Source organism: Podarcis vaucheri (assembly GCF_965113315.1).
Source record: "Podarcis vaucheri genome assembly, chromosome: 16".
NCBI classification, from domain to species: domain Eukaryota; kingdom Metazoa; phylum Chordata; class Lepidosauria; order Squamata; family Lacertidae; genus Podarcis; species Podarcis vaucheri.
Window position 1 is genome coordinate 29,499,958 of NC_138754.1, and position 286,053 is coordinate 29,786,010.

Below are 286,053 nucleotides of genomic sequence, written 5' to 3' on the forward strand. Positions count from 1 at the left end.
GCCTATGCGTGCTAAATGTGTGGGTGTTGGCGGGGCTCATGGTCCTTGTGGAACGTGTGAGAAGGGGGGGGTAGAGAATAGTCCCTGTTCTCGTTTTGTTTGCTTTTATTATTATTTACATTTTTAAAATTTGGTTTTTCAGATTAAAACTTTACATTCACATATCGAACGTACAACATAAAAACAAGATTCCAAAGAATCTATAGGACTTCCTTCCACGCCTTCGTGGATCCTATTGTTAATCATTTCCTCCTTCATCTTTTATGATGATCCAAATATTTTACCTCTCCATAGTGTCCAAAACTGTGTCCAATATCAACTACAAGTGTTATTCCAATCCTACTAACGATTTTAACTGTTATAAATTCCCCCCACTCCTTATTAAAATGTTGGTCTTCCTGGTTTCTGATTCTTCCGGTCATTATAGCCATTTCAGCATAATCCATCAACTTGATCTGCCATTCCTCTCTGGTAGGGAATTTATCTTCTTTCCATCTCTGGGCCAAAAACATTCGTTTTGTTTTTAAATTAGTTTTTACTGAAGATTTTCTAGTGTAACAAACAAACAAATAAAGTACATCTCCACCTTCTTAGAGTGTTTTCCAGAGTTTGTTGACATTCAGTATGAGGAACCATTGCCATGTATATTGACCTTATTTTAAAAGGGCTTGCCCTTGAAAATTCCTGATTGACGGTCCTAATAAATGAGAGGACAGACGCAAGAAATGTTTTGTTTTTCTTGAACTCCTGCTGCCCTTCTTACTATTATTTGCATTTATCAACCTCTTTATGCAACAAAAAGTCTGAAGGCCACTGGACAAGGTTTAAGTTATTAAAACAACAAGATCCGTCCGTCCCACTAAAAGGCGAGCAACACCCTTGGCAGCAACACTTAATTAACCAAGGGCCACTAATTAACCAAAAAAGGCCTTGGCATGGGACCGAAAAACTGACAAGGACAGCACCTGGTGTGTCTCCCTGGGGAGAGCATTCCATCAATGGGAGGCCATCACAGAAAAGGTGGCTGTTCTCCACCCCTTCTTTGGGGTGGGGCACATGGAGAAGGGCCTCTGAGGAACACCACAGGGTCCAGACTGATTCGTGTGGAGAGAGACAGCTTCTTTCTGGCGGTTTTTGTTTCAGTGATCACATGGACTAGAAACTTAGTTAATGGATACCAGGAGTTCAGTAATAATAATACAGTCATACCTCGGGTTACAGACGCTTCAGGTTGCGTTTTTCGGGTTACAGACCCTCCAAAACCCGGAAGTACCGGAACGGGTTACTTCCGTGTTTCGGGGGTTGTGCATGTGCAGAAGTGCTAAATCGTGCTTTGCGCATGCGCAGAAGCACCACATCGCAACTTGCACGTGCGCAGATGCGCCGCTGCGGGTTGCAAATGTGCATCCCGCACGAATCACATTCACAACCCGAGCGTCCACTGTAATAATAATAATAATTTATTATTTATACCCTTCCCATCTGGCTGGGTTTTCCCAGCCACACTGGGCAGCTCCCAAAAGAATATTAATAATAATAAAAGCGATAAAACATCAGACATTAAAAGCTTCCCTAAAGAGGGCTGCCTTCAGATGTCTTCTAAAAGTCAGACAGTTGTTTATTTCCTTGACATCTGCTGGGAGGGCGTTCCACAGGGTGGGCGCCACTACCGAGAAGGCCCTCTACCTGGTTCTCTGTAACTTCACTTCTCGCAGGGAGGGAACCACCAGAAGGCCCTCGGCGCTGGACCTCAGTGTCCGGGATGAACGATGCGGGTGGAGACGCTCCTTCAAGTATACTGGGCCGAGGCCATTTAAGGTTTTAATATAGAACGCACAGAGAAGACTACATAAAATGCATTCCAGGATCCAGTTTGTTAAGGGCAATGAGAGTTGTTCGGAGACTCCCTATTCCACTCACAGAAGTATCACAGAACTACAATTCCCCTATTCTCAGAGAAGAGAATAGGGGAATTGTACTTCCTCTGGGAAGAGGGATTGAGTGTTAAACCAGCCCTGTGAGGGGGACGCGGGTGGCGCTGTGGGTTAAACCACAGAGCATAGGACTTGCTGATCAGAAGGTTAGCGGTTCGAATCCCCGTGACTGGGTGAGCTCCCGTTGTTCGGTCCCTGCTCCTGCCAACCTAGCAGTTCGAAAGCACGTCAAAGTGCAAGTAGATAAATAGGTGGGAAGGTAAACGGCGTTTCTGTGCGTTGCTCTGGTTTGCCAGAAGTGGCTTAGTCATGCTGGCCACATGACCCAGAAGCTGTACGCCAGCTCCCTCGGCCAGTAAAGCAAGATGAGCGCCGCAACCCCAGAGTCAGCCACGACTGGACCTAATGGTCAGGGGTCCCTTTACCTTTACCTTATGACTGGTAAGTGGCATGATGCTTCTTTCAAAGCATAGTGAAGATGGGGCCTAAACTGCAAATAAAGTTTCAAAGTTTAATATGCATGTGAGCCCAGCAGAGGGCGATAATATGCAAGCTGACAAAGTCTCTTCCTTTCCGGTATGATTGGTCTGTCTAGCTCCACATTTCCTGCACTGACTGGCAGTAGCTCTCTAGTTCCTGCACAGCCCTACCAGAAAACAGCAGGGATTGAAATTGGGATCTTGTGAGCAGCAGCTCTTTCCCTGAACATACCAAGAGGCCTTATATTATTCATTTATTTATAGGGTTTCTCAGGGTAAGTTACAGCAGCAGAATATCTGGATAAGGCTAAAACCTCTGGAGACTTTTTAGATTATCGGTATTCCTTTATTACATATACAGCAGAAGCATCATTTCCAAGACAACTCACAAACCCGGCAAATTTGGAACTACTTGACAATCAGGGAACACCACTAATATTCCCCCTTCGTGTGAAGACAATTCTTATTCTTTTTTTTCATGACTTGGACTTTTGTTATTTAACCCATACGTAACTGTGCTTATTCCACCTGCATGCTTTGTTGTTGCTGTTTAGTCGTTTAGTCGTGTCCGACTCTTCGTGACCCCCTGGACCAGAGCACGCCAGGCACTCCTGTCTTCCACTGCCTCCCGCAGTTTGGTCAAACTCGTGCTGGTAGCTTCAAGAACACTGTCCCACCATCTCGTCCTCTGTTGTCCCCTTCTCCTTGTGCCCTCCATCTTTCCCAACATTTCCAGGGAGTCTTCTCTTCTCATGAGGTGGCCAAAGTATTGGAGCCTCAGCTTCAGGATCTGTCCTTCCAGTGAGCACTCAGGGCTGATTTCCTTCAGAATGGAGAGGTTTGATCTTCTTGCAGTCCCTGGGACTCTCAAGAGTCTCCTCCAGCACCAGAATTCAAAAGCATCAATTCTTCGGCGATCAGCCTTCTTTATGGTCCAGCTGTCACCTGCCTGCTTTACGCTTTTGTTTTTCACCTTTTAGTTTTCACCTGTCCTTAACAGTGTGAATGTGACCCTACTCTGAGTAAACCTACTGAGATGAAAGGGTATGGCTGACTTTTGTTTCATTCATTTCCATTGATCTGCTTTGAGCAAGACTATTAGGATAGGACTAACCCTCATCAGAACATCTATAACCACCTTTCATTTGAAGATATATGATGTCATATATACATGAATGTGTGCGCATGTGTTCTAAATTTCTTGGTTAAAAGGTAAAGGTAAAGGACCCCTGAATGGTTAAGTCCAGTGAAAAGCAACTATGCACAGGGGTAAGCAAACTTTTTCAGCAGGGGGCCGGTCCACTGTCCCTCAGACCTTGTGGGGAGCTGGACTATATATTTTTTTTGGGGGGGGAGGAATGAATTCCCATGAACCACAAATAACCCAGAGATGCATTTTAAATCAAAGGACACATTCTACTCATATAAAAAGATGCTGTTTCCCTGTCTGCAGGCCGGATTTAGAAGGCAATTGGGCCGGATCTGGCCCCCGGGCCTTAATTTGCCTACCCATGGACTATGGGGTTGTGGCGCTCATCTCCCTTTCAGAGCAAGGGAGCCAGCGTTTGTCCACAGACAGCTTTCCGAGTCATGTGGCCAGCAGGACTAAACCACTTCTGGCGCAACAGAACACTGTGACGGAAACCAGAGTACACAGAAACGCCATTTACCTTCCCGTCGCAGGGGTACCTATTTATCTACTTGCACTGGCGTGCTTTTGAACTGCTAGGTTGGCAGGAGCTGGGACAGAGCAACAGGAGTTCACTCGGTCGCGGGGATTCGAACCACCAACCTTCTGATCGGCTAGCCCAAGAGGCACAGTGGTTTTGACCACAGCGCCACCCGCGTCCCTGTAAAAGTTCTTGGTATACTACCCTGAAGTCCATTTAGGGATTTGTGGTTGGCTTGTATTAGCGGGAAATAAATAATTTGCAATTCAAACGGGTGGTTTTGACCTATAAAGTCTTACATGGCTTAGGACCCTAATACCTCAAAGACCACTTATGAACTGACCCCGACCCTGAAATCATCACCTGAGGTCCTTCTTTGTGTACCCTCTCCACAGGTGGTCTGGAGAGTTACAACCTAAGAATGGGCCTTTTCTGTGCTGGCTCTACACTTGTGGAATACCCTCCCCAGAGTTCCATAATTACCTATCTTTAGGTGCCAGGCAAAAACATTCCTTTTTAATCAGGCACAACCATTTTTTGAATGGGTGGGATGTTTTGATGCAGAACGGTCTTTCAGATTTGTCCCCCACACCCCTGATGCTGGTTTCAATGTGTGTTTCCTTCTCACTTAAAATATTTTAAGTCTCTTTGAGTCACCATGGCTGCTATGTACTGAAGTTCTCACCCTGGGCCAGCAGGGGGATAGTGTAGATAGTTTTCACTCAGGTCCACATATGCAAATAAGGAATTGAAAGTGACGTTCAGTGATTGGATAGTTACAGAAAATTGTTACAGTTGCCTTGTAGTGGAGCTCTATATAAGCAGGCTGGCTGAACCCCTCAGCTCAGTTCTGTTCTGGCCTGTAAATAAACAAGAGCTGTCTGAAGAATCGCTGTGTCGTCTGATATGTTCACCCACAACTTAACAATGGCAAAAAAGAAGCAGCAACTAATAAATTTAGTAAATCATAATAGCGATAATCAATAGCTGGGATTTATTTTCATTTCATTTCTCTCTGCCCTTCTAGCTGTTCAATCTCTCCTCCCCCCAGCCCCCCTCCCCGTCCTTTCATTCTCTCATCCAGTAACACCTCTGAGTAAGGGGCACATGTCACACCAAGCTTTCATTTTGCAAATCATGCCTCACCGTGACACTGCGGGGAGGGAATGTGCAGACAGCATGCCAGACTTTTGCACACAGCCATCAGGGATTTGCCTGCAAAGCACGACTCCATTGTTCCCCGTTGCCGATATGGCTGCAGCTATTCAGATGTGCCGAGCTGACTTTGGAGGTGTCAAATTAATTTGCAAGATCGCCCTCGTCTTTTTAGTTGACACCAAAGGAAAAGCCCTGGACTCCTTGGGAAGGGAAATTAGGCTTTGCTCATGAGATAGAGACTTGTGCTTTTCTTTGCTAGTGGCTCCTATATTTGATAAAATTCTGCCTCCCTTGTTTTGCCCCTGTCTCTGTAGTAGTTTCTGCTTTGCAGGGCAGCGGGGGACTCGGTTACAAGTTTGAATTTAGTTTAACTTTAAAATATATATTTTAAAGGGACACCAGACATATATGTGTAGAAGAAAATAGCCTTTTAAGCATCCCAGGTACAAGGAATTCAGGGCTTTAATGATAATATCCAGCAGGGTATGCTGGAATTTATAAAGACTCTTTTCACACTTGGGGGTATTATGGTGAATCTACCATTTCCTCAAGGATTGCATATATTCATTATTTTGTCCCAAGATAGTCACTGGTCAAATGGGATTTGCAAGTTTCTGAAGCAATGCAAGAATGGAATGTGCCCCAAACAGCCATCTTTGGCAATGTTTCATTCTTTCAATGTGTTTGCAAATTCAAGTACCGCCACAGGCTAGGTGAAAAACTTCACCATTGATTCGAGCCCTTATTCCATAAATAATTTTAGCTGCAACCCCATGCCCAATGACTGGGGAGCAGGGGGTGTGAGAAGGCACCATTTTCACCACACCCAGCACCCATTTTGCTGCAGTTCACTTTCTGCCAGAAAACGACGTTATTTGTCTCACTGCCCGCTGTCACAAAATTGCACGCCTCACCTAATTTGCAAAGTTAATTATGTAAATTTACATTGCTACTACGTGATACCGCTCCATTCGTTTCAGTGCCGAGGATACACAATGCAAATATGAGCCAAACACTGGCAATCTCCGTTTTCATTGCTGTCTGAATTCTCGGACATCCCTTAAAGGTTAAGAGACCCCTGACCATTAGGTCCAGTCGTGACTGACTCTGGGGTTGTGGCACTCATCTCGCTTTACTGGCCAGGGGAGCCGGCGTACAGCTTCTGGGTCATGTGGCCAGCATGACTAAGCCACTTCTGGCAAACCAGAGCAGCGCACGGAAACACTGTTTACCTTCCCGCCAGAGTGGTACCTATTTATCTACTTGCACTTTGACGTGCTTTCAAACTGCTAAGTTGGCAGGAGCAGGGACTGAGCAACGGGAGCTCACCCCATCGCAGGGATTCGAACTGCCAACCTTCTGATCGGCAAGTCCTAGGCTCTGTGGTTTAACCCACAGCGCCACCTGTGTCCCTTGCCTGAAAGTAAGCCTTACTGAACTTGTATTTTTCAATAGTATGTATGGGGTGTGGTGCTAGTGATTTGCAGCCAACAGGGACGCGGGTGGCGCTGTGGGCTAAAGCCTCAGCGCCTAGGGCTTGCCGATCGAAAGGTCGGCGGTTCGAATCCCCGCGGCGGGGTGCGCTCCCGTTGTTAGGTCCCAGCGCCTGCCAACCTAGCAGTTCGAAAGCACCCCCGGGGGCAAGTAGATAAATAGGTACCGCTTACCAGCGGGAAGGTAAACGGCGTTCCGTGTGCGGCTCTGGCTCGCCAGAGCAGCGATGTCACGCTGGCCACGTGACCCGGAAGTGTCCCCGGACAGCGCTGGCCCCCGGCCTCTAGATGTGAGATGGGCGCACAAACCCCAGAGTCTGTCAAGACTGGCCCGTTCGGGCAGGGGTACCTTTACCTTTACCTTTACCCTTTAAGTCTGGTTAATTCTGATGGGTCTTGTTAAGTACAAACTACATTCGCTGGACTGTAAAACTTAAGAGATAGAAATGATGAACTTTTAATGGAAAACTAGAGGCCTTTTTTTGGACTTTCCGATGAAGTATAATTGCGATATAAAATAGTGAGCAAGATTCGAAATACGAACGGCAGGAGGCGGGGAATAAAAATACCGATAAGGATGGTGTATGGGGGTTTGGTAACAAGTCGGGTTTTCCACAAACGCATCCTCTTTGTCAGGCTTAAAATTTCTGTCCAGGTGGATTTTTAAAATTTGGCAAAACGTCCTGGTTTTTAAAGCAGCATTTTTAAACCTAGTAACAAGTATAATGCAGCAACCAACAATAAAAGAACAAAAACATCAAGGAGGGGAGGCTGGGAAGTCAAAAATAAAAATATAAGAGACAGGGTATATTGTCTGTTAAAATCTTTGAAAACTTAATTTTAAAAATCAATTGAAAGGGGGTGGAGATAAGTCCCACTACATTCCCACACATAAACTCTTCCCCTTTGTGTTTAAGGTTCAAGAAATGAAGAAGCAGGCAGCTGCTGGTAGCTTCTTGTCTTAAATCGAGAAAGGGCCGAGTGCGGCCCTTCAACACCTCTATACCTGGCCCCTGGGAACCTCCCCAGGCCACTTCCCTCAGCAACCTTGCTTTACACACACTTAACCCAAGGTACCACTGTATTGGGGAATATACTCTGCTGCTGACTCACAAGCATGAGTTAGGAAAGATACTACAGTGGTACCTCGGGTTAAGTTACTTAATTCATTCCGGAGGTCTGTACTTAACCTGAAACTGTTCTTAACCTGAAGCACCACTTTAGCTAATGGGGCCTCCTGCTGCTGCCGCGCCGCCGGAGCACGATTTCTGTTCTCATCCTGAAGCAAAGTTCTTAACCTGAAGCACTATTTCTGGGTTAGCGGAGTCTGTAACCTGAAGCGTATGTAACCTGAAGCGTATGTAACCCAAGGTACCACCATATTACATCAATATATCCTTTTCTAGTATTCACAACATTCCCACAATGAGCGAATATAAAATTGACATTTCTTGCTCTGCCCGCTTTTGACTCTGGCTCCACCCATAATGGAGATTTGACCCATGGAACATTGCCCAGAAGAGAATGTGTTTCTTGGGCTGGGGCGTGTGTGGAAAGGTTCCCTGTCTTAAATAAAGTTGGGAGTCGTTGTGGAAAGCAGACAAAATATGCCATCTTCCATTTTAGCGGCAATGGTGGAGGTAGTATACCTTTTCCAGAGGTATATAATGTATATATATATGCAGTTCTTTTTGTCTTTTTTTTAACAAAGAGAGATTGAATCAGACGTTCTTGTGTTTGGAAAGGATACACGGTCAGGTGTCCATTATAAAACAAGTGGAAACAATGAGTTTGCATAATGATTGGCAAAATGTAGCTTGACTCCTTCAGCTCTCTTCTTTACCAAAAGAAAACAACCCAAAACAGCTGCGGCTGACATCCAGTCTTTCCTCTCTTTCTTAAGATTGCCACTCAGCTTGACAGGACGTCATATGAAGATAAAGGAGAGTTGAGGGCACACACATTTCTCCTGTAGAGACTCCTGTACCCAAGATCCCTGGCAGCCAGCGATGGACGCCGCAGTCCAGAATGTTCTAGAGAAAGACAAAAGATAGGATGGAGTCGATGAGGTACAGTTTCCAGTTCCTTCTTTTAAATTTTTTTTATTGATTTGTTACAAAAAGCAATCTAAATGAATAAAGCGCAAAGATAACAAAAAGTAAGAAAACAGCGAGTAAATAAATAAAAACAGTGGAACCCCTACTTACCACCATAATCCGTTCCGGCGGCCCGTCCTTTAAGTGTCGTTGTGCACAGGTGCATGCATTCGGCAGCGGCGCACTTCTGCGCATGTGCAGACGGCGGTAGGCACTTCTGCGCATGTGCAAACCTCAGAAACGGCTTCTGCATGTGTGTGAATCACGGCAAACCCAGTACAGTGGTACCTCAGGTTACATACACTTCAGGTTACATACACTTCAGGTTACAGACTCCGCTAACCCAGAAATAGTAAGAACGGACCTCCAGAACGAATTAAGTACGTAACCAGAGGTACCACTGTATTTACTTCCAGGTTTGCCACGGTCGCGACTTGGATCGGGCCCAAGTAGAGGCGGTCGTAAGTAAGAGGTTCTACTGTAAATCAAATCATAAGGTTTCATGGCCTGGAAGGACAGAAGTTCAAAGATACAGCACAGCTTCAAAGGGTAATAAAGCAGTAACTCACACAAAGGACTTAGCTACATTAGTAAAACAACAACAACAACCAGCGATTTGAATGTGTTATAAACATGCAACAGCAGATGGCGCAGGAGAGCAAAAATATATTTCTAAGCGATTTTCCATAGGTTTTTATTATTATCTTTTGTTATAATGATAGCGTTTATAGCGTTCCCCCCCTTTTAACCCAAAATTTACAAATAATAAATATTTATTAAAATCAAAGTATTTCTCCACCTGTGAATTCCATCGTTGAGAATAAAGATAGACTTAAATATAGTCTTAAATGAGCCAGACATTAGAATATACTGATAGCACTGCGTGACCGTGTGCCTCAATACTTATATAAGAAATAAAATCGTGCCATATGTGTGTGTGTGTGTGTGTGTGTGTGTATACACACACACACACACACACACACACACACACATATGTCACCACAGAGTTGTTAAATCGGGCTAAATTCCCCTCAGAGAGCTACAGCAGAAATTACATATTTGTGCAGGATAATAGTTATCTAAATGTGCAATCTGTTGTTAGATTAGGAAACAAAAGACGAACTTGTTAAAGCTTCTATGACACACTGGGCAATATAGGACATAATATAGATTTGAATCTCTGGGGGGAACTTTGGAAGAGCGATTTGAAGTTCACAGCATGTTATTCATTGAAGGAGAACTACCAGAAAAATGATTTACAGATGGTATTTAACTCCAAGTAGACTTGCTAAAATGTATAAGTCCAAATCAGAAAAGTGCTTTATATGTATCGAGGTTGATGGTATATTTTATCATATGTGGTGGACTTGTAAAAGGGTAAAAGAATATTGGGAAATAATATATAATGAATTGGAAAAAATGTTTAAAGATACTTTCCTAAAAAACACAAAAAAACCAGAGTCCTTTCTGTTGAGGATAATTCAGACTGAAATTCCCAGGTGTCAAAAAAGGTTATTTATGTATACTACTACTGCAGCCTGTGTTTTGCTATCCCCAAAATGGAAAACGAGCAAGGTCCCGACCAAAGAAGAATGGCAACTTAAACTGATGGAATACGCGCAACTTTCAGATTTAACATACAGAATAAGAGAACAAGAAGAAAATACGTTTAAAGAAGACTGGAAAATGTTTACTGAATATATGGGTGAAAATTGTGTTCATTTGAAAACGTTGGTAGCCTGAAGATAAATTCATCAGTGTAAATAAGTTTTGAGGGATGTAACAATGGTTTACTGAATGTTTTAGTTTATGTAAAATATGCAGGGATGTTTGGTATGCAAAATGAACCATGGAAAGAGAAGAAGGGAAGTTACTGGTTTAAGGTTGTTTAAATGAATATTTTGAAATGTAAATTATAAAATTTAATTTAAAAAATGTGTGTGTGTGTGTGTCCGTATAGTTAAAGCCATGGTTTTCCCAGTAGTGATGTATTGAAGTGAAGTGACAGCTGGACCATTAAGAAGACTGAACACCGAAGAATTGATGCTTTTGAATTATGGTGCTGGAGGAGACTCTCGAGAGTCCCATGGACTGCAAGAAGATCAAACCTCTCCATTCTGAAGGAAATCAGCCCTGAGTGCTCACTGGAAGGACAGATCCTGAAGCTGAGGCTCCAAGACTTTGGCCACCTCATGAGAAGAGAAGACTCCCTGGAAAAGACCCTGATCTTGGGAAAGATGGAGGGCACAAGGAGAAGGGGGTGACAGAGGACGAGATGGTTGGACAGTGTTCTCAAAGCTACAAACATAAGTCTGACCAAACTGCGGGAGGCAGTGGAAGACAGGGGTGCCTGGCGTGCTCTGGTCCATGGGGTCACAAAGAGTCAGACACGACTAAACGACTAAACAACATATATATATGTAAAGGTAAAGGTACCCCTGCCCGTACGGGCCAGTCGTGACCGACTCTGGGGTTGCGTGCTCATCTCGCTTAAGAGGCCATGAGCCAGCGCTGTCCGAAGACACTTCTGGGTCACGTGGCCAGTGTGACGAAGCTGCTCTGGAGACATGCTTTCCCTCTGAGAACATGACTTAATTTCTATGCATGTGTAAAACTAAGGCAAGGGAAAGCCTCTGTAGAAGCCTGTGTGATTTATGGGCCTGCAGAGTCCACTTTTGTGAGTTCCACCAATGGCTGCTGTTGCTCTGGACCAAGTAAAGCTGTCTCAAAGATCACAGGGGTCTGTTTATTGAAGGAGTCTGCAACCACACACCTGGCTCCCTGCAGACCATCCCCTTGGCAGCGTTTCTTGCTGCCCACGGCATTCCCTTGGCATTCCACGCAGACACGACGCTCTCTCGCCAACGGCCTGCTCCAGAAATGCAGGCGGCAGGCAGGGCTCACCTGCGTCAGGCGGAAGTAGATGCAGTAACTGGGAAGTAGAAAGAGGGAGGAAGGAAAGGGTTAGGTCTCCATGCTTGGTTAAATTGCCTTCAAACCATTCCTGCCCTCTGCACCCCAGACATACACAAATGGAGGCCATCGTCTCTTGAGACAGACGGATGCCAACAACAACAGGATTGGGGGGAGAGATGCAACACAGTTCCCGTTCAGAAAACAATCCACTTAAGAGCTCATGCACACTTGCATTCATCCTGTGATTTCTTCTAGGTACAGGTCCAAGAAGTTTTCCCCTGGGAAAACCCTCTGTTTACCACTGAATCGGAAAAAATGTGAATCTGTGCAATACTCAGTGGATGTTTGTTCTAATTCTGCGGCCAACTGTGGGTTTTCCCTGGGGAAAAGAAAAACCTTTGAGCCCCATACTGAGAAATCATGGGACAAGTATCGAAGAGCCCTAAGTTGCCATTATACCCAAGTTGGTCATTATACCAGAATACCTGAAGGAGCGTCTCCACCCCCATCGTTCTGCCCGGACGCTGAGGTCCAGCGCCAAGGGCCTTCTGGCGGTTCCCTCATTGCGAGAAACAAAGCTACAGGGAACCAGGCAGAGGGCCTTCTCAGTAGTGGCGCCCGCCCTGTGGAACACCCTCCCATCAGATGTCAAAGAGATAAACAACTACCTGACATTTAGAAGACATCTGAAGGCAGCCCTGTTTAGGGAAGTTTTTAATGTGTGACATTTTAATGTATTTTTAATCTTTGTTGGAAGCTGCCCAGAGTGGCTGGGGAAACTCAGCCAGATGGGCGGTGTACAAATAAATTATTATTATTATTATTATTATTATTATTATTATTATTATTATTATTATTTTCAACAGAATATACAAACTGAAACACAGCCGCCCACTAGGTAGGAAGGTTGTCACAGCTATTGGGTCTTCTTTTCTAGGCAAAAGACTCCAGAGCAAGGGCAGGGCACGTTGCCCTCACTCTGATCTGGCTTCACAACGACACTGTCGTGATGATGTGGAGTTGATCACGAAGCCACACCCAAGCGAGGACAACGCTCTCTGCCCTGGCTCTGTCAAGCCTTGTCGGAGGGGGGAAGATGGCTAGCAGCCTAGGTACCCGGGAGTCGGAAGGATGCTACTGATGGGACCACGTAACGGAGCAACTCCGCTAGGAGGCAAGGTGGTATCATTTGGGACTTTTTAGCTTTAAGAAAATGTGAGCAAGAGGTGGCATGATAGAAACATATTGTCAGCCTTCAGGAAATCGGCTTCTTGCCCCCATGGCAGTAGATAAGCAGAACAAAGGAAAAGGAGTCTTCTTACCAGTTAGTAACTTTCATAATCAGAGAGAGAGAACAAAGAACACATCACCTAGAAATGGTGGTGCTCCCAATTAAGGATTACACCTCCCTTCTGTCCCTATTAATCTATGTCACTTCTACGTCTTGTAATCTGAGTTTGTACACTCTGTGCTTTCTGTTCTGCCAGTTTTTGAGCTCTCTGGGACTTTGGAGAAGGGGGGTGAATGCTGTCCAGAGACTGTGAATCTGTTAACACTCTCTCTTCCAGTGTTCCTTTTGCTAGCTGTTCCCCATCCAGTATTTCCCAGCTTCTGCCTTCTGAACTATGCCCCTCTGCAAACCACTGTTCCAAATCTATACTGCCCTCCTGCTCCTGGGAAGATTCAGGAGCAGGAACAGGGGGAGGGGGAGGCTCCCACCATTCCTCCTCAGCACAGTCCCTGACACATATAAAAAGAAAGAAAGAAAGAAAGAAAGAAAGAAAGAAAGAAAGAAAGGTCTTTTACTAAGTGATTCCATCAATAGATGGAGAAGAATCCAAACTTCATCCTCAGCTTGCTGGTTAGGAGAAAGATGAATATACTGTTTACACACCAAAGCTCAGTGCTAGCATAAAGGAGACAGGATTGGTCAGATATGTTTGTTCTTTTTTTCTGTTTATAATATGGTGGCTGATCAAGCAGGGATACCCTGCAGGGATGACCAAGGAATGCTACTTAGGTATTTCTCTTGGGATTCATAATCCAAAGCTTCTTATTTGCTTCTGCGACTTCCTGTTTATTCCTGGCTCCCAAACAGCATTCCCGGAGGCAAAACAGACCATCCTGTTCTGTGGTGGTCCAGTCCAGCAAAAAGCTCTGTGAAGGGAACAGGGTCCTCCTAAAAAAAATCTCTTAACAAACTACAGCTCCCATAATTCTTTTGGGGAGGCCATGGCTGTTAAAAGTAGTATCAGAGGGCTTTAAAAGTACAGTCATACCTCATGTTACGTTTGCTTCAGGTTGCGCGTTTTCAGGTTGCATCCCATGGCGACCCAGAAGTACTGGAAAGGGTTACTTCCAGGTTTCGCCACTCACACATACGCAGACGCGCAAAACGATGTCACACGCATGTGTAAAAGCAGTGACTCGCGACCCGCGCATGCACAGACGCAGGTTGCGTTCTTTTCAGGTTGCAAACGGGCCTCCGGTACGGATCCCATTCGCAACCAGAGGTACCACTGTATAGTGGAACCAGACCTGGAGAACCCTTCAAACACAGAATGCTTTCAGATAGAGAACTGTTCTCTGTGAGGTAGGGCACACAGCCAACTTCACCTCTGCCTTCCCTGCACGGGAATAGATACACACATATCTCCATCGGATTGGGCTGCGAATTTATTAAGTAAATTTCTGTGCCCACCAACACCAAATGAGGTGTGTTAGGTGGCTAATGGAGACAGGACCTTTTTGGTGGTGGCCCCTGTTGTGAAATGCCCTCTCAAAAGAGTCTGGCCTGGCTCCATGCTATGATTACCTTATATCAGCGCTAAGGATTGTATTCGCTATAATGACAAGTACCCTGTTCCAACAGCACAAGGATTTCTCCTTACACAATGGAGTATTTTCACACTCTCCTCCCCCTGAATTTGTGCTGAGTTTCCCACCCAGCCTTCTGGCACAGCTTTGGGGATGGCACAGGACACCTGGGTGGGAGTCCTATTACACTAACACTAATCCTTGCTCTGGCACAATTATTTAGTTGAATAACACCCCAAAAGAAGTCCTTAAAAAAAAAACAATTGCTGGCATTTAAAATCGTCCAGGTCTTTTGTAAAGTTTGCCCTGGTGGGTTTATCTGTTTACTGTGATGGTTCAGTTTTTTATTTCTTTTTTTAAAATATACTTTTCAAGTTTATACATTTCACTAATTTTACAATCATTTTGACGTTTCAAAGGTGTGTCAATCTGCAAAGGAGCAGATTGTGTACATGCGTGTTTTTGTTGGGAGAGCACATTTTGTAAGAACCTAACTCAAAGGAGCAACAGGGAGAAATGATGGATCTGACCTAAACATTTATGTAAGAGACAACAAAAGTAAAGGTGTGACTAATTCTGCAGACACAAATGGAAAAATAAAAACTTGGCTTCCTTCCTCTTCTTTCTACAGTTCCTTAAATTTATTTTTCATATCTTCAGCATATCCAAATGAACTTAATTTGCTCCTTCATTCATCTTCTTTAGAAGACTCTTATGAAACTGCAGGTGGTTACAATAACCCTGCCAATGTTTTTATCTGTTTGCAATTTATCTGTAAATATTCAATAAACCATTTCTATTCTTTTATTTTTTAAAAAAATTCTTATCTTGATTTCTTATTCTTCCGGTAAGCTTCACCATTTCTGCATATTCCACAAATTTTTGCATCCACGGTTTTGAGAGCGCCGTGGTGTACGAAGGAGGCCTGTTTTGCCAGATGTCACGCGACAGCTCCGGGAGCAATGCACGGACATCGCAAAGCCCGTCTGCTGTATCTCAGCAACACCAAAGCTTCTCCCTCTCGGAGCCGCGGGCTTTGATTGCGTCTCCCTAATTAGGCCAGAATCTCTGGCTGTCACGACACTCTGGTGCGAGAATCCGGCGGCCGGAGACAATCGATGGAACATCAGAGGGGAAGGCGACATCGTCCAGAAATTGCTTGGCCTTGGCTGCCTTTCTCTCTCTCTCTCTCTCTGCTCTGGTTCTGTTCCAAGGAACAGAGAGCCGGGAAGAAGTGTAGCTCTCCCAAGTAACTATGCAAAAGGATTAGATCAGGCCAGGATTAGATGCTGCTTGTGTGATTGAGCCAGCAAAGACTATACTCTCCAACATTTCTCCGATGACAAATAGGGAAATCCTATTCAATAATAAGGAACACGGGTGGCGCTGTGGGTTAAACCACAGAACCTAGGACTTGCCGATCAGAAGGTCGGCGGTTCTAATCCCCGCGACGGGGTGAGCTCCCGTTGCTCGGTCCCTGCTCCTGCCAACCTAGCAGTTCAAAAGCATGTCAAAGTGCAAGTAGATAAATAGGTACCACTCCAGCGGGAAGGTAAACGGCATTTCCGTGTACTGCTTTGGTTTGCCAGAAGCGGCTTAGTCATGCTGGCCACATGACCCGGAAGCTGTACGCCGGCTCCCTCAGCCAGTAAAGCGAGATGAGCGCCGCAACCCCAGAGTCGTCTGTAACTGGACCTAATGGTCAGGGGTCCCTTTAACTTTACCTTTATTCAATAATAATGATGATGATAATAATTTATTATTTATACTCTGCCCATCTGGATGGGTTTCCCCAGCCACTCTGGGCGGCTACCAACAGAATATTAAAAACACGATAAAATATCAAACATTGAAAACTTCCCTAAACAGGGTGTTCAGATGTCTTCTAAAAGTCAGATAGAGTGGTACCTCGGGTTACATACGCTTCAGATTACAGACTCTGCTAATCCAGAAATAGTACCTCAGGTTAAGAACTTTGCTTCAGGATGAGAACAGAAATTGTGCTCCGGCGGCGCGGTGGCAGCAGGAGGCCCCATTAGCTAAAGTGGTGCTTCAGATTAAGAACAGTTTCAGGTTAGGAACGGAGCTCCGGAACGAATTAAGTACTTAACCCGAGGTACCACTGTAGTTGTTTACAGTAGACGTTTGGGTTGCAAACATGATCCGTGCGGGATGCACGTTCGCAACCCGCAGCGGCACATCTGCACACGTGCGGGTTGCAATTTGGCGCTTCTGCGCATGCACCACTGCCGAAACCCGGAAGTAATCTGTTCTGGTACTTCTGGGTTTCGGCGGGTCAGTAACCCGAAAAAACAGAACCTGAAGCGTCTGTAACCCGAGGTATGACTGTATTTCCTTGACGTCTGATAGTAGGGCATTCCACAGGGCCAGCGCCACTACCAAGAAGGCCCTCTGCCTGATTATAGTTATTATTTTATAATTTATACCCTACCATCTGACTGGATTGCCCCAGCCACTCTGGGTGGCTTCCAACATATATATATATATACAGTGGTGCCCCGCAAGACAAATGCCTCGCAAGACGGAAAACTCGCTAGACGAAAGATTTTTCCGTTTTGGAGGTGCTTCGCAAAACGAATTTCCTATGGGCTTGCTTCGCAAGACGACAATGTCTTGCGAGTTCCTGCTGGGTTTTTTTCCTCCCCCCCCTTTCTAAGCCGCTAAGCCGCTTATCAGCTGATCCGATCAGCAGATAAGCCGCTAAAAGCCGCTAAAAGCCGCTAATAGCGCTAATCCGCTAATCCTTCAATGGGCTTGCTTCGCAAGACAAAAAAACCGCTAGACGAAGAGAATCACAGAACGGATTCTTTTCGTCTTGCGAGGCACCACTGTGTGTGTGTGTGTGTGTGTGTGTGTGTGTGTGTGTATAATTAAACATTGAAAGAAAACCTCCCATATACAGAGCTGCCTTCAGATGTCTTCTAAAGGTTGTATAGTTACTTATCTCCTTGGCTCAGGGGTCGCCTACCTCCATAACCCTCCAGCATTTCTCCAGTGAAAATAGAGACATCCTGAGGAAAAGCTTGACATTTTGGGATCAAATCAGAAACCGGGACGGCTTCTGGGACTGTCCCCCTGGAAAAATAGGGACATTTGGAGGGTCTGAAATATTGGTTCACTAGGACAAATGGGGCCCTGCCCCACCAATCTGTCTGGCTCAGAGGTACAGTGTTCCCGGGTGGGTGTCAAAGACTAGAATCCCAGAACCAACCAATCAGCATGGAAGAGGTGCTTTTTAGATACCAAGAAGAGGTCTTCTCCCGCTTTGTGCTGATTGGAGCCAATCAGAGTCAGCCGCTGAGGCTTGGCTCCCAGGGCCATTCTAGAGAAGGTGAATGTGGGGAACAGCAAGGATAAGTTCCCCTGTATCCTCCAAACATAAGCATCAAGGAAAACTGAAAACACAAGGTGCTTTACTTTCAAAAGAATGATGTGCAAGCCTTGTGGAGTACAATGGAACTTCAAGGAAAACACAACTTCCTTCTTCTTTCTTCTTCTTAATTTCATTTTGTTATGAACTGAGTTGAATAGGATTCAGAATGCAGCAGTCTGATTGGTCCTAGAACAATAGGATCCAGAATGCAGCAGTCTGATTGGTCCATAGGAGCCACCCAATCCAGCTCCAGGTGGAAGGGAATCCGCAACCTGATTGGCCTACAGGTGAATTAGCCAATCACGTAGGGCCCATTGTGTAAATAATGTATATAAAGCAGACATTCTGGGGGAACTTCCATTCCTCCTCACCACTATGAGCTGAATAAAGAGCATGAAATCCACTCTCGATTCCGAGTATATTTCACATTTCTATACCGCTTTATATTTTTAAGGGGGGAGGGGGAAATCTCAAAGCGGTTTACAACACAAATGCGTAAATGCACACATTTTTGCAAAACCATTTTCCTCGACGCAATGCACTTTTGTATGTTGTTTTCACATATACCCAGGTATGTGCATTTTGGTCCACCTTACTCAGCTGGAGTACCACCTTGCAAAATTCAGAGAAAAGATAATATTGATGGGCCGCTTACCTATCATTTTTCGAAAGTGTGGATTAGGTAGATGAACTGATTTGAATCCCTTCTCCATTCCTAACTGGGGGTGGGCACAATTTGATTTGATCCTGAAGAGTCAAATGCTTTCTTTCTCACAGCCTTCCCGCCCCCCCTGCCCCCGCCCGCTTTCCTGGCTTCCTTCTTTCTTTGCAGCAAGCTGACCCTGAACTAAAAGGACCTCTATTTGAGTTTCAAGCCATGCAGGGAATTATTTCTCCCTCCCCAACCCCCCCAACCTCACTAGCAAAGCCGGCCAGCTATGCTGAATATGTGTCCTAGCACATGATGCCAACTGGAGCCAAACAATGAACTTTGGGGCTGGCTGCTTAGTTAACTAGGCTACCCTAAGCCCTCCGGCAACCCCTCCCCACAGAAACGCGATCTGGCTATGTTCCATGTTATGCACGGGAGACGGTGAAGAAGAATATGCAACCCAGCCACCCACACTTTTTCTTCTTTTTCTTGCTTTTACTTGGAAAGGCCTCTCCCAGATAACATCCTGCTAATGTTCCTGCTTAAAATTCCATCCTCGCATTTACTAAAGCCGGTCACTGAACAAGGGGAGGGGGAGGGAGGGAAGGGGAGGAGAGCAACACGCAGGAGGTCTCAAGATGAAAGGAGGAGAGGCATTAACAGGAACGTAAGAGCTTAAACGCCTCAGGACCGCAATACCTCAAGGGCCACCTCTTCCCATATGAATCTAGCCAGCCCCTGAGATCATCTTCGGAGGCCCTCCTTCGTGTGCCTCCTCCTCGATTCGTGCGGAGGGTGGCAACAGGAGAACGGGGTCTTCTCTGCAGTGGCTCCCTGTCTGTGGAATGCTCTACCCAAGGAAGTATGCCTGGTGCCTTCATTATACACCTTTAGGCACCAGGCAAAAATGTTCCTTTTTAACCAGACCTTTGGTTGATTTGAATGACATCCCATGCCCTTTTAAAATGTGGCTCTTTTTTGGGGGGGGGGGTGTTATTGTGCTATTGTTCTTATTTTGATTTTCTATATTGTGATCTTTTCTGTGAACCACCCTGAGGTATAGGGTGGTATCAAAGCCAGATTTAGGTTTGATGAGGCCCTAAGCTACTGAAGGTAATGGGGCCCTTTATATCTCTAGCTGTCCTTTGTCAACAACAAATTGTCACTGTTTGTTGTGTTGAATATATGCTACAGTGGTGCCTCGCAAGACGAAAAGAATCCGTTCTGTGATTCTCTTCGTCTAGCGGTTTTTTCGTCTTGCGAAGCAAGCCCATTGAAGGATTAGCGGATTAGCGCTATTAGCGGCTTTTAGCGGCTTATCTGCTGATCAGATCAGCTGATAAGCGGCTTAGCGGCTTAGAAAAAGGGGGTGGAAAGGGAAAAAAAACCGCAGGAACTCGCAAGGCATTGTCATCTTGCGAAGCAAGCCCATAGGAGATTCGTTTTGCAAAGCACCTCCAAAATGGAAAACTCTTTCGTCTAGCGAGTTTTCCGTCTTGCGAGGCATTCATCTTGCGGGGCACCACTGTATATGGTAATTTATGGACCTAATAGGTATCTAAAGCCATTTGCACTTGCAGAATGTAGGCACTCTATATATAGAAATGAGCAAATCAGTGATACTTTAGGGAGCAGGCTAGCAGGCGGGGCCCATTACTTAATAATCATAAGAGCCTACGCAACACAAAACACTGTTGCTGTATGTAGGTTTTATTTTATTTTATTTTTTATCTTATATTTTGGAAATGTACTTCCAGGTAAATCCTACCTTGGCAGCTTCTCCCTCGTTAACATGTGAGGTCTTCTCCAGGGGTCCTTAAAATCCCTTTTAAAAGAATCAGGCAGGATCTTAGCCACCTCTGTCAAAAGAGACATGGAAATAAAAGGAGCCATGATCTGATTAAAGACACTCATCATGTCAGGCTAGCACAGAGAATTTAAGAGGAAAGAACAAACGGAAAATTAATCGAAGGGGTACAATGTTGACAGCACAGCTAGAGCAAAGTTATTTCTTATTCTCGTTAGGAGCACCATAAATTTACATACAGGCACTTAACTGCCTTTTGTTACTTCAAAACCTGCAAATTAATGGGCATTTACTTTATTTAAAATCAATCCATTTACATTGGAGCAGGTCAAATTATAACCATTTGTTGGAAATTGTTAATTACAACCATCTTTGAATCTCAAAGCACGCACCATTCATGATTTAATGGCACCATTTGGATGCTATAAAACATAGCGCTATGTAAATCTTCCAAAGAATTGTTCACAGCAAATGAATTTGGGGGATGAGAGCAGGGCAGTGTAGACACAAATGTCATTAGTGCATTTCTCACCCAAAGTAACTTAACAGTCCAGGTGATGAAACAACTGCACTGTTAAGTTGTGGGTGAACATATCAGATGACACAGCGATTCTTCAGACAGCTCTTGTTTATTCACAGGCCAGAACAGAACTGAACTGAAGGGTTCAGCCAGCCTGCTTATATAGAGCTCCACTACAACGCAACAGTAACGACTTTCTGTAACTATCCAATCACTGAACGTCACTTTCAATCCCTTATTTGCATATGTGGACCTGAGTGAAAACTATCTACAGTATCCCCCTGCTGGCCCAGGGTGAGAACCTCAGTACATAACATGCACATTCTTGATTAGTTTTAACCAATGTTGCATTCTTGATTAGTTTTAACAAATATTGCTTAGAACAAACCACAGTTCCCTGGGTTTGGACCTACTGTGAAACCATGGCTTGTTCCAAAGTCAACTTGGGAGATTTTGCTCTCGCTCACAGAAGAGGAGGAGAAGGAATGAGGAGCGGGCTAGCCCAAGGCTCACTGAAGCCAGGGAAATTTTGCTGCCTGAAATGAATAACAGGGTGACGGTGATTCTCCTTGCATGCACAGATAATGAAGCTGGCAACAGAAACTGAAGGCTGTTGCACAGCAACCTTCCGTTTTCCCTTGCCCCACCTTGAGCTCCATGGAGAAAAAGGAGGGATATAAATTCCATAAATGAATAACAGGTAAATAATCGCTATATATAAAATTTGTTTTATACAGTGGTACCCCGGTTTTTTAACGTAATCCTTTCCGGAAGACCGTTCTACTTCCAAAATGTTCAAAAACAAAGGCTCAAAGGGCGGTCTGCAAATTTAATTGAGAAACACCCAGTGGAAGCCATTCAACTTCCGAGGTGCATTCGAAAACGGAAGCATTTACTTCCAGGTATTCAGCATTCGCAAAACGAAACGTTCAACTTCGGAGACATTCGAAAACCGAGGTACCACTGTATATGCAATTGTTTTAATTGCATTTAGATATGCACCTGTTAGATATACATGTGTTTTCATTATATTGTAATCTCGCCACTGCTATCAGCACCGTACCTTTTGCTGTATCGCAGGCGGAGTTCTCCCCAAGGCACCCCCGTCTCTGCTTTAGGTCTGGGCAGGGGGTTCCTCCGTTTCGAGGCGGCACGGTGACCTGGCGAGTCCGGTCTTTGCTGCCCGTACCGCAAAGAGCGTTGCATTCACTCCAGGGACCCCATGGGCCGACCACACAGTCAACAGCTGCTAGAGATGAGGGAAGAAGGGGGTGGGATAGGATAAACCAGGAGCGGGAGAGAGAGACGGAAAGGACAGTTGCAGCCAAGGGAGATCCCCAAGTAAGAAGGGGAAAAATAGAAATGTTGATAAAGAGCAGAATGAATCAGGGTAGGTATGTGAAGGGGGGGAGAGAGAGAAGGATGGGAAACAGATCAGTAGAGTCACCAAAGTTGGCACAGAACCTTTCTCACCTGTAACAAGAGGCAGGCAAATCTATTTCCATTTCTCAGTTCCTCATTTTTCTAGACTTCTATTCAGTTCTCTATCTGTCCTCAGCAATAATAATAATAATAATAATAATAATAATAATAATAATAATAAACTTACTTAAGCTTCCTTACTTAAGCATTTTAGTGCAACTTTATCCTAACACATTTTTGCAAACGGTTTTCTCTAATACCCAGTGGTTTTTATTTACAGTCGTACCTTGGATCCCAAACACCTTGCTAGTCAAACGTTTTGGCTCCTGAATGCCCCAAACCCAGAAGTGACTGTTCCGGTTTGCGAACATTCTTTGGAACCCAAATGTCTGATGTGGGTTCCGTGGCTTCCGATTGGCTGCAGGAGCTTCCTGCAGCCAATCGGAAGCTGCGCCTTGATTTCTGAACGTTTTGGAGGTCAAACAGATTTCTGGAACGGATTCCATTCGACTTCCGAGGTACCACTGTGTTTATTTGGTATGGTACAGTCAAGGACATAAGCACAGACATTTCCGCTTTACATATGCATTGTTGTACACTGCGTTCGGTTAAGAAACGGCAACGTGAAATTCAGACATGTGTGACTTTCTGAGGGTCATTCAAAGGATAGTGGCATACCGGTTCAAGAAGCGTGAATCGGGAAGCTTTGCATTATAATACAACCAAAGTTGAATTTCTCCTAGATCTCTAACTGCGACGAAGCCACGGAAAGCCCCACCTTTTCTCCCTCCCACCCCCTGTTCAGCTCATGGCTCATGTCTGACTCGAATGGGCATCACTCAAAGAGACAGCACTTGGAATCCTGAGGATTTTGGCGAGGCCAAACAGACCCGGGTATCCCCGTCGAGCAATAAGCCCCCTGTCTCCACTGGCAAAACATGTTAGCTTGCCCTTCCTTCTGACTCACTGCATCCTGTTGTCTTCTTGAGGCCTCATCCCATGGCTGTCTAGCCTGCTTGCTCCGAAATCCCACGCCCCACAGGGGAGGGTACCGTTGGCAGCCCAGCCCCCATACCAAGCCCCCAACATGCTCACCATCTCTTCCACCCCTTTCCCTATCAAAAAAACACTCCATCGGGCAAAACGGAGATCTCATCCCGAAGCAAGAGACTTTCAGGGCAGTTCACAATCCAGGACAGGCTGCGATTGATCCCTGTCATCCGAGAGGCAGACAATAATGGAGAGAGATTCAGAGATGCAAGACACATTTTTGCAAAAGATCCCATCCTTGCTTGTATTTTTGACTGGTTTACCAGGGACAGATTGGGACGCGGGTGGCGCTGTGGGCTTGCCGATCGAAAGGTCGGCGGTTCGAATCCCCGTGGCGGGGTGCGCTCCCGTCGCTCAGTCCCAGCGCCTGCCAACCTAGCAGTTCGAAAGCACCCCTGGGTGCAAGTAGATAAATAGGGACTGCTTACTGGCGGGAAGGTAAACAGCGTTTCCGTGTGCTGCGCTGGCTCGCCAGATGCAGCTTGTCACACTGGCCACGTGACCCGGAAGTGTCTCCGGACAGCGCTGGCTCTAGAGTGAGATGGGCGCACAACCCTAGAGTCTGTCAAGACTGGCCCGTACGGGAAGGGGGACCTTTATCTTACCTTACCACTGTAGTGCGAGTTTGCTAAAATTGTCCTCTTTTAGGGTTGAAAGTGGGATGATTGCTTTAAATGTAGAGTGCAGATTGGGGGGGGGGACTTCTGAAACTGGCACTCAGCCTGGAACCTACAACTTTCTTACATATATATTAAGTTCCTTGTTTATTTAGGGGGCGGAAATGGCGATCCATGTATGTGTGGTATCAATCACCACCTTCCCCTCTTCTCCTCCTCTGAACATCGCCGTCTGAGTTGATATTTTATCCGTTTTTCAGGCCAAGTGGCCCAATCTAAACATAAAACGCTATCCCCAAATTATGCTACTTCCGTCATCGGTCTTTAATCCCTCGCTCGTGAGAAATTCCAGATGTGCTGACATCTGCTTCTCCTTTGCCAGGCTGAGAATAGGTTGTCTGTCCATCGCACGGAGGCCCCCGTTGTCCTGAATTAAGCAGAGAGGGGCCAGTTAATTGTCAAAAACCGCCATGTTGGGTCAGTTCAAAGGATACAAGGCCATGGTTCTTAGGGGCTGAGGAGGATTAAGTCTGCCCTCAGCCCCCTCATCAACCTTTGAGGCCACTGACACTAGAACGCTCCCTTCCTGAAGGCCATGTAATGAGATCTACTTTTATTTCTTCTTTTTTAATCACTTGAAAACTCCACACCAAGGGAAGTGGTGGGTACAGAATCAGATAAGGATTTGTTTGAGACAGAAGAGCTCGTTGATGGAAAAGATGCCTTTGAAGGCGAACCACTGGAAAGGATTAGATCGTGATGACGGGGTGAAGCGGTGAGAATGTCCTATTATATGTCCTGGGAGACACGGGTTCAAATCCTCACTGAGCCATGAAGTTCACGGGGTGACTTTGAGCCAGTCACTGTCTCTCAGTCTAGCTAACCTCACAGGGTTGCTATGTGAGGATTAGATGGGGACGAGGAGAGTCATTTATGCCACCTTGAGTTCCTCGGGGGAACTGTGGGGTTTAAAGGATACATAAATTAAGTAAACTATAGAGAGTTGGGCAGGGCGAAAGCAGAGATGTGTGCATTTGTCAGTTTTGGCTTCTCAGTTCTTCCGTCTTAAATTGCCCTACTCCACATTTCTGCATCAGTTTGCAAATTTCTTGTTTAAGAAGCTGTCACGAAAAGTTGTCAACATCTTACAGGACACTTATCCAGTCTTTTGAATGCAGCTTTAGAATGCAACCCCCCCCCCAAAAAAAACCCCAGTAACTCACTAGTACATCACCTCCTTTGCACGCAGAAGGTCCCAGGTTCACGTCCTGTCATTTCCAGGTAGGGCTTGGGAAAGAACCCAACCTGAAATCCCAGACACTCACTGCCAGTCGGTGTAGTCAGTATGGAGCTAGATGGACCTACAATGTGACTAAGCCAGCTTCTTGTGTTCTCACTGACTCCTGAGTCCTGTGTCCTAATTTCTCCTACCTCAATGAAATGAATTTTTGGCATGCTATTTTCTCACACACACACATATATGTATTTATTTTATTTATTGAATTTATATACCGCCCTATACCGGTGGGGGGGGGTTTCAGAGTGGGTCACACACAAGACCACAACATATAAAATCAAAACAAAATCAATAACCCACCCCCCAAAAAAACACATTCTAAAAGGGTGATGGATGTCAATAAGATCAACCAAAGGCCTGGTTTAAAAGGAACGTTTTTGCCTGGCACCTAAAGGTGTGTAATGAAGGCGCCAGGCGAACTTCCCTGGGGAGAGCATTCAACAGACGGGGAGCCACTGCAGAAAAGGCCCTGTTCTCGTGTTGCCACCCTCTGGACCTCTTGAGGAGGAGGCACACGAAGGAGGGCCTCAGAAGATGATTTCAGGGACCGGGTAGGTTCATATGGAAAGATGGGGTCCTCAAAACCACCAAATGCATAATAAAAATAAAAACAACAACCCAATAGCTGCTCCACCCCCCAAAAAAACACATTTTAAAAGGGCATAGGATGTAAATCGGATCAACCAAAGGCCTGGTTAAAAGGGAACATTTTTGCCTGGCACCGAAAGGTGTATAACAAAGCTCAAATGCCATACTTGAACATTTTTAAACACACTGGAGAACCGGCACCCCCAAATTTGGAGAAGTGCAAGTTCCAAAGGATGGCTGCATTATTTTGGTTTGTATCTTTTTTCAGAAAGAGCAAACCGAACTAAATTCTCCCCTATCTCTGCACCTGGAAGCCTTCTTGATGCCCTCAATTTAATGGCATTAGTAACAAACCACAGAGAAACTAATAAAATAAAATAAAATAATAGATAAATTCCTTCCAGTAGCACCTTAGAGACCAACTAAGTTAGTTATTGGTATGAGCTTTCATATGCATACACACGGTGTATCTGAAGAAGTGTGCATGCACACGAAAGCTCATACCGATAACTAACTTAGTTGGTCTCTAAGGTGCTACTGGAAGGAATTTTTTATTATTTTATTTTGTTTTGTTTTGTTTTGTTTTGTTTCAACTACGGCAGACCAACAAGGCTACATACCTGGAACACAGAGAAACTGAAATGGACAGATTTTCCCATCCCTAGTTAACAATGGAAACTTTCCCATGGCAAAGCCTCGAAACAAGAAGGGTACCCATTCTTTTCCCCTCCCAGCTTCCAGACGATTCCGCCCCTCTCTTTTTCTCCCACAGCTCTGTTCAGCCATTCATTCATGTGTGGTTCATCTGCCATCAGCACTTATTTGCTCTGGTCAGAGAGAGACCCACACCTTCTCCCAAGAGCTTCACACGTAGTTTTCCTTTGCCGAGAAACAATCTGCAACAGTCTGTTCCCTGCATCCGATTCCATTTGGCTGAATGATTTGGGGTGGAAGAAAGACCCTATGTTCCAAACACAACACCACCCCGCTTTGCAAAAAAGAAGTAAGCGTTGTGAAGAAGAAACGTCTTTGCAGGCTTCCTAGTTTCCAGGAGGTTAAACAATACTCACCTTACCATATCAACAGCAGAGCTCAGCTTGGAAGCCGGCCAAAAATATTTTGTTTAGAGGGGTAACTGAGGACACCATTTCATAGTCTGATGCCAATGGTTCACAGATGTAAACAGGGATGCGCGTGGAACACTGATCAATTTTGTTCATAATTTAATGAGAAAGTACCCAATTCACACTTCTTGAATTATAATTATTATTATTATTATTATTATTATTATTATTATTATTATTATTATTATTACCACCCTTCATCCGAAGATCACAGGGCAGTTTACAATGTAAAAAAGCAAACATACATACCATAATAGCAAAAAAAAAAATGCCCCCCGCTACAGTATTACATGATTTCAGACTCCAGCTCTTCCCTTTCATTTCAAATATGCAGATGGAAACACAGCTACCCTTTGAAATTCACCCTTCTCTGAATTTTGCAGTGTGGTTCTCCAACGAAAGAAAATGCCAATGTTCAGGAGGAAATGTGCCTAAAAATGCATATATTGGTGAAAATTACATACAAATGCATGATATTATGGGAAATTGCTCATAAACCCTTTAGGAAAAACTCCATACAGATACGTAAATATTAGAGCAAGTCGCACTATAATGTTTATGAGGACTTTAAAAAAAAATCATTCACAGACCGATGCTGAATTTAAGATTGGAAGAATGAGAAACTGAAATTGAAAGATCTGTTCATTCCTAATTATTGCCCACTCCTGAGACTGCCCAAATCTTCTATCCATTCAGAGTTCTTTCTTTCCTGTTCCATTTCCTCCTTATTTTCCCTGAGGGGGTTGTTGTTGTTGTTGTTGTTGTTATTAAAGTGTGTCGTTTCTAGAGACGGGTGGATCTTTTATTTCTGGGCCACATTAAAAGCATTATGCGGCTTCCCCCAAAGCATTCTGGGAGCTATAGTTCCCAGGAGTTATTAGGAGGTCCCTATTCCCCTCACAGAGCTACAATACCCAGAGTGGCTTAACAATCAATCCCTCTTCCCAGAGAATTATGGGAATTGTAGTCCTAGAAGGGGAAGAGGGGTTCTCCTAACAACTCCACTATCTGTAGCAAACTACAGCTCCCAGAATTCTTTGGGGGAAGCAATGACTGCTTAAAGGGGTATTAGGCCACTTGTTTTTATTTTGCATTTTTATGTTGCGAACGGCTCCAAGATCTTCGGATGAAGAGCGGCATACAATTTTAATGAATAAATCTTAAAAGTAGATTGTGAATGTGGCTACTCTCATTTTCTCGATATTCATCTTGGGGATGGCGTCTGTGAGTCAACCACCCTTTTGGTACCCACAATGCCCCCCCAACATGTGGCTATGACCTAGGGCATTGTGGGAAATGAAAACAATGGTGACTGCAGTTCCTTTCGGTCACCAGCAGCCCTGTTTAGGGAAATTGTTAATGTTTGATGTTTTATCGTGTTTTGGATATTCTGTTGGGAGCTGCTCAGTGTGGCTGGGGAAAGCCAGCCAGATGGGTGGGGTATAAATATTATTATTATTATTATTATTATTATTATTATTATTATCTCGCTAGGGGGAGCATACCAGGGGTCCCATCAAACTGTCCTTTGTCAGGGGTCCTTGGGTCATCGGTATGAGGAAAGGGAAGCAGCGGTCTGTTCAGCTGCTCTCACACTGAGCTTGTCCATGCTCTCGGGAATGAATCTGTTTCTAAACCAACAAGGTGCTGCTAGCGCGGTTTCTAGCTTCCTGACTCTTTTATTCCCTGGCAGAGACCATTGCTCGGTAATCGAGCTGAGTTGTGACTGGACTAATCTCCCTGGAGATCAGGGGTGGCTTACTGAGGCCGTTCCCTCTCCTCCCCCAAATCCCTCATTCCAGCCGCGCTGTGTGAACATCAACAACAGACGAATTTCTTTGCAACAGACACTCTCTGAAAGGCAAGGGCGGTGCAGAGATTTCCATAGGAGCTAACTCCCAGGAGCCCAGGTCCCTTCGGGCCCCCAATAAATATCTGAGGGGGGTCGTGCTTGAGGCTTTAAGTTATTGCTGTCCTGGTTGCTATTACAGTCATACCTCAGGTTGAATGTGCTTCAGGTTGAGCGCTTTCGGGTTGCGCTCTGTGGAAGTAACGGAGCGCATTACTTCTGGGTTTTGCCGCTCGCACATGCGCAGATGCTCAAAATGATGTCACGCGCATGCGCGGAAGTGACAAAACGCAACCTACGCACACGCAGATGCGCCGTCGCATCTTACATTCCATTCAGGATGCGAAGAGGGCTTTGGAACGGATCCCGTTCGCATCCCGAGGTACCACTGTATTATCATTATCATTATCACTACTACTACCCTAATTAGAGGGAAGCGGGTGGTGCTGTGGTCTAAACCTTGGGCTTGCCAAGGTTGGCAGTTCGAATCCCTGTGACTGAGTGAGCTCCCGTTGCTCTGTCCCAGCTCCTGCCAACCTAGCAATTCGAAAGCACACCAGTGCAAGTAGATAAATAGGTACCGCTGCAGCAGGAAGGTAAATGGCATTTCTGTGCGCTCTGGTTTCCATCACGGTGTCCTGTTGTGCCAGAAGCGGTTTAGTTCTGGTGGCCACATACCCTGGAAAGCTGTCTGTGGACAAACGCTGGCTCCCTTGGCCTGAAAGCGAGATGAGCGCCGCAACCCCATAGTCGCCTTTGACTGGACGCAACCGGCCAGGGGTCCTTTACCTTTTTACTTTTTACTGCCCTTCTTACCCAGGGTGGGTTACAACCATTTACAAATTCCAACAAAGATAGTTACAAGGCTATATAAATTATTATTATTATTATTATTATTATTATTATTATTATTATTATTATTATTATTACAGTGGTGCCCCGCAAGATGAATGCCTCGCAAGACGGAAAATCCGCTAGACGAAAGGGTTTTCCATTTTTGAGCTGCTTCGCAAGACGAATTTCCCTATGGGCTTGCTTCGCAAGACGAAAACGTCTTGCGAGTGTTCCGATTTTTTTCCGCTCCCCCCTTTTTCTAAGCTGCTAAGCCGCTAATAGCCTTTTAGCCGCTAAGCCGCTAAGCCTTTAATAGCCGCTAAGCCGCTAATAGCGCTAATCCGCTAAGCCGCTAATAGGGTTGCTTCGCAAGACAAAAAAACCGCTAGACGAAGAGACTCGCGGAACGGATTATTTTTGTCTTGCGAGGCACCACTGTATTACCCCATGAATTTATCTTAGCTTCTTTTAAAGCCATCCAAGTTGGTGATCATTGTTACCTCTCCATAGTTTAACACTGTGATATGTTTCTAAATGATTTATTTTTTAGCAGGCCATTGTGTTGTTAGCAATGTGCCCCCATGTTGTCTGCTTTCATTGCTTTTGGCAAATTGTTGTTGTTGTTGTGAGCTTCTGGCAGAGCTTCTGGCAGAGCTTCTGGCAGAGCTTCTGGCAGTTCACAATATAAAATCACAACATGCCTAATAAAAACAAAAACAAGAATGGGAGCAAAAAAGACTTTTTATGTATGCGACGACATCAGCCCAGATGTGATTAGCTCAGAGATGGAAAGAAGTCCTTACCATAGAATGGTAAATAAAATTGTTGGACTATGCCAAAATGGCAAAGTTGACCCGACAGCTCAGGAACCAAGAAGACCAGAACTTTAACAAAGAATGGGGAAAATTTATAATTTATCTTGAAGTCTACTTTAAGCAGAGGAAAACATTAGCAGGATTACAATAACACTTGTAATGTAACAAGTTCTATGGAGACATTGGAGTGACATAAAATATAGATTATAGGAAAAGAAAAGGTTCAATAATAGGACCAGTGCTTTTTTTCTAAAAAAATGTTTAGGGGTATTCTCATTTTGCTAGTCATATTGAAATACTGCCCCCAATGAGGCCAAACTTAGATTCACAAAATGTTTAGGGGTATTTGGAGGAATCTGTAAATGTGGAAGTGTACGGTGGTATTGTTACGATTTTATACTTGTAAAACCAAATAAAAAATATTTCAAAAACAAAAGCAAAAAACAAGAACCCAGTAATCCGCCCCTCCTCAACCCATTTTAAAAGGATGTCGGTGCAAATTTTGTAGGGCATCTCTACGCGCACACACACACAATCAGATCCTCTTCCTGCCGCACGTCGTAAGGCTGTGTGTGCTCAAAACTGTCCTCGCTGCCTTTCTGTTGACAGTAAACCTGGACTCTCCGCATCAATGTGGGAAGCCATGTGTGAGAACAGAGATGCCAGACCTATTCAGGACCATTCACAAGCTTGGCCGGAGGCTTCCGATTGGCCAGGGGAGGGGGCTGGTAAATGGGAGGGAGAGGATTTGGGTTTTAGGGTGAGTCGATTGCTGGGCTGAGAACGGTGCGCTACAAACAGATTGCATCTGTTCCGCAGTTCTGTGCTGAAAGCTTTGGACCACTGGATCCAACCGAGATATACTTAGAGAGAAGACTTTATTGAAATTTATAGACTTCGTTTAAGCCCTGTTCATTAATTTCAGTGGGTCTACTGTGCACATTTGAAGCTAGCTCATGCCACTTTAAACAATCGTGGCTTCCCCACCCCCCAAGGATCTTGGGAACTGTAGTTTCTTAAAAATGCTGACTTGCTAGCAAATTTATTGACATCTGCACGAATTATTGTAGCTAGGAAGTGGAAGGGGAAAGCAGAATATAAAATGGAAGAATGGTATAAAGAGGTGTGGGATATAGCTGTTAATGATAAATTAGCATGTGCCATTAAGGTAAGACAGCGAATATGCAGGAGAAATGATTCTGAGGAGATATGAAGTGTGTTTGTGGAATTTGTACTGTTAAAACAGAAAGGGGGTCAAACTACTGCAAGGGGTGTTGGAATTTTGGGAGGTTGGATAGTTATAATGGAATGGTCTTGGTGGTGGGGTGCACATTATTATTATTATTATTATTATTAATGATTATTACTTTGTCAAAATGAAATAAAAAATTTCAGACAGACAGACAGACAAACAAACAAACAAACAAACAAACAAACAAACAAAAAATGCTGGTTGTAGTTAGGAGACCCCCTATTCCCCTCAGAGCTGCAATTCCCAGAGTAGTTTAACCATCAGGCCCCCTCCCCAGGGAACTTGGATTTGTAGTTTTGTGAGGAGAATAGCAGTCGCTGAACAGCCCTTAACAAACTATAGCTCCCCGGATCCTTTGAGGGAAGCCACAACTGTTTGAAATAGTATGATATTTCTCTGAATGTGTTAAGTGTAGGTAGGGCCCTTAACCAACATGTTTTGTCCCTGCAGGGGTGATTTTATCTTCTCTCAGGTCTTTGGCGAATCAAACAGTCCATGGCCTTTTAATTTTGGGGAGGAGGTATTGTTTGTGTTTGTTACTATGATACGTGTTTTTGTGTTTTTATACCTTTTTCATTTCATTATATATCATTTCCCAGAAGGCCTTAATCTTCGGGCACGTCCACCAAAGGTGAAAAAAAGTACCTTCAGTTTCTTTACATTTCCAACACTTATTGTCAGGCAAATGATAGATTTTTGCAAGCTTGACTGGGGTCATGTACCACCTATAAATCATTTTCATAATATTTTCTCTTAAGGCATTACATGCCATAAATTTTATCCCGGTGGTCCACAACTGTTCCCAGTCAGCAATGTTTTTGTGTTTTTATAATGTAAACCACTCTGTGATCCTCAGATGGTAAGAAATAATAACAATAACAATAATAATAAGATGATGATGATGATGTCAGCAGAGAATCCCAAATGTTGGCTGACTTTGTTTTGAAGTAAATGAAGGCATCCATGTTACTGTCTGTACAGGGGCATCTCCACAGGCCATTAAGTTCAGATTCCAAAATTATCTAAGTGCTCCCAGCTGTGAGTGATCCAGTAGATACCTTGATCCCAAGCTGTGAAGAGCTTTAAAAAGATTATTTGTTTGCTTGTTTGCTTATTAAATGAGGCCCCTCCATTAATACTACAACCCAGCATTTAGGCTGAGAGGAAGTGAGTGGCCTCCAAGGTGAACTTCATGGCCAAATGGGAATTCGAACCCTGGTCTCCCAAGGTCCTAGTCCTGATGATGTGACCACTACACCACATGATTACATAGGAACCAGGCAGGGGTGGATGAATAGGTCAATTTTGTTTTCTGTTTCCCATTTTTCCAGTCAGTCCCCACACAACTTTGTGAGAATTCATCCCAATGAACCCATTTTTCACAAACTAGCCCCCACAACGAAATGCATTTTTATACATCTATTTTCGCTAAGAGACGCAGTTTAACACACACTTTCCCCTAACATACATGTTTCTGGGTATGTTATTTGGTAGGGGAACCACACTACAAAATTCAAGGAAATGCAAATTTGGACAGATTGCTATCATTTGTTTCAGGCTGCGTTTCAGGAGTGCAAATTTGGACGTTTTGTATTAAAATGTGCCCTGGACTGAATGCCTCCCCCATTTCTAGCACTGGGACATGTTGGAGATTCCCGCTTCTGGAACCTGTTCTGCCTGAGAAGCATCCACAGCTTCCTGAAGGTCAAAGGGCACATTGCACAGCCACCAAGAGACATCCCTCTGCAGTCATCCCTTCTCACCCAGAAGTGCCAACTCACCCGAGATCTGGCAGGCGGAGTGATAATCTTCGCAGCAATCCCCAGTTTTCTCACAGTAGGTGTCACAGTAACACGGTGTTTTCCTCAGAGAAAAATCGGAGCAATCGTTATTCCGGCCCGGGCAGCATTTGTGGGCCTCTCGGTCGCCACATCCACCCTCGGTGAGGCCGTGCACCAGAAGCCACACGCAGAAGACTAGCTGGTACCCCACACCGGTTCCTGGTTCCCTCATGGCTTGCCTCCCCTACGAAACCGGCTGCTAGGAATCGCCGAGTGTGGATGACCTTTCGTCACCACAAGTCAGACCGGACGGCCTTCAACAGCTCTCCAGGCGTTTCACCCGGTTTCTCTCTCTTTCGCACTTGCTCCTGCTCCAAAGCCAGGCCCTCCGCGGAGGGAATAGGCTCCCCAGGCAAAGGATTAAAACAGCATGATGTCCCACGACAGAAGCGACTGGGTGGAAGCCTCGAACTTCTCATCTACCCGGTCGACGGCGTTCGAGAGGAAGGAAAGACGCCTCTTATTTAAGAGACCGGCGGCGCTGGCAAGCGGTCCTCAGTGACTGAGCATTGGCATCTGGGTCGCTGGAGAGATTTTTGCTGCTTGAAGAGAAGGCTCTTTGCCTTTCGTTCCTTTCATGGACGGCTGGCAGCAAAAGCTGTCACCGCTCAACTGGGCTTCAAACTGGTGATGGCCTTTTATATAAGAAACAACATCGAACGGGTGTTGTTCTCAACGCACACAAGGGGATTGGCTGGACATTTAGCACCACCACCAGCCCCTTCCAAAAAAAGTTATTCCCCTCCTTTCAGTTCATGTGTAAAAGTTTCTCCTGGGTCTTAAAGCCAGATTCTCTAAGAATCTGGAAATACTTTTTTAAAAAAGGCAAAAGACCCTCATGGTGATTTATATATATGCATATTCCAGACAACCTGCTTATTGACTCTTCTTCTTTGCAGGGAGATGAGGTGACGTTGGGTAATTAATTAGCATTCTTTCCAATTTGGTTGCGGGGAAGTTACGGTGCTGTTGCGTTATTATCGTCTCAATTTTAATGTATGTATGTGGGGGTTTTGCTTTGTTTTTTTGGAAGTCACTGTGAGTGGCCGTGGAAAGAAAAAAGCGACTGGTAAATTGAAATATAATGATGCTGCAACAAAGCTAGAATTATCCCACCCTTTTCAGTTCCCTGTCACTTTCCATATCACAAAAGTCTGATCTTAACGCGACTTTCATTCCCTGGGAAGAGGGATTGATTGAATGGTTTCTCCTCCTCCTCTCTCTCTCTCTCTGTGTGTTTAAAAAGTGTGTCCTCTCTAGAGATGAGTGGATCTATCTATCACTTTTGGTCTCAATCACATACTTATGCAACCCCCGAGCAAGACATCTGAAGGCAGGCCTGTTTCGGGAAGTTTTTATTGTTTGATCGCAATTTTCATACTCTGTTGGGAGCCACCTAGAATGGGTTGGGCAAGCCAGAGAGATGGGTGGCATACAAACAACAACAACATTTAAAGCATTACTATACCACTCTAAAGGGACACGGGTGGCGCTGTGGGTTGAACCACAGAGCCTAGGACTTGCCGATCAGAAGGTTGGCGGTTCAAATCCCGTGATGGGGTGAGCTCCTGTTGCTCGGTCCCTGCTCCTGCCAACCTAGCAGTTCGAAAGCACATCAAAGTGCAAGTAGATAAATAGGTACCGCTCTGGCGGGAAGGTAAACGGCATTTCCGTGCGCTGCTCTGGTTCACCAGAAGCGGCTTAGTCATGCTGGGCACATGACCCGGAAGCTGTACGCCAGCTCCCTCGGCCAGTAAAGTGAGATGAGCGCTGCAACCCGAGTCGGTCACGACTGGACCTAATGGTCAGGGGGCCCCTTTACCCTTATACCACTCTAAACTGTCATGGCTTCCCCCAAAGAATTCTGAGAGCTGTGGTGTAGCCAAGGTGCTGAGAGTTGTTAGGAGACCCCTGTTCCCCAAGAGAGCTACAATTTGCAGAGTGACTTAATGATTGATCCTTCTTCCCAGGGAACTCTGGGAATTGTAGCCCTGGGACTAGGAGGAGGTCTTTTAACAACTCTCAGCACCCTCAATAAACCACAGCTCCCAGATTTATTTGGAGGAAGCCATGACTTTTTAAGTGGTATGCTGTAAATGTGGCCGAGCGTTTGAGTGTTTCAGTGGCTGGGAACATCAGAGGCTTCTGGTTCCTTGTTCTTTAGCGTGCAAGTCTTGGTGTCCTCTCCTTGCTGGATGAACCCTTTGTGATACTGACTGGGGGTGCCTGCCTGACCTTGCCTCCTAGATCAAATTTAGGCCTAGACTGATTCTATGGGCTTGGCTGGACAGTGCAGCCCTGCCCTCAGTGGCGAGCGTTCTGGTGAGAGGCTCTTTGGACTGAAGATACAATGGTACTGTAATGGGTATGGGGTTGCTCGTGCGTACGTTGCCGCCTCTCCTGGCTATGTTGCCTTGTTAAGCCTTTCTGTCTGGACAGCCCTTCAATTCGTGGCTGCCTCAGTCGCTAGCAGAATCCGTCAGTGGGCATTTCTTGACACCCAGTCTCCTCCTACTCTCCCTGCGCGGAAGTCTTCTGCGCAGGGTGGGCGTGGGTAGCGGAGGACCCGTGCTCTCCCCGCTGGTGTCCGGTGAAGAGTCCTGGAGCCCTCTCGCCGATTCCCCCATCAGCCCCTCTATATCCCTGGTGTTGCGCTGATTTGCTTCCCCACCTGTTGAGCTGCCTCTCTCCCTGCTGGGCCCTTCTCCAGCATCATTTGAGAGCCTTCCCTCCGCCTCTAGCTCCGATGTCAGTTCCCTGACAGGTACCTTGGTTCCCAAATGGCTTGGTTGTCGAACAAATCAGCTCCTGAACGCCGCAAACCCAGAAGCAAGTGTTCCCATTTGTGAACATTTCTCGGAAGCCAAACGTCTGTTTCAGCTGTCGGCATTGTTTCTGGGGTCAATCAGCCAACTGGCTTTCGAACGTTTTGGAATTCGAACGGAGTTCCAGAACAGACTGAGTTCGAGAACCAAGGTGCCACTGTACTTTGTGGAGCACAACACATTCCTACATCTCCCAGAAGCAAACAAAAGTCAAGAGCGCTCTTAAGAGCTGCCAAGAAACAGTGGTTAGGAGAGAGCGCTCTTGCACCCATGTCCCACCTGTTGGCTTCTTCGAGGCAGCTAGTTGGTCAAAGGTAAGAACAGGATGTTGGTGTCAATGGGCCTTTGGCCTGATCGCCGGCAAAGTTCTTCTGACCTTAATGTGTGTTAGGGCTGGGCAATATATCATCCAAAACCGGTTTCAAGTCCATCTCATGATATTGGTTTCATAATTTTTGACCTGGCAATGTATTGCAAATCATGGTGTGTGTGTGTGTGTGTGCTATGCAAAAATCACAATGTGGGGAATGCCTCTACATAGCTCCATCCTTATTTCACACTGTGATCTGCCAGTAAGTATATCACAATGTGGAGCAGGAGATGTTTAGCTGGTGATACATCACAGAGTTGGAAACCAGCTCCATCCTTGTTTCAGACATCGTGATATATCGGTATCTCGCAATGCTTAGCTGGTGATGTTGGTGATATATCGCAATGCTGAAAACTAGATTACTGTCCAGTCTTAGTAGTCACAGTGGCTTTGCTCTGCCTTTCACAGTCGGAGACAGGGATGCTTCTGAATACCAGAAGGAAGAGGTTTCTTATGCTTGGGCCCTGGGTTTCCCAAAGGCATCCGGACCACTGTGATGATGGACTAGAAGGGCCATGGGCCTGATCCTGCAGCCTCTTATGTTTGTGTGCATGTGCAAGCATTGAGGTGCAGGCATTCATTGCCCGGGACGCAGGTGGCACTGTGGGTTAAACCACAGAGCCTAGGACTTGCCGATCAGAAGGTCGGCGGTTCGAATCCCCGCGACGGGGTGAGCTCCCATTGCTCGGTCCCTGCTCCTGCTAACCTAGCAGTTCAAAAGCACGTCAAAGTGCAAGTAGATAAAAAGGTACCGCTCTGGCGGGAAGGTAAATGGCGTTTCTGTGCGCTGCTCTGGTTCGCCAGAAGCGGCTTCGTCATGCCGGCCACATGACCCGGAAGCTGTACGCCGGCTCCCTCGGCCAGTAAAGTGAGATGAGCGTCGCAACCCCAGAGTCGACCACGACTGGACCTAATGGTCAGGGGTCCCTTTACCCTTTACCTACTCATTGCCTGCTAGAGGAGCAGGAATTCCCCCTGCGAGACAGAGAGAGGGGGCAGTTGCAGCGCCCTTCCAAGTGAAACACAAACGGCCAAGCGACTCACTAAAACAGGCAACTTTGGCTTTATTGGTTGGCGTCCTCGCCGCAGGGCTGAGAAGTTCCAAAACCATTCTAGTATCAGGCTGCCGGTGCAGACAGTGAATTAAAATAAAAACAAAAAAAAACATTCAATTCAGAAATCCTCGGTCTGTGTAAATAAAAAAACCACGCACCCTCACAAGCAACAAAATCCCATCCCAATGCATCACCTTCCTTTGCTTGCCACATGGTCAGCACAAAAACATAGCCTGGACACCTGTTATCCAAGCCTGTAGGACAGTTAAGAGTCCAGGTGTTGGTTGGCTACAACTCCTATCATCCCTGGCCATTGGCCATGCTTGCTGGGGCTGAAGTTCACCAATACCTGGAAGGCCAAAGGTTCTCCATCCCTGCCATAGGAAGTGGAGCTGGCTACAACAGCACACCTCCATAAACGGTTGGGGTGAACATGTGTGGAAATACGGGCAGGGACACAGCCAGGATCCCCATTTCTGTGAAACTGAAATTATGCAGCAAGTAAAGTCTACTGTAAGGATGAGGAACCTGTAAATTCTCCAGATGTTGCTGGACTACAGCTGCCATCACCCGCAGTCAGGGATGATGGGAATTCTAGTACAGTGGTACCTTGGTTTGCGAACAGTCTGGTTTGCGTACGTTTTGGATTACGAACACGTCAAAGCAGGAAGCGTGTGTCCTGGTTTGCGAACTTTTTTGGATTGCGAACAATTTTGGGGGGATTACGGAGAAATTTTTTGGGAGGCCCCATTGGCGAAAGCACGCCTTGCGTTACGACCTGTTTTGGTTTACGAACGGACCTCTGGAACGGATTATGGTCGTAAACCAAGGTACCACTGTATAGCAATATCTGAGGTCTACAGGTCTCTCCACCCCGTGTTCTATCACTTGCATCCAATATGCTCATAAAGGTGTGTTTGGACAGATGAAACTTAATTCTCATTCAAAGGGTTTCACGTAGTGGTGCGGCTGCAGCCCACAGCTTCTTCGGAGCAGGCTTATCGTTTTATTAGTTTTGCAACTGGACTGCACCTTAAAATATGTGGTGGTAGGGAAACAGATCTGCCCGGGATTTGTTCTCAAACCCTGAAGGTGCCCTCCGGCTGCCTTCAACTGCAGCTCCCATCAGACCCAGCCAGCAGTGCCAACGGTCAAGGGTGATGGGAAATGTAGTATACCCCATCCAGAGGGCAGCACACTGACGGTCCCTGCACTAACCGCTTCCCCTATCAACAGCTGGCTGCATTTAGTTAGTCCACAGTACAATAGCTAGCAAAGACTGGAGCAAAAGGGGGGGAGGGAAAGGCCCCCACGTGTACTGAAAAAGGACGAGAGACGCACAAAATTTGGCACAGATCTGTAACGGAATCGTTGGCGAGTTTCCTTGGCACCTGGGGAAAGGTCCCTTCCTAGTACAGAAAAAAGCACGAGTGAGCCAGAGTAGTGTCTGCTAAGCCTACAAGTTTCTCCAGCGAGTCATCAGGGTCTTCAAAAGGAGGAAAAAGGAAGGAAACTTCCAAGGAGAGAGGGAGGAGAAAAGAGAATCTGAAAAGGAGCACCAGACAGCAGAGGGGTGGTACTGCTCCCCTTGACTCCTAACATCAGTGTCACTGCAGCTTACGGCAAGCGGCAGGGGGCGAGGCTGCAGCAGCGCAAACACACCAGCAGAACCAGTCCTGTGCTCCTGCAGACGTGTTTGCACCAACCTCACCCACCTTCTGGGTAAGCCCCAGCAGCGCCAGAGAGAGGGCAGGTAAGTCCTTCTGACCAGTTCTCTGTTTAGCTGGCGAGTCCCTTTTCCACCTGGGACACAAGAAACAGGTTCTAGAAAGGGGCTATCGCTTCTGTTTATCATATCCCTCTTTCCCTCCCCCCCCCCCATGTAAACAAGTGAATTCTATGGAATGAGTTAATATTACGGGCTGGGTGTACGTGTGGGAATTAATTCGACTCTCCTGACTCAGCAGAAACATTTGTGGAGGTCAGGGGAGTGGGTCCCCCAACTTTGGTTCAAAAGAAGCTTTTATTCGCAAGGGTAAGAAAAACACCCATCGCAACATATCTTTGGGCTGCGGACTTTAGCGGGGGGGGGAAGCATAGAAAGCATGAGCATAGGATGGGGAAGGGCGAATGTCATCCCCACCCAGGGCTGGTGTTAGGAGTCAGCAGTGGCAGGCCACTGCCAAGGCACCCAGTACAGACTGCCCTCCCATCACCCACTGCCTCACCACCATAGCAGCCCCGCCACCGCTGCCCCATTTCTATGGGGTGCTGGGAGAACCAGGCCCTCCTGGGGCCAGGGGTGGCTGATACCCATTGGGACTGGCAGGGCAGAAGGGCATGGAGTCCAGGCAGCGAATTCTAATCTGCCTGCTTGCGTCCTACAAGGACGACACAGAGACTAAAGTTGACAGGCAGGGTCGCCACCGTTGTCTGGTTGTAAGAAGGCAGGTGGTGATGGGGCGGGGGCAAGCTGAGGTTGATGGGGCAATGCCCCATTCACCAAAATGGACCAACTTCCACGGCTGAGGCTACTGTGCTTTGGAGCCTGCAGAGGTGGCAATTCCTTCTCTACGTCATTCAAAGAGAGCACAGAGGCGGAATCAAAGGACCTTCAGCTGCTGCTGGGTTCCTAACTCCCATCAGCCCCAGCTAGGATGGTCCAAGGGGCAGGGACGATAGGACTTGTTGTCCAGCAACACCTTTTCTAGGGACCCCCGCGTTTGGCAATACTAAAAGCTAGCTGGCGAGAGAATACTATTGGAGCAGGACTCATGGAATGTACTCAAGTATTTTTTGCGGGGTGTCCATTTGTGCCATGACCTCCAAGGCTTTCTTCTCTGCTGGCAGCAACTGGGGGAAGGGGCGTATGAAAGACTGGCGAACACCCAGATGTCTGACATCCTTTCCCTACCTCTGCAAGCTTTCTGAGTTGGCACCGTTGGTCAACAATTCACAAGATCTTCTTTGGCTGGTAAGCCAGAGCTCAATGCGCTGGCAGTCGCCTTCTGGTAAACAACCAGGGACTTCTTCTTAGCTCATGTTTCAACGCCAGCTTCTCAGAAAGCCAGCAGAGGCACCCCAGAAGTCATTGGACTCCAAGTCCCATCAGCCAGAGCCACCATGGCCAACGGGCAGGGATGATGGGACTTGGAGTACATCACTATTTGAAGGGCTGTACTGCCACAAGATCTGGAAGGCCATCCTTGCTCTAGACCAGGGTTTCCCAACCTTGGGTCTCTAGCTGGTTTTGGACTACAATTCCCATCATCCCTGACTATTGGTGCTGCTAGCTCGGGGTGATGGGAGCCGTAGTCCAAAAAACAGCTGGAGACCTAAGTTTGGGAAACACTGATCTAGACCAGCGATTGGGAACCTGTAAATTCATGTGTGTGTTTGTTTCTAAATGGGGAAAAAGCTTCTTGAACTTTTATTCTAGCAGATGTTGGGGTCAGTGCAGGGGACAGGGGTGGGGGGAGAAAGTTCCCTTTCTCTTTCTGACGGGCACCAGTCGAACTCGCCCATTCACCCCGTCCCCCCAACTTTAGCAGCTGGAGATGTAGCACAAAACCATCCTGTCTCTGTTCCCTCATCCAATCTGGTCACATTATCATACCATCAGTAATTAAAAAAACAACAACTAGCAACACGGCCACAGTTCATTCGGATATAAATAAAACGTGTCATTGAGCTTGATATGAAGGCAGCGGGTCGCGGGCGTGATCCGTATCCACATCCCACCTGTGGAGCTGAAGGAGCCCTGGAATGCTGGCACTAACTTGCCGGGTGGGCGGGGGGGGGAGTGAGTTGTGGGTAGGCCTCCCCCGTCTGTGGTGGGTCCTGCCTTCCCCTCCCCTCCCCGCAGTTGCCTGGCGGGTGGGGAGGAGGTGGTGCCGCCCTCGGCGGGCGCTCAGTCCGTTTTCCACACCTTGTTGAGTACCTTGACCACTTCGTCGTAGATGATGAACACAATGGCCACGTCTAAGCAGACCCGGCCCAGGCGGGGGATAGTGCCCTTGTAAAACCTGCAGAGGAATGGACGGAGTAGGGTGAGAAAGGGGCATTTCAGAGAATCCGAGCAAGCTTTGGGAAGAGGCGAGCCAACCAAGAGACAGTCTGGTATAGCGGTTAGAGCCGTTTGTCCGAGAAACAAGCAAGGCAGCTTGGGCCTCCTTTCCTTCAACTGTCACCAGAGAGCAGAGCGTCAGATGGCGTCAATGGGAGAGATGGGGGGGGGAAGGGTTCACTCCAACAGCTCTGCTGTGGAAGACCAGCTCCATCAGGAACTCCCTAACCCTGGACTGCACCAGCTGGCCATTACAAGAACAATTGACTTGATGATAATAATAATTTATACCCAGCCACTCTGGGCGGCTCCCCACAGAATATTAAAAACACGATAAAACATCACACATTAAGAACTTCCCTAAACAGGGCTGCCTTCAGATGTCTTCTAAAAGTCGGGGAGTTGTTTATTTCCTTGACATCTGATGGGAGGACGTTCCACAGGGCGGGCACCACCACCCAGAAGGCCCTCTGCCTGGTTCCCTGTAACCTCACCGTGAGGGAACCGCCAGAAGGCGCTCGGAGCTGGACCTCAGTGTCTGGGCTGAACGATGGGGGTGGAGATGCTCCTTCAGGTATACTGGGCCAAGGCCGTTTAGGGCTTTAAAGCTCAGTACCAATATTTTGAATTGTGCCCAGAAACGTACTGGGTGCCAATGTAGGTCTTTCAGGACCGGTGTTACGTAGTCTCGGCGGCCACTCCCAGTCACCAGTCAAGCTGCTACATTCTGGATTAGTTGTAGTTTCCGGGTCACCTTCAAAGGTAGCCCCATGTGGAGTGCATGGCAGTAGCCCAAGCAGGAGATAACCAGAGCATGTACCACTCTGCCCCTCTTCCCTCCCTGCCTGTTTTTCCTTGTGTATCATGTCTTTTAGATGGTACGTCTGTGGGCAAGGGACGGTCTTGTTTTACTTGAGTATAGGCAACTTCCCATTTACACAGGGGTTACGTTCTGAAGCGCTTTACGGACTCCCTCCAAACCTCCTTGATCAAGCTCCAACTCTCCACAGGCCTCAAAGGCTCCTGGGATTGCACATGCGAAGCTCTCGTGGGATTGCTAGATGCAGTTTTTGTAACCGTTCTTGCCGTTTATGTGCTCTTTTTTGGGGGGGGCTTTCCACCCCTTTAAAAGTGCCACTTCCGGGTTCACAGCGATCCACACAGTCACTTGAACACACATAAATGGGGAGTTGCCTCTACAGTGGTACCTTGGGTTACATACGCTTCAGGTTACATACGCTTCAGGTTACAGACTCCGCTAACCCAGAAATAGTGCTTCAGGTTAAGAACTTTGCTTCAGGATGAGAACAGAAATCGTGCTCTGGCAGCGTGGCAGCAGCGGGAGGCCCCATTAGCTAAAGTGGTGCTTCAGGTTAAGAACAGTTTCAGGTTAAGAACAGACCTCCGGAATGAATTAAGTACTTAACCTGAGGTACCACTGAATAGGCAAGCCATGCTGGGAGGCTTTTGGGCTGAAGAGTGGAGCACAAATGCTCTAAATAATTAGATAAATATAAAGCCAAGAGACACTCACGCAAGAGGTCCTTCATATTTCATGATCTGATAGGCACAGTCCCAAGTGCTCTTGTACTTGTGAGACTCCAGGCCCTGTATAAGAAGATTGGCAGGGGGAGAGAGAGATTGAATTGAAATACTTTATTGTCACTTCTACAATTTGTATACAGTGAGATTACATGAGCACGCCCCACTCAGCTCTCTTAGTCTTAATTCCCCTCGTTTACTGATGCACACCCACCAAACCCGAAAGTCAGTTGCCCTGTTGTTATATTTTCATTCAGCAGCCTAACAGCCCACGGATAGAAGCTATTCTTTACCCTGTTGGTGCGACTAATCATGCTTCTAAATCTTCTGCCTGAGGGCAGGAGATCAAGAAAGTGCCGGCCAGGGTGTGAATCATCCCTGATAATTTCCCTCACTCTCCTGTGACAACGTTCTTCAGCTATTTCATCCAGCGGATTCACGGGACAGCCCATAGTATCTTGTGCTGTATTCATCACCCTCTGTAGGCACTTCCTATCAGTTGATGTCAAACCAGCGTACCATACCGTGATGCAGTATGAAAGGTCAGAATACGCAGAAAGATCAGGCATATATAGGGATTAATTACCTGGTGGGGAACCTCTGGTTCCTGGGCTTAATCTGCCCCTCCAGCCCCTTCATTTCTAGCAAACTCCACCCACATGGGCCACCACCTGACGTCACCTGTCAATCCTTTTGGTCCACCCTGCCACACTCCTACGATTGGGCTTTCCCTTTCACGTGTGCCATTCCCACTCACATTTATATAAAGGAGTGCAGGTATAATGCATTTTTTAACTCCCACTCTCTTTGCCTCTGGCCATGCCCACCATTCAAATATAGAATCATAGAATCATAGAGTTGGAAGAGACCACAAGGGCCATCGAGTCCAACCCCCTGCCAAGCAGGAAACACCATCAGAGCACTCCTGACATATGGTTGTCAAGCCTCTGCTTAAAGACCTCCAAAATAGGAGACTCCACCACACTCCTTGGCAGCAAATTCCACTGTCAAACAGCTCTTACTGTCAGGAAGTTCTTCCTAATGTTTAGGTGGAATCTTCTTTCTTGTATTTTGGATCCATTGCTCCGTGTCCGCTTCTCTGGAGCAGCAGAAAACAACCTTTCTCCCTCCTCTATGTGACATCCTTTTATATATTTGAACATGGCTATCATATCACCCCTTAATCTCCTCTTCTCCAGGCTAAACATGCCCAGCTCCCTTAGCCGTTCCTCATAAGGCATTGTTTCCAGGCCTTTGACCATTTTGGTTGCCCTCCTCTGGACACGTTCCAGTTTGTCAGTGTCCTTCTTGAATTGTGGTGCCAGGACTGGACACAGTACTCCAGGTGAGGTCTGACTAGAGCAGAATACAGTGGCACTATTACTATGGCCCAGTTGGAAGAAGAAGAAGAAGAGTTTGGATTTGATATCCCGCTTTATCAGTACCCTAAGGAGTCTCAAAGCGGCTAACATTCTCCTTTCCCTTCCTCCCCCACAACAAACACTCTGTGAGGTGAGTGGGGCTGAGAGACTTCAGAGAAGTGTGACTGGCCCAAGGTCACCCAGCAGCTGCATGTGGAGGAGCGGAGACGCGAACCCAGTTCATCAGATTACGAGACTACCGCTCTTAGCCACTACACCACACTGGCTCCCAGAGTGAATCTGACCTACAGGTTTCCCTTGAAGAGAAGTTTAGAGATTTGGGCATACCTGCATCCTGGTCTTCACGACATCCAGTGGCGTGTTGCCAAAGACGCTGGCTGCACCGGCGATCGCCCCAAACAACCCAGTGACAAGCGGGTTGATGGCTTTATTTGGATTATCTCCTAGAAGGGGAAGGGGAAGGAAGATGAGGAGGAGGCGTGAGAGGAAACAGAACAGAAAACAAAGGTGCCAGGAGTCAACTCACTCTGAAATGGAAATCTGGCTTGAATGTAAAAAGTGCATGTTGTTGTTGTTGTTTACATTTATCTCCCACCTTTTTCCCCAGGGAGCTCAAGGTGGCTCTCCCAATCCTTATTTAATTCCCACAACAACCTGCGAGGTAGTTTAGGCTAAGAGTGAGTGATGGGCCCGAGGTCAACCAGGGAGCTTCGTAGCCCAGTGGGGATTCGAACCCTGGTCCCCCAGGTCCTAGCCTGACACTCTAACCACTACAACACCCTGCCTCTCATGACGATGATAATGTTGATAATACTAATAATAAATAACAAATACCATATTTTTCGCTCTATTAGACGCACCAGACGATTGGATGCACCTAGTTTTTATTTTTTTTATTATAATATTTATTAAAGTTTCATAAACAATCAAAAACTTCAAAATTTAAACATAGAGTACATAGGTGATCATGGAATTGGCAGAAATGACCGGCAGAATCTGAGACCAGGGAGAAGAGGCGGTGGAAGAAGAATGGAAAAAATTTAAAGACTATCTACAGAAATACTGTAAAATTAATGAGTGTTAAAGGGACGTTGGAATGAAAACAAGTGGTGTTGGTTAAAAGATCAATAAGAAAATGTAAATATGGATTGACAATGGTGGAAAATATATATTTATTATAGGTTAAGATGTTGAGTAAGGATAAATGATAGAGGGTAAGGATTTGCTGAACTAAGTATCTGAACTGGAATACAAAAAGGGAGGTGTGAGGAGGTCAAGAAACTAGTGAAGGAAATTTAAGATTTGAAAATACTAATCTTTTCTGTTGTGTTTTTTGGTTTTTTTCTTTTTTTTCTTTTTTTTCTTTTATTCTGTTAACTGTTTTTTATTGTGTACCGCTATGTGTTTTGTTTTGTAATTTCTCATTTTTGTAGTTTTTTTGGGGTTTGTTTTTTTTTTTTTTTTTTGGATGCACCTAGTTTTTAGGGGAGGAAAACAAGAAATAAGAAAGGAATCCTGAGCATCCTGAGCTAAGAGGGAGCGCTCCTCCATCTTCACTCAGGAGGCTTTGCGGGGCTGCCCCTGAAGCCAGGAGAGAGCAAGCGGGATCGGTGCGCACCGATCCCTCTTGCCCTCCTGGCTTCAGCGAAAGCAAGCCTACTGGCTTTCCTCCTGCAAGAGCCACGTGCTCTTTAAAGGGAGCGCGGCTCTTGGGGGCTTTTCTGGGAGGTGGGGGAAGGAACAGAGCCGCACGCTCTGTCCCTTCCCCCACCTCCCGCAAAAGCCAGGGATAGCCGCACGAAGCCTCCACAGGCCAGCGGGATGCAGGCTCCCCACTCCCCTGCAGAGGCTTCGCGTGGCTAAGCCAGAAACTGGAACAGCCAGCGGGATCCCACTCGCTGTCCTGGCTTCCTCTTTACCGCGTGCAACCTCTCCCAGGCAAGGGGAGCCTTCATGGGGGAAAGCCCCCAAGAGCTGCACACATGCTCAATGCAGCTCTTTAAAGGGAGCGCTGACAGAGCCTCCCGCCTGCATTCGCTCCATCAGACACACACACTGTCATAAACGTGGGGGTTACTCGTGCGCAAGTTGGTGCCACTCCTGGCTGTGTTGCCTTGTTAAACCTTTTCTGTCTGGACAGCCCTACACTTCGTGGCTGTTCAGTCGCTAGCAGAATCCGTCAGTGGGCGTTTCTTAAACCTTTTCCAGCATAAAAGCTGTTTGACGCCAAGTCTCCTCCTACTCTCGCTGTGCGGAAGTCTTCTGCGCAGGGAGGGTGTGGGTAGCGGAGGACCCGTGCTCTCCTCTCTGGTCTCCGGCGAAGAGTCCTGGAGCCCTCTCGCCGATTCCCCCATCTGCCCCCCTTCATCCCTGGTGTTACGCTGATTTCCTTCCCCAGCTGATGAGCTGCCTCTCTCCCTGCTGGGCCCTTCTCCAGCCTCATTTGGGAGCCTTCCCTCCGCCTCTGGCTCCGATGTCAGTTCCCTGACACACACATTTCCCCTTACTTTTTAGGAGGGGAAAGGTGCGTCTTATAGAGCAAAAAATACGGTAAATAGACTTTGTTAGTTGCAATATTGCACTTAAGCACCTCAAAGCGACTTACACAGTAAAAATAAAACAAAGACATTCAAACCAGCAACAAACTAAAAACGAAAACACTGATCTGAGAACCTTTTGCAAAGGAACAAGTCCCAGCCACCTTACTTAACAGATAAGCACAACAAAGGCCACCGATATATCAACCTATCCCCCAATTAAAAACCGTATGCCTGGGTAAACAAGGATGTTTTCACCTGGCACCTAAAATGACACAACACTGGTGCCAGATGTGCTTCCCTGCAGAGCAGGGAGCCAACACTGAAAAGGCCCCTTCTTCTTCTACTGCTGCCACCTTTGGCACTTCCTTCACAGAGAGCGAAAGAAGGGCCTCTGATGATGGACTCAGTTTCTGATCTGATTCACGTGGGGAGAGGCAATTTTGAGGTATTGGGAGTCACCAAAGTCTCGATAGGTCAAAACCAGCACTGAATCCTGAAAACTAATTGGCAGCCTGTTATTGGTACCACACTCTAACCAACCAAGCTACTGTATCTATAGGAAACTGCAGGTTTTTTTGTTTTTTGTTTAAAGGTAGAGAACACTCAAGCGACTCAAGAGCAGGGGAGAAGCACGGAGTTTATCTGGATCTAAAGACATGCTTTTCATTAAATGTGGGGTGTCTTCCCCACCACCACCACTCCTGAGTTAAGGGAATCTATTTTATTTTTAGAATAGCACTTTCTCCAAAGGTGGATTTAAAAATACAGGAAAAAATGAATAGGTGGGCATAATTTGTTTGGGTCTTGTGCTTGCCACTCAGCTCTGCAACACTGAACAGGAAGCTGGGTGAATAGCGCCCCTTAGTGGCTCAGCTGCAAAGAACAGTATGTTATTTACATGCTATTATTTTATATATGAGGGACGCGGGTGGCGCTGTGGGTTAAAGCCTCAGCGCCTAGGGCTTGCCGATCGAAAGGTCGGCAGTTCGAATCCCCGCGGCGGGGTGCGCTCCCGCTGCTCGGTCCCAGCGCCTGCCAACCTAGCAGTTCGAAAGCACCTCCGGGTGCAAGTAGATAAATAGGGACCGCTTACCAGCGGGAAGGTAAATGGCGTTTCCGTGTGCGGCTCTGGCTCGCCAGAGCAGCGATGTCACGCTGGCCACGTGACCCGGAAGTGTCTTCGGACAGCGCTGGCCCACGGCCTCTTGAGTGAGATGGGCGCACAACCCTAGAGTCTGGCAAGACTGGCCCATTCGGGCAGGGGTACCTTTACCTTTATTTTATATATGAAGGGATGCGGTTGGCGCTGTGGGTTAAACCACAGAGCTTAGGCCTTGCCGATTAGTAGGTCGGCTGTTCGAATCCCCGTGACGGGGTGAGCTCCCGTTGCTCGGTCCCTGCTCCTGCCATCCTTGCAATTCGAAAGCACATCAAGTGCAAGTAGATAAATAGGTACCGCTCCGGTGGGAAGGTAAACGGCGTTTCCGTGCGCTGCTCTGGTTCGCCAGAAGCGGCTTAGTCATGCTGGCCACATGACCTGGAAGCTGTACACCGGCTCCCTTGGCCAATAAAGCGAGATGAGTGCCGCAACCCCAGAGTCGGCCATGACTGGACCTAATGGTCAGGGGTCCCTTTACCTTTATCTATTTTATATATAAAGCCACCCACTAACACTGCTCTCTGTTCCAGCATGTTGTCTACCATCTCCAACATGTCTGGTTTATGTTGATACTGTTGACATACTGCTATTTTACTGTTATACGTGTACATATGACCTAAAATGTTTAAACTCCTAAAAAAAAAAAAATAAATAAAAGACAAAACGCTGTTCTCTAAGTGGCAAGCAGCATATAAAAACATCAAATTGAATGTTTCTGCCTTGCTGGGATGTGGTCCTTGAACCCTGCTCATGCCTCTTGCTTGTCTGGATGGAGGCTCAAGAAGTGGGTGCGTAGAAACTAGTCCACTATACAAAGGTGAACATTCACATTGGTTGTTCAGCATGGTTACGCCTCTGGCCCACTGCTGGCATGCGGCCTCTGAAAAGCTGCAGAGCAGGGAATGTGGCCCTCAAGCTGAAAAATATTCTCCAGCCCTACTCCAGATACGTGGGACAGAAGCTGGTGACTGGCACCAGTGCATGCTGGGAAAACCCAGGTGTCCGCTTGGATATTATTCTTTTTGCCATAGCAAAAGCCTAGAAGATCATAGAATCATAGAGTTGGAAGAGACCACAAGGGCCATCGAGTCCAACCCCGCCAAGCAGGAAAAAGATCTGGGACACCATTCAGATTACTGCCCAGAAGAAGAAAGATGATATCCGAAAAGGTGGTTTCCAAATACCTTTGTACCAATTCCTGAGGGCTGTCATGACGAAAAAGCGAATAGCCTGGTTGGATCCCTGTTTCAGGACAGTCGCTGTTAAACCTTGGTAAGTTCCCTTGAGGCCTGCAGCAAAAAGAAAAAGAAGATCAAGAGGGAGAATAAGGCAACTGTTGTTTGTTTATGAAAATATTTATAAGTCACTGACTCGTAAAGAAAATACCAGAGCCGTTCGCAACAACTGTACATAAAAGTCCTATGAAAAATTAAAATCAAGAATCAGCCAACTGTTGTGGAAAGAGATGTTATTCTTCATTACTTGCATAAGCCCGACGGAATAGAAAAGATTTCTGCAGGCGTTTAAATGCTGAAACAGAAGGTGCCTGCTGAGTCTCTATTGGCAAGAGTGTTCCCATAAGGCTGGGCTCACGACACGAAAGCCTCAGTTCTGTGTTCTTGTCAAATAAGCCTCGCCAACTTGCAGAATGATCAAGAAGGCTCCAGCAGGTGATATCACAGTGACTTGACACATATGAGTTCAGGTGGCCGCTGAGGTACCCAGGGACTGTAGTTGTTTAAGGTAAAGAGAGCCCTGACCATTAGGTCCAGTCATGGCTGACTCTGGGGTTGCGGCGCTCATCTCGCTTTATTGGCCGAGGGAGCCGGCGTACAGCTTCCGGGTCATGTGGCCAGCATGACTAAGCCGCTTCTGGCGCCAGAGCAGCGCACGGAAACGCTGTTTATCTTCCCGCCGGAGCGGTTCCTATTTTTCTACTTGCACTTTGACGTGCTTTCGAACTGCTAGGTTGGCAGGAGCAGGGACCGAGCAACGGGAGCTCACCCCGTCGCAGGGATTCGAACCGCCGACCTTCTGATCGGCAAGCCTTAGGCTCAGTGGTTTAACCCACAGCGCCACCCGCATTTAGGGCTTTGTAAAAGAATACAAGAACCTTGACCCTGGGCTTGGCGGTGGGTGGGCAGCCAGTTGCAGATGCAATGGATCAGTGTGCCTGACTGTTAGCCAGAAGGTGGGTGATTCAAGGCCACCTAGCAGTGGTTATGGGCAAGATTCCTGAATTGCATAGGGTAGGAAATTGAACCCAGGTCTCCTAGGTCCTAGTCCAGCACCCTAATCATTAAGTCATATTGGCTCTTAATTGTTCCCCTTCATTTTATGGCCATTGGACCAGAAGTAGCAACAAGATCTGGAGGATCACAGATTCCCCTGATTTAAGCAAAAGAACATTCAAGAGACCCCAAACTGAGAGATCTGAAGCTTCATTTACTTGCGATTTGAAAGCAGACAGCTGCTTTCTCATTCCCAATTTTGCAAACCCCCCAAGTTCTCCTTGCAAGGACGTCTCCCTGCTAACAAACACCAGGTCTCACCTTGTTGCCGAATGATCTCTCGCACCCCATGGAAGAAACCTCGATATTTTGGCTGTGGAGAGCACTGATCGTGGATGAACTTCACCTGTGGAGGAACAGCCACCAGGTCACTTACTGGCAAGTCAAGAGAGATTTTTAAACTCACTCAGCCTCTTCTAGACTGGGTTGTTTTCGAAAGGGGCAGCTGCATTCTATAGCCCATCACTCACACAATAATAGCACATAAGTGGTGGTGGAAAAACTCCCTGAGAACTGTAGTTCGTTAATGGTGATGATGCTGTTTTAACCTCCACAACTTTTCACATGCACTCTAGTCTAAAGGCAGCAAGCTCCCGTTTCTCTTTCTTTGTGGCAATTCGCATCAGGAAGATGAGCTTCTTTCTCCCAAGCCCAGATAACAAAGACAGGCAGACCCAAAAGAGGGGGGGAGATGGATGAGAAATGCCCTTGTAATGTTTGCTGTTCACCACAAGGTGGGTTCCGATGTTAGGAAGTCCCTGATGCTCAACCTGATGTGCAGCTTCACAAAAGATTCATGCATCTTTCCCCCCTTTTGGGAGCCGTACGGGAAACCGCCCCGTGAAAAAGCATTTATTTTGCTGCAACTGCACATCTTCAGAAGGTTGCTGTGCTGCCCTTTCCCACACAGGTCATTCATTCGGCATGTCTGTGTTTGTGTGCAGCAGCTTAAACAGTGTGTGAGGATGTGTGTGCAAGAGAGCGTGTGTTTTAAATAGGGAAGGGACATAGCTCGGTGTTGGAACATCCGTCTTGCACGCAGAAGATCCCAGGATCCAGTCCCTGGCATCTCCAGCTGGGGCTAAGAAAGACCCCTGCCTGAAATCCTGGAGACCTGCTGCTGCCAGTCAGTGTAGACAATACTGCGGTATATTAGACCAATGGTCTGACTCAGCAGAAGGCAGCATGCTAGGTTGTGGGCTTCCCATGGCATCTAGTTAGCCACTGGGAGAACAGGATAATGGACTAAGATGGGCATCTGCGGCCTGACCCAGCAAGGAATTTTTTAGCTCATTAATCTCTCAGATTCTATCTTCAGGTCTTCTTCTTCTTCTTCTTCTTCTTCTTCATCAATTAAATTTGTATACCTTCCTATACCCTCAGGTCTCAGGGCGGTTACAACATAAAATCACAATATAGGAACACAAAATACATAATAAAAACTAAAACACTAAAACAACCCAATAAACCTGCCCCCAGGCAGGAGATGGGAGTGTCAGAATCCCTAGAGAGCAATCTTTTCCTTGGCGATCACTCGTAGCTGAGTAAGATTGTCTTCCATAAACACGGTCTTAACAGTGAGTCCTTAAGTGACTGTGGAGGCCAATTCTGGATCCACACATCCTATCACAGTGGGGACAGAGGTTTCTGGGCGGGAGTTGATCACGGTGAGGGTTTGCCAAGCGTGCCTTCCTCTTAGCACGTTTCTCCCTTTCATCCTGAGTTCGAGCGTCTTCAAAGCCCATAACACCTTTGGTAAAGGCTGTTCTCCAACTGGAGCACTCGCAGGCCAGTGTTTTCCAGTTGTCAGTGTTTAGACTACTTTTTTTTTTTTTAGATTTGCTTTCAGAGAGTCTTTAGACCTCTTTTGTTGACCCCCAGCATTACGCTTTCCATTGTTAAGTTTGTAATAGAGTAGTTGCTTTGGAAGACAATAATCAGGCATCCGCACAACATGACCAGTCCTACAAAGTTGATGTTGAAGAATCATTGCTTTGACACTAGTGATCTTTGCTTCTTCCAGTACTCCAGCATTAGATCGCCAGCTATACCCAGTCAGCAGTTTGTATTCTACTGAAATTAATGGACACAACAAACTTAGGTCCATTCATTTCAATGGGTCTGCTATGAGCAGGACTTAGTTTGGCACCACATGGTATCAACACCACTGAGACAGATCAACCAATGATCTCATTTGGGATAAGGGCAACTTCCTATTTGATGATTATTTCAGACAGACAGACAGACACACACACACACACACACACACACAATGTGTGTGTGTGTGTGTAAACTACTTTGTGGAGAAGTTCTTGAAAAGTTGGATACACATTTAATCAACCCAAAAACAAAGAAAGAAATAAGCAAACAAACACCACATTTTGTGTGCGTGTTTTTGGTTGTGTTTACTTTTATGGTTTCCATAGGGCACACCACAAGCACCGCTTCGGCCACGCCAGCTCCCAAGCCAGCCAGGAGCCCTCGTTTGCTGTCCAACTTCCCTTCTGCATCTCTCATGTGGTTGCTGAGGAATTCAAACATGCCAAACCTGGAAAGAGAAAGAAGGTGGCTCGTGAAAGCTGAGGAGCACGGCGGGTTGGGGAGAAGAGAACACGCTGCTCTTGCCATTATTATATTATTTATTCAATTTATTCATCATTCACTGCTTTAAGGAGTCTCTGAGCAACTTAGCCCAAATTCCAGTATACATTTTGTATTTTAAAAAGTGACTAAGAAGTTCAATACAACTACTACTACTACTACTACTACTACTACTACAGAAATGAATAAAAATCCAAAAGTGATTACCTCACGGCGGCTTTCGGTATGGAACCATAAACCAGAGAGCTGAGGCCACGATAGAGCCCCTTGATCCCATGATCTCGGACGGTCACCTTCACACAGTCCGCTGAAACAGGAGAAAAAGAGTAATGTGACTGGGGAACGATTTATTGTTAATAATACTGCTTTGTACTACAACAAGAACATATGCCCAGCCCACACCAGAAATATATATTACCAAGTGGAGCGAAATAAATCCAGTGAAACAAATCCCTGCTTAACATCTGCAGAAGTTTTATGCAGCCATGCATTCCCCCAGAGAATTCTGGGAACTGTAGTTTGCTGAGAGCTGTTAGAAGACCCCATGTAATAAACAATTAATAATAATAATAATAATAATAATAATAATAATAATAATAATAATTTATATCCTGCCCATCTAGCTGGGTTTCCCCAGCCACTCTGGGCAGCTTCAAACAAAATATTAAAAAGGTAAAGGGACCCCTGACCATTAGGTCCAGTCGTGGCCGACTCTGGGGTTGCGGCGCTCATCTCGCTTTACTGGCTGAGGGAGCCAGCGTACAGCTTCCGGGTCATGTGGCCAGCATGACTAAGCCACTTCTGGCGAACCAGAGCAGCGCACGGAAACGCCGTTTACCTTCCTGCCAGAGCAGTACCTATTTATCTACTTGCACTTTGACATGCTTTTGAACTGCTAGGTTGGCAGGAGCAGGGACTGAGCAACGGGAGCTCACCCCGTCGCGGGGATTCGAACTGCTGACCTTCTGATCGGCAAGTCCTAGGCTCTGTGGTTTAACCCACAGTGCCACCTGTGTCCCTTCTAACAAAATATTAAGAATACATTAAAACATCAGTCATTAAAAACTTCCCATTAAAAACTTTAACTCCCAGAATTCCCTGGGAAGAGGGGTTCCCTGTGTTAGGATATTTCCGTTCCACCTTAAAAAGGGGACAGGCTGTTGTGAGTCACAGCCTACGTACTGTATTTCCTGTTCACAGGATGTTTCTGTTTGTCTATTGCTTTCGTTTCTCTCTCTGTGCCTGAGACATAGTAGCAGGCAGTCATGTTTTCTTTCTGTTCTGACCAACGCTGAATAAACTTGTAAATATGCTTTCCTGGGTGCACCTTTCGCTGTAAGTATCTGCTGACAGAGCGTGCACTGAGCTCTGGAATGTGGCAAGCTATTTCTGGGGCTCCTGTCGCTAATTGACTGATACTGCGTTATCTACGGGAGGTCGATGGATCACAACAGAGACGGCTTGGGGACATGATGGCCTTTGTCTGCCTGGCAGTATCCCAACACCCTGCTACACCACTCTGAGAATTGTAGGTCTGCGAGGGGAACGATCTCCTAATAACGCTCAGCAGCAATAGCAAACTATATTCCCCGGGATTATTTGGGTAAAGCCACAACTGTTTATAAAGTGGTATCGTAGCGCTTTAAATGGGTAGTGTAGATGGGGCCTGAATGCTATACCACGGATGGGGAAATGTGTAGCCCTCTGAGTTTTGCTCCCATCATCCCTCAGTATTAGCCAGCCTAGCTGAGACTGATGGGAGCTGGAGTTCACCAGCATCTGAAGGACCACAGATTCCCTTTCTCTGTCCTATACAAAACAACATGGAGGTCTGAAGAAAAACTGGTGTCTGCCTAAATAAGCAGAACTGGAACTAATAACCCTGAGAAGCTCACCAACTATGATTCCCTCAGCAGATGCCAGGCTAACATTCTTATTTTTTAGGACGAATGTTCTAGAAGGAACTGAGGCAGCTTAGCCACTGCTGAATTTCTCTTATTTTTAAAAAAATGCTTTTCCTAGTCTAAAAAAAGCCAACTTTCCTGGGTCTGAACTCTCCTGCTTCTTGGTCCGTAAACTTCAGCAAACAAGACAAATGACTGTTCCCCATTTTAATTTCTTCTGAGCTTTTAAAACAAAGTATATATTATTTTTACCGGCAACAAATCCCCATCCACACGCAGCCTTGAAATAAATCTTGTCTAAACGTAGCTATTTCTTTCGGTCTCCTTGAAAGGGTTTGTCATCCCTAGACACATCATCAGCTATGTACTCTGTCTTTGCAATTAGATCTGGCTTTTCGCGAGGCCGAGATGAATAACAAGAATCAAACTGGGATTTTTTTTTTTTTGCTGGGCCATAATTAAGAAAGATTCTCATCTCATCTCACTTCTGAAGACTGTTTGCAATGTGCCCTAAACAAGTTAGACATTCTGTACTCAAGGCAATCCAATTTCTGCGCTAAGGAGGAGAGAAAAAAGAATTCTATTTCCTGAACCAATTCTTAAATCCACGTAGGCCATTTTAGTAATTTATTGCATTTATAATCCGCCTTTCCTCCAAGGAGCTCAATGGTGGCGTACATGGTTGGAGTGTGCTGCTGCTAACGGCAAGGTTGCAGGTTTGATCCCCGCATAGGATGACAGCAAATTCCTGGATAGCAGGGGGTTGGACTAGATGACCGCCCAGGGGCCCTTCCAATTCTGATTCTACGATTCCCCTCTTCATTTGATCCCCACAACAGCCTTGTAAGGCAGTTTATTTATTTATTAAACTTCCTCTAAAGGTCTCAGGGCAGTTCACAAGATAAAAATACAGGATAAAAAATGCAAAACGAATAGTTAAAAAACGAAACAAAACACTCACCCCACCCCCGCCTTCCAAAAACACATGTATCCCTCCTTGGATATATGTGTATACAGAAATGTATACAGAATGTATACAGAAAATAAATGTATACAGAAAATAAAACAAAAACGGGAAGGGAGAGTGGGCAGAAAAAAGGGCATACATTTATAATGCACTATTGAAAGCCATTTAAACAGTCGTGGCTTCCCCCAAAGGATTCTGAAAGCTGTGGTTTAAGGCTCCTGAGAGCTATTATTCCCCTCACAAATCCTGAAGCAGTTTAACAATCAATCCCTCTTCCCAGGGAACTCTGGGAAATGTAGTTCTGTAAGGGGAATAGGGGGGCCTCTCAGCACCTTTAGCATGCTGCAGCTCCCAGGATTCTCTGGAGGGAGCTGTGGCTGCTTAAAGTGGGACCGCAATGCTTTAGCTGTATGCTGTGGACATGGTAAAGGTAAAGAAGGTAAAGGACCCCTGGACAGTTAAGTCAAGTCAAAGGCGACTATGGGGTTGCAGCACTCATCTCGCTTTCAGGCCGAGGCAGCCGGCATTTGTCCACAGACAGCTTTCTGGGTCATGTGGCCAGCAGAACTAAACCGCTTCTGGCGCAACAGAACACCATGACGGAAACCAGAGAGCACAGAAACACCATTTACCTTCCCGCCACACTGGTACCTATTTATCTACTTGCGCTGGCATGCTTTCAAACTGCTAGGTTGGCAGGAGCTGGGACAGAGCAATGGTAGTGGTGCCCGCCCTGTGGAACGCCCTCCCATCAGATGTCAAGGAAATAAACAACTATCTGACTTTTAGAAGACATCTGAAGGCAGCCCTGTTTAGGGAAGTTTTTAATGTTTGATGCTTTATCGTATTCTTAATATTCTGTTGGGAGCTGCCCAGAGTGGCTGGGGAAACCAAGCCAGATGGGCGGAGTATAAATAATCAATAATTATTAACAACAACAACAACAACAACAACAACAACAACAACAACAACAACTCTGTTGCAGGGATTTGATCCGCTGACCTTCCAATCAGCAAGCCCAAGAGGCTCAGTGGTTTAGACCACAGCTAGGTGGACAAAGAGAGGACGCAGGTGGCGCTGTGGGTGAAACCACAGAACCTAGGGCTTGCCGATCAGAAGGTCGGCGGTTTGAATCCCCACGACGGGTGAGCTCCCGTTGCTCGGTCCCTGCTCCTGCCAACCTAGTCATTCGAAAGCACGAAGTGCAAGTAGATAAATAGGTACCGCTCCAGCGGGAAGGTAAACGGTGTTTCCGTGCGCTGCTCTGGTTCGCCAGAAGTGGCTTAGTCCTGCTGGCCACATGACCCGGAAGCTGTACGTGAGATGAGCACCGCAACCCCAGAGTCGTCCTCGAATGGACCTAATGGTCAGGGGTCCCTTTACCTTTAGATGGACAAAGAGTCTGACCTGATATAAACCAGGTCCTACTGCTTCAGCTCACTAGCTCTCTGCAGGGTGGTCAAGGTTTGCAAAACAGGTTTGCAAAACAAGGTTTGCAAAACAGGCCACGTCATGCCGAAAACTCTGCAGCCTCTCCTGTGATGACCTACAAGGGGAGCTGAGTGTTTATCCTGCCAAATCAGAACTGCTCCGTATCCTTGGCTACCCTCGAGCCCTTGCTTTTAAATCGTGTGTTTCTGGCTACGTCAGAAGGACAGGGAGGGAAGATGGAACATGAAGAGCAGCGGGACACCAGAACAGCACAAAGCCCACTTCAACGACCCCTTTTCTCCGTGCACAAATTTAACGTGGGCACACAGCTCTTCCCGCACGACTCTCCCTATCCTTGCCATGGCTCCGGATTGCAAACAGCCCCTGTGCCGCTGCTACCTGCAGAGTGATGCCTTTGCCAAGCCGCTAAGGAGGTTCTGCAGCACAGCGTGTCTCATCGGTTGCAAATCCGGCACGCTCCAGCCAGGCTGGAACGCCGCCAACCTCCTTAGCGAGTCAGCCGGGCAAACAGGCTAGGCGATGAGTCATCGAGCCACTGCCTGCGGCACACGAGGTCCCCGGTCGCTCCTTTCCTTCTTGCTTTCGTATGGCAGAACGGTCAGAGCTCAAGGCTATATTAAAGGGGGGGAGGTGAGGGGACATCCGTCAGGCTCAACTGAGCGGCTACATTGCACGCCACCGGTGAACGCCGCAAGGGACAGGGTGATCCTTAAGGGATTTGTTTCCTTGGGCTGGATAAATAAGGGAGGGGGTGGAAACCCCCCCCCCACGCACACACACCATGACCTGCGGAGTCCAATAAGGAAATTTTGTCCATGGTATGATTATTTCCCACTTAGGCATTTTGACACTTTGGCACCCTATTTGCAAAATGTAAACAATTCCAAAATACAGGCACGCCTTCGCAAGATTCGGTTGTACTTGAGGGTCAATTTCCCCAAAAAGTCCACTGGAAAAAAGGTTGTGTCCCTATGGAGATGGCAGTATTGAGTCAGTGGCTCATGGGCTTCTGGCTTGCACTCTTTATAAAGATTTGAGGATTAAGGTTATTAAAAAGGTAAAGGTAAAGGGACCCCTGACCATTAGGTCCAGTCGTGACCGACTCTGGAGTTGCAAGATTCGGTTGTACTTGAGGGTCGTTTTCCCCAAAAAAAATCCAATGGAAAAAAGGTTGTGTCCCTATGGATATGACAATACAATGGTACCTCGGGTTAAGTACTTAATTTGTTCCGGAGGTCCGTTCTTAACGGAAACGCTATTTACCTTCCTGCCGGAGTGGTACCTATTTATCTACTTGCACTTTGGTGTGCTTTCGAACTGCTAGGTTGGCAGGAGCAGGGACCGAGCAACGGGAGCTCACCCCAGCGCAGGGATTCGAACCGCGACCTTCTGATCGGCAAGTCCTAGGCTCTGTGGTTTAACCCACAGCGCCACCCGCGTCCACTTGAAGGGCTGCATGAAGCTAGTACATATCCCGGCTCAAAACCCCAATATTTAATTGTTTAAATAACCAAGTAAATAACCACACATTCATCCACCTGCAAAATGTGGTTCTTCTCCTATGGCACCTCTCTGAACAGCCTGGCCAGAGTCATGTTTCGGTTTGCTTGCGGGAATCGGTTTGGAGCAGACAACGGATATTGAGAGATCTGGTGGGTTTCAGTCCTGCTGCCTGGTGAAGACTTACCAATTCCTTTGTAGCGGGGCGGGTTTGCTTTCTCATCCAGCTGAAGCTGCGTTTTCACATACTCTGTGGGGAATGTAATGCAAATCTCAATGCCGCCAGCGAGGCCACCTAGGGGAAAAATAAAGCAAAGCAAAATAAAAACAACCCCCCATTTCCAAAAGAATCGCATCAACACTCTTTTCGCCTTCTGCCTGGGTCATGGAAATTCTACTCAATATTCATCCAGAGTAGATTCCAACATATAGTTAGCAGAGTAAAAACTTAAAACACTTTGCAGGATTCCCAAAAAATAGACCAGAGGCAATTGTATTTCATCCAGCAGAGTCCAATTGTGTCTCTTTTTTGGAAATAATTTTTTATTTGATTTTCAAACATATAAACATATAACAAAATCAATTCCAAATCCAAATGTCGAGATTACTCTTAATCTCCTGACCCCCCCCCCCCAAATCTCTTCTGCAGGTCCTATTGTTACTATTTTCCACTGCATATCAATACTACTCCAATTTTTAGTCTTTCTAAATTATCCGTACATTACAAGTATGTTTAAAATCCTGCTAATGTTTTAACCTGCTTACAATGATCTTGTATATAAATTATGAACTTCTTCCATTCTTTTTTAAAGTTCTTGTCATCTTGGCTCCTGAGCTCCCCAGTAACCACAATGGTGTCAAAGTGCCACCGTTGTATGATAAAGAATTGGAAATTGCATCCATGCCCAAGTTCACAAATTATTTGAGAATATAAACCAAGACGATATGGTTTTGCAAGGACATAACATAAGAAGAGCCCAGCTGGATCAGGCCAAAGCCCCATCTAGTCTGGTATCCTGTCCTCACGGTGGAAAATCAGATGTAGAAAACGCTGAGAAGTTCAAACACTCCCACATTAAATGAATAAGGCAATATTGGGTTCAGGTAGCAATACCCAATCTGGGATATCCCATTGGAAACTGCAAGTGGGTGATCAACATAATGGACTCCTCCCCCATAACAACAACAAAAATTCTGCACACAGAAATCTAGCATGTCAGGGAGACTGCTAGGCTAGAACTCTTTTCTGTGACAACCCTTTTCTCTAAACTTCCGTGAAGGAACACTCAGTCCTCTCAACCCTCACATTTATTTATTGATACAGTGGAAGCTTAGTTGTTGAACGTAATCCATTCTGGAAGACCGTTTGACTTCCAAAATGTTCAACAACCGAGGTGCAATGGGTGGTTGGAAAATTCAATTGAGAAAATTGAGAAATGCGCCTCAGAAGCCATTCAACTTCCAAGGCGCGTTTGAAAACGGAAACATTTACCGTATTTTTCGCTCTATAACACGCACCCGACCATAACACGCACGTAGTTTTTAGAGGAGGAAAATCCGTAGGCATGCCACCCATAGGCATTTCCTCCATAACACGCACAGATATTTCCCCTTACTTTCTAGGAGGAAAAAAGTGAGTGTTATAGTGCAAAAAATACGGTACTTCCGGGTTTTCGGCGTTCAAAAACTGAAACGTCCGGCTTCTGAGACACTCAAAAACCGAGATCCCACTGTATTTACATTTATATCCCACCTTTCCTCTTCTTCTTCATTTTATACTCACAAGAACCCTTTGAGGTAAGTTAGGCTGAGAGAAAGTGACTGGCCTGAGGAGACCCTGTGAGCTTCAGCGCTTATTGTTTTTAGGAGACCACTAGTTCTCTCACAGAGCTACAATTCCTCAGAGTTTTCCCTGAAGGGGGATTGACTCTTATGTCACTCTGGGAACCGCACTGTGGTTGGAAAGAAAAAAGGATCCCTCATTCATTTTATAGGCTTCCCGTGTGCATTAATCCTCATTAGTTGCAGAACACTTAATGAGACAGATGTTGTAAGCTGCTGCCAGGCATTTTCTATCCTTTGTGATCAGCTATCATTTCAGCCGCCTCTAACCTAACCCAACCTCTCCCCTGCTCAAAACTTCCAGATTTCGCAAGCAAACATCAGACAGGATTGCAAAACGCATTAGCCAAGAATATCATCCTGTAGTGACATGGAGAAAGAGAGTGGTTGTCTAGAGAATGGATGGCGGCTAACAGATTGAGGTTGAATCCTGACAAGACAGAAGTACTGTTTTTGGGGGACAGGGGGTGGGCAGGTGTGGAGTACTCCCTGGTCCTGAATGGGGTAACTGTGCCCCTGAAGGACCAGGTGCGCAGACTGGGAGTCATTTTGGACTCACAGCTGTCCATGGAGGCGCAGGTCAAATCCGTGTCCAGGGCAGCTTTCTACTACCTCCATCTGGTACGCAGGCTGAGACCCTACCTGCCCGTGGACTGTCTTGCCAGAGTGGTGCATGCTCTGGTTATCTCCCGCTTGGACTACTGCAATGCGCTCTACGTGGGGCTACCTTTGAAGGTGACCCGGAAACTGCAATTAATCCAGAATGCGGCAGCTAGACTGGTGACTGGGAGTGGCCGCCAAGGCCATAGAACACCGGTCCTGAAAGACCTACATTGGCTCCCAGTACGTTTCCGAGCACAATTCAAAGTGTTGGTGCTGACCTTTAAAGCCCTAAACAGCCTCGGCCCAGTAGACCTGAAGGAGTGTTTCCACCCCCATCATTCAGCCCGGACACTGAGGTCAAAATCTGAGGGCCTTCTGGCGGTTCCCTCACTGTGAGATGTGAGGTTACAGGGAACCAGGCAGAGGGCCTTCTCGGTAATGGTGCCCGCCCTGTGGAACGCCCTCCCACCAGATGTCAAGGAAATAAACAACTATCTGACTTGTAGAAGACATCTGAAGGCAGCCCTGTTCGGGAAAGTTGTTAATGTTTGAAAGTTTCTTCTGTGTTCTGTTGGAAGCCGCCCAGACTGGCAGGGGAACCCCAGATGGGCGGGGTATAAATAATAAATTATTATTATTTTGTCCAAGACTGGCCCAGTGAACTCCATGGCTGCGTGCAGATTTGAATCCGGCTCTTTTGCCACCCCCAGTGCAAAACTCTGACTGCTAGACCCCATTGGCTCTCAGTAGCAAGAAAACAGCGCTCCTCATAACTTTTAGCACAGTCATGCTCCAAAAACCAGGCGCGTCCGGCAGCCTATGCATCTGAACAGCTTTGATGTGCTATATTTTTAATCTCCAGCTGGTTGGCCCACACAGAGAGACCTTCCTGAAACCTGACCTCCCTCTGTGGCTATGGAAATCCGCCTTCACGTCCTGACCCTCTCAACTGGCCGAGTCATTCTTTCCTCTACTATCATTCACCAAGAGGAACGCACCACCCAAGCATGACTCAGCACCAGGCATTTGCCCGTTGCCATTGGCTGGGACAGGAGCATGCCCAGTCAACGCCCAGGCCAGGGAATTAGGAGGAAACGGGATCTGCATCAGCTGAGCAGGCTTTCAGGTCTCACGATGATGACAAAGCTGTCGGCGGGCCCGCAAGGGGGAAATATTCCATGCATGCTGAAAATTCGATTAAATGAGGAATTGGCCCCCGGGACTGGCTTTCAGCACTGAAAGCGCCACAGATTGTTCCGGCACCAGACTTTGACAACCATTGAAAGATTTTTAACAGGGGAGGGTGGGTGGAAAAATTACAGAACTGCAGAGTTGGAAGGGATCATGCGGTCATCTAGTCCAACCCCCCTGCAATGCAGGGATCTTTTGCCCAATGTGGATCTGGCGTAGGACACCTAACTATTAGCTTCACCTAAACTTAGATCCCCCCCCCATCTAATATCCCTAGTGCTGCAAGATTGTCGCAAGAACGCCTGGATTAAAGCTGTCCATCAAAAACTTCACTCTTGTGGTTTATCACCAAAACAGCTACTCACTTTGGGTTTTAGTAAAGCAAACAGTCTAATTTGTCAGCGCCTAAATGTTATCGAGCGTCAGAACAACTTGGCCACAATAAGGAAATTTTGCCCATGGTATGACTATTTTGCACCTTCCCATTTCGACTCTCTGGCACCCTCTCTGCATCACCTAGCAATTCCAAAATATAGGCACACTTTTACTCTCTCGAGATTGAATGTATTGCCCTCGGCTGTACTTTAGGGACGATTCCAACAGATTTCACACGAAAAACGCTTATGTCCCTGTGGAGATGGCAGTACTGAATCGGTGGCGCATGGCCTGCTGGCTTGCACTCTTTATAAAGATTTGAGGAATAAGGTTATCGCCCCTCTTTTATTGTCCATTCCGGGTCGCCCAGCCACTGCCACAGTGTCCGTTCTCTTGGCAGATCAAGATGAGCAGGTGACAACAAAGGTTGCAAGGTTTTTAGCTGGGGCAATCAGAATAAGATCCACTGCTTGACTATTGATTCAAAACTCCAAATTGTATTCTATATAATTGACTTTTTATTTCTATTCTTTGTATATTGTACTGTTATTTTATTGCTATGGCTGATAGCTGATGAAAATAAAAGATTCATTCATTCCTCATTCCTCTGCCCAATGTGAGTCTCGAATCCAAAACCCTGAGATTCTGTGTCTCATGCTCTTCCAGCTGATCTATCCCAGAGATGGCCAGTTAACAGAAATGAGAATTTCAGGTGGCTACAGATGGCAGAAAGAGGTCCCCATCTGAATATTCAAAGCAGCATCATACCACTTCAAACAGCCACAGCCTCCCTCCAAGAACCCTGGGAACTGTAGAGTTTTGTCCAGGGCGCTAAAAGTTGTTGGGAGATCACCTAGTCCCAATAAAGACCTACAATTTCCACACAAATGGAAACCATGTGAAATTTTAGCTCTGTGAAGGGGACAGCGGGTTGCATGCCAAATTTCTGCACTCTGAACAAACTACATTTCCCAGAATCCTGGCGCAGGCATGGAAACGCAAGCGAGGTCGCTTTTAATTTATTTACAATATTCGCACGGCGCTTAACGTGTGAAATCCCTAAGCTGTTTACACAAAACACAGCTTAAAACACACCCTTAAAAAAAGGAAAAGGGGGGGAGCCCACTGTGCCCCAGGACACTTTTTATTATTTATGAATCACCTAATTAAAAGAACTATTATTACATTAATTTATATATACAGTGGTACCTCAGGTTACATACGCTTCAGGTTACATACGCTTCAGGTTACAGATTTCGCTAACCCAGAAATAGTACCTCGGGTTAAGAACTTTGCTTCAGGATGAGAACAGAAATTGTGCTCCAGCGGTGCGGCGGCAGCGGGAGGCCCCATTAGTTAAAGTGGTGCTTCAGGTTAAGAACAGTTCCAGGGTAAGAACGGACCTCCAGAACGAATTAAGTACTTAACCCGAGGTACCACTGTATATATATATATATTGATTCATAATTGAAAGAAATCTCTGAACGACACCCAAAAAATATCGCAGAACAAAGTCAAATGCAAAAAAAGAAAAAGAAAAAAAACTGCAGGAACACAGAACAGGAATGATAACAATATTTAATTTTTCAAAAGTCTTTAAACCGGGCAGCACTTTAAAAGGACGATGGTCCCCTGTGAATTAGGCCAACTAGCTGCCCTAACCTTAAATCTCTGCTGAATGGAACGTGTTGTGTGTTTTTTAGAGCAACAAGATTTCAAGGCGCCTCTCACTAGAGAGATTTTCTACAGGGCAGGGACTGAATCAAGTCTATTTGAATGCTTGTTTCTGGCTGCTTATCCTGTTACCTGATAAACTAGTTCTGGGTGCAGTCAGAATAAAACAGCATCCATTCCTCCTCCAGATTCTTCTCACGCCCCCCAAGCCTGGGAGCTCTCTCATCTCCTTGACCCGGTCTAGCAAAAGATTGCGCCTGCTTTCAAAAGGGTCTTCCATTCTTAAAAAGGCAACAGGGCTCCAAAGTGAGGCCTCTCTATTATTTTCGGGTTGGGGGAAAACCCCCCTGCATTGATCCCACTTGTTCCCGCTGTCTGACGGAGGGAAATATAAAAGGCTGGACTTTGGGAGTTTGCCAGCTCAGTTACTTCTCACAACATAGAAGCAAGATTCTTCAAACCCTCCAGTACGGTGCTAGAATCCCAGATATATAAAGCTTATCGTCAAATGGCACCTTAAACCTAGGTTACGGTCGCCACAATGGAATGGTCTAGCCACCCTTTTATTTAATTTTTTTTGCAGTGAAATTTATAAAAATAATATTAATAATAATAATAATAATAATAATAATAATAATAATAATAATTGTTATTGTTATTATTATTCCTTTCATTTCTAGACAGCTTTGTATTTTAAAGGGAGGGGGAAATCTCAAAACGGTTTGCAACACATTAAAACAACCAACATAACAACCCAAAATAAAACCAATTGAAGTCTAACAATGTCCCGATAATATCTCAAGGGAACCATGTTAACTACCCCTGTTCTGTGCCATTTTTTCCAATGAAGTCTATTATTATTATAGTCATTATTACTTCATTCCTATACCGCTTTATATTTTAAAGAACAAACCTCAAAGCACATTAAAACATCAAATGAAACAAATCAGAACAGAAACACTTTCAAGCTTCTAGGAAAATATTTCAGATCCTTCTCTAAGTGACGTTTTGCTTTCCACATATTTATCGGCCTACTTTATACAGCTGCCCCATAGCAGAAATATTCTGGGAAGGCAGTGTGGGATAGCGGTTAGAGTGTCAGACTAGGACCTGGGAGCTGAGGGGTCAAATCCCCACTCAGTCATGAAGCTCCCTGGGTGAACCATGGAGTCAGTCACAGCCTCCTGGCCGACCTCACAGAGTCGTTGCAGCGATTAACTGAGGAAGGAGGTGAGGAACCATGGGCTCCTTGTCGAAAAAGGCTGTAGATGCAATAAATCAGCTTTTCTGCTTAAGAAAGCTGGAGGGGCCAGTCAGATGGAGATGTCAATCACCAACTCAGCATCCAGAGATCTCCATTTGGTCGCAATTGGACCCATGTCTCTCTCTTTTAATCTTTCTTCCATCTCTCTTTATTTTCCCTCCCCTTCTTTTTTCTTTCTTTCCCTCTGGATCTATGCATTTATTTTATCTAGGTTAGTGTTTTAGTCTGGACAACAAAAAGATATTTGATAATAATCCTTGTAGTGATGTATGGAAGTGAGAGCTGGACCATAAAGAAGGCTGATCGCTGAAGAATTGATGCTTTGAATTATGGTGCTGGAGGAGACTCTTGAGAGTCCCATGGACTGCAAGAAGATCAAACCTCTCCATTCTGAAGGAAATCAGCCCTGAGTGCTCACTGGAAGGACAGATCCTGAAGCTGAGGCTCCAAGACTTTGGCCACCTCATGAGAAGAGAAGACTCCCTGGAAAAGACCCTGATGTTGGGAAAGATGGAGGGCACAAGGAGAAGGGGACGACAGAGGAGGAGATGGTTGGACAGTGTTCTTGAAGCTACCAGCATGAGTTTGACCAAACTGCGGGAGGCAGTGGAAGACAGGAGTGCCTGGCGTGCTCTGGTCCAGGGGGTCACGAAGAGTCGGACACGACTAAACGACTAAATAGCAACAACAATAAAATCTAATAAAAATTATCCTCTCCCCATAGCTGTCAAGTGTCCCTTATTTGAAGGGACAGTCCCTTATTCCAGCGCCATGTCCCTTATTGATGGATGTCCCTTAAATGTCCCTTAAATGATGTCCCTTAAATTTCAAAGGAAGCAGCTCCTCTCCCTCCCTCCCTGCCGGCCAGGGAGGAGGGAGGCTCCAACTGTATTGATTGGCTGTGTTGCTCACCCAATAAGAAGTCTAAGAACGACTGGGGGGTGGAGCTTGCATGCCTTGTGCGTGGCTAGTTAATGCAAGCCGAGGGGTTTTTTGAATGCTGGATGCCATTTTGTTGCACGTGCTGCTGCAAACTTTGTAGTGCAAGGCCAGGCCAGGGAGCCATCTTAAGTTGAGGCTGCATAGGCCTTGTGGTGCATGTGATTCAGATTCTATTCAGTTGAGCCTCTGGTTCCAAAGTTGGTTGGACAGTGTTCTCGAAGCTACCAGCATGAGTTTGACCAGACTGCAGGAGGACAGGAAGACTGGAGTGCCTGGAACAGGTGAGGCTGCAGGTCCCTTATTTTGGCTGCTGGTCCCTTATTTTCAAATCTGTAAGTTGACAGCTATGCCTCTCCCTCCCAAAAGAACATCCCTACTTCAAGCCTTGAAATATCCCCGTCTGTTACTCTGGAGAGCTGTTGCCAGTACTGAGCTGGACTCCCTCTCATGTTCCCATGTAATTTGGTCCTTTTGTATACAACCATGAGGACTACAATCTTTCTCTAGCTCTTTTTTAAGGGGAAAGGCCACTTAACATTCTGCTCAGGCTGACACATGAGAATGCGTGTGCCCCAGGCCGACCTAAGCACTGCTTGGCTGAAACAATGGGTGGTTTTGACTTTAAGCCGCTAAATCTTTCCCTATTGTGTTGCTGTCCTCCAGGGCTGCTGTTCAGCAACTCTCCGCTCCCCCAAGAAAGAAACGGCTGAACCCTGCCTTGCACAGAGTGGGCTGAACAAAAGGATCTTTCTTCAGGCTGACTCTTCGGGATGCAATACCCCAGGAAGCCCGAAATTCAACTATGGCAACACAGCCCAGCCTTGAGCAAATGCTTCTTGCAACAGAGCTCTATCCCGGTTCAGTAAATCTTAGTTCAAATCCCAGACTGATGAGTGCGAGTGGTCTGAATATGTGAATTCCAGGACCACAGTTCACTCCATCTTCGAACCAAAGGAGAACATAGGCACGGACTAGGCAGAAGTGCTTAAAGGATTAAAAATCCTAGGAATATCACAGTACAGTGGTACCTCAGGTTACATACACTTCAGGTTACAGACTCCGCTAACCCAAAAATAGTACAGTGGTGCCTCGCAAGACGAAAAGAATCCGTTCTGTGATTCTCTTCGTCTAGCGGGTTTTTTTGTCTTGCGAATCAAGCCCATTGACGGATTAGAGGATTAGCGCTATTAGCGGCTTTTAGCGGCTTTTAGCGGCTTTTAGCGGCTTATCAGTTTATCGGATCAGCTGATAAGCGGCTTAGCGGCTTAGAAAAAGGGGGGGAGGGAAAAAAACCCGCAGGAACTCGCAAGACATTTTCGTCTTGCGAAGCAAGCCCATAGGAGATTCGTTTCGCGAAGCACCTCCAAAACGGAAAACTCTTTCGTCTAGCGAGTTTTCCGTCTTGCGAGGCATTCGTCTTGCGGGGCACCACTGTACCTCGGGTTAAGAACTTTGCTTCAGGATAAGAACAGAAATTGTGCTCCGGTGGAGCGGCGGCAGCAGGAGGCCCCATTAGCTAAAGTGGTGCTCCAGGTTAAGAACAGTTTCAGGTTAAGAACGGACCTCCGGAACGAATTAAGCACTTAATCTGAGATGCCACTGTATACTGATATATCACAATGCCTTTTCCTGCACTGTGATTTTTGCCGGCGCCTGCTCTTGTGGTTCACTGCCCCCCCCCCTTCGTGAGGCTGGGGAAACCTGATCCGGTTGAGTTAACAGGGGCTGCAGGAATCGAGAGAAGCATTAGCTGGCTTCGTGGTTTTCCCCATGTTGTAATTTTTGCACAGCGCACGCACACAGGACTCAGCTACATTAGTCAAAAAACAATGTTTAGAATGTGTTATAAACATGCAACACCAGGTGGCGCTGCAGAGCAAAAAACTTTTCTATGCGATTTTACATAGAGTTTTTTTCTTTTTCTTTTGTTATAATGATTTAATTTATGACTTATTTATAGCGGGGGGGAGGGTTCCCCCTGTGTGTGGGGTTTTCACCCATCGTGATTTGTGATCAATAGCCAGGTCAGAAATTATGAAACCGGTATAACTATATGGACTTCAAACTGCTTTTGGATGGTATTATTGATATATCGCCCAGTTATTTAGCACCTGCTTAAAATATTTTGTGTAGGGATGGAGCCAAAGATGACCTTGAGAATAAATCAAGAGCCAAGAACAATTGTTGTCTCAGCCTGTATAACAAAGGTAGGGAATCTATGGCGTTCCAGATGCTATTGGTCTCTTAACTACCATCCGCCCCAACCTGTATGGCCAGCACTCAGGGCTGTGTTAGCAAAGTCAATTAAACAGCATAGATGGAGTCCAGAAAAAGAGGCATGGGGAGGGGCATTTAGTCTTCAGGCCTCAGACTCCCCATCCCTGATCTATCAAGCTAGTGTGTGTGTGTGTGTGTGTGTTCTCCACAAACTGAACAAAAATATTTTACAGTGGTGCCTCGCAAGACGAAATTAATTCATTCCACGAGTCTTTTCGTCTTGCGGTTTTTTTCGTCTTGCGAAGCACGGTGTCGGAAAACTTTTGGAAAAGCTTCAAAAATCACCAAAGTCTTCAAAAACCTCAAAAAAGGCTACCACACCGTGTGCTATGAGTTGCTCCTCGAAGTCAAGTCGCAACTGTATTAACGGTTTTAAGAAAAAGGAAACAAACTTGCAAGACGTTTACGTCTTGCGAAGCAAGCCCATAGGGAAAATCGTCTTGCGAAGCAAGTCAAAAAACCAAAAACCCTTTTGTTTTGTGAGTTTTCCGTCTTGCGAGGCATTCGTCTTGCGAGGTACCACTGTATTATTTGAGGAGAAAGGGAGAAATATTGTCTGCCTTACCTTCAGGCCTTACACATAGCAGGCAGACAGTCAATCAAATATACAGAGGGAAAACTAACCTCAGAACGACACAGCCAATCACGTGCTGCCTCAGTTGCTAAGCAATGCTTCAACCAGTTCCCACCTTTGGGCTAGCTGACTTTAGCACTAACAGAATTAAACTGAATGGTCCCTGCTACACTTCCAACAAGATGATGGGAGCTGGGGCTCCAGCACTAGCTTGGGGGGTGGGGTTTAGCTTCCTCATTCCTTCTGCACAGGAACCTTTTAGATTACTTCCTAGAAAGCGGAGAAAACCACCAGAACTGACATTTTATATTTCTTTTAGAGATGAGCAGGTTTCCAACAATAATATTTAATTTTTGAATCTTATTTTTTCTATCTTTATCCTTCAACCTTTCTTTTCTTTTCTTCTCTCTCTCTCTCTCTCTCTCTCTCTCCTTCCCTCCTTCTATTCCTTTCTCTCTCCCACCCCTTCTTTTATGTTTTATTGTATCTAGATCAGTGGTTCCCAACCTTTTTTGGCCATGCACCATCTAAGCATCTCTAAAATCCTGATGCTCCCCCTGTGACATATAATTCTTATTATTCAAAAAGTGAACTCCTAGTCACATGGAGGAAGCCTAAAAGGCCATTCACTGTTAATAACTCATTCTTGAATTGCCCCGCTTAAAAATAAAATTGCTCCCCTTAATATCAAATTGTGGGGGCTGTGCCCCACATTGAGAACCACAGATCTGGATCAAAATCTTTGTTTGGGTGAAAAAAGAGAAAGATATTAAGTTTTGTATTTTTCTCCATAAACCTTAATCAAATAAACGATTGAAAACCACCAGGAGCGGTGGCGGCGGCTGTAAATATGACAAATAAAATAACTGCAAGGAGTAGAAATCTTGTGGACTTCAAAATAAGCAAGCTTCCCCCAAAATAGAGGGGAGGGGAGAGTTGGGCCCCCAGGTCTTCTCAGCTGAAAACTGGCTTGTTCAAATCTCAGCTGTGTAAGCAGGGAGCTTTGGGTAGGTGAAAAGCCGTTCCTTCCTTCAAGCAGGGGATTATACAGGGCTTGACATGATTCAGCTGGGCACTGTGCCCGCCACTTGGAAGACTCTTTGCACAACTGCGGCACCTTGCCCCTCACACGCGGAGGAGAGGTTCTTCTGAAGCGCCAAGATTTGGCAATCGTTTTCCAGCTGGCAGAGCTGCCGTGTGAACTTGGAAACAACCAGCGCAGGGGAAGCAATTCCCATGCAGAGACTTCAGCCCCAGTTTTCAAAGCCTGCCTCTGCAGTCATGAGAGCTAGCAGCATGGGTATATTTAATTTTATTATTTTATTTTAAAAAGTGGTGGCCAAGAGCAACTCGCAAGGAAAACGCTTCAGAGGACACCAGAATTTTCATGGAGAAGTCTGTGAAATGGTGAAAATGACCGGGAAAATCAGAAATCCGGAAGAGAGGGACTATAATAAGGAATGGGGGAGAAATTTGCAATTTACTTAAGAGAACACTGTAAACAGCTAAAAGCTTTGGGCAGGATTTGAGTAACGCTTGTAATGTACTGAAAACTAAGGTAAAAATGGATTATTTAAGAAAAATAGAGAAAATATGTGATGCAGTTGAAAAAGATTGAATATGGAAACCGTGGAAGGGTGGAGGGGAGCTAAGAAGTAAGGGAATCCTAAACACTGATGGTGATGTCTAATGTTTGAATTTAAATGTGTAGTGTAAAACTGAATAAAGAAAGATTGTATCAGAATTTTCATGGAGAAAACCACTTCCTTGCCTCCAACATTTCCTGCTTGTTGTTGTTGTTGTTTAGTCATTTAGTCGTGTCCGACTCTTCGTGACTCCATGGACCAGAGCACGCCAGGCACTCCTGTCTTCCACTGCCTCCCACAGTTTGGTCAAACTCATGTTGGTAGCTTCAAGAACAACGTCCAACCATCTCGTCCTCTGTCGTCCCCTTCTCCTTGTGCCCTGCATCTTTCCCAACATTTCCAGGGAGTCTTCTCTTCTCATGAGGTGGCCAAAGTCTTGGAGCCTCAGCTTCAGGATCTGTCCTTCCAGTGAGCACTCAGGGCCGATTTCCTTAAGAATGGAGAGGTTGGATCTTCTTGCAGTCCATAGGACTCTCAAGAGTCTCCTCCAGCACCATAATTCAAAAGCATCAATTCTTCGGTGACCAGCCTTCTTTATGGTCCAGCTCTCACTTCCATACATCTCTACTGGGAAAACCATGGCTTTAACTATATGGACCTTTGTTTGCAAGGTGATGTCTTTGCTTTTTAAGATGCTGTCTAGGTTTGCCATCGCTTTTCTCCCAAGAAGCAGGCGTCTTTTAATTTCGTGACTGCTGTCACCATCTGCAGTGATCTAACTATCCACAAAAAACCCAAGTGGGAAGGTTTGGTCCACTAACGCAGCAGTAGAAGAATATTTTTTGCAGCTCAGGGGCCGCATCGCTTCTCAGCAAGCATCTGGCGGCCGAATACAAGTGATGGGCGGGAGACAAAAGTGATCAGAGCCACTCTGGCGAGGCAGTCTGCGGGCAGGTAGGGTCTTAGCCTGCGTACTTCCAGGCTATCGGGGTGAAATCCCCAAAAAGAATGTTACTTTTTTTCTGTATGCCACAACAGCCGCGATAATATTGCTAGCAAAGAATTGGAAGAAACAAGATTTACCAACTATTGAAGAATGGCAGATGAAGATGATGGACTATATGGAACTTGCCAAACTGACCGGGAGACTCCGAGACCAGAGAGAAGAGACGGTGGAAGAAGACTGGAAGAAGTGTAGGGAATATTTGAAAAAATATGTTAATATTTAAATCTTAGAAGAGCTTTGAAAGTGGATATAGGCTGTAGGGTTAGAAGATAGTGTATTTTAAAATAATATTATTTGTAAGCGATAAAATGTGAAGTTATCTTAAGTGTGATAAAAAAAGATGGTTAGAATCTATGATACAGTGGTACCTCGGGTTAAGTACTTAATTTGTTCTGGAGGTCCGTTCTTAAACTTAAACTGTTCTTAACCTGAAGCACCACTTTAGCTAATGGGGCCTCCTGCTGCTGCCGCGCCGCCAGAGCCCAATTTCTGTTCTTATCCTGAAGCAAAGTTCTTAACCTGAAGCACTATTTCTGGATTAGCGGAGTCTGTAACCTGAAACGTTTGTAACCTGAAGCGTATGTAAGCCAAGTACCACTGTATATGTAAACTGCTAAAGATGAAGTAATATGAAAATCACATAGGTGGGACTTGGGGAAGCCCATTTAACAACGTTTAGAAAAAAGAGGATATGACAAGAATTTGTTTGTATTTCTTGTTTTTCTGTTTGTGTGCTTTATTTGTATTATAAAATGAACAAAAAAAATTGGGGGAGGGGGAGAGAAAGAAATCCGGCCATCAGCCTGCATTATAAGGCCAGCCCTTCAAAGTTTACCCCAAGGGTGCTCTTAGCTTTCCCCATTAGTGGCTCCTGCAGAGAACCTTCGCCACTTTGCCAGAGACAAGTAGGTAGGTGGAAAAGAGGAGAGAGAGATATACTGATTGGCAATTGCATAAAAGCTCTGTTGTAACCTCCAGCCATCCTCCCCGCAAGCGCGCGCGCGCACACACACACACACACAAGCCCTGCACTTAGCTTATAAAACTGCAAATAATAAAGTCATGCAAAAAACCAACTCTGGCTAAGACATGCTGAAGCACAAAGGGCGCCACAAATTGTCTTCCAAAAACAGTAGAGAGATTTACCAAGACCCTAGTCTGTAACCTGAAGCATATGTAACCCGAGGTACCTCTGTACAGCATTTGTGAGTCGGGGTGGGTTTAGTGGTACCTCTGGTTGTGAACGGGATCCGTTCCGGAGGCCCATTCGCAACAAGAAAAGAGCACAACCTGCAGCGGCGCGTCTGTGCAAGTGCATGTTGCAATTCGCTGCTTCTGCGCATGTGCGTGATGTCATTTTGCGCTTCTGCGCATGCGCGAGCGGCAAAACCCGGAAGTAACCCTTTCCGGTACTTCCGGATTGCCACGGGATGTAACCTGAAAGAATGCAACATGAAGCAGACGTGACATGAGGTATGACTGTATTTGCTAAATGTCTTTAATGTTTTATTTTTGACCCTCAAAATTCAATGGGCACAGATCCACTGCTGGTGGCTGCTGTTGTCCAGAACATCTGGACAGCACCAGGTTAGGAAGGCTGTGTTCAATCATGGCTGGGATTTTGCTCCCCATTCTCATTTTTTGCCTCCCTTTATGAGTCTGAAATTGCACAGCTGCCAGCTCATCAGCGACAGGCATGAGGTCCTTTTCAAGCCTCCAAGAGGAAAATTAAAAGGACTAACGGTGGGAGGCTGGCAACTGGAGCCATTTTTATGCCTGGAACAACAAACAAAACCCCCCAGGGCTAATACAAAGGTTCCACCCTGCGCTTTCCCCTGGGATTTCGCTGCAATTAAAACTCTACTCTGATTCAAGTTGAACCATTTAGCCCTTAACCATTTCGTGCATTAACAGGGATTTGCATTTGAGAGAAAGTGTTTTGAAAAGGCCACACTTTTTATTTTTATTATTTTGCTTTTTTAAAAAATAAATATCTTTATTAATTTAAAATAAACACATTTATGAAAAAACAGACATACATACAAGTAAACAAACATACAAACAAATAACAGAAGAATCAAATAAACCACCACCCTATAAAATACAAGAAAATTAATATAATTATCATCATATATACAGTGGTGCCCCGCAAGACGAATGCCTCGCAAGACGGAAAACTCGCTAGACGAGAGTTTTCCGTTTTGGAGGTGCTTCGCAAAACGAATTTCCCTATGGGCTTGCTTCGCAAGACGACAATGTCTTGCGAGTTCCTGCTGGTTTTTTTCCCTTTCCCCCCCTTTTTCTAAGCCGCTAAACCGCTTATCAGCTGATCCGATCAGCAGATAAGCCGCTAAAAGCCGCTAATAGCGCTAATCCGTCAATGGGCTTGCTTCGCAAGACGAAAAAAAACGCTAGACGAAGAGAATCACAGAATGGATTCTTTTCGTCTTGCGAGGCACCACTGTACTCCTGATACTGAACACAATTATAAAACTTATATAAAAGAAATTTTAAACTGACTTCCAATTAATCTCACTGTAATCTATCCATTACTTTATACTGCACAGTTACATATTTCTTATATAATTTCTTTTTACCTCCCTACGAACTTAAATTTCTACAATACAGGGATCAGTCTAATTCTGCAAAGATTTTCCTTTTATTCCATAGTTTTCTAAATATTCTTTAAAGATTCCCCGATCCTTATAGACTCTTTGTTTTGGTTGGCTTCTTACTCTTCCTGTCGCCTTCGCTAGCTGCAGATATTCTACCATTAGGATTTGCCAATCTTCCGTGTTGGGTATTGTTGTGTTTTTAAAAGTAAAATGGTATCTTACTTTGATCCTGAGAACAACAGGCCAAAGCCAGGTTCTTTTGGGAGGAGCAGGGGGACTTTGCCACCCCAATCTCTGAACGGTACAAGAAGGAGGCGCAGCACACATATTTGTATATTTATACAACCTGAGTCTACAATGGAGGGGTTCACAGCAAAACACCCCAAGAGGCTCTTGCTTCTCCCACAGCCACGCCCTTGGATTCATGCAAACACCAGACATCTTGCTCTGACTCTCTCTTCAGCTTGCCGCTTTTAACAGCCTGACACCTCTAGGTCACAACATAGCCAACTTTACAACTCTACCACAATACCTGAAGGACCGCCTCTTTCCATATGAACCTGCCCAAATCCTGAGAGGCCCTTCTTCGTGTCCCTCCTCCTCGAGAGGTCCGGAGGGTGGCAACACAAGAACAGGGCCTTCTCTGCAGTGGCTCCCTGTCTGTGGAATGATCTCCCCAGGGAAATTTGCCTGGCGCCTTCATTATACACCTTTAGGCGCCAGGCAAAAACATTCCTTTTTAACCAGGCCTTTGGTTGATTGGATTGACATCCTATGCCCTTTTAAAATGTGGCTCTTTTGGGGGGGGTAGTGTTATTGGGTTGTTGGTTTTATTTTGATTATATATATTGTAGTTTTTATGTTGATCTTTTCTGTGAGCAGCCCTAAGACCTCCAGGTATAGGGCGGTATATAAATTCAATAAATAATAATGTCACGGCTGCCTCAGGTCCCAGCTCACAAAGGACCAACGCCAGTTTCTCTTTATATACAAAGGTCTTTATTGAAGTCCATTAGTTGTTCCAGCCGTACGTCTGTTAGCTCAGACCGTAGAAGTCTCTTCTGAGTCAGTGCCCCCCCTACACCAGCTTAAGATGCTTGCTTTGCTCCACCTCCTCCTGTCTTTCCTTTTCCGCAGGGTCTTTCTGCCCTCTGGAGTTCCGCCCCTCCTAGATTCTTCTGACGCTGAATCTCCCGATGGCTCTCCCTCCCTCCTGCGGGCTTTGGGACCTGGCTCCTCCCCCGGGCTCTCCGTTTCCCCGCGCGCTTGCACATTTGAACTTGGTGCGCGCGCCCAGTTTCCAACCCTTCTCCTGATGGTAACGTCACTCCTCTCACTGCTCCCCTCCCCTTCCAGAAGAGTGGCTTGTTCTGACCTCTCCTCCGTTCCAGCCAACGGAGCTGCTTCTCCTGACACACTGGAACTCCCCTTCCCCTTCGCTACGCTCTGGAGGGGAAGCCGGCTTTGATCTCCAGCTGCTGCTTCGGGATTCCCTGTTGGCTCTTTCCCCCTGATGAGTCACCCCTGGGGCTCCTCTCCCCCTGGCTACAGGCGCCCCCTCCTGGGAATCCCCTGATTCGCTGGAAAAGCTCATGGAGTCCCTTGGGCCACAGCCCTCCTCCTCCTCTCTGTCCTCGGACTCTGCCCAATGGTCCTCCCTCTCCTGCCTCCCATGTGCCTCTGCCCCTGAACCCCTGACAAATAATAATAATATTACTTCAAACTCTGCCTTTGATTTGGCTCCAAGCTGAGGCAAATGGCTCATCATCACAGTGAGAGGCAGCAGTGCTTTTGAATGCCAGATGCCGGAAACCTCAGGAACAGCGTTACAAACTCAGATATACGGTGGTACCTCTGGTTGTGAACGGGATCCGTTCCAGAGGCCCGTTCGCAACATGGAAAGAGTGCAACCCACAGTGGCGCGTCTGCACACACGCGGGTTGCAATTCGCCGCTTCTGCACATGACGTCATTTTGCGCTTCTGCGCAGGCGGCAAAACCCGGAAGTAACCCTTTCCGGTACTTCCGGGTTGCCGCGGGACGTAACCTGAAAGAACGTAACATGAAGGTATGACTGTATAAGCTAGGTGCCCAATGGCTCCTTAAACCAGGGTTAGGTAAAGGGACCCCTGACCATTAGGTCCAGTCGTGACCGACTCTGGGGTTGTGGCGCTCATCTCGCTTTATTGGCCGAGGGAGCCGGCGTACAGCTTCCGGGTCATGTGGCCAGCATGACTAAGCCGCTTCTGGCGAACCAGAGCAGCGCACGGAAACGCCGTTTACCTTCCCGCCAGAGTGGTACCTATTTATCTACTTGCACTTTGACGTGCTTTCAAACTGCTAGGTTGGCAGAAGAATCCAGGGTTATAGTCGCCAAAACAGAATGCCTAGTTTTGCCTAGAAAGTCGTATTTTTCAACACGACTTTTGGGTTCCTCACATTCATTCTCATTGCCCAGATAAAATATCACAGACAGAATTCTGTTAGTGTGTGAAAGCCGGCAAGATCCAAGGATCCCCAAACACGCACCTCCAAGGAGGTGGAAATGTCAAGTGCCATCCTGGCATCCTCACTTGGTTCCAAGTGGCCAAGAGCCAGGTGCGAAATGCGACTGGCGAATTTTGAACACTGCTCAGGAAGGAAGAGGGCTCTTGTATTCGGGTCTTGATTTTGAGCTTTCCCTAGGCATCTGGTTGGCCACTGTGAGAACAGGATCCTGGTCTAGATAGCTCTTATATTCTTAAGACAACATGATTGGATGGGAACAGGTTGTGGTAGCAACCCACAAGGAGCCAAGCGAAATCTTTCTGCCAGCTTTGAAACAAGCAAAAAAAACCAACCACCGCTGATCAGTCAGGGAGGGGAAAGGGCAATTCTGGTGTCAATGATCTCAGGCGACATTTTTCACCGCCAATGAGATATAACCGGCCGTGACCTTCAGCACAGTTTCTCCTTTGGCTCCGAGCTAAAGATTAAGCACGCACAGTCCAAACGCCACTCATCGCCTGCCCCAGAGATTGCAGAAGAGGGGATTCAAGTCCAGGGCTTTTGCCCCATTGCGAGAACCAAATCGATGGGTTCAAAGTCCTCATGGGAGGGAGAAAAACACACAGAACGTGAAAGGTTTCTGCAGTTGCACCAAGCATCACAGATCAGGGGCTATTTGAGCCAGCTAGGGTGCCCATTCTGTGGTGCAGTGGTTAGAGTGCCAGAAGAGGACCTGGGAGAGCACAGTTCAAATCCTAAGTAATTATAAAAGGTAGAGAGACCCCTGACCATTAGGTCCAGTCGTGGCCGACTCTGGGGTTGCGGCGCTCATCTTGCTTTATTGCCCAAGGGAGCTGGCGTACAGCTTCCGGGTCATGTGGCCAGCATGACTAAGCCGCTTCTGGCGAACCAGAGCAGCTCACGGAAATGCCGTTTACCTTCCCGCCGGAGTGGTACCTATTTATCTACTTGCACCTTGACATGCTTTCGAACTGCTAGGTGGGCAGGAGCTGGGACCGAGCAACGGGAGCTCACCCCGTCACGGGGATTTGAACCGCCAACCTTCTGATCGGCAAGCCCTAGGCCCTGTGGTTTAACCCACAGCGCCACCCGCGTCCCTGTAATTATATATAATCTTTATTGCGGTCCAAAGTCCCTCCCACAGAACAATTTCAGAACAAACAAGTAATTTGCTTTCTAAAAACTACACAGAAGCCGCTTCAAAGGGAACCTGTCTCCTAATTCAACCAAGCATGCACCACTCTGAACTGTCGTTCACACAACACACAAACACACCCAAGTAAAGTACGTGGGCTAGAAATGAGATGCTAGCCACATGCCCCAACAAAGTCTGAGCCACTGGCCAAGCCCTCAGCAACTGCACATTTGATGCGTGACCAGGTGACAACTGCAACAAAATGTTACAGCACAGCGTGCTTCTAGTCAGCAGACTCTATTCCTCTTTAAAAGCAACACGCAATATATTAAAAAAGGCACAATGAACACTCAAAATAAAGCCACATTTCTATTGCTAGGACTTGGCAAATGCCATCGTAACTCGTGGACTGTTTCATCCTAGCGCATAATGTTCGATACGTGATGTTTCACAGATTATTTGCAGGCCGTAAATTTTGTCATGCTTGGTCATGATGTCTCTGCCTCCCCAGTGGATGGAAGTTACCAGAGGGGGAGAGAGCTATTGTGCTCAAATCCTGCTTGCAGACTTCCCCAGGGATTCTGGTAGGCCACTGTAAGAACAGAATGCTGGACTCCCAGTACGTTTCCGAGCACAATTCAAAGTGTTGGTGCTGACCTTTAAAGCCCTAAACGGCCTCAGTCCAGTATACCTGAAGGAGCGTCTCCACCCCCATCGTTCAGCCCAGACACTGAGGTCCAGCTCCGAGGGCCTGCTGGCGGTTCCCTCATTGCGAGAAGCAAAACTACAGGGAACCAGGCAGAGGGCCTCCTCGGTAGTGGCGCCCTCCCTGTGGAACGCCCTCCCACCAGATGTCAAAGAGAACAACAACTACCAGACTTTTAGAAGACATCTGAAGGCAGCCCTGTTTAGGGAAGCTTTTAATGTTTGATGCATTACTGTATTTTAATATTTTGTTGGAAGCCGCCCAGAGTGGCTGGAAAAGCCCAGCCAGATGGGCAGGGTATAAATAATCAATTATTATTATTATTGGGCCACTCAGGGTCTTCATGGTCTTAAATGGCTCAGACATATACCAGGAGAGGGGAGGTCTGCTCCTAAGGACTGGGCATTGTGCCAGGCAGTTCAATTTATTTTATTTTTTTAGCTGCTCTGATCACAGGCGGTTCTCTGCTCACCCTGTCGTTTTGTTTGTTCTGCAGATGATGGCTTTCCTTCCCCGAGCAGAAGCTTCTCGAACTGCCAATTCAGCAGACCGAGGCAAAACCAGAAAAACAGAGGCAAAAAACAATGTCTAGGAGGAAAAAGCAGTACAACTGGGGGCAGATTTGAAGAGGACTGTAGAAAGCTGCCTTATTCCGAGTCCGGCCATTGGGTCACAGAACCATAGAGTTGAAGGGACCCTAAGGTTGACCCGGGACGCGGGTGGCGCTATGGGTTAAACCACTGAGCCTAGGGCTTGCCGATCAGAAGGTTGGCGGTTCGAATCCCCGCAACGGGGCGAGCTCCCATTGCTCAGTCCCTGCTCCTGCCAACCTAGCAGTTCGACCAACCACATGACCCGGAAGCTGTACGCCGGCTCCCTCGGCCAATAAAGCGAGATGAGCGCCACAACCCCAGAGTCGGCCACGACTGGACCTGATGGTCAGGGGTCCCTTTACCTTTAAAGTTGACCCAAGTCCAACCCCCCTTGCAACGCAGGAATCTCAACTAAAGCATCCACGACTCCCAACTTCTGCCTGAAAACCTCCCGTGAAGAGGAGACCAGGAGTCGATATCACTATCTATCAGCTCTTACTGCCGGAAAGTTCTTCCTGATATTTCATCGGAATCTCCTTTCTTGTAACTCAAATCCATCGGTCTCGATCCTACCCTCTGGAGCAGGAGAAAACAAGCTTGCTCCATCCTCCACGTGACGGCCCTTGAGATATCTGAAGGTGGCTACCATATCTCCTTTCTGTCTCCTCTTTTCCAGGCTAAACACACCCAACTCCCTCAACTGTTCCTCATATGGCTTGGTTTCCAGACCCTTGATATTCTTGGTTGCCCTCCTCTCCACATGTGCTAGCTTCTCAATATCCTTCTTAAATGATGTCACCTGGAGCAGGACACAGTGGTCCAGGTGTTGTCTCACCAAGGCAGAATAGAGAGGTACTATTACTTCCCTTGACTGGGACCACTATACAGTCATAAAGGTAAAGTAAAGGTAAAGGGACCCCTGACCATTAGGTCCAGTCGTGACCGACTCTGGGGTTGCCGCGCTCATCTCGCTTTATTGGCCGAGGGAGCCGGCGTACAGCTTCCGGGTCATGTGGCCAGCATGACTAAGCTGCTTCTGGCGAACCAGAGCAGTGCACGGAAACGCTGTTTACCTTCCCGCCAGAGTGGTACCTATTTATCTACTTGCACTTTGACGTGCTTTTGAACTGCTAGGTTGGCAATATGCTTCAGGATAAGTATTTTTGGTTTGCGGCGTTCGGGAGAAGATTTGTTCGGCAACTAAGCCGTTCAAAAACCAAGGTAAAAATTGTACCTGTAAAGAGAGGGCATGGGAACCATTCTTACCTTCCTAATCTCACCTGTCAGCAGTGAAGAATCCACCATCCCACCCCCCACCCCTAAAAAACAGGGACTGGCCCTAATCCTATGAAATCAAGGCTCCAGCAGCTGCTGACGGGAAGCAAAGAGATTAAGTATAAGGACAACGGGGCCTCCTCTGTTGTGGCCCCGCCAAGGCAATGTCCAGCATCCTGTTCTCACAGCAGCCAATAGGAAGCCCACAACCAGGACCTGAATGCCATAGAAACTCACCCAACTTGTGCTTACCAGAAACTGGTATTCAGAGGCATGCAGAGGATATAGTGCGTGGCCATCTTGGCTAGAAGCCATTGATCGCCTCCCTCTCCCAAGAATTTGTCAAGTACCGTATTTTTCGCTCTATAAGACGCACCAGACCACAAGACGCACCTAGTTTTTGGAGGAGGAAAACAAGAAAAAAAAATATTTCTGAATCTCAGAAGCCAGAACAGCAAGAGGGATCGCTGCGCAGTGAAAGCAGCAATCCCTCTTGCTGTTCTGGCTTCTGGGATAGCTGTGCAGCCTGCATTCGCTCCATAAGATGCACACACATTTCCCCTTACTTTTTAAGAGGGAAAAAGTGAGTCTATTTATAGAGCAAAAAATATGGTAAGTCCTCTTTTAAGGATATTGGTGGTCATCACTACGACCTCCATTTTGTTCCAGGGAAGCGGGGGGGGGGGGAGAGCATTTTTAACTTTTGCGTTTGTTTTCTACAAGTAGTTTCATGCTGGCTATTTGATTCTCCTCTTCTGCGATTTTATCTCCGTTATTGCAGCTTTATTGCAGTGCCGTTTTACAGCAATTTCTTTTTATAAGTTCCATTTTGCAAGCTGGCTCCAAGCAGTTTGGCTGGAGAACAGCCAGCAGGAAAAACTAACCAGGTAACTTTAAAAGAATGGGGGAGGTGAGAGAGAGTGAGTTGACAAGTCACGTACAGGCAGGCACTTCAAAGCTGGCTGGCCTGTTGTTGTTTGTGGGCTGTAGGCCAAGCTGGGGCTAAAATTAAGCCTGCAATTTGCCCCCGAACCCATTTTCAATTCCAGGACTTGGTCCTCAAGGAAGTCATGTAGCTGCTGGAAGTGGAACAGGAGGGATCATTCAGCGTGTAAGTTAAGGGTTAATCATATTAATGCTAAAGTCAACTAGTAAAGGAAGCGGCAGTGGAGGTGTTGGTTAACAACTGAGCAGAGTGGCTTGATCCTCACTGAGCCAGTGCTGCGCTCTCATTGGCTGCACAGTTCTGAGGTAGTTTTCCCTCTGTATGTTTGGTTGAATGCCTCCCTGCTATGCACAACGCCTGAACTAAGAATGACAAAACCTTGTTGAATTTACATAGAGTACAGTGGTACCTCAGGTTAAGTTCTTAATTCGTTCCAGAGGTCTGTTCTTAACCTGAAACTGTTCTTAACCTGAAGCACCACTTTAGCTAATGGGGCCTCCTGCTGCTGCCGCACCGCCAGAGCACAATTTCTGTTCTCATCCTGAAGCAAAGTTCTTAACCCAAGGTACTATTTCTGGGTTAGCGGAGTCTGTAACCTGAAGCGTCTGTAACCTGAAGCGTATGTAGCCCGAGGTACCACTGTAGTATATTTTGGGGTATGCTTGCATTTGTTGGCTTTCTTGGTGAGCGGGGTTTAGCGTAAGTGAATTGGGAAAACCTGTACTTGAAGTTTGGACGACAGACATGTTTAGATAAATGTTGTTCATATTAAAACTCAGTAAGATTACATTTATAAAAACCGAAACCTCTCACTTCCTTTCCTCTCAAATTATACATTGTTTTTGTTCGATTTGTTCAGTAGAATGCCAACAGGACTTTTCCCCCCAGACTGCATCTGGTAATTTAAACAAATCTGCTAACAATAAGAAGAATGAGCACCTTTCCCACACTGCAGAGAACACACACACACACACACACCAGCTCTATGGATCATGGATGCTTTAGCTGAAATTCCTGCACTGCAGGGGGTTGGACTAGATTACCCTTGGGGTACTTTCCAACTCTACAATTCTAATATTCTACGATTCACTTCCAATGCTTCTCCCGCTTTTTCCTCTGTCTACCTCCAGCATGCGGCCCCCGAAAGCTTGCCTAAAAGCGAACGAGGCCCCCAAGCTGAAAACATTCCCCCAGCCCTGCTATCAATCAAGACTTTGAAATAAAAAAATGTAAGCGTGCAAGGTTGATATCCATCAAACACTTGGGAGAGTGGGGCAGAAGGAGGGGGATAACGCTCCAATCTAATCAGACGCCTTTGCTATAAATCAGACGGGAGAATTCTTCATTTGCAGCGCCGAGTCGGCTCATCAAGGCAACCGATTCCAAGCCCCTGCCAACATCTCTCCTTTCCAGAAAGTCCTGGGGCCTGTCATTTAAGATGTTACAGTCCAATGATAAAAGAGACTCTTAGGCCCAGAACACAATGAAGGGAGGCAAGAGTGGAAAATACTGGAATGTACGAAACAGCAGCCTTCTTCTGAGCACAGTTTGCTCAGAAAACTGGACCAGTAAACACGGCGGGTCAACAATCACAGAAGATAACACTGGGAGGGTGAAGCAACCTGTTCTGTCCCTCATTTTACAGGAACTGGCCTGTGCTTCACGTGTCTCTCGCTTGCACAATCTCTTTGCTATTAAGGGGGGGGGGAATGCATTAGAAAGTATGACAAAGGGGTTTTTCTAGCATTTCAGACAAAGGATGCGAAAAAGCTCCAGGCTGCTTTTACGGATTTCGACTTGATGGCTAAAGCCTTGAATCCTCAGAAGAACAGAATTGGATCGGTCCAAGATCTCACAGCGACCAACCAAATGCAAATAAGGATCCCACAGACAGGAGTATCAGAGCAACCACCGATTCTCTCTAGTGTTCCCCAGCAACTAGCATGATTTATTTGCAACTCGTCCTGTGCTGTAAAGTGCAAGAAAACATTACATCTAAATAAAAGGAAAGTGTATGGAAATGAGAGCTGGACCATAAAAAAGGCTGATTGCTGAAGAAATGATGCTTTTGAATTATGGTGCTGGAGGAGACTCTTGAGCATAGCTGTCAACGTTTCCCTTTTTTAAAGGGAAATTCCCTTATTCCAAATAGAATTCCTCACAAGAAAAGGGAAAAGTTAACAGCTATGCTCTTGAGCAGGGGTCAGCAACCTTTTTCAGCCTCTGTCCCTCAGACCATGTGGTGGGCCGGACTATATTTTTTTTTGGGGGGGTGAACGAATTCCTATGCCCCACAAATAACCCAGAGATGCATTTGAAATAAAAGCACACATTCTACTCATGTAAAAACACCAGGCAGGCCCCACAAATAACCCAGAGATGCATTTCATATAAAAGGACACATTCTACTCATGTAAAAACACGCTGATTCCCGGACGGGGCCTTAGGTTGACTACCCCTGCTCTTGAGGATCCCGTGGACTGCAAGAAGATCAAACCTGTCCATTCTGAAGGAAATCAGCCCTGAGTGCTCACTGGAATGACAGATCCTGAAGCTGAGGCTCCAGTACTTTGGCCACCTCATGAGAAGAGAAGACTCCCTGGAAAAGACCCTGATTTTGGGAAAGATGGAGGGCACAAGGAGAAGGGGACGACAGAGGACGAGATGGTTGGACAGTGTTCTCGAAGCTACCAACTTGAGTTTAACCAAACTGCGGGAGGCAGTGGAAGACAGTAGTGCCTGGCGTGCTCTGGTCCATGGGGTCACGAAGAGTCGGACACGACTGAACGACAACAAAAGGAAACACCAAATTAGGCAATCTCCATAGTACACCAGATGGGGCACTTAAACCTCAGCAGGTAGCCCATCTAGGGGAAGGAAAGGTCTGATCCTAAACTTCCACTGCCTTGCAGGATATCTTCAGAAGAAACAGCTAAGGAGTAAACTCTGCACAAATCCGGAGTGGGGTCCCTAAGACGGTTGGATGTCTCCTTGTACGCCTCCTTCCGGCAACTCCTGCAGCCACGCTGGTGCCAAACGTATCGTTCTGCTTTCCTTTGGTGATGATGAGGAAAGGAAAGGAGGAACCCAGATCATCTGATACCTTAAGATTCACATCAGGACAGCGGCGTAACGTGAGTTGTCAGCACCCGGGGCAAGGCAAGTAATTTGCGCCCCCCTAACCCCTAACCTGCCGCGTCAGGTGATCTGAGGCGAGTTGCCGCTGGCGCTGCCGCCCAAACGACGCCGCTTGCCCGGAGGAGGAGGGGGGCAGAGAGGCGAGGAAAATGCAACATGGCCCAGCAGCGGCGGAGGCGGGGCTGTGAGGAGGGGCTGCCTGGCGCATCCTCCACGGCCCTGACGTGCGGGGACCGCAACGAGCGCTGAGAGCCGCTGCCTGCTGGACGCCTTCAGCCCGGACGCGCGCACAGCTCGTCGGTTCCGCGAGACATGCGGCTCTGCTACAGCCTGCGCCTGAGGCTCTTCGGTGACTCCGGAGGCAGCGAGCGCGCCCCCCCAGATGTTGCGCCCGGTGCGGCCGCCCCCCCTTGCACCCCCCACGCTACGCCACTGCATCAGGATACCTTTAGGAAGCAAAGCATTGGATCTTCCAAAGCTTTGGCTCACTTAACATGATACATTGACTCAAGAGTTTACAAGCAAATCAGGCTTAGGGAATTAGGGAATGGATACATCAGTCAATTTCAGTTCCCTCTCCATTTTTCACTCAGATTCAGTTCTCCTAATTTTTGCAGCAATTAGCAACTTTAAAAAATAAAAATAAAAAATCTCGTGAAAATTCACCAGCCAATCTTAGTGCAAATTTCTCCTAACGAAACACCCTTTTCGTAGGCTGTTCGCCCCAACGTACAGAATTTTTGCGAGCCGTTTCCCCCCAGTATAAAGCACTTGTATATGTTAAGTTTCCCCAATACATGCGTTTTTGTGCAGACTTTCCCCTAATATGTACATACTATTTGGCTGGAGATTTGCACTGCAAAAATTCAGAGAGGAATTCAGTTGACATGCAGGTTTGAGTTTTAGCCTCATTAAATTGCAAATTGCCCCCCGCTGCCCGCAGCACTGCAAGTAATGGTTGATCTACCAGGCTTTTTCATAGGATTACTGTTATCGGCAGATGGATTGTCCCAAAGGACGCTGTTGGTTCACCACAACCCATGGTCCTCTATAAAGAACAGCTATGGCTGCATGCTGGGAGCACTCAATGATGCGCTGTTTGCGCAAGCAAAGGGAATACCCAAGAGACTCCCATGTGTTTGGGGGATACACATTCTGCTCACATCCCAGAATCCTCCGCAATATGCAAACCACCCTTGACAGATGGATCGACATTAAGAGCATTCCTTGGCAGCTGAAAAATCTGAATTCCACCAGACTAGTCGGGGGGGGGGGAACACCCAGCTTTTCAAGACAGCCTTTGTTCTTTTCACTGCCACAATCAAGCTTTTATTACACCCATGTTGCCGGATCGCCTGCCTACCTACACAAAGCCCACACCTTAAATGGGTCTCCCTTTCTTACCTCTACGAAACCCCCACTCTCTCTGCCCCCACGTGCTCTCATACCCTTCATCGCTCAAAACTATTCCAAATTTTTGCAAGGGCACACGAAACAAGATTTGTAAACACGCTCTCTCGTCAGAATCGCTCTTTTAGAGTGTTCTGGGCATGGAGACGAACACCCTTTTTTCGTATTCAGAGCGCGCAACCTTTCAAACTGAAAAATGAAGGGTACATGCTGGCAACTTCAGCCAGCTGTCAGGAAGAGGTGCCCACAAACGCGAGGGAGGGTGATGGATCATTTCCAACCTGTGTGCGCTCACAGAATAAAACCACCAGGGCCAAAAAGGGAACTGGTTTTAACTGCTGCCTCCCCGGGACAGAGAAATTTAAGAGCCAAGCAAATGTGTTGGTGGTGGTAAGGAAAGTCTTGACCCAGTGGCAGGGTGTGCTAAAAAGATTGGGATCAAAAAAAAAGTGGCAAACTAATGTGAATTCATACCCCCCCCCAAAAAATGAATGAGTTTAAAGACAGACGAGAAAAAAGCAACACACGTCTATTTATATCCTAAGCAAAAGAATGCAATCAGTTGTCAAGTAGGCAAGCACGGAGACCCCTGAGGTAGACCAAGGTCAAAACGTCTTTGGGTTTTGTGACAGTTTATCTTCCTATATACATAAAAGATGTAGGATGTCGTCACGCTCTGCAGCCACAGCAACTGCACTGTGGGGAACAGCTGGCTGGTCCAGGCAAGCTGTTTAATGGAGGTGTCTCTCCCCCTTTGGCAAACGTGAGGTTTAACAAAGGGGAGAGAGGCTTTGCGAAGGGCCTCCCGCTGCCTTTAAAAAGGGAGGAACTCGGAGAAGGAGGGGCTTGGGGAAGAGGGGAGGGGCTTGGGGTGAGTTGTGGGAGATTGGCAAGGAGGGTGGGGCAAAGCGAGGGGGGTTGATCAGGAGCGGGGGGAGGGCAAAGGGTAGGCAGGGTTGGTGTGCAATTTTATTTGTCCGGTTTGTTGGCATTTTTGTGTTCCATGACACTTACGAGCTACATTGGTGCAGTTTGAGCATATTTTGCTAATATCATTTTGTTTGCTGAATGGAGTATGACACTGCTTTAAATGTACCGTTCAGACGGGGCCAAAAGGAGTCAATTGGGATGGAGCGGCAATCTAGGAATATAAGGACAGGTGCCAGAATACTACACTTTTCACTCCCAACTGAGCCCAGGGATGGGAAGTCTGGCTGGTGACAAAAAGGTACTTTCAGATCCTAGGACAGGTGAACGGAAGGAAAAACGATACCTTTCTGCAAGACAGTTTTGATGCACTGCCTGTTAGGTCCCAGCCTACAATTCTCCAAGCATCTTCAGCCAGGGCTGGTAAAAACTACAGACTGAAGCTTTGGTGAACTAATGCAGGTCAGCGTAGACCAGAGCTAGTCAACATGGCGCTGCTTCCATAAGTTGTTGGGACTCCAACGTCCATCAGCCCCTGTCAGCATAGCCAATGGTCAGGGAGGATGGGAGTTTATTTATATTGAATTTGTATACAGTGGTACCTCAGGTTAAGTACTTAATTCGTTCCGGAGGTCCGTTCTTAACCTGAAACTGTTCTTAACCTGAAGCACCACTTTAGCTAACGGGGCCTCCTGCTGCTGCTGCGCCGCTGGAGCCCAATTTCTGTTCTCATCCTTAAGCGAAGTTCTTAACCTGAAGCACTATTTCTGGGTTAGCAGAGTCTGTAACCTGAAGCGTATGTAACCTGAAGTGTATGTAACCCGAGGTACCACAGTACTGCCCTCCATCCGTAGATCTCAGGGCAGCTCACAACCTAAAAATACAAGATTTTTTTAAAAAATGCAAAACACGTAATAAAAAGAACAGAAACCAACCAACAACACTCTCCCCCAACTTCCAGAAGGACATATTATTCCCCACTCGTTTATGGGGAGGGTCTCAGCTCAGTTTCAGAGTGTGTCCTTTGAATGCAGAGGTCCCAGATCTATCTCCAGCAGTGTTCAAAATTAGCCAGGTGCCAGGCGCGTTTTGCTACTGGCGCAGGTCCAATTGCAATTTCCCAGTGAGATTTCTGGGGGCCAGGTTAGCAACCATAGTTCTCTGTCCTAGTCCATAGTTAATACCATTTCCATTTCCACTGTGCGCATTCCCTTTCATACTGGGACTAGGGAATTGTTGTCAAGCAATGTAGTTGAGATAATATAAGCGTAGAATTGAAATTTTATTATTATTATTTATTACTTATACCCTGCCCATCTGATCAGGCCTTCCAGCCACTCTGGGCAGCTTCCAACAGGATATTAAAAGGTAAAGGGACCCCTAACCATTAGGTCCAGTCATGGCCGACTCTGGGGTTGTGGCGCTCATCTCGCTTTACTGGCCGAGGGAGCCGGCGTACAACTTCCGGGTCATGTGGTCAGCATGACTAAGCCGCTTCTGGCGAACCAGAGCAGCGCACGGAAACGCCATTTACCTTCTCACCAGAGAAGTACCTATTTATCTACTTGCACTTTGACATGCTTTCGAACTGCTAGGTTGGGAGGAGCAGGGACCGAGCAATGGGAGCTCACCCCGTCGCAGGGATTCGAACCGCCGGCATTCTGATCAGCAAGTCCTAGGCTCTGTGGTTTAACCCACAGCACCACCCGTGTCCCAACAGGATACTGAAAACACAATAAAACATCAGACATAAAAAACTTCCCCAAACAGGGCTGGCTTCAGATGTCTTCTAAAAGTCAGAGAGTTGTTTATTTCCTTGACATCCGGCTCCACAGGTCCGGCTCCACCACCGAGAAGGCCCTCTGCCTGGTTCTCTGTAACCTCACTTCTCTTTTTTTTTTTTATAAAATTTTTATTGGTTTTACAAGAGTTTTTATAACAAACAAACATAAAAGAAAAACAGACAAACAAACAAATATAAGTCTGTAACCTCACTTCTCGAAAGGGAGGGAACCGCCAGAAGGCCCTCAGAGCTGTACCTCAGTGGCCGGGCAGAACGATAGGGGTGGAGACGCTCCTTCAGGTAGCACTGGAAGGGATCTTGAGGGTCATCTAGCCCAGCCTCCCGGGCCAATAGACATTTTGTTGTGGTGGCTGCAACCTAGATTCTAGCTGCCATTTGGTGCCCAGGTTATATACCTGAGTTTCTAATGCTGAAGTCTCCAGGTAAGACAAGGAAAGAGGCTTGCCAGAAACCCCGAAGAGCTGCTGCCAGTCAGTGTAATAATAATAATAATAATAATAATAATAATAATAATAATAATAATAATTTATTATTTATACCCCGCCCATCTGGCTGGGCTTCCCCAGCCACTCTGGGCGGCTTCCAAAAAAATATTTAAATACTCTAAAACATCAAACTTTAAAAGCTTCCCTAAACAGGGCTGCCTTCAGATGTCTTCTAAAAGTCTGGTAGTTGTTGTTCTCTTTGACATCTGGTGGGAGGGCTTTCCACAGGGTGGGCGCCACTACCGAGAAGGCCCTCTGCCTGGTTCCCTGTAACTTGGCTTCTCGCAATGAGGAAACCGCCAGAAGGCCCTCGGTGCTGGACCTCAGTGTCCAGGCAGAATGATGGGGGTGGAGACGCTCCTTCAGGTATACTGGACCGAGGCCGTTTAGGGCTTTAAAGGTCAGCACCAACACTTTCAATTGTGCTCGGAAACGTACTGGGAGCCAATGTAGGTCTTTCAAGACCAGTGTTATGTGGTCTCGGCGGCCGCTCCTAGTCACCAGTCTAGCTGCCGCGTTCAGGATTAGTTGTAGTTTCCGGGTCACCTTCAAAGGTGCACGTAGTGCAGACAATTCTATGCAAGATGACCACTGGTTTCACTTTGTACAAGTCTGTGCTCCTCGGATATCGGGGAAGAGCCACAGCTCAGTGACAGAACATCTGCCCTGTCTCCAGCTTCAATTCTGCCTGGTTCAATTCCCGGCATCTCCAACAAAGTTTGGGAATGTTTCCTGTCTGAATGCCAGGAAAGCTGCTGCCAACCAGTGTAGGCAGTACTGAGCAATATAGACTCATGGTCTAGTTCGATGCAAGACAGCCTCCTATGTTCTTCGCTACTCTGGAGTTGGATAGGAAGCATTTTTAACAAGATAAAGGCATGCCCTGAATTAATTCCCGCCAGTCTAAGAGGACTGGCGGCCGGGAGGCAGCTGATTACCTTTCTCTGGCAGATCAGCCTGTTTAATGCAATTAAGCGCTGGAACAACGCTAGCCATGCGCTCCTGCTCGCTTGCAGATATTTTGCAATTGGCTTTGCAAGAAGGGGAGAGCCCAGCTTGTTCAAACAGCCGTGTCTACAGAGAGAGCTGCTGGTGCAAGATTAATGCCGAAACACAAACCCCACAGCAGCCATCACTGGGGGAAACTGTTCTAAATTTAAGAGAAAAATATGCATTCTAATATTTGGAAGGAAACTGGAGTCAGGGAATCTTGCCCATGCCCCCCCAAAAAAAAACTGACAAAAGGCTCAAGAAAGTGGAGTCATTCTATAGGCTTAGGCTGAGCGCACACCATATATTTAAAGCACCTAGAAAAAGCAGCACCCAGGAAACTGTAGTTTGTTAAGGGTACTGGGAGTTATAGCTCTTTGGGGGTAAGCTACAGCTCCAAGAATTCTTGGAGTGTGTGCGCTTTAAAAGTATGATATGTATACAGCCTTAGGTAGCTTTAATAGGGGATATAACAGTTTTATGGTGGACAGAGATCTACCAACAGTCCAAAACATTCATATTAATATACGAGCTGCTCATTTTCTCTTCCTTTATTATGCTGTTGCTCTAATAAGAAACTGTTTTGGCACGAAAAACTGTATTCCATCGTGCATTTCTTAATATAATAATTTGATGTTTTATAACTGTTTTCATTTCATCAGAAGTTACACACAACTATTTAAAATATTAAAAAAATAGTTACAAATGAACCATATGCTAAAAACAGATTAAAATGCATGTCCACATTTTGCATGTCTGGATGGGCTTGCCTAAACAAACATTTAATTATTATTAATTATTATTATTACTATTATTATTAATATCCTGCCCATCTGGCTGGGCTTTTCCAGCCACTCTGGGGGGCTTCCAGCAAAATATTAAAATACAGTAATGCATCAAACATTAAAAGCTTCCCTAAACAGGGCTGCCTTCAGATGTCTTCTAAAAATCAGATAGTTGTTTATTTTTGCAGGCACCAAAAAGAAAGAATAGTGAAGGCAGCTGCCTGGTGTCAAGAGGCAGGGAGTTCCTGTGCTGCCACACTAAAATATTGATTTCTCACAAGTGCAGGTGTTTTATGTGGAACCAGTAACTGTGCCAGTTTTCTCAAATCAAAGCAGTTGAGTTGGGAATACGTGGGAGAAGGCAATCTCTCAAGTAAACAGATCCCAAATTGTTAAGAGTTTTGTAGTCCATCATAAGATGAGTGGGATCAGACCAAAGGCACACCTAGCCCTCGAAACATGGCTTAAGAAAAAAATTAAGAATAAACCAAAACAGGAATTTGTTTCAAAATGGGAGGTCTTTAAAGTTTATAATTATAGCAGTTTAAATTCTGTTGCAGCATTTGAAGAATTTCACAGTAATAGTTTCAAGTTAGACATGAAGCTTAAGATATATTTAGAATTAGTTAAATTATTATAAAAGTGTGTATGGGCAACAAGTAATACATAAATGAAATAAGGAATAGACTGGAGGTCGGGTCTATAGTTCCAAGACCAATTTCCGCTTTATTATTTTGTTAAGAAAGTTTTGTGTTTATTGTTATTTTTGTTTGTATTTTTGCTTTTCTTTCCTTTTTTTCAGTTGTATCGATAGAAAATCAAATTTAAAAAGAAAGAAACATGGCTTTAGGTTTTGTTTTTTTAAAACAAAAACTTTTTTTTGCTAAGCATCTGTTATTATCCTCAAGCACCAGAACCAACAAATAGTCATTTTAACCACCAGTCAGGAAGAAGACCCTCCAAAAGAAGTGTTGTTGAGCAGAGGCGGAAAAGACAAGTCTTTGGAAACAGCCAGATTTTTAGGTGTCAAAACAAAAGCTCCAGGCATTGCATTAAAAGTCCAGGGAACATTAGGTGCTTTTCATTGGACATGCATCTATATTATTTGCACCTGCAAAAGTTTGGGGCTGTTGCACATACTTCCTTTCCAACCAGGGCATATTCTAGAAGAGGGGTCAGCAAACTTTTTCAGCAGGGGGCCGGTCCACTGTCCCGCAGACCTGGTGGGGGGCCGGACTATTTTTTTTGGGGGGGGGGAGAACGAATTCCTATGCCCCACAAATAACCCAGAGATGCATTTTAAAGAAAAGGACACATTCTGCTCATGTAAAAACACACTGATTCCTGGACCGTCCGGGGGGCGGATTTAGAAGGCAATTGGGCCGGATCCGGCCCCCAGGGCCTTAGTTTGCCTACCCATGTCCTGGAACTTCCTGATGAAATCCTAAAGCTTTTCACACCACAAATGTTCTAGGGGAGAGTGGGGGGTCCACTCTTTTGCTGTGCCACTCCAGAAACCGACAATATGGTAGCCACAGGGTACAGTGGTACCTCGGGTTAAGTACTTAATTTGTTCCGGAGGTCCGTACTTAACCTGAAACTGTTCTTAACCTGAAGCACCGCTTTAGCTAATGGGGCCTCCTGCTGCTACTGCGCCCTGGAGCACGATTTCTGTTCTCATCCTGAAGCAAAGTTCTTAACCCGAGGTACTATTTCCGGGTTAGCGGAGTCTGTAACCTGAAGCGTCTGTAACCTGAAGCGTATGTAACCCGAGGTACCACTGTACAGTAATAAATTAGAATTAAATCCACTGTTATGTCATCTAGAACGCTTTGCAGAACGCACCCACAACAGAACACCATTGCAGAAGGGACCATTAACTGTTTCCCCAGAAAGGCGGCTACTCCCATAGCTCAAGAGGCAAAGCAAACCCCAGGGACTAGGAACTTGAGCATCCAGCCAACTAGTCAACAACAGAGAGGCTCGCGCGGGGCGCAGCCCATTCCCATCCGCCAATCAGCTCTGAACAGCAGCCTTGAAGGGGCGGGGTCGCGAGTTGGCTTGTTGTTTCATGTACTACCGGTTGCAAAAAAGGAGAGGAAAGGCGGCGGCTGGAGGGGGGAGATAATAGACGCACAAAAAAAACACACACACACCTCGCAAAGCGGCACCATCTGATCTTTGCAGGATTCTTTCCACCAGCCCAGACTTGCTCTCGCAAAAGAGAACTTGGCCCCGTCAAGAAGCAGGGAGATCTCCCCAAACGAGGAGATCTTAACAAAATCCGCTTTTGAAAGGAGGAAGTTTTGAGTTGCAAACTTTTCCTAGCGGGTGGGGCGCAGTTGGGGGGGGGGCAAGAGAAGTTCAAGGCGATTTTTTTTTTTGCGGCACGTTTAAAAAACAACATTAAATGCAGCAAGCTTTGTGAGCCGGTCCACTTTTAGAGCAGATCCACTCCCCCCCACCCCACCCCACCCCGTCCAACAAAGTCACAATATAAAAAGGTTTCTGCAGCCACTCGGGTTTGTTTACCTGCTAAGATGGCTTTGCCCGGGTGGGTAAGCTTGGTTTTGCCCGCAGGAGCCGCTGCTGCCAGGCAGCGAGGGCTGGCGAATGGGCTGGCGAAGGGCGTCGAGGATGGAGACATGACGGTTGCAGGATCCGACCCACCGACAGACGGGACAGTTTTGCAAAAGCAGCAGAACTGGCAGGTGAGGTGGGGGGGGGCGAGTTGATCCAAGTGCAAAGGAAGCAGGAGCTGGAGGAAATTGCCAGATCGCTGCTGCTGCTGCCGCCGCCGGATCCCCTAGCCAGGGCTTCTTCTATATACTGCCGGGAGCCGAGCCGATCCAGCCAGCCAAGGCGGGCGCCGCCGCCGCCCCCTTTTCCCGCGAGCGGAGGTGGGGCAGCCCCTCTCCACGCAGCCAGCGTCACGGGCTCGCCATTGGCTTGAATGGTTGAAGGAGGGACGGGCGGAAAAGAAAAGGAGGTGGAGGAGGAGGAGGCAGCTGTCAGGATTGGGGCAGCCTTGCTTTTGCTTTCCCCAAGATCGCACAGTGGGAAGGGACCACGCGGGATCTAGCGCAAACCCCCCCCCCGAATGCAGGAATTTCCCCCGCAGCGTGGGATTCGAACCCAGGACTCTGCGATTAAGATTCTCACGCTGTGCTACTGAGTGAGCTACCCAATGAGTGCAAGCGATCCGCTTCTCGGGAGTAGGTGGGGTGTCCGGTTTGCTAGGGTGTTTGGGGTTTTTTTTTTAGCAAAGAGAAGTATGGTGTTAGCGGAGGCAGCGTTGCACAGCTCCTGCTTCGGAGCAGCTGCTTGGCTTGCAGAAGGGCCCGGCTTCAATGCGTGACATCTCCAGGGGCTCCCTGTTTGGAAAGCCTGGGGAGCTGCTGCCAGTCCGTGTAGACAACACGGAGCTAGGCAGAGCGGTAGGTCTGACTTAGGAACACAGGGAAGGGCCTGATTGCAAAGTCTGCTGCTGCTGGAGCTTTAAGAACCTGCCTACTATTTAAGGTGGCGCTGCGAGTTCTGCAGGGTGAGCAGAAACTACGGAGAAAGTTGCACTTGTTTTGATTTTTTAAAAAAAAAAAATCAGATTCGATTTATGAATTAAATTTAACACTTCCATTCTCCGGGTGGTACTTGTGGTCAGACTCACTCCCTGCCTTCCACGTGCCCCCCACCCCGTGCTGGACCCTGTATTTATTAAATGTTCCGCGGCGAAATTCAACCACTGGTTGAGACAATAAGGCAGAATAAGCTTAGGCACCCTCTTCGGGATGTTTCTCCTAAATGGGGTTTGCCAGTAAAACGTTCTTCAGTAACTTTGCATTGTCAATTTCCCAGAACGCTGTTAGCCTTAGTGAGTACAGAGTGTTCAGGGAAGTTTTTAAGGTGTGACATTTTAATATATTATTAATCTTTGTTGGAAGCCGCCCAGAGTGGCTGGGGAAACTCAGCCAGATGGGCGGGGTACAAATACTAAGTTATTATTATTTTTTCATTATTATTGTTCTGTTGGGCTAATTAAATACCCATCAATTCCACTCCACTCTCTCAGGTTTCCTACTTCTACACTTAAGAAGGGATTCATTTTATAGGGAAGACCCACAGAAGGGATACAGGTGGTGCTGTGGGTTAAACCACAGAGCCTAGGACTTGCAGATCAGAAAGTTGGCGGTTCGAATCACCGCGACGGGGTGAGCTCCCGTTGCTCGATCCCTGCTCCTGCCAACCTAGCAGTTCAAAAGCACGTCAAAGTGCAAGTAGATAAATAGGTACCACTCTGGCGGGAAGGTAAACGGCGTTTCCATGCACTGCTCTGGTTCGCCAGAAGCGGCTTAGTCATGCTGGCCACATGACCTGGAAGCTGTACGCTGGCTCCCTCAGCCAGTAAAGCGAGATGAGCGCAGCAACCCCAGAGTCGGCCACGACTGGATCTAATGGTCAGGGGTCCCTTTACCTTTACCTTACAGCTCAGTGATAGCGATGGGCTTTCCTGGAATCTCTCATTAGGGTCTGAGGGATAAAGGCTTTCCCCAAAACCTACTAAGAAAACCTGCAGAGAGTAAGGGCCGGTCAGGATAGGCAGGTTTGGGCTACATCAGGGAGTTAAGATGCAATCCAACAGGATCTGGAAAGTGCAAGCTTCCATCTCTGGCGCCACCTACTGGTGGCCTCCTTGCCTTCTGCTACCAGTACAGTGGTACCTCGGGTTACATGCGCTTCAGGTTACAGACTCCGCTAACCCAGAAATAGTACCTCGGGTTAAGAACTTTGCAGTGGCAGCAGGAGGCCCCATTAGCTAAAGTGGTGCTTCAGGTTAAGAACAGTTTCAGGTTAAGAACAGACCTTCGGAACGAATTGAGTACTTAACCCGAGGTACCACTGTAATGGACAACTGCCACCACAACCCACTTCCTAAATAGTAGGGTCTGTTCAGCAACCCAGCGTTCGAGGAACACAATGAGGTTAAAGGGGCACTAGATGAATTTTGATTACAAGTGGCTATTAAATTTATGCTGGCTCACAGCATTTCAATTAAGGTATGCTCCTTCATAAGACGGGAAACTCACAATTAACAAAACAAACTCTAGAACTGTGGTGTGGTGTTGCAGCTCTCCTAAAAAAGGGAAGCTTAATTCTTTTATTTCAGTTTATTAAAACTTGTGGGAATGACGGTATTTCTAAAACAAGTGCTTTCTTTGGTACGATGCACAAACATGCCAAGACAGGCACAGAGAGGTTAAATGGCTCACTGGCTATGGTGCTTGCTTTCTGCAGTTTCTAAAAGGACCTGTAATTATGGTCTGGAGGAGACTCTTGAGAGTCCCATGGACTGCAAGAAGATCAAACCTATCCATTCTGAAGGAAATCAGCCCTGAGAGCTCACTGGAAGGACAGATCGTGAAGCTGAGGCTCCAATACTTTGGCCACCTTATGAGAAGATTCCCTGGAAAAGACCCTGATGCTGGGAAAGATGGAGGGCACAAGGAGAAGGGGACGACAGAGGACGAGATGGTTGGATAGTGTTCTTGAAGCTACCAGCTTGAGTTTGACCAAACTGCGGGAGGCAGTGGAAGACAGGAGTGCCTGGCGTGCTCTGGTCAGGGGGGTCACAAAGAGTTGGAGACGACTAAACAACAACAACAATTATTGTACTTGTTTTAGTTCTGCTATACAATCATGGCACTTTGATTCCTAACGCGGACACCAATTAAAATGCAGCCTTACAGTTTAGGGAAATGAACCTCAGATGTGCTGTGCCCTGCAAGGATAAACCCACCACTAATTCCCATCTTGGCAGATGCAAGGAACTTGAAGCATCATTGCGGCCCCTTCTATTAACTTCTCGACAGCGAACCCCTCCTCCTTCCCATCAACCCTAATCTCTGTTATCTGCTGCTTTGGCAACCGCTGGCACAGTAGTGCGTTGCACAACCATCTCAAGTCCTATACAGTCATACCTTGGAAGTCGAACGGAATCCGTTCTGGAAGCCCATTTGATTCCCAAAAGATTCGGAAACCAAAGTACAGCTTCTGTTTGGCTGCAGGAAGCTCCTGCGGCCAATCAATCAAAAGCCACGGAAGCCCCGTCGGACGTTCGGCTTCCAAAATACGTTCAAAAACCGGAACACTCACTCCCGGGTTTGTGGCATTCAGGAGCCAAAACGTCCAAGTTCCAAGGGGTTCAGGATGCAAGGTACTATTGTAATGGGCCGGAGAGACCCTGTTGCTGATGTCACTGCTGGGTGCTGTCTGGTTAGCACTGACCTGTGACACGCCTCTTCAGCTGTAGTTCATCATTTCTGTATGGCCTTTCCTGGTGAGGTGGTCCTGCCCCCCCCCTTAAAGAGACAGGAGGAATTTAAAAACATTCAACATTTCTGGACAACTGATATCTGAAAGAAACTGTTCTCAGCCAGCTTGAAATTATTATTTTGTGAATATATGAACATTTACAAATGTTTTCAGTTATTAATGCTTTTATTTATTTTGATCATATGGTTTTGCTGCTTTTTTTGTTTGCCAGCCTGGGCTCCTTGGTGAGGAAAAGTCAGGACCAAAGTTTAGTGACAACCACTATGAAAATCCTACTGTGAGTGGCTATGTATGTACAAGTATCTTTTAAAAAAATAATCAGTTTTTCACTGGGGGATTTGTGTTTGGGTGTGGGTGTCTATCATTTCCCTATAACACTTCGTTTTTACTTTTTAGTTCAATTGCTTTTTGCTTATTGTAAGCTCCACAAAAATCTCGTGCTAAGGGCCAGCATACACGTCCTAAATAAATCAAGTTTCATTAAAGACAAAGCAAAACCCACAACACCTTTGAACTTAGGAATCCTATACACAGGACTATTGAATGCATGCCTGTGGAAAGTTATTTGCCATTTTATTCAGTTTAGCAAGGTTTTTTTAAAAAAAGAACGAACAGAGGCAGCGTAGGAAAAGGGAAATCACATGTGGCTGGTGAGCCTTTTAACCATCCAGAAACTTCAAGCATTCAGCCGAGCTTATTGTTATGAGCTTTCAAGGAGCTCTTGCTTATTATGGTAAAATAGGACCTTGCAAGAGACCAAGATACTTTCAAGGGCAGCAAATGCCAACTGCTTTTGTGCTGTCCTAGACTCGGCCAGTATCTTTGCCACCACATGCAAGGGAATAATATTTGGTAAAGGTAAGGCTTGTCTTTGGACTCCAAACTACATCAGAATTGACACCCCTGTGCTTCATGGTTCCCAAATACGAATCAATGGGAAGTTTGGTTTTAACCTTAGGTGACATATTCTCTTTCGTGGGAGAAGGGAGAGCATTAAGAAAGCTGTGGTAGGGAAATAAGCACACTGAACAGTAAACACATCACTGCAAATTGAAGGCAGCTGCTAGATTTGACAGTAGGGCCGGGTGATACCTGGTCTTCAACATTGTGACGTATCAGCAGCTAAATATCGTTATATGCTGATATATCAGAGTGTCTGGAATGTATCTTGGCTGCGTCACCCAGCCCTACTGAGGAAGCCCCCATACCGCTCAGGCTCACGTGAGCCAGAGGGGCTCCTTCTGCCCCCCCCCAAGCTGAGAGAGCCCCCATTTTGTTCCTGCTTGCGTGAGCTGAAGGGGCAGAGGGCTTCATCAAAGGCACAGGCAGGCAGGACAACACAGCCTGAAAAGGTGATTGCTGAGAATCTTCTCAGGCCATCTGTCTGCCTGCAGGCAATTTGTACTGCCAGCTCAAATTGTCTGAAACTGGTATCGCGATCCGACCCCATACTGGTTCCACACAATTTAGCAATATGCCGCCCAGCTCTGACACTCATTGGTTTACTAGCACAGTGTTTGGGGCTCACGCTGCTTTCCACGATTGCATAAAAGCCGTTGCACTTCCACAGCTATGGGAGCCAAAGCTCAGCTGACTCCGGTTTTGACTTGGAAACAGCCCCTCTGGTTTAGTCCTAAGAACATGGCCAAGGAAAAGAATTGTGGGCATTTACATGGTTGCTACAAGCACCTCCTTAGGCTGACACAGCACCTCCCCTCCAGCCCCCTTGTTTCAAACCACACAGTGGACACTGGTTTGATTTATGTTTATAATTGGATTTTCATAATATCCATGATTAGCACAAGAGTCATAGCCATAAATTATACATTATCTAGTTTTAAGTACATAAAATGTTAATGATATATGTCTCTGAAGAGTGGCACAAAGTAGTAACATCCCTGTTGGCATTCTCTATTGGGAAGAAGAAGAAAAGCGAGAGTGCGGTTGGTGGGCAGACCATCTGATCTCACAGAATTCCTGCACAGAGCCAGAAGAGGAGTGGGGTGGATGGGAATTGGAGCTGTTGCCGGCTCAGAAAGGTATCTCCAAATGCCCAGAGGGTTTTACAGCAGGAATTGGGAACTTGGGAGACCTCCAGATGTTGTGGACTCTCCAGCTCATCTCAGCCAGCATGGTGTGTGGTCAGGGATGATAGGAGGAGCAGCAGCCCACACCTCCTTTAGAGTTTCAGGTCAAATACAGCCAGCAGAGCAGAAGACTCGCTTTCAAGGTGAGACTTGAAGTCACGCACCCCTGCTTCCCGGGGCTTCGAAACTCATTTCTTACCATAGCTGTCAACTTTTCCCTTTTCTTGCAAGGAATCCTATTGGGAGTAAGGGGATTTCCCTTTTAAAAAGGGGAAAGTTGACAGCTATGTTTCTTACCAACACGGTCCTCTCTTCCGCACACATTTACAATACTTATGGCTGCCCAGGCAACACACTCTTTGACATTTTGCTTGTCAAGAAAAAAAAGTCACATAGCCAAGTTATGTTGCTGAAAATGTGTACCATTTGATGCCAATGAGTATCATGCTATTATGTACTACAGGAACAAAAAATATGGGGAGTGTCTGCTCTGAGATATGATCCAATTTATTCTCCAAGGAAGGTTTTTTTTAAAAAAAAGAAAATAAAAACACAAAAAAATCCAGAAGGCATAGATGCTTTTTTTTTTTTTGCAACATTCTGTAAACTGTGTCACCTCTCCCCCCTGTCGCCTCCAAATACACTTTTTATTTCCTTTTTTTTCCTGCACAGCGCTACAAACAAATGGGGAGAAGGTGTGTGTTACATACAACTTTCATATATCCCACCAGTTGGAAGGTTCGGCTTCATCTGTTACAGTACTTTTTAACACGTTAACAGCTTGGTGCCAGAGGACGTCCCGGCATGCACTTGGCTAGAGAGAGGACTCTGGAAGGAGAGAGGGGGAAAAGCAGCACTAAAACGCCCAAAACCACCACCAGAAATCCTCCTAGCCCCCAGAAGTTATTGCTGGGTTGTTGGTTTTAGTTGGAGTGTTGCCTCCGCTTCGGACAGAGCCTTGAAATGTCGCTAACGGAAAACAAGATAAAAGGAGAGGGGGGGGAGAGCTGCCTTTTGAGGTTGAAATGTAACAGGACATAGCAATAAATAACACAGTGTCCTTTGGGTGTCTCTGAACCAAGGGGGGGTAGGGGGGAGCTGAAAAGGGCATTCAAGCCAACACAGGGAGTCATCTGTGCCTTCTTGGAGAAAAAGTAAAAAAAAAAAAGAGGGACGGGAAAATGATGATCCGAGACGGTTAAAGGTCTCGCAGCGCGAGTTACATATTGAAACCGTAAACTGGTGGCTGGGTGAATCCTGGCGCCGTGTAGCCATAGGGGAAGTTTGCCTGTGGAGGTACTGTGTTTGGGCCTGCCGTGAGCATCAGCTGCTGGCCTGGAAGAAAGACAAGGGGGGTCCGTTTAAGTCATTTGGAAGGTAAGGCCTTTTGCATACCCCAACCCACAGAACCCAACAAATCCCAGTTCAAAATGCAGGGGTGTGTTTGTCTGTTTTTAAAAAGGATTGAAACAGAAAAAGCAAAAGGGACATTTCCAGCTCTAACGTCACACAAAGCTGCCTTATACTATGTTAGACTATTTGCCCATCTTTATTTCTCTGTATATATATATATAAATATTTATTAAATTTACATACTGACCTTCACCAGCAGATCACAGCGTGGTTTACAGGATTAAAAAAAAACACACCTGTAAATACTGTCCTAATCTAACTGGAAGTAGCTCCAAGATCTCAGGTGAGGAGTCTTTCTCCAGAACTGACTCCTAAGCTGGCAAAGTCAAAAGGACTGAACCTGGGGTTTCTCCTGTGTGGTGTTGAGAGGCAGCGCGGTGCAATTGCTCGGATCCCGGACTATGATTGTGGAAGATGCAGGTTCGAATCCTCCCCACCCCCAGCCATGAAACTGAGCGACGTGAGAAAGCCTCTGCCTCCGATTTACTTTACAAGGATCAGAATGGGGAGGACGGGAATCTCCTTGGGAGAGGTAACAAATGTAATTGGTGGGTTTTACTCAGAGGAGACCCAGTTACCATATTTTTCATCCCATAGGACGCACCGGCCCATAGGACGCACCTAGGTTTTTTTTTGGGGGGGGGGAATAAAGGAATCCAAACCAGGTCGGGGAACAGCGTGATGGTGGCGCTCCGCCTCCCCGCTGTCCCCCGAGCTTGTGGGGCTGCCCGATGTCTGCCCGAAGTGCGGGACGCTCTGCTTCAGCGCTCCCCGCACTCTGTGCAGCAGGCTGCAGATGTTTTCCCGAAGCGCCGGGCGCTCTGCTTCCAGTGCGCCCCACGCTCTGGGAAGCAGGCTGCAGATGTCTTCCTGAAGCCTGGAGAGCGAGAGGGGTTGGTGCGCACGGACCCCTCTCGCTCTCCAAGCTTCTGCGAAAGCCTGCATTCGCCCCATAGGACGCACACAGATTTCCCCTTCATTTTTTGAGGGGAAAAAGTGCATCCTATAGGGCGAAAAATACGGTAATGAACATGACTTATGTTAGGGCCGGTAATTTCAACAGGTCTACATTGTTGAATGCCCCCTAATGGTTCTACTGCTGAGCTAAGGCCCTTCCAGATTTAAAAGAAGGGCAGACAGACAAGGGACAGTTCTCGAAATTCCAGTGTAGCCGCATGTTTGAGCTGCCTGCCCCCCTTTTCATGACTGGGAAACAGCCAAGACTTCCTGAGAAATCCTTGAATGAACAGCTCCCATATGATATAAAAATAGCTCAGGGGTTCTGTGTTTTTTTTATAGTAAATGCCTCCCCGCTCCTTCCCTGCGGTGAAGTAGTGACTGAGACAGGATTTTGTTTCAATTGTCTGGCACCTATTAGGTCCTGAAAAAACTACATTAAGAGAATATTTCAAAGTTCAAACCAAAAACCCCATACGATATACATTTGTACAGCCAAGAGTTTTAAACACATTGCAGTTAGATCTGTTAGTTGTATTTCCCCAGCCTATGCTTATTAATTCTGCCACAGACCAGACACACATTTGTTAAAACTCTACTAAAAAACTACGCATGCCTCATGCATGGGAAAACTGAACTCCCATTGAAAACCATTCCCAGTAGAGAACTGACCTCGTCATCATGAACTTCCTTTAATGGAGGGACCTAGAATGCAATTGTCAATAAAGTCTACCTTTTGCCAAAATAAAGACTTTTTACACATTTCTGGAATAGAAGCACCATTTTCTCCCTTAATGGGATTCTGTTTTTCCAGAAGATTTAATTTCAAAGAGTCTTGCCACCCACAGAAGGGAAGGTTTCCCCCTACCATAGTTCAGATATACCAAGAATACCCTTGCCCATCTAGAAACACTACACTTCTTGAAATGGCAAAACATTTTAACTAGAGAGGGTGTTTTCTACTGGAAAAAAAGGCCGAGAGCCAAATGTAGTGTAATATTCCATATCTATGGGACTTCGTTTGTACACCTGCACACTTTTCTACAACCATGAAATTTCTTCCAAGCTTTCAGGAGGAGGAGCTGCCTAGTTCAGCCTCCACTCGTGGATCATATAAATGAGAAATGATTTTAAAAGCATAGCTGTTCTATCCCAACACTGGTTCATAGTGTGTGTGTGTGTGTGTTTGTGTGTGTGTGTCCGTGTGTCCAATAAACCTCTTTGAAAAGCATCCAGAATCTGTAAAGGCTGCAATCCTAGAGAGAATTGCTAGGAAATAAGCCCTCTTCAAGTCAGTTTACTTCGGTAAACAAGCTGTGCTGCATAGCTGCTTCCAGGAGAGCTAGAGAAAACCTAACATAAACTAGATTTCTTCTGAAACACCGATATCTTGAATTATATTGTGATGACGACATGGCAGTCACTGGCAGCAACAGATTTTTAGTTAGATCCTATGAAGAAATCTCAAGTTCTTCTAGTTCAGCATTAACACACGGAGGGTTTGTTAAGTACAAATACTTGGGATTTCTGGAAACGCTTCTCAGTTAAGGGCCTAACAAAAAGAAAGCAAGTCTTCACCTACCAAATACTATTGGAGTGGGTTCAGTTACTTGTTCCTCTTCTTTCCTTAGGCTTTCAGAAGCATCAAGTTTATCCACCTAAGTTGTAAAGTGAAAGGAAACTCTCATGAAGGAACTTCTTAGCGCCCGAGTTCTGCGCCCCCCCCCCAAGTGTTTCCTCCGTTCCAGCTTTCATTTAAAAATATTTATGTCTCAACGTGTCAGCGGATTTAGCACAACTTTCTACTTTCAGAACTAAGTCCAGTTTCAGCATTTGCTCAACTGCCAGAGATCAGCTCTTTAATAGGATGGCCTGTGGCACAAGCAAAAATGCATGGTCAAGTTCACAGAACAATTAAGTCGCAGGAAGCTTCGGACTAGATTCACCTTTCGAAACACCCGTTACCTGCAAGAGCCAGTTCCCACATTCCATCAAGCAACAGAACCCAGAGCTAACCCAAAGAGCCCCTTCAATGGTCCCTTAGGACAAATTGGCAGAGCACTGAAAAAATAAAAAATCTGGAGGTGAAACGTGTTTCTCGTGCTGGGCATAAAGTTCACCAGAGTCAAGCTTAATCCTCACACCAATGGTGTCCCTGAGTGCATGTTGTTACTTCCTCCCACCCATAAGTCAATGGCTATGGCCTAAGACCCTCGTACCTACAGGACCGCCTCTCCTGGTATGTCCCACGGAGGACCTTACGGTCTTCCAACAAAAACATCTTGGAGGTCCCGGGCCACAGAGAGGTTAGGCTGGCTTCAACCAGAGCCAGGGCTTTTTCGGCTGTGGCTCCGATCTGGTGGAACACTCTGTCACAAGAGACCAGGGCCCTGCAGGACTTGACATCTTTCTGCAGGGCCAGCAAGACAGAGCTGTTCCACCAGGCCTTTGGCCAAGGCACAGCCTGACCCTCTCCTTTGGTAATCCTCACAGAACTCTAGCCCAATGGTTGCCATTAATTTGATTTGAACTGATTTTATGAATTGATTTTAGAATGCTGTATTATTTTACTGTTGTTAGCCGCTCCGAGCCCGGCTTCAGCTGGGGAGGGCGGGATATAAATAAAATTTTATTATTATATTTATTATTCATTGCTGCTTTCCCCCAAAATGTGCTTTACTGGGATGGGGGCAACAATGTACCACTAACACTGGGTGACCTAGTCATCAGACATGGAGGGATAAAGATAGAGAGACGTAGGCAGCACACTCAATGCATTGTTAAGCTTCTCCTCTTCCCCAAACCAACTTTTTCTTTTTTGGAAGGGGGGGGGGCAAAGAGCAGCACGGTCCCCTTCTTTGCCTGCATTCTGAACAGACTTCCCAGCTGGTCAAGGGGAAACGTGATACTTCAAAGGCTTTTTTGGCTTATGCAAACAAGAGGCAAAGCCAGATGTGACAAGCAAGTCCTCACCCCATGTTGTGTAGATGAGGACCTGGACATCTCTACTCATTGGAAGAAACTGTTCCTTACCTATAGAATCTGATGGGCATTTTACGGATATTGCAGTCTGGTTTTACTATCAACATACGGTTTCAGTAGCACAACCCCAAAGAAGGTAAAGGTAAAGGGACCTCTGACCATTAGGTCCAGTCGTGGCCGACTCTGGGGTTACTGCTCTCATCTCACTTTATTGGCCAAGGGAGCCGGCGTACAGCTTCCAGGTCATGTGGCCAGCGTGACTAAGCCGCTTCTGGAGAACCAGAGCAGCGCACGGAAACGCAGGAGTGGTACCTATTTATCTACTTGCACTTTGGCGTGCTTTTGAACTGCTAGGTTGGCAGGAGCAGGGACCAAGCAACGGGAGCTCACCCCATCGCGGGGATTTGAACCACCGACCTTCTGATCGGCAAGTCCATTCAGAGCTGCCAGGCCAATTAGTGGAGTTTCTGCAAATACATTGCAAGCAACATTAACAGCTGCCATTACAATGAGGTTTCACTTTGCTTTGGATTGGAAGGCAAGTTCCTGGAAATTTGAAGTCATACCAGAAGAGTCTGTTTAGGTTCAAGCTGTCATGTCAGCATGTCTCCTTAATGTACCACTGTAATGTCACCATCATTGCTTAGAGCAGCTTAAATATTGAAGTTTACTCAAGAGGAAGCATTTCCAAGACTGGAAGAGGGTTTGCTTTTTGCTAAGCCAGACAGCTGAAGAGCAGTTGCATTCTCTTGGATGTGAGCATAAACTCCTCACTCAGTCTAGTTCTGTCTTATCCAGGGACCAGGCTGCAGCTACATTTTTCAATTACAGTTAACTTCTGTAAGCAATTCCTATGTAAAAGGCAGGGTTGTAATACCAGTCGATAGGTTCCTGCCACTGTGTGAAGGCCAGAATGTCTTAGGATTCTTGCCGTTTCATGTCTTGTATACTTGGGCAGCATTCCTTTTAATTTTGTTGTATTGCAGAAGTTTTAATGGTGCACTTGGATTTCCCATTTTGGATGAAGTTACCCACCCACCCCCCAAAAGGATACTTTTCTCTGGAAGGAACCCCAGTACTATTGCTAACATAATCGGTCCCATTAAGAGGAGAAATCTAAGCTCTCTTGGTTGCTGTTACATTCAAACACTATAAAAATATTCAAGCTAAAGGCAGGGGGAATTTATATCCTGGGTTTAACCCCAACAGCAATACTAACTTTTACTAAGCTAAATATTCAAGAATGCCTCATAAAAGCTGCCAGACACTGTTTACCTACTGGCTTGAAACTGAATAGGATATGTCCAGTTTCCTTAGCTGCTACAGTGGTACCTCGGGTTACATACGCTTCAGGTTACAGACGCTTCAGGTTACAGACTCCGCTAACCCAGAAATAGTACCTCAGGTTAAGAACTTTGCTTCAGGGTGAGAACAGAAATCGTGCTCCGGCGGTGCGGCAGCAGCGGGAGGCCCAATTAGCTAAAGTGGTGCTTCAGGTTAAGAACAGTTTCAGGTTAAGAACGGACCTCCAGAATGAATTAAGTTCTTAACCAGAGGCACCACTGTACTTAGTTTTTGCATTTGCAGCAACTTTCCTCTTGGAAGCTACTATTAATGGCTTCATTCTGGCCTTGCAAGTGTGGAATCTGCCCACCCACTCACCAATCAATGATGGGTCTGTAAACAGAATAGTAATACAGTGGTGCCCCGCAAGACGAATGCCTCGCAAGACGGAAAACTCGCTAGACGAAAGAGTTTTCCGTTTTGGAGGTGCTTCGCAAAACGAATTTCCTATGGGCTTGCTTCGCAAGACAATAATGTCTTGCGAGTTCCTGTTGGTTTTTTTTCCTCCCCCCCCCCTTTTCTAAGCCGCTAAGCCGCTTATCAGCTGATCCGATCAGCAGATAAGCCGCTAAAAGCCGCTAATAGCACTAATCTGTCAATGGGCTTGCTTCGCAAGACGAAAAAACCGCTAGACGAAGAGAATCACAGAACGGATTCTTTTCGTCTTGCGAGGCACCACTGTACCTTCACAGCAGAAGCTGCAGCACTCCTACTGGATGTTAAAGGCTGCTGGCCCAGGAATCTGATCATAAGTTCTCCTCCCCCACCCCACACCCAGAGGTAGTCCCCGTCAGATCTGGGATGCATCTTCCACCTACAGCCTCTTGCATATCCACCTTTGTTATCTCCTGGGATATCGGTTTCTATCCCTACTTTTTTTAAGGGTGTTCAAAAGGTTGTTAATAGGAGGCATGTATTTTGGTACAGGGATGCACATCTTGCTGTTAGGTACACATGAGGGGAGTTAAAACAATTATTTACATTAAAAATGGGGAAAATCGTTCTCCAATTAATTACTACCTCCATGTACTAGATTAGTTCTTATTTTAAAAGCAGTCTTTTCATGCATGCTCTTTCTGGAAGACTGAATTATTTAGTAGACACTTGCCACTTGTAAAATCCAACCAGAGTTCAGCTTGACAAGAGGATGGCAGCGCTCATCAGATCTAAGACCCAGTTATATCCCAAGTGTAAAAAAGGGATTATTATTATTATTATTAGAACTTCATTTTACATACTTTGGCCCCCCAAGACTAGCTTGTTAGGGCCTTGCTAGGCCACCATAGGATGCCTCAACTACCTTGATATTGCATTAGAATTGGACATTTCAGATGCAAACTTTCCCAAATAATTGTAGGCACTGTAGGCAGATAAGCATCTTAAAGATGAAAATTTGGCTGCCGTGCCTAAAACAACTGAATTCTGACCTACTTTGCAGCTAGTGGGCACATAGCAAGCTAGGTCTGGTTGGATTTTTCCCAAGCTACTGTGGAAGAGATATTTACTATGGTATTAGTTAGACCAAAGCTAGATTATTCTGCTTTTCAGCAAAAGCTACAGTTAAGACTCCCAAATAGCCTTAGATACGTTTTAGGGACACAAATTTAAAAAGCCAATGTAAAACCAGAGCAACGGTCACCTTATTAAACAGACCATCAACCTGCAAGAAAATTCAGAGGGGAATACTTAAAATCAATAAGCCAGAAAATCAATTTCAAGAAAAAGCAAAGATCACACAAACATGGGCAGGGAAGTTTGCAGGGAGAAATAGGAAAAGAGACCCACACAGAAAAGAAGCATACTCAGCATTTAAACCTATGGGAAGCCAATATCTTACTTAACACAAAAGTGCTAAGTTTATATACACGGAAAGCTTACTTAGCATTACAATACTTAATCCGCAATGCAGTTTCAGAGATGACCTATTAAAACCTACACTGTACTTGCCATACATCAATAGGCTTGAACACTAAATTAATGAAAGTATCAGTAACTACAATGGTTAAATCTGGGCTGATGTGGGGAAGGGCAAAGGGATAACCAGATTTTTGCTGCTGCTATTTTGATCTTGCTTTATTCTAGCAGAAAATTATTATTATTTTAATTAAAAAGGTACCCCTGCCCGTACAGGCCAGTCTTGACAGACTCTAGGGTTGTGCGCCCATCTCACTCAAGAGGCCGGGGGCCAGCGCTGTCCGGAGACACTTCCGGGTCACGTGGCCAGCGTAACGAAGCTGCTCTGGCGAGCCAGAGCCGCACACGGAAACGCCGTTTACCTTCCCGCTAGTAAGCGGTCCCTATTTATCTACTTGCACTTTGACATGCTTTCGAACTGCTAGGTTGGCAGGCGCTGGGACCGAGCAACGGGAGCGCACCCCGCAGCGGGGATTCGAACCGCCGACCTTTCGATCGGCAAGCCCTAGGCGCTGAGGCTTTTACCCACAGTGCCACCCGCGTCTCATTATTTTATTTTATTTTATTATCCAGGTGCTTACAAAAAGGATGAGTATGTAAGTAGTCCCTCTGGCCTGAAATACATGGCTATCAGTTACAGACCTCCAAGATCCAGGCAGTTTTCAGCATCCTACCCTGGGGCCTTTTTTACAGGCAGTCAAAAGAATAAAAGGGAAACAGCAGATCCATGCGGCTCACGGAGAGAAGCGTGTGAGCACATTAGTTTCCAAAACACAGTATTTCAAGTAGGGAAAAGCATCTAAAAGAAAGTGTTTCAGTCAAGTGAGCTAGTAAAAGTGAAGTAGTCCAAATGTTTAAAAGTGAAAAAGAACAGAGATCAACTTCTTCATGAAAAAAAAATTAATCTTAAGGTTTAGCGGCAATGGGAGTAGCCAGGAGAAGTTTTGGCTAGTGTGTCTGGCCATCTGTAGTGGGAGACTAAAAATAAAATAATAAAAAAGAGTACCGTATTTTTTGCTCTACAAGACTCACTTTTTCCCTCCTAAAAAGTAAGGGGAAATGTGTGTGCGTCTTATGGAGCAAATGCAGGCTGTGCAGCTATCCCAGAAGCCAGAACAGCAAGAGGGATTGCTGCTTTCACTGCGCAGTGATCCCTCTTGCTGTTCTGGCTTCTGAGATTCGGAATATTTTTTTTCCTTGTTTTCCTCCTCCAAAAACTAGGTGCATCTTGTGGTCTGCTGCGTCTTATAGAGCGAAAAATACGGTAAATCTACTAACTAGGTGTTGGCAAGTTCCAGAAAATTTATGCAAAGAGCTAGTCCTTTTTGTAGTTCCCTTCATTTTTTCAGGCTGGATCTCAGGATTCCTGTAAGTCTCCACCCCACCATTCGCAATATGGCATTTAAAGCAATTCAGTAACGGAAACGTTTTGCCAGGTCATTTAAAGGCAAAATTTGAAGCATGTCGCCCAGGACTCGAGATCAAAGCAACAAGCTTTTTTAGAGAAGCCACACTTACTTTGGTCAGGTACTCCCTCATCACCTGGATAAAATAAGGCATCGCAAAGTCCATAATGTTGTGCCTCCATGCCAGTTCAAGGACCACGTCCGGATGCAACAAGTCGTAACATGTGAAGAGAGAAGCTGCGAAACACTCTTTCTTGTCTTCTTCCAGAAACCACTGAAGCAGTTTCTCTGCCAGCTCAGCATCTTTGGATTCTGCGGCATACTGCATAGCATCCTACAGAACACCATGAAACTTATTTAGAGCCATGAAGTAACTACGTCAGACTTCTCATGCATGATACTAGAGCAGGATGGATAAGCGCAAAAACAGGTGTAAGACTGCTTCATCTTCTGCAGGCTTTTGCGATAAAAAATTGTTTAAAATTCCATCCTGCGTGCTCCCGGTACGGTGGTACCTCAGGTTACATATGCTTCAGGTTACAGACTCTGCTAACCCAGAAATAGTGCTTCAGGTTAAGAACTTTGCTTCAGGATAAGAACAGAAATCTTGCTCCGGCGGCGCGGCAGCAGCAGGAGGCCCCATTAGCTAAAGTGGTGCTTCATGTTAAGAACAGTTTCAGGTTAAGAACGAACCTCTGGAACGAATTAAGTACTTAACCCGAGGTATCACTGTACATACAAGGAGGAACTAACAACGCAAAACGAAAACAGACCTTATATAAGCGATCTTTCTTGCAGAGCTCAACACTCTGCTTCCATCTGTTATTGCCTTTGTACAGGTAAGCAGCAATGCGTCTGAATTCAATCAACTCATGTTTCTCTAGACGCTGAGCCAGTGTAATGTTATCAAAGTTGTCGTAGGCATCAATGGATGCTCGCAAGCCCTATTGGAAGGGGGAGAAAGTTATAGTCAGGCACATCGAGGAGCGATTTAAATTGCTACAAGCGATGCTAAGCCTACAGTGCTGTATCACAGAGTTTTCGTCGAAGCTTCTGAGCACAGCAAAACACAAAGGACATTCTCCCATGGGCTTTAAGTAGCGGGCTACAGATTTACATCAGAAACTACTCTGTACGCACTTAAAACCACTGACCTCAGATCTGTTTAATGCAGTGATGGGGAACATTTTTCAGCCAAAGGGCCTTCTGAGCAAATTGTGTGTGTGTGTGTGTGTTAATTTATTTATTTGCTTATTTATTTAATTTATATACTGCCCTTCATTCTGAAGACCTCAGGGCAGTTCACGAGATAAAAAATACAGGGTAAAAGCAGAAAATAGTTACAACAAAAAATAATAATAACCCCCCCTCCCACAAACACATTTAAAAGGCCATTGAATATTAATTAATCAACCAAAGGCCTGGCTGAAGAGGAATGTATGGAGCTGATACAAAGATTAAGCATTTTAAAGTAATGAATTATGTAGTCATTCTGCATATATGCCATAATTATGCTTCTATAGAAAAATGCCATAATCGCTGGCAAACTCACCTGGTAGTCTTCCTCCTCTGTCAGAAGATTGTTCAGCGCTTCATTGACTCCTTTATTATTATGATTCTGGACTGAGCGCAGGTAAGGTTTCACTAGAGGCAGTTGATTAACCTAGGGGCAATGCAATTGTTTAGGCAAAGAGTTGTTCTTGCTGAAGGGCCTCCCACAAAGTACATCTCTAAGGTAACAGGGCCCACCTAATTTAAGTCACATTAAACCCTAGAAACTAGTCATCTCCCAAAACAAAACCTTATTGGAACAAATGGTATATCCACAATTTAAGACCTTAAGTCATTTTTAATGTGTTTTTTTTAATTGGTTTTCACATATTACTTTACAATACAGATGTACGAAAGCCAACACCATTTCCTCGCCATCCCCCCATACATTCACATTTCTACCTTAAGTCATTTTATACAAATTTATGTATGCAACAGGAGGATTTGGAAACGGGGGGAAAAGTTAGTCTAAGGAAACTGAGCCAGATGGGTGGGGTATAAATAATAAATTATTATTATTATTATTATGTCTTGGAATGATAAGAGATGAAACCCCTTTTGGCTTGAAGGTACAAATTGAAATGGAAAGGTCTTCAAGAGAAGTATGTAATTTAGCCCATTTTAAATTTGTGCCTCCTCTAACTCACCTTGGAGAAAAAGCTGACCGTCCTGGTGTGATCCAGCCTTGGAGATAATACCAGGAGGAGATCATTGATCAGCAGTGGTTTATAATCCAAGTAAAACTGCAGCGCTTTGTAATATAGCTCCACATTGGCCACCTAGAGAACAAATTCAAGCTGTGAGGTAATTGGCTGCCCCTGAGAGTGATTTAACGAACAGCATTTAGTTAACTATGACCCTCTTATTTGGTGCTCAGGAGTCTTTAACAGCTCTGCACAGCAGTACTGTATAAAAAGTTAGAGCAAATAAATAAATCTGCAAGCTTTATCATGCTGCCATCCTTAGAAAATGGAATCATAGTTGCTAACTTAAGTGTACCTAAGAAGTGATGCATTTCTGATGCCGTTGGGCTGGATAAAGAAGAAGAGTAGAGTTTGGATTTGATATCCCGCTTTATCACTACCAGAAGGAGACTCAAAGCAGAAACATTCTCCTTTCCCTTCCTCCCCCAAAACAAACACTCTGTGAGGTGAGTGGGGCTGTGAGACTTCAAAGAAGTGTGACTAGCCCAAGGTCACCCAGCAGCTGCATGTGGAGGAGCGGAGACGCAAACCCGGTTCACCAGATTACGAGTCTACCACTCTTAACCACTACACCACACTGGCTCTCCTATTAACTAAAGAGTTAATAGTTGTCAAAACCACATGAAACTGCTGGGAGAGCTTGCCCGGTGCTTTGAGGTTCAGTGCCACCAGTATGCAGATGATACCCAACTCTCTCCCTCTTCTTTCCATCTAAATCTGAGGAAGCTGTTTTGGTGCTAAAACAGTGTCTGGCAATAATGGATTGGATGAGGGTGCATAAGCGCCTGTTTCTCAGAGAAGCAACTTTAGAAAATCAGAATGTATTATTAAGAAGCTGAATGATGTATGGTGTTTCTGCCGCAGGAAGATTTGGCCATGTCTTATACTCCCTTGGCCACGCGCTGGGTTTTCAAGACACACCAACAGATCTGAATACCTGAACCGGTGTGAAACTCAACATGTTTTGGGGTCAAGCTGAGGAGTTGTTACCATTACAGCTGCTTACCTTTGCAATTATGTCCTTGAACTGCCCTTCCTTCCATGCATCCGTAGGGTGGTTCATCATTGTAATTATTGCGTTGTCATATTCTTCGTATTTGTCATAGAGGAAAACCAGCTCTCCCCAAAGATGGGCCTGTTCTGCTGCCCGAAGCACCTTGTGGGGAGAGGAAAGGAAAGGTACAAATCAGGCAGTAGCCAAAGCAATAGTTTAAGTAGACAAGAATTCAGGCCACTCGCTCTGTTTAATTCGGGGCCCAATTAAAGTATGCAATCTTTGACAGTGCAAGCCTTAAATAGCCTGAGGCCAAGATAGCTGAAGAACTACTGCTATCCCCATGAACTTGCCCAGTATTCCACCACTGGGTACCACGTTCTGCATTGTCCTGCTTGTGGAAATCAGAAGGTGGGTAACTAAACAGGTCAGGATCTTTTCTCCATTTCCCCCAGGAACTGCCCACTCCTCTCGCCCTCAATATTCACCTGGCCACCTCACTCCCAGCTTTCCACAGTAAAAACTTTCTTCTGGAATATCTTTGGATATTACCCTTGTCCTATGACTTTTTTTTTCTGTGTCCACTATGGTTTTTATTTTATTTGAATTGACATGTATTTTTGTTGCTAGGAAAGCAGGCCTTTTTTAAAAAAAAAACAACTTTTAAATAATTTGTGTTACATGATTGACTCAATTGCAGGTATACTCTCAAATACCTTGGGAATGTTGACTCTGGACCAAAACAATTCCAGGTGCTCTCTCATCTTCTGAGGTTTGTATTTAGAGTACAAGATGGCAAGTTCAGTGAACATCCCCATGTGGGCACGCTCAAGGCCCAGAGCAGCTTCTAAGAGGGCAATCAGCTCTTCAAAGTATCCGCGATCCTAGGATTAAAAACCACAGCATGTTTAAGAAGCATGTATCTCACTTGCAAAGAAAAATGAAAAAGCCTTGCAATTTTAAAACCAGTGATAATGCCTGAAGACGGAATGTATTAAAAAAGATTGCAGAAGAGACTGTTTAACTTAGATATAGGATGTTCTAAACACCTTTAGGCAACATTCAAAGTCAGTAGTACAGTAGTACCTCGGTTTTCAAGTGTCTCAGAAGCAGAACGTTTCGGTTTTCAAACGCCAAAAACCAAGCAGGAAATGCTTCCATTTTCGAACACACCTCGGAAGTAGAACGGCTTCCGCTGCGTCCCCCCCCCCAATTTTCTCTACTGAAATTGCAGGTCGCCTCTGCAAGGCCCTTTGCGCCTTGCTTTTCAAATGTATTGGAAGCCGAACTGTCTTCCAGAACAGATTACGTTCGAAAACCAAGGTACCATTGTAGTAGCTTGTTCATAAATGAAGGATAAGGTATGTGGGCCATTTAGTATGAATCAGCAGCTGGGAACTAGAAGGCCCAACATTTAGACTATGACACACTGACGACACACCTTGGTGCACCTGCACAGCCATTTGAAGTGGTTCTCTAGCCTCCTAATGAATGTGTAGAATATTCTACTGAAGCAAAGAAAACTTGTGGCATAACATTAATTCCTCCAGCTACAGTTTTCTAGAGATGTACACCTGGCTTTAGCCCTGTCCATACTGGATATCAATTAACATTAACTTAAGCCATAAATACTATGGATCTTTTAGCTTGCGTTAGCTGTCTTAAGCTTGTTGGAGGAAAGGTGGGGAATCGGGTTTTAAATACTATAATAGCACTGCTGCAAACAAGCAGCCAGGGGCATTTTACACTTTCAAAACAGTTAAAGGAATCCCACCTGATAATAGCTGATCAGCTCTTCAAGCTCATCAGCATGGATTACTATGTGTAAGCCACAAATCTGCGCAAGCCGGAACTCCTTTCCATCCACACACGCAAAGCACACCTGCAAGTGGGAAACAAAAAAATGCTGTTAGCAAACTGCGTTACAAATCAACTTGCCCAAATACCTTATATCCCTTAAGATCAGGATTTGAGCCAGTCCCCCACATGGACATTGATCTGAAATATTTTCCATAAAGTAGGTATGAAGGTTGTGTTGACCCTCATGTGGACTGTTCCAGAAGCTTTGCTAGTACCATCTTGGTAGTCAAGATAACCCCACAATTAATTGGTAGTGGTTGTAGAAATGAGCTCATATATGTTTATTCACTTGCTTTGATATAAGCTAACTGGCTCACTTGGATGTTATCCTTCTCCTTGGGCTCAGGGCTGAGAGCCCAGAAAGGGGAGCTATCTGTAAGACCTGGGTATTTGCCACCTATGCCCTCATCTGGGCAGGTGAAGTGTTGGGAGGTCCTAGACAAAGTGACATATGCTGCTTTGTGTATAAAGATTGTATGCACACTGGCCTGGGCGCGGACAAGCCATCTTCTTGCTGGGGTGTCCGCCCTGCATCTGCAAAGGCTTGGAGAACTGGCAGGCTGTTTTGCTGTAAATCCATACCTTCTTTAATAAAGCACTAGAACAGAGCATTCTGATGTTCTTAGCATCCTTCTTTGGTATCCCTGCACCCAACCTCTCCCACATGCCCTACCTTTGGTCCTGCAATTCAGAACAGAAGATGCAATGGATTATCTAAAAAAGGTATTGCCTTTTGCACTGGGGTGGTTGGTTTTTTTTTAACAGCAGCCATTAGTTTGTGGCGAGATCTTTAACTGCTAGTCTTAATACCTTCCCTTGCAGCACAAAACGAGTTACCTCCTTCCACGTCCTGGTGCTGTTGGCTTTGCGGCCACTATCAACAGCTGCCTGGTACTCCCCAAGATGAACCAGTGTAGATGCCAGGCGAGCAAAGTTAGACACATTGTTGTAGAGAAGTTTGGCCGCATCGTACATGCCCTCCTCATAACAGCGATCGCCAACCTAAAGAGGAAGAGTTTGCGACAGTGAAGGAATGCTGGGGCACAAAAGCTGGAGCTGCCGTATTTCAAGATCCAGGTCAGAAGTTAGTTTAGCTGGAAGTGCTAGCATTCAAGTAGAAAACGTACCTGCTGTATGTGAGCATTGTTTGGGCCGCTGACAAACTCTTCCAGCTCCGAGAGCCTATTAGTTTTTGCCAAGGCAAATATAAGTTCAGTCTCGACGTAAGATTCCCTTGCCTTTTTCCTAGCCATTTGTAAAAATTTAACCAGATCCTCCCAGTTATCTTAACAAGCAGGCGAGGGGAGAGAAGAGGATAAAGATACATTAGTTCCCTTGAATTTAGTTTAGTTTTTGTTCCCTACACTTGTAAAGAAGCAACAATATGCTCCACCTCTCAGAATTACAAATAGATTTTATGTATATTGTACTGAAATACCAATCCTGAACAGGATGGATATTCTAGTAATTCATTTATCTGAAGTACCTTTGGGCAGTGTTTTTAAACAAACTTAACATATTTCTATTTATTACCATGCAACCCTTTCAGAATTAGAGGTACATGCTGAAGAGATCTGGCATGGGGATGTTTTATACAATCCAGCTTTGTCAAATGATGGTCTTCCCAAAGGATTTCCGCTAATCGAGCAAGGAGTAAAATTACCACGTCCTGCTAAGTGAAAAGAACTATTTGAGCTTACCATTTCTGTTGGCTGCCTGGACAACTTCCATGTAGGCAGAAGGATCGTCAGCCTTTATGTAAGAATCTATAGCTTCCTTCACCAAGTCCTTTTGAAGCTGTGCTCTAGCCAGCTGGCTCCAAACTGCTGGTTCATTACATCTCTCGGCAAATTCATAAGCACGATCCAAGTTGCCAATGTGTTCTATCAACACCTAGGAGAGGTTTCCAAAATGAAAGTCTCAATAAATTTCCAGTGGGCACCATAGAGAATTTGGGGTGGGGGAGAAAGAAAAAGAAAAAGAATGATTCAAGTCTAGAAAAAGGTACAAAGCCCAAACCACCTTAGAATATCACTAGAATATTTTGTTTATTTAGATGGTTTATACATTGTCCTTTACGCTGATGAAAACCACCCTGTGGTTTGTGTAAACAAATAAAATGCACAAAGTAACATAATCCTTTAAAACAAATCACTGAATCTGACAATTTATACATGAAACAGTGTTCATATAGCAAGGGTTCAGATTTTATATACAGTGGCACCTCTAGTTACGAACACCTCTGGATACGAATGCTTCGGGCAACGCACACGGCAAACCCAGAAGTAACGGAAAGGTTTCCGCCGCCCGCGCATGCGCAGAACAGGCGCCTCTGGATGCAAATGTTTCAGGGTAAGAATGGACCCCCGGAACAAATTAAATTCGTATCCAGAGGTACCACTGTATAAAGCAGTGTTCCATAGACTGTTGCATTATATGGGCACAACCTCTCCCCATTCATCCAATGCTGCATATATTGGTATATGTCTAGTGGATTTACCGGGCAAATAGAAAGCTTGCCATCTTGAGGAAGAAAAAAAAAAGGTTCAGCAGCTCATGTAGGTGATGACAGTTTCTGGCAAAGCCTTGGACATCACTGAACAGGTTTATATAAATCTACCCAATACACCCAAGGAAACAGCCACTGTCACTCATCCTTGAAGTTAAGACTCCCTTCTTGCTCTTCAGGTATAGAAACCAGGCATAGGCAAACTCGGCCCTCCAGCTGTTTTGGGACTACAATTCCTATCACCCCCGACCACTAGTCCTGTTAGGGATGATGGGAGTTGTAGTCCCAAAACATCTGGAGGGCCGAGTTTGCCTATGCCTGATATAAACATCCAAGTGTGCTACACTTTGCTGACGTTTCATGCATAAGCATTACAATATTTAATTTTCTAGGTCAAGGGAGGTCTCTGCAAGATGCACTAGCTGTTGATCTGTACTGAGCCTCACCTGAATTGCGGAAGTATTCACATCAAATTTCCGAAAGATGGCAAAAGCTTCTTCGTACAGCTCATTGCTAATAGCAATATTTGCAATATCTGGGGCATCATAGTTGTCTAGACGGTTTATATACTCCATCACGCGTGTTCGGTCTGCTTTAATGGCCGTCAGTATTAGGAGATTCTGAAGATTCCTTTAAGGGCAAAGAACGAAACAGTCAAGAAGTAAATTCAACTAGCAGGCTTCCCTGCTGAATTTGCGTAAGAGTATTTTAGGAGTGGCGCAGGAATAAAAGACAACTATGTGTGGGCAACAGTAACCAGTTTTAAAAGTGAGCATTAATTAACTTGAAACCAAAACTAGTTTCTAGCAGCTGAAGTCAATGCAACTTCACAACGTAATAGAAAAATGAGCAGGGTTCTAGCCTGTCACACTATATAACTGAGGTGGCTAGCCATTTTCAGCACAAGACTGAACAACACTGGTACATTTCTCCTTGTACAGGGAGGCCAAGTGTGAAAGCGAGCGTGGCAGAGGGCCAAAAGCTCAGTAAGAATTCATTAATATTTAATTTAACAAATCCATTAATATTTTATTGGCTCTTTGTCTCTTTAATAAGTAATTGGTTTATTTATTGTATTTATTGTAAGCAGCACTCGATTCATCTGTGCTACCTTCCCAAGCCTACAGAGAATAGAGACTCCCAAATTTAAAATTCATACCAAACTCATGTTTTGATAAGCTGCCATATACTCAATTTCACATGCTGATTCACAAAACAATTGATACTCAGTAAAAATTTGCTGAGCAACTGAAACAAGATGCTTGTTCCAGGATGCCCTGTATACCTGAAGGAGTGTCTCCGCCCCCAGCATCCAGCCCGGACACTGAGATCCAGCTCCGAGGGCCTTTTGGTGGTTCTCTCACTGTGAGAAGTGAGGTGAGAGGGAACCAGGCAGAGGGCCTTCTCAGTAGTGGCACCTGGCCTGTGGAATGCCCTCCCATCAGATGTCAAGGAAATAAACAACTATCAGACTGTTAGACAACACCTGAACGCAGCCCTGTTTAGGGAAGTTTTTAAGGATTGATGTTTTACTCTGTCTGATGGCTTAATCTGCTGAAAGCCACCAAGAGCGGCTGGGGAAAATCAGTCAGATGGACAGCTAATAATAATAATAATAATAATAATAATAATAATAATAATAATAATTCACTCATTATTTATTGCTATTATTATTCACAGTTCAAACGTCTCTGCAGCAAACTATGCACCACGGTTGCCTCTATCTACAAGAAAACTTTTAGCAATTTCACTCCTCCGATGCTGCAGATGAGGTTGTTTTAAATCACATGCCTGTCTGGGACAACTCTGGGAAAGGAAGAAGTCTTATCTCTTCCGCTGCGGGTACTATTACACTGTACTTTCGCTTTTATTTCTTTTTGTTTGTTCTCTCAGAGCCAGAGAGAACGGACGCCATTATGCCTGTGTCTTTACATAGTGTGTACATAAATAGTACATTAGATCTACAATGTCTCACTCTTCTTGCTGTGTTAAGCCAGAAGACTAAGTGTGCATATACCAGCTGATATATTTCGCTGAGCGCACTAGAGAGGACGGGAAATGCCTTTTCCAGAGCTGCATTCTGCTTGACCCCAATGGAAAAAGTCTTTGGGGTCTCCCATTTCAGGGCCCCTGAGAAAACAGCCCCCAACACAGCTGACTTCCCTTGCAGTTCCAAACAATAATGCCAAGCAGACCAACACAGCTAAGTTCCATTCTCAATCATAAGAAAAGCCTCATGAAACATCTTGAAGCAAAGGGTAAGGAGGATGGGGCAACGGCTGAGATAATAAAAAAAAAGGATTGTGCTGCCACAGCTAAATGCAGTGGACGCTCGGGTTGTGAACGTGATCTGTGCGGGAGGCAAGTTCACAACCCGCAGCGCAGCGTCTGCGCACGTGCGGGCTGCAATTCAGCACTTCTGCACATGCGCAAAGTGACTTAGCGCTTCTGCGCATGCGCAACCACCGAACCTGGAAGTAACCCGTTCCAGTACTTCCGGGTTTTGGTGTGTCCATAACCTGAAAAAGCGCAACCTGAAGTGTCTGTAACCTGAGGTATGACTGTACTGGGAAGGGTCCCATCTGAAACTGCTGTGGGGGGCGGACAAGTAGGCTTGCAGTGGCTGGTCTACTACTTCTGCTATATATAGTATACCCATTTTAGAGCAAACCTTACACTACGAAGCCTCGCACTCATAACACTCATTTCCATGCATATTTAGTGTAGTGGGGAGGGAGGGCCTTCCCTTTCCTACCTGTGCTCACTGAAGACAGAGTTATCCAAAACAATCTTTTCCAGTAGCTCAATGAGCTCATTGGGCAAGTCGGCTGTCATGAAAGCTTTGACAGTCACAGAAACCTCCTCTGGATCCTGTGTTTCTGACAATGCGGTTTGGACAACCTGAATGTTTTAAAAAAACAAAAACAAATGTCTGCCATGAAGAGAGCATACTAGTAACGTAGTTTTAGGAAGCCAGTTAGGAAAGGAGAGCAGGAGTACATTTAACTTTCAAGGAACACAAGTTTAGTTTATGAAGGAAATAGATGGGTCTGGAAGAAGTATAAGCATCAAACTATTTGGCTTGCTTGGCATGTATCTAACACAGAATCACAAGCAGCCTTCCCCACCAGAAAATAAGAGTTCAGCACGGAAGGGTTTACGGGTGTTTGGAGAGAGAAAAATCATAGGCAGAGAAACAAGGGAAAAACAAATGATACTCTTATGGAGCAAGCAGGCGGGCAAGCAAGCAGGCATAGAGAATTAGAGGGGCAAGGCTGATCTCATTTAGAGGAGAACTATGGGAAATGAGGGACTACATAAGATCTCTGGCAACTGCTACCCTTTTCAGAGCACAATGCTGAAGAACAGATGACGTTTCTCTTCTTGCTCAGTCACCAACCACTACATTCTACCTATTTTGTACAAATTCACTCTACTTGCTATACCTGATCAATGAGCGGCCTCCTGAATGGATTGTTTTCCTCCAGAACGTTTACCCACAGTTCTGGATCTTTCCTGCGCACCAGATAGCGAGCTTCGCTCTTGAACAAGGAGTTCTCATTGCAGACCTGAAAGAAACAAAGGAAAAGGACAATAAACGCATGGAGTATATATTTGGACTAAAAGCAGCTATTTCTAGGCAGCTATTTCCAGATTCACTGGAAGCCGTAATTAGGCTGTAATTCCATTTAATTTGCAACGCTTCCAATTCTGTGGCACCTTGCTTTTCGAAGCTGGCTTTCCTTTTCGGAAAACTCATGGACACACAGCCTTTACTGAGAAGAGATTCACCAAGCACAGATCGAGAGGCTCCAGAGATCTGATTGCAAGACAGAACAAGGAAGCAGCTGGATGAAGTGCAAATGTTGAGTGTCCTTTCAATAACACACTCCATCTTACAGATGGGTAGCCGTGTTGGTCTGCCATAGTCAAAATAAAAAAATTCCTTCCTGTAGCACCTTAAAGACCAACTAAGTTAGTTCTTGGTATAAAACCACAGCGGACCTTGCCACCAAACTCTGCCAATTTGTCCTTACCCACAACAACTTCAAATTCGGTGATGACCTGTTCCTTCAGATCAGCGGCACAGCAATGGGCACCCGCATGGCCCCACAGTATGCCAACATCTTCATGGCAGATTTAGAACAACGTTTCCTAAACTCCTACCCACTCAAACCTCTCTTGTACCTGCGATACATTGACGATATTTTTATCATCTGGACACATGGTCAACAGACCCTGGACACCTTTCACCAGAAATTCAATGATTTTCACCCCACAATCAACCTTACAATGAATCAATCTATGCAAGAAATACATTTTTTGGACACTACTATAAAAATACAGGATGGACGCATAGACACCACCTTATACCGTAAACCAACTGACCGACAAACATATCTACATGCCTCTAGCTACCATCCCAAACATACCAAACAGTCCATTGTATATAGCCAGGCACTACGTTACAGCCGCATCTGTTCCAATTCTACAGACAGAGACTCTCACCTAAGAGATCTACAGCAAACCTTTTCAGAACTAAAATACCCAGCAGATGAAGTTAGACAACAGATCAACAGAGCCAGACTGATACCCAGAGAGAACTTGCTGCAAGACAGACCCAAAAAAGAAAATAACAGAACACCACTAGTCATCACATACAGCTCCCAAGTTAAAACAGTTCAACGCATCATCAGAGATCTACAACCTCTCCTGGACAATGACAGTTCTCTTTCTCAAGCTCTGGGAGGAAGACCTTTCATTGCCTACAGACAGCCACCCAATCTTAAACAACTCCTAACCCACAATAATACTACAACCAGACTTAACACGGACACTGGCACCAGAGCCTGCAATAAACCCAGATGCCAACTTTGCTGCCACATACACCCGGACAACACCATTACTGGCCCCAACAACATCACACATACCATCTCGGGACTATTTAATTGCTCATCGTCTAACATTGTGTATGCCATCAAATGCCAACAGTGTCCTTCAGCTCTCTATATTGGACAAACAGGCCAAACCTTACGCCAAAGAATAAACGGACATAAATCTGACATCAAGAATCACAAAACAGAGAAACCAGTAGGAGAACACTTCAATCTCCCAGGACATTCTATACAAGATCTCAAAGTAGCTGTTTTACTACAAAGGAATTTCAGAAATAGACTGGAAAGAGAAGCTGCTGAATTGCAACTCATTACCAAACTTAAAACAATGGAGACACCTGGTCTGAACAGAGACATTGGATTCTTATCTCATTATATATGACTAAAAGCCACTTCTCACCTTCTCACCCCTTGCCTTTTCCTGTAAGACCTATTACAGTCGTTAAGAGTTGTCAACAGGCTCATCAGGCTCATCTCAGCTACCTGCCAATCTCCGATTCCCACCACCCTTCTGAGTAATACCCCTCCCCACCTTCTCACTATATAGAAGGATCTGGCAACTTCTGTTTCAGTGTATCTGAAGAAGTGTGCATGCACACGAAAGCTCATACCAAGAACTAACTTAGTTGGTCTTCAAGGTGCTACTGGAAGGAATTTTTTTATTTTGACACTCCATCTTGTTAAACTAAATAAACCATCTTGAAGGAGCTGCATTAAGTTGAATGCCAACAAATATGGCTGCAAAAGCATCCACAGAATGTCAGTTTAGTAGTCAGTACAAAAGTTAGATTTTATTTTGAGACAGTGTCCCATTGGCTAATCAGCTGTGAGCCATAACTTTATCTCAACTTTCTCATCACATTCCATTTTATCACTAAAAGCTTATCTTCAACTACAGTGGTACCTCGGGTTAAGTACTTAATTCGTTCTGGAGGTCCATTCTTAACCTGAAACTGTTCTTAACCCAAAGCACCACTTTAGATAATGGGGCCTCCTGCTGCCACTGCACCCCCAGAGCACGATTTCTGTTCTCATCCCGAAGCAAAGTTCTTAACCCGAGGTACTATTTCTGGGTTAGCGGAGTCTGTAACCTGAAGCGTCTGTAACCTGAAGCATATGTAATAATAATAATAATAATTTATTATTTATATCCCGCCCATCTGGCTGGGTTTCCCCAGCCACTCTGGGCGGCTTCCAACAAAACACTAAAATACAATAACCTATTAAACATTAAAAGTTTCCCGAGCTAAATGTAACCCAAGGTACCACTGTATATTTATTTCAGTAATAGGGAGAGTGCCTTATAATGTGTCCATGGTATGAACTCCAGTAGATGCCAGTCTTTACCCCTCTCACTGTAACACAACTAGTACCGAGACTAGCTCTATGCCTGAAGTACGCATACCTTAGTAAATCTGTGCACACTTGCTAATATATGTTAAACTTGCAGAGCTTTCCAAACTGTATGTCGCGACATTAGTGTGTCGGCTGCAGTGTGAAGGTGTGTCACGCAAACGCTCCTCCCGGGGCTGGAAAGGGGTTAGTTTAACCTCCAGTTTGCTAGTAAAACTGAATTGCTGTGTCGCAAAATGATGCGTGTCTAAAAAGCGTGTCACCAACATGTCTAAAAAGTGTGTCGCCAACATGGAAAGCTCTGTGTTAAAGGGTCAGTTCATCAGAGAAACACAATGTGTATTTGTAACCCAGTCTTGTAGTGAGGAAGTTGCCTGTACCTTTTATGCACCACGTGAAGCAGCTGTTTGCATTCACCAGAGTGTTTTATAAATTTGGAGAGAGGATTCTCTAATGCTTCACTGAACTACCTGCGAAGGAACCTCTGCATAGCTGCAAGGGAGCAACTGTGCACTGCGGAAGATTGTGGGTACCACTCAAGGACAAACATACTGTTCATATAAGGCAGTTTCCCAACCTGGTGCCCTCCAGATGTTTGGAGTCAGTGGCATAGCGTGGGTTCTCAGCACCCGGGGCAAGGCAAGTAATTTGCGCCCCCTAACCCGTGGATTTTAGCACTCGAGTCTCTTCCGTGCCCCCCCAGATGTTGCGCCAGGTGCGGCAGGCCCCCCCTGCACCCCCCACACTACGCCACTGCTCCCACCACAAGTCTTCAGGACAGCCTTCCGAAGGCTGGCGGCGGGAGGAGGTCTCTCGGCCCCACCGCCAGGCTTTGGAGGAGCCTTCCGCTTAATTCCCAGCAAGCAATTAGCAGGCTCGCTCCACCTCCTCCTCCTCCCGGCTTTGCTGCTGCTGCTGCGCGGCTCTTTTCCTCCACCATCGGCGCGCTGCGCCTTGGAGAGGTTCCTGCTTCCTCGAGGGGGGCCGGCCAAACGCGCCCCCACCAAATGTTGCGCCCGGTGTGGCCGGCACCCCTGGCACCCCCCACGCTACGCCACTGTTTGGAGTACAACTCCCATCAGCCCCAAAACAGCTACATTGGTTGGGCCTGCAGAGCACTGGGTTGGAGAAAGCTAACATAGGTCTATATTAGCATCTCACCATTCAAACTGAGTGCATTCCTTAGAATACACCCAATGTTTCCTTGCTGCCATAGGGCAGGTGTCCTTTGGGCCTCCAGATATTTGCTGAACTACAACTCCCATCACCCCATGCCACTTGCTGTGCTTGTAGCTGATGGGTGTTGTATTTTAGCAACATCTGGAGAACAAAAGGTTCTGCACAACTGTCATATGGAAGGGCTAGCTGTGGTGAGCAAACAAGCCTTCCAGGAAATTTGTTTCAAAACTGACTGGGGAAGGGAAGATATCTGAACTAACAGGTGGCTCATCTACTATTGCTGATCTTCTCATTGAGGATTAATAGGTTACCCAAAATATACAATTTGAAAGCCACCAGCTAAGAGAAGCTGCTTTGCATACACAATCCTGGCTTGTGCACCAGAAGATGGCAACCTTTGAATGTTCATAACTATGAGAAAATAAGAATTAGATTTGACAGATTTCTTAACCACTCTTCGCTGCAATTCCATATGCATGATATAATCAAATCCACTTACATGGTCCAATTGGGGGTGGGGACAGAGGAGAAGAGAGAGCACAATATAGGTAAGCTACAGCAAGAAAACACTAAAATACCTTTATGAGTTCAAGGTCACACTGTCCCCTCTCATAAGCAACACATGCCAAGTGGGGGTCCCTCTTTTCACAGTATTTGCCCACAACACGGCTGTCGTAAAAGGGGTTCTCCCGCAGAAAGCGTTCTGGGTTGTTGTTGCTGTCAATATAGATTTTAGCCAGTGCATTGTGTGTTGCCGGTTCTTCGCAGCCTTCATGAATTCGAGACTCGAGCCAGGGCAGCAGCAGCTTAAGCCTTAAATAAGAATGCAATTCATTAATTTTCTATGCTACTAGCAACCAGCAAAGACCCGCCTTTAAACTGCATCACAGAATCAACTTTCTTCTCTCTCTCCCTTCCCGCCCCCTTCTGCACTTATCATAAAGAGGACGGAAGACCCCTGCTAAGGAGCTAACCAAAGAATACGAAATGTAACCATTCTGAAGTGAGAGGAAGAGGATTTTAAACTAATGGTGGAACCTGATTCTATGAGGAAGCATTTCTTCCAACTCCTAAGTAAAGCTGGTCAGTTTGGCTTCTATTGAGTTTTTGCCTTGCGCATCACCTAAAATTTCCACCTTTGCTAATATAAAGGACTGCCTATCTTCTTTAATGCCTGTTCTCCATCTACCAAGGAACCCTTGCCTAAGGATGGAGACAAATCTGCGTAACAGCCACATCTTCCATTTCCGGAGATGGCAAAATCAGTCATTTTTCAATATTATTTTTCCCGACGAGCCTTGGCAAAACCCAATATGTGCATAGCACCTGAATAGCCTCACTTGAATGTCTACTATTTCTTCCCCTATTCCATCTTGGGACTGGGACCAGATGGCTTCACCATCAGCCATTTTTCTTCCACCCTCACTGCTGTTTACCATTGAGACCAGTGCTTCTTAAAGGGTGTGGCACACTGGTTTGTCAGAAGAGAATGGCAAGTGTGGTTCAGGGGTGAGCAAAGAAAAATTTCAATATTTCAGTATAGTGTAGTGTAGTGTAGTGTAGTGTAGTGTAGTGTAGTGTAGTGTAGTGTAGTATCAAGAACAGATCAGGGAAAGGTTTCTTTGTGTAGATGAGGAGATGAGAGTTTGTTTGTCTCAAATTAAACTTAATATCGTAGTAAGGTTAAAGCTTACTCGGAAATGATATGTAATGAATTGAAAAAGATGTTTAAAAGAACATTTGTTAAAAAAACAAAAACAAAAACAGAAGCCTTTCTTTTGGGAATTATAGGGACAAAACTACCCAAACTGTATAGAAATTTATTCATGTATGCAACTACGGTGGCAAGAATGCTATTTGCCCAAAAACGGAAAGAAGTAGTAGTCCCAGCGAAAGAAGAATGGATACAAAAACGTATGGAATATGCAGAAATGGCGGAGCTTACTGGAAAAATAAGAAATCAAGACAACGAACTTTTTATAAAAGAATGGAAATGGTTTATTGCATATTTACAAATAAACTGTAAACAGATAATACATGACTAAGCCATTTTTCACCTTCTCACCCCTTGCCTTTTCCTCTAAGACCTATTGCAGTCGTTAAGAGTCGTCAACAGGCTCATCTCAACTATCTGCCAATCTCCCATTCCCACCACGCTTCTGAGTAATACCCCTCCCCACCTTCTCACTATATAGAAGGATCTGGCAACTTCTGTTTCAGTGTGTCTGAAGAAGTGTGCATGCACACGAAAGCTCATACCAAGAACTAACTTAGTTGGTCTTTAAGGTGCTACTGGAAGGAATTTTTTTATGTAAACAGATAAGAACACTGGCATGACTATTGTAATAACCTGCAGTTTTATAAGAGTATATATATTTGAAGTAGATAAATTTCGAATATGCAGAAAATATAAAAAAATAAATTTAAGGAACCGCAGAAAGAGGGGGAAGGAACTCGAGTTTTGAAATGTTAAAATGATTGTAAAATTATTGAAATGTATAAAACTGGAAATCATAAAAAAATAAAATAAACCTAATATAATGAGATTTCCCAGCTAAAGCACCTCTCATTGAGTTTGTACACATACTTAAGGAAAAAGGAAAGAGGCTTGTTTGTATTTTGGGAATGATTTGTGTTCTTATGTAGCTGCATGGTTTTGTATTTTCTGGATGGCCCATGATCACATCATAAAGTAGTTGTGTTCTGTGCTATAAATCAGGAGCTGTTTCTTTTTGTTTTCCAATGTATTTCTTATCCATTAAAAAATGGTATGGCAGCAGCAAATTTTTATTCTGAAAGTGTGACCCAGAGAAAAAAGTTGGTCTAATAAGGGTACTGACTTAAAGTAGTTTTTTGAAGTATTTTGACACAGTGGTTTTTTACAAGCACATAGCTTTGCAGTTGGAATCTAAGAAGTTTTAGAAATAAAGGAATTTAAAAATTAGTTTGTCTGCAGGTCTTACCTATTTCTTTTTTCCACTTCAGCTACCAGTTCATCTGTTGAGAACTGGCCTCTCACCACCATGATCAAGTTCTTGATAACATCTTCAGAACAATCCACATCTAGAAGCCCTCCAACTACGGCTGGAATACGACTTGGGTTTACCTAGAACAAGTCATTATTTTTAGTTTCAGGTCTCACCAAAAAATGCCCAAGCTATTGTTATACAGACACATTGGTAAACTGCAGATTGCAACCAATTCAAAACCATCATTAAATAAAAAGCCACCTGTAGCTATGCTTAAAATTTCATATTGAGTATCCTCTGATTACTTCCCGATCACATTTTCTGCTGGATGTCTAAGGTAAGGATCTGCTGTCACTGACATCAAAAGCATGATCTTAAAAGTTATGAATCAAATTACCGCATGTGTAGATACATTACCTTTTGAACATAGATCTCAATGTATTTCTGCAAGTTGTTACGGTACAAATAGAGAACCAGGTCATGGACGAAGTCAAATCTGTCACAGACGATTATCAGGGGAAGCTGGTCTGTGAGCTTAGCTTCCTGTACAATCGGAGAGGAGCAAATACAACAACATACCATTATGAGAAAGAGAGCAACAATAAAGTACAAGCAAGAACAAAAGTCCAAGAGAGAAAAACTTGAATGGAAACCTGGTTAATTACAAAAGAACCCAGCTCAATACTGTGGAACATGGACTACTTATGTGACACAGGCACACAACATGGCTGCGCTTCTCTTTCCAGAAATTACACGTTTCCTCCGCAATAGATTACAAAGGGCCACTATGTGCATTTATCGTCAATGGGATGGAAAGGTGTAGTAGCCCTCTTCAGTGCAGAAGGGCATTTTTATCAGTTCAGTAATGTCAGACGTCAGTGGTGGTTGCTCGTGAGTAACCAGGCACGACTCCAACCTGTCTTTTACAGGCTTTATTATGGTGCAAAAACTATTTACAGTGCAGAACCATCAGTTCATGTCTGCCTCAATCGCTAGCAGAATCCGGGAGTGGGTCTTTCTCGGTCCTCCCCCAACATAAGAACTTAGCAACCCCCAGCCGTTTCCTTCCTTCTTTGCGTTTTACTCCTCTGCGCAAGAGGCGTGTTTCCCTCCTGGCCGGCTTGGCCAGGAGCGGTGCTGAGGCTCCCTGCAGCATCCTGAGTCTAGCCCTTTCCCCTCCTTTACCCCAGAGGTGTGGCTCCGCCCACCCTCAGACTGACAAGGTGCGGCGCTGGGGCTTCCCTTCCCCTCTGCCCCACTAGAGGTGTGGCTTTCCCCACCGCAGGAAGAGGAACTGCTTCGCAAGATTTTCGGAGCCTCCCTGTATCTCTGCCTCCCTTCCCTTTTCCGATGGCAGTCCCCTGACAAGTAAGCAACACCCATTGTGTGTAGGCTCTCTTTTTTTATCGATCTCTTCAGTCCCTCTCCGAACTCTGCCTATCTTAACTCTGGGATGCATGTCCCCTTTCCTCTGTTCTATCACAGGCCTAAAGCCTTGTCTCTACTAACATCTCGCACTACGTTCTAAAGCAGTCTTCCTATTATCAGAGGTCTCTCTGCTCATATTACTTGCTCCTCAACTCATGAAAGGAGAGTGGGGAGCTTTCCACAAGAGCGCTTCAGACAATATTTCCCTCTAGTCCAGCATCTGGTTTCCCCACAGCAACAAACAAGCTGCCTGTGAGGAGCTCACAACTAAGAAGAAAGGTCAGCAGCCCTCTCCTGCTAGCGTTCTCTCAGCATACTGTATTCAGGACTGGAGGCAAGATAAACCGTATTTACTCGAGTCTAATGCGCCATCGAATCTCATGCGCACCTCAATTTTCAAAACCTTGAAACCAAATAAAGTATTTGCTGGCGAATGCAAATGAGACCTTGATTTTTGCAACGTAATTTCACCCCAAAAAAGGTAAGCATTAGATTGGAGTAAATACAGGAGTCGTCATGGCTTAGTAGCCATATCCTCCACAAACGTGCCCAATCCCCTTTTAAAGCCATCTTGTGGAAGGGAATTCCAAAGGATAACTATGCACTGTGTGAAGTAGTCCTTTAGTTTTGTTTGTCTGAAATGAATTCTCCCGAATACTCAATTTACTCAATGGAGGGGAAATGTGTGTGCGTCCTATGGGGCGAATGCAGGCTTTCGCTGAAGCCTAGAGAGCGAGAGAGGTCGGTGCGCACCGACCCCTCTCGCTCTCCAGGCTTCAGGAAGCTCTGCACAACCCTCAGGGCTCCGGAGCACTGCGTAGAGCTGCCTGCAGCCCCTGGCTCTGCGACAGGCTCCCGAGGGCTGTGCAGAGCTGCCTGCAGCCCGGGCTTCGAGCAGCTCTGCACAAGCCTGGGGAGACTGGCGCAACTCCGCGCCGGGCTCCCTAGGCTTGCGGATAGCAGGCTGTTCTGGGGGCTGGGGGAAGCTTGGGCTTCCCCCGCGCCAGCCTCGTACCTGGGGAGGAAATAATTTTTTTTCTTTATTCCCCCCCCCAAAAAAAAACCTAGGTGCGCCCTATAGGGCAAAAAATACGGTAATAGGATGACCTGAGGTTATATTATGAGAGATCACCAATGTGGTATTAAAGTAGAAATGCCAAGAGGGCAGTAAAAACAGAATTAAGGACTAAATCATCATCATCATCATCATCATCATCATCATCATCGTTATCCCACCCTTCTTCCCAGGGCAGCAAAGAAACATAAAAAGTTAACACAATTTAAAATAAAACAAACATATTGAAAAACAAAGGTGACACAGAAAAAAGTCTAAACAGGCATTTAAAATACCACCACTCAGTTTGGTACTGTGGGTGTTTTACCTTCAGAAAGTTCTTCACCCGTTCTGGATTGTAACAATTGCTTTCTCGGCAGATTCTTTCTACCTCTTTGATTTGGCCAGTCTTGCAAGCTGCCTGGATATACTTAAAGTGGACATCTGGGTCTTGACTGAAGTTCACAATAGAGCCCAGGAAATAAAACAGCCCTAGAGAGACAGGTTTAAGTGGTTGGGCGGGTGTCCACATTGGGGTGGAGGGGAAGAGAGAAAAGAAAGGCACCTCCACAAGCATCAAATATAAACAGCTTCAACAAGGCATGGTTCAAAAAACCACAGTGTTTGAAGACAAAGGACCGGTAGCCCAACAAATTATGATCCAATAGCCAGTAATGAAAATGGCCTTAATCCATGCTTTAAAATTAGGAAGCATTTTCAGCATTGCATTCCTAACTCAGACGGATAAACAATTCACTTGATTAAATTCTTTTAGCAACTTCTAGAAATAAGTATTGGGTTTCTCATTTCCTCCCCTCATTCTAGCATCTTTAATAGTACTTCTTCCATGATTGGTTAAATTTCCATTTCTTACAAATCCTGCGAAAAAAATCAATCAATTAATACACTAGTCAGGTCAGGATTAACTCTTTGCAGCCAATGACCATTACAATATGGGGAGATAATCAGTCCAATAAGACAGGGCTAAACCCTGTGAATACAGAATTTAAAATATTTATTTAGTTCAAGACTACCCATAACATTCCACACTAATATGATTTTAAAATGCCTCTTTTATCTTTTTTGCAGCAATGCAAATAAAGCTACCCTATATCTTAAAACTATCTGTTTGGCCTTCTAGGAAAGTCTGAAAGGGAAGTATGAACTTAGCCCTTGGTAAATTATATAAAATACAGTATAAGATACAATGTACAACATCTTCAATTTGGCCTGCTCTACATACATAAAAATGTGACTTTACTGATCTATTAGAAAACCTACTAGCTAAATATTCAGTAGGCATGTTTGGGAATCTAAGCTTTTTAAAAGCTTTTTGCTAGCCATTATTTCAGGCAAATATTTTAAGAATTAGAAACTACCTTTTAAGACAGGACTTGTAAGCTCCTTGCTGCTTGCAAACTGCTTACTAGAGCCCCATCCCTTTTAATATTAGAACTACAAATGTAGACATGGCTTTAGGCTGCACTGTAATACAGTGGTGCCCCGCAAGACAAATGCCTCGCAAGACGAAAAGCTCGCTAGATGAAAGGGTTTTGCGTTTTTTGAGTCGTTCCGCAAGACGAATTTCCCTATGGGCTTGCTTCGCAAGACGAAACGTCTTGCGAGTTCTTGCGAGTTTGTTTTCTTTTTCTTAAAGCCGCTAAGCCGTTAATAGCCGCTAAGCCGCTAATAGCCGTGCTTCGCAAGACGAAAAAAACGCAAGACGAAGAGACTCACGGAACGGATTAATTTCGTCTTGCGAGGCACCACTGTAGTTACAGTGAAAAATCTGCTGGGTAAGAAAAATATTACTTTTACTACCTCTAAACTATACAAATTTACTTATACACATGCCTATTTTGCACAATGTATTTTACTTCTTGCTCTTCTCCATTAGTAGAAGATTTCCAGTGCCTTGCCCTCAACCTCAGCCATGGTTTTGGCTTTGACAACATTGCTAGGCACTGCTACCCTCTCACAGGGGCCAGAAACGTGTAAAAAAAATGCATTCTTGCGTTCTGTTGTTTTCAGTGCTTCTATAAAAACAGCCTCCCACCTCCATTATCTGACATTCCGCAGTCCTCGGTAAAACAAGTTCAAGGTGAGCGAGCACTATTCGCTGCTTCCGAGGCTTACCTTCGTAACTTTTAAAGGATTCAAACAGCTCCACAAGAGACTGGGTGCCCAGCTGCTCGTGGTATTTAGACGCCACTTGCACACAGAGCTGTAGGTTTTGTCGGATGTTGGCAGACAGCATAGCACGTAGGCACTCAACAGAATCTTCAACTGATAGAGAGCCAAAGAAGTTCACAAGCCACTATGGAAAGAAGCAGCAAATAATTCAAACAGGTTCACACCATGGCATGAATAGTTACTGTATCGTGAGTTTCAATTACCATATTTTTTGCTCTATAAGACTCACTTTTTTCCCTCCTAAAAAGTAAGGGAAAATGTGTGTGCGTCTTATGGAGTGAATGCAGGCTGCACAGCTATCACAGAAGCCAGAACAGCAAGAGGGATTGCTGCTTTTGCTCTGCAGCAATCTCTCTTGCTATTCTGGCTTCTGAGATTCAGAATATTTTTTTTCTTGATTTCCGCCTCCAAAAACTAGGTGCGTCTTGTGGTCTGGTGCGTCTTATAGAGCGAAAAATACGGTATCTACCAATCCAAGGGAAGCACAAAGGTGTATTAAAGCATTGAGGTCCATTATCATTTTTTGGTTGTTTCAGGAGAGCCAAGGTAGGCACGGAGGGCAGGGGAGAGGCCTTCTTTTGCTTCCTTCGTTTTATCCTCACAACCACCCTGTAGAGTGCATTCAGTTGAGTGTGTAGCCCCAAGTCATCAGCAAGCTTTATAGCCAACTAAGGATTTGAACCTGGGTCTCCCCAGTCCTGATCCAGCAACACTATTATACCACACTGGCTTGTATACAAGCAGAAGATCACTGGAAGCAAAAAGGGGAGGTCTGATGGGTCTGTAGGAAAGGAAGCAACCAACTAACACAAAGGAGAACAGTGCAGAATGGAGCATGAACCCTAACTGGTTAATGTTTGGCTGCACGTTATCTTACCTCCGGGTTCAAAAGATGGGTATGAACAACAGCTCGCTTGATGTCGTAAAGATCAGTGTAGTGTTCCAATGCTCTCTGCAACAAGCCTGCCTTTTCACAAAGTTGGGCAATGTGGGCACGGTCATAATGTGTGAACATCTGGTTTCCCAGGATAGCATCTGCAACCTAGGGATTAGCAACAGTGCAAGTCAATTTATAAAAAGAGGAATAGGGGACTTAGTGCTCTTAAAACCCTTGTAGGTGGATCTTCTACATGAAACATATGAGTAGATTGTTACACAGAGCCGCCCTTGGCAAAATAACAACTGCCTCCCTCAAGAAGGAATGAGAAAGGGAGGCTTCAAAAAAACACCACCACAAAACCCATCTAGCCCAGGAGAGTTTACCTGTGGAGCATGAATGAGGTTCATCTCAAGCAGACGAGTCTGGAGGTGGCCTTCGGCCGGACGGTTATTTTTCAAGGCATCCAACAAAAAGGAGGTACATTGCTGAATCAAACTGTTCTCCATGAATACATCAACAATCTACAGTGTAGGAATCAAACAAATGACCATCAGACACGTAAACCGTTGCCTAAGTGTGCTACAAAACTTATCTTTAATTCACCAAATACAGACTTCAAGCTCCCAACGTTTCCAAACCACAACATAAGAACATGGCTGAATTCAATGTTTCCAAAAAATATTATTTATTCCACTTCATGTCCAGGTGCCCATCACATATCAAGCATGTTTAACCTTGTTTCTCTTAAGAAAAACTATAGCATAGTTTTCAAAATCAGTTTTACCCAGTTCTTTATGTCTGCACAGTGGTACCTCAGGTTACATACGCTTCGGGTTACATAGGCTTCAGGTTACAGACTCCGCTAACCCAGAAATAGTGCTTTAGGTTAAGAACTTTGCTTCAGGATGAGAACAGAAATCGGGCTCCAGCAGCAAGGCGGAGCGGAGTTGGTCGAAACAGAAGGAGTTGGTCGAAACAGAAGGAGTTGGTCTCTTACATGCAAATTTGAGTTGTCACTGCCCAAAGCTACTAAGGTATAATTCCTTACACTTTTGATAATTCCTTACACTGCTTTGAAACCTATAGCTAGCAACTTTTGCAATTAGGTAAATTGATTCGTTTTCCAGAATTGCAAGACCATGAGAAAAACTGTAGACGTTTAAACAAGATGGGTATTCATTTAGCTGTATTAGGACTTGAGGGGCATTTTATTCCAGCTTTATCTTCTAGAATTGCAACAGACCGAGCGAGTGCTTACCTGATTGATGTTGGCTAGTGGCTCTTCATCCTGTACCAACATCTGAGCAAACTGAAGACCCTGATCTGGGCTGACCCTCATCACACTCCTCAATAAGAAAATCCAATCCGGAGTATAACCAACCTAAAAGGTCAAATTTCAAGAATTAAGTAAGTTTTTCTTTAACTCAATATATTCCTGCATTTTGCTAATATATTCCAAAAGCAACTGGGCCTTAGCAAATTACACGTAGCTAAACCTAACCTCACATCCCAAGTCAGGTTTTTACTTGCTTCATGACATTAGGGCAAGAAATTGATCAGCCCATTATTCAACATATTCGACTGTTACAATTGGGTTGCTGTACAACTGGTGTACAACTGATATAAGATACAGCTTCTCATTTGTTGGAAGGGGACCAGTCCAAAGGGACTGTTGTTGTTGGTTCAACTTCACAATGACTTCAGTAGCTGCTAAGCTCTTCCAAACGCCATTCAGTACCTAGCTTTTATCCTTTATACGGTTTGGGATCTGGAATCACCCACTTCTATTTGTCCAAAATATTAATATTGCCTTTCAGGTACCCCAAATTTAGGGGTATCAGGCACATTACAGCCAGGGAAAAACACCTTCATTTGTGAAAACTTATCCATGGAATGCACTCCCCAGGGAGGCTCACCCAAATACAGAATCTTATGCTTTTACAACACTGCGCTTCATGTCTTTTGATCAGTTTTAAGTCCTACAGGTTATATTATTTTAATCTTAACTGAAACCCACCCTGGGAGTTCTGAAATAGAAAGGTGGGGGTTCTTAACATTTTAAATAAATGAAATTGCCAGAGATTAGCAAGACAACCATTTTAATGTGCACAGCCCATCCTAGTTCAGTCCTTTAAACTGAAAGACATCCAAGAGCCTATAGAATTTAGGGTGCAAGTTTCATTCACCCGCAGGAAAAGCCTGAGGTACTGAAGCTGATTTTTGCCATTTTTGTCCGCAGAATAGTCTACTGAATGCTCCACAGACCACATGACTTATGCAATTGAAACTTTACCAGGTGGGGCCGTTGCATATCACACTTCAGATATCCCGGAATGTTCCAAGACTTATTCTTATCTCGGTAAAGATAAAATTTAACTGTGCGTTGAAAAAGCTTCTGGCTTGCAAAGGTGTGCATTACACAATCACATACTTTTCAGAGGGGGGGAAAAAGATAGTTACCTTTTTGGCATAAAGAACTATTTTCTGGAATTGACCAGTTTCTGCAAAACACTGAATTACTTTGTTTGGTACATTCGCACGGAGATAAACACTGAGGGCAAGGGTTGGGTCAGCAGCCTTCACCAAGTCTCCTAGCTCCTCAGAGCATTCCAGCTGAAACAGAAACAACATTTCAGAATCAACACAGATCCAAGTGTTAAGCTGCAATTTGTTTGCTGGCATCGAATGTAAGACTGCAATAGAACCAGCATTTCAAAGCTATTAACACCACACCCAGCTCAGCAAACGCTGCCACCCACCCCTGCTTATGGCAAGCAAATGTAGTTGCTACTGTTTGAAGATATAGGGTATGCCTGTCTGGATCTCAGCAATTTACCTCACTGTTTAGGAAGAAAACTCTGTGGGAATTATAGAAGTGCAGCCCAAAACTCTTTTTCAAATTAATATTTTAGTGGTGTCTTTGTTTACATCAACACAACAGAGCGAACTAAAATAAAACCGGGAAGGGGGTCAGAGGAGTGGCTCAGTGCTCAGAGTTTTGCTCATTTTCAATTTAAATGGATATCATAAAATACTTTGACAAGTATTAAATTTTCGCAATCTACAGTATGTACCTAGCTCATGTATGGTCCATTGGTGGATTTCTTGGGACTATATTTTCCCAGTACTGAAAAATGGTGTATTTGGGCATCCCTAATCCATTTTCACTGCTCTAGGGTAAGCGTCTACACAACAGGGAGATTTCCCATCAATGTCATTTTGCCTGTAGTTAGAGCAAAAAGCCAGCAGACCTCTCAGTTGGATGTAGGTGGGTAATTCAACAAAATACACTGTTGTCACTAGCAAGGCTTTATACTACTTGGGTAAGCGTGCCTAAATAGGAATGCTAGTTAATTTCAGCACAGGCAACAGAACGACGACTGTTTAAAGCAGACCACAGCATAATAAATTTTTGAAGAGGTCCCCTGTTTTACCTTGTCTTCTTTTAGCCATTTTTCTAAAAGCTGCTTGCGGCCTTGCTGAAGAACAGGACGGCAGAGTTCCAGAGACTCAAATTTATTGAGCTGGCCTTGATCGAGGAGGATCCCGAAGTACTGGAGCAAGGGAGAGGCCTGCCCAGGCTGGGCTGGTACACTCTGGAACTTTCGGATGGTATCACTTGTGCGCAAGATTCCCTGAACATTGAAACATGATTCTATTAAAAAGTCTCCCTTAAGGGAAAATCCAAGGCAGAGGGAGCTTGCTCAGCTTGCCAGCTGAGAATTCCCAAGACCAGGGTGGATTGGATTTAAACCAAATCAATTTAAATCACTAGTCAGTAAGACTTGATTTAATCTTTTTTTTTTACAGAAAGACTCATTCTTGCTGGTATAATCTTAATATTTACAAACAAATGAAGGTTTCATTTTTGGAATAATACATTTTCAGAGTAGCTTTTTACCGTTATATCAAAAATTACTGATTTGGTTATAATATTAGAAATACATAGACAGATAATTATGAAATTATGGTAAGGTTTAATAAATTAAATGTTTATATTTTAACTAAAAAAGTAAGATTTATAGCATAGGTGTTTGTTTTTTTTTTTTTTTTTTGCAAGTAAATTTTTATTCAGAATTTGTAAAAGAAAAAAAAAAGGACAAACAAATACAAAAATAGACATTTTAACATAAATTATTCATCCTATTTTCATGCTATACAAAAAGTAAGCATACAATCATACAAAAAAAATAATATAAGCATTAGGCTCTACTTAGCCTTTGACTTCCCTCCACCCTTTTGGTAAGTATCAAATAAATCCCGGATTGCGTAATTAGTTTATTAAAGTTTATACTTATTAGCTGATAAAGTTTTTCTAATACCACCAGTTCCTCCTATATATCCGTTCCAATATATTTCCAAAATTTACTCCAATTTTTTTGAAATTTCTGGTCGTCTTGGTCTCGTATTCTGCCTGTTAATCTATCTAGCTCGGCATAGTTAATCATTTTGACCTGCCAGTCACTTACGTTAGGTATATTTTCTGTTTTCCAGTTTTGTGCCAGCATAATTCTTGCGGCTGTGGTGGCATAGAGAAAAATTTTTTTATCTTCATTTTTTATTTCCTTACCCGTAATTCCCAGCAAAAAGGCCTCAGGTCTTTTGGGAAAAGTATATTTAAAAACTTTTTTAAGTTCATTATAAATTGCTTCCCAAAAAACCTTCACCTTGTTGCATTGCCACCACATATGGTAGAGGTCTCCCTCCACTTCACCACATTTCCAGCATGTCTTATTTTCTGATCTATAGATTTTAGCTAATTTTGCCGGCGTGAGATACCATCTATAGAGCATTTTCCAGACATTTTCTCTCAAACTCGTACAGGCCGTAAATTTAATATCTGTATTCCACAATTTCAACCACTTTTCAAACTCGATGTTATAGCCGAAGTCAATTGCCCATTTAATCATTGCCTCTTTGACTTCCTCGTCTTTTGTATGCCATTCCAGTAATATGTTGTATAATTTAGACAATGTTTTGTTTTTACCTTCTATTATTTCTATATTGAATTTTGATTTCTTGTCCTCAAAGCCCATTTTTCTTTTATCTTGCTTTAACATATCATTCACCTGATGATACTGTAACCAACCGGTGAATTGATCCTTTATTTCCTCATAAGGTTTAAGTTTAAGCCCTTGTTCTGATTTTCTTACCAAATCTTCGTAAGTGGCTGTCTTCTCTTCCATGTTGGTTTTTTTTTTTTGTTAAGACCTCTACCGGTGAGATCCACCATGGTGTTTTTCTTTCAAGAAGGTTCTTATTTCTTTCCCAGACCTGATATATTGGTCCCCTGAAAATATGATTTAAGAAAGCCCTGTGGACTTTCACCTTCTCATACCAGAGATATGCGTGCCACCCGTACCAATTATTGAAACCTTCTAAATCCAACAGGTCTCTGTTCTCCAGTTTTATCCAATCTTTTAGCCAAAGTAGGCACGCTGCTTCATAATATAAACTCAAATCTGGGAGAGCAAAACCTCCTCTTTCCTTTTTATCAGTTAATATTTTCATTTTAATCCTTGGTCTTTTCCCCTGCCAGATGAATTTCATCAGGGTTCTCTGCCATTCTTTACATTGTTTTAAACCTTTAATAACTGGAAGAGTTTGAAATAGGAACAACATTCTCGGCAAAACATTCATTTTAACCACTGCTATCCTTCCTAAAAAGGAAAATTTCATCCTCTCCCATATTTCCAGATCTTTCTTTATTTTTTTCCATGTAACTTCATAATTATCTTTATATAGGTTTATGTTTTTTGCCGTGATCCACACTCCCAAATATTTCACTTTTTTCACCACCATGATTTCCACTTTTTGTTCTAGATCTTTCGTTTCTTCCTTAGTTAGATTTTTAACCAGCATTTTAGTTTTATTCTTATTTACCTTAAAACCTGCCACCTCTCCAAATTCCTCAATTTTTTGTAATGCTTCTTTTACACTATCTTGTGGATCTTCCAAAGTCAGAACAATATCGTCGGCGAAGGCTTTAATTTTAAATTCCTTCTTTCCTACTCTAATTCCTTTCACTTCTGTTGCCTCCCTCAGTCTCTTATTAAGTACTTCCAAAATTATAATAAATAATAAGGGGGACAGGGGGCAACCTTGTCTGGTCCCTTTATAAATGTTAAAATATTCTGTTGTATTATTATTTATCACCAGCTTTGCTTTCTGTTCTTTGTATATTGCTTCTATGCCTCTTCTAAATTTTTCACCAATTCCCATCCTCTCCAAAACCTTCTTTAGGAAGTTCCAGGAAACATTGTCAAATGCCTTTTCGGCGTCTATGAAAACCAGTGCAGCTTTTCTGTCTATTTTCATGTCCAAATATTCAATAATGTCAATCAAATTCCTTACATTATCCCGTAATTGTCTCCCTGGGAGAAATCCTGTTTGGTCACCATGGATTTTATTAATCAAGACCTTCTTTAATCTTTCCGCCATTATATCTGCAAATAGCTTATAATCATTATTTAATAATGAGATTGGCCTATAGTTCTTTACTTCCATAGTGTCCACCTCTTTTTTAGGAATCAAGGTAACATAGGCTTCCTTCCAGGTATCAGGTATCTTTCCTTCTCTCAATATATTGTTCATAACCTCTCCCAGCACTGGTGATATTTGGTTAATTAATATTTTATAATATTTGGCTGGAAGACCGTCCGGTCCCGGCGCCTTCTCAGCTTTCATCTTTTTGATAGCCTTTTTTATCTCTTCCTGTGTTATTATCTCATCTAGTGCATAGGTGTTTGTTAACTGATGTTTGTTAACTGATGTGGTTAAACAATGTTTTTTTTATAAAAAAACCTTAGACTGAGTTTTAGCACACATGAAAAACTTAAAACAAATCCTTATTTCCTGATGAATAGCCTTTGGACTATAATCTAACTTAAATAGAAAACTATCTTTAGAAAGATTTCTTCCTTCAAAAGCATTTTATTCTGAAAATCCGATTTAAATTTTTAAAAAATCTGATTTAAATGAAAAACATCCGTGGTTTTTTTTTTAAAAAAAAAAAAAATCATTGACTTTTATCCACTCTGCCCAACACCAACGTAAAAATGCTGCTAGATCTAGGTCTGTCATCACATTTTCCACAAGTGAAGAATCAGGACAATAGCCTTCTCCTAACCAACCCCTGACAGTGACTCCATGATTACCTGATTTAGGGCTGCAATCCTAAGCAAGAATTCAATGGGACAACCAGTTCATAGCTCTGGTCAACAATACCCACCATGGATTTTACATATACTTATTATGGTAAGGTAAACTGCTGCACCTCACTTACATCATGTGCATTCATTTCAATGGGTCTACTCTGATTACAACTTAGTTTAATGCTGCCCTATCTTTATAATCGTATTTGTCTCCCTTGCGGAAGACAGAACCAATGCTCTCGTACAACTTGGGATTGCCTGTTGCTTCAAACAAAGGTTAAAGGCTACAAAATTTGTTTGGAGTGCACCCCCGAACCCCTCAGCCAAAAAATAATTTTTAAAAAGATGCTTACCTTTGGTGCAGATGCCGCCACTTTAGCCGCTTCTGCATAATTTCCCTGTGCAAAAAGTGTATTAAATTTCCTGGCAAAGAGTTCTTCCGCCCCAGCTAAGTTACTCCTGATCGCCATGCGCAGACCCAAATCAGGATTCTGGAGAACATTGGTGGCGTAATTTACAATGTTATCTTCCTCCACACAAACAGAGAGTACCTGTAAGAGAAAGAGTGTCAGTGAGTGCACAGTAAAGTCTAAAAAAAGGACAAGGCACACTCTACTGTATAAAAGGAGCACGACAGATCTGGAGGAAAAGTGGCAAACATTCAAAAATTTCACTTTATAATATTATAAATAAGACTAGGTACCACCAGGCCAGGGACACAGGTGCCGCTGTGGTCTAAACCACTGAGTCACTTGGGCTTGCCGATCAGAAGGTTGGCGGTTCGAATCCCTGCAACGGGGTGAGCTCCCGTTGCTCGGTCCCAGCTCCTGCCAACCTAGCAGTTCGAAAGCATGTCAAAGTGCAAGTAGATAAATAGGTACCACTCCAGTGGGAAGGTAAACAGTGTTTCCATGCGCTGCTCTGGTTTTGGTGCTCTGTTGCACCAGAAGCAGCTTAGTCATGCTGGCCACATGACCCAGAAAAACTGTCTGTGGACAAACGCTGGCTCCCTCAGCCTGTAAAGCGAGATGAGCACCGCAACCCCCGAGTTGTTTGCGACTGGACTTAACTGTCAGGCATCCTTTACCTTTTTTTACCACCAGGCCAACTGCTCCCAGTTAGGTACAGGATACAATACTGTTCACCACTGAAGTTCTACTTTAAGATTCTCATTTTTTTCTTTCTTTTTTACAAAGCCTTCCTTACTGACTGCTCAGTTGTCATTTCAACAGCTTTACTGCTTACATTAGAACTTCTGCTGGAGAAATCTATTCTATCAGTCCTCTTATCTGTGCTTGATGCAGTGTTTTATCAGTTATCATAGAGGAAATACCACGTTAATCTCAAGAGTGATTTGATTTGTTAACAAGAGAGGTTAGCATACGTGTGCATGCACTGACACCTCCAATGCAGGCTGTAATCTGGATCATTAGAGAATGCATGCTTGGGAACGTGAGGTCTCACTTCAGGACATTAAACGGCATCTCTTTCACCGTTTTGAACCAATGAGCTGAAATCCCTAAGCGTCAGTGCAGAGCCCAGCAAAGTGGTGACTGAAGGAAAGCCGCCACCTGGATCTGATAAAGCAGTCAGGATTCAGAGCCTAAATGACAGCATTACAGTAAGCAGACACTGAAGTGATGGATAATCTACAGCTGAGAAGTTTCATGCATCAATCTTCTTGTTTAGTCGTTTAGTCGTGTCCGACTCTCCGTGACCCCATGGACCAGAGCATGCCAGGCACTCCTGTCTTCCACTGCCACCCGCAGTTTGGTCAAACTCATGTTGGTAGCTTCAAGAACACTGTCCAACCACCTTGTCCTCCATCGTCCCCTTCTCCTTGTGCCCTCAATCTTTCCCAACATCAGGGTCTTTTCCAGGGAGTCTTCTCTTCTCATGAGGTAGCCAAATTATTGGAGCCTCAGCTATAGGATCTGTCCTTCCAGTGAGCACTCAGGGCTGATTTCCTTTGTCATGGCGAAGGGGCTTGAATAACTAAGAGAAGCTATGAGCCATGCCGTGCAGGGCCACCCAAGATGGACAGGTCATAGTGGAGAGTTTTGACTTAACGTGATCCACCTGGAGCAGGAACCGGCAAGCCACTCCAGTATCCCTGCCAAGAAAACTTCATGCACAAAAACAATAGGCATCATTCTTACCTGTCCTTTTTTATTTACACCAATAATTCCTGAGGTAGGTTCATGAGGTGCAGTTACAAATATAGTGTCTGCACTAATACGGTTCATGTAGATGCACACTCCAGATTCCAAGTCATACATATGAATATATCCATATTTTGTGATCAGATAGATAACACCATGCTTTGTTCCAATCTACCAAATATACAAGAAAGAGAAAAGGTTAAACAGGACAGTTCAGAAGTTATTCACTAGTTCATGGGTAGGCAAACTAAGGCCCGGGGGCCGGATTCAAACCAATCACCTTCTAAATCAGCATGTTTTTACATGAGTAGAATGTGTCCTTTTATTTAAAATGCATTTCGGGGTTATTTGTGGGGCATAGGAATTCGTTCATCCCCCCCCCCAAAAAAAAATAGTCCAGCCCCCCACAAGGTCTGAGATCCCCTACTGAAAAAGTTTGCTGACCTCTGCACTAGTTAACTTAAGCTTCTTCCTAGCACAGCAGCAAAAACTCAATTTATTGTGCAAGTGGATTATTTCATACTTGTTAACAGCTATGGCTATTTTTTAGACTGGGGAGCTGAGCATTTATGTCACTACAAGTCAATCACTAGTTCAGCTGCGAAACTGAAGTACTTAAGACCTTGGGCAAGCCACTATGGCTGCAAGAAGCTCAGATCCAGATTTCAGTTTCAAGGAAGTTCCACTCTAGGTGCAACTCTAAGTGCTTGTGTATATTCAGCAATTTTGAACAGCGGGCCTCCACCCCTCCTCCACCATTCTGTCATAAACAGATTAGGCTAAGCCGCCTTTAAGTTTAAGACTGACTTACTTTATAGGACTACAGTATCCAATCCAGCCTAGTTACATGCTTGTTTAGATCCTGGTCTAGCAGTGATATAAACTCAGACAAATTGCATTAAACATTGGCCTCGCTCAATTCTGTATCATTTAAACCAACTGTACACACTGATATGGTAATTTGGAGAGTTGTATTCAATTGTGTCTGGATACAGCTCCAGCTGACAGCTGCCTAAGAGTTACCAACTGGCACTGCCATCAGAGTGGGAGTAAACAGCATCCTTGCACCTGTTCATCATGCCTGGGTACAGCTCCATTCAAGAGCCCCTGCTATGTATAGGAGACTGAATGATCTTGAATACAGTGGTGCCCCGCAAGACAAATGCCTCGCAAGACGGAAAACCCGCTAGACGAAAGGGTTTTCCGTTTTTCAATGCGCTTCGCAGGACGAATTTCCCTATGGGCTTGCTTCACAAGACGAAAATGTCTTGCGGGTCTTGAGATTTTTTTCGCTCCCCCCCCTTTTTCTAAGCCGCTAAGCCTTTAATAGCCTTTTAGCAGCTAAGCCGCTAAGCCTTTAATAGCCGCTAAACCGCTAATAGCGCTAATCCGCTAATAGGGTTGCTTCGCAAGACGAAAAAACCGCTAGACGAAGATACTCGCGGAACGGATTAATTTCGTCTTGCGAGGCACCACTGTACACACACACAACTAATCTTTTGCAAGGCACCTTGGGAGGGCTTCACCCTGAAAGGCAGCATGTAAGCGTTTGGAACAAAGTTCATATTTTTCTGACACAACAGTTGTTTATGGGCTAAAAAGGGCATGCAATACTACCGCTGCACTTGATATGCTTCGGCCATGCCACCGGAAGTCTTAAACACACTCCTCAATTCATTACCTGCATTGCCACTGGGAAATCCGTTTGAGCCTCTGGAGGGAAAAAGACATCAACAGCTTTCTTGACAAAGGGCTGGTTTCCAGCAGCAGGTTGACCCACTTCAATTATATGCAGCTGGGGAAACACCACAGGGTTATAAATCAATTGTTTAGTTGAAAGGAGAAAAGCTCACTCAAATCAGGTGTTCCTCAGAATGGAAAACTGCTAAAAATGGATTTTTCTTAAGCGTTCTCCATTCTTCACAAAGTTTAAATGTTCTATAGCAGGGGTGTCTGATATGTCAGTCACGACCTACCGGTCGATCGCGGGGTGTCCCTGGTCGATCCTGGTCCCGGGACCCCGATTGATCGGCCCCCCCAAAAAAAGCTCATCCCCCCCCAAAAAAAGCTCAACAACTCTGGTCAATCCAATGGGAAGATCACTGCTAGGTTTTTTTATAATGGGAGTAGATCGCAGTCTCTTGGAAGTTGGATGTGCCTGTTCTATAGTATTGGTTCTACAGCCCAAATTAAGGCTATGTTGACTGGCACTTTGAGACTGCAATTCAAAATGGTCTATTTTGGTGAGACACCTTAAAGCAGAAAAACATGTTGCACACCAGAAGTTTTGGACTACAACTCCCATCAGCCTCAGCCAGCATTGCCAATGGCCAAGGATCATAAGAGTCCAGCAGCAACTGGATGGCACCACATTGACTACTCATGCCTTAAAGAGAGGTGCAGTATCAGCATCAAGTGTTCCATCCTAAACCCTGAAGCGCAGCTAAGATCTCTTGATTTTTCACAAGGACTTGCACAAACTACACTGGTGCAAGCTCTTACTACAGAGGGGTTGAGGAACTTCATTTAAATGGTTTATCGTCTTGGATCTTATGCCCCAAAGCAGCTGTAAGCAACAAAGACAATGATCAAGTATAAAAGGCTTTTACCTTGCCTCCTGCAGGGCTTCGCACAGCAAAACAGAAGAGGGTGGAAGGCTTGGCATTGCCTTCTATTTTGAATTCTGCAAAGGCTGCTGCGTGTCCCTCTATTGGCTGGGAAACTTTTCGATCCACTGAGTACAGCTGCATGGCACCAACCACACGATTTTGCTAATGGAGCAAGCATCACAGTCGTTAAATGTACAGCAAGCACTTAAGGGCCTGAAGTGTCAAGATCCTTAATCCATTTAGAGCCTCTTATCCTGCGCCTCCAATCAAGAGATTCCAACCACTAATTCAACAGAACATAATCATCCCCATGTCACAGCTTTCAAGTTCACTGTATGTTCAGTAGTTCTGCTTTCCAGCTCAGCTGTCACAAAAATGTTTTGGCTTCTAGTCTCCCAATTTCTACAGTCCACAAGCTTCAATGCATGCTTTTGTACCCTCTGCACTCCATAGCTTTCCTTACCTGGGCAGAGATTCCTATCAGGAGCAGCCACTTCTGATTTTCATCAGTTCTGTAATTGATGATTTGGCAGCCTGCAAGACTGGCGTGCCTGTCAAACATCTTTTGGGGCAGAGAGTCTCCTTCCATACTCCAGTGATAAACTGCAGTCTCTGTCACTAAGGCAACGGTATTCACAGAAATCCATTTCCAGAAGATCACTTCCTCTGCCATCGTGTGTGCTTTCATTTTGCTTTTCATCTCAATGTTAAAGATCTGGAGTGTTTTCCCCGCTGGCATACAAGACAGAAAGACAAAGAGAATCATAGCCCTCCAAAAATGTTAAGCAATAGCTATCCCTACTCCAACACAATCTTTTTTGTAGAAAGACGTTTGGAAATATCCAAAGTCAAAGGCCTCAGCTACACATGCAGCAGAATGAGGTGCTTAAAAAACTGGGCAGCACAACTTCAGACAACAATTGGGGGGAAGCCATATTTTTGTAAGCTCTCCTACCTTTAGCTGAAGTGGCACAGTTCATTTTACCGCTTTGTAGCACCGCATGTGTGGATCCAGCATAATTTAGAACATTGCAAGTAGAGGATGAAGGATCATTGACACCAAACTCTGACAATAACGAAGTAGAAATTTACCCAATCCCATATATTTCAGTGCCCGTAAGAGGCAGTGATGACTACCAACTTGGATGGCTTTAAAAGAGGATTAGACAAATGATAATAACAATGGCTACTAGCCACAGGGGCTGTTTTACCTCCACTGTTGGAGGCAGCATGCCTCTGAATACTAACTAGTTGCTGGAAACTGAAGGAGGGAAAAGTGCTGTTGTGCTCAGGCCCTGCTTTTGGACATTGCATAGGCATCATCCTGGCCACCTGTGAGAACAGGGTGCTGACCAGATGGGCCACTGGCCTGATCCAGCAAGTTCTTATGTTCAGTCTGGCCATAAGTTTATCAAATGCTTATTTTTTTAGCGCTAAGCCTTGTGCTAACTTGTTTAGAATTCAAGGAAAGTGTAGGATCCCCATGTAGAATGCAAAACGTATCTGGCAATATCTGCACTTCACTTCCAGTCTTTCAAGACAAAGCCTCATTAGGAAAGTTGGGTGAGAGAGAAAGTAGGTAGGAATATTGAAGTTTATGGTATAGTGGCAAATGAGGAAGCCAGGAGATGAACTCTTCAAACATTCTCCTTCAACATTTTGCCTCAAAACCCCAAGTTTCTTTGGGGCAAAATCCACCCTCTCAAAAGTAAAGGTATATTTCGGAATAGGCAGCATATTAAAAAAGAGATTTTTCAATACTGCTCAAAACAAGATCCTTATTCTTAGGATGCCAACTGTCCTACTTTTCAACCCATCGTCATTATTGAGTAACACACCAGTGTGAACCTAACTGCCTTAACACCATAAACAATGCTGTTATGTGCAATTTTCTGTTCCTTGAGAGGGGTAGCATTGTGTCATCTGTAAGACATTAGAAACCTAGCAGGTAAGGCAACCAAAAATGGAAATATAACCTTTCTTCAAAACTCACTGCATTTCCTAAAGATGCAACCCTTGACTCTAGGCTTCCAACGAAGCAGAAGTCAATATTTAATAGCTAGGATTTTGAGAAGCAGACGTTAAGCAACGCTATTCCCATCAGATGAAGGTCTGCTTGGTGGGGGGTTAATTGCTTAATATCTGTTTTCTTAAAAGCATAACCTAAAAGGTATTTGAAAACTGGCTTGTTCTACAGTTCACTGCTGTCGTAAGCTAAAAATCTCCAGAAGCTTTTGAGTCTTGCGTTACTGGCAAACGTACAATGTCACTGAAAGTTACTAACCAGATCCTTGGTCTTTCTTTTTTAAAAAAATCAACTTTCAGGGTGCACAGTGTTATTGGTGGGTGTCAAGCAGTATGACTCTACTGGCACTAGAGCAGATCAGTGTCCAGTAGTCCAAGCAGAGAATTCTCAATTGGACATCTCCTCATATATTACCTGGAAGCATCTGTGTCAAGAGTAAGGAGATTTGCGTATATCACACAAACACACAATTCCTTCCCCAAATTGCCATTTCTTTGCAGATCTAGAATGTTATTGAGATCAGCAAAGAGTAACGATTCCCATACAGAACCAAGACTGACTGGTAGCTACTACTTTCCTCCAGAGGCTAAAGGGACGCAATGCAGGGGAGTAAGAGGAGGAAAAGAAAGAGGAGACAGAAGGGAAAGGCAAATAAATAGGCAAGAGTAGTGAGGCACCATTTCTTTCTGATGGCAAAAGACAAAGAGAGCTATCCATGCGCGCCATGGTACATGTAAAGCAGCGCAGCTGGACGCCTTCACCTGCCCTAGCTGCAACAAAACCGTGTCTCTTCTACATCGGTCTCTACAGCTACAGGTGCTGAAACCTTCCAACAGCCTAATCTCACCCCCAGAGGCGCACTCCTCCATTGTCTCCTGAGACAGACGGATGCCAACATATCCTTGGGCCATTGCCCGAAGTAATTCATGGCTGCCGAGCAGGACCGCTGCACACGGACTAAAAGGGATCCAGGAGGAAGCAGCTTTTTCTAAATGATCCTAAGGAAATGCAGCTGCTTGCAGCCCCTTAAGATTAGTGCCTGAAGTGCAAGGTGCCAAGCTCCCCTTATTCTCCAAGAGTCTCCTCAATTACAATTTACAAGGTGGGCCTGATTGACAAAAATTAGTAGTAGTCAGAGTAGGGGTTTATGCGTTTCATTAGGAACCCCATGATATTTCCTCCTACAACTTACCTCAGGCATGCCAAAGAGTCACCGCACTCAATCAAAATCTTGTTTTTTCACATCTGTGTTTGACTCTCATTGCATTCCTCAGCCTCTACTTTTTATTTCAACTGCATGCAGGGTAACCCTTTGAACCTTGACTGGGGGGGGGGTTGAGTGTGTGTTTTTTCAACGCAACTAAAAGAGGCTGGGGGAGTTCTCTTGGCCTAAGCTAATTTTATGCCTAATTTTAGACATTTTTCCTCACAGGGTTCTTTGACAGATATGTTTGAACTACTGTGCCAACTCCCAACTTTATGAATGCAGCCCACTATAAAGCAATATAGTGAAGACTAATGCTGTCAGATTTAAATACAAAAAAGTACTGTAAAGCACTCGCTCTTCAGCAGTGTGTTCCTGACAAGCAATTGGAACGCGTACGATTTTTGTTTACCAAATTTCAAGGGATAGCAGTTCTGGTCTCTTGCAGCAAAACCGAAGTATTGGCGGAACCTTAAAGGCTAGATTATGGCTTAGCCATTGGTGGGCAAGAGCCCAAGTCAGATGCATAAAAAGTCGCCGCAGTTGTGGAGTTTATTTACACATACATGTACGGGGGGGGGGGGGATGTAGACAGCAAGGCAAAAGGGGCCATGAGATAGATGCAAGCAGATTCTATCCTCCCACTTGGTGATAATGGTGGCTTTTTCAACTACAATTTCTTTGCACAAAACCGTTATGGAGAGAGCATGCCAAGAGCAGGAAGAGCCCTAAGAAGCACACTCATGTTCGAGTAGGCTGCTAGGACTGGAATGCTCCAACAGAATTTAGGGGAAGAGCAACATGCAACAATTTCACCCCCACTCTCAAGTAAAGTTTCTTCCAGCAGAACTGATCATATGTCATCATCCCACTACAGAAGCTTGCCCACGATGGATTCTCACCTCAAAAAAATATTAAGTATAAAGCAGCAAGGTTTTTTTTATATATAATAATAAAAAGAACCATTTAATTACATTGCTTATCTTAACTGAAAGCCAGACATCTACTCAGGTGACAAATTTGGGAGAAGGGGGAGAGGCTTTATGAACACTTTACATCTCTGCAAGAGTAGAGTATGAAATTGCCTTTTTGCATTCCCATGCTTTGTGTATGGAAATGCCCTATGAAAAGTACTACGTCCCCCCATTCTGTTCCAACACAGATCACTGGTGCTCTCACGGTACATTACAAACACAGGATACATCCATACAAGGACAATAATGCTTTGATCACTGTAGGAGTGCCACATGCAATCCAGAAATGCAATTTGTATGCACGCACCATACTCTTATCACAGTTCTGAGAAGCATTACATTTCTGAGGGACTGGTAATGTATGTTCACTGTTCACACAAGGAACCTGAGCTTCAGGAAAGACATAATACGCAGTTGGTTTGCCAGCACCACACTCCCATCTGCAGGGAACATTTAAGTGCTTTTCTAAAGCAACGTTTCCTCCACATTTTAATACAAGTCGGTCTACGTTTCTGTTGGGGTAATAGGTTTCTGAGCAAGCTATAACCCTGTTACTGCTCCGCCTAAATAATTATGTGCTGTCATGGCCACTCATCTGAACACTTTTATTTCTGAACACTCTTTTAAAGAAAAAAGTGGGAAGTGACGTGGTAATGCTGCAAGAGCTCTTGATGGGAGATTGAGGGAGGAGATGAGACACTAAGTTATGTTCAGTTACTTGCATCTCTGGGGTTAGCACACGTGGTATAGCAACAAAATAGTGTATTAGGTAGTTATGCCAAGGGCTATCACAAAATATTAGCTCTTCTGGCCAAGAGCTTGATTCACAGGGGGCCAAGACAATTAGAATTAAAGCACTGTGTGTGTACTGAATCTTATGTCAAAGTTAACAGTGGGGTTATTAGTCCCATGTTGTCCATTCACAGCCCTTTGCTACCAACAAGGTGTTTTGGTGAGCATGGGCATTCTAAGTGGCAGCTGCCTACATACTTCCGAGTTGTTCACAGATTTTCAACGCAAGCCAATTTTTGGAGTAGCATCGTGGACCCCTGCGAGCATTGCCATGGACTTTTAAGACCAAGTACCACATTTAAAATAAAAGAAGTGACTAGCACACAAGACACCATGCCAGCAAAGGTCTCTCATAAAAGTATTGCGACTTGATTTTGTCAGTTAACTGTACTGTGGTTAAGGCTGGGTTTAACCATCTATTGGTACAGTTACTACCATCAAGTCACAAGTGGTTTCAGAGGATAAATAGTTTCATTTGCCCAAACTCAAAATTTTAGCATCTAGATTACAATTATCTCTACAAGTGACATGCCAAATTGCCTCCTGCAGAATTTAGTACTTTTTATGAGATGAGACCATTCCAAAACTATTAAACATGAAGTGTGTCAGTACAAAGTTAACTCACCATCTGTTTTAAGACAAGAATGCAGGAAAGAAAGTACACAGTCAGTGAAAGTGAAACCATTTTATATATTAGACACCAATGAGTTTTTGCATCTGCTTGGGTATGGATATTTTCACATGGTGATTAGGCAGCACCTGGAAGATCACATAGCTTCTAGGACTAGCTGCAACAGAAGCTTTACTCTTTCAGTTTTAGGACTTTAAACCAAACATGCAACACAATCCAAGCTTTATTTAGTAGATGCTTGCCTTCCCTGCCACCCCAAAATACTGCCCTGCAAAAGCAGTACTTGGCTGGAAAAGATACCCAGAGGTATTGGAATTAGTGGTGCCTATTGATTTTCCCAGCCTTGAAAAAAATAATTCAAAGCTTACTGTACAATAGCAATGTCATCTTAATATTAACCTAATACTTTGCTTTGACAAGTCCTACATTAAGCAAACTTTCCAAGCCACTTCATTCCTAGTACAACTCAATCCCATTATTTACAGCATTCCCTGACTGATACAATGGTTACCAAAATGCAACCAAATCTTAACATACTGCACACGGGTTCAAAGTAGAACCAATACATGTGCTGCTGCACAACAATCCTCCCAAGATAATGCAAAGAAAATAAAACTTACCTTTCAGAGCAATTACTTTAGAAGCTGGATTCATGATGGCACTTTCTGCAGAGATTGGGCGCCTGATAGGAGTGGTTGGATCGCTCATGTCTATGATCACAACCTGTGCTTGCTCACCAACTTTTTCTCGAATACATATGAATTTATCAGATTCCATTGTTAAGGTACTGAATCCAATGTTTGCTGGATTAATTCCAAGATTTTGGAGCTGTAAAAAAAAAGCAAAGTATTGGTAAAAACCTTGCATGACCACAGACAAGGACTGCTTGGCGGGGAAATCTGCACATGTGGCAAAATGCCACCATGCCATCACTGTTTATTCCTAGAACAGACACTTCTCTCTGGGGAAAGTGGTAATAGGAGCAGTTGACTACACAGGTTTTACATATATCTTTGTGATCAGAAAGCAACTCACAGTGATCATGGAGTTGGTGTTTCTTCAGTGTGGCTCACTTAAACCTTCAAGAACTACTCTATTACATTAGATGTGGGGGCAGATAAGCTATTTGTGAATACAGATCAGGTATATCCATGCAAAGATTTGCAATGTTCATGGGACTGCTTCACTATGCACCATGTTCATAACCCATCCCACTGACTATTTACATTTTTAACAACCAGTTGTAGGAGGGATGCATAGCTTTCACCCAGTGAAATTAATAGTAGTCAGATTCTCAAACCTATATTGGCATTCCAGTAGGGTTCAATACAGAAAAACCACTCACCAAAAAACACAACAACAACCCCCCAACCAACAAACAGCCTTCATCTAACACTTAAGTCAGTGTTGCATAGCTTTCATGAATCCTCACTGCGTGTTGCATAAACCTGGCTACTATCTCCATCTTATCCCCATCCGGAGTATACGTAATGAAGGCTACATTACATGTGAAATAGTACTCAACAATCTCTTCAAACCAAGAACCAGATCCAATCAATTCCTACAAGAACAAAGGAGTGTCTTGTGGCACCTTCAATACTGAACAAATGCAGTAGGTCATAAATATTTGTAGGTTGGCACCCGTTTCATCAAATGCACAAAGGACCTGGTTGTGGACTTCCCATAAGCAACTGGTAGGTCACTGTGAGAACAGGTTGGAGGGCTAGATGGGCTTTTGGTGTGATCCAGCAGAGCTCTTCTCGTGCTCTTCGCCGGTGAAGTGGATGCGAGACCATGAAAGATGATGACACAATTCATTTGTTAAATCTTTTAACATGTTGTTTATTTAAGGTACCACAATATTCTGTTTTTGCTTCAACACAGCGTCAACACACCCACCTCTCTGGAAATAGATTCCTAGTTACCAGAGCAGTTTGTTAACATATGTTGACTCGGAGCCATTGGCATCTCTGGCATGGAAACCCTCCGTTATACACTATATCACATAGTACCAATTCCCCCAATATTGAAGCAAGGTTCAACATTTCTAGTTTCGCTCAATCTAGCTGCTTTATTCCAGATTTCACAGCAACTTGCACATCTCAAACATTCTTGCTGAAAGAATGTTTTTGCAGGGTTACATTCCCAAGCTATTGTGCTAATCTTCCCCATATTTATTATTCCAGCGTTTATTAGCTGGATTGTATGCCATAAATGGCAACATGTTTAGCGTATAGCAAGTCTATACAGTGAAGCAAGTTTATCCGCACCAACAGGAAGTAGAACGTTGTGGCCTGTGTGGAACTTCAGTACTCCTCATTTTAAATCCATTCAGTGAATGGGACAGAGGGAAGTTCCTTACTATAAGTTTTCTATCAGCAACTCTGTAGGCTTGTCCTAGAAAGACAGGAACCTGCTAGTACAGAATCAAACCACTGGGTCCATCTAGCTCAGTACTGCCAATATTGAGCACCAGCAGCTCTCTGGGGCTTCAGGCAGCGAGTCTTTCCCAGCCCTACCTGGAGATGTTTGAATCTGGGACCTTCTGCATGCAAAGGAGATGCTCAACCACTAAGCTATGATCCTTCCCCCAATAAAGACAACCATTTTCAAGCATTTTGCTGTGGGGAACCAGCCAGCGACATTGTACGTTTGACAGTAGCACAAGACTCAAAAGCTTCTACTGAAGATTGTCTACTTGAGATATTTAGCTTTTTAACAGCAGTAAACCGATTACAGTTAACTGTGAACCAGGAACCATCAACACAGAAGTCCAACAAAAAGCAACAGAAGGACCCACTACGCCTTTGAATATGATTATTTCTTTCTAAAATTATGTAGCAAAACATGCATTAAAAATGAGAGGAAGTAATAGCTGGAAGGTATGCAAGTTGCAGCATATTAGAGGTGCTGTATTAATCAATTTTTAAAAGTTTCTCCAACATCCCGCTGAGAAGGTAGGATAAGGAAGGACTGGGCTTGCAAGTTCTTAAATTTAGCTTGTCATATTCACATTAATTTTTTTATACAATAAATGTTCAATTACATTCCTTGGTACAATTGTCCCAGAAAAAAATTACGAAGATCCATCAGTTTGTTAGGGTTGGAGGCTCATTCATTCAATTTTGTCTGTTTTATCTTTTTCTTTTGCTGCAATCTGGGATATACATCTTACCCTTAGACCTCTTAATACGAATTTCTGAATTTAATTTTTAATGTTTCAATTGTCCATATCATATTGTCGCTTTTCTAATGTTTAATATGGCTATTGTGAGCCTGGGGGTGGGGAAGATGCCTCTCTGTGGGAGGGGCGGTAGAAAAAATGGAATATCTAGGCTCACTTTAATCTGGGTTTGGCACCTTGATCACCCCAATTCATGAAGTGTTCTGGGAGACAGATGGGAGGAGTGCAACCTTTGTTGATTCTCCTGGATCTCTTTGTGACGTTTGAAACCACTGACCACTGTATCCTCCTGAGGCAGCTGTGGGTTCAGAGACTTGACCCCCTCTGTAGGACTGCAACCAGAGAGTAGCATTGTGAAACTGATGTTCAACTCCATGGTTTTTATGCTGTGGAATCCAGAGTGTTACCTCTTGTCCCCCATGCTGTTTAGTATCTGTACAAAGCCACCAGGTGAAGTCATTCAGGGATTTGAAGAATAAGTTCATCAATATGCTGCCAACACCCAACATGATCTTAATATCAGGAGAAGCTGTACAGGTGTTAGATGAGAGCCAGTGAACTGAAGCTGACTCCTGACAAGACTTGGGACCAAATACATGAAGGAATGTCTCTTCCCATATCTGCTAACTTAAGCATTGATATCTGATGAGTTGTCTCTTCTCAGGGTGAGGTCCATTGTGTAGCGACACAGGAGAAGGCCTTCTCTGTGGTGGCACCTGCTTGTGAAACTACCTACTGTTTGAAATGCGGCTGCCTCCCTCTTTGCCAATTCTCCAGCATGAGTTAAAGACGCATTTCTGTTTTTACCCAGGCATCTGAGTTACATCTAAAGCTTCACTTTTATTTTATGACTGCTGCTGAATTTAGTGTCCTGTTTGCAATGTTCATGTTTTAATGTTGCATTGTTTTTGTATCTTGTATACACTGCCCATGGATTCTATGGAATGAAAGGTGGCCTAAAAACAGTATCTAAAATACTGTGCTCGTTGTATTTGTCTGCTTTCTGTCAGCAGCTTTGAGCACAGTGTATATACAGCACATAAGCAAACTGTTTACTGAGAGAGACAAACATATTTCCAAGTTTTATCATGGAACACCAAATAAGCAAGAAGAGGTTACCCCTTGCCATATTTATTTGCCATCCAGTTATGGCAACATTCCATTCTTACATCAACAGGCAGTTTTTACTGCACTTACATGCTGTTCTCATGAGACATGCCTGGAAACGGTTTGTAATAGGCATAAAAATAGCAGCTAATAGAAATGTTGTATTACCCCTTCTATAATTTAAAGTGTGTTTCCTTCTGCATACCACCTACACACACCCCCACCCAAAAGAGAAGTAATTCCATAACTAAAAGTTTGATCACACCTTTGTATGAAATAAGGGCTGCTTTCAAAACAGTCCCTTCTGGTTTATCTGGTACAGCTTTCACGAAATTTTCAAGTCCTGCCCACAAATACATCAGTATACTTGCCGTACCATCTTTAAATCTGCAGAGATTATTCAATCTCATATAGTCCTGCAGAGATCATTCAATCTTGTATAGCCCTAATTGGGCTGACCAGAGGTGACAATTCCCATGCAGAGACAATCGTATCCTGCAGGGTCTGTGTTCCACATTCACAAACAAGAAGAGTCTTGGATTCTTCAGTAGCAATGGCAGAAGCATGGGAAGGTATCTATATAAACTATTTTCAGAAAGGTGGAAATCTGAAGACCCTAAGGGGGCCTTTAATCTGGCTCAATGTTCTGGGCAGGTCACTTTATATCCGCCCCTCGGTGTTCCTATTAAATGAAGTTTTTCTGTAGTCAGACCAGCTCTGAAACTACCAATATTCTACTAGCTGACAAAGATAGATAAAAGGCCAAGTAATCCCCAGGGGAAACTGCAAAGAGAGCAATTACCGCAATAGTTATTCTTTTCACAGACCTGTAAATATTTGGACACTTCTCCATTATACACACTTTTCTTTTTCCAATTCAGCCATGAACCTTTTTGCCCAAGGTATTCCACAGCAATGTACAGTGTTCCACAACTGAAGTAACTGAAAAATGTAAACAGCTTCTAAAACCCGGTCTTAAAGCGGCAACATCCAGCTTCATTTTTTCTACTACAGCTTCTTTATTTTCTCCACCCCTATTTTGTCTAACACCTTGCATGATGAAGAGTTGTGGAGAGGTGAAAAGTGTGCCACTATTCTGTGACATATTGCCTGATCCCAGTGAAGAAATTACCCAACCTTTTAGAGCATCTCTAAAACGCGGGTGGCGCTGTGGGTAAAAGCCTCAGCGCCTAGGGCTTGCCGATCGAAAGGTCGGCGGTTCGAATCCCCGCGGCGGGGTGCGCTCCCGCTGCTCGGTCCCAGCGCCTGCCAACCTAGCAGTTCGAAAGCACCCCTGGGTGCAAGTAGATAAATAGGTACCGCTTACCAGCGGGAAGGTAAACGGCGTTCCGTGTGCTGCGCTGGCTCGCCAGATGCAGCTTTGTCACGCTGGCCACGTGACCCGGAAGTGTCTCCGGACAGCGCTGGCCCCCGGCCTCTTGAGTGAGATGGGCGCACAAACCCCAGAGTCTGTCAAGACTGGCCCATTCGGGCAGGGGTACCTTTACCTTTACCTTAGTTATTACAGCCTGAACAGCCTTTCCCTTGCAATTGCTTGGGGTGGTAGTGATGGAACAACTTAACTCTCAAAAGGGCCTGTCAAGCTGCCCCCAAACAAAGGTCATTCCCTCTGAAGGGCTTCCAAGGCTTCAAGTTTATTCAAAGACAAAGCCAAGTCTGATCAGTCATTGTGCTGGGGGATGGAATGAACAACTATTCTTCAAGCCTCTATGCCTGCTACCACAGCCAGACATATCTAGTCATCTCCCACACCTCCCTCTTCAGTTTCTGACTATTCAACAATTAGCAAGAACTCCAGCACATGTAACACAAAATCAGAAGCAGCCCAAACCATACTTTGCAAGCACATTTTAGCCATGGTTAGAAGATCAGGATAGAATTCTCCCCTACACACCAAGCCTTGAAGGCCAAACTGTCTAAATTAAGACCATCCCTTTTACTATTGTGTAGCAGAGAAGTGGTCTTCACAACCAACTCTGTACTCTTGCAGAGCCTTCGAAGTGAAGGAGTGAGCATCTTCAGGAGAAGCACTGCACTTTTATTTTCTGAGTAAATGTGAAGAAGCCTGAGTGAAGCTTAGGGAAGGAAGAACACAGAATCAAAGTCTCCTTGAGATTATGTTTTAGATACACTGCAGCAAGGTGAGCTCTCCAAATACAGCAGGATATACAACTGGGGGGGGGCTGAGGGGGGGGGAGAAGAGGCCACATTACATTTACAGCAGTACATGTGGAGCTTCTTTAGTCAAGGTGTTGGCTGCTATTTTTTAATTGCATTTAACGTTCATATGTAGGAAAAGGAATACCACCCACCCCAATACAGAAGAAAAGATTCTATACAAGCAGATATTATCCCTGCCTATATTATTCACGTACCCAATTTCCAGTGGGAATCATGTGCAATTATGATAGGCAGGCAGCAAATACTCCAATATAGGAATGCAAGTAAACATGTACTTTGGGGTCACACTGGCTGTCTCCATGTGCAGCTTCAAAGAATTAACTATCGTGTGCATGCAGCCTGAGTACTGTTGCTTCACACTTCTCGTCTTGAGTGGGGATACATACCATAAGCACTAAGTTAAAACCCTGATTTGTTATGCCTAAGCAAACCACAAGCAGGAAGCAATGGTTTCTTGGTCACTTCCCAGATGTGGCTTGCCTGGGCAAAACAAACCACAAGCATGGGTTCAGATGTAATGCTAAGCCTGCCATTTGTAGTTTTCTTCCCCATTCAAGTAAGGTTGGAGCAAAGCAGGGCCACTTAGGCTGTATTCACAGGATAGTTCAGTAAGCCATGGTTAATGGCTTAGCTGTTACCAGTGCTCGAAACTCCTAATGTTCTAGGCGCATCCTAGGCGCAATGTTCCAGGTCTCCACCCTCATCATTCTGCCTGGAAACTGAGGTCTAGAGCTGAGGGCCTTCTGGCGGTTCCCTCACTGTGAGAAGCCAAGATACAGGGAACCAGGCAAAGGGCCTTCTCAGTAGTGGCGCCCGCCCTGTGGAATGCCATCCTACCAGATGTCAAAGGAAGCCACCCAGGGTGGCTGGGGAAACCCAGCCACATGGGCAGGGTATAAATAATAAATAAATAAATATTATTATTAATTGTTGTTGTTGTTTTGCAACAGGGAATTTCATTAGCACAAGCAGTTTCTGAGCTCTTGGTGCAGTACTGTGCCTAAGATTTCACATTAAAACTGCAGAGTAGAAGAAAAGGAGGACCTTTTTCTGCCTCCTCACTTCCAGCTACTCTCTGTAGACTGGAGAAGAGACTCTCTTAAGAATATTAGGGGCTGGGAAGGGGAAGGACTAGACCATGTGAAAAATGAACAGTTTAGCTGCAGTTCATTTTCAGCTTTTTATTTTCGTTATATTAAAAAAAGCACGCCTAGACATTCTATTGTTGCGCCCATAACCTATGTCTAAAGTGCCATTTAGCGCCAAGCTTTCATATCTCAGTTTCTGACACTGGCTGTTACCTACTAACAAAGCCCATGCAAAGTAAGTGGTTTGCTACAACACAACCATTAGTGAGAAAATATTGCCAGAAAACTGGTAAATCAAAACTATTTCCTAGCTATTTGTTCCTGCAGAACTGGATGGAACTGATGAAGAGAATCGATGAAGTCAGTTTCGAAGCCTTGGTGCTGCTCCTTGAACTTTCAGCACGACTGCATTCTCCTTAGGAAATTATTCTGTCAGTGAGGGGTTCTATATTCAGATAATGATTTGCCAGCTACTCATCTAGAAGAATGTGTAGGTGTGCTCATGGCGTTTTTGTCATAAGATGCTGGCAGACTTGAAATGCTTTCAGTGCTTTGCACCAAGGTTCTTGCCTTAAGACCATAACCTTGCATGTTGTCTCAGGAATATCTTAGACAACTCATCTCACAGGTAGGCTACCTGATCTAAACATCAGAAATTCAAGGAATGCTAGTAGATGCTGGAATGCAGTTGTTACTTATGCCAAGCTTTCACAAAAGTAATAATTAAACATCACAAACTATTTTAATCAGACAAACAGGATATTCTTCCGTGTTTCCATTTAATTTCTGAAGAGGTTTAGCTCCTCCATGACTCTCCAAAAATCAACACAACCGAACTAAAGTACCATGGCATTCATAGCTTTCTCCATGCCTATGCTACATCCTTTGAATGAATTGGAACTTGATTTCAGTCATTGAAGAGCAGCATAGTCATTACAGGTGACTCCCCACTTACGCGGAGGTTACAATCAGGGGCTCCTTGCACATAAGCAAAATGTGTGCAAGTGGGGAACACCCTGGAGGGTCCTTGTGGCTCACAAGGTGGCCCTCTTTGGGCTCTGGGGATGGTCTCCTCGCAAGCCGGAGGCACAGCGGGGCTTTGTTGAGGCTGTTCAGCCTTCCCACCTAGCAGCTGACATACAGGGTAGTGCAGCAGCAGCAGCAGCAGCAGGCACTTTCCCACCTATCAGCTGTTAGGCAGGTAGGCCGAGCATCCAAAACAAAGCCCCTCTCTCTTCTCTGTCCTCTTCAGGCTCCGGGGAGGGTCTCCTTACAAGCCTTGTGTTCCCACACACATGGGCAGTCACATTCAAATAGATTGTGCCCAAGTGAGGAGTTGCCTGTACTTTGATTTTCCTCTTACACCATGATCTAGAAACAAAAATGCAAATACTTCCAGGGCAGAATTCCAACTCAATCAACTCCACATACACTTCAAAAATGTTTTTTCAGGCAAAAGTTGTGGGTCAGCTGCTCAACAGAGCACAGCTTTGGGGTAATATGGATCTGAAGAAGATTGGATCCATTCAAAATCAATAACTGAGTACCATATGGTATGTCATCCTTTCTGTTAAGAGACAAAGCTAATCTATTGAAGTTGGCATCTTTAGTAAATAGCAGGACTGGATTATGTTATCCAGAATAAATGGGCAGCCACAAAGCAGCCAGAATATCAAAGGTAGCCAGGAAAACAAACATATATAGTTTGGGGCCTGATAAGGCAGTGTATCATGGATTTAGGTTTATGAGTTATTGGCAGAGATTAATATATAAAGACTATCTCCTTTCAACCTAAAGCTGAGTATCAAGAGTTTTCTTCTACCATACAGAACCAAACTTAACTATCCAAAGTGTGCAAGAGTAATTTTCCTGGCAAGATTGCATAAGACAAACTATTCGGTTACATTAGGGCAGTTCAAAGTGACACCCCTTTAACAGTACAGCCTATATAATTGCCCTGGACAGGCAAAGTCACTGAGTGTGGGAAAGAGGCTCGACTGGGAGAGGACTTACTGGCCTTTTTGCTGACAAACCAGATCATATTTGACTTGGCTATCATTCTATCTGCTGTTTTGTTTATTAAATGGGCAAAATCCCATATGATCGCCAGCAAGATTTCAATAGTGAAGAGAGATGAAGAATGTCAGATAGTAGGGAACTGTCAACTCTGTTATTGAAGTGTTGAGTTAAACAGTAAGTGAGTAGGGATTTTTTTGTAATTCAGGTTACAGTAAAATGTATTGGATATTGCAATGGCTTATGATTACATATGAAAATACTGTATAGCACCTTTTAATATTATGATTGGCAATGGCATCTCTAAGCCAGAGATGGTCAGCCTGTGACCCTCCAGAACTCATAGTTCCCATCAGCCCTTAGCCAGCTTGGCCAGTGGTCAGGAATGATGGGAGTTTTAGTCCAATAAGATCTGGAGGGCCACATGTTCCCCATCCCTGGGCTAAGCAATAAGGATCTGTGGAATTACAACTCAAGAAGGTAGGCAAACGCCCCACAGATTGATATAATTCACTCTACATATTGCACCAAGTTGTCCAACAATACAACAACCACCTTGAGGGATTCTGGTGTCTATTTTAAGAGTGCTTGTAACTATATTATCTTCCAGTTAAAATACAGTTTTAAAATGTAATTTTAAAAGAGTTATCTCATTTTCTGTTGAAACACAAGTAAAAGGTTAAATACCAAGCCTACATGATAATAAATTGGTCTGCTTACCCCCCTCCCAAAACTTTGTAGACGATCTGAAAGTCTCCCAGGAAGTTGTGTGGGACAACAGAACACCCAGAGTACCCATTCAGAAAAGTGTTTATGTTATTTACCCCACAAAGAAAGAAAGATACTGAGAGATGCTCACACCATACACACCAATCTGTCAGTACTGTCCCTTCTAAAACTATACCTGCAGCTTGTGTCTGGTTAATATACAGAAATCCAGCATTTCGAGTCTGAACCTTTTCCCTTTATATATGGAATGCCAGCGTAACACTGTCTTGTTACAGCAGTGACCATATCAGTATTTAGTGCAGTCACTCATGTTCAAAACTGAAGTTCAGTTTATCCTTTATTGTACTTATGGCAGTGATGTTTCCATCACTCACTGACCAAGCTGGTGTTATGGCTTGTGCAAGTTCAGATAAGTTAAAACATTGCACAGGTCCTGGCTAGTACAATTTAGTGGTTGAGTCAGGTTAGGACTGGGGGTACACAAATATAAATCCCTACTCAGCCATGTACTTCACTGGGTGACCTTGTGGCAGCCACCATCTCTCAGTCTAACCACCTCACAGGCTTGCTGTGATAATAAAATGGAGAGGGGGAAGGGGCTATGTACACCATCTGGAACTCTTTGGAGGAACAGAGGGACATAACTGAAATAAATATTGAGAAGCTGAAGGACCAGAAAGCCCAGCGGCTAATGAAACCGAATAAATTATGCAGAATGCGAAATCAACTGAAAAAGGAATCTGGAAGGCAATTAGCTGAAGAACAGTGATTGAAATAAATCAGAAGAATTTTTTAAGAAAGTTTGAAGATAGCCATAGAATCGAAGTGATTTGCAGTGTTAAGGAATCTACTGGAAAGTCAAGCTGAATAGAAATGTGATACTTATGTGCAACTAATACTTCCTGTGAATCCAAATATGAGACTTAACTCATGTGGAGTACAAATGTTGGGAGAATTTTAAGTCTGCAATCCTAGGCATATGTCTCACTGAACACAGTGGAACTTACTTCCAAGTCAACACGCACCCAGCTAATAAGCCCTTAGTCATTAAGCTTTCTCCCCACACCCCAATTTCATTTTTACGGTATTTTGTTGCTGTTACTCAGCTATATGGAGAAACGTCTATAGGACCAAGTGCGTAATACAACTACATCTTGTGTGCCTGGGAACTATGAAGCACTTAGCTCATACCACTCACTAGGGGAAACCTAAGATGTTTAAACAACACTAAATGAGAAATGTGAAATTCAGCACACAGTACTAAACACTAACAAAAGGCATGGTGTCACCAGGCAGTTCACATTTTGAAATGGATGCCTCTGTCCTAAGAGGGGAAGGGAGGGGTAAAGGAGGGAGCATTTGCCAAGTCCACTTCCTGTTCTCTCATTCATTTAGAGAATTCCTTTAATTCCTGCCATAAACTGCCTTTTCTTAAGCAAACACTTAAGAAACACTTGATTCAGAGCAATCTCTCTCTCCTCTCCCCACCCCAAATAGCAGTTCTTTCACGTAACTATCTGCAGTCTTTGCCTCACTATTTGAGACTGGGATCAATTTCCTTAAAGCAGCCTATCCTCCAAGTGAGTAGCGTTGTGTTCTTGTTTTTAAAGTGGCATCAGGAATGCTTCTAGAAGAGACAGAAGTACTGTAGAAGGGAACAGATTTTCAGAGCCCTGCCGTTCTCGGGAACAAGATGCAATCTATTTGCTCAATCCTTCCCCATCTTGCAGATCCATTTGCAGGGCTCAGAGGTTCCCAAACACAAGCCGCGGCCACCACCCCACAACCGATGGATCGGCCGGAAAAAAACCACCAGAAATGCAGGGACGCAGGTGCGGCCCGTTTTCCATGCTCTAATGTGAAGATGTCCTTCTCTGCACTCCCTTCCCCACAAATATCCCTTATGGTGTAGTAATGCAGACAAGCAACTCGGAGCCTCCCTCTCCATACACACCAAAAAAAGAGAGAGGGGGAGGAGGAGGGGAGTCAGTCATTCAGGCAGCCAGTGACTCTGCACAAATACCCGCAAAAGGCTGCCATCAAAAACTAGGAAACATCACCAAGCCTGAATCAGGTGCAATAAGGGCAAAATAATTGAAATGAAGAGCACGACTCTGATTTTACAATATGCATGTGCGTGTATATATGTGTCTGTCTGTCTTCTATCTATCTATATATATAAATATATGTTCCCCACCACCATTCCCCAAGCGACAAATTAAAAGCCAGGGAAGGCTTTGCGCCATCCTGCCTGAAGGAGGAATGAATAAAGGGTTATAAAAAGGAAGCAATAAAAGGTTATCAAACAATAAAGGCTTATAAAAACGAAAGAGAGCCCCCCACCCACCCACCCCAACCGAGAGATGCCTGCCTGCCCCACAATTCCTCCTCTCTGGCCCTCTTCCCCCACCCCATCCCACCCCCTAGAAGGGAACCCCTCGCCCTTTCCCAAGGAGTCTTCCCGCCCCTCAACCCCATTCAAACCCCTCCCCCAGGTGGGGGGGGAAGCCCACCGCCACACTAGGCCGCAAGCCACCCACCCACCCACCCTTTCCCCTCCATTCCCCATCCCCTCAAGGCTGAAATGAGTGGGGAGGGGGGAGGAAGATGGGGGGGAATCCCTTTCCCCTCACCCCCCCCAAATAGTTGCTCACCTGAAAGTGCTCCTGGAATCTTATGGGGAGTATCTGAGCCATTGTGGGGGGTTTGGGGGGGGACAGCCCTCTCAGAGAGGAAGAAAGGGGGGGGGACTCCCAAAAATAAAGAGAGAGAGAGAAGCGCAGGAAAGCTCCTGAGGTTTCAATTATTAAAAAAGGAAAGGAAAGGAAAGGGGAGGGGATGTGGGAGGGGGCACGCTGTGGGTCCGGCGGCAGAGAAGGGAGCCGCTGCCTGCGCCCCACACACACACACATATACACGCGCGCGCAAGGGGAGGTGGGGGTTTGGCTGCTCCGCGAAGGCAGGCAGGCGAGGGCGCGGACTGCGCAGGCGCGCCGCTCACCGCCCCCCCTCCTCCTCTTCCCTCACCCCCGTTCCGAACGCCGCTGCTCCATCACCCCCGGCTCCCTTTTCTTGTCTCAGGCTCCCGGACCCTATCACCCCGTTCGGGAAATCCCTCCGCCCCTCAGGCCAACGAAAATAAGAATCGAAAATAGATAGGAGCGAAGGCGGCGCGACGGCAGGGGGGTCTTCTCCGAGCGCAAATAGTCCCTTCTGTGGACCGCGTTTTCTTTTATTCCGTTCTTCCAAGTTCCCACCCCACCCCCTCAAAAAAATAAAAATAAAGCGCGCACGAGGCTCATTTTCTTCTCAAGGGGGGTGTCGGAAAAAAGGGCGGGGTTTGGGGGGTTGCTGAGTTTGAAGAGGGGGGGCACTTGTTTCTGAGGAGAGCTATAGATATATCCTTCCGCCCAAGGCGAAGAGGGTCTGGTCCCTTCCCTGCAGCCGCTTAGGGTGGTTTCCATGAGCCCACAGTTATGCTTATCCTTTTTCCACATTTTTCCACCTTCGCCGCATCAAGCAGTTGGTCCCTTACCTTTCCCGCCCCGACCTGGCCACAGTGATCCATGTGACGGTCGCCTCCAGGCTTGACTACTGTAATTCGCTCTACGCGGGGCTGCCCTTGAAGCTGACCCAGAAACTCCAGAGGGTGCAGGATGCTGCAGCGAGGCTCCTCACAGGGTCTCTGCCATGGGAGCATATTCACCCAGTGCTTTTCCAGCTGCACTGGCTCCCAGTGGAGTACAGGGTCAGATTTAAGGTGCTGCTTTTGACCTTTAAAGCCCTTCACAGCCTAGGACCCTCGTACCTACGGGACCGATAAATAGCAACACCCTAGTGGTCCCGGGCCCTAAGGAAGTTAGATTGGCTTCAACCAGAGCCAGGGCCTTTTCAGCACTGGCCCCAACTTGGTGGAACGCTCTGCCTCATGAGACCAGGGCCCTGCAGGGTCTGATTTCTTTCCGCAGGCCCTGTAAGACAGAGTTGTTCCGCCTGGCCTTTGGCTTGGAGCCAATTTGATTCCCTCCCCCCCCTTTTTTTCTTTTTTCTTTTCCTTCTCCTGCAATGAGGCTTCATTTTAATATTTTAATGTTCCATTATTTTAATGTTGTATTTTATTTTTGTTTTTAAGTTGTAATCACTCATCTTGTTTTTATTATTGCTTGTAAGCCGCTCTGAGCCCGGCCTTGGCTGGGGAGGGCGGGGTATAAATAAAATATTATTATTATTATTATTATTATTATTATTATCCTGCGCCCCATAGCCAGGCTATTCCCCCCAGTCTGGAAGGAGACTCGTCCTTTGAGGAGCCTGGAATAGCTTTATCGAAGTTGTTGTCAAGTCACACAACCCTTCTGTTTTCGTTGCGTCTCTCCTAATGTTGAAATGAAAGCGCTTCGGGGCAGAGACCTTCCTTCTTTCCCTCCCTCCTTCTTTTCCTCTGTTGTAAAGCGCTATGTTGCATTGGCACAACGACCCTGCCCGGCACAAATGACTACGGGATCGTGTCTCTTGATGATACCCACGAGATTTATTTCCGAATTTTTTTTAAAAAAAACCATGGTTAGGATTGTGCTGTGACATTGGAAGGAAAGGAGATTTCTTGCTGGAGAAGGGGAGAGGCGTATTGTGACGCCGCAGACAGTGGTATGGGGGTAAAGGTTGGGGTTTCTGGACCCCCAATAGCCCCAAGGAGAGTCCAAAAGTTGCAGGCAGCTCTGCTGATCCGCTATTATTCACACCCAAATGCACACACCAAAGAACAGTGCATGGCATTAAACTCAATTTATTAGGATCGGAATAAGTGCCATTCTTGAATGTATAGTTCGGGGTTTTTAAAATAATTTTTATTAAAACTTTCTGTTTTACAATTTAAAATACTCATTTTACATCCTTAAGGTATTCAATGACTTCCCTTCTTCTCTTTCCATGGTTCATTTTACACACCATAAACCCCTACATGTTTTACAAAAACTACTATACCATTCAGCATTCCGTTATTGCACCCATCAAAACTTATTTACACTGTTGAATTTATCTTAATGCTGCCAGCGTTTTCAGCTTTACAGAATTATTTCCCATATAGTCAATAAACATTTTACAATCTTCTTTAAACGTATGTTCTTCTTGTTCTCTTATTTTATCTGTTTGCACATATTCTGTCAACTTAAGTTGTCATTCTTCTTTGCTTGGGACCCCGCTCGTTTTCCATTTGGGGGCTAACAAAACACGGGTCGCAGCCTGTGGCACACATAAATCACCTTTTTTTGACACCTGGGAATTTCAGTCTGAATCATCCCCAACAGAAAGGACTCTGGCTTTGGGGGAAAAGTTTTTTGGGAAATGTTTTTTAAACATTTTTTTCAATTCATTTTGGATCATTTCCCAATACCCTTTTACAAGTCCACGACTTATGAAAGAACGTTCCCTCCCTTGAATGTATTGTTTGTGCTGAACTCAGTGGTGCTGACAGTCCTGACTGCATCCTTTGGGCTTGTGAGACACACCTGAGCTTTGACAAAAGACTTTCAGCCGCTTAAAACTTTAATAAGCTGTTAACTAGACATGCAAACTCCCTTGCAAAGACAGGATAGCATTTGAACTGCTAGCATGAAGTAAGGACCCCATCAAAGAAAAGGAAATACCGCATTTTTCGCTCTATAACACGCACCCGACCATAACACGCACATAGAATCATAGAATCATAGAGTTGGAAGAGACCACAAGGGCCATCGAGTCCAACCCCCTGCCAAGCAGGAAACACCATCAGAGCACTCCTGACATATGGTTGTCAAGCCTCTGCTTAAAGACCTCCAAAGTAGGAGACTCCACCACACTCCTTGGCAGCAAATTCCACTGTCGAACAGCTCTTACTGTCAGGAAGTTCTTCCTAATGTTTAGGTGGAATCTTCTTTCTTGTAGTTTGGATCCATTGCTCCGTGTCCGCTTCTCTGGAGCAGCAGAAAACAACCTTTCTCCCTCCTCTATATACATAGTTTTTAGAGGAGGAAAACAAGAAAAAAAAAATATTCTAAACAAAATAGTGGATATATGATTTTTGTGGTTCATGCTGTGGCCACAGACATGTGATCTGACAGTGAGTTTGGAGTAGCCCAATGCAAAAATCCTGAGGATCCATGTGGATCCATGCTTTGTAACCACGGAGGAGGGAAGGAAGGGGAACCATGGATCCTCTGCTCACGACTGCAGCAGATCTCCCCACCCCCACCCCACCCGCAGGCATTCGCTCCATAACACGCACAGACATTTCCCCTTCCTTTCTAGGAGGAAAAAAGTGAGTGTTATGGTGCAAAAAATACGGTAAGTCTCTAGCCTCTGGTTCACTGTCTCCTTTCTCTTCCTTAGCTCCCTATGCTAGCCTCAGTATCACCTCACTTACTTGCTTGTATTCCACTTCCACACTCATGGGGAATCTGCAGGACTGTAGCTTGTTATGGGTGCATGTGCATTGTAAGGAATTGCACCCTTAACAAACTGCAGTTCCGAGGAAACTCTGGGGGAACCCATGACGGTTAAAGTTGTATAAGAGTTCTTTAAATGACAAATGACATCATCACTCCTGCTCTGAAAAAAATGAAGTTGCGGAATTCTGTGTGTTCCTCTCAGCTATTATTGTCACCATTATTTTATTATTATAATCTCCGTTTTATTAACTGCCTTCTAACCCACCATCTCAAGGTGGCTTCAATGTTAGATAGTTCAAAACAGGTTAAAACAACAAACAAATTTAAAACAAGATTAAAACCCTCACTTATGGTAAATACTCATTTATGCTGCTGGGAAAGCCTGTCAGAGCAAAAATGTCTCCAATTGTTTCCGGAGATTGCAGATAGTGGGCGCTTGTCGTATCTTGACAAGAATGCTGCTCCAAAGAATAAGACTGTGGTGTAAGCAATCCCATAAATGCTTACGTGGGAGCAAGACCCATATAATTCAGTGGGACTGACATCTGAGTAGACATGTCTACAAGCCTACGGCTGCAATCCTGTTGCATACTTAAGTGAGGCAGTAAGTTCCCATTGCCCTCGGCTGTTCAAATTTGAAGGCGAACTTAAACGTTCCCAAGCAACATGCAAATGAAACCACACTTCTCTGAATTTTGCAAGGCATTTTTCAAGCTGAGCAATGTGTACAAAAATGCTTACACCTGGGTAACATATGCCTAAAATTGCATCCATAATGGGAAAAATAACGTACAAAAATTGTGTAAAGTTATGGGAAGTTGCTTTGCAAAAAATTGTGTACAAAATTGTGGACAAGCGTGTATATCAAGAGAAATTTGCACTAAAAGGCTGGTGGATTTTCAGGTGGACTTTAAATATGTATATATCTCTCAAACTGAGGTGGGAATGTGGAGAAGTGAAAAATTATAAACTGATAAAACCTGAAACCGACAGATTCACACATCCTTGTGGCAGAATCTTTGGCCAATTGGCACCCAATTCATCAGATAAACCTGATCTTCAAATGATCTGGGGGGTCATTCATTCAGCCCTGGCTCATGCTTTTAGGGTGCTATTTGGACAGGCCAGCAGTAGGAACGTCCCCCATCCTGCATTGTTCCACCACCTCTTCACTGCTGTCAGTCTTTCACTTGCCGTCTGCTTAATCCAGAGGCTACTGCTCCTTCCTCTTAATCCTGAAAGTTCCCTTAAACTGCATCCACACCATACTCTTAATGCACTCTTACATCACTTTCACTGTCATGGCTCCCCCAAAAGATATGGGGAACTGTAGTTCGTTAAGTTTGCTGACCTCACGAACCTATGGTTCCCTTCCCAACACCCGTAGCAAACTACAGTTTCCAGTAATCTCAGTGACATTTGAAAGAGGGCTTTAAGTCCACCAAAAACTTAAGGTAAAGGCACCCCTGACCATTAGGTCCAGATGTGACCGACTCTGGGGTTGCGGCGCTCATCTCGCTTTATTGGCCAAGGGAGCCGGCGTACAGCTTCCGGGTCATGTGGCCAGCATGACTAAGCCGCTTCTGGCGGACCAGAGCAGCGCACGGAAACGCCATTTACCTTCCCAGCAGAGCGGTACCTATTTATCTTCTTGCACTTTGACGTGCTTTTGAACTGCTAGGTTGTCAGGAGCAGGGACCCAGCAACAGCAGCTCACCCCATCGTGGGATTCGAACCGCCGACCTTCTGATCGGCAAGTCCTAGGCTCTGTGGTTTAACCAACAGCGCCACCTGCATCCCACCAAAAACTTAGGCCACAATATAAAAATAAATTGGACTGGGCAGTGTTTTTTTTTTTCTGGGGGACGCATAACCCTAAACACTTTGTGAATGTTAGTATTTATTTTTCCCGATTTGAACTATAAAATGGTGATTTTATGGAGTCAAAATAAGAGTACCCCTAAATATTTTAAAGACAAAAAAGCACTGAGACTAGCAGAGGGGCCCTCAGGGTGGAAAAGGTTCCCCACACCTGGGCTGTAGGCTCAGATGCCAGGTAAACAGTAAATTTGCTGCTTTCCTCCGCTTTATTATGATTTATTTAACAAAAATTAGCTAACAAAATTGATATACTGTTTGATTGTAAATAGAACAATCCTGACGGAAGCCGCTTTTCGTGTTATGCAGGCATCATTCCCTCGTGAGGTTGCTGGGAAAGGACCGTGCCAAACGTGGAAGACGTTCCCCCAACCACCAGCTTCCTTAGCTTTCCAATGGGCCTTTGATGCAGAAAGTGGTGGTTTGCCTCGGAAGGCGATGGGAGTGTGCCAGCGGCATCTCATCGCTCCGCAGACGGGTTGAAAGTACATCAGCTGCCAAGGCTCAGCAGGCCTTGCTGCGTACAACCACAACTGTGTTTGTGATCCAGCGAGCGGGCAAAACCACGAGGCTTTTTAAAGTAGCAACTGCAAAGAAAGCAGCCCTCTGCCCTTTAAAGACCTTGAGTGGGCAGGAGTGGCAGAGTTGGCACCAGCACTGCTGGGATCCCAGCTTCTTCTTCTTCTTCTTCTTCTTCTTCTTCTTCTTCTTCTTCTTCTTCTTCTCCTTCTCCTCCTCCTCCTCCTCCTCCTCCTCCTCCTTCCTTCCTTCCTTCCTTCCTTCCTTGGCGATCACTCATACAAAGCCAAGTAAGATTGTCTTACATAAACACGGTTTTAACGATGGGTCTGTATGTGACTGACTGTGGAGGCCAATTCTGGATCCACACGTCCTTCCACAGTGGGGACATTGGTTTTCGGGTGGGAGTTGATCACGGTGTGGATTTGCCAAGCGTGCCTTCCTCTCCCTCCCCCCCCCCCCGCAATAATATTTATTAAGTTTAAAAACAAATACAACACATACTGTGAAACCAATAAAACAAAAAGAAAAGAAAAAAGAAATAAAACAAATATAACAATAATAACCAACAATATAACCACAAACAGATAAACAGTAAAAAATAATTAATTAATTAAACTTCCAACTTCATAAACATATTACTTGACTTCCTCTAATCTCTTCCATTTGAACTTCCTTGTAACTGAATGTAGCAGTTTTCCAATATCATTATTCAAAAAACAATATTCCGATCATAATCAAATTTCTTAACTTTTCTTAACATTCTATATCTCATTTATTTAATTTATCCTAATTTAATACTAGGCCTATTTAGTATTTAATATTACAATATTTATTCAAATAATCTTTAAATTTCTTCCAATCTTCTTGATATTCCTCTTCTTTCTGGTCGTGGATTCTCCCAGTAAGATCAGCCAGCTCCATAAAGTCCATCATCTTCATCTGGCATTCTTCCACAGTTGGTGATTCTTGTGTATTCCACTTTTTGCCTATTAATATTCATGCTGCAGTTGTGGCATACAAAAATACCTTTACATCTTTCTTGGGCAAAGCGTGCCTTCTTCTTAGCACATTTCTCCCTTGTGTCCTGAGTCTGAGTGTCTTCAAAGCCCATGACACCTTTGGTCAAGGCTATTCTTCAGTTGGAGTGCTCGCAGGCCAGTGTTTCCCAAATGTTGGTGTTTATACTACATGTTATGTACTGAGTTGAACAGGATCCAAAATGCAGCAGTCTGATTGGTCCTAGAACAATAGGATTCAGAATGCAGCAGCCTGGTTGGTCCTAGAACACTAGGCTCCAGAATGCAGCAGTCTGATTGGTCCACAGGAGCCACCCAATCCAGCTCCAGGTGGAAGTGAATCCGCAACCTGATTGGCCTACAGGAGAATCCCGGAATTAGCCAATCACGTGGGGGCCCTTGTGTAAATAATGTATATAAAGCAGACTTTCTGGGGGAACTTCAATTCTTCCTCACCACTATGAGCTGAATAAAGGGCATGAAATCCACTCTCGACTCCGAGTATAATTCACTACATTTTTAAAGATTTGCCTTGAGAGAGTCTTTAGACTTCTTTTGTTGACCACCAGCATTACGCTTTCCATTTTCAAGTTCGGAATAGGGTAGTTGCTTTGGAAGACGATAATCAGGCACCCACACAACATGACCAGTCCAACGAAGTTGAAGTTGGAGAATCATTGCTTTGACACTGGTGATCTTTGCAGATCCTGGCAGGGACCACTGTTGATACTGGCCCAAGGCTTTAAATTCCTTCACCTGCATTGCCCCAAACAATGCTCTGAGCAGCACTGGGAAGATAAATCTTGTGGCTATTCCTTGCGAGATCGCCTTACTCCATATATGCCCACTGGACCACTTTGATCTGTGGAACTTGGCATTGTTACATTTGTTCCACGTTTGCAAGAAACTGATCTTTCAGTGTGGTGGCACTTTGGAACGTCCCGCCTATTGACATCATGGAGGAGCCTTTGCAATACTCTTTATTTCCCTTTAAATAACTTTTTATTGGGTTTTACATCTTTTTTAACATTGTCACTACAAACAATATAATCACAAAATAAATTTCCCAGTTACCCCCTCCCCCACGACACCCCCCAACTTCCCCTCCTGGTTTCTTACACATTTTGAAATATACTTGGAGTCGAGTGTGGATTTCATGCTCTTTATTCAGCTCAGAGTAGTGAGGAGGAATGGAAGTCCCCCCAAAATGTCTGCTTTATATACATTATTTACACAATGGGCCCCACATGACTGGCTAATTCTGGGATTCTCCTGTAGGCCAATCAGGTTGTGGATTCACTTCCACCCGGAGTTGGATTGGGTGGCTCCTGCAGACCAATCAGACTGCTGCATTCTGGATCCTGTTGTTCTAGGACCAATCAGACTGCTGCATTCTGAATCCTATTGTTCTAGGACCAATCAGACTGCTGCATTTTGGATCCTATTCAACTCAGAACATAACACATTCGCTTCTCCTGCTTGTTGTCTTATCTCTTATTTTGTTAATTGTTAAGTGTTTAGTCAAACCCTACAAGTGAGTTAATTTCCTTACATTGTTACTGTAGATATAACATAAAAGGTTCCCAGTCTATTTTGAAGTCTATTGTCATTGTCTTTAAATCTTTCTGCTAACTTCGCCATTTCAGCATATTCCATCAGTTTTTCTTGCCATTGTTCTTTCGTTGGTATTTCATCACTTTTCCATCTCTGGGCTAGCTAAATCCTATCCGCTGTTGCAGCATACATGAATAATTTCTTATTATCTTCTGGCAAGTCTTCACCTGAAATGCCTAATAAAAAGGCTTCTAGTCTCTTAACAAAGGTTATCTTAAACATTATTTTCATTTCATTATAAATCATTTCCCAATAGTTTTTGATTATTTTACAATTCCACCACATATGAAAAAACATACCTTCCTTTTCTTTCAATTTCCAACACTTATTAGAGCTTGTTCTATACATTTTTGCCATTTTCGCAGGTGTAATATACCATCGATACATCATTTTAATATAATGCACTTTTAACAATATACAATCAGTAAATTTTAAATTAACTTTCCAAAGTTTTTTTCCATTCTTCCGTTTGTATATTATGTCCTATATCTTGTGTCCATTTAATGATTACCAATTACCGCCTTTGCAATACTCTTGTTGGTTACTGCTAAAAAAACATTTTTGTTTTGGGAAGCCTATCCAGATGTGCAGGATGTTGACATGCCTGGTTTTCAGGTTTTCATTGATTCTAATTCTTTTTTATTGTTTTAAGTAGTTGCTTTAAGCGGTTGTTTCGTTCTTTCTGTACATCAATTTGAGGTTTTATTACAAACAAGAGGTACCGGTATGTGACTTTTATGAAATGAACAAGCTTAAATTTCCCCAAAGGCGAAGGTTATTTTTATCATATGTGGTGGCCTTGTAGTAAGGTTAAAGCTTACTGGGAAATGATATACAACGAATTGAAAAGGATGTTCAAAATAACTTTTGTAAAAGAAGAAGCAGCAGCTTTTATTTTGGGAATTATAACGACAGAGCTGCCTAAATTGTATAGAACTTTATTTATGTATGCTACTACAGCAGCAAGAATGCTACTTGCCCAAAAGTGGAAAGCAACAGAAGTCCCAGCAAAGGAAGAATGGCTACAAAATGGCAAAACTTATCAGCAGAATAAGAAATCAGGATAACAAACTTTTTATGAAAGGATGGAAATGGTTTATTGGATATTTACAGATAAATTAAAAGGTAAAGGGACCCCTGACCATTCGGTCCAGTCATGGCTGACTCTGGGGTTGCGGCGCTCATCTCGCTTTATTGGCCGAGGGAGCCGGCGTACAGCTTCCGGGTCATGTGGCCAGCATGACTAAGCCGCTTCTGGCAAACCAGAGCAACACACCGAAGCGCCGTTTACCTTCCCGCCGGAGCGGTTCCTATTTATCTACTTGCTCTGTTGTGCTTTCGAACTGCTAGGTTGGCAGGAGCAGGGACCGAGCAACGGGAGCTCACCCCGTCGCAGGGATTCGAACCGCCGACCTTCTGACCGGCAAGTCCTAGGCTCTGTGGTTTAACCCACAGCGCCAGACAGACAAAGATATTAGCAGGGTTATTATAATAACCTGCAGTTTCATAAGAGTATACAGTACATTTTAAAGTAGACAATTAAAGGAGCAAATTAAATGAATTTGGATATGCAGAAGACATTAAAAAATAAATGTAAGGAACCACAGAAAGAGGGGGAAGGAAGTCAAACTTTGAAATCTTAAATTGATTGTAAAATGAATGAAATGTATAAATTTGAAAAGTATAAATAAAAAATTAAAAAACAATAGTTTTATGTTAAGATGCATTGAGACCTGCATAGTGAAAAACATAGTTTTTATTTAAAAAAAGAAATAAAGTTGTTTCTACAAGAGGCTTCAGAAGGGATTACATGGGTAGGCAAACTAAGGCCCAGGGGCTGGATGCAGCCCAATCGCCTTCTAAATCCAGCCCATGGACGGTCTGGGAATTTTTTTACATGAGTAGAACGTGTCCTTTTATTTAAGATGCATCTCTGGGTTATTTGTGGGGCATAGGAATTCCTTCATTCCCACCCCCATATAGTCCGGGCCCCCACAAGGTCTGAGGGACAGTGGACCGGCCCCCTGCTGAAAAAGCTTGCTGACCCCTAGATGAGGCTAGACCAGGGGTCTGCAACCCGCAGCTCCGGAGCCGCATGTGGCTCTTTTACATCTTTGCTGCGGCTCCGGGGCGGATACTAGCGAGGGGAGGAGGCGCATTGTGCGCCCCGACACTCCTCACTGTGGCGGGCGCTGTACTGGCTGTGACGTCGCATGGGGGCGGTGCATGCGTTAGTCACGCACCGTCCCGACGTCACCTTCCCACCCGCTGTCAGATCGTGGCTCCGGAGATATATTTGTTTTAAATGTCGCAATGGTTTTGCGGCTCCCAGTTGTTGTTTTTTCTTCGGAAACGGGTCCAAGTGGCTCTTTTTGTCTTAAAGGTTGCAGACCCCTGGGCTAGACAAATTCATGGAGGACATGGCTATCAGCAACTACTAGAGCCAAGATGACTATGTTCTATGTCAACTGTTGGGGGCAGCATTTTTCCAAATACCAGTTGATTCTGTCCACAGGAGGACAGAATGCTGTCCCCACGAATATCCTGCTTGCTGGTTTCCCTGCAGGCATCTGGGGGACCACTGTGAGAACAGGATGCTGGTCTAGATGAGGCACGGGCCTGATTCTGCGGGCTCCCCTTTTGTTTATAGAGAACTCCCTGCATCGAATGTGCAAAGGAAACCAGGAACTTCAGTGGAACTGGCAGAAATGACTGGCAGAATCCGAGACCAGGGAGAAGAAATGGTGGAAGAAGACTGGAAGAAATTTAAAGATTATCTACAGAAATACTGTAAAATTAATGAATGTTAAAATGATGTTGGACTGAAAATAAGTGGTTTTGGTATCAAGGCTAATAAGAATATGTAAATATAGATAGTTATTTGGATGAAAATATATAGTTATAATAGGTTAAGATTATAGAGTAAAGATAAATGAAAGAGGGTAAGGATTTGCTGAAAGGACTTTGTAAACGGGAATACAAAAGGGGAGGTGTGAGGAGGTCAAGGAAATAAGCAAATGAACTTAAAGATTTTGAAAAATTGATTATTTCTTTTTAAGATATTTTTCTTTCTTTTTTCTCTTCTCTTATTTTTTCAACTACCAGTTTTTTAGGTCTCTTTTTTGGTAATTTTCTTGTTAGCTGTTGTTCTTTTTTCTTTTTTGTATGTGTAATAGTTGGTTTAATTATTTTTAATTGTTTTAAAAAAACCTTATGTTTTGTATGTTTTGTGTAAAATCTTAATAAATATTTTATAAAAAATATTTTTATAAAAAAAAAGGAAATCAGGAACTTCAGTCGGCGCAAGTTCTCAGAACATTCAGCTCTGCTTGTTTCTCAGTTTGCTCACACATACACATAAACCCATCTGTTTTATCCCCAATACATTTATTTAAGGCATACACACAGGAGACGCAAGGGAAGCAACTCGTTTGTCTGCCTAGCTTGCCGCAAGTTTGTGCCTTGTCACAACTTTGCCTTTAATTGCCTCTAAGCACCAGCTCCCCACATCATGTGGAGTGTCGTTTTGGCAGGGAGGAAAAGTTGATGGGCAGATAGGAGAAAAGGAAAGAGATAAAAAAACAACATGATATAAGCAGTGCCGGATTTACATATAAGCTAAACAAGCTACAGCGTAGGGCCCCACTCTCTTGGGGGGGAGCAAAAAATTAAAGGGAAAAAAACACCTGGATGTACATCTCCAAAACATAAGATAAAAAACAAATAAAAAGAAACCTACATATAGCTACAGTGTTTTGTGTTGTGTATAGACCTATTAGGTCCATAAATTTACCCAGGGGTCAGCAACCTTTTGTAGCACCCTGCTTGTGGTTAACGCTTAGCTGGAATGAAATATTCAACGCAGCAATAGAGAAATTAAAATAATAATTTATTTGTCAGACAAATAAATGAGAGGCACAGTGGTATATGGCTACCAAGCTCTGGCCTGGCCTCCTGCCATTATGGCCAGCACTTATATTCCCTCAGCCCAGGCCCCTTGCTCCTCCTTTGGCTGCCTCTGTCCAATCAGCCTGGTTGAATTTCCAATTGGCTGATTGCTATAACCAATCCTAAAAGATACACCCATATCCTCCTGTCCTTATATGGAACACAAAGAGCTATATATTGTTACATCTATAAATGACAAATAAGTAGTAATATATCTTACATGTGTCTCAACAAGGAAGCTTAATTACCAGCTCACCTCTTGCCCTCCTTGCCCTATTGCCTTCTAAAACAAATGGTTAATCTTAAATTTTTATCTTAAACATATGTCAAGGATCTTGAGTTTCACATCAACATTGAAAGATCTCCTTCATTTGAAGGTTTCCAAACAAATGCCTGACCACTATATATCAGGACTGCTTGGATGGCGTCTTCCTGTCTGGCAGGGGGGCTAGGCTGGTGGCTGACTTAATTTCAGGATAAATACAACTCTTACAACTATATGAAATAAGAATCTAGCATTTCTTAAATCCTTTGCATAATTACATTTAAGCCAATATATTTAATACACAACACAGGTAGCCTCTTAAAAGGAATAAGGCCTTTGTAAAGTAGAAAAAGGAACTCAGTTTAAAACAGTTTCAAAAGAAGCCTCTTCAGTTTACACCCCCCCCTTCAGCCAGCTGCTTTTCCCATTAGCTCTTCCCAACATTTATTGCCCTTTAACTCTCTCAGTTTAAGAAAGAAACAGCTTTAAAAAAAGACTTCCCAAAAATGCTCTCTTTCTGCCAGCTAGATGCTTCTCCATTTGGTCTTGGCCTTTTAACCTTAGAAAGAAGATCTGGCTCATTTTACTGGGAGGCACATTGGTATTATTTTACTATTTACTCATTCCTAATTATGTTTATCTCTGCCTTTTTTATCTTCTGTAACATGTAGGGTCAGTGTCCTCACTCTCAGTCTGTAATTCCCCCTTTTTACGACTTTGAGAATTGTTTTCTGCTATCAATCAAGGGGCCCCCTTGTCTAGGAGGAAAACATTGCCAAGGTTCTCTAAACAGCTAGTCTTCTTGCCTGGCATGAAACATTTGAAAATCTAAGCCCATTTAATTTAGGAACCTGATCAAACATTAATAAAATGCAGGCTTATGATTAGATGCCTCACTTTTTCAGCAGGGGGCCGGTCCACCGTCCCTCAGACCATGTGGTGGGCCAGACTATGTTTTTTTGGGGGGAAATGAACAAATTCCTATGCCCCACAAATAACCCAGAGATGCATTTTAAATAAAAGCACACATTCCACTCATGTAAAATCACATTGATTCCCAGACCAGCCACGGGCCGGATTGAGAAGGCGATTGGGCCGGATCCGGCCCCTGGGCCTTAGTTTGCCTACCCCTGAATTTACCATAGTGTCATACCTTGTGTTGCATTAGGTCCATTAAGACGGCCCTGACGGTGTTCCATTGCACCAGAAGCTGTTTAGTTCTGCTGGCCACATGACCCAGAAAGCTCTCTGTGCACAAACGCTGGCTCCCTCGGCCTGAAAGCGAGATGAGCGCCGCAAGCCCATAGTCACCTTTGACTGGACTTAACCGTCCAGGGGTCCGTTACCTTTATCTTTATTTATTTATTTTTTTACAAGAAAGCGAGGGGCAGGTGGGGCTTGTCAGTCTGGGAAAGTAGCCCATCTAGGAGATGGAAAGCTGCAATTCTAAACCTCTGCTGCCTTGCAGGACAGAAGAAAAAGCTAAGGAGTAAACCTACAAATCCGGCGCTAAGACATGGCATCTTGTACGTCTCCTTCCAGCAACTTCTGCAGCCAAGCTGGTACCATAATGTCTTGCTCTCCTTTCATCTGGACCACATCAGTGAGGTCGAGGGGGGTGGTCCTGTTGTCTGGGCAGGCCAGGACCTCCATATATACCACCCAGGCTTGTGCCCCAGGAAGGTCGCTTCGGTGCTGCTAGCACAGTCGTTTGACTCTAGCCCTGGAGGTGCACTCTCTTGTCTCTAGAGACAGACAAATGCCAACAATACCCAGGGCCACAGTTGTCTTGATTTCATACAGAGCACTAAGCGTTAAGCCAGGGGTAGGGGTAGGAAAGCGGGTGGCGCTGTGGGTTAAACCACAGAGCCTAGGACTTGCCAATCAGAAGGTCGGTGGTTCGAATCCCCGCGACGGGGTGAGCTCCCGTTGCTCGGTCCCTGCTCCTGCCAACCTAGCAGTTCGAAAGCACACCAAAGTGCAAGTAGATAAATAGGTACTGCTCTGGCAGGAAGGTAAACGGCGTTTCCATGTGCTGCTCTGGTTTGCCAGAAGCGGCTTAGTCATGCTGGCCACATGACCCGGAAGCTGTACGCCAGCTCCCTTGGTCAATAAAGTGAGATGAGCTCTGCAACCCCAGAGTCAGCCACAACTGGACCTAATGGTTAGGGTTCCCTTTACCTTTACTTTAGGCAACCTAAGGCCTAGGGGTCGGATGCTGCCCAATTGCCTTCTGAATCCGGCCCGGGAATCAGCATGTTTTTACATGAGTAGAATGTGTGCTTTTATTTAAAATGCATCTCTGGGTTATTTGTGGGGCATAGGAATTCATTCATATTTGTTTTTTCAAAATACAGTCTGCCCCCCCCCAAGGTCTGAGGGACGGTGTACCAGCCCACGGCTGAAAAAGGTTGCTGACCCCTGCGTTAGGCAGTGTATTCCATTAGAGTGAGCTGAAGGGAATCTGTTGGCTAGGAAATGATGACCTGTTGCAATGTTGTTCTGCAGGTCCCTCTTGTACGTTAAATAGAACCTGTTCAGCCTTTACAGCATGAATAGACATGATGTTATTGATGAAGAATGGGCTGCCTCCAAGTTAATACCAACATTTTGTAACTGACAAGATGGCTTTCATCCTTCCAGCCTTGGCAAGAAACAGGAGTCAACCGATTAACAAGTATCTTTTATTGAGCCTCGGACTATCAAAAAAAAAAAAAAAAAAGCACACCAACTGCAGCTTAGTACTGCAACGCTCCATTTCCGTCCAAACTATCCACTAAAAATGGAACCACTTGTTAGTATAAAAGTTGAACAAGGTACAAGTTTAGCTTACAATGAAGTTAAATTGGAGTTGCAGATATAATTTTAGTTTCACAGATTTGTGCTGCTAAATGGCAAAGATAAAAACACTGAGAAGAGTTGACTATACAACCTCCTGCAGTGTTCCTTTTTGCAATAGATTGAAAGAACACACCAACATTTTTTGATGGAGAGTTCAAGGGAAACTGTGTTCTTAAAAGGAAGTCAGTGGGTGATTAAGTGAACTGGTCAGATATTCAGCCCATGAATCACATTTTCCAAGGAACGGATCATATGATTTCGAGAAAACTATGAAGTCTAAAATGCAGCATCTTGGGTTCCTCAGAACTGGGATTGTCTGCAATTACTGAGTTACTCAATTCTGGAGAATTCAAAGCTACAACCAAGAGAGCTCTTATGAACCGGTTAACTGCAGTCTTTGGGCACCAAAGAATAAGGAAGAAATTGGTAACACAACTATACTGCATCACTTCCGACAGTTTTGGTGTGACACTTTCACATTAAAACCACTAATTTTCCTAAAGCCTTTCCCTCCAAGTATCGGAAGAGGGCTTGTCAATTTAGGAAGACTACTGTCTGGAAGTTCAAAAATGCCATTTTTTCTGTCAATGAAAAAACTCTAAGGAATGTCGCAAAAGCACCCAGCAGAGACACCCTGAAATTTAGGAAGACACCTACTATGTGATACATTGCTGGGTCTGTGGGTGGGATCACAAACGATAAACACAAGCCACCAAGCAGTGCAAAATCTAGTCCTTTCAATAACAACTTCTGAGCAAGGTCAGTTGAAATGGGAGAATGCACAACAGCTGAGCTGGGAAGACTCCTCTGTATAATCTGCTCCAGGCAAATGCAATCCATATTGTGAAGAAACCTCTCCACTGGGCAAAGAGTCAGGGAGAAGAGACTCAACCAAAACAATGCTATAAAAAGGAGTTCTCACTGACTGTCTGGGTCATGGCACCTTGGACTGGGGGAAGGAGGAGGCTCACATGGCATGACTTTTCTGTACAAAATAGTACCTTGCTTGAAAAAAGTTAGCAATTTCTGGGAGAAGGCTAGGCTAGACACATTGCCAGATTTAGGGTGGTACGGGCAGTTCCCTTGCACATGGCACTAAGCAGAGGAGTGGAAAATTGAGAAGATCCATCTGGGGGAGCCAAATTTTGGCCTTGAACTGGGTGCCATATTACGAAAAGTCTGTCCCTGCTAGAGAGCTTCTTCACAAATCTAGTTTTCTATGTTGTTGTTGTTTAGTCGTTTAGTCGTGTCTGACTCTTTGTGACCCCATGGACCAGAGCACGCCAGGCACTCCTGTCTTCCACTGCCTCCCGCAGTTTGGTCAGACTCATGTTTGTAGCTTCGAGAACACTGTCCAACCATCTCGTCCTCTGTCGTCCCCTTCTCCTTGTGCCCTCCATCTTTCCCAACATCAGGGTCTTTTCCAGGGAGTCTTCTCTTCTCATGAGGTGGCCAAAGTATTGGAGCCTCAGCTTCACGATCTGTCCTTCCAGTGAGCACTCAGGGCTGATTTCCTTAAGAATGGATGTGTTTGATCTTCTTGCAGTCCATGGGACTCTCAAGAGTCTCCTCCAGCACCATAATTCAAAAGCATCAATTCTTCAGCCTTCTTTATGGTACAGCTCTCACTTCCATACATCACTACCAGGAAAACCATGACTTTAACTGTACAGACCTTTTTTCCTATGTATTATTAATATTATTAGGTGGAGGATCTAGAGACCCATTTACTCCACATATCTACTAGGACAATTTTCTTCCTTCAGGTTGCAAAATTATATGGTTCCTCGAGTTTTCTGAACCAGACAGGGCCATGTTTACTTTTTTCCACAAACATATCACTAATGAGCACCTTTTAAATAAGATCAAATCCATTATCGGAAACGACTAATAGTTTAATGCGATTATTGTGTGCCAGACAGAGATATTAAGCAGCTATTTTAAAAGATGTATTAAAAAACATAGACATAAATAGGCACCAAAAAACCAAACAGAATTCAGATGTTTCCTAGGAGGGGCAAAAACTCAGAGCCTTCATCACTTTCCTTCAGTTAAAACAGCTATTTTTGCTGGTTATGGAATTGCATCATTATTACAAAACAGCCTTATTTCTTCCGCCCTGTTAAGTTTGCCTTCGACAACAGCAGATGGTGCAATTATACAGTCTACCAAAAGGAGGAAAATTTGTGTACACCCAAGCATAGCCTCTCTCTCCCCATAGGACACTCCTAACAGTGAAAGCATCTCTAGGCATAGCCCTTAGAGCAGAAAAGTCCAAGTTAACAGGACCCAAAGAGCAAGCTCATTTCACAAAGTCAGGATAGGAAAAGAGTGGAACCCTATAAAGAAAACCGTTGTCAGAAAAATGTAGGAAGTGGAGCAGAGGACTAGCGATTTCCATTCAGAACAGATGTTCCAAAAAGAAATCTACACCTAGCATTACGACGAAGAAAATATTTGCGTAATTTTCTCAGCCTGCCTAATTAACAAACAAAGTAGATTTAACATGAAGGGAAGAGGTTCCCTTTCCTTCCTTTGAAGCAATTTGCCCCTCCCCAAACCAATACCGTGGAACCTCGGTTTTCAAGCATCTTGGAAGCCGAACATTTCAGTTTTCGAACGCCGAAAACCCGGAATTGCTTCCGTTTTTGAACGCAGCTTGGAAGTCCAATGGCTTCCGAGGCGTGTTTCTCCATTTTCTCAATGGAATTTGCTGACCGTCCCGTTGAGCCTCGGTTGTCCAACATTTCGGAAGTCGAACAGTCTTCCAGAATGGATAATGTTCGACAACCGAGGTCCCACTGTATTGCAACATTCGAGAAATCTAGAGCTGTGACTATTGCCAATCCTTTCCAATAAAAGATCCTGTTCTTTACTTTTTAGGACATTCGCACACTGCCAATGCCGTGAAGATCAGTGAAGTTTAGGCACCGTCCCCAGGTCTGTCTCAGCAAAAATGCTCCTTTGCTTGAATATGACATGAGCAACAAGTATCTTAGTAAAGGTAAAGGGACCCCGACCATTAGGTCCAGTTGTGGCCGACTCTGGGGTTGCGGCGCTCATCTCGCTTTATTGGCCGAGGGAGCCGACATACAGTTTCCGGGACATGTGGCCAGCATGACTAAGACGCTTCTGGCGAACCAGAGCAGCGCACGGAAACGCGGTTTACCTTCCCGCTGGAGTGGTACCTATTTATCTACTTGCACTTTGATGTGCTTTCAAACTGCTAGGTTGGCAGGAGCAGGGACCGAGCAACGGGAGCTCACTCCCTTGCGGGGATTCGATCCACCGACCTTTCGATCGGCAAGTCCTAGGCTCTGTGGTTTAACCCACAGCGCCACCCACGTCCCTTAAACAAGTATCTTAGCTGCTCCTAAAGTCAAACACCATTTGGGTCCTTTATACCTATTTCCTCCCTGCAACGTGCCTAGAACTCTGAACTCATGAATGTCCACTTAACAACGAGCATTTGGCATAATAAAATATAATAATTGAAACTGCGACTATGAAATGGGTGTTTCTCCTGAGTTGTTAAGAGCAGATGTATGCAGTTAACCTGCACAAAATCCTCAGCATTAAGTTGAGGGATAAAGGATAACTGTAATAGATCATCATTAAAAGAAAGCAACCTCGTTTGCCCTTCCCAAGATCATTTCTTTGATATATTTCTGAAAATCGTGGCAACGACGACAGAAGCTGCTCAGATTTAACCTTGACTAGGAGCAAAGTAAATTAAGAGTGAAACTACTGCAACAAGCATGACAACACTGATGTGTTGATACTGTAGTACTGAGACTCCTGCCAAGTTTCCAAGGCATTGGTTAATGCCCAAGTCAGCGTAAAGGTATACTTCCTGTCATTGAAACTCAAAGGTCACCAGCTGGAACCCAATAACCAGTGCTATGCGACAGTAGCAATTATATTAATTATTGCAGTTACTGGCAGTTCCTTGTTTCTGTTACTAGTCACCAAAGGGACTCAAGGGATGGTGTTTACCAGTAAGCACAGCTATAAGCTTATTTTACTATCAGGTAGACAAAGAGGTGATCCTGTGGATGATGATGATGATGATTATTATTATTATATTTTGTAAAGGAAAGCAGTTTACCTTTATCTTGTAGCTAATAGGAGCTATGTTCCAGGATTTTTAGGTAGCAGTTAGGTGGGTAAGGTAAAGGACGCCTGGACAGCTAAGTCCAGTTGAATTCAACTATGGGGTGTGGCACTCATCTCGCTTTCAGGCCGAGGGAGCCGCTGTTTGTCCACAGGCAGCTTTCCGGGTCATGTGGCCAGCAGGACTAAACTGCTTCTGGCGCAACGAGACAGAAACCAGAGCGCATGGAAACACCATTTACCTTCCTGCCAGTGGTACCAATTATCTACTTGCACTGGCGTGCTTTCAAACTGCTAGGTTGGCAGGAGCTGGGAGAGAGCAACGGGAGCTCACTCCATTGCAGGGATTCAAACTGCCAACCTTATGATCGGCAAGCCCAAGAGGCTCAGTGGTTTAGACCACAATGCCACCCATGTCCCTAATTGGGCAATATTGTGCCTGTTTAGCAATGGGACCCTTGTAGGACAGGAGTGGGGAACCCTTTTGGCTCTGTAGGGATGGGTCTTGCGGGCCAAATCTGACAAATGGGTGGAACTGACAACCTGCAGATTAACTGTCAAGTCACAATGATGTCAGCTGCAAGATGCTTTGAAGTCGGAAGGTGCTGCTAAAACAAATTTGTTTATTTTTCAGGAGATTCTAGATTTGCAGATTTTGCAGGAGAATCAGGAAGAGGTTTACATGGAATCATGGCAAACAGAGCAACATTTAAGCCTCACTCATCAGTTGATGACCGGGAGTTAAATCCTGCTGCTTTGGCTGTGCACACCTGTTCCCTGTACCCAACACAGGATTTAACCCTGCCTTCCTGTCTCATCAGCTGTCACCATGAGAAAAGTGGCATAGCAGGGCTAATTGCGCACGCGCACGCGCACACACACACGGCAGGCCAAGATCAGCTTGCGGACTGGAGGCCCCCCCCCCATTGTAAGCCTAGAGAGATCTCCAACTAATACCACAAGCAGGTACAAACGCAGATGACTGCAGTTTTTGGTTAGGACTCACGAGTTCCTTTAGCTGTGACCAGAGCAATAAGGGGAAGTCTGCATGCCAGACGGCACACTGGTTTTGCAACAGCACTCTGTTGCAAAAGCATTTTTGCCTTTGATGTGGGGCTAATGGGTACTACTATTGAGAAAGCAAAGGTCTAAAACCACACGGGGCATGTGGAGTAACTGCAGCGTAGAATTTCGCAAAACTCCACAAAAATATTACAAGCTTTGAAATACTCGATATGCACTCCTGTCAAAGTGCATTCTTATTCACAATGGCATCACTCAAGTATTTCAATGTTATCAGAGGGGGAAAATTGCTGGAACCACTGATTTATTAAATGTGTTGCACTGTTTCTAGGGCACGGCCTCCGATTTTCATAGGCTGCTCCTGAAGCTTATCGGTGTGCCCCAGCTTTGAAATGCAAGATGAAAAATTCACTTAGAGCTGCTCTGCTACTCACGTAAGAGCGATTTCTAAGAATGCAAGGAACGAACAATGCCTGTTGTGAAATAAGGCAATGCACACACTCTCACTATACTGAACACTCACTACAATTAAGGCCAAAGAGCACTTAATAGATGGCATATATTGTGTCTGGAATTGAGGTATTATACAGTGGAACCTCAGTTTTTGAGCGCCTCAGAAACTGAACGATTCAGAACCCGAACGCCAAAAACCTGGAAATAATTGCTTCCATTTCTGAATGCACCTCGGAAGTCAAACAGCTTTCAAGCTGTGTTTCTCCATTTTTCCTCAGTTTTCAAATGTTTTAGAAGTCGAACGGTCTTCCGGAATGGATTGCGTTCAAAAACTGAGGTTCCACTGTACCCCCAAATCAGAAGCTTAAAGAGGCGATGGTGAAAAGCACCCTTAGGCATGCATATGTAAAAGAAGGTGATTTAAAATCTCTCATATTGCACTTCAGGTTATTCGTCTTTAATTACAAGGCAAATCAGTCACATAAACCCATTTTTCTTATGCTGGTTGTTTTCCAGATAGCAAGATGATCTCCAGCTGTATAAAAGGAATCAAGTTCTTGTGTGGAGGTGAGAGATTTGGATCTCCCTTAAAGCTCCTTGATCTTTTTGTCTGTGCTTTTAATATTGATGTCCAGAGTCTCCACCTTTGTGGTGAGGCGGCCCAGAATTTCATCCTGCTCGTCGATTTCAGACTGTAGACCCAGAGCGAGGTTTTTCAGGCGGCCCAGCCCAGAGGACATTTCATCTGCAAATGGATGGAGACAACGGAGCAGGGTTAAGAGCAAGGATACAGGGCAGGAAATGTGTTTGGGAAGTCAATTCATAATAAAGTAGCTACTCCAAGAATATTCTGAGCGAAGGAGCCAATAGTTAAAGAGGATGGTTGTTCCTTATCTGTGGCTTTGGAATAATAATAATAATAATTTATTATTTATACCCCGCCCAACTGGCTGGGTTTAGCATTCAGGGTGCGCTCTTGCAATTGTTAGCCTTTATAGTGTCACAGGACTATTTTTTGTACAAACTAACGCAGCTACCTCGGTAAATAATAAATTATGATTATGATTATTTATACCCCACCCATCTGGATGGGTTTTCCCAGGCACTCTGGGCGGTTCCCAACAGAATTAAAAGCACAATAGAACATAAAACATTAAAAACCTCCCTAAACAGGGCTGCTTTCAGATGTCTTCTAAAAGTCAGATAGTAGTTTATTTACTTGACATCTCATAGGAGCGCACCACTGCCTGATTCCCTGCAACCTCACTTCTTGCAGGGAAGGAACCGCCAGAAGGCCGTCGGTGCTGGACCTCAGTATCCGGGCTGAATGATGGGGGTGGAGACGCTCCTTCAGGTACACTGGGCTGAGGCCATTTAGGGCTTTAAATGTCAGCACCAACACTTTGATTTGTTCTCAGAAACGTTAAGGTAAAGAGAGCACTGCTGCCTTCAAACATATTGCTATTTCTGATCCTCTTCCAACTCACGACCACTGTCTTTTTGGAGCAGCAATTAGTAGAAGAAGAAGAGTTTGGATTTGATATCCCGCCTTCCACTCCCCTTCAGGAGTCTCAAAGCGGCTAACATTCTCCTTTCCCTTCCTCCCCCACAACAAACACTCTGTGAGGTGAGTGGGGCTGAGAGACTTCAGAGAAGTGTGACTGGCCCAAGGTCACCCAGCAGCTGCATGTGGAGGAGCAGAGACGTGAACCCGGTTACCCAGATTACGTGACTACCACTCTTAACCACTACACCACATTGGCTCTCTAGTAGTTAATCACATCCACTTAATTTTTGGCATTCAAAAGTGCAACTTGTAGAATCTGATGAGAGCAGCTGCTATTGTAGTGGCGCCCGCCCTGTGGAACGCCCTCCCATCAGATGTCAAAGAGACAAATAATTACCTGACATTCAGAAGACATCTTAAGGCAGCCCTGTTCAGGGAAGTTTTTAATATGTAACACTGTACTGTTTTTAACACTGATTGGGAGCCGCCCAGAGTGGCTGGGGAGACTCAGCCAGATGGGCGGGGTATAAATAATAAATTATTATTATTATTATTGCGCATCCCTTAATTTCTGCACAGCAAAGGAGAGGAACCTTTGCTCCCCGCCCCCCCCAATGTTGCTGAACAACAACTTCCATTTCCCCTAGCCATCGGCCATGCTTGCTGGGGATGATGGAAGTTGAAGTTCAGAAACAACTGGAAGCCAAAAGTTCTTCTGCTCCCGTTGTGCAGGAAACAGAGCCCTTGTTGGCAATTTTGCAGGAGAAAGCATTGCGCAGCAAAGCAACCTGTCTGTCTGCTGCCACCCTGCCATATCCTTTCACTACTCCAATTCCTTTTATACCCCCTGATTAATCAACAGAAGATAATTAATAACAGTCCTACATTCTTGTTTTTCAAGTTGTTTGAAGACTTCTTATGTAGCAAGCCACTAATTGAATTATTATTAACAAATATTGATGTTAATCATTTTTCCATCACCTCCTATTTCCATGAAAAGAGAATTGAAAACAGGGACACATGCTTCTCTCTGCTTGGGAGAAAGCCCCAAAGAGATTCAATTTCAGGTAAGGAGCTGGTATTAAGCATTAGAAAGTTCAGGCTGTCATTACTCACCTAAGTTGTTATCGACTTTCTGATGGTAAGCTCGGAGGTGTTGATTCCTTGGGTAACTATCAGGTGGGAACGAAGACTCTGAACTGGTTCCAGTGGTACTATGCTCTGGCAAGGGGAAAAGGTGAGTTTTTAGACATTCGCCAAACACCAATTGATGGCTCCAGTTCTTTTAAAAAAAAGAAAACTATTTTAATGTAGCATGTGTGCCTTATGGCAAGTATGGTTTTATACTGAATTACTGGAACACATAATTTACTAATTAAAGGTGGTTTGCAATTGGAAGTAAACAACACAATCCTTTTCTTGCAGACCTGCCAAATCACTATTCTTGCTTCTGTAGCCTAGTTAAGAGGCAAATTTGGCTTCTATCAAGAACTGCCATACCAAAAAACCCTGAATGTCCAACTCCTCCAGGCCTGGCATGGCCCTTTAAACAAGTTTAAACAAACCTGAATTATCCAACTTTCGTAGGTTTGGATGACTTTCCTGGTACTTTGACTCCTGTTCTTTGCTAATGGAGATGGCTTCTTTTAATCTGGAGATAAGAGAAAAGACAGGTACCATTACCAGTGTCCAAATAGGCCTTGCATTAAGTGCAATGGCTTTTAGAAAAATCATTTCCCTTTCTGCAGTCTTTCCACACCCACACGCATTCATTGTGGTTTCCTCGCCTCCCTGGCTCCTGATCAGTTCAGAATGAGGCTACAGGGTGGGGGGGAAACCATTTTCAAAAGAAACCTGGGGATGCACTGATCTTAAAAAATCCAAGGATGGAGCTGCCAGGAAAGCACAATGTTCAAAAGGCCTTGCTTCAAATGCTGCGTTTTGATGCCTTTTGCATCTTTCCTGACTCTGCTGAGAATGGTCCAAAGGTAAATGTAAGTACCACATTCTGATGCAATTAAGGGAAAAGTTGCAATGTGATTTGAATCTTTCCTGGCCCCACTGAAGAAGAACGCTGGGATCAATCTGAAGTCCAAACTTCCACCCCCACTCTCCGACTCCCAGATATCACGATTTACACCTTTCCTAGCTGGGAAGAGAATTTGGGTTGCTTACTTGTTGCTTGCTTGGTATTCGGCAGCCCCGTTCTGCTCAATCTTGATCTCTTGTGGCTTGGCTTTGAAGTAATTCACAAAGCCGCCAAACACACTCTTAATGCTGTTGATGTGTCTCTGGCTTGTTTTCAGATCTTGATCCATCTTATCCACCATTCGTTCGCTGCGTTTCAGTACCTCGCCTTGCCGTGTGAGCTCCTATGGAAAACAAGAGTTTGTGTTTTTTTTAATCATTTTTATTGATTTTCCAATTAAAAAACATCCAATTAATATATCAAATCATAATCCAATTAAAATAAAAAACTAAATAAACCACAAATTATAATCCAAATTATAATTATTGATTTTTGGGGGGCTGCCCATAGCTGGACCTCTGAAGCATATCTCCAAATCTCAGTCCTGCCCTGCCTCTCCTCGTTGTTTCCATATTTTCCACACCCCGATTTTAACGCTTTAAAGATCTCTGTCCCTGGATCTATGATTCTCAATCATGTCAGACATCATATATCCTTTCGTCCGTTGAATACAGCTTTATTTGTGTATACAGTGGTACCTCAGGTTACAGATGCTTCAGGTTACAGACTCCGCTAACCCAGAAATAGTGCTTCAGGTTAAGAACTTTGCTTCAGGATGAGAACAGAAATCGTGCGCGGGCAGTGCGGGAGGCCCCATTAGCTAAAGTGGTGCTTCAGGTTAAGAACGGACCTCCAGAATGAATTAAGTTCTTAACCCAAGGTACAACTGTATATATTTTTCCAACTGTCTTTTTACCAAGAGTTTTTAAGGGGTCTGAAGAAAAGCGCCGCGAAATGTTTTAAGTCCGCAAAGAACCGGGTTTTGAGAATTGCACTCCCTGGTTGTATTGCCACTCAAGAAGAACATGAGACGAATCTGCTGGATCAATGGCCAATGGCCCACCCAGCCCAGCCTCCTCTTCTCACTGTGGCCGACCAGCTGCCTGCAGGAAGCTCTCAAGCAAGAGCCGAGCCCAAGAGCCCTTTCCCTTCTTGAGGCTTCCAGCAACTTGGATTCAGAAGCCTCACTGGCCTCTGACCATGGAAGCACACACAGCATAGCCAAAATGGCTAGTAGCCAATGATAGCCTTTGGCTCTATGAGTTTGTCTAATCCTCTTCTAAAGCCATCCAAGTTGGTGGCGATCACTGCCTCTTGTGGGAGTGAGTTCCACAGTTTAATTATGGAATCTCTCAAAGGACCTGTTGATGGCATTTTACCATTGTACTGTTGAGAGTGTATTAACTTATGGTCTCTGTGTGTGGTTTGGGAGCTGCAGGGTCAGGGAAAAAACAATGCTGTCCAGGGTTGTAAAGACTGCGGAGAGAATAATTGGGCGCACTCTTCCCACCTTGGATCAAATCTACGCTTCCAGGTGTCATAAGAAAGCTGCAGAAATAGTGCAGGTTAGTGCGCACCCCGGAAATGATCTCTTTCAGCTTCTGCCTTCTGGAAGAAGGTACAGGGTTATAAAGACTAGGACTAGCCACCAGAGAAAGTTTCTATCGAAATGCGATTTTGGTTTTAAACGCAGTGTAAGGTAGTCTCTATAGGAGTATATTGTATATAATTATGGGGTATCAGCATTTTTAGGGGGCTAACCAAGTTGGGATAGCAGGCTTGCGGGTTTTTGAATGTCTGATGTAGATTTTTTCAATTTCGTTGTTCCATATGGGACAACGACAATAAAGATTATCGTATCGTGCTGTGCGAATAAGTGCTTTCTTTTGTCTCTAATCCACAATTTAGCACAAGCTGGAACAAACCCAAGCAAAGCCTTGGGCTCCCCCTTTTCCCTGCAGTATAGCTGGAATGAGTTCTTCACCAGTAGTTCCCCTTGCCCAGAAATCTGGACTGTCATGTTCTGAAAACCAGAGATTTAAAACAAACTCCGATTCGTTTCAGAACAAAGCCGCTTCAAGCCATTGGTTTTGCTTGTTTAACTAACCAGAGTTTGTTTTGGACTGTAATCTTTGACTTGTAAGAAGTGACAAGTCAAGATTCTGGGAAAGAGGGATTAAATGCTTGTGATGTACCTCCTTCGGACTATATGGGAGTTGATGGGGATTCAGGAGAGTGATCCCAAGGGTTTGCTTGGGCTTATTTCAGCTCGTGCATGTGCACTAAACAAAGGTTTAGTACAATTGGAAAAGAGGCCCTTTGGTTCACTAGATTTCTTCAGCAAGGTGCTGCGTAATGCTGATGTGATGGTGATGAGAAATAGGAAGTAGTAATCCTTTCTATCTCCACGGTATTTTCTTGAATTCTATTTCTACTATAACATTTATGCAGCAAGATTTGCTGAAGGCATGAGGAACCTAAGATGTGAAGACTCTGCTGATGCCTAATTAAAGCTCACCTGCCTACTGAACGGCACCTGCTCATTTCATGACCTGCTCCTTTTTATTTTTTAAACCACTACCTGAAATATTTGCCGGTCCAAGTTCCTACCTACAAGTGAAGAACAAAAGACTGCAGTCTCTCTGCCCAATTTCCCTCTAGTCTGATCACAAGACTCTTTCAGATAAGGTCTGATAATTTTCCCAGGGAGCAGAAAAGGCTCCATTTGGCTTCAGCCTCTAGAAAACACCGCAGTTCAGTCTATAGACTAAGAAAAACAATAACTTGGATAGATTTCAACCTTGATTATTATTAAAAAATATCTTTATGAGCTTGTTTCAATTTGTCATCTTCTAGTTTATCACACACTCTGGGATACAATTATTTGAAGGAAATGGACTAAGCATGCAATTTCATTTGCACCGCACTTGAAGAAATCAACACCCACGGTTGGAGAGGACAGAACTAGCACTCGTTCCTAGTACTTTCATAAGTTCAAAACACTTCACCTTAAGCATCTTTTTGTAATATTCCTAACAACAATGGAAGCCAGGCCACTACTGTCCCCATATTGCAGATGCTGAAGCCAGCAGTGCCTTGACTAAGTCCACCTGGAAAGATTGGAATCAGGGACGTCCCAATTCAGTACTCAGTAACTCTTAGACTTTGGTTTAAATATGTATATCAGGCACGTCCAACTCCCAAGAGACTGCGATCTACTCCCAGTATAAAAAAACTGGCAGTGATCTACCCAAGGTGGCAACTAACTGGGGAGAGATTTGCCCAGAGTTGTTGAGTTTTTTGGGGGAAGCAAAGGTAGAGGCGCTGCTTTTCCATGATCACTTTCTCTCATCCTGCGATCCACTCAGGGCACCCCAGCAATCTACTGGTAGATCACGATCTACCCATTGGACATCCCTGATGTATATGAATGGAATAATTTGAACGCAAAGTTAAGCACTTGTATGGCTGGAGAGCCAAGGCCCTACAAATAAACTTACTAGGATAAAAGGCACCAGAAGATTGCCCCAGTCATACCAAGAAAAATTGAAGAACAGCTCATAACGGCTAGTCTTTTGGTTTACTGTATTTATTTTTTTTTAAAAAACAGCCTCACTTCTAGAAAGACATTTCAGGAGGCCTTATATTAGTGGTTCTGCCAACCAAAGATGCCTAGCAGTGATTCAAGTCTAGGCTTCATAATTAAAGGAAATGATTAATAGGAAAGACTATGTAGTCAGGTGTATGCAGAAAGTGGCTGAAGTAGGCCTGCTCTCCTTTCTAGCCACTGGCTTAGAAATCAAGCACATTTACAAATGATAGGTCCAATGTCTTCAGCAAGTTTCACATATTGTTTTGTTTTACAAGAAACAAGACACCGTGGTCTGAGACAATGACAAAGTCCATCTCCTTCAGAGAGATGTCCTTTTACAGCTGCTCAGTTCCACCTGCCCACAATAATCATTTCCCAACAAAAGTTCTTACATGGATGTACTGCCATGTCTTCAATGAAACCAAGATACAGTGGTACCTCGGGTTAAGTACTTAATTCGTTCCGGAGGTCCGTACTTAACCTGAAACTGTTCTTAACCTGAAGCACCACTTTAGCTAATGGGGCTTCCCGCTGCTGCCTCGCCGCCGGAGCACGATTTCTGTTCTCATCCTGAAGCAAAGTTCTTAACCTGAAGCACTATTTCTGGGTTAGCGGAGTCTGTAACCTGAAGCATATGTAACCTGAAGCGTATGTAACCCCAGGTACCACTGTATAAAGCAGGCTTCCTCAACCTTGGCCCTCCAGATGTTTTGAGACTACAATTCCCATCATCCCTGACCACTGGTCCTGCTAGCTAGGGATCATGGGAGTTGTAGGCCCAAAAAACATCTGTAGGGCTGAGGTTAAGGAAGCTTGATATAAAGGCATATGGTGCACAGAACCAACAAATTCAGATGCTGTAACTGACATGAGCTGATCCCGTATACTTTGAAATAACGTTGGAAAAGTTGGTTGGAAAGAATGTTGGAAATAAATGTGTGGACCAGGGGGTCGGCAAATTTTTTTAGCCGCGGGTCGGTCCACTGACCCTCAGACCTTGTGGTGGGCCGCAGAAGTGGCACCGGGGTGAGGTGGGGAGCTGGAAGAAGTGGTGAGGGGGTTAAGTAGTCCTCCCCCACTCTCAGCGCTTATCTTCTCTGGGGCTGCCGCCACCACCATCGCCATCGCGGCTGCTTCTGGGTAGAGGGAGCTCGTCCGCTCCGTTCCCTGGCCCGCAGGAGCACCAGGGCGGTACAGGGAAGATGAGTGGCACGATAAGGCTGGCTCCGGAGAGAGGCTGCTTAAAATGACGCTCAGCCAGCTCCCTTCCTCTTCTAGGCAGGGCGGGGAGAAGCCAGGAGGAGAGAGGGAGGAGGCGCTGCTGTGGTGTGTGTGAGGTGGTGGTGGGGAATGGAATGGTGCAAGGGGAAAGATGGCGCAGCCCGAACGAACAGAATCCCCACGCCGATCCAGGGACAGTCCGCAGGCCAGATCCTGAGGGCAACTGGGCCTCATCCGGCCAGCGGACCTTAGTTTGCCAACCCCTGGTGTGGACAGACTCTGAAAGTCTGCCATTTCTGAAAGGGCATTTGAGGATGTACTCAAAATCATCATGCAGCTTTTATCCCTAAAGTAGTATCCCGGTTTTTTCCTCAGTTCTCAGACTCTGATCCTAAACACTTGGATGTAAACTGCACTGAAATCAATCGACTTACAGTGGTACCTCTGGATGCGAACAGGAACCGTTCCAGAGCCCCGTTCGCATCCAGAGCAGAACGCAACCCGCATCTGCGCATGACGTCATTTTGAGCATCTGTGCATGCGGCGAAACCCGGAAGTAACGCGTTCCATTACTTCCGGGTCGCCGCGGAGCGCAACCTGAAAACGCTCAACCTGAAGCAACTTTAACCCGAGGTATGACTGTACTTCCAAATAACACATAAGTTGACATTATTATAGAAAAAAATACTGAAGGAAGTTATTTTATCAAATATACTCCCCATAAACTACAGCAAGGTCAATCTTAAGATTCTTGCTTACCTCTGCGGCAGCTACGCCAATATTCTCAGACTCATAAATGAGGGACAGAGCGTGGTTGCTGCTGTCCACAGTGGCCTGGGACCGCCTCAGGACTTCTTGCTGCAGGTACCTCTGTCTATCCGCCCCTTCTCTAGGGGGCTCATTACTTTCATTCCACTTGACTGGCTTTAAGTCTTCATCCTCGTCTTCGTCAAAAGGATTGTAGCTTTTTGAGTAAGCCGACATAATTGCAGCTCAGAGTGCGGGTCTTTTCTATGCGTGAATGTAAACAAAAGGGAGACTAGAACGAAACCAGACCGATGTTTTTCAGACCCAGATCAATGCCTTCATGCCAGAGATCGCCAGCAACGATGGGATGGAAAGCCGGATTCTGTGAAAAGAAGTGAGTAAATTTAAACACAGATTGAAATGATTTGACAGAACACCATATAGGAACAACTGACAGCTCCTCCCCCAGCTCCAAGCTATTAAAATATATTTTTGCTCCACTTTCCTCCAAACTCTGACAGGTCATGCTATTCGGATTAGTGTGCCAGAGGCTTGGTAGAGGAAAGGGCAAGTCAGTCAGGAAATAGCAAACTGCTCCAGATGACCCAAAATGGGCGGAACCAAGCCACATTCTTGCCTTCTTCCGTACCACGTGGCTCAACCCATTTGTTTCAAACTTCTCAAACTGCCTGCTTTGCCGGTGTATTTTCACAGCTAGAGTACCTGCCTTTCGACAGTAGTGTTTCAGCAACACGCACTGCATGTTTTGATCCATGGAAGCAGGAACTAGTATGTGGATGTGGGAGAAGCTCAGATCTTATCAGCTTTCGATTTATACCAGTCCTATGGTATACCTTTGCCTCATCTTTCCATTTAAACCACTTCCAATGCTACAAAGAGGCCACCTTTCAAAACTTGATGCATCCTTGCTTTACGCTGGTTGAAAAACAGAGGAGGTTGCGGTAATCGTGGATCAAACTATCCTCAAGAAGACACTATTAGAGAATTCAGCTGTGTGCTGCAAGTTCTGCCACTAAGACAAATAGCTTCCCATTTTGGCTATACTGTCAGCACACTCCTTTTGCAAACCCTAGAAACTTTACTGGAGGTTTTTTTTGGTGGGGGATCCTTATCAGCACAGTATGTTTGAAATGCAAGAGCACCCCCTGGCCTAATCTGAGAGCTTGATTAACCGTTCCTTGTCTCAGGACAACCTGAGTCACTGCATTATGCCAGCCCCTCCTGACCAGATCAAATAGCATTTTGAAGGCCTATATTGCTCACATCTCTCAACAAAAACTGGTCACTGCAGCCTTAAGACAGGCACTCTGAAGTCTGCCCCATCATGACCACCTGAAGCACAGCCTTTAGAAATTTTTACTTGCTATGTGGGATTTTCTGCCTGTGAATATTAGGTAAGTGCCTAATATCAGGTCAGTGGTTCTCGAAGGGTGTGTCAGAAGAGGATGGCAAGTGTGGCGGGGAGATTCAAGGACATAATGTGTTTAAATCAGTGTAGTATAGTACTGTTTTACCTTGGTTTTTGAACAGCTTAGTTCTTGAACGTTTTGGCTCCCGAACGCTGCAAACCTGGGAGTGTTCTGGTTTGCAAACTACTTTTGGAAGCTGAATATCCCACGGGGCTTCCGCGGCTTCCTGCAGCCAATCAGAAGCCATGCTTTGGTTTCTGAACATTTTGGAAGTAGAACGGACATCTGGAACAGATTCTGTTCAACTTCCAAGGTACGACTGTATATATATATTCCAGAATATGGATATCTTTTCAAAATGAGAGCAAGAGCATCAAGCGATATGGAGGACAACCCTAGTTGTGATCCAGAATTACCATTTGAGCAGTGCTGGAGAAGACTAATTGAAAGCTGTATTTTGGATATCCAATGACTTCCCTTCTTCTCCTTCCATAGTTCATTTTACGTATCATACACTCCTGCACATTTTATTATAACTATTCAAATCAGTTTTCCTCTTTTACATTTGTTAAAAATTATTTACTCTCGAAGTTATCTTAGTGCTGCCAGCATTTTCAGCTGTATACAGTTATTTTCCATATAATCAAGAAATGTTTTCCACACTTCTTTAAATATATGTTCTTCTTGCTCTCTTATCCTATGTGTTAAATCTGCAAGTTCTGCATATTCTGTCAACTTAAGTTGCCAATCCTCTTTAGTTGGGACCTCGCTCACTTTCCATTTTGGGGCTAACATAACACGGGTCGCACTTGTTGCATGAAGAATCTTTTCTGACACCTAGGAAATTCTGTCTGGGTTCAAGATGAGCAGGTGACAGCAAAGGTTACAAGGTTTTTAGCTGGGGCAATCAGAATAAGACCCACTATTTGACTATTGATTAAAAACCCTAAAATGTATTCTATATACAGTGGTACCTCGGGTTACATACGCTTCAGGTTACAGACTCCGCAAACCCAGAAAAAGTACCTCGGGTTAAGAACTTTGCTTCAGGATGAGAACAGAAATCGTGCTCCGGCAGCGCGGCAGGCCTCATTAGCTAAAGAGGTGCTTCAGGTAAAGAACAGTTTCAGGTTAAGAATGGACCTCTGGAATGAATTAAGTACTTAACCCGAGATAACACTGTAATTGACTTTGTTTCTATTCTTTGTATATCATACTGTTGTTTTATTGCTATGGCCGATAGCTGATGCAAATAAAGATTCATTCATTCATTCATTCTGTCTGGGTTATTTCCAACAGAAAAGACTGGGATTTTGGGGGGGGAAAGTAGTTTTAAATATTTTTTTTTCAATTCATTATAAATCATTTCCTAATATACTTTTATCTTTTTACATGTCCACCACATGTGAAAAAAATTTCCCTCTGTTTCTTTACACTTCCAACAGGTTTTATACTTTCTGGATGTTTCATGATCATGTCAGGTTTCCTCCCACCCTTTGGCTGTGCATCAGCAGAACAAAGCAATTTAAGTTTACCAGTTTAAGAGTGCTTAATGATCAGAGCAAAAGAACAAAGCAACCCTTCTTGGAATGAAGGTGCTCCCAATTAAGGTGCTCCTCTTACTCCCCCCCCCTTCTTGAAACCTGATCCCGCAGCCACTGAGCCTTCTCCTTGCCCTTGGAGATAAAGGCTGGACGCTTTCTAGCGAAGGGGAGTCAGTTCTCTCAATCTCTTCCTGTTCTGCTTCTCCTAGTTGTTCCCTGCTCAGCTCTGCCCAGCTGTTGTTTTCGAACTATGTCCCTCTGCAAACCAATTCTCTAAATCTACGCTACTCCACTGTTCCTAGGCAGCTTCAGGATCCTGGTCAGGAGCAGGAAGTGTGTGTGTGTGTGTGGGGGGGGGGGTTCCCACCATTCCTCATCAGATCTGTAATCCTCAGTCTGGTCTCTGAGATATTATAAAGTACGTAGCTGTGTTCCACGTTATATATTTATCAAGCACTACTAGGAGTTATTTCCTTTTGTTATGCAACATATTTCTTATCAATACAATTTTTGGGGTGGCATGAGCAAATTTTTATTCTGAAAGTGTGTCCCAGAGAAAAAAGTTTTGAGAACCGTTGTTTTAGGTCCTTGCTAAAGACTTCTTTGTTTAACAGTCTTTTCCTGCCCTGTGATCCAGGCAGTGTGCTTGCATTGCTGAAGCAGGCTTACCCAAATATACTAGCTTTAGGATCTGATCTCATGATACAAGAGCACTAGGACAAGAGCATTACACAAGCTAAGAAGAGGCTGTCTGAGCAATAATAAACTAAGACACCAAGGATGTGTAAGACACCTTATCATGTGCACTTGGAAGCAAGCCCACACAGAGCAATGAGACTCATGCCATTGTCAATTGGTAGTTGCCAAATTCTTTGGGACTTACTTTGCAGGAAGTGCAAGTAACAATGCAGAGAATGCTCCTGGGCCCAACTCCAAGTGCTAATTTTGGCACTTTACATCTTAGAATCAAGGTAGTTAAATGATCAATTAGCTCCTGTTCAGATCTTAAGTCTTCTTCAAGGTGTCCCTACCAGGTAAAGTGTGGCAGAAGGATACAGAAGAAAGGACCTTTTTAGTAGTGGCATCCCAGCTATGAAATGCTCCGATCCGAAAGGTTCACTTGGTGCCCACCTTGACATCATTCCAGCACCAGGCACAGGCATTTAAAATTTGTTTCAGTGTTAAATTTCATTTTTATCAAGGCTACTGTTGCTATGCTTTTTATAACGTTTGATTAACTTATTTTAGGCTTTTTAGATTTGCATTTATTTTTGTTAAAAGCTACCCTGAAAACATACCCATGGGATGGCACCATACCAACATTTTTAAATAAAATTAAAAATAAATACTACCCACAGACCTAGGTCAGGTGTTGAGCTAGCAGCAGCCCTAACTCTGGGTTTAAAAATAAAATAAAAAATAAGCCACTTTGAGCACTATTTTGGATCAAACAGCAGGATAAAAATAAACAGTACGCCAATGGAATTACTATCATGAACCTAATTACTCATCACCACTAGTTTATTACCATCAACAAAAACACACACCATACAATTCAACATAATCTTAAGTACTGAGCAAAATACAAAGCAAAGTATAACTGGAGTGCAAAGGGATAGAGGTTTTTTTTAAGCGATCTGATGAAAGACTATCCCCCACCTGTTTCAAAAAGGGAACCTGTGGCCCTCCAGATGTTACTGAGCAACAGTTCACATTCTCCCTGGCCCTTGGCCACGTTGGCTGAGACAGATGGGTGCCGGGAACTGAAAAGCATCCAAAGAGCACCAGCTTGCCAATCCATGGCATAGAACAGGGTGTCCCGAACTAGGGTCTCCAGCTGTTTTGTTTTTGGACTACAATACCAATACCAGATGGCTTTAAAAAAATCTCCATCCCTTTGCCCTCCAGTTATACTTTGTATTTTGCTCAGTACTTAAGATTATGTTGAACTGTATGGTGTGCATGTTTTTGTTAATGGCAATAAACCTGTGGTGATGAGTAGTTAGGTTCGTGACAAGTAATTCCACAGTATATCATATTTCAAGGGTCAGCAAGGCTGTTGGGAGGACAAAGCGACTCAGATCCCCCCCAGGGAAGCCTACCTCTTGTTCTGAGGATAAGAAAACACAGGGAGGGGTGTGAGCACCATAAATGTTTCCTTTTGCTCCTTGGGGGTAGGGCGGGGTATAAACCTGGTTAATAAGATGTCAATAGACCATCCTATCACTGCAGATGGTGACAGCAGCCACGAAATTAAAAGACGCCTGTTTCTTGGGAGAAAAGCAATGACAAACCTAGACAGCATCTTAAAAAGCAGAGACATTACCTTGCCAACAAAGGTCCGTATAGTTAAAGCTAGAGTTTTCCCAGTAGTGATGTATGGAAGTGAGAGCTGGACCATAAAGAAGGCTGATCGCCGAAGAATTGATGCTTTTGAATTATGGTGTTGGAGGAGACTCTTGCGCATAGCTGTCAACGTTTTCCCTTTTTGAAGGGAAATTCCCTTATTCTGAATAGGATTCCTCGGAAGAAAAGGGAAAAGTTGACAGCTACGCTCTTGAGCATAGATCAGCAAGCTTTTTCAGCCGTGGTCCAGTCCACCGCCCCTCAGACCATGTGGTGGGCCAGACTATATTTTTTGGGGGGGAAATGAACGAATTCCTATGCCCCACAAATAACCCAGAGATGCATTTTAAATAAAAGCACACATTCTACTCATGTTAAAACACACTGATTCCTGGACTGTCCGCGGGCTGGATTGAGAAGGCGACTGGGCCGCATCCAGCCCACGGGCCTTAGGTTGCCTACCCCTGCTCTTGAGGGTCCCGTGGACTGCAAGCTGATCAAACCTATCCATTCTGAAGGAAATCAGCCCTGAGTGCTCACTGGAAGGACAGATCCTGAAGCTGAGGCTCCAAGACTTTGGCCACCTCATGAGAAGAGAAGACTCCCTGGAAAAGACCCTGATGCTGGGAAAGATGGAGGGCACAAGGAGAAGGGGACGACAGAGGACGAGATGGTTGGACAGTGTTCTCGAAGCTACCAGCATGAGTTTGACCAAACTGCGGGAGGCAGTGGAAGACAGGAGTGCCTGGCGTGCTCTGGTCCATGGGGTCACGAAGAGTCGGACACGACTAAACAACAACAACAACAACAACAACAACAGACCATGGGTAGTTTGCCTACCCATGATATATCATATATAAACTTCAACGTGAGGGCTGCTACTAACTCAACACCTGGCATAGCTCTGTGGGTAGTATTTTTTAATTCGTTTATTTATAAATGTTGGTACGGCGCCTTCCCATAGCTACGTCCTCAGGATAGCTTTTAAACAAAAACAAATGCAAATTTAAAATAAGGCAATCAAACATTTTAAAAAATAGCACCCCTGATCCCTATATATTTATATTATATATTTATTTATTTACGGCTATTAGCCCATAGGTCTAATGATCCCTGGTGCTGCTAAGCTTGGGATGATGGGAGTTGACCATCCTAAGGAGGAAAAAAAAAGGGAAAAGCTGCTTTCTGTTAGCCCCTTTCCCCGGCGCTCACTCACCCACCAGCAGCAGCTCCCCCCGCTCTTCGCCTTCTCACTTCCCGTCACGAGCCGAGTCTGCTTCCTCGCCTTCTTTCCTCAGGCAGGTCAGGCGGGCCAAACCACTTCTCCACCTAAGGCGGGGGGGGGGCGTGGAGAGAGAGAAGAATATGGGAGGGGCGGAGAGCAAGGGAAGAAACGAAACAAGATGGACGCGGTCGGAGTGAACCAACCACCGCTTTGAGAGAGGGGTCTTTTTTTGAAAGAAAATATTACAGAATTGTAATTTCAAGGCTTTTTGATCCTCGGGAAGAACAGCTCACGGTAGGCGGAAGCAGACATTTGATTTGGTGAAAGGAGAAAAAGTGGTCAATACGCTTTAGGCACATAAACACAGTCTAGCCTGAGAGAGTTAGTTGGTTGAGTCTCTGTCTTTTTTTTTTTTTTAAGGTCGGGATTCCAGGAATGAAGCCGCTGCGGGCGCCGCCATGTTTGTCACGTGCCGCAGACATACACGCCTTGCCTTTAGACTTTAGTAAGTGCATCGGCACCATCTCCGGTCCTTTCGATGGGAAGGTGTTGGATTCAGACTTGGCCATACTTTAGAGTAGGCTCACTGAAATAAAAGCATTTTAAGGATTTTGATTTTAAGAGGGCATACGCAAAATCTGCTTTAGAACTGCCCTGACAAATTGAATTCAGTGCTGCAGCTGAGCAGACATGGTTAGGATCGGGCTGTAAAGTACAGGCAATTCTTAACAAACATAGCTGTCAACTTTTCCCTTTTCTTGCCAGGAATCCTATTCGGAATAAGGGAATCTCCCTTAAAAAAAGGGAAACGTTGACAGCTATATTAACAAATTTCTTACGGCATGGGTTACAGCAATCCACGTTTTGGGCAGCCAACGAAAGTTTATGGCGTAATAAATTGGTTGCATCTTTGCTGGGTCTCCTTATGGGCCATTGCAACGGTTTTGCTGTAATGTATTTTTCTCTCCCTTTTTTACAATTATGTTGCATGCCTTTGGCTCTTAATTTCTTTTGTAACTTGAGGACTCCTTTGAGGTGATCGACTCATAAGTCAAATAAATAATAATATTTATAATTAAGAACAACTGAAGGTGTCACAACACTCTTCGTTCTTTCTGAAACAGACCACTCCTCCTAATGCGAAGTACTAAGCAGCTTCTTCAGATACTACAGCTCCCATCAACCTTAACCATTGGGCTAAACTGGTTGGGGCTGAGGTCCATGCACAGGCACATTATGGTAAAAGAAACACAACCCTGCTCAGATTATTTATATTTATTTGCTATTTGTTTCATAAAAATTACACACCGCTTGGTTGTAAACAACAACCTCAAAGCGGTTTACAAAAAGATAAAACCATAAGATCAGGGGGGAGGGAATGTAGGAGACCTTAAAACATGCCATGCTAAAACATATTAAAATTTACATCTCCATTTCTAAACATAAAACACGCCAAAAGTCGCTCGCTTTTCCATCTATTTATTTATTTAAACCAACCAACCACTAGTTGAGCTTCGTGCGCCACTCTACACTCTCCGCCCCTCACGTCTCTCTATGTGCAAGGTTAGTATATTACTGGACCTCGGGAGCAGCCCACGGAGCGCCTCCTATTCCCCGCCCCCAGCAGCTGCTGAACTACAACTCCCATCAGCCCCATCCATCACAGCCCTTGCCAAAGGAGGAAGAAAGGCAACAAAGGCTGCCGGGAGCTGTAGTTCAGCCGGGACTGGTTCGCGATGGCCGGCGCCGTTCTCGCGAGATGTCCGACGCGAAGCCGGGCTGCCGGCCGCTGCCGCTGGAGAAGAAGGGAAGGGATGAGGGGAGGGGCCCACAGGCGCGCGAGAGGCCGCGAGTGACACTCTCGCTGTGAGGAGGCTCCTCGCAAGATGTCGGCTCTGGCCGTGGCGACGGCGGCGGCTGCCACCGCCGCGGCCGTGACCGCGGCGCGCTCGGAGAAGCCCAGCAGCCCGGGCTCGTCGAGGGGCTTCTACTTCAACACGGTGCTGTCTCTCGCCCGCTCGCTGGCCGTGCAGAGACCCGCTCCGCTGGAGAAGGTGAGGGAAGGAGGCGGCGCTGCCCGAGGCGACTGCCCGCTGCTCCCAGTTACCTCAGGGGTGGGTGGAGTGGGGGGTCTCGCTTACGTCACCGCGTACGGCGTAGGTGCGGGGGCGGGTCTGCGCTTCGCTCCTTGGACGACTTGCTTACGTTGTCTCGTTTCATTCCGTCATATTTGATTTGCAAAACAACCACTGCAGCAGAAAGTGCAACCCCTTTAATAATAATAATAATCAGCCCTTTAATAGTAATAATCAGTGCTAATAATAATCAATGTTTAGGGCTACTCTCATTCCCCCCCCCAATTTTTTTTATTGATTTTCACACACAAACAAATAAACGAACATAATAAACGAACATAAATCATCACCTTATTAAAACTAATCTTATTAACATTGTTAAGTGACTTCCTCCTATCCCCCTAGTTGAATTTCATTGCATATCCTTTTAACGGTTTTCCAAATCAAAATTCTTATAAACTTAACTTAATCACTTAACATCTTTCTTTCTTACCAATTCAGCATTAAACATATTAATTCATCACGTTACATATTTAAATCCTAAGCCTATCTGGTAATTGCAAGCTTTTTCCAATTAATTTAACTTAACGTATTTAACTAAGTCATCATTAAAATTCGTCCATTCTTCCTGGTACTCCTCCTTCTGGTCACGGACTCGACGTCCAATCAGGTCGACGTCCAGTCAGGTCGGCTAGCTCGGAAAAATCCATCATCTTCATCTGCCGTTCTTCCACAGTTGGTACTTCTTGCGAGGGCTACTCTCATTTTGACTCAATGAAAAATCACCATTTTATAGTTCAAATCTGGAAAAGTAAATACAGTAAATGGGCAAAAGTACAAAGATTCACAAAATGTTTAGGGGTTTGCGTACCCCTGCATCCCTCCAGAAAAAAAGCACTGATAAAAATAATAATTTCAAGACACGCCTAAAGAATTGCCTCAAGTTTCCTAGACCCCTGATCTGGGTAGGCTTAAGCCTTAAGTAAGGATCTTTCCTGGCCAAAAATAGGGCAGTGAAGAAAAAGGGGCCTGATTCGGATTAAGTTGATGGATTATTATGCCGAAATGGCAAAAAAAGGGACCGGAAGAATCAGAAATCAGGAAGCCCAAATTTGAATAAGGCATGGGATGGAATTTATAATTTATCTTTAAAAAATCATTGCAAACAGTTAAAATCATTATTAGGATTGGAATAACACTTGTAGTTAAATTGTGAATTTTGGATAAAAGATTTGGATGTGGGAGGAAATGACTAACAATGGGAGACCCACAAAGGGGAGGAGGGAAGTCCAGGAGATTCTGTTGGAATTTTTATGATGTATGTTGGATATGTGATTCTAAAACTTTAATTCGAAAAACCAAATAAGTAAATTTATTAAAAATAAGAAAAGGTTCCTGCTTGGTCTCCGTAGGCGGGGAGTTCCAAAGGGCCTTGGATAAATGGCCAGCTGCAGGGATGACAATTTGAACGAAAGGTTGGGGCTCCTTTGCCCCACATAATGGATCAATGGCAATGCCCATCAACTTTGGGAAGGGGGTGAAGATTGGCTCCTACGGCCAGCCAGGTTCTGACAAATGTGGGAACAGGTATTAAGTGGCACCTGTGGTGGGGGCCGGCTCACAAGGCAAGGTGAGGTGACTGCCTCAGACGGCAGGATCCGTAGGGGCAGAAGATCCTGATGTTTATTGCTTTTCATGTAGGTCTTCACTCACCCCTTTTTCTCTGGTGGGGAGTGGTGCCACCGTTTTGTTGGTTTGCCTCAGGTGCCGAAATGCCTGTAGTGGTGCCAGTTCTGCCTCCAATTGAGGCAGATCTCTCTTTTTTAAAAATAAAATAAAATATGCTTTTCAGGTTTCTACATTTCACTCATGTTACAATCATTTTAACATTTCAAAACTTGACTTCCTTCCACCTCTTTCTGCAGTTCCTTAAATTTATTTTTAATATCTTCTGCATATCCAAATTAACTTACCATATTTTTCCATGTATAAGACTAGGTTTTTCCCCTAAAAATAATGTCAAAAATTAGGGAGGCGTCTTATGCACAGATATATTTCCCCCCATTTTCTTAAATCCGAGTCCCCCAAAATAGGGGGTGTCTTATACATGGGGGCGTCTTATAGACAGAAAAATACGATAATTTGTTACCAGGCAGAGGGCCTTCTTGGTTGTGGCACCCGCCCAGTATACCTGACAGAGCGTCTCACCCCCCTTGTTCTGCCCAGACACTGAGGTCCAGCGCCAAGGGCCTTCTGGCGGTTCCCTCGCTGCAAAAAGCCAAGTTAAGGGAACCAGGCAGAGGGCCTTCTCAGTAGAGGCACCCGCCCTGTGGAATGCCCTCCCACCAAATGTCAAAGAGAAAAACAACTACCAGGCTTTTAGAAGACATCTGAAGGCAGCCCTGTTTAGGGAAGCTTTTAATGTTTAACAGACCATTGTATTTTAATATTTTGTAATTATTATTATTATTGTGTTTCTATTCCACTGTTCCTCCATAGAGCTCAAGGTGGCACATATGGTGCTCCCCCTCTCCGTATTATCCTCACAACAGCCCTGTGAGGTCGGTTAGACTGAGAGTTGGTGGCAAACCTAGAGAGCTTCATGGCTGAGTGAGGATTTGAACCCTGATTTTCCAAGTCCTAGTCTAACCCACTTACCACTACTCCACATGGCTTTCTTGGGAGTCGTAAGGGAAGGGAACTTGAGGGGAACTTGTGGCCCTCCATATGTTCCTGGACTATAAATTTAATCATCCCTGACCATTGGCCATGCTGGCTGAGGCTGATGCGATTTGGAGTTTAACAGTGTCTGGAGGGCCAGAGAATCTTGAAAGACCTGAAAAGACCTGGAAACCTCACTGCTGTGTGAAGGCATCCTTGCCAAGTCGGACATTGGCTCTTAACTGATGAGTTTGGATTAGGGTTGCGTGTTTCATGGTGCAATATGACATTTGAGGGGTTGAGCCACCTTCTCATTACCACAAGTAGACTTGGGATTTTTGTTACTGACAGCCCGGAATTGGCTGGTCCTAGCAAGCTCAGCTGCTGGGCCCTATCAGTGTCCCAGGGCACAATTCCCAAGCTCATCAAGGGCCAACAAGCTTTGGCCTTGATTTACCAAATAGTGCTGGAGGAGACTCTTGAGAGTCCCATGGACTGCAAGATCAAACCTCTCCATTCTTAAGAAAATCAGCCCTGAGTGCTCACTGGAAGAACAGATCCTGAAGCTGAGGCTCCAATACTTTGGCCACCTCATGAGAAGAGAAAACTCCCTGGAAAAGACCCTGATGCTGGGAAAGATGGAGGGCACAAGGAGAAGGGGACGACAGAGGACGAGATGGTTGGATAGTGTTCTCAAAGCTACCAACATGAGTCTGACCAAACTGCGGGAGGCAGTGGAAGACAGGAGTGCCTGGCGTGCTCTGGTCCAGGGGGTCACGAAGAGTTGGACACGACTAAATGACTAAACAACAACAACTGGACCACCAGCCCCTGCTGCATAGGAGACGTAGAATTGTTCAGTTGGAGGGGACCCTGAGAGTCATTTAGTCCAGCCCCCTGCAATGCAGGAATCTTAACTTGATCATATATGACAGATGGCCATTCAATCTCTGCTTAAACACCTCCAAGGAAGGAGAGTCCACTATCTACTGTTGAACAGCTCTTATTGTCAAAAAGTTCTTCCCAATGTTTAGTTGGAATATCCTTTTTTGTGACTTGAATCCATTGGTTTGGGTCCTACCCTTCAGAGAAGGAGAAAACAAGCTTGCTTCATCCTCCATGGGACAGCCCTTTGGATAGGCTAAGCCAGGGGTCAGCAAACATTTTCAGCAGGGGGCCGGTCCACTGTCCCTCAGACCTTGTGGGGGGCTGGACTACCGGTATATTTTGAAAAAAACAAATGAACAAATTCCCATGCCCCACAAATAACCCAGAGGTGCATTTTAAAGAAAAGGACACATTCTACTCATGTAAAAATACACTGATTCCTAGACCGTCTGCAGGCTGGATTTAGAAGGCGATTGGGCTGGATCTGGCTCCCGGGCCTTAGTTTGCCTACCCATGGGCTAAGCAGTGGTTTCAGGTGTAAGGTATTTTAGATAGTACCTCTGAACTGTAATAGCCATTCAACACAGAAATACCGTATTTTTCGCACCATAGGGCGCACCGAACCATAGGGCGCACCCAGTTTTTAGGGGGGGAATTCAAGAAAAAAAATCTTTTTTCCCCCCGCAGCCCCAAAGAGCAGCGTACAGGCTACACACAACCTCTCCCTGCCGGAGGGGTTGCGTGCAGCTATGGAACAAGCCAAGGCAGCGAGCGGGATGGATCCCGCTCGCTGTTTTGGCTTCCCCTAGCCCCGTGCAGCCTCTCCTTGGCGGAGGGGCTGCACAGGGCTTTCCTGGCTTTACTGGGAGGTGGGGGGATTCCCTCACCTCTCCCAAAAGCCCGCAGAAGCCGTGCAAACCCTTTAAAGAGATCGCGGCTTCTCTTGGCTTATCTGGGAGGCGGGGGGATTCCCCCACCTCCCGCAAAACCAGCAGAAGCCGCGCGCCTTTTAAAAGGGCTGCACGGCTTCTCCTGGCTTTCCTGGGAGGCGGAGGGATTCCCCCGCCTCCCGCAAAATCAGGCTCCCCCCCCCGCCAGCCTTCTAACCAAGTCGGGGGACAGCGGGAAGGGCGCGCTGCGCCCCTGCCGCTGTCCCCCGAGTTTGCGGGGCTGGCGACGGGGAGGAGCAGGCTTCCCCCCCCGCCAGCCTTCTAACCAAGTCGGGGGACAGCGGCAAAGGCGCGCTGCGCCCCTGCCGCTGTCCCCCGAGTTTGCGGGGCTGGCGACGGGGAGGAGCAGGCTTCTCCCCCCGCCAGCCTTCTAGCCAAGTCGGGGGACAGCGGCAAAGGCACGCTGCGCCTCTGTCGCTGTCCCCCGAGTTTGCGGGGCTGGCGACGGGGAGGAGCAGGCTTCTCCCCCCGCCAGCCTTCTAGACAAGTCGGGGGACAGCGGCAAAGGCGCGCTGCGCCCCTGCCGCTGTCCCCCGAGTTTCCGGGGCTGGCGACGGGGAGGAGCAGGCTTCTCCCCCCGCCAGCCTTCTAGACAAGTCGGGGGACAGCGGCAAAGGCGCGCTGCGCCCCTGCCGCTGTCCCCCGAGTTTGCGGGGCTGGCGACGGGGAGGAGCAGGCTTCTCCCCCCGCCAGCCTTCTAGACAAGTTGGGGGACAGCAGCAAAGGCGCGCTGCGCCCCTGCCGCTGTCCCCCGAGTTTGCGGGGCTGGCGACGGGGAGAAGCAGGCTTCTCCCCCCGCCAGCCTTCTAGACAAGTCGGGGGACAGCGGCAAAGGCGCGCTGCGCCCCTGCCGCTGTCCCCCGAGTTTGCGGGGCTGGCGACGGGGAGGAGCAGGCTTCTCCCCCCGCCAGCCTTCTAGCCAAGTCGGGGGACAGCGGCAAAGGCGCGCTGCGCCTCTCCCGCTGTCCCCCGAGTTTGCGGGGCTGGCGACGGGGAGGAGCAGGCTTCTCCCTTCGCCAGCCTTGTAGACAAGTCGGGGGACAGCGGCAAAGGCGCGCTGCGCCCCTGCCGCTGTCCCCCGAGTTTGTGGGGCTGGCGACGGGGAGGAGCAGGCTTCTCCCCCCGCCAGCCTTCTAGACAAGTCGGGGGACAGCGGCAAAGGCGCGCTGCGCCCCTGCCGCTGTCCCCCGAGTTTGCGGGGCTGGCGACGGGGAGGAGCAGGCTTCTCCCCCCGCCAGCCTTCTAGCCAAGTCGGGGGACAGCGGCAAAGGCGCGCTGCGCCTCTCCCGCTGTCTCCCGAGTTTGCGGGGCTGGCGATGGGGAGGAGCAGGCTTCTCCCCCCGCCAGCCTTCTAGCCAAGTCGGGGAGCAGCGGGAAAGGCGCGCTGCGCCTCTCCCGCTGTCTCCCGAGTTTGCGGGGCTGGCGACAGGGAGGAGCAGGCTCCCCCCCGCCAGCCTTCTAACCAAGTCGGGGGGCAGCGGGAAGGGCGCGCTGCGCCTCTCCCGCTGTCCCCCGAGCTTGTGGGGCTGGCGGTGGGGCTCTCCATAGGACGCACACACATTTCCCCTTCATTTTTGGAGGGGAAAAAGTGCGTCCTATAGTGCGAAAAATACGGTAGTTCAACTTGCATAAAACTTGCATAAAACCATGCTTAAGGAAACATAACTATTGTGGTGTTTGAATTGGCAGAGACAGCATGAGAAACCATGATTTGACGTGGGTTTGCACTTCATGGTTTGTGCAAATTGTTTTGCTATGGTGTTTGAATTGATAAACTATATCTATGGCCATCACTGCCTCTGGACATGGCTGTTCCTAGGGACTGAAGTGATGAGCAGAAGGAGAATAAAAACAGACAGTTCAAAACTAATGTGTGCCTAGAAGTTTGGAAATCATGTTTTAGATTCTCACTGGTGCTTGGTACAAACCATGTTTTTAGTGGGATGCCTGAACTGAGCATGCCTGTAAGTGTATGAGGATAAAAGTAATGGAGTCTTGATAAAGCTGATAAATCAGCAAACAAACAAATCACATAAATCCCAAAATGGTCATTTTTAAAAAACTGTTCTGTAGGTAATTGAATGGTCTATCTTTTTATTACAGCTTTTTAGTAGTTTTGCATAGCTTGGCAAATTAATTATATATGAAAGTGAAGGAAGGTGAGGACAGGTGACCTTACCTAGGCCCGAAGTCACCCCCCACCGAAGCAGGTTCAAAGCTTCTCAAAGCTTTTCAAAATCATTTTCTCAGCAGCTAAGCATCAGAAACATTCCGCTCTGCTGTAACAAAAGGTAGAGAACAGTCCATTGTTTCTCAGGCCTTTCTCATGCCTTCTGGCCTTGTTAAAGAACCACATTGCAACTTACTTTCTGTCCGGGAACCATGCCAGAACAAGAGATTGAAACATATCTGAACACTCTGAAACCCCTTTCCTGGGAAGGGTGCCAAGAGTCCACAATAGTCCCAAGACAGCTTTCTGTTCATGCTCAGAGGAACTCATGGGGCAGGACTCTGGAAGGAGGAGGAGAAAGGGGGAGGAAACTGGAAGGGGTATATATGTTCTGTGCACATGACTGTGAACTTTGTGCATGCTTTTTGTGACTTATCACACTTGCTCCTTCTACCAGTTCATGGATGGTAGAAATAAAAGCCTTTTCTCCGAAACTATTCCTTGAGCGTCTGTTGACTCCCACTTCCCTTTTCCCAGGCGCAATACTTTTCCCACCCGAGGGAAGCTTCATAAGGCTACAAAAGTGGAAGGACTTTATTATAAGATTTTCTTTACAAAATATGAAATTGATGGGAAATTGTTTAAAATATACCACATTTTTTGCTCTATAAGACTCACCTTTTCCCTCCTAAAAAGTAAGGGGAAATGTGTGTGCATCTTATGGAGCGAATGCAGGCTGCGCAGCTATCCCAGAAGCCAGAACAGCAAGAGGGATTGCTGCTTTCACTGCGCAGCGATCTCTCTTGCTGTTCTGGCTTCTGAGATTCAGAATATTTTTTTTCTTGTTTTTCTCCTCCAAAAACTAGGTGCATCTTGTAGTCTGGTGCGTCTTATAGAGCGAAAAATATGATATGTTTGTTACGAGGATCACTGAATTGGTTTGAACACCCAACGTCAACATGTTTTTCTCTTCTATGTTTAACGCAGGGCAACATCAAAAGGGGTAGTGGTTTAGCATGAAGTTGGATATGCAGCATATACTATAGGCATGTCTGACCAGTCAGGTACAAGCTGATTTCCTTGCTTGTTTTGTTTTAGTGTTAAACAAAACAAAAACCCTGAACAATTTAACATTGTTCAGAGCTCTGTAACTTGTTATGTGCAGATCTATTAGGCAAGGGCAGGCTTACTGGAATCAGATCATGGGTCCTTTTTGGGGTGTGTGCTCTAAACCCCAGAATAATCATGGCTAACTATTGCAAACATATTATGAATCATTAAGGATGAATCGGCATATAACGTTTGCGGAAGGCTCTTTTTCCAATCAATTTAATAAGAGAATTTTAGAAAGAAGTACCTTCAGGTGCCAAACCCTGGCGAGACTAATTTTAGTTTGGGAGAGTACTAATCAAGGAGGACACTTAGTACCCTTATGTAACAGTACTGAAACTACGATTCCTTTTAGAACTTGCAATATAATCCATTTGCCTACTTACCATTACAAACAAGTGGATTATATTGCAATGTTGTAGATCAGGGGTGGAGAACCTGTGGCTCTTCAGATATGGACGGAATAGAACTTGCATCATTTCCAATGCGCCTGCTGGAGGAGAATTGGAATCGAATATCTCCAGGGCCACAGGTTCCCCCCCACTCCTCTCATAGCTGAAGTTAACATATGCAGCGCCTGCCTGTGTATGTTCACCCAGAAGTAAGCCCTGCTGAATTGAGTGGCTTTGTCTTTCAAGTAGATTAAATCGGATTGCAATTTATGGCAGTCTCGCTTATGTCCCATTGAAATCATTGTGGCAAGTTAGTCACGACAAGCTTAAATCCCATTGAAATCAATGGGACTAGCTTTGGCTGCAATCCTGTGCCCTCTCACCTGCTAATAAGCTCCATTGAATTCAGTGGGACTTCTGAGTAAACATGCATAAAATTGCACTGTGACTTAGTCTGGATCCAACATGCTGGGTTCAATTCTTATTTCCAAATAAGTTTCTAATTTTTATTCATTCATTTATTGCATTTACAGTGGTACCTCGGGTTAAGTACTTAATTCGTTCTGGAGGTCCGTTCTTAACCTGAATCTGTTCTTAACCTGAAGCACCACTTTAGCTAATGGGGCCTCCTGCTGCTGCTGCGCCGCCGGAGCCCGATTTCTGTTCTTATCCTGAAGCAAAGTTCTTAACCTGAAGCACTATTTCTGGGTTAGCGGAGTGTGTAACCTGAAGCGTCTGTAACTTGAAGCGTATGTAACCCGAGGTACCACTTTATGACGAATCCGTTAGATAAAGAATTCAGAATTCAGAATAGCTATTCAGACTGCAGAATAGCACTATTTCTGGGTTAGCGGAGTCTGTAACCTGAAGCATATGTAACCCAAGGTACCACTGTATATCCCACCTTTTTTCTCAAGGTGGTTCTATGGTTCTCCTCCTCATTTAATCTTCACAACAACCCTGTGAGGACAGGTGGGCAAGGCTGAGAGGCATAAGGTCACCCTGTGAGCTTCACGACCAAGTGGGGTTTTGAACCCTGGTCTCCCAGGTCCTTGTCCAACACTAATTACTATGTCACACTGGCTCTCGGGGGAAATTATGGCTGCAATCCTCTACACCAGGGGTCTGCAACCCGTGGCTCTGGAGCCGCATGCGGCTCTTTTACACCTTTGCCGCGGCTCCGGGGCGGATACTAGCGAGGGGAGGAGGCGCATTGTGCGCCACGACACTCCCCACTGTGGCGGGCGCTGTACTGGCTGTGACGTCGCATGGGGGCGGTGCGTGCGTTAGTCATGCACCGTCCCGACGTCACCTTCCCGCCCTCTGTCAGATCGCGGCTCCGGAGATATATTTGTTTTAAATGTCGCAATGGTTTTGCGGCTCCCAGGTTTTTTTCCCTTCGGAAACGGGTCCAAGTGGCTCTTTTTGTCTTAAAGGTTGCAGACCCCTGCTCTACACGTATCATACCTGGTAGTAAGCTAGGTCAGTAAGCCTGAACACGATGTGGTTTATCTCCAAGTAAACATGCATAGGATTGTATTGCTAGTCATTTGATTTTTTTTTTTAACTGATCCCATTTTATGCTCTTTTTTTAATGCTACTGGGCTTTTGAGAATACTTGCTTTTTGTGCACCATGCGACGCCAATCACACACAGAAATTGTTTTGAACACTGGGTGAGAACGAACACAGATTTTAATGCTTAAATTTGGCAGGCTTATCTGCTGTTTAATTGTGAAGATTTAAATCCATCAGGCACACCTTATTGGGAAACATTGTGTGCTTTAGCAATAGCCATGAGCATGTCGAATGTGTTGGCTCAGCAATACCAGTATCACTGAATGGTCAAGAACAGTTTCTGCCTACAAAACCGAGCCACGGCTGAACCATGTAATTCTTACAAACACACACACAAGTACTTTATGGATCCTAAAAAGCTACTAATAGAATAAGACTCTATGCATTTTTCTGGGAGTAAGCAACAGTGAACACAGTGGGACTTACTTCTGAGTAGGCATGCCTAGGATTGCATTGTTAGTTTGTTTAGAGGTGGGCGCTTCTGTCCAAGATGGGTGGTTGGTCCCATTGCATGAACAAAACACCTTTTTTTGGGGGTATGAAAGTTGTTCAGTATTGCAGACTAAAATAAAATAAGTAAATGTTGCTGCAGAGAGCCAACGTGGCTGAAAGGAGAGAGAAGGATGCAGCTGCCTGGAGACAAATTATTTCCACCTTGTTGTTTGTTTTTCCCCTGTGTGCTTGCATTTCACTTCGCCAAACCCTCCTTAACGTCATTCTCCTCCCATCTGTCTTTCTGATACCCATCTGTTTAATCATTTAATTGTTTGATACTACCCAACAGCCTGTGAAACTGCCCATGTTTGGAACCCTGCTTTATTGAGTTGGGGGCCTCTTTGTTGGTGATGTCCTGGCTATGAACTCCTTCTTTTGGGAGGCTCATTTGTGCACCCACCCACCACTGTTCACCATTAGCCACCAAGGCAAGTCCCTGTTGTTCCAGCCTATGTTGACCTTGTGCTCCATACTGCTACCTCTTCTGCTGGTTACATAATGCTTCTGCTTATTTATTACTTAAAAGACACATTAAACCTCCTTTCAGGACACATGCCTTCACAAGGAGACGTGCAAAATTCCAAAATGTGTTAATATGCAGCTGCCAAACCTGCACATGCACTCAAATCCTAAGACTCATCTCCATCAGCAGGAGTATTTGGGTATGGTTGCTTCCACCCACAACTTTTAAATGGACTCATGGCTTAAAAGGACACCATTTTGTTCCTGTGGAATGGGTGGTGAGATGATTGTGCTACTGATATTTGCAAATGGCTTGCTGAGCTTTAGCATGGTGGTATGGAAGGGGCTTAGAGCTGTAGATGAAAATGTCCGGGTCTTTTTAAATCCTTAACGTGTACTGTTGTTGCCGGCAGGTATGCCTTTTTAACAGATATTTTCACACACCCTGTTTTGCTTCTTATAGGTACAGAAACTACTCTGCATGTGCCCAGTTGACATCCATGGGATCTTTCAGCTGGATGAGCGTCGTAGAGATGCTGTGATTGCTTTGGGAATTTTTCTAATCGAGTCTGACTTGCAGGTACAATATGCTTCTTACTCTAAAATATGTTTGTTTACTTGACGGAATTTATACTCTGCCAGTTCAACAGCTTTCAAAAAGTTTTAAATCCTCATAAAACTAAACAAACAAAAAACAAACAAACAAACAAACAAACAAAAAACATGTAATATAAAAGAGTAGCATAAAAGCAATATACTGAAGTTTAAAGAGCCTGGTAAAACAAAACTATCTTCTTGGTCAGGGGTCAGCATCCTTTTTCAGCCATGGGCCGGTCCACCATCCCTCAGACCATGTGGTGGGCCGGACTATAGGTTTTTTTTTTTGGGGGGGAATGAACGAATTCCTATGCCCCACAAATAACCCAAAGATGCATTTTAAATAAAAGGACACATTCTACTCATGTAAAAACACGCTGATTCCTGGACCGTCTGCGGGCCGGATTGAGAAGGCGATTGGGCCGCATCTGGCCCCCAGGCCTTAGGTTGCTTCCCCTGTTCTTGGTGCTGAAATCACATCTAGGTAGGTGTTTGGTGGGCCTCCTTGAGAAGTTCTTTCCACGGTTAGGGTGCCACCACCAAGTAAGTGCTTTTTCTTTGTAGCTGTTCACTGCATCTCAGTTGGGGGGGGGGCACCCAAAAAGGGGCCTCCATTAAAACTCCTACTGGAATGTTTTAATTTGATCTGTAGCATCAGATTTAGTTAGCGATTTGGCTTTGAAAGGATATTAAAGCTGTGTGGCAATAAACATAATCAGATGGCTGTTCCTTTTCCTCTGCATGCAATATCTAGTTTCACAATCTTCTTGCCTTTGCCTTCAGAACTTTCCATGGCCTTGTCCCTTTGTATATCCCCGGGCTTATTTCCTGTTGCGTCCTTTCCTGTGTGATTCGGCTCCACCACATACCGTTGTCTGAAGATGTCCCACATCCAGAAATCTCTTCACTCAATTCCGCTTGGTTCCTGGTACTAACTGCCTCTTTGAATGTCTCCTTGTACCCACGAGCTTTATTTCTGTTAAGTCCCTCCTCAAAGTTTGCCTTTTTCTGGGAGACCTTTGTATCCGTCCCCTAATCCCCATGTCTTATCATAACCGAGGCAAAGCCCATGTAATTGAAATAATCATATCTTCTTCCCCTTTCTATCCACCCATAAATTACCTGTATTCCTTTACTGTTTGCCTGAGTCTATTTTAGATTGTTGACCTCACCACCTTGGGGCAGGAACTGTCATACCGGATATTTGTAAAGCACCATGTACATAGATGTCACTGTGTTAATTTAGTAAATTAATTCAGATGGCTCTAAAATTTCCTCTTTCCATTCCAGCATAAAGATACTCTTGTTCCTTATCTTCTCCGGCTGTTAAGGGGCCTTTCCAAAGTCCAATGGATAGAAGAAAGCAATTCACGCAAAAGCAGAGGTGAGGTTTTAGATTCTTGTTGTCAGGATTTGGTCCTTGGTGGCCTTTTTTGTGTGTAAGTAATTGACTAAGTTTTGTAAGTGCAATCCTATGCATACCTGCTCAGAAATAAATCCCATTGAGTTCAATGAGACTTACTCCCAGGCAGTGTTATTTTGGTAAAAAGATGAGGTAAAAGGTAAAGGTACCCCTGACCATTAGGTCCAGTCATGGCCGACTCTGGGTTTGCGGCGCTCATCTCGCTTTATTGGCCGAGGAAGCCAGCATGACTAAGCCACTTCTGGCAAACCAGAGCAGCGCACGGAAACACCGTTTACCTTCCCACCGGAGCGGTACCTATTTATCTACTTGCACTTTGACATGCTTTCGAACTGCTAGGTTGGCAGGAGCAGGACCAAGCAACGGGAGCTCACCCCATCGCGGGGATTCGAACCACCAACCTTCTGATTGGCAATCCCTAGGCTCTGTGGTTTAACCCACAGCACCACCTGTGTCCCTTGGAAGATGAGGTACTGGTACTCATATTTTGATAAAAGTGCTGTGGGTGCCAGCATGAAATAGTTGCCATGCGTAGCAAAGAAAAGCAGTGATGGTACTCTGTATAGTGGTACCTCGGGTTACGAATTTAATTCGTACCGGAGGTCTGTTAGCAGAGTTTGTAACCCGAGGTACCACCGTACTGGTGTACACTGTCACAAAAAGAAAGCAGTGCTCCCAGGTAAATGTGTAAATAAGTGTTGGGGATTCTTTTTCAGCCCCACACGACATCCAAACTGGAAAACTAGCACTGTTAACTAATCAGAAGCTGATGCTGCTTTGATATTCTGGTCTATAAGCCATGCTTAAATTATGGTTTCCCATAGGAATATGTAGTTTAATAAATCACAGTATCTTTTTCAAAGCTGTGCTAGCAAGGGCAGGAATGAGGATCGGGCACACGACTAACTCTCAGTCCAGTAAACCATGGTTTGTCTGAACTTGACCTTAAACAATTTGTGACTTGTGATGGATTGCAGTTGTTGCTGTGTGCTAGTCATAATCTTGATGTGTCTTTACCATACTTGTAGGCATGCTTCCGATTCCAGAAAACTTCAGTTTCTGTTTGGTGACTTTGTTGTCAGATGTGGCTTACAGGGATTCTGTTCTGAGAGAACAGGTAAAATTCACCGGGAAAATGGGGCATGCACGTCTTGGGTAGTAAAATAAACATTTCCTGTATTAATCATAGTTCCATAACTTGTGTATCAACAGCTTTTTTAAAAAAACAAACAAACCCTGAAAATATTTATTGACTAAGGCAGCTTAAGTAATGACATTTGAACAGATATATACATTATTAAATAATAATGAAATCAGGAGTTGTCCTCCTTCTTTTTCTCTGCCCCCCCCCCCACCAGGGAATTAATAGTACAAATCCTTCTAAATGTTCTCATTCTTTAGTGTATTAATTACACTAAAAGCTTATATGGAGCAACTCATAAGAGGGCTTCTAAAATGCGGACAGTTTACCAAACTTTCTCCTTTCTGCTAGCAATTCCTTTAAGTCAGCAGTCCTTTTAGCAGTCTGTTTAGGGAAGTTTTTAATGACTGATGTTTTAATGTATTTTTAATCTTTTGTTAGAAGCCGTCCAGGCTGGCTGGGGTATAAACAATAATTATATTACATTACATTACGTTACATTATATTATATTATATTATATTATATTATGTTATGTTATGTTATGTTATGTTATGTTACGTTACGTTACGTTACGTTACGTTACGTTACGTTACATTTCTACCATGCTGTAAAAAGTTGCCATGATGCTGATCATTGCAAAGTTCTCAGACCATTACAGACGGTTTTGGTGACTTTACATACATTGATTTCATTGACACAAATGACAAATAGGATCTAGTAGAATCTAGAATCCTATCATAGTAGAGTCAATAAGATCTACTTTTTTGTCCCCTTGTATATCAAGCAGCAATTGATTTCCCATATATGCTAAGGGTGTGAATTATCATATTTAAGGAAAGTGTCCCTGATAAGAGCCCCTTTCAGAAGTGTTCCTTCACATGTTCACTGAGTATGGAGAAGGAGGGCATGCCCAGAGTTCCTTCTTCCAATGTAATGACCCTTGATCCTTTGAAAATGGAGCCTTCATGCACACAGCTATTCATGTGTGGGCTTCCCATTCAGACCTGTTGCCAAATATGCAGAGGTTAAGAGTGGGGCTGCTAGGTGTGGTAACATTGGTGGGTTAGGCTTGGTACAACCCTGTTCCCTCTGCACACATTTGGTTAACATGTAAAGAGCACCGATGAAATTCGGTCTAAAGGAAATTGTTTTGTATAATTTCCTATAATTATGCTGTCTCGTGATATTCTGCGCACTTAATTTTAAACATTAATGCCTCTCCCCCAAAAAACCTGGCTGAAATTATAGAGTGCAGTGCTAAAATTCCCACTTTATCTTAGTGTTGCACCTTTAAGGTGCCATACTCTTGCACTGCAGATTGAAATTCATCCCATCTGTCGATTTTAAAAATGCCTGTTTTGGTTATTTCAGATTTTAGAGGCAATTTTGCAAGTGATGCAGGTCCTCCTGGGAATGTGCCAGTCCCCAGAAATCCAGGATAAAGGTATTGAAAATGTTCCAGTAGGTGCTGCTGGTTTTATTATTACAAATGTAAATTCAATTGTGCGCTCCCACTCTCTAGTTACCATTATGCTGTATGGTGTATTTCACGGTGGGCTGATTTCCCCTGAAACCTGCTCCCTTGAGGTTCCTCAGAACATTTCTGAGTAGAACTTGTGGTCCTTTGTTCTTGCAAATTGAGAGTCTGGTTCATCACAGCACCCTCTTATTGGCTTCTTCCATTTTTCTGTGTCCTGATTCCTCCCTCTTCCGTCTCCTGGATTCACCACTGTGTACAATTACCGTATTTTTTGCTCTATAAGACTCACCTTTTCCCTCCTAAAAAGAAAGGGGAAATGTGTGTGCGTCTTAAGGAGCGAATGCAGCTGCGCAGCTATCCCAGAAGCCAGAACAGCAAGAGGGATCGCTGCTTTCGTTGCGCAGCGATCCCTCTTGCTGTTCTGGTTTCTGAGATTCAGAATATTTTTTTTCTTGTTTTCCTCCTCCAAAAACTAGGCGCATATTATGGTCTGGTGCGTCTTATAGAGCGAAAAATACGGTAATACAGAAATTACTCCTCCTCTTTCCCACGGTACCACGCTCCTTTATTCACCTCATCAGACTTCTCTTTGGCTCTTAGGAACTGAGGTTGACACATTTCTTGGACTATATCACCCCTGACCCTTGGCCATACTGATTGGGGCAGATAAAAGCTGAACTCCAGCACCAGACTGGAGAAGGCTGATACGTAGGCTCAGTTTAGATGTAACTGGAAACCATGGCTTTCCGTTATGTAAATGAGCAGAGCTGAACCTTGGATTTACATGCCTCCATTCTCTGTCCTTTTTCATGGAAATGGGAAAAAGATCAGAAGCATCTTCTCTTTGCAGTTCCCTGGAATAAATGTTCCTGTGGCTTGTGCAAAGTCTACTTAGTGCGGGCACAGGCAAACTCGGCCCTCCAGATGTTTTGGGTCTACAATTCCCATCATCCCTGACCACTGGTCTGTTAACTAGGGATCATGGGAGTTGTAGTCCCAAAACATCTGGAGGGCCGAGTTTGCCTATGCCTGACATAGTGAAATCAATTCAGGTTCTGAAAGGGAACCAGACGGGGGGCCTTCTCAGTAGTGGTGCCCTCCCTGTGGAACGGCATCTCTTCAGATGGCAAGGAGATAAAGAATTGCACAACTTTTAGAAGACACCTGAAAGCAGCCCCGTATCGGGAGGTTTTTAACGTTTGATGTATTATGTTTTTATATATTCTGTAAGCCGCCCAGGGTGGCTGGAGAAACCCAGCCAGATGTGCGGAGTATAAATAATAAAGTAGTGATGATGATGATGATGAAACCCCAGTTTGATTCTGATTTTGCTCTCAGTAAGTAGAATGTAAACAAGCCACAGTACCATAAGTTCAAATGTAACAGAGAGCTGTGGTTTGCTTGAAGGCAGAAGCAGATGCTTCTGATTTCCTTGCAGCTGCAAAAGAAGGAGATAAATGGTGGGATTTGAGTCTCCCTGCAACACATTTGCAAAGCAGGAAAAAGAATGGTTTCCAATGATGTCTGAGCTGGGACATCGTGATGGTAATGCTGTTTAAAAACCAACGTTGGGAAGAAACAAACTTTTAGAAGCCAAAGATAAATGGACTACTTTTGTTTTCCAGAATATTTATGCAAATACGCTGTGCCATGCCTGATTGGAATTTCACGAGCGTTTGGGCGCTACAGCAACTCGGAAGAGTCTCTCCTGTCAAAGCTTTTCCCTAAAGTTACTCCGCATTCCCTCAGAGCCCCACATGAGTTGGATGGTATTCGTCGACGCTCTTTTAATGACTTCCGCTCGATACTTCCACATTCTCTACTGACGGTCTGCCAAGAAGGATCTCTCAAGAGAAAGACCAGCAGCGTATGCAGCATCACACAGGTTAGTTCATTTGCTTTTGGAATAAAATTAACCTATCACCTCTTTTCTGAACCATGGATTAGTTTTTAGTATACAGGATATCACTGAATTTCGTTTTCTTATTTTGAGGGGCGTACAGACATACCTCGGGTTGCGAATGTGATCCGGGCAGGAGGCACGTTCGCAACCTGCAGCGCCACGTCTGCACACGCACATGCCGTGATTCGTCGCTTCTGCGCATGTGCATGACATCATTTTGTGCTTCTGCGCATGTGCAAGCGCTGAAACCCAGAAGTAACCCGTTCTGGTACTTCCGGATTCAGAGCTGTCCGCAACCCGAAAACGCGCAATCCACAGCGTTTGTAACCCGAGGTATGATTGTAATATGAAACATGGGCCTTGTATTTAGAGAGGGCCCAGAATCTATGGAACGAGCACATGTTTTGCATGCAGAATGTCCCAGGCTCAATTCCTGCCATCTCCAGTTGGGAAAAGATCAGTATGGCAGGTGATGGGAAAGTCTCCCAGCCAGGAGAACCACTGCTAGTCAGAGTTGACAAGATCAGGCATAGGCAAACTTGACCCTCCAGATGCTTTGGGACTACAATTCCCATAATCCCTGACCACTGGTCCTGTTAGCTAGGAATCATGGGAGTTGTAGTCCCAAAACATCTGGAGGGCCAAGTTTGCCTATGCCTGGGCTAGATGGACAGCTTCCATTATTGGCATCTTCTCCAGAAACAGATGTTTTCGTGATCTCAGAAACTCATTGTAAATTCCACCTAGCCTCTCTGCGTTGAAAGAGCTGAGGAAATTAAAGCAGAGATTTTTTTTTGCATCTGGAAGTTTCTAAGGGATGAAACACTTACTATATATCCCAATGGGGTGGTGGGTTTGGCCACAGATTCTAATTACCATTGGGTAGTACAGTCATACCTTGGTTCTCGAACGCCTTGGTACGTGTATGCTTTGACTCCCGAACGCTGAAAACCCGGAAGTGTTCCAGTTTTTGAATGTTCTTTGGAAGCTAAATGTCGGACACTACTTCTGCGGCTTCCGATTGAGTACAGGAAGCTCCTGCAGCCAATCGGAAGCCGTGCCTTGGTTTTCAAACGGTTCCAGGAGTCGAACGGACTTCCGGAATGGATTAAGTTTGACACCAAAGTACCACTGTGTCTCAGAGCTAATGTTCAGCATGGAAGTTATATAGACTCTTATAGAGATGTCTTATAGAGAGTGGCTGGGGAAACTCAGCCAGAGGGAGTGGAATCTTTGTTTATATGCAGGCCTGAGATGCTTAGATTTGCTGGAGATTTTCAAAACCCCATCAGCTTCAAGGAAATTGGGCTATGGCTACTCTTCTGGAAATTTCAATCATAGTATGTGAGGGTTTTGGTTTTTTTTTGGTATATGAAAAGTGACCTTTGCATGACCACATTTTGTGTCCATCGCTACATTTCAGGGCAGTCCTGAACGTGGAATTCCTCCTCCCAGTTCCCCCGGAGGCACTACTGTGCAGTACTTTGAAGGTATGTTTTTACGTTTTGGTGTAAATTATTTGGAATAGAGGCGTAATAAGAGCTATTGACCAATTTATGGTACAGTGGTGCCTCGCAAGACGAAAAGAATCCGTTCTGTGATTCTCTTCGTCTAGCGGTTTTTTCGTCTTGCGAAGCAAGCCCATTGAAGGATTAGCGCTTTTAGCGGCTTTTAGCGGCTTATCTGCTGATCGGATCAGCTGATAAGCGGCTTAGCTGCTTAGAAAAAGGGGGGGGGAAGGAAAAAAAAAACCAGCAGGAACTCGCAAGACATTGTCGTCTTGCGAAGCAAGCCCATAGGAAATTCGTTGTGCGAAGCACCTCCAAAACGGAGAACTCTTTTGTCTAGCGAGTTTTCCGTCTTGCGAGGCATTCGTCTTGCGGGGCACCACTGTATGACTTTTAACAGTTGTCCTGCAATGAACATTCTAGGGGTGATTCCCACCACCGAGGTTAATAAAACAAATGCAGGCAACCAAATAAATAACACAGCCTAAAAATAAGCAAACAATTGCTAAGAGCAGATCAATGTCAATTGTTCTTAAAGGCCTGAGATACCAAGTCATGCTTTGCTTGGTGTCTGAAAGGTCATGGCAGTGACAGGCCCATTATCTTCGGGAAGAGAATTTAACTATCAAGATTTCACCTTAGCTCAAGTAGTCATCTTTGAAGGTGGAGAGGCCCAGAGCAGAGCATCTGCTGAAGATCTTGGCTGATGGGCAGGATGGTATGGGGTGGCAGTGTTTGCTGTGGGGAATTTATAAGCAAACCCCACAAGGTGCCTGCACCCAGTTGTGCAGCCTGCCGTTGGGCCGGTGGAGGGCATACATTTGGGGTGTCTGAAACAGCTTGTCCCTCTCTGTACAGTGGTACCTCGGGTCACATACGCTTCAGGTTACAGACTCCGCTAACCCAGAAATAGTACCTCGGGTTAAGAACTTTGCTTCAGGACGAGAACAGAAATCGTGCTCCGGTGGCGCGGCAGCAGCGGGAGACCCCATTAGCTAAAGTGGTGCTTCAGGTTAAGAACAGTTTCAGGTTAAGAACGGACCTCTGGAACGAATTAAGTACATAACCAGAGGTACCACTGTGTTCAGGAGGAAAGCCAGTGCCTATATAGTGTAGAAGTAAAAGTAATATACAAATCCCCAAGACCTTGCAGTAAACGATGGTAGTAAAATAAATAAATAATAATAAATTTCACCATCGTCACTGTCCATTGGAATTGCTAGGTTAGGGATAATAATAATAATAATAATAATAATAATAATTTTATTTGTGTCCTGGCCGAGGCCGAGCTCAGAACGGCTAACATCATCAAAACAACACAAAACATAACTTTAAAATAAGCAGCCTACATCAAAAAAGTAACATTCAGCAATCATTAGGAGAGTATAGAATAATAATAATATCACCATATAAAAATTAAACAGAAATCCACTCAACAGTTACAATAAATAATTTCTAAACTATAATCAATCAAACAATGGCAAGCCACAGTACATAAAATAATACAATACGAATTGAGAAGCAGAGACTAGAGGGTGGAGCAAGGCAGGTGTTTAGACTAATCCAATACACATTTATTTGGGAGTAAGCACGTACGAATTCAGCGGGAGTTACTTCCAAGTAAGCATGCATAGACTTAGATTGCACAGCAGCAGTCCAAAGTTTATTTACCTCTAAGGAAGTTTCCTTGAAATCATCGGGACTTCTAAGTACGGAAAGATGGGCTTGGACTTTGAGCTGCTTTTTCTCAGCATTCTTTTGGTTTTAAGGGTAGGCTATAAACTTTTGTTGCTTCCCATGTTTTTAGCTGCAAAGAGCTTTGTTGTACCAGCTAACACGTAATTTAGAAGATTAACCAGACTAATCTTAAAACAAAAACAGATTGTGTTCAGCTTTGCTAAAATGCCTAATGAGAAAGGAGGGATCTTGAATTCCCTTTTACAGTTGCAAAAAAAAAATAAAAAATAAAAAAAATTGTGCAGTTTTCTCATGCCATGGTGAAAAAACCATACCTGATACCCTTTTTTCTGTGCAGCTGTTAAAGATAAATGAACCCTGTGCTCTTTGCATCTATTTACTCCCTCTTTTGTTGTCTATCTGCATCTCTCTTTCACTTCAAAAAGAAACCCAAGCAAACATAGAATGGCATTAGCCTCTTTATGTTGGAATACAACCCACTGTGGAGGCACACTAAACTCTTCCACTGAAGCCAGGGCTGGCTCCAGAGAGTGGCAAAGTTGGGCATTTCCCCAAAGCCTAAAAACTAACAGAGGACCCACTACTCTTACAGTGCTTCCACTTCCATTTTTCATGGAGTTTCCAAGATGATCATCTGATGCAGAGAAACCACAATTAAGGTTAGCACCTGTCAGCACACACACACAGAGAGAGAAACTGCTGTGTCGGTGCCCCCCCCCAAAAAAATCTAGATTAGAATTGACTAGAAAGGTAAAAGGTAAAGGTAAATGACCCCTGGACAGTTAAGTCCAGTCAAGGGCAACTATGGGGTTGCGGTGCTCATCTCGCTTTCAGGCCGAGGGAGCTGGCGTTTGCCCACAGACAGCTTTCCAGGTCATGTGGCCATCATGGCTAAACCGCTTCTGGCACAACGGAACACCGTGATGGAAACCAGAGCGCACGAAAATGCCGTTTACCTCCCCGCTGCAGCGGTACCTATTTATCTACTTGCACTGGCGTGCTTTCAAGCTGCTAGGTTGGCAGGAACTGGGACGGAGCAACGGGAGCTCACTCTGTCGCGGGGATTCGAACTGCTGACCTTTGATCAGCAAGCCCAAGCGGCTCAGTGGTTTAGATCACAGCACCACCTGCTCCCAATTGACTAGAAACTATGCACTGGTTGAAGGCCAGTAAGTTAGTTTGTTAATACCCCATTACAGCTAGAGATCCTGCAGATACTGTCTAGGATGTTCTTCATCTCATCGTCTTTTCCTTTGTATTCTGAATTTGTTTTGGAATGTGTGTATATATATAGCATGCATATATGAAATTATTTATTTTTTATTGTTGATGCTTTGATTCAGGCTCTTTGAGGTGTTTTATAGAAAGCTATTCCTGAATGGATATAAATAACATTTCTCCCCAATGAAAATGCTGTAAATCAGTGGAACTAGCATAGCCCTGTGGATTTTTTAGCCTCAAATGTGATTTTTGTTTTCTGTGTTCTTTTGATGAATGGGCTACAGACGGCATAGGCAAAGCAGTAATTAAAGAATAACTCCAATGTTTTCTGCCTCTTCTCCCTCCACCTTTTAAAAAAATAAACAGGGTCCTACCTACCTGATGGGAGTGCGTTAGATCCCGATTATTACTTCTCTACAATCAGTTCCAGCTTCTCGGTCTCGCCTCTCTTTAACGGCATCAGCAACAAGGAGTTTAACATTCCACTGGAAATGCTCCGACATCTGCTGAACATGGTATGTCATGAGGCACTTAGGCCAGCCTTCAGTAGCCTGCTGCCCTCCAAGATGTTTGGGACTACAGGTCCTATCAGCTGTGCTGGCTGGGGCTGATGGGAGCTGTAGTTCGAAACATCTGGAGGTGCCAGGTGGGCAGGTAAAAAGGTAAAGGGACCCCTGACCATTAGGTCCAGTCATGACCGACTCTGGGGTTGGGGCGCTCATCTCGCTTTATTGGCCGAGGGAGCCGACGTACAGCTTCCGGGTCATGTGGCCAGCATGACTAAGCCGCTTCTGGCAAACCAGAACAGCGCACGGAAACGCCATTTACCTTCCTAACGGAGCGGTACCTATTTATCTACTTGCACTTTGGCATGCTTTCGAACTGCTAGGTTGGCAGGAGCAGGGACTGAGCCACGGGAGCTCACCCCGTCGCGGGGATTTGAACCGCTGACCTTCTGATCAGCAAGTCCTAGGCTCTGCGGTTTAACCCACAGCGCCACCCGCGTCCCGCCAGGTTGGCAGAGGCTGGTCTTAAAAAATAGCAATGTTGCTAGCATGCCTCTTTGAGCCAGAATGCACTAGGGCCTAATTTGTGGGTTGAAGAAAGGAACACTTTTAATAACACTGAAAGAATGTCTGGCTTTGTTTTTGTGCCTGTAGGTAAAGCAGATTGTTGGGGATTCAGTCCTCCGAAACTTAGATGCCGTTGTCTCTGAGGTTATTGAGGTATGTTAACTTCTTCACCACATTATTATTTTTAAAAGAACTTAGTTTGCTGCTTGCTATTGTGAATTGGACGGGCCTGGTTCTTAGAGTTTAATCAAAAGCTTAATGCCTACAGAGGATTTTCCACACATGTTATTAACAAACATATGGGGGGGACTTCTAAAAAATTGAGGTTATCTATAGTATTAGCAATGTAGAAGTAATGTTTGAACTCTATAGATTAGCATAGGTTACATGATTAATTTATGCCTCATTTAATTCTTTTTTAATATATATAAATAGTAAAATCTGTTCAGAAAGCAATATATGTGATGGTCATTCATAGGCTTACTTATGTTTCAACGGTATAATTGTTGTAAATTATTTATAGTATCAGCCGGTGCTTTTTTTGTGGCGGAACACAGGAGTACGCATACCCCTAAACATTTTGTGAATCTCTGTACTTTTGTCCATTTACTCTATTTATTTTCCCCAATTTGAACCATAAAATGGTGATTTTTCTTGAGTCAAAATGGAGAGTACGCCTAAACATTTTTAAAGAAAAAAATCACTGGTATCAGCCATATATGTGGTGCTTTATAAAGAATTGGGGTGGGGGCAGGTCTTTGCCCTAAGCTGCTCAGTAAAAGCTCAAGGAAGATGAAGGGAGGAGGGAAGAGGAAACTCGATCATTCTACAGAGATTAATCCTGGAAGAAAGCTTTTGGTGTTCCAATATTGCTCTCCAGATGATTTTTCAAACTGGCTGTACGTAACTACAACTCTCTTTCCATTTTATAGGAAAATCCCCATGCAGATTTGTTCTACAAAATGTTCAGTGATCCACTTTATGTTGCCCAGTTCAAGATGCTGAGAGACACGTTGTACTATATGAAAGGTGATATTTGAATTGATAAGCTTTTACCCTTGGTGACGAAAGAGAATTGCAAGTATATGAGTTTCATGCTTGACATTGTGGACCGGCTTAAATATAACCAGCTGTGTGAATGAACTGGACTCACACAGTTTCCCTTTTCTTCTTGTGCAGCTGCGAGGAGGAGGTCAGAAAACCTGTGGTTCAACTTTTAAACAAACTTCAGTTTCCTATTATACCTAAACTTAGGAAACTGGGGATTGTTTAAACCAGGGTGGATATAGCCCTCCAAATTTTGCTGAACTCCAGCTTGTGTCATCCTTGACCATCAGCTAAGCCATATGGGACTGTTGTTAGTTGAAGACCAACAATATCTGGCGGGGCACATGCTCCCCACCCTTAGTTTCAAATGTAGTTTGTTAGAAAAAGCCAGAATAAAGCTGGTGTCCTGAACCACAGTTTAATTAAGCCTTAGTTCCCTGAATTTTGACATAATGAGGAACTAAGCCATGAGTTCAGGTTCAGACTACATGTTGAGCCTAACCATGGCTTAGCAGAGCAGAGCAGAACAAGCAAAGGAGGCGGAGTTTGTGATGAACTATAGTTTGACGTAGCATGACGTGTGAACCATTCCCTGCCAAGCCAAGTATCTCCAGTTCTCTAAATATCTAAAAATTAAATTACTATCATTCAAAATATATTACTGTAAGCTAAAAATAACTTTGCTGCTTTATATAAAAACCTCTGGTGCCTTATGGTAGTCCTTCTAAGTGTGTATATGCTTATTTGTCTTTATGTTTAAGACTTTTAAATAGGACACTTTTCCACAAAGCCTTTCCTTTAGTTCTTATTCTCTATACTATTTCTTGTCAGTTAACTTCAGTCCTCATCATTCAGTACTAATCTCTGTCCCAGGGAAAGGGAAGTTGTGGCATTCCAGATGTTGTTACACTCCCAGCATGGCCAGTGGTCAGGGCTAATATGAGTTGTAGTCCACAATTTTAGGAGGACTACAGGTTTGCCACCTTGTTCTATTAATTCCTTCAATTTTTCTCTTTCCATTTTTCTTAGGCTTCAAAACTCTTGAGAATCGCTGCTTTATAGCATGCAAATGTCTTTAGGGTGAATGATGGTGCAGAAAGGAATAGTTTAAGTAAGGGGTCAGTAAAACTTTTCAGCAGGGGGCCAGTCCACTGTCCCTCAGATCTTGGGGGGGGGGCTGGGCTATATTTTTTGGGGGGAAATGAACAAATTCCTATGTCCCACAAATAACCCAGAGATGCATTTTAAATAAAAGCACACATTCTACTCATGTAAAAACATGCTCATTCCCAGACTGCCCACGGGCCGGATTTAGAAGGCAATTCAGCCGGATCCGGCCCCCGGGCCTTAGTTTGCCGACTCATGGTTTAAGTCCTCAGGAGTAGACTAGGTAGCAAGCCTATCAATTGACTGGTGCCTTACACTTTGAAACAAACTTGTTTCAGAAAAGTGCCGTTGTATTTCACCAGCTTTTAGCTTTTGTTCCTCCTTTCAGTTTAGAGGTGACCACTGTAAGAATCTAATCTCCCCCTCCCCTCTATTTACCTTCTCAGATCTCCCAACCTCGTTTGTGAAGGAAATTCATGATTTTGTGCTGGAACAGTTCAACAGCAGCCAGTCGGAGCTCCAGAAACTCCTTCACGACGTAGACAGATTACACAATGAGCTGAACCCTCTGAAGCTACGTTGCCAAGCTAACGCTGCTTGTGTGGATCTCATGGTGTGGGCTGTGAAGGATGAGCAAGGTGTCTTGAAGCATATTTTTTAAAAAATATTTTAAAAGTTCCTGGCAAAATAGCTTGCGCTATTTTTGGTAGGCTGCATTTAAACCCCCACAATCCCCAACCCTGCATGACATTTTGTAAAAAGCTTTTAATCCAAGTTTTGGGGTGGAGGGGCGTTCCTGCCTGGTGGGAAATTTCCACAAAATTCATTATCTAGCACTTTCCCCCAGTTTGCCTCAAAGCCTCCTTGGGTGTCCTTTGAAACACACAATTCAGTTGGCCTTTTCCCCCCAAGAGAAAGCTAGTAATTAATCATTCATTCTTCCATGCGGACTTCATAAAAGTCGTAACTGTCAAAAGAAAAGAAAAGAAAATAACTATTCATAGATGGCCAAGCATGCTTTTATATCCTTTTGTTCTTTTGCAAATAAGGGGCAGAAAACCTGTGCATTAAACTGTCGGAGAAACTGCAGTCCAAGACTTCCAGCAAAGTAATCATTGCTCACTTGCCTCTTCTGATTTGCTGCTTACAGGTATGCTAGTAATTTTGAAATGATTATTTAAGTATGGTGTAAGCTCTTATTTTGGGACGCGGGTGGCGCTGTGGGTTAAACCACAGAGCCTAGGACTTGCCGATCAGAAGGTCGGTGGTTTGAATCCCCGCGACGGGGTGAGCTCCCGTTGCTCGGTCCCTGCTCCTGCCATCGTAGCAATTCGAAAGCACGCCAGTGCAAGCAGATAAATAGGTACTGCTCCGGTGGGAAGGTAAAGGGTGTTTCCATGCGCTGCTCTGGTTCGCCAGAAGCGGCTTAGTCATGCTGGCCACATGACCCGGAAGCTGTACGCCGGCTCCCTCGGCCTATAGAGCGAGATGAGCGCTGCAACCCCAGAGTCGGCCACGACTGGACCTAATGGTCAGGGGTACCTTTACCTTTAAGCTCTTATTTCCACTACTATGATTGGGAACTTGTGGTCCTCCTGCATGTTACTGAGACTACAGTTCCCATCACCCCCCATACCCCATGCCCAATGGTCAGGGATGATGGGAGTTGTTGTCCAACATCACCTGGAGGGTCCTAGGTTCCCCATCCCTGGTATAGACACTGGACTGGTTCAGACACAATAGCCAAACCCCTTCAAGATAAATTATTCAGTGGTGGTACAGTGCTGAGATTCTTCTGTACATAATGATGTATCTTTTTAGTGCCCCTGCATTGCAGTGATCCTCACTTTTAAGGTCAGGGAAAAGATGTGTGGAATTTTGCACACATTTGTCAGTGTCACATGGTTGCACGCCGCCTTCTGCTGTGTGATATTAGACACCACTTAGAAATGTTAACGATTAAACAGCATTTGATAAAGCCATGAGCTGTCAAGGCATAATTCAAGGTGTTAGTACTAGCGTATGAAACCCAAAATGGCTTGGGACCCAGGTACCTAAAAGAGTGCCTTCCCCAATACAGTGGTACCTTGGTTCTTGAACATAATCCATTCTGGGAGTCTGTTCAACTCCTGAAACCGTTCGATAACAAAGGCGAGGCTTCCTATTGGCTGCAGGAGCTTCCTGCACTCAAGCAGAAACTGCATTGGATGTTCGGCTTCCGAAAAACGTTTGCAAACCAGAACACTTCCGGTGTTGCGGCATTCGGGAGCCGATTTGTTCGGGAGCCAAGCCGTTCGATTACTGAGATACCACTGTATCTTAGATGCTCCTATCAGATTTTGATGCCTTGGGTGTGCCACCACTGCAGGCTGCCTGCTTGGTGCCGACCAGTGACAGGGCCTTCTTGGTAGTGATGCCCTGTTTGTGGAGTGCCCTCCTCGGCAAGGTGCCCCATTATTGACTTCTGGAATGAATTTTTTAAAGAAAATACCTGTTCACCCAAGCATTTGTTGAGTGAAAAATATTGTTCATGGCAACCCTGAAATCACTAGCTGAGGGGACCATTCTTAGGATTCTAAAATTACAGTGGTACCTCGGGTTAAGTACTTAATTTGTTCCGGAGGTCCGTTCTTAACCTGAAACTGTTCTTAACCTGAAGCACCACTTTAGCTAATGGGGCCTCCCGCTGCCGCCGTGCCGCCGGAGCACAATTTCTGTTCTCATCCTGAAGCAAAATTCTTAACCCGAGGTGCTATTTCTGGGTTAGCGGAGTCTGTAACCTGAAGTGTATGTAACCCGAGGTACCACTGTATTATTGTTGCTGATGTGCTTGCCAAACTGGGTTCCTCCGGGGGGAAGGGTGGGATATAAACTGAACGAATAACTCTAAACTGAACGATTAACTAAATAATACACATATCTTTCTCTTAGGGTCTAGGCCGCTTGTGTGAGCGTTTTCCTGTGGTGGTTCACTCGGTCACTCCATCCTTGAGAGACTTTCTCGTGATCCCTTCTCCAGTCCTGGTGAAACTTTACAAGTACCACAACCAATATAATACTGGTATTGTGGTTTTTTTTTATTATCGCTGTATGGCCTCTTCTGTGATAAGCTGATCTAATTCGTTGTGTCTGTCTGCCTCTCTTTTTATTGTGACATGTCTTGGTAGTGCTAGTCGAAGTTATATTGATGAATATCCTAACTGCGTTTTTATCCTGCCTTTCATTCACGGAACTGGTGGCATATATGGCATTCCCTCTTTCCATTTGTCCTTGCAACAACTATGCAGGAAAAGTTAATCTGAGAGGTGGTGGCTGGCCCGCTTCATGACTGAGCTGGGATTTTTAAACTTGAGTGCCTTTGGTTCTCCTTCAAAACCCTCTATCCCAAGGGTTGCCAACCTTTTTGAGCCCATGGGAACATTTGGAACGCTGAGAGAGTTTTCTGGGCACCACCACCGTTTGTGTTCTCCCCACCCCCGGAAAAAATATTTTTATTTTTAACACAGAGGCTTTTCTGTAAGGTTTGGATAAAGGTTGGATCCAGGAGAATTAGCACATCTGCTTAAATTTGCAAGGGGTCTGCAACCCCCCCCCCCATGAAGTTAAATCTTCATTTGGTAGATCACAAAGTAAAAATCACAGGTCCAGTGCTTGCTGGCACCACAGACATAGAGCTGAGGCATGGACCTTGGTTAATTTTACATTGACTGGTGGTTTTGTAATTATTCTATCTCTGAACATATCTGTGGGCACAAAGGCACTTTGAGTTGATAGCGGCTTGCGGGACTCCCTTCTTGAAAAAGAAAACAACCCTGAGGATTCATTGCTCTGTTCTGATGTTTTTGGTGCCACAGCAGTGCTGGAAAGCATCTGATTTGTGATTTTTACTGGTGTTTGAGGGAGGGAAAACATCTCCCCCCCCCCCCGCAAATCATGCGGTTTCAAGAGGATCCTTTTCATTAGACCTCTCTCTCTCTTTCTCCCCCCCTCTCTCTCCAGTCTCTTCTTCTCCTGACTCCTGCAGCTCCCCACTCTTCCCCTGCCTCGCCCTCTGTTTGTTCCATTTTCTTCCCCTCAGTCTCCCAGATATCCTCCTTTCCCTCCTACCATCTTGGTTGCTCTGCTCTCTGTTCAGCTCCTCAAGTCCCAGTCTGAACCTTCGGATGCACATAAGAGGAAGTGGGAAGGAATGTTGGTCTTCCAGCTTCCTTCTTCAGCTCTATGTGCTTTTGGGGGACAGAACCACCCTCACTACCCCATGAGGAAGGAAACAGGGAGCTCAGGGGAGGGGGTGGAGAGGCTTTGTTGCACCAGGGGAAGTCCTTAAGGGTGTAACTGTGGGAATCCCATCTCTAGCCACATGAGCTATGTAATTAGGGCAGGGGCTCCTAAACTGTGGTCTGTGGCAGGTGGTCCACCATTTTTGGATCATAGAATTGGAAGGGAGCCTGAGAATCATTTGGTCCAACCCCCAGCAACGCGAGAGGAATACTGTATTTTTCGCTCTATAAGACGCACCAGATCATAAGACGCACCTAGTTTTTGGAGGAGGAAAAAAAGAAAAAAAATATTCTGAATCTCAGAAGCCAGAACAGCAAGAGAGATTGCTGTGCAGCGAAAGCAGCGATCCCTCTTGCTGTTCTGGCTTCTGGGATAGCAGCGCAGCCTGCATTCACTCCATAAGACGCACAAACATTTTCCCTTACTTTTTAGGAGGGAAAAAGTGAGTCTTATAGAGCAAAAAATGCGGTAGATGTGTGTTTGAAGATGGGAGGCTGCACGGGAATTGCATTAAACATTCATCATGATTTTAACTGTATTTCCATTGCTGCTTTTAATATACAGTCATACCTCGGGATAAATACGCTTCAGGATAAGTATTTTCGGGTTGCGCTCTGTGGTGGAGCACGTTACTTCCAGGTTTCACCGCTTGCGCATGCACAGACGGTCAAAATGACGTCACGCGCATGCACGGAAGTGGCGAAACGCGACCTGTGCAGACGCGCAGTTGTGTCTTACGTTCTGTTCGGGATGTGAACGGGCCCATTCGCATCCCGAGGTACCACTGTATATATTCCTAAAATAAAGCACAATATATGCAATCCTCTGGGACAGCTCAGTCAATAGAGCACGAGACTCTTAATCTCAGGGTTGTGGGTTCGAGCCCCACGTTGGGCAAAAGATTCCTGCATTGCAGGGGTTGGACCACATGACCCTCGTGGCTCCATCAACTCTACAATTCTGTGATATAGGAGAAAAATAAGAAGCAATTAAAATAGAATTAGAAACTTGACAGCATCTAGCACCGTGCGTTACGGTTGCTACAACAAGCAGAAAGATCAGTCAGTGGTCTGCCAAGACGCTAAGTCGTTTTCAAGTAGGGGAAAAAGAGTTTGGGAACTGCTGACTTTTGATCCATAGCTGCCTTTCACAATTAACTCGGAAGTTGCCGTTCTACAGACACACACCAAAGCTCCATCAAAGCATTTTATCCTTTTGTTGTTGTTATTGTTCTGTTAGGAGGCAATGACATCAAGATCAGCATAACAAACGAGCATGCCGAGTCCACTGTAAGTGTAATGTCTGGCAAGAAGAGTCAGACCTCCATGTATGAACAACTGCGGGATATTGCGATCGATAACATCTGCAGGTATGAACTGGGCTTTAGACATCGATTTGTCTTCCAGACATGGTCAGAAAGCAGATTCTGTTGTGAAGAGTGGCTGGGGAAACCCAGCCAGATGGGCAGGGTATAAATAATAAATTGTTGTTGTTGTTAATTACCGTATTTTTCGCTCTATAACACGCACCAGACCATAACACGCACATAGTTTTAAGAGGAGGAAAACAAGAAAAAAAATATTCTAAACAAAATAGTGGATATATGATTTTTGTGGTTCATGCTGTGGCCACAGACATGTGATCTGACAGTGAGTTTGGAGTAGCCCAATGCAAAAATCCTGAGGATCCATGTGGATCCATGCTTTGTAACCATGGAGGAGGGAAGGAAGGGGAACCATGGATCCTCTGCTCACGACTGCAGCAGATCTCCCCCCCACCCCACCCGCAGGCATTCGCTCCATAACACGCATAGACATTTCCCCTTACTTTCTAGGAGGAAAAAAGTGAGTGTTATGGTGCAAAAAATACGGTAATTAATAAATAATAATAAGTGAAGTATAGATTTTGAGAGAGTTATTTGGGCCTGCTAATTTGCGGGGAGGGCACCAGACTTTGGTGTTGAATGGGGTCCACTTTTCTGTTTTATTACACCCCAAATACATTCTGGCTTATGTTCACCGCTTCTTGCAGGTGTCTGAAAGCTGGCCTGACGATAGACTCGGTAATTGTTGAAGCCTTCTTAGCTAGTTTGTCAAACCGCCTGTACATCTCGCAGGAGAGTGACAAGTAAGTTGTTTGCTTGCAATTTGGCTACTCCTTTCCCCTACTATTGCCTTAAAAGGTGCAGAAATTTCTTACACATGCGCCTGTGTCTTTGTAAAGCCTGATGAACTGAACCTAGCACATCTTACGAGCTTCTGCAAGAGATCTGCAACTTGTGCACGTCAGGCGTAATAACTTCATCGTTAGGCATTTATTTTTTTCTCCCTTAATTTGCCTCTTTAGATCACCAGTAGGGGGAGGAGACATGCATTTCTTACAGTGATGCAAACACATTTTTTATTGGTCTGTTTTAGGGAGGCCCATCTGATTCCAGACCACACAATACGTGCATTGGGGCACATTGCAGTAGCCCTGAGGGACACGCCAAAGGTGATGGAGCCGATTCTTCAGATCCTGCAGCAGAAGTTCTGCCAGCCGCCTTCTCCTCTCGATGTGCTCATCATTGACCAACTGGGATGCTTAGTTATCACTGGAAATGTAAGAAGATACGAACTGGCTGGGGAGCTGTCAATGGCAGCTGATGCATGGATGCTTCTGGGTAGCCTGTTGGTTGAGCATTCATCCCGATTTATTTGCAAGGAGACTGGACGACGTTGGCTATTTAAGGAGCATTCATTCACATTTGTGGGGAGATTAGATGATGTTGCATCAAAACCAGTGTTACCCCACCCTCTCCAGTGCATTTTTTGGGGGAAGTGAGTTTGCTGTTCAAGAGCGCCAGATCCACTATAATTGCACAACCTGAATTTGCTAGTGGGTGATTGAATCACACCCGAAAATTGCAAAAGCGTGACAGCGCCTGTAGTCTGTTACCCTGGGGGTGCAATGTCCTTTGCTCACAAAACCCTTTTTTATAAATGCTGCAGTTGCATTTATTTTGTGTGCTTTGTCTGGGTAGGTCCTTTCTGAACATGATCTCTCTTCTCACCCACCAGAGATATTGTAAAAGGGAGCCATATACAACTAACTCCTAGTCAGTGTAGATCAATTAAAATTAACAGACCTAAGATAGTTAGGTTCATTAATTTCAATGGGACTTTTCGGATTAGGACTATGTTTTTATGTAGCTTTTGGTTTTATGTCCCATTTTGTATTTATCTTTTTGTAAACCACTTGTGAATCCTCTTACAATCAAGAGGTGCCTAAATTTTATGAAATCAATTCATTAATTATTGTAAATTGTGTTTTACTTACTTACTGCAAGCCACCCAGAGAACATTTTATGTTATGGGGTAGCATAAAAAAGTAAAGGTAAAGGTAAAGGGACCCCTTACCATTAGGTCCAGTCGTGGCCGACTCTGGGGTTGCGGCACTCATCTTGCTTTATTGGCCAAGGGAGCCGGCGTACAGCTTCCGGGTCTTGTGGCCAGCATGACTAAGCCGCTTCTGGTGAACCAGAGCAGCGCACGGAAACGCCGTTTACATTCCCGCCGGAGTGGTACCTATTTATCTACTTGCACTTTGATGTGCTTTTGAACTGCTAGGTTGGCAGGAACAATGACCGAGCAAAGGGAGCTCACCCCATCGCGGGGATTCAAACTGCCGACCTTCTGATCGGCAAGTCCTAGGCTCTGTGGTTTAACCCACAGCGCCACCCACGTCCCTCTGTGGGGCAGCATACAAATGCCAAAAAGGATAAAAATTAGAATGGGAGTTGTAAGCTGTCTCCCTACCCTGTTTTGGCAGGTTGGGCCCATTGGGTACTGGGTGAGGCCTTCTGAACCTTGATTGTACACACATGGGCATGTGATGGGTGGCAACGGGTGATAGGAACCTGGGTATCGGTGCCAGGGGTAGTCTACAGAAGGACAGATAACGGGTCAGGAGAAAGAAGCTAGGTGATCCAAGGAAAAGCCTGTATTATTTTGTAATCCTTGCAGAGAATTAGTGGTGCTTATAGGGACGCGGGTGGCGCTGTGGGTTAAACCACAGAGCCTAGGACTTGCCGATCAGAAGGTTGGCGGTTCAAATCCCCGCGACAGGGTGAGCTCCCTTTGCTCCGTCCCTGCTCCTGCTAGCCTAGCAGTTCAAAAGCATGTCAAAGTGCAAGTAGATAAATAGGTACCGCTCTGGCGGGAAGGTAAACGGCGTTTCCGTGCGCTGCTCTGGTTCGCCAGAAGCGGCTTAGTCATGCTGGCCACATGACCCGGAAGCTGTACGCTGGCTCCCTCGCCCAATAAAGCGAGATGAGCACCACAACCCCAGAGTCGGTCACGACTGGACCTAATGGTCAGGGGTCCCTTTACCCTTTAGTGGTGCTTATTCCTTCCCCTACACACCAATTTCCCCTTTCAATCCCCCTGCCCCTGCAACAGTTTTAAGTGGTTCAGTCCCACAGCTAAGCTGCCGAAGTAGAAGTGAGCCTAGCTTTGGGGGGCAGGGGGCGGAGCAGCACTTGTAGGGAGAAGCAATGAACTCGCGAGCTTTCCCTGCAAGTACGTTCACCTCTTATTCCCACCGTCTTGACGGACACATGGTTGAGCTCTCATGTTTGCTAATGCAATGTCTAGTACTCCCCAAAGTCTTTGGAACGCTGGCTGTTCAGGACATGAATAGCTCCAGCCGCAGCAGGAGACTTGCTCCAATGGGAGTCCTTTGTCTCTAGGAGCAGACCTGATGGCCTGTATACCCCAAGTCCCTTCTCTCTGTGAAGAGCAATGAGGGATTAAAGAGGCCATACTCTGGCCCACAACCTTGTGCTCCTTCTGAGTGCTCTCTGTGTGTTTTGATACAGTATTCAAAATTAATTAGTTGTGCCAAAGTGCCTTTCTGTTTGTAAAGGTTTTGGGTTTTTGTTGTTGTAGGTTCTGTACTTGGTGCTAATTTTATCTTTTTATTTCCATTCAGCAATATATTTACCAGGAGGTATGGAATCTGTTTCAGCAGATCAGTGTTAAAGCTAGCTCAATTGTATACTCTGCAACAAAAGACTACAAGGATCATGGATATAGGTAATCTTTATTATGCTTGCTGGCTCATTGGAATTTTTTTTTTTTTTAAGGAAAGCATTATTGTCTCATTAAAGTCTGTGGATTCCTCCCAAAGGCATTGGTGTTTAATTTTCCTATCAAGCATCGGACACGTCTATTAGTCCTACTCAGAGGAGACCACTGAGATTAATGGATGTGACTGAGATTGATTAATTTTAACGGTTCCACACCAAGTATAACTTAGTCGGATGCAACTTTTATGTGGTAAAGCAGGTTTATCCAATATGGTGTCTTAGATGTTGTTGCGTGGCGATACCCACCCCCTCCCACAGATGGAATAAATAACGACACCAGACACAAGAATTTAGGTTGTTGGGCGAAAAATGGCCACAGCTTTATTGATTACAGGTAAGAGCGGTATTGGCCTTAGGCATTGGCCCTAACAGTCTATCCGGTCTAACCGGGGAGGGTTAAGCACCAACAGGGGGAGCCCCCCAGATGTACATCCGTAGACGCTCCCCAAGGGGTTACCGCTCGGGAGCGCGCTTTAGGCCCTAGCCTCTGTAGGTTTCGGACGAGGCGACGCCCCCCGGAGTCCTTTAACGAACTACCCTCCAAGCATTGGGGGGAGGTGATGGCGATCCTCCCCCCCCGCCCTCATTTGCATAACAATACCCCGGCCAATGCCTAACCGCCAAAACCAAAGAGTTGTGACGTTTTTTGCTACGAGGTAGGCGAAAAAACCAAGTGGCTTCAAAATTCAGCCAATTAGCCAAATGGAAAAACTCCTAGCAGGCCCCTTGCGGCGACCAGCCGAAGCCCATAGCAAAATCAGAATGCCTACCTAAAAGGGTAGGTGGGTGGGAAACCGTGGCTGCTGCCGAGGAGGAAAAGGGGGCGAGCCAGGGCTGCCCTGACCTTAAGTGCCCCCAGGTAGCCCCGCCCCTAGTGCCAGCCCATTGGCTGGTGCTACCAGATATGAATATTGATGGGCTCCCTGAGTCCCGCGGGGCTGCGTGCGCCCGCAACCCCCCCCCCCGTAGTTCGGGAGTGGATTTGGACTACAACTCCCATTAGCCTCTGCCAGCATGGTCCGTAGCCAGGGATCATGGGAATTGTAGACCAGAAGCATCTGGAGGGCATTATGTTGGCTAACCTTGCGGCAAGGCATCAGATTCTAGCTGATCTGTGAATACACAGTATTCTTATGGTTCATTCTTACAACATTCTTGTTTGTTTATTATTATTTACTTATGAATCCAAATTTATTATAGCCTGTCCTTCCTGCCAAAGGACCAAGGGCAACAAATGCAAAAAGCTAAAACAGTACAATTAAAAATAACATCTAAAACATTAGAGCATCTGGCTCAGCGCTTTCCTTGTGCTCTGTCTCTTTTCACTTCTGCTGTGGATGAAAATGGGAACTACAGTGGTACCTCAGGTTAAGTACTTAATTCGTTCCGGAGGTCCGTTCTTAACCTGAAACTGTTCTTAACCTGAAGCACCACCTTAGCTAATGGGGCCTCCTGCTGCCGCCGTGCTGCTGGAGCACGATTTCTGTTCTCATCCTGAAGCAAAGTTTTTAACCTGAAGCACTATTTTCTGGGTTAGCGGAGTCTGTAACCTGAAGCGTATGTAACCTGAAGCGTATGTAACCCGAGGTACCGCTGTATTTAAACAAAGGGCTGATTCTCTTACTGATTCTGCCGTTTTCCGTCACCCCCCTTCCCACCAGGCACTGTTCCTTAGCTGTTATTAATGCCCTCGCTAACATAGCTGCAAACATCCAAGATGAACACCTTGTGGATGAATTGCTGATGAACTTGCTGGAACTGTTCGTACAACTCGGGCTCGAAGGGAAGAGAGCCAGTGAGAGGGCCAGTGAAAAAGGCCCGGCGCTAAAGGTAGGATGTGAAGTGAAGCTTCTTGCAGCCATTCAGAATAAAAGCTATTAGCTCTAAACGCAGTCAGAATTGGCCATACAGTACTGGGCTGACTTGGTATAGGCTGTTTTGTGTGCTCTTAAGTGGGACAGAGCTGTCTCATTAACCATAGGCATGCTATTTTACTGGGTCAAGCCATTTTGTTTGCTTTAGAAGCTAAAGCAGCTTAAACAGATCTTACTACCAGTAACAAATTTCATTACAAGGGGAAATGAGATCTGATTGAGCAGCCAGCGGCTTCCTTGAATGCCCATGTGCCAGTCTCTACTCATGACCTTGCAGTTGCTTTTCTATCATTGTTACGGGAATTTCTGTTTTTCCCCTCAGCTTTTCTGACATCTCTTCCCTTCTCCCCCTTCTTTCTTTCTTTTTTTTTCTTAGGCATCTAGCAGTGCAGGGAACCTGGGAGTTCTGATTCCTGTTATTGCTGTGGTGAGTGTTTTAAACCCAGGTCATTTACTTTTTGGAGCAGGGCACCGTGCTTGGAAGCTGGATATTTTGGGAAAATCTGAACGGGGAAATATGTAAAACAATGATTGACTCTCCTCCCCCCACCCCTTGCTAAAAGTACAAGACAGTGATCATCTGTTTATTAACATGATTTCATTGAAACTTGTGAAACTGTTTAGTATAGTTCTCTCTGGTGAACTGAAAAAATATAAAGTTTTTTTTTGTGTGTGTATGCGCTGGCTCACCAATGCCAGAATATCTGTGTTATCAATAGGTGTGTTTTTTAAATTTTCACTGTTAATAATATAATTGTTCCCATCCATACTTTCTGCATTTCCTTTCCTTCTAAAGTCATTGTTTAGCATTCCTCCCCCGTTTGTGTGTATATACAGTCATACCTTGGTTTTCAAACAGCTTAGTTCTTGGAGGTTTTGGCTCCCGAATGTCGCAAACCTGGAAGTGAGTTTTCCGGTTTGTGAACTTTCTTTGGAACCCGAACGTCCGACGTGGCTTCTGCAGCTTCCGATTGGCTGCAGGAGCTTCCTGCAGCCAATCAGAAGCCACACCTTGGTTTTCGAACATTTTGGAAGTCAAATGGACTTCCGGAATGGATTCCATTCGACTTCCAAGGTACAATTGTATGTGTGTGTGTGTGTGTGTGTGTGTGTGTGTGTGTACAGTGGTGCCCCACAAGACGAATGCCTTGCAAGACGGAAAACTCGCTAGATGAAAGAGTTTTCCGTTTTGGAGGTGCTTCGCAAAACGAATTTCCTATGGGCTTGCTTCGCAAGACGACAATGTCTTGCGAGTTCCTGCTGTTCTTTTTTCCTTCCCCCCTTTTTCTAAGCCACTAAGCCGCTTATCAGCTGATCCGATTAGCAGATAAGCCGCTAAAAGCCGCTAATAGCGCTAATAGCACTAATCCGCTAATCCGTCAATGGGCTTGCTTCGCAAGACGAAAAAACCGCTAGATGAAGAGAATCACAGAATGGATTCTTTTCGTCTTGCGAGGCACCACTGTATATATACTCATACATCTGATGTAGTGTATTACAGTCCACAAAAGCTTATGCTATAATGGGTTTGTTAGTCTTTAAGATGGGCGGGGAAGCTGTGGTTCTCTAGTTCTTGCTGGGCTACACCTCCCATAATTCTTGACCACTCACCTTTGACCCAATTTAAGTTTCCACAAAACCTAGTTGGTTTAGAATCATTCCCTCTATTTCCGAAGTTGAGGCGGTGAGCGTTACTGCCTAGGTTGCCAAAAGGGAGCCACCTATTTGATTTGATTTCATATTTGTATTCCACTTTTCCAACAGCAATGTTGAGCTCAAAATGGCTCACAATAATAGCAATAGCATTAAAGATGGGTGAACGTTCTTATCGATATGATCACGTAGGGGGAGGTATCAGCAACCTTGGGGAGTACAAATAAACCCCACACCTTTAGGAGGAAAGAAAAATATCTGAGGGGAGAACATTCCGAAAAGCAGCCCAGTGAGGAGTGAGAATTCTCAGTGGGTGTGGAATGCTTCCTGGTTCTTGGGGAGAAAATTGGGACAGGTGTGTGGAATGGGGTGGTTGGTATTCTGTGTGCAGAGACAAATACTGGATGCAAGCCTTTTTTATACAAAGGAAGAAGCATGCAGTTCTGCAAAAATAAAAGCCCTGTCTAGCTCCGTATTTGTTCCTGTATGAGAGAGAACTTTTTATTCAGCCTGGTTTATAGACAGCGAGAATTCTGAAAAGCAGTAATTTCTCTATCTACAAGCCAAGACCAATTCCTCCTCAGGAAAAAAAAAATGTTGTTTACACTAAAGACTTCAAAATATATACTTCAAGGCCATTATGGTGTTTGATCTGAGACCCCCTAATCTGCATTTTTTCAACCATTAAGCTCTCTGTAAATACCGTTATGAGCCCTAACAGAAGTTAATGGTTACATTGAGGGCCTGTAAACCAAATATTTAGTTTTCTTGCACAATTTGTGGTGATCAAGAGTTCCCAGCTCCTATTGCAAGGGCTTTTCTGCTTAGCCTTTTTTAAAAGGTAGCTAGCTAGGAATTGATCTGTTTCTGGAAAGGGGGCGGGGGGTGCTCTTCAGAATGGCCGCTTGACACGCAACATCGTATATTCCTGACATGGGGAACCAGGGGCCCTCTACATGTTGCAGAACCACAACTCATTTCCTCCTTGGCCGTAACATCTGGAGGACCACAGCTTCCCCGTTCTTGATACAGCGGTACCTCATGTTACATATGCTTCAGGTTACAGACTCTGCTAACCCAGAAATAGTGCTTCAGGTTAAGAACTTTGCTTCAGGATGAGAACAGAAATTGTGCTCTGGCGGCGCGGCGGCAGCAGGAGGCCCCATTAGCTAAAGTGGTGCTTCAGGTTAAGAACAGTTTCAGCTTAAGTACGACCTCCGGAACGAATTAAATACTTAACCCGAGGTACCACTGTACATGCTAAAACCCAACTCAGGCACTGAGGGATGATTGTTGTAGGGCCAGTGAGAAATAAGACAGGATGGTATCTGCATTCTTGGGAGGAATGCTTGATTTTCAGAGTGAGGGTGGGGACGACCCAAAGCAGCTCAGTGATGACAGAGTGGCTGCAAAATCCAGTGTGTCTGGAGCAGTGGGTGAAGCATAGGAGATTGGAATAGAGTGCCCTATAAGATGGCAGGGCTTGTGGCCTGGAACACAGAATTCAAGCGCTCTGTGTTGCACCATTTTGTCGCAGGTCTTCTTGCTTTCCCAGCAGGGAGATGATTTATGCAAAAGGGAACGGGGAAGCATGTACAGTCATACCTCGGGTTAAGTACGCTTCGAGTTGAGCGCGTTCGAGTTGCGCTCCTTGGCAACCCAGAAGTAATGGAGTGCGTTACTTCCGGGTTTCACTGCTTGCGCATGCACAGACGCTCAAAATTACGTCACGCACATGCGCAGAAGTGGCGAAAAGCGACGTGTGCATGCGCAGACGAGCTGCTGCTAGCTACGTTTACCTCTACATGCGAATGGGGCTCCAGAACGGATCCCGTTCGTATCTAGAGGTACCACTGTAGTCTTCTTCTGACGAACGTATGAACTCATCTCTTGATGCAGGAATGTGTTTGGGAGCTGATTAGCACATGCAACAAAATAGAAACTAATTTACACAGATCTTTGTGTGCAGTTGGTACACATTCTCCCCCACCCTCAAATACAGAAATTACTTCAACATTTCATGTATTAAATGCTTTTTTGAAATTGTATTTATTAAATATTTCCTCGGATTACAGTGAAATCTTTTTTGAAATGAGTACAGTCATACCTCGGAAGTCAAACGGAATCCGTTCTGGAAGTCCGTTCGACTTCCAAAACATTTGGAAACCAAGGCGCGGCTTCCGATTGGCTGCAGGAAACTCCTGCAGCCAATCAGAAGCCATGGAAGCCAGATTGGACATTCGGGTTCCAAAGAACGTTTGCAAACTGGAACACTCACTTCTGGGTTTGCGTCGTTCGGGAGCCAAAACATGAGCCACAACGTGTTCGACTTCTGAGGTGTGACTGTACTTGCTTATAGGGCTTTCAGCTGTTTCCAGGATGGGTTTCCTCCGCCCGTCCTCTTTCTTGCTGGTACCTCCCCAAATTGCTGCCCCAAACTGAGCCCTTTAGAATGTGGTTTTTGTGGCTGCAGCTGGAGAATAGAACCAGTGGAAAGTGGGGTCTCCCCTTGAGCCTAGGGCTCTTTTGGACTCAAATCAGAGTTTGTAGCCATCCAGAACTTCTGTATAAATCCTGCCTTTGGAGGAAGAATCGTTCTAGGTGGTGCTTTGGGTTGCTGCAATAGTGTTGAAAATTTCCATGTACCATCTTTGCTTTGAATAAAGACAGGCATATCGAAAAGCAGGCAAGAAAAGAAAATAATAACTTGTGCACACACAAACATAGCTTGTAGAGCATCTAAACCTCAGTGGTTTCAGTGGGGCAGATTAAAGCACATGTTTAACTTGAAATGTGTGGGGCAATGTGCTTATATTTAAATGGCTGGTGCTTGAATTTTCTTGTACAAAAGTCACCTTACACTGGTGGCAAAGGAAATAAAACTGCATGCAGCATCCAAATTCAGGATTTCAGCACAACCTTTTATTAAATATGAAATAACTTTCTAATTATGTTGATACTCTCGGAGATAATGGAAACTTTTTTATATCAAGCCTTCTCATAACTCCAGGGTACACTTCTTTAAAAAACAATATAGGAACAATCTCTGCATGTGTACATGATTGCTTGTACTTTAGTTGGGACCTCTCTGGGTTGCATAAATGTCAGTACAACAACTATGCTGTTCAAAGTGCAGATTTGTTCTTGCTTCAGACAGGTAGCGGAGTTACAGAGTGAAAGTAAGTGTTTGTGTTCTTGCAAAACGATACTGTTTGCCCTATATGGATTCCTCAAATAATGCAGTGAGTTCATGCTCTTTTTTTCCAGCCCTAAACTGACTTTAATAGGAGAGGAGTATTAGTAGTAGAACACTAATGATGGCTTGCAGAAGGCCCCATGTTAAATCCCTGCCATAGCCACTTCAAAAGCGTTTTGAGCAGCAGTTCCTTCTCTGTTTGAGAACTTAGGGGAGGCCTGGGAAAGCTTTGGCCCTCCAAAAGCTGCTGAACTACAACTCCCATCAGCCTCAGTAAGCATGGTCAATTTCCAGGGTTTATGGGAGTTGTAGTTCAGGAAGATATGGACAGACAGAGGTTCCCCATGGCTGTTTTAGGGAAGATAATACTAGTTAAGAGTAGGTAATTCTAGGCTAGATGAACCAACTGGGTTTAAGGCAGCTTCCTGTGTTCATCTGGATGCGACTATTTTACTCCCCCCCCCCCCCCATTATTGCTACATTTAATTTTGTAATATTTTGTTCAGGGTTACCACCTCTCAGTCTTGGATCCCAACATCTGTAAGTGTAAGACTTTTTCTTCTCTTTACGCTGTTAGGCCTTCCCGATGGTATATGGACAGCTTCTACTCTCTGCATTTTCATCATTCAAACTGATGAGGAATCATGTTTCCCCCTAGATCTTTGCGTATTCTCTTTCCTCACCCACAAAGAATTCATGTAGCATCCATCTGTTTCACCAAGTTTTAAATGAAACCCAGTTCAATATTCCTGATGAGTATTTTGTATTGCTCTTGTCAAACATCAATGGTTCTTTTATAATTAAAGTTTAAAATCTCTTTGGCCAACTGGGAAGAACATAGACAGCATCCCTTTTTAGTAACTGAAAAGCTGTTGCTCAGTGGAGCCACTTTTTATTCACCCTTCAGGCGGCATGAAAATGTTCTCCAAAATGCAAAGAGCTCTGACCTCCAGGTAGCTTGGGATGAAACAGAACAGGGTGTTTTTAGTACTTTGCAGCAATATTTTCCCTTACAGATTGTAATTAAACAATATATCGCTGTGGTTTCGATTTGGTAGCCTTGCATTTTTACACGCAATAGCACTTACGACTAACACAGACACTAAATTGGCATATAAAAATGGTTCTATTTAAGACGCATTAAGGTTGCCTAGATGTACCTATCTCGAAAGCTCGCCTCTTCTTTTACAACTTGTTTGGGTTGACGACTCGGCCCATGAAAAGCAAGCAGTTGGTGCGGTGCTCATAGATGAGAAAGATAAAAGGGCGGTCAATAATGAAGCGAATTTGAGCTGAAAGGGGCATGAAGGCTACTGTGGTCACAGATGCTGCCTCCGTGCCTTCTTCATTCACTGTAATTGTCCCCTGGTGATTGAACTGTAAAAAAAGAAGGGGGAAATTATGGAGCACAAGCATGCAGAAGAAGACCAAACACCATGTCTTGGATACCTCAATTGTACAAAGGCCTGGCCAAGCCACAACCATCTATATAACCTTCAGCTCAGTCATTGCTGTGGCTTCCATGTCTTCTGCTTTGGGGATGTTATTGAGTTGTCCCCTTTCTCAGCCAACACCTGCAGGGTTCTAAAAACTTAGCAGGCGGTAAGCTTGGCCTGCTGCAAAACAATGGGTCATAATTCAAGCAGTCTTGGGCACCATCATGGTTAGAAACTGATGAATTGGAATGATTGCAGATGGTTCGGGAGCCAGGGCTCCTGAGATGGTCGTCTACAGTCAGATAACCAAGAGCCCAACAAGTTGCCTTAAACATGGTCTGATTTGGACTTATGCCTTTAATGGAATGGAGAATTCTGATCCTCCAGATTTTGGACTCCTATCAGCCCTGGCCATCCTGGCTGATGGTCAGGGATGCTGGGAGTGATAGTCGAACAACATCCGGAGGGCTGCAGCTTTGTTAGATCAGATTTATTGTCTGTTATCCAATATTCTCTGCTGACCGGTCTTTCCAGGATCTGTTTTCCATCACCGGTTTGCTAGGCTCACCTGCTTCCTAAAGGTCAAGGCATGAGTTGCCATTCAAGTACTTTCCTGCCTTCTGCCTCAGCTTATTGGTACCACATTTCTTATGAAGGGGTGCTCTGGAATCTTGTTGGGTGGGTAAAATTGGATTTCCTTTGTGTTAGGGAGACTCTGGACTGCTGGGTGCCAAAGATGTGAATATAAGGGGAAGCACCCAGCCAAAATCTGAGTCTCTCTTCTGCCGGGTACTTAAGGGGCAGCTATTCATGTATCTGCCCACTGACATACAAAGTCAGGGTTGTCTGGATGTCTCATGTTTTGGAAGGTTTGTTTGTTTGTTGGCTATGCACTTGGACAATGACTTCATTTAGACTCAGGGAACACCTGCAACAAAATTGGTCATTAATACTTTATCTACTCTGTGTTGTATCCAGCTAGCCTTTGCTCTGATGAATGGGCCCAAGTTAGCCATGCCCATTCATTTCAATAGGTCTACCCTGAGCGTGACTAATGGTGTATACAACCACAAATATTTTGGAAAGCTGTTTGCTCTCTTTACATTTGAACGCCTCTTAAGATGCCCTAACCACATTTTGCATGATGGTTTCTGAAATGAAGGAGCAGGTTTTCATCCATGTTTGGGTGTAGTTGAATGCCATTTTGAATCAAGATGGCAGACTGAACCTTTTAGAACTGCACTTTTTCTGGTTTCTTGAGAATTAATAATAGTAATAATAATAAAATTTTATTTATATCCCACTGTCCCCAGCCGAAGCCGGGCTCAGAGCGGCTAACAACAGTAAAATGATACAACATTCTAAAATCATTTCATTATAAAATCAGTTCAAATCAGATTAATGGCAACCATTGGGCTAGAGTTCTGTGAGGAATGCCAGAGGAGGGGGTCAGGCTGTGCCCTGACCAAAGGCCTGGTGGAACAGCTCCGTCTTGCAGGCCCTGCAGAAATATGTCCCGCAGGGCCCTAGTCTCTTGTGACAGAGGGTTCCACCAGATTAGAGCCACAGCCGTAAAAGCCTTGCTCTGGTTGAGGCCACTCTAACCTCCTTGAGGCCCGGGACCTCCAAGATGTTTTGGTTTGAAGACCGTAAGGTCCTCCGTGGAACATACCAGGAGAGGCGGTCCTGTAGGCAACACTGGGCCCAAGTTTGCATAAAAGGGAAGATGCAAGTGAGAGGAGCCAAACAATTTCTCTTTACCTGCATAAATAACTTTTCCTCTGGGCTCACTCTGAAGCAATAGAGCGAAGAGAGAGGTACTGACGGGGAGGATGGTTTTGCTCCAATGTGCTTTATTTTGTCTGTTATGCAATGCCATCCTTGAGAGGATGATCAGGTTGTGCCAAAGCTAGTTACCTTCTCAATGTTGATTCTCTCTTCCGATATCCCAGAATAGTTGCCATTTTGGGAGAACAGCTCATTTACTCCCAGTTTTTTCAGATACTCAATCAAGTCATAGCTCTTCTCCAGCTTAAATTTAGGTAGCATTATTTCTCTTGTTCTAGGGAGAACAAAACAACATCACAGGCTTTAATTGACTCAAGTCAAGGGTGCAGAACAGTTCTTAATCCATGTTATGCAGTGTTGGAGCCTCTTGTCATACCCAATTCAATTTATACTCTAGCACGCCTGCCTTGCACAGTGTGACTAGTTCTTTGGTATACATTAGTCTCCTCTTTTAGTAACATCCCCTTTGGAGCTGTAGCATTGAGTCTGTTGGCTAGGTGGACCCCATTTGAGATCATATTCCACTTGAGTTTAGTTGTGCTATGTCAGGCTTCCTCAACCTCAGCCCTCCAGATGTTTTGAGACTACAATTCCCATCATCCCTGACCACTGGTCCTTCTAGATAGGGATCATGGGAGTTGTAGGCCAAAAACATCTGGAGGGCAGAGGTTGACGAAGCCTGTGCTAAGTTGTTCAGCTAAGCTAGATCTACTTGTTGTATCCAGTGTTCAACTTACTAAGAGTAGACCCACTGAAATTAAAATACCTAGTTAGCCATGTCCATTATTTTCAATGGGCCTACTCTGCATAAGTTGAACATTGGATACAACCCAGTTACAGCAGTTTGGCTACAACAGCGTGGGACGGTTTGATTCAGTGATGTGCACCAAATATCACATAGGCTATTCATATCATGCAGCGAAAGGTCATTAGGAAAGAAACAAAACCCTGAGTAAAGGAAGTACCTGTTAGTCATGCTCTCCTGCCACTTCTCTACCAGCTGAGGAGTCAGTTGCTTCTCTAGTGTCCTCATGCTCGATGGCTTATAGGGCAGTACAATCAACATGCTGATGTTGCCCACGTACGGCAACTGGAGCACCCCGCAATCTAGCTCGTGGTCTACAGTGGCCAGGAAATTGGCCTTCGTCTGCATCATGGAAACTTTCACAGTCTCTTTCTCGTTCAAGCGGAATGTGTGTTTGCGTGTCATTTCCACAGGAAACTTATTTTCCCAGGTTCCTGTCAACACAGAAGAAAACTTAATACATAAAATGTAGCTTGGGAAGGAAAAGAGTTACGATTTGGCATAGTTTCAGGTATTTCTGAATATAAAAATATAAGCCAAAAGCAGTATTTCATACAGCTTTGACACTTCCAAGGAAGGCGGCTATGCATTTTGAGAGGTGGCACACTTTTTCTAATTAACATGTTTAATGGAGACTTCAACACATGGAGGACAATTGAAGCAGGGATTATTATGTCCCGCCCGCAGGCTCAGAGACAGTACAAGTTTCTGGAGAGCGACAACTGGTAAGCCATAGTTTGTTTTACTGTGATGTGTGAACAAGACCTAAATGCCCATCCTGTCCAGCGTTCTGATCACCACTGTGACCAAATACCTCTAGGAATCCCACAAGCAAGACCTGAAGGCCTCGTTCACACATCACAGTGAGCCCAAACTATGGTTAACCAGGACTGCACTGCTTCATCCCTGGTCCTTCAGCACAGCATGGCATGATAGGCTTGGCTTAGAACGTTGTCCAAAACCTGAATTGTACCTAAGGTCTCTCTACTCCTTAACCATGATCTGTAGCTAAGGTTCCAGTTACAGATAGGTAGCCGTGTTGGTCTGCCATAGTCAAAATAAAAAAAATCCTTCCAGTAGCACCTTAAAGACCAACTAACTTAGTTGGTCTTTAAGGTGCTACTGGAAGGAATTTTTTTATTTTGACTGTAGCTAAGGATTGATCTTAACCACAATCTAGGTTTAGATGACACACTGAGTCAAACTGACTCTTGACAAAAGGGGTGTGGACTCCTTACTGGGAGCAGGCATGTTTGTCTATTTGGCTCACAAGATCTGGTCCAGCAGGGCTTTTAAGATATCGTTCTGACAAATTGATATGTTTATTAGCTCCTCCTTTTTTAAAAGAACAGCCAGCTCCTTTGCTTTAAGCACTTGGTATCAAATGTATTGGGACATGGGTGGCGCTGTGGGTTAAACCACAGAGCCTAGGACTTGCCAATCAGAAGGTCAGCGGTTCGAATCCCCATAACGGGGTGAGCTCCCGTTGCTCAGTCCCTGCTCTTGCCAACCTAGCAGTTTGAAAGCACGTCAAAGTGCAAGTAGATAAATAGGTACTGCTCTGGCGGGAAGGTAAACGTTGTTTCCGTGAGCTGCTCTGGTTCACCAGAAGCGGCTTAGTCATGCTGGCCACATGACCCGGAAGCTGCACGCCGGCTCCCTCAGCCAATAAAGCAAGATGAGCGCCGCAACCCCAGAGTCGGCCACGACTGGACCTAATGGTTAGGGGTCCCTTTACCTTTTATCAAATGTATTCTGGAGGATACCACTCATAGTTGCTCATGATCCATGAATGCAGCTGAATGAGTAAATAGCACACACTGCTGGCTATATCAAAGGTGGAGTCATAAGCAGCTAATTTCCAGAGAGGGTAACTGTGTTAGTTTGCTGCAGCAAAAGCAGCTAAGTATATTTTGGCACCTTGAAGAAGAAGAAAACTATTATGGCATAAGCTTTTGTGGACTGCGTCATCAGATATATGAAGTGTAATCCTCAGTATATATGCATGTGGGGACGATTGGGGGGGGGGGATGTTAAAAGTTGGAATTAAATGGAAATGAAATACAAAAAGTAAAGTATGTGGCAGTTCATTTAGCGCTTGGAATGTGTGCCAGAATCAGAGCAGTGAAACAGCAGCTGTATTTGGTCTTTTTAACCTTATGTAACCTTTGATTGTTTATGTCCTTGATATGTTTTAAGAGATGATTTCTGTAAAGCTGGCTGAAATGCTGTGTTTAATATCGACAGTTGCCTGTTTTTTAAAAACAAGAAGATTGCAGTTTGTAAAGCCAAGGCTGATCACTTGCCTAGTCGCTCTTTTTTATGTACCGTATTTTTCGCTCTATAAGACGCACTTTTTCCCTCCTAAAAAGTAAGGTGTGTGCATCTTATGGAACGAATGCAGGCTGCGCAGCTATCCCAGAAGCTAGAACAGCAAGAGGGATCGCTGCGCAGTGCTCCCTCTTGCTGTTTTAGCTTCTGGGATTCAGAATATTTTTCTTCTTCTTTTCCTCCTCCAAAAACTAGGTGCGTCTTATGGTCTGGTGCGTCTTATAGAACGAAAAATACAGTAGTTGCTAGGATTCTGTTTGGTAATCTCTTAGTTTATGCATTTGTACTTGGGTGAAATCGCCATCGCTTCGTTTTGTTTCTTTACCTTTAAAGTACAAGCAGTTGAGGACCATCATGATGGTGGTTGGGGGTACATTCACCAGAGCTTCCTTTATCAATCCTTTGGTGAGCTTCAGAATACGTTGGTTGGCTTTCGAGATGAAAGTTGGATCTGAAAAGTCGGCCAATTGAGCCTCAGCAAAATAGTGCCTCTTCATGTTGTTTTTGAATTCACTGAGGACAGGGAATTGTTTCTGGATATAAAGGTCATTGACTGACCTGAGCGTGTAGCCAAAATTCCTCCTGAAGAGCCGGTGAGTGAGTTTCTGGAAAAGGTTGTGAATGGTCGTAATGTCATATTTGGAGCTGGCATTGACAAACTCGGTGAAGCCAAGGGAATCCAACACTTCCTCCTTCGTCTGACCTTTCAGTCCCAATGAAATCATAGCCATGGCTGTGGAAATTCCAACTGGAGCCAAAAGGATGTTCTCTGAGGAGTTGGCTTTGTCCTTCAGACTCCGGTAAAGGTTGAAGGCAAAGTTTGCGTTGAGGATATTGAGGCGCTGGATTCTGGTTTTCCCTTGGAAAAGTTTAAGAATATTCCCTTGCTTGAACTCAGAGGTGATATCTGGATCAATTATGTCAACATCGTCGTAATCTTCCCTGAACAAAGTTTCAAAGTCAAGATAGTCTTCCTCTTCCTCACCTTCAGTGCTCAAGTCGTTGGTCACTGTATTCTCCTGGTGAAACTCGGGTGAGAGATTGGCCACACTAAGAGTCCCATTGTTGTGGAGCCCACGAGGACTGAGGGACTGAATGCCGAGTTGTTCAAAATGCTCTTGCAAACCTTTGATTCCACACAATGCAAGTGTTACTGTGAGGGAGAGGAAAGCTGAACGCAGCAGTAGCTTCATCTTCACAACCGAGACACTGGAAGGTTCAAAACATCACAGTTAGACACTCTGGAACTAGAAAGCTTTTAGGAAGCTTGCTTGGGAATCGGTTTCCCTTTGCGGAGGCTGTGATTGCACAGTGGGAGGAACCTAGGAACCTAGAAAGGTGGCTTATGCCAGACCACACTGTTTGTCCATCAAGCCCAGTCTTAGGGATGAGGGAAGAAAATTCTATTCAGTTTGTATTTAAAGGCAAACCCAGCAAATCCTCACTTTTCAAAGCAATGTGCAAACCAAAAAACAGTCATCCTCCAAAATTCGCACTCCTTTATATTTTGCACTGCAATTCTCCAGCCAAGTAATGAGTTCACAATTGCATATACTAGGGTAAAGTGTGAAAATTGTATACAAAGATGCATTCTGTCAGCGGAAATTGCTTGCAAATAATTTGTGTGTGAGCCAAAACTGCACACAAAAACGTGTTTGTTAGGAGAAGATTGCACTAAAATGCTGATGAAATTTCATTAGGAAAGCAAACTCATGAATTGGTGTGAAAATGTGAAGGGCTGAATTTAATTTCGTAAAAATGAGGAACTTGGAGGACAGAAGTTGACATTGTTTATCCGTCCCTAAGCCCAGTTTTGTGTGTCCTCCTCCGACCTGCAGTAGTTCTTTGGCAGATGTATTTCTTAACATGAGATTGATGGGATATGCCGGGGTCAGGAGCCTAGATTTTGATGGGGGTGGGTGGGGGAGATTCTGCCAGTGTAGCTAACCTTGCTGGTTCAGTGAGAGCTCAGGGAACAATGGGTGCCAGTCGGGCCGAATTGTATATATTGAACTAATGAGCCAATGACTTGACTGCAGGCATCCAGTTGATTTGAAATAGAGCTAAGATATCAACATGAAGCCCTTCAGCACCTTGTAATTACAGGCATATTTTACTGAAATGGGGTGATGCACAGATGCATCTGCATATTAGCTTTCATTCTTATTTTTTTTTAAAAAAAGGCCAGAAATTCAGCATTCACATCTTCAAGGCTCAGTAAGGGCTAATTACTTTGCATCTGCTGAATGAGCAAAAACAAATAACGGATGCTTTTTATAAATTGGAAATGGGGTTTGTTTCCCAGAATATAACACTGTGCACACAGTTAAGCAAACAGCTGATTCAACGCCCAGGAAAACATGAAGAGGCACCAATCTCATCGGACGGGAGGGAGACCTGAGCCGGTGGGGGCAGGTGGGGACAATGAAAGGGAACGTCAAACACCTAGTGAGGCCGTGGATTAAAAGTCACTAGTGCAAGCTGTAATTCATCTTAAAAAAAAATACTGCAGAAATCTCTTAACTTTTCCAAAAGGTGAACCTTCCAAGACACAGACTCTAATCAGTAGAAAGGTTGCAAAGATGCTTCTATCAGAAGTGACCCATATCTATCGCCTTGGGTCAAAGTTCCCATAAAGGACTGGCAGGTGGTCCATTTCAGTTAGTATCTTAGGAGAGTGCACAGTACCCATAATCCCTTGTGTGCATCTGACTTGAGGCAGGAACGTACATTGGCCATTCACAACACACACAAAAACCAGGTGGAAGAAGGCCACACCTTCCCAAGCAACTATGCATAGAGATCTGGAGTTCTGTAACAGAACCTACAGAGTGCAGTTGTAAAGTTTTCCATTTAACGCAGGCATAGCTATTTCATCCTAGCAGCCTTGTACCTGAGATTGCTTGGGAATGCTAAGAAACCCAAACATCAGGGCAGTTTGAAAGGTTAAGACTGCCATCTGGATTCAAAATGTTGTAGTCCAGGGGTCAGCAAACTTTTTCAACAGGGGGCCGGTCCACTGTCCCTCAGACCTTGTGGGGGGCAGGGCTTTTTTTTTGGGGGGGAGAAATGAACGAATTCCTATGCCCCACAAATAACCCAGAAATGCATTTTAAATAAAAGCACACATTCTACTCATGTAAAAACATGCTGATTCCAGGACTTGTCTGCGGGTCAGATTTAGAAGCTGATTGGCCTTAGTTTGCCAACCCATGTTCTAGCCCCGGCACGTCCAACAGGTAGATCGTGATCTACTGGACGTCTGAGGTAGATCACTGGTAGATCACTGGCTCAACATTTTTGCCCTGCACCCCCCCAAATGGGGTTTTCCTCCTCCCCCCAAAAAGCTGGAAAACTTTGACCTGAACCCCGCAAAACAGGGCTTTCCTTCCTAGAAAAAGCTCAACAACTTTGGTAGATTGCAGTCCCTTGGGAGTTGGCCACCCCTGTTCTAGCCAAACAGATGAAAAGCTGCCCCTTGGATCTCAGGAGCTGTTGTGCAAAACTTTGTTATATCTTAAGAGATGTCCAAATTCAGAGTGAGCAAACAACTTTCTGTAATACAGATATGCTTGTAGCCAGTGGTAGTCCTATTGAAATGAATGGATGTGGTAGACCTATTGAAATGAATGGATGTGGCTAACTTGGGTCCATTGATTTCAGTGGGTCTACTCGAGGAAAGGTTATCTGGATACAACACGAAGTAGATAAAGTATTCAATGACCAATTTTGTTGAAAGTGTTCAATGTGTTTAAATAACGGGATTTGTAATAAGTAAATGTAATGAAGTTAAAATGAATTAGACCTGCCTTGCATGCATATGCCGTATTTGCTTGAATGTAATGCACACCTTTTTTGGCCAAATCACGTTACGAAAATTAGGGTGCACATTGGATTTGATGGCGTGTTTACATCCGACAGCAAATACCTTTTTGGTTTCAAGGCTTTGAAAATTAAGGTGCACATTAGATTTGATGGAATTCAAGTAAATACGGTATATGGAAAGGTTTTATATATATATATATATATATATATATATATATAATAGATGAGGAATTGGTGTTGGCTCTTAGAAGGAAGGGCGAGAAGTGTAGATACTCCAGAGAAATTTGTATATGTATGCAAAACTCCCTCTTCCTACATGTTTGTACACACATATACCACACACAGAGAGAAACAAACAATGGTGTTGGGAATTGTAATTGAATGGTACAATCTGCTAGCGGTTTCTTGGGCTGCAAACACCTCTCACCACATTACCTTTTTTGGGGGGTGGCATTTCGGGGGGTGTAGGATGTTGTCACTGGGAGGAGAGCTGGTAAGCCTTTGCATTTGCGCAGAACCAGTCGTTATTTTCTCTGGATCTGCATTTGTTGAGGATTTTTCCTCTCCGCTTTAACAATAAATTGAAAGCAGAGCCCAACCTCTAACAACCAGCTATTACATGAATGAATTTCAGGATACTTTTAAGACCCAGAAGAACAAATATTATGATGTCCTTTCACTGCAGACCCATTCAACCCCTGTACTAGAGAAGGGCAACAGCTTTTATAGCACAATCCTATGCATGCTTACTCAGAAGTAAGTCCCATTGTGTCCACTGGAGCTTATTTCTCAGTAAGTGTGTTTAGCTGTAAGTTTTTGAATGCTTGCTTTATCCTCTGTTGCAGCAGCGTTGCCATTAATAAAGTTGCAGGTATTTTCTGGTCTTTTCAAGCTATGCCTCTTTTGGGGGTTCATGCATTGTTCTGCCTCACTCCTTTAGTCCAGAAATAACTTTTTTAGAGTTAATTAATCTCCAAAAGAGAGAAATACTTCTTACCTCCTCTGTCGCCAAACAGTATGATCTGAAGAGCAACTCAAAGAGGACGAAAATGTTTGACTGTGAACTTTGGTGTATGGGTATGCGCTAAAGTAAATAGGCTGTAAATCAATCACTTCTAAGTTTATCTTGTCAGCTAAAATCCCTCTAGTTCATTTGCTGCCTCTGCTGATTGATCTTCTGATCTTTTGTAGTCCATTGGCTTCTGCTGGAGTTACAGGCCATTTCATTTTCTTTGGCTGTAATGAGTCATTTTCAATGGTTCCATTATGAGGCCCACCAGAGATGATTCATAAGACCAGGAACCAGCATAATGTTCAGCGTAGCTTTGGAATGACATTTCCACATTCACGTCGCTCCAGAATGCACTTTGTCCCAATGACGATGGATCATTTTACATTGATCTCCTTCATGGCAAGTTGAATAAATGAAAATTAGAGGTGACGTGCAATACCATTTCTTTTCTTATGCAGGGAGAAAGTTGAATCAGGGGAATGCAGTTTTGAGCAAAAAAACCTGCTGGAGGGATTATGATCAACAGTCTCTCCCCACCCCTTTCACTTCCCCTGCTCAAATTTTCAGCCACACAAGGCTTCTTTTGAGTTTTAAAAACACATAGAACAATTGTGGGATAGAGCCTAAAACTGGTCACTTGGTTGTGATAAAAATGGTTAAGAGAATGTAAGCTTGTTAGCCAAGTGTCCCTTGCTTTCCTAAATTTTGTAGGCGTTTTTGATTGATGCCTAACATAGTTGAGCTGTCTCTGATTGCTCCTTCTAACTTATGAACTACATTTTAAATTCCATAATCACCTTTAACATTTCAGAATTGATAGTGTTCAAACATGGAGGATGCAAGCCCTGGACTCTGAGAGATGTCATGTTGAAATAGTTAACTGTTGCCGGCTTTCTCTGTAGCATCTACAGTGGACGCTCGAGTTGCGAACGTGATCCATGCGGGAGGCACGTTCGCAACCCACAGTGTTCGCAACCCACAGCGCCATGTCTGTGCACACACGGGTTGCACTTCTGCCCATGCACAGAGCGTGATTTAGCGCATGCACATGCGCCGAAACCCGGAAGTAACCTGTTCCGGTATTTCTGGGTTCAGCACGGTGCGCAGCCCGAAATCGTGCAACCCAAAGTGTCTGTAATCCAAGGTATGATTGTATAGTTAATCTGTTTTGGGAACGTAGGAAGCTGCCTTATATTGAGTCAGACCATTGGTGCATCAACTCAGTATTGTATACCTTGATTGGCTGGTCATCTCCAGGATTTCAGGCAGGGCTGTCTCCCAGCCCTATCTTGAGATACCAGGCAGAAATTGAACATCATCATATCATATCACATCATATCATATCATATCATATCATATCATATCATATCTGTAATGTGTATGGGTTGCTCGTGCGTAAGTTGCCGCCTCTCCAGGCTTTGTTGCCTTGCTAAACCTTTCAGTCTGGGCAGCCCTTCACTTCGTGGCTGCCTCAGTCGCTAGCAGTATCCGTCAGTGGGCATTTCTTAAATCTTTTCCAACATAAAAGTTGTTTGACACCCAGTCTCCTCCTACTCTCTCTGCGCGGAAATCTTCTGCGCAGGGTGGGCGTGGGTAGCGGAGGACCCGTGCTCTCCCCGCTGGTGTCCGGTGAAGAGTCCTGGAGCCCTCTCGCCGATTCCCCCATCAGCCCCTCTATATCCCTGGTGTTGCGCTGATTTGCTTCCCCATCTGCGGAGCTGCCTCTCTCCCTGCTGGGCCCTTCTCTAGCATCATTTGAGAGCCTTCCCTCCGCCTCTAGCTCCGATGTCAGTTCCCTGACAATATATCATATCATATCATATCATATCATATCATATCATATCATATCATTATTTGTACCTTCTGACTGGGTTTCCTCAGCCACTCTGGGTAGAATGCGACCCTCTGAAGGCAAAGCAGATGCTCTACAGCTAAGCTATAGCCCTTCCACAATAACATTGAGTATGTCTTGCAATGTATGTGCTTACGGCCCTTGAGAGTCTTTGCTATAATTAATGTACTCTAAAATTGGAAACCTCTCATTTTGTTCTCTCAACAATTCTGCTGGGCAAGGGCGGTCCACCAGATGATGTTGAACTCCATCTCACCTCAACAGGACCCCTCCCTCCTGATCAGGGATATTGGGAGTTGTAGCCCCCACTACATCTGACGGCTCAGTGGCTCCCCATCTTTTCTGTAGAGTCGCTGCTTCTTGTTGTTAATATTGTTAACATGAGTCATGACAGAGATAGTACTCTTAATCCAGTGGCTCACAATAGTTGATGGACTAATGTTGATTAGTATGATCTGCATTTGATTAGGTTGATGTTTAGGTGAGAAATCCAAGATCAGAAGTACCAGAATATCTACATGCATATCATTGCATTTATGTTATTATAACGTATTTTCCCTTCCATTTACTCTGCTAGCTTACAAGACGCTTGCCGCCCATCAAGGAAGCTAAGCCCAGGTTACAGAAGCTCTTCCGCGACTTCTGGCTGTATTCGGTGCTTATGGGATTTGCCGTGGAAGGCTCAGGTACTCCAGAGATTCCTTTTTATTTGGACAACCGTTTCTCAACGGAGAGGCAGGAAAATATTGAAAATATGCCAAATAGCTGCCTGTTGCCACATTTAAAATTTTTCATTTACTAGTGACTTCACTGCTGAAGAATTATGCTAATTTGTTGTAGCAGCAGCAGCAGCAGCAGCAGCAAGAAATATCATAGCTGTACTGTCCTGTTGTGGTTGTGACAAGAAACCCATAAATGGGGATAGACTGAGCGGTCTAATTCTATACCATTCACTGGCACTCAGTTTTAAGTCCATTGGGTTCTGTCCTGCTAAGTTCTACCCATCACACCTGAACCGGCAAACTCTCTGTGTTTTTGTTTTTGTTTTTGCCTGCCCTCTAAAACCAGAGTCATAATCCAGCTGTCGCTCATGGTTTGGGGGTCAAATGGTGTGGCTTGTGACAAAAAGGAGGAAATCTGATTGGATGAAGGGAGGAAGGAGCATATGAGCCCAAGGCTCAGTCAATTAACATCAAATTGCGACTGCATGCAAACCAAGCTTTAATCTTTTTGAAAGGGTTTCTGATATCCAAATGTAAAAAGCCTAGTGTGACTCAAACTAATTTTTGTTACTTTTACCTTTATAAAAGTTCTTCCCCCAATGACAGCATCCTGGTTGATCATGGTTCTGGTCTTAATGCCCAGAGATGATGATGATGATGATGATGATAATGATACCGTATTTTTCACCCTATAGGACGCACTTTTTCCCCTCCAAAAATGAAGGGGAAATGTGTGTGCGTCCTATGGGGTGAATGCAGGCTTTCGCTGAAGCCTGGAGAGCGAGAGGGGTCGGTGCGCACCGACCCCTCTCGCTCTCGAGGCTTCGCGGACCTCTCCGCAAGCAGCGGGAGCGCTCCCGCTGCTTGCGGAGAGTTGCCAGCATGCCGAAGCCTGCGTGCACTGAGATCAGCGCGTCCAGGCTTTGCGGACCTCTCCGCAAGCAGCGGGAACGGTCCCGCTGCTTGGGGAGAGTTGCCGGCATGCCAAAGCCTGCGCGCGCTGAAATCAGCGCGTCTAGGCTTCGCGGACCTCTCCTCAAGCAGCGGGAGGGCTCCTGCTGCTTGAGGAGAGTTGCCGGCATCCCGAAGCCTGCACACGCTGAGATCAGCGCGTCCAGGCTTCGCGGACCTCTCCGTAAGCAGCGGGAGCCAGCGCTGGGCTCCCACGGCTTGCAGAGAGCTGCCTGTTTGGGGGCTGGGGTCGGGGGAAGCTCGGGCCGCCCCAGCCCCGCGCCTGGGGGGGAAATAATTTTTTGCCCTTTATTTCCCCCCCCCAAAAAAAACTAGGTGCGCCTTATGGGACGGTGCGTCCTATAGGGCAAAAAATACGATAATAAGGACTTCCGGGTTGGCGCGATCTGGAAATGGCGGATTCCCTCCGAGCTCCGGAGGGAATCGGCTCAGCGGTGGATGGGTCTTTGCCGTGCCGGCGACACGGGGACCCTTAAAAACCGCAGGCGCGGAAGCCTGCAGACTGAAGACTCGGCGGGTGCCTTAAGCGCCCCCCCTGATTCGCGAAGAGCCTTTTTAAAGGCTACGGAGGGGATACGGGGGACGGCGCGGCACTGAGAGTCGATCGCTACCGCCGCTGAGCGAAGCCGCGAGCCATAACTGGAGAGCGCTGACTTCCTTCCTTGAAATTTGGACTGAAAAAAAAAAAGAACCCGTGAGTAATCTGGAACTGAACTTTAAAAATTTTACCTTCTGAATTTGAGACGACCGGGGTGTGCTAAAAGGAAGTCCCCACCCCCCCCTTGCAGACGATCCAGAGCAACGATATAAGAGCTAAGCTGGAGTGCCTATCCTGTAAAGGGTGAGTTTCAAAAAGACAGTAACTTCCAAGATTTGGAAAGGCAAATTTGAGCAGGAGAGTGGAGTGTTGGAAGAGACTTTGTTTTGTTGTAAACAACCCTCCCTCCCGGGCCCGGGAGCGACCTGCTTTGGAGCCTGTATAGAGGAGCAGAATTTGACAGCTGTCAAAGCTGTCAAATGGACTGTTAACAGTGGAAAAATTGTTATCTAAGATCTCTCCGGATTAAAAGGAGTTACAATTGAATCAAAATTGTTGGAAACAAAGAAACAATAACAGGACAGAGGATTGTTGGAGAAAAGAACATTAAGTAACCAGATTCCCTCTAGGGGGAATTCTGTGGAATTACAATGGCTGTGGGTGGAAAGATACTGAGAGAAATCGAAAGGATGTTTTCACTGGTGGGAACTTTACAGGAGCAGACTACAGCTATGAGTAAACAACTGATGACCTTGAATTCTGAAACAAGTAGCTCTGCTGAATGTAATGAGGACTTGAGTGCGAAAGAACCCACAGCTGAATTCGAAATAATAAACAAAGAAGAGGAGAAGACAAAACAAGAAAGAGAACAAGTTAAGTGGGAAAATACTAACCAGAAGCCGACATCTGGAGAATACAAGCAAGGAGACTATTGGATTAAATCCATTTTAAGCCTACGAAAGATACAGAAGACGAAAGTGGAGGCCCCGGGAGTTTATGGAATTCAGGAACTTGAAATAAAGAAGTACAATTGGGGCCTCCACATAGACTTTGATTTTGATTATCATCAAGACTCAGGCCTCGTGGAAATCCTTCAGCAGATGTTTTTAAATATGGGAAGAGACTATGGACTGATTGGATTGATTGTGAAGGAACTCTTTCGAGACTCGATGACCGACAAAAAGGACTACCAACAAAACCGGCGGAGAGGGACTGAAAGAGATTTGAGAGCCTCGGACGTGCGGAACCCAGGCTAAAAACTGTTATTTTGGACATGTCTTGGGAAAGGACGCAAACCAGGGATGGGAGGGAGGGAAGCATTTAAATTTAAACAACACTCAAGACCAGGGGGTTTAGTTAATAAGAAAATTATTCAAGAAAAAATGAGAAATCGAGGGAAGAGAATTGGGGTCCAACTTAGGGAAAATTTATTTTTGTTTTTCTTTATAAAAGGATTAATATTAAGATGGAAAAGGAAATGCCAACTTGCTGACATAAATTTGGGAATAGGGAGGCAAGGGTGGGGGTGGGGGGAAGTCAAGGACCAGGGTTAGAAAATAAGATGTTAAGAAATTGTACATGTTTGTCGTCTTTTATGTTTGTTTTGGTGTTCTGTGTTTTGCTTTTGTCTATATAAAATGTGAAAACCCAATAAAAATATTAAAAAAAAAATACGATAATAATGATAATAATTTATACCCTGCCCATCTGGGTGACTCCCAACAGAATATTATTATTATTAATAACAAAAGTGATAAAATATCAAACATTAAAAACTTCCCTAAACAGGGCTGCCTTCATATGTCTTCTAAAAGTCAGATAGTTGTTTATTTCCTTGACATCTGATGGGAGAGCGTTTCACAGGGTGGGCGCCGCTACTGAGAAGGCCAGGCTTAGGCAAACTCGGCCTTCTAGATGTTTTGAGACTACAATACCCATCATCCCTGACCAGTAGTCCTGTTAGCTAGGGATGATGAGAGTTGTAGTCCCTGAAGAAGGCCCTCTGCTGGTTCCCTGTAACCTCACTTCTTGCAGTGAGGGAACAGCCAGAAGGCCCTCGGCACTGGACTTCAGTGTCCAGGCTGAACGATGGAGGTGGAGACACTCTTTCAGGTACACAGGGCCAAGGCTGTTTAGGGCTTTAAAGATCAGGACCAATGCTTTGAATTGTTCTCGGAAATGTACTGGGAGCCAATGTAGGTCTTTCAGGACCGGTGTTATGTGGTCTCGGCGGCCGCTCCCTGTCACCCGTCTAGCTGCCACATTCTGGACCTGGTATAATGTTCTTTTGTCTCCAAATTTTAGGTCTTTGGCCAGAAGAGTGGTATGAGGGTGTTTGTGAGATAGCAACCAAGTCGCCGCTACTGACGTTTCCTAGCAAAGAGCCTCTCCGCTCTGTTCTTCAGTACAACTCAGCTATGAAAAATGACACAGTCACTTCCGTAAGTCCTGCCCCCTTCTTTTCAGACCCTCATTAATGCACAGAGTGAATGGGGTGCTGAGATCATAGAAATACCCTCCTGTGTTATGCAGCTCCCACCTTAAAGAGAACAAAGGTATTTTTTTAAGAAGCAACTTCACTGAAATCCCCAAGCAGAACTAAACATTATACAGGCTAGCAATGCAATGAGGGATGTGGATCTTTTGCAGGAGAGAATTGGCAGGAAGAGGAAGGGGTGCTGAACCTTTCTCTTCCAGGACTCCTGCCAATGCTTCCAGTCTTAAAAACACCCAAAGGGAAGGGCATGTGGGAGAGAATCAGTAGGCAGCCAGAGAGGTCAAGCACTGCCTGCTGTTTCTCCCCACAAAGGCACTACTGCCTGGCCTTGGTGTTGTCAGGAGCTCGAGTAGGACCTTGGCAGAGACACATGCCCGACTGGCATGTTCTCTCCCTCCTGCTTGTTCGTTCGGGAGCTTCAAAAGCTTTCTTCTGCCCGAACATCACAGCGACCAACGCCAACAGACACCGGCACACTTAGGGATTCGCAGAGTCTTTGCAGTTTGCGTAACAGAACTCAGCATTTTGGCTAATCTACGTTTATTTGCATACAAACACACACGGAGCACTGCAACATGGCTCCCTCTCTCTCTAGCATCAGACAGCAAAGAGAAAAAGAACAAAGGACAATAGTCCCACTTCACAGAACACAGTAACACAAACATCTTGTCTCTGTCACTTCCAACTCTGTGGAGTCAAAACATACACCGTCATGTGATAGACAAAATCCCATGACTGCAATCACGGAGCAGGAATTCTAACAGGTATTACAAGGCAGTTATGGGTTTGGGCACCCCCAGGTTGTCAGTACTTTGACCGGAGGGATTTAATCAAACCCTGAAAATGTAGCTTGCACAGTTAAAGTGGAATATAGCCCCTGTTCCCCTGGTGCAACAAATCCACTTTAAAAAACAAACAGATTTTGCAGCTTAGAAATGTGATAGGGAAATGCACTGAAGAGTGTGGAGTAAGTGACTGATTGCAAACAAAACGGAATGGATGCTCAGTAAAGACATTGTATAACCTCCACCTAAGCAAAACAGGGTGAATGTCTGAGAAAGAGGAGGTCTGGAGGGGTCCTATGTTAACCTCATAACATGTAGTTCTGCCCCAGGGGTATCAGTTGAGAGTGAGGGAGAGAAAGAACGAACGAAAGAAAGAAAGAAAGAAAGAAAGAAAGAAAGAAAGAAAGAAAGAAAGAGACAGTCCTTGTTTTTCCTGCTTTTGATACTTACCTGTCAAAACTTTTGAAGTTGTAGTAGACAGCAACTTGGTTTTGTATCTCCCTGCCCTTTCAGAAGTTATTTGCATCGATCCAGTTTCCTGATTCCCTCCCCGTATCATAAGCTGTAGTGCTCCTCTGCTTGCTTGCGAGTGGAGCAGTTAGCTGGCGACTGCTTATGCTCTCATGATGGAAGAAAAATAAAAGCCGACACCCCGTGGGAATCTTTCTTTTTTTTGGCAGACTTCATCCTGACTTGTGATGAATCGCATCGAGCCGCGTCAGCATTCTTGCATCTTGATACTTGTAAGCCAAACACATAGTGTTTGTCTTCTCTCAGGATGTGCTGTGAAACACTTTGAGCACCTTTCTATATCCTGCAAAAGGGTTTTTTATGCTTCCATTGTTTTAATTCCCTTTGTATAAAGTACAAAAGTAACGGGTGTTCAGAGGAATTCTACAGGTTAAGTAACTCATGTTTGGGGTAGCTGATGGTTGTTTTTCTTGTTTTGCTCTTAGGCTGAACTGAATGAGTTACGGAGCACCATCATCAATCTTTTGGATCCTCCGCCAGACGTATCTGCCCTGATCAATAAGCTGGACTTTGCCATGTCTACCTACCTGCTCTCTGTGTACCGTCTAGAATGCATGAGGTACCTTTTTAAGCCCTGCTCGTGATTTTGTAGTGCCCTGTTTGCTTGTCATGCTAAACCAAACCATGGTTTAGCACAAGCACACAGGCTCTGGGAGACGAGTTAAGCCATGGTTTGGCTTACTGTGCCGTCTGAACCTGGGCTTGTAGTTTAGTTCTCTTGAACAAACCACAGATTGTAAACCATAGGGCAGACCTTGGTTTACAGTTCATGGCTTGTCTGGGAAAGCTAAACCATAAGGATGGATTTGGACAACACGCTAAGACAACCAATGTCTTAGGTCAGCGTGGCACTTCAGCAAAATGACTGGGGAGGAATGAAGTGGTTGCCCTCCTTCTCTTAGGGAGCCTGGAAGCTTGCAGTTTTGTGCCACATCTTGGTTTGGCTTTGCATCATGTCCGAACCAATTTCTGGCATTTTATGCACTTTGACTTTGTGCTTTCCCCCCACTAATTCTTTAATCCTTTTTCAAACTGGGCAACTTAATGCAAAATGGTTCAGCTGTGTCTCTTGTTTTTCCATTAAACAATTACAGCTGTGTGCAGGGAGGTTTAGCCTTCCTAATCCAGCCTCATGAACTATGAGCCTTAGTTAAAAAAAGTTTCCAATAATGGTAAGCAAAACAGGAACATTTTAATTTTTTTGACCCTGCCGTGTAGCTGTAATGGGAGTTGGTGGTTTTGCAGAGGTTGTGGCTTGGTAGGGAAGGGATAAGCCTCCCTGTGTACTACTTTCTCTGTTAACAGTTCTCCCCCCCTCAAAATCCCTGTGGCTATAATTAATTAAAGAATAACATTAAGCTGCGCAATAAGCATGACATGAAATTTGACCCTAAGCTGGTGGCTATTGTCACATCTTATGCCAGTGGATGACATGATGAGTGCAAAATGGAAGGCAACTCCTGCAAGAGTTTTAGCTTTTAGCAGTTACATTTTAAAACAAGGTTTTCAGTTAGAATTCCATACCAGGTAAGGAAAAGACAGCTGTTTTCCACGAATGGGCACTTTAAAAAGCCTCCTTCACCTGTATTTCTATGTCAAACGCATTTCTCATATTCTCTCTCCTAGGGTATTGCGTTCAACAGACCCAGATCGCTTCCAAGTGATGTTTTGTTATTTTGAGGATAAAGCTATTCAAAAAGACAAATCGGGTGAGACTGTATATAGATTGTGTTTTACTTAAGGTAGACAGATTTGTGTCTGGCTGTAACAGAATTAAACAAACTTTAGCCAGCTTTCATTTCATATAAAGGTAAAGGGACCCCTGACCATTAGGTCCAGTTGTGGTCGACTCTGGGGTTGCGGCGCTCATCTCGCTTTATTGGCCGAGGGAGCCGGCATACAGCTTCCGGGTCATGTGGCCAGCATGCCTATGCCGCTTCTGGCAAACTAGAGCAGCACACGGAAATGTCGTTTACCTTTCAGCTGGAGCGGTACCTATTTATCTACTTGCACTTTTACATGCTTTCATACTGCTAGGTTGGCAGGAGCAGGGACTGAGCAACGGGAGCTCACCCCGTCGCGGGGATTCGAACCGCCAACCTTCTGATTGGCAAGTCCTAGGCTCTGTGGTTTAACCCACAGCACCACCCGCGTCCCTCATTTCATATAGTGTAGCATAATTATTGGGTTGCCTTTTTGGTGGCTTCCTTCCCACAAGGGGGTAGGTGGATAATTTTTGTCAGGACTCTGGTAGGGAAAGAGAGGTTTAAGCCCATCCCCACAGGTACAAAAATTGTGCTCTTTCCCTTATGGTGGATTGTTAAATAAATAAAAAATAAGATGCACATCTTATGTGTTTGTTTATGATACTCGTTTGCATCCTGCCTCTTCAGGATACAAATCTATCCAAAGCAACTTCAAATGTTTCAAACTGCACCAGTAAAATCATAATGAACAACAACATGACAAATCTTCAAGATCCTTCCCCCTGGGCAGTGTGCAGTAGACAGGCTTGTGGGGAGAAGAGATTGTCCAGCTGTAACAGAAACAGGCCCCCAGTGTTGTCTTCACCTGCCTGCTTGTCTCCTGGAATCTTTAGCATCAGGCAGTTGGTGGGAAATGGTTTTCATGCAATTAAAGTCACCTTTAATGGAGATTTGAAGGATTTAAAGGACTGATGGAGGTTAGGCAATACATTCATTAAGTCCAGGGGAAATGATATTTAGGATGGAGGCATGAGTGATGCAAAACCTCCCCCTTTAGCTCTACCGAGAAGGAAATCTGTCCCAGAGTTTCAGGAGAAAATGGGTAAAAAATAAGCACAGCCAACATTTCTTTTCTTTTGCTTCCTCCTTTCAGGTATGATGCAGTGTGTCATAGCCGTAGCAGACAAGGTGTTTGAAGCCTTCCTCTGCATGATGGCTGACAAAGTAAGTTAACCATGGCAATGACAAAACGCCTCCTTAGGTCAGCCCAAATCTAGAGTGCTTTTGCAAACGTAGTGCAGAACAGGGATGGGGAACCTGTGAACCTTCAATGTTGCTGGAGTACAGTTAGTGTCATCCCTCACCTTGGCCTCTGCCAACTGAGGCTGATGAAAGGTGGAGTCTGACAACATCTGGACAGACACCAGTTCCCCATCCTTGACTTGGGGCTGCATCCAATTTCTCTGTCCGCTACGAAAGGACCCTTGTACTAATGGATGGGTGAGTTTCAGCTGTGACAACAGAGGAACCCCAACGCAACAGTGGCGCTGGCAGAAACTCCTTGTGCAACAGATTTCACAGTCTTATCGTGCAACAAAGCTACTACGCTAATGCGTTCCCTTGCACAACGTTTCACTGGCACAAAGCGTTTCGCCAGCATAACAAGTCTACCTCAAATTGACTTTAATAAGCACTGCATTGGATACAACCCTGATGCACTTCCACATTAAATCCTTAGGCTAGCAGATTGGCTCCTCTGCTGTTGCTCCGACACATTGAAAAACTGTTGCATAGAAACGGCAGGTGGAACTTCCTTTAGCCCTTAATTGAAACCTGTCCTAAAAACCTTCAGAGTGCCTTTCTCCCTACATTTAGAGCATCGTGGATCCAGGAATAAAGGAGAACAATCTGAGGGTCAGTTCAGATTCAACAGAGAACTGTGGTTTGGGTGGAACAACAAACCATGGTTTGCTGCTAGCCTGGAAGTTAGGGAGAGAATTGTAGCATGAAGAGGAAGAAGGAGGAGGGAGCATATGAGCATGAAGATCATTCATATGACACTAACCCATGAAATCGTTAGCTAATAACAAGGCCTTGTATTTCCTTAACTTTACGTGGAACTGAAAAGCAGTGTGGTTCTGTTGGAGAGAGATCTATCGATCGCATGAATTCAGGGCTCATTCTTCTTACATCGCAAAGCAATAGCAAATGCTCTAGGTGACGGCAGAACCTTTCTGAGGTTGGCAATGGTTTTTGGCAATGGTTTTTATTGAGTACTGCTCAAAATAGGACATTAGGGATCAGCAAGCTGGCTGCTGTCTTGTTACTCTCTACCCCACTCATTAATGGTGCTAGATAAGAGATAAATCCTAATGCAAAGCCAAGTCCTATTTTCCTATAACAGTCTTAGACATTTTTATCCAGATATTAGCGTACATAGTATTGCGACCTTAAGCAGTGATTTAGCAACTGTTTTAAAGGAACAACAAGAAGCCTCATGTTTCTCTTACACGTTTAGGCTAAAACGAAAGAAAACGAAGAAGAGCTGGAAAGACACGCTCAGTTTTTGCTGGTGAATTTCAATCATATTCATAAGAGGATCAGACGGGTCGCCGATAAGTACTTATCTGGCCTTGTAGACAAGTGAGTGTATTTTTAAATATGCTGTCCTTATTTTGATGTTCATGGAACAGCAACTCTCCCTTGGTTTTTGTATTTTCCTCCCTTCATTCCCACCCTCTGCTTTGTGTAACAACTAGACTGATGAAGACTTTTGTACATGTCTTTTTTGTTCCAAGGTTCCCTCACTTACTTTGGAGTGGAACAGTGCTGAAGACCATGTTAGATATCCTCCAGACCCTCTCCCTGTCTTTGAGTGCAGTAAGTATTTTCATATTAACCATATTATTATTATTTGATTTTGAAACCCCTTTGTAGAGTTCTTGTACTGCATAAGTTGCTCTGCCCACATTTGCTTCTGCAGAAAGTTGAGCAGAAGCGATTGTGTCCCTTGGGCTGAAACATGGTTCCTTATCCTTGAAATAACTGGCCAGCCCCTCTTCGTTTCCTCCAGGATATTCTATTCCACTTCTCCCTTGGTTTTCTGTCCCATCCCGCAAAAGACACTCATCATTGTCCAGTAACTGAGAATGCTCAGCCTTCGTTGGGTTATTGAGAACGCCTAGGGCTTTTTTCCTGAAAACCTTTTGAATTTTTGTAGATGTTGGGTTCTCCCATGCATGCTGATACTTCCCTCTGGAGTAAATCTTGCACAAATCCAGAGTGGAGTTCCTAAGATGGTTGGGTGGTGCCTTGTACATTTCCTTCCAACAACTCCTGCAGCCAAGCTGGTGCCAAATGTATTGCTCTGCTTTCCTCTGGACCCTACTGTGGCGATCGGACAGGGCCCCTGGACGTTTGACGGTCTATTGACCCTGTGCCACCACTGTGATTACTTTCTTCGCTGCTACCACTCCGTTTCTCACGGGAACACACGGAGTCCAGACAGTTGTTAACATAAACAAATAATCAAGTTTAGAGCATTGTGGATCCAGGAATAAAGGAGAACAATCTGAGGGTCAGTTCAGATTCAACAGAGAACTGTGGTTTGGGTGGAACAACAAACCATGGTTTGCTGCTAGCCTGGAAGTTAGGGAGAGAATTGTAGCGTGGAGAGGAAGAAGGAGCATATGAGCATGAAGATCATTCATGTGACACTAACCCATGAAATCGTTAGCTAATAACATGGCCTTGTATTTCCTTAACTTTACGTGGAACTGAAAAGCAGTGTGGTTCTGTTGGAGAGAGATCTATCGATCGCATGAATTCAGGGCTCATTCTTCTTACATCGCAAAGCAATAGCAAATGCTCTAGGTGACGGCAGAACCTTTCTGAGGAGCAAACTTGGCAATGGTTTTTATTGAGTACTGCTCAAAATAGGACATGAGGGTTCAGCAAGCTGGCTGCTGTCTTGTTGTTACTTGTTACTGCTATCTTGTTTATTTTTAAATGCAGGAACAAGCTTATGGTTTCAGTTAGTTTTTCTTGACAGTTTCTTAATCTTAGTTCCTAACAACTTCAAACTGATTATCCCCAACTATCTACCTGACTCCACCTGACAATTCCTCTCACTCTCTCACAATACAACTCTACCAACCTACTGGCTATTGCTCCCTCTTCCTTCTCCAACTCCCAAACCTCAACTGACTTTCAAAACCTCCCACTCTAACTTTGACTGCACCCCTTGCATTCCCACTGGCCAATCACATCACACTCATTTAACCCTTTCCTTATGACCCATCCTAGGAGGCAAACGCCACACCTACCAGCGAGGTGTGGGTCCTGTCTTCTGGGCAGCCCGGGATCTCCATACACACTGCCCAGCCTTGCGCCTCGGGGAAGTCACTTCAATGCTGCTAACACAGCAAAAACAACATGGGAGGCAGTAGTTACAAATTACCCATCTCTGCAGCCACAGCAGGCACTGTGATTCTGCAGCAGTTGAATTCTTCCCCTGGAGGCGCACTCCATTGTCTTTTGAGACAGATGGATGTCAACACACAGCATTTCTAAGAAAGTGATCTGATTCTTGTTAAAGGGTTTTTTTTTCCTTTTCAGGACATTCACAAGGACCAACCCTACTATGACATTCCAGACGCCCCGTATAGAATTACTGTTCCCGATACATACGAAGCTAGAGAGGTGAGACACTCCAGGATGCAGAAAGATGAATTGAAGTTTACTGCGACCTTTTCTAGATTTGCATCTTCTCGCTCCTGCACGTGGTTAATGCTTGAAGGCGACTAATTACTTATGTCTGGCCTCATATAATTTTTCCTTCCAGATAATTTGGAACATTTCTGTTTCCTTGCACTGCAGCAGTATTGCACTGCAAGAGTAGCATTTTGTCTGCCTTTGCCAGGCTGGAGTAGATGGGCTTACCTAGTTGCATATGGGCGGAGGAGCAAGAGTCCATCTTCCTCCCCACTTGCCCAGTGTGCCCACCCCATTTCCTTTGTCCTAGATTTCCACATGTGGGGATTGGTACATGGGAAGCTCCCTTATACTGAATCAGGCTGATTTGGTCCTTCTAGCTTAATGTTGTCTTCGCTGCCTGACAGTGGCTCTCTGGGGAGGCTGGGGGATGAACCTTTTACCTTCTGCATGCCAAGCAGAGGTTCTTCCACCAAGCTATTATTGGTGAAAGGCAGATAAGAAATCTAATTAAGAAAGAAAAGAAACCCAATTCTGCTCAGGCTTGGTTGAAATTAACGGATGTAAGTTAGTCGTGTCTATTAATTTCAGAGGTTCTACTCTCTGAGTTGGACCAGCCACCCAAATAATACTAAATACATTTATCAAATATTAATAATGGGGGTGGGGGTGGGTTGATCAATGTTCTAGATAAAGCGCAGGAATCGAATGCACAATTTGAAACCATGCCAGAGCCTGCTTAGCTTTTCAAATGTGCTAGCAGTTTTACTGCCACATGTTGGATATTTTGCATGTGCGCCCGACCCAGCTTAATATTTGCTTTATAGTCGCACCTTGGAAGTCGAATGGGATCCGTTCCGGAAGTCCATTTGACTTCCAAAACATTCGGAAACCGAAGCGCGGCTTCTGATTGGCTGCTGGAAGCTCCTGCAACCAATCGGAAGCCATGTCGGATGTTGGGCTTCCAAAAATAGTTTGCAAACCTGAACACTCACTTCCGGATTTGCCGTGTTCGGGAGCCAAAATGTTTGAGAACTAAGCTGTTCGAAAACCAAGGTACAACTGTATTTTGCTTTTATTATTCAGCATAACAATTCATTTTACCAGCTGACTGTTTTGTGTCTCTTTTTTTTAGAGTATAGTAAAGGATTTTGCTGCACGCTGTGGAATGATCCTCCAAGAAGCCATGAAATGGGCCCCTTCGGTCACCAAATCTCACTTGCAGGTAACTTCTGCAAGTTGTAGCTAAATATTGGTGTGTGTGAGTGTGTGTGTGTGTATTATATATAGATGGAGGTATACTATCTAAAACAAGGTACTCCCTCTCTTCTCCCACAGAAGGGAATGCCATTTCCGGTATATTGTATTAGACATTGTTTTAAAGTAGTATCAGTATCAAACTTTATTTCGGTCACAGACCAGCAAAAGATAAAACATACGGACCTTGTTTTAAATTTTCTGCTTGCACTCAGACTATTCTCTCTGCTCTTCTTTCAGGAATATTTAAACAAGCATCAGAACTGGGTGTCTGGCCTGTCCCAGCACACAGGGCTAGCTATGGCCACGGAGAGCATCCTCCACTTCGCAGGCTACAACAGGCAGAACACAACTCTGGGGGTGAGTGAGGACAATCACCTTTTTGGTTAACTGGCCAGAGTTTGCTGTGTTTTTTTTCTTGGTTTTGCGACTATTTTATACAAGTGGAGCCCAGTGCTCTCTGGGGAGTTAACAGTTTTCATTGAGGAGGAGTTCGCTCTGAATTCACGTAACGCTTTCAAGTTTTCCAGCGCCATACAACTCAGTTGCATTGCAGTGCCTGAGCTTGCTTTTTTCCTACTGCCTGCCGCTCCCTTTGCCCGTTTTGTGTCCTGTTTCTTAGATCGGAAGCCTGCAGGCAGGGACTGTTTCATAACTGGGGTCGGTAAGCCGCTGCAGGAGTCTTTTCCCGGCTAAAGAGTGGGATTAAAACACCAAGAACACCACCACCTAGTTCAGTTAGCAGATTCACTGCCACAAGACGTGGTGATGGGTATGGGCTTAGTTAATTTTAAAGGCGAGGGGGCTGGACAGATCCATGGAAGTCTGTGAGTGGCTATTATAGATGCAGTGTCTGTGTAGAACCTCCATGTTCAGGCATAGCATACCACTGAATACCATTTGCTGGACAGCAGCAGAATGGGGCGGGCTGTGTGTGTGCGCGCGCGCGTACACACACACACACACACACACACACGTATTTTTCGCTCTATAGGACGCACTTCCCCCCTCCAAAAATTAAGGGGAAATGTTTGTGCGTCCTATGGAGCCAATGCAGGCTCCTTGGCTTCAGCGATAGCAAAGCAAAACCTCCGAAGCGCAGAGGGAGCGCTCCCTCCGTGCTCTGGAGGCTTCGTGTTGCTTTTGCTGAAGCCTGGAGAGCGAGAGGGGTCGGTGTGCACCAACCCCTCTCGCTCTCCAGGCTTCAGGGATAGCTGCCTGAAGCCTTCGGAGCACAGCGCGAGTTCCCGCTGCGCTCCGCAGGCTTCAGGTTCCTTTCGCTGAAGCCGGGAGAGCAAGACTCTCCTGGCTTCAGCAGAGAGGGAGAGCTGCGCAGCGCCCCTTCAGCCAAGTGGGAGGGGAAATGGAAGGGGCTCCGTTTCTCCTGTCGCTTCGCTGAAGGGGCATTGAGCAGAGAGAGGGAGAATTTTTTTTTCTTGCTCTCCCACCCAAAACAAGGTGCGTCCTATGGTCAGGTGCGTCCTATAGAGCGAAAAATTTGGTGTGTCACTTGCATTAGGGGTCAGCAAACTTTTTCAGCAGGGGGCCCGTCCACCGTCCCTCAGATCTTGGGGGGAGGGCAGACTATATTTTTTGGGGAGGGGGGAATGAATGAATTCCTATGCCCCACAAATAACCCAGAGATGCATTTTAAATAAAAGCACACATTCTACTCATGTACAAACACCAGGCAGGCCCCACAAAGAACCCAGAGAAGCATTTTAAATAAAAGGACACATCTACTCATGTAAAAACACACTGATTCCTGGACCGTCCGTGGGCTGAATTTAGAAGGCGATTGGGCCGGATTCGGCCCCCAGGCCTTGGTTTGCCTACCCATAACTTAAATAGTAATTGTATGTGTTTTTGTGTTTTTTTTGTAGGCAACCCAGTTAACTGAAAGGCCTGCCTGTGTAAAGAAAGACTATTCCAACTTCATGGCTTCACTTAACTTGCGAAATCGCTATGCTGGAGAAGTAAGTACAGCAGTCTAAGCCCTGTGGCATTAAAACAGGGGTCATTATTTGTTTCCCTCTTGCTTTGTTTCTCTTCACTAAATTGAGTGACATTTTCTCATTTACAGTAAACTGTTTATTGTGGCATGAAACATTATTTTGAACGTTATACGTTTTAGTATCTAAAAACATTTTATGTAGAAGTGAAAACAAACCGTGTAATGTTTCTGGCATCCATCATATTCTTCCTGAGCTCCTAGTACTTTTAAAAGCTTTTGGTTGACCAGGGATTCTTTCGTGGATCATGACGTGCAAACAAGATGTTTAAGCTTGGCGATTCAAAAGGAATGCAAGAGAATATTCGGGAATGTTTTATTTTAATAATTTTTACCCAGCGCTTCTTTACCCGAAAATAAACTTAAAAGTGGTTTGCAGAATAAGATTGATTAAAACATCATGAAATAAAGACAACTCGGAATCCACATTTTGCAAAGGCTATAATAGTAATCTTGCCGTGCTTTGACAGGGCATGGCTGAAAAGCTCTTCTTGACTGTAGAGTAGTTGGAAAACATTCAGGTGACCACAAAGATAAGCACTAGACATTTAAAGGTTTTTGCAAGCCCTGTTAACTGATTGGAAATTCTCTTAACAGGTCGCTGGGATGATTAATTACTGTCACGCCACAGGCCGCACCTCAGATCTCAGTAAACTAATGATCAAGCAGCTCAACGAGGCCCTGGACCCAGGCCAGCCTGCGCACTACACTCAAGTCATGTTTAAGATGACAGCCATGTTGATAAGTAGCAGAGGTAAGGACAACAGTTCGATTTTCCTTGCTCTGCCATGTGGACGTGCATAGAGAAGAGAAGCCTCAGAAAAGGAGGCTGAAAGAAGAATTTCAAACTGGTTCTTTTATTTCTCTATAAAAGAGAATTCTGTCTACTGGTTGATGGGCAAATAATTATTCAGCTTTTTACGGATGATTCATTGATTGATTGTTTTGTTTATTTGTTTAATCAATCAATCAGTCTCTTGCCCATGCTTCACCATAAGGTCCCAGGGCACGTTACAGCTATTCATTTAAATATTTGTAGACCACACTTTTTTTGGGGGGGGGATGCATACAACACACAAAATTGCAAAAGCATCACTAAAAGCATCAGTGCCTACCCTTAGACCAGGGGTCTGCAACCCGCGGCTCCGGAGCCGCATGTGGTGTCGAGTTGCAGCTCGGCATCCAAAGAAAAATCAGTCTCACACCATGATAGGTTCCGAAATATGGCTGCTGGTAGGGCTAATGCAGCACAGCTTTTATTGTGTGAAATCAGAAAGATACAAAATACAAGCCAAGCAATTTGTTCTCAGCCAGCAGATAAGGACCTTCGCACTAGATCGTGCGAGCATCAGGCCATGCTACGTTAGCCAATCATATAGGACAGCACGAGTTGTTCACACGCTGTTCATGCTCCAAGGATGCTTCTAGCTATGAAATCACCCTGCAACAATAAGAACTTTGCTCATGCTCTCATGTACAAGCAATCATTTTCCCACATGTCCCCTTTTCTTGTTTATATTATTAGAGGAAAAGAGGGACCATTAGTCCAAATCGTACACTTCATTGCCTAAGCGTCTACACTTTGCAACATAAATTCCTCTTGTAACCCCTGTGGTGGGCCGTGGTCGGTACCACCATGCAGTGCATTGGGAAATCAAAGAGGGTATGCATTGAATGCAACAACACACCATAATGAAGCCAGCAATACATGCAATTACAATCAATAATATTTTTCTTAACCATAATCCATTAGGTAACCAAGAAGACAACCACTCCCATGGATCAAAACCTTCAGGTGGATTCAAAGGATTATGGGCTATCATTTGTTCCATATGATCAATAGTAGCAGAGATATTGGTCGATTGATCAGTTATATACATGCAGCAATGAGAATGAATTAAGGCACAAATTCCACCTTTAGAAGCAAGGATCACATCTAAAGCATAATGATGTTGAAGAACTACATTTCTTATTTCTGATATTTCTTTGTTAATCATTTTTAAAGCCAAAATGGTGGAATTGAACAAATTTTCTGTCCAGTTTGCCAATTTATGCAGATCACGGTAATTCATGGCTGCACCTAAAGAAGGCAGAAGGGACCTAGAGATGGCTGTTCCTGTATATTGAGAAATAGGTGATTGTACTTCCCTTCTGTTACGCAAACGGACCGCTGGGAGCTTATCTATTTTATACACCAAGGGTACCACTATACCTAACGTGCAGGTACCAGAAAAGGCAGAGGGGATTTCTTTGTAGGCACGTGTGCCACAAAATAACCATAAATCAGATTGAAGCAAACATGTAGTTCTGCTGCTCTTTCTCATCCAGTCGAACCAAACATAAAAGTCTCTACACGCAGCTTGTTGTTCATAGGTCATGTAAGTTGTGACATTATTAACTAAAACCTTTGGTCTGCCACTCATGGTTGTAACATTAAGAAAACAAGAAGATCCATTAATGTATTCATATGTCCAATTACAATATGGATAATGACCTAAAATTTTTTTGCTATTATGATTAAAACGAAAACAATAAGGCACTATTTCTGCAAGCAACAAAACACAGGTGATAAACTTATACGATTGTCCTTCATATTATTGCTAATCTTATATGAAGCATTTACTGGAATGCTAGAATACCACCACCAAAAAAAAATTCAAAGCTTTGAGAAGCTTTTTAAAATCATTTTTCTCAGCAGCTAAAAGGCACTAGCCAAGCATATTCCGCTTGCTGTAACTAAAAAGATTGCAACAAGGTCGAGAACAGAGCCCATTGTCTTCGCAAGCCTTGCTAAAGAACCACATTGCAACCCGCTTTCTGTCCGGGAACCATGCCAAAGCACAAAAATGAAACAACTGGAAGACACTGAAATCCCCTCACCCCCTCCCTTGCCAAGAGTCCACAATAGTTCCAAGATAGCCCTCTGTACATGCTCAGGGAAACACATCATAAGGCAGGACTCCTGAGGGAGGAGAAAAAAAAATATCTGGGGGTAAAATCCAAGTGATGCCAATAAGGATGAGAATGGTAAATTAGTCCAATGGCTGTTTCTGAGCAACCTGCGTGATATTTCGTGGCTCGATTATTGGCATGTAAAAACCACAATCCAGAAGAAGTCACACAACCATTTCTTCAGATACAGGAGCCCATTTGCTGTAAATAGGTCTGATGTATTGCTCCTTGTACTGCTGAGTCAAAAGTCCAAGCCCAACGAAACGTGATGACACAGATGGGATGGTTGCTATTAGGAGGCAGCAAAACTGTAATGATGTTTGGTGGTTGAAGTGGCTTCCCAGGGAAAAGGGGGGCCAATGCAGTAGGGGTGAAGATGGCCTTTCAGCGTGCCAGGAAACACTGGAACAGCTGTGGAAGAGCCTCTTCCATTGCAGAGGTGACTGTGATCTTGTCCGCTGGATCCTTATGTCCTTTAAGGGCAGAAAATAGTGGAGACAAAGTGGAGGTGGGCAGGTCCAAATAACTCTTTATCCAATTCAGCTGTCCAAGGATTTGTTGTAAATCCACCAGTCTAAGATGACCAGGAAACTGTAGTTGAGGTGTAACTGGAATGGCTGCAGATGCTGTCAGCTTGTGTCCCAGATACGTAATGGGTAAAGTCTGCTGGATTTTTTCCTTAGCCATTGTCAATCCAACAGGTTGTAGCCTTTGCAGGAATTTGGGACACGGTGGAGGACAAGGCCGTGGCTAGCAGGCCGTGGCTAGCAGTGCCCACTGACTGGCAGGCTTTAAGCATATCAGCAATGGCTATATTTGATGTTGCCATTAGAAGGCGCAGCTCTTGCGTACAGTGCTCATTTGCATTATCAAACACAAGCTGGCGTACAATCGGTTCTTGTGCTGCCAGGTCCTGAACTTGCCGCTTGAAGGTATTATACAAGCGATCAACAAATTGTCCATAGGGCTTTGTAGGGCCCTGTCTGACGCTCCCCCACCAACCATTGCGCTCATTCCTGTCATCAGGGACAGAGGCCAGAGCCTCTTGGGCTGAGGCTGTGGTGGCTGCCCAATACATAGGATCAAGGGCCAACTGTTGGGCAATAGGAAGAAAATTTCCTCCTCCTGTCAGCCCATCGAGAACATCGGTTTGGGTCAGCATGACGGGGGCTGGGGGTGCAGGAGCAATCACAGGGAAGAGATTAGGAGTTGTACAATCAAAACCCAACAATGGGGCAGCGGCGTGGAGAGATTCTTGGAGAGCAGTAGTAGAAGCGGTGCCAGATGCCTTGGGCGGAGGAGGTGGAAGAGCGGGGGGTGCTGCAGAATTTGAAGAATGCAGGGGAGTGACAGGAGGAGCCGAAGGGAAAATGTCCGGCGGTTTAGGAGGTAGGTTTGAGGCAGGCAAAGCGGGAGCCGGGAGGGCGGGCGAAGAAGCTGTTGCAGCAGCCAGAAGAATGTTTGAAGGAGTTAAGCACGACATAGCTTTGTAGACGTTACACCAGGCATGCAAAACCTTGACATCAATCTGAGGATGATTTTGAAAGAAGTGTCCAATTTTTTTCCAATCGTCTAACTCCCAATTTCCGTCCTGGGGGAACCAGGGACAGTGAGTGTCCAGGGCTTTTATAAGGGACTTAAGGTCAGCTTTCCGAACAGCAAGGTTGTTACTGGCCAAAAGGAATTTAAGGTCTTTAAAAAAAATTTTCTGTGGTGCAGAGAGAGACTTTCCCATGATTGCAAGAGTTGCAAAAAGAGCAGGGAGCACTTACCGGAGGGATCCTTAGGAGGATGAGGGAGGCGCCTTTTGCCCTGTCCGGGCGGAGATAAGTGCTGATAAGTCCGTAACGTAGTCCAGAATCACATTCACACGGGAGCTCTCACCAGGGATCCACTACGTGGATGAACGATGCGTCTGCAGCCCTTGCCAGGCGAGGTGAGGCTGAACGTTGTAAAACAGCATGAAGTCCGAAAGAAATCACACGGGAGCACTCACCAGGGATCCACTACGTGGATGAACGACGTGTTGGTGAGTGCTGAATAATGAAAAACAACGTGAAGTCCGAAGGCAGTCACACGGGGCACCAATTGTCGAGTTGCAGCTCGGCATCCAAAGAAAAATCAGTCTCACACCATGATAGGTTCCGAAATATGGCTGCTGGTAGGGCTAATGCAGCACACCCGCCCGCCCGCTACATTGTAAGGGGCATGTATGCTGATCACTGCATTGAAAGGGGGCATGTACGCTGGTCACTGTTTTGAAGGGGAGTGAAGAACACACACACACACAAAAAGGTAGCTTGTTAATTTAACGTTTATTTCTATGAGGAGGAGTAATTCTGAGGGGTCAAACAAAGAAATAATTTTAAAAAGTGACAAAAAAGTTATTTTTATAATGACGAGTTTTGCGGCTCCCAGTTTTTTTTCCTTCGGAAACGGGTCCAAGTGGCTCTTTTTGTCTTAAAGGTTGCAGACCCCTGCCTTAGATCATAGGGTCTCAGGATTAAATAGCTACAGATGCTTATAGTTGAACAAAACGTTTGTGTGATAAATGCAAAATGTTGCTTATTTGTTTTGTAACTTATGCACCACTCCTTTCATTTCTTTCCCGGAGCCCTATTAATTTAAGTGGGTCTACATTAAGTATGACTAAGTCTGGACCCAACCCATTTAAAATACTCTTTTGCTACGTATAAATGTTTCCATTTCAGATACTGACCCTCAGCTCTTGCACCACCTGTGCTGGGGCCCACTGCGAATGTTCAGTGAGCACGGCATGGAAACGGCCATCGCTTGTTGGGAATGGCTGCTCGCTGCCAAGAATGGAATAGAAGTGCCGGTAAGGAAAACAAAAACACTCGCAGCACAATCTGAGATGCGTTTACGCAGAAGTTAATGTCTTAAAAGGTCCCTAGTAACTGTCCCTAGTAACTCTCTTTATGGTTGCAGTCTTAAGAGTCGTTCTCCAGAAGGAATCTGGAGTAAAAATTTGACATAGCTTGAGAGGCACAGAGAGACATGGAGATCACGGTCTTCAACTTCCACTGCCATCTCTGCAATAGTAGTGGCACTTTTAGCCCAGTAGGAGCTGGATAACTATGCGGGTGTGTGTGTGTGTGTGTGCTGTGGTGTAAACCACTGAGCTTCTTGGGCTTGCCAATCAGAAGGTTGGTGGTTCAAATCCATGCGACGGGGTGAGGTCTCCTTGCTCTATCTCGGCTCCTTCCAACCTAGCAGTTCAAAAGCATGCCAGTGCAAGTAGATAAATAGGTACCACTGTAGCGGGAACGTAAACTGCGTTTCTGTGTGCTCTGGTTTCCGTCATGGTGTCCCACTGCACCAGAAGCTGTTTAGTCCTGCTGGCCACATGACCTGGAAAGCTGTCTGTGGACATATGCCGGCTCCCTCAGCCTGAAAGCGAGATGACTATGGCAACCCCATATTCGCCTTTGACTGGACTTAACTGTCAGGTCCTTTTTTACATGTAACTACTGTGCTTGGCATATCACTTCCACACATTGGGTAGTGGTGGTTTGTAAAGATTGTGCCATGATATGTAGAAATGCAGTCAGTTTTTTTTAGCAAGAGTGGATAACTTGGGCCAGTTTTCTTTGAAAGTGGCCTTATATTGTTTTTGGAATACTAGGTGTACACATGCATGCATTTCTGTGTACTAACTAGCATACAGAACCAAAAAATGTGTCTCAAAGTTCACTGTATACCCCAGCACTTAGAACAGAATTTAGACCAGCAAGCAGGAAATGAAGCAAACGTTTGTGTTCCTCTTCCCTCCTGCCTCCCAGTTCATGCGAGAAATGTCAGGGGCCTGGCAAATGACAGTGGAGCAGAAGTTTGGCCTGTTCTCTGCCGAGCGGAAAGAAGCAGATCCCTTAGCTGCTTCAGAAGAGAGCCAGCCCATACCGTGTCCACCAGAGGTCACGCCGCATTACATCTGGATAGAAGTAAGTGCTCCTCTCCTGCAGTCGCTAGATCCTTACAGCAGAGCTGGAGCAATGTCCTGTGCTGGTGGATTGGGCTCACAGGAGTGTCGGGAGGGTACAGATCCAGCAAGCATTCTGGAATGGAAGGAGAGGGTATCCAGGGTTTTGTCAGGGCTAGGATGCCTGACAAGGGAGGCTAGTACAGTGTTTCCCAACCGGTGTTCCGCGGCACACTAGTGTGCCGCGAGACGTTGCCTGGTGTGCCGTGGGAGGGAGGCGGGCGAGTCGGGCGGCGAGAGGCGGGGCGGCGGCAGCGAGGAGAGGCCGCCCAGCGCGGGGCTCTCGCCATCTGCCTGCCTGGCTGCCTGCGTGGCGCTGACGTCACGGGGCTGTAACGTGCCCCACATAGGCACACGCGGGGCGGCGAGCGAGCTCCCTCCCACATCCCATCGCCGCTCGCTTCGGCCGGCCTACTGGGCTGTCGCAGGCGGAAGGCCTGCGCATGCGCGAGGTTTTCGCGCCTTCGGGATTCCCTTCACGCCTTCCTCCTCCCAGGTCCTTGAGAGCGCGGGAAGCGGCAGCGCGAGACCGGCGTTGAGCCTGGTAGGTATTGCGCTTGCCAAGGCAGTCATTTGGGAAATGAAAACTTGCAAAGCAAGCAACCAGTTCAATCTGAAGTACGTGTATGCTTAATATCCTGTATCTGAAACCTGTTCTGCCCCCTCCCCCACACTTGGTGCCATTTTCATCTACACATGCAGCAGAGTAAGTTGACCCAGAATAGTACCAATTCAGATGGCAGATGGGAGAATGACAGTGTTGAATGCTTTCCCATGTAGAACAGTCCCTGCAAATAAAAACCTAGCATATTTGGAAGAGGGATGCTAGCCTAACCATTACCTTCTATGCTGTTACTATTTTTTAATTTTTTTTAACATAAGTAAAAAGTGACCTTTCCCCATCTGGCATGGTGGTGTGCCTCGAGATTTTTTTCATGAAACAAGTGTGCCTTTGCCCAAAAAAGGTTGGGAAACACTGGGCTAGTAGCAGATCTTTCAGGACCCTGGACAGAGCCCTTGGCTCAGACAGTTTGCACTGGTAAGAGCTTCCAATACTCTTTCAAGGCTTCCTTGTCTGGGGCCTTAGAGGGGCAGCCTTTGGGCACGAAGCCTAGCATTGAGGGGCTAATGCTGATCACATGCCCTGGGTTAGCAGGACCCTAAAGAGTCACTGAAGGATGCGGGTGGCGCTGCGGGTTAAACCACAGAGCCTAGGGCTTGCCGATCAGAAGGTCGGCGGTTCGAATCCCCGCAACGGAGTGAGCTCCTGTTGTTCGGCCCCTGCTCCTGCCAACCTAGCAGTTCGAAAGCATGCCAGTGCAAATAGATAAATAGGTACCCCTCCGGCGGGAAGGTAAATGGCGTTTCCGTGTGCTGCTCTGGTTCGCCAGAAGCAGCTTAGTCATGCTGGCCACATGACCCGGAAGCTGTACGCCAGCTCCCTCGGCCAATAAAGTGAGATGAGCGTCGCAACCCCAGAGTCGGTCACGACTGGACCTAATGGTCAGGGGTCCCTTTACCTTTTAAAGAGTCACCGACAGTGGATACTAGATGGAGAAAATACATTCTATCAAGGCAGCTGTGTGTTTTCCTTGCATTACATCATTAAAGGACATTGATTTGATATCCACAAACCTAAGGAGTGCTTCTTTAAGTAGCGAACCCTTCCGATGAAATGCTAGACGGCAAAAGTTGTTCCGTTTTCCCCTTGGCAATGCAAGGCCATCAGGTTGGGCTATGACGCCACCTGGTGGTTGAAGGCAGCATGAACATTTTGGGAAGTAGACAGCTCCCAGAACCACTGTCAAACAGCTCTTGCTGTCAGAAAGTTCTTCCTGGTGTTTATATGTCACCTTCTCACAAAACGTCAGGGGAGTGTACAGCAACATTAAAAAAAACAAAACCAGAGCCACTAAAATGACTATCTACTCAGAAAAAAATTAAGCAGATGGCATGGGCTTGTTGGCATAAAGCCTTCAAGAGACTCCTGAAAACTGAAAGCTTGCTGAATCTCTCTGCTGGAACGGTGTTCTGCAGCATGGTGGCAGTAAATGCCTGATTTGTAGTTGAGGCCGTTCCAGTCTCTGTAACACAGGTAACAATTACGATGGCTCCTTCATATGATCTTGGGTGGTCGGGATATGAGGGCTTTCATGTTCTCCCCTTTTGAGATCCTTTAAAGTGTAAGCATGTCTTGTGGGCAGTGAGTTCTGTAGATTTAAAAGCGAGCTTGCAGTCCATGTTTTAATTCTGTTGAGAGAGGCATATAAGCATTTCTCTTGTTGACGCAGTTCCTGGTGCAGAGGTTTGAAATCGCAAAGTACTGTAGCTCTGACCAGGTGGAAATCTTCTCCAGTCTGCTCCAACGATCCCTTTCTCTGAACATTGGGGGATCAAAAGGCAGTATGAATCGGCACGTGGCAGCGATTGGACCACGTTTCAAGTAAGTGGGTGCCTTTCTTTTTTGGGGGTGGGGGTAAAGAAAGAAATAGGAAAATGCAACATGGGAAAGGCTTTGTAACTTGGGTGTATCCTATCCTAGTCCTTGACCAGTCTAGCCTCTGACTCTGTTACAAGGGTAGCCAATATGGTGCCCTCCTGGTATTGTGGACTCCACCACCCATCATCCTTGACCGTTGACCACACTGGCTGGGGCCAGTGGGACTTGGTGTCCTCAGCATCTGGGGACATCATGTTGTTTAGCCTTGCTCTGTTGAACCCAACTATGTGCAAAAGAAAATGAGCCTAGGACAGATCTAGGACCTAGGACGCTGAGGTCCAGCACCGAGGGCCTTCTGGCGGTTCCCTCATTGCGAGAAGCAAAGCTACAGGGAACCAGGCAGAGGGCCTTTTCGGTAGTGGCGCCCGCCCTGTGGAACGCCCTCCCATCAGATGTCAAAATGATAAACAACTACCTGACATTCAGAAGACATCTTAAGGCAGCCCTGTTCAGGGAAGTTTTTAATGTATTATATTTTAGTGTTTTTTGGTTTCTATGGAGAGCCGCCCAGAGTGGCTGGGGAGGCCCAACCAGATGGGCGGGGTACAAATAATAAAAAAAGAAAAAAGAAAAGAAAAAGATCTCTAGTTGGGAGATGGATGTTCACTGCCTCTCTCTTAATAAATTAGCCAAATCCATTGATACGGAGCCATCTTGAAGATGATGGTTCAGCCTAACTCATTGTTTGCACCTCTATTCACCTGACCAAAAGCAAAACCAAACCTATTTCCCGTGTTCTTTGCCACACCTGTGGCGTGAATCATGAATAGAATCCAGGTCAGAGCTATGAAACTTAAATGGGCGTGATTTTTCAGATAAGAATAGGTTTGATTGTCAATTACATTTATGGGACAATGTAATCAGGACACAATCTAGGGTGGGTTAGAGTTGGAACATAGGATTAGCAGTTCTGCAGTTTCCATGTTCCACTTGTCTAAATTATAGATTTTGGAAGTAGTGACTCAGGGAGAGTTAATCCCCCCTTCATCTCTTCTGAGCCGTTCTGCCTTTGCACCACCGAAATCTGGAACTGACCAGCTTTCCTTCAGCACTGGATTTTGACTGTTCTCAATAGAACACCATGAGGTTAAGGGTACAGTGGGATCACATTTCAGGGGGGGGTGCCTTCATTTTTATTATCATTTTAAAAAAGAAAGAGCTTGCACTTGCAGCCTTGGTGCAATAAAACAGGGCTAGGGAATCCCTGTGGCTTTCCAGATGTGTTTTGACTCCAGCATCCACCAGCCGCAGGTGTGATGGGGAGTTGTAGTCTGGCAACATCTGGAAGGCCAAAGGCTTCCCCCCCTGCAATCAGGCATCCTCCATAAAACGTGGCAAGCACTGTGTGTGTTTGCCCCTGTTCAGAGCATGTGTTGTAACAGGCTCCTGAGCCCCGATCAGTAATATATGCTTCTGCATCAGCCCGCACAGGATTATTATTTTTTTTAAAGTGAAATCGGAAACCTGTTAGCATGTGTAGGGAAGAGTATTCGCATTCCTTTTCATGTATTTATTTATTCATTACTTTTGGGATTATTTAGGCTGCTGACTCTGGGGTTGTCCCTGCTTCACGCTGACGTGGTCCCAAATGCAACGATTCGCAATGTCTTGAGAGAGAAGATATATTCAACTGCTTTTGATTATTTCAGGTACTGCTGTGTTTTTGCTCCTTACTTAACATGTGAGAAAGGTAAAGTGGACAATCCAAGCGCCCCCCTTATTTTCTCCCCTGCCCCAACATACCAGCGCAGCAATAAGATATTGCAACTCTGTATGTTTTAGGTAGCTGCCCTGAAAGTGGAAAAGAGCTACGAGTTAAGAAAGGGTGTAATCTTTGAACTGTGCTCCTAATAGCCTGGTTATGTGAATGAGTCTTGGGCTCACCTGCTCCCTTTTTCTCTTTTTCTTTTTCTTTGGAAGTCTTTTACTTCAGTTTTAACTGCAGCATTAAAAAAGAGAGAGTCAACTTTAAGCTATGATTTATGATCCTGGCTTGTTTTCCTGAACCAGGTATGGTTAAGCTGTGGCCCTTCAGATGCTGTTGTACTACAACTCCCATCTTCCCAAGCCAGCATGGTCAATGATCAGAGATGATGGGATTTATAGTCCAGTGATATCTGGAGAGTTGCTGGTTAGCCATCCCTGCCCTAGGTCATAGTTAAGTTTAGCCACAGTTTAAGGTTTGGACAGAACGATAGACCGCAGTTGATTGAAAATGGATGTGAAAGATGACCATGTTTTCCAAGGTTCATTCATGTAAACATTACAGCATAGTTTAGGATTTCATCTCAACCAGGATGTCAGGAAACTGCCATCAGAGGCAAGAGGAGAGGTAAGACGCTCCAATGATGCAGGGGAGGGAACTAGCAAGGAGAGAGAGAGAGCTTCCACTGGGGAAGGAAATCCAAGGGACACCAGGGAGAAAGGGGAGGCTGAGAGTACTGCGGAGGGGAGGCTCCGAGACTCTTCCAGTGAAATCAGCGGAGAGAGCACAGGACCTCCGCTTGGCACGCCTACGCTGCGCAGAAGGCTTCCGCGCAGAGAATCTAGGAGGAGACTTGGAGTCAAGGAATTTTTATGTTGGAAGAAGTTTAGGAAACACCCACTCACGGATTCTGCCAGTGACTGAGACAGTCGCGTTGTAAGGGCTGTCAAACCAGGAAAGGTTTAGCTATACAACCAGCTTGGAGCAGTTTGCAGTTTACGCACAAGCAACCCCAATTCCCATTACACAGGCCATTGTTTCTTACCTGAAGCACCTGCACTCTTCTAATTTATGCTTTGTGTGTTTAAGCTCTGCTCCGAAGTGTCCAACCCAAGGGGAAAAGAGGCTGCGCGAGGATATCATCATCCTAATCAAGTTTTGGACTGCCATGTTCTCTGACAAGAAATATTTGACAGCCAGCCAGCTTGTTCCTCCCGGTGAGCCTTAGATAAGAAAGGATAAAACAACTTTCCTTTCCCTTTTTCAGTTGTCTGGTTCGGTGACGGGACACTTCCTTTTCTTTTTAGATAATCAAGATACACGGAGCAACTTGGACATCACTGTTGGGTCTCGGCAGCAAGCCACCCAGGGATGGATAAATACATACCCTTTGTCCAGCGGCATGTCAACGATCTCCAAAAAATCAGGTCTGTCTCACATGACACTTCCTTATCCT

The 286,053-nt window shown here is 44.9% G+C and overlaps 6 protein-coding genes and 2 long non-coding RNA genes across 15 annotated transcripts in view; 1 reads left to right on the top strand and 7 right to left on the bottom strand.

Moving 5' to 3' along the window:
- Positions 1-2,737: 2,737 nt before the first annotated feature.
- LOC309521234 lies at positions 2,738-3,621 on the bottom strand. The gene is made up of 2 exons (XR_014214591.1): positions 3,359-3,621; positions 2,738-2,941 (listed from the first exon to the last, which is right to left on the bottom strand). It is a non-coding gene; the product is annotated as an uncharacterized lncRNA (long non-coding RNA).
- Positions 3,622-7,175: 3,554 nt separating this feature from the next.
- On the bottom strand, positions 7,176-34,253 carry LOC309521118 (somatomedin-B and thrombospondin type-1 domain-containing protein-like). Of its 2 annotated transcripts, none has more exons than XM_082203470.1 (5): positions 33,566-34,253; positions 22,000-22,185; positions 20,378-20,468; positions 11,604-11,762; positions 7,176-8,767 (listed from the first exon to the last, which is right to left on the bottom strand). In XM_082203470.1, the coding sequence occupies exons 1-5, from the start codon at positions 33,795-33,797 to the stop codon at positions 8,662-8,664; spliced, it is 774 nt and encodes a 257-aa protein (XP_082059596.1). In that variant the 5' UTR covers positions 33,798-34,253; the 3' UTR covers positions 7,176-8,661. The 2 variants fall into 2 exon arrangements, with proteins under 2 accessions (XP_082059596.1, XP_082059597.1); XM_082203471.1 differs by having other exon boundaries at positions 22,000-22,182; positions 33,566-34,246.
- Positions 34,254-37,867: 3,614 nt separating this feature from the next.
- On the bottom strand, positions 37,868-94,775 carry SLC25A1 (solute carrier family 25 member 1). Of its 2 annotated transcripts, XR_014214500.1 has the most exons (10): positions 94,462-94,775; positions 59,467-59,574; positions 53,664-53,763; positions 53,265-53,403; positions 51,117-51,201; positions 49,749-49,853; positions 45,193-45,308; positions 43,476-43,549; positions 38,676-41,900; positions 37,868-38,640 (listed from the first exon to the last, which is right to left on the bottom strand). XR_014214500.1 is itself a non-coding variant. In XM_082203412.1 (9 exons), exons 1-9 carry the CDS (start codon positions 94,574-94,576, stop codon positions 41,786-41,788), a joined length of 957 nt encoding a protein of 318 aa, XP_082059538.1. In that variant the 5' UTR covers positions 94,577-94,775; the 3' UTR covers positions 37,868-41,785. The 2 variants fall into 2 exon arrangements, 1 of the variants encoding a protein (XP_082059538.1); XM_082203412.1 differs by having other exon boundaries at positions 37,868-41,900.
- A 5,238-nt stretch (positions 94,776-100,013) lies between these two features.
- LOC309520968 (clathrin heavy chain 1) lies at positions 100,014-164,802 on the bottom strand. Of its 5 annotated transcripts, XM_082202995.1 has the most exons (34): positions 164,464-164,800; positions 152,104-152,311; positions 146,320-146,588; positions 145,857-146,018; positions 144,929-145,042; positions 143,245-143,418; positions 141,439-141,636; positions 137,366-137,566; positions 136,392-136,544; positions 135,190-135,312; positions 134,315-134,452; positions 133,929-134,093; positions 132,995-133,175; positions 131,187-131,350; positions 128,794-128,919; positions 128,371-128,513; positions 125,986-126,220; positions 121,427-121,549; positions 120,736-120,881; positions 118,427-118,610; positions 117,172-117,364; positions 116,599-116,756; positions 116,309-116,473; positions 115,386-115,493; positions 114,328-114,495; positions 113,624-113,773; positions 112,561-112,692; positions 111,915-112,025; positions 111,136-111,306; positions 110,475-110,696; positions 108,682-108,702; positions 104,299-104,374; positions 103,389-103,421; positions 100,014-101,681 (listed from the first exon to the last, which is right to left on the bottom strand). In XM_082202995.1, the coding sequence occupies exons 1-33, from the start codon at positions 164,719-164,721 to the stop codon at positions 103,396-103,398; spliced, it is 5,166 nt and encodes a 1,721-aa protein (XP_082059121.1). In that variant the 5' UTR covers positions 164,722-164,800; the 3' UTR covers positions 100,014-101,681; positions 103,389-103,395. The 5 variants fall into 5 exon arrangements, with proteins under 5 accessions (XP_082059121.1, XP_082059122.1, XP_082059119.1 ...); XM_082202996.1 differs by lacking the exon at positions 108,682-108,702 and having other exon boundaries at positions 164,464-164,799; XM_082202993.1 differs by lacking the exon at positions 103,389-103,421 and having other exon boundaries at positions 164,464-164,799.
- A 21,540-nt stretch (positions 164,803-186,342) lies between these two features.
- Positions 186,343-201,670, bottom strand: SNAP29 (synaptosome associated protein 29). Of its 2 annotated transcripts, none has more exons than XM_082203472.1 (6): positions 201,540-201,670; positions 195,016-195,385; positions 189,590-189,786; positions 188,980-189,065; positions 188,531-188,635; positions 186,343-186,652 (listed from the first exon to the last, which is right to left on the bottom strand). In XM_082203472.1, exons 2-6 carry the CDS (start codon positions 195,238-195,240, stop codon positions 186,495-186,497), a joined length of 771 nt encoding a protein of 256 aa, XP_082059598.1. In that variant the 5' UTR covers positions 195,241-195,385; positions 201,540-201,670; the 3' UTR covers positions 186,343-186,494. The 2 variants fall into 2 exon arrangements, with proteins under 2 accessions (XP_082059598.1, XP_082059599.1); XM_082203473.1 differs by having other exon boundaries at positions 201,544-201,654.
- A 1,213-nt stretch (positions 201,671-202,883) lies between these two features.
- The window catches only part of PI4KA (phosphatidylinositol 4-kinase alpha), a 107,042-nt gene continuing 23,872 nt past the window's right edge, over positions 202,884-286,053 (top strand). Inside the window, exons 1-37 of the mRNA XM_082202973.1 lie at positions 202,884-203,602; positions 214,792-214,908; positions 216,216-216,309; positions 217,377-217,465; positions 218,862-218,934; positions 220,596-220,855; positions 222,297-222,363; positions 225,667-225,815; positions 226,461-226,526; positions 227,306-227,402; positions 228,974-229,165; positions 229,577-229,677; positions 231,459-231,588; positions 234,048-234,177; positions 234,840-234,935; positions 235,226-235,409; positions 237,780-237,883; positions 239,598-239,766; positions 240,187-240,237; positions 258,286-258,394; positions 262,245-262,381; positions 264,179-264,312; positions 265,380-265,462; positions 266,613-266,683; positions 267,978-268,102; positions 268,258-268,339; positions 270,077-270,160; positions 271,308-271,397; positions 271,670-271,789; positions 273,313-273,405; positions 274,038-274,194; positions 279,104-279,231; positions 280,196-280,354; positions 282,684-282,835; positions 284,434-284,541; positions 285,687-285,814; positions 285,905-286,024. Coding sequence (XP_082059099.1) covers positions 203,435-203,602; positions 214,792-214,908; positions 216,216-216,309; positions 217,377-217,465; positions 218,862-218,934; positions 220,596-220,855; positions 222,297-222,363; positions 225,667-225,815; positions 226,461-226,526; positions 227,306-227,402; positions 228,974-229,165; positions 229,577-229,677; positions 231,459-231,588; positions 234,048-234,177; positions 234,840-234,935; positions 235,226-235,409; positions 237,780-237,883; positions 239,598-239,766; positions 240,187-240,237; positions 258,286-258,394; positions 262,245-262,381; positions 264,179-264,312; positions 265,380-265,462; positions 266,613-266,683; positions 267,978-268,102; positions 268,258-268,339; positions 270,077-270,160; positions 271,308-271,397; positions 271,670-271,789; positions 273,313-273,405; positions 274,038-274,194; positions 279,104-279,231; positions 280,196-280,354; positions 282,684-282,835; positions 284,434-284,541; positions 285,687-285,814; positions 285,905-286,024 — 4,417 coding nt within the window. The 5' untranslated portion in view covers positions 202,884-203,434. The remainder of the gene's footprint in view (positions 203,603-214,791; positions 214,909-216,215; positions 216,310-217,376; positions 217,466-218,861; positions 218,935-220,595; positions 220,856-222,296; positions 222,364-225,666; positions 225,816-226,460; positions 226,527-227,305; positions 227,403-228,973; positions 229,166-229,576; positions 229,678-231,458; positions 231,589-234,047; positions 234,178-234,839; positions 234,936-235,225; positions 235,410-237,779; positions 237,884-239,597; positions 239,767-240,186; positions 240,238-258,285; positions 258,395-262,244; positions 262,382-264,178; positions 264,313-265,379; positions 265,463-266,612; positions 266,684-267,977; positions 268,103-268,257; positions 268,340-270,076; positions 270,161-271,307; positions 271,398-271,669; positions 271,790-273,312; positions 273,406-274,037; positions 274,195-279,103; positions 279,232-280,195; positions 280,355-282,683; positions 282,836-284,433; positions 284,542-285,686; positions 285,815-285,904; positions 286,025-286,053) is intronic.
- On the bottom strand, positions 245,767-255,877 carry SERPIND1 (serpin family D member 1). The gene is made up of 5 exons (XM_082203308.1): positions 255,842-255,877; positions 251,345-252,228; positions 248,849-249,122; positions 248,013-248,157; positions 245,767-246,036 (listed from the first exon to the last, which is right to left on the bottom strand). The coding sequence occupies exons 2-5, from the start codon at positions 252,210-252,212 to the stop codon at positions 245,845-245,847; spliced, it is 1,479 nt and encodes a 492-aa protein (XP_082059434.1). The 5' UTR covers positions 252,213-252,228; positions 255,842-255,877; the 3' UTR covers positions 245,767-245,844.
- LOC309521247 lies at positions 275,111-277,042 on the bottom strand. The gene is made up of 2 exons (XR_014214600.1): positions 275,873-277,042; positions 275,111-275,520 (listed from the first exon to the last, which is right to left on the bottom strand). It is a non-coding gene; the product is annotated as an uncharacterized lncRNA (long non-coding RNA).

Excerpts from the sequence above, each read along its gene's own strand:
- SNAP29 (XM_082203472.1), bottom strand. The coding sequence starts at position 195,240 with ATGTCGGCTTACTCAAAAAGCTACAATCCTTTTGACGAAGACGAGGAT. Across the intron at positions 189,787-195,015 it reads TTGGCGTAGCTGCCGCAGAG|GAGCTCACACGGCAAGGCGA; the intron begins GTAAGCAAGAAT and ends TGTTTTCCATAG. Across the intron at positions 189,066-189,589 it reads GAATACCAAGCAAGCAACAA|ATTAAAAGAAGCCATCTCCA; the intron begins GTAAGCAACCCA and ends TCTTATCTCCAG.
- LOC309520968 (XM_082202993.1), bottom strand. The coding sequence starts at position 164,721 with ATGTGTGTGTGTGTGGGGCGCAGGCAGCGGCTCCCTTCTCTGCCGCCG. Across the intron at positions 141,637-143,244 it reads GTGTAAATAAAAAAGGACAG|GTACTCTCTGTTTGTGTGGA; the intron begins GTAAGAATGATG and ends TTTCTCTTACAG. Across the intron at positions 104,375-108,681 it reads TTGATGGTCTGTTTAATAAG|GTGGATAAACTTGATGCTTC; the intron begins GTGACCGTTGCT and ends TTTACAACTTAG.
- LOC309521118 (XM_082203470.1), bottom strand. The coding sequence starts at position 33,797 with ATGAGGGAACCAGGAACCGGTGTGGGGTACCAGCTAGTCTTCTGCGTG. Across the intron at positions 22,186-33,565 it reads CTCCGCCTGCCAGATCTCGG|CAGCTGTTGACTGTGTGGTC; the intron begins GTGAGTTGGCAC and ends CCTCATCTCTAG. Across the intron at positions 11,763-20,377 it reads ACGAGGGAGAAGCTGCCAAG|TTACTGCATCTACTTCCGCC; the intron begins GTAGGATTTACC and ends TCTACTTCCCAG.
- SERPIND1 (XM_082203308.1), bottom strand. The coding sequence starts at position 252,212 with ATGAAGCTACTGCTGCGTTCAGCTTTCCTCTCCCTCACAGTAACACTT. Across the intron at positions 249,123-251,344 it reads CAACTGCTTGTACTTTAAAG|GAACCTGGGAAAATAAGTTT; the intron begins GTAAAGAAACAA and ends CTGTGTTGACAG. Across the intron at positions 246,037-248,012 it reads AGAGAATCAACATTGAGAAG|TTCAATCACCAGGGGACAAT; the intron begins GTAACTAGCTTT and ends CTTTTTTTACAG.
- SLC25A1 (XM_082203412.1), bottom strand. The coding sequence starts at position 94,576 with ATGTCTCCATCCTCGACGCCCTTCGCCAGCCCATTCGCCAGCCCTCGC. Across the intron at positions 53,764-59,466 it reads GCCCCGCTACAAAGGAATTG|CGGACTGTGTGAAGGTGACC; the intron begins GTAAGTCTTCAC and ends CTCCTGTTTCAG. Across the intron at positions 53,404-53,663 it reads ATACCGAAAGCCGCCGTGAG|GTTTGGCATGTTTGAATTCC; the intron begins GTAATCACTTTT and ends TTCTCTTTCCAG.